The sequence below is a fragment of the Melospiza melodia genome, chromosome 1, assembly GCF_035770615.1.
Source record: "Melospiza melodia melodia isolate bMelMel2 chromosome 1, bMelMel2.pri, whole genome shotgun sequence".
Lineage (NCBI taxonomy): Eukaryota > Metazoa > Chordata > Aves > Passeriformes > Passerellidae > Melospiza > Melospiza melodia.
Window position 1 is genome coordinate 24,540,475 of NC_086194.1, and position 274,726 is coordinate 24,815,200.

Below are 274,726 nucleotides of genomic sequence, written 5' to 3' on the forward strand. Positions count from 1 at the left end.
TAGAAAATAACAAAAATGCTTCTTAAAGAAGGTGTGGAATATGTTAATGAAGTGTTAACCTCTGCTAGCACTTTTGTAAGACAAATCATGTCAGATGGAAAAACACCAAGCTGCATGCTGGGTGGGACTCTGCCAGTAAGGCTCTCCTCCTTCCACTGCAGGGCTATGAGCTCCTTGATCCCAGGGTGCAGAACAAGTAAGAACAGCCCCCCAAAAAAACAACAAAAAACAACAAACCAACCAACCAACCAACCAACCAACCAACCAACCAACCAACCAACCAACCAACCAACCAACCAACCAACCAACCAACCACACTTCTCATAAAATAGTTATTGTCAAAAAAAAGTTCATTACATTGAAATACCATTTTAGTCAACACAAACCCCTTTGTTCATTTTGAGGATAGTTGGCTGCATAGCAGCCTAATTCCCTCCTGGTTTCTTTGCCTGCTCCAAACACAGCAGGTTCCTGCCATCCATTATCATTGGCAGAGAGGCACACACATTTAACAGTAAATATACATATATTTGAAACAAAGCACATATTTTTTTTGGCCTTGCATTACTCCTGTGCTTTTCAAGCTGAATTCCTCCAAGTAGGAAGTACACCATTCCAGAGCATCAGCCCTTTTCTCACCTGCCCTGTGTAATTTCAGCATGTGCTGTGAAAGCAGTGTCTGTGGACAGGCTCCTGAGCTCTTCATAGAGCAAACTCTCCTCCTGACTTTGCCTTGCTGTACCCAGATAATGTCACTTCTAGCCATTGCCTAGGATCTCTTGGCAATGAAAACCCTTAAATGAGTAATAATCTTAATAAAGATGATGATTGTCTCAATCACAGCTTATACAGAACCTGAAAGATGGCTATGAGCAGTGAAGGGCTCTGTGAGCTTCGTGTTTGGGAGCAATACAGAAAATTTCATAGATTTCTGTTCCTACTGGCCACCAGTAGAAAGACCAAAACCAAGGCAGTTAAGTTGAGAGTAAACCCAAATAACTGCTAAAAACTTTGGATGCACAGAAGTGTTTTCTGGATTCTTTAGAGACATTTCTCACTCAAACCAAAGGAAAACAGAACAACACAAGCTTTGTCAACATTGTTTTCATGCAGCCAAATTTTCTCTAAACTGCAATAATGCTATTGGGATTTGAAAGATTTCTAGCCTGGCTTTTTTTTTTTAAAATTTTTTTTTTTATAGGAAACAAGCTCCATTTGGAGCCCATGTGTTTTCATAGGTAGATGAATTCAAATGTGCTCACTCCAATACGTTCAGTTACAGTTGGATTGTCAGAAAAATTATAATCTTCAAAATTCCTCTGTATATGGCTCAGTGGGGTTTTCTCAGCTTTAGGGAGGTAACTTATGACTTCTGCTTTGGCTCTGATGCTCTTTTTATGAAACCCTTCCAAGCCTAAGAAAGAAAGTAACTTCATAACACATAGCATGCTGCCCCACAGCACACATTTTAGAGCAAGAAAAGCTAGAAAAGTTGTTTGCAATAGAGTTTCCTTCTTGTTTTGTGGTGCTGTAATAAAAAGGGGCAAATACCATCTCCAGAGAAACTTGTAGCTTGCAGGGATTAAATATATATCCCCAGCTTTTTTTTACATTTTGCCTTTCACATTTTGCCTACAGCTGTGTAAGACCAGAACTATCACCAGCAAAGCAATAACAACAATCCAAACCCAATCCTTCCCTTAGGGCAATGAGAACCTGAACCCAGAACCAAGCCAACAGGAGGACACATTTTCTCTGTTTCCAACACCTTCTTTCAATGTCAGAAGAAAAATTAATCTAACAGGGCATGGTGTCAGCAAGAAATCTGAGGAGTGAGGTGACCCCCTACCCATGCACAAGACCTCCAGAAGTCCTGGCACTTTCAAGCCACATTTTGACAGAGACAGTTGTAGCAGAGAATTAGAACAAGAATGAAAGTTTTCTGAAAGATACAGATGAAGAAATAAAAAGTTCTTCTGTAAGGAAAATGTTCAAAGTGTGATTCTGGTATGAATTTTGCATTTTGAATTCTGCGCAAAAATGCAACTAGAATATGTATATTCCACCACCATAGTCCATCACAGCTCCACTTTAATCCCAGTTTTTCTTACTATCAACTGCAGCATTATATTTTGCTTATTGTAGTTTCCATCTTGGAAATTTAGGTTTAATATTTCAGCTGCTTCTAATTTGACTACACCAAAACTTGGCTTTAATCAGGTATGTTTCCTGAGGAATCCAACGAGCTATGTTTTTTAAAGTGTAACAAAAATAGCAAAGCTCTGTTGATTTCAGATACATTTTCCAAGGTGATACATCCAGCAAAAGTTGGTTTTGAGAAAATAGAAAACTGCAGGAAAATTGCTCTTAGTCCATGTCTATTCTGGATCTCTCACAACACAAAAATGGTGGAGATGGACTCCAAACCTAAAGACGGCTGATGGATATTAACCAAAACTTTTACTGCTGGAGTTCTTGCCAGTGAAGGACAAAACCACACTTTCCATCAGAGATAGAATGTCCCATTCATTTAATGCTAAATTAGCTGGAGAATGGCAAAAGGGTAGAGGCTTTCCAGTATGAAATAGTGGGAGTTTTTCAAGGCTTTAATGAAAAGGAATAGTTTAGGCTTTTAGGGGAAATAAGGAGGCTATTTGGGGACAGCGGGCAATGGCTGCAATCACAATAGAGGTATGGACCTATTACAAATGCATCTTGCTATGGCAGATTAATTGGGGGCTTAAATTTAGACTTGCTGAAGTATTCACTGCCTTATTCTCACATCATTAGGACCAGAGTCTTGGTTTGGAGATTATTACTCTGACAGAACATTGATAACCTTTTCAAGCTGTGCCACGTGGCATTGTGAAACTGTGCGATGCTTGGCAGAACAACCAAGAGTCCAGACTTTTGACCTACCAGAGGCAGAGGGAAGATTTTCTAAGATTGAGATCGTCCTTAAATGAATTTTAGAAATCCATCAAAACACCTTTGAATAGCTAGGCTTCCCCTGTTGCTGAAACATGTTAAAGACTTCATGTCCATTCTAAATGTCAGTGTCATACAGTCTGAATACAAACCATTCCTTACCTCTGTCCTTGAAATTCATATGAGAAAAAAGTTTGTTAAGGATTTTTTGTCGTTACAAAATCCATTCACACTCAAGAGCCACGCAGAGAAGAATCTCAGAGCAATATCTGAAAACAGCAGAGAAATGTACAAAGTTCTGTGTGAAGCAGAGTGGTTTTCGATTTGTAAATGGAAAAATCATTTTTGGCTGTTTCTTTTAAATTGCATTGACACACACCATTATTCTGCATTTCAGCTCAGAACTGCAAGCAACATTATGGGAAAGTACCTGTGGGGAGATGAAATCTGTTTTGATGGGCAATGAGTGCTTTGGTACCAGGAGAAGGAAGCACCCCTCCAGAAGTAAAGTAAATGTCTGAAGATTTGGAGGAGAGTTCCCACACTGAAAATGGAATATTGTTAACAAGCAATTACTTTTTCTCATGATATTATCAAAGACAACAGTTTGGTACTTGTCTATCAGATCTGACATTTTTATCTAATGTCATTAAAACACCTCCCAAGATAGACACTCTGGTCTCCCTTGGGCCATTGTACCCTAGATGAGGAAGACTTTCTTTTGCTAAGGGAGATAATGCATAAATGCTAATGAAAGTCCTTTAATCTTATAATTTGTCCAGGGAATATGAAAATAAAAAGGTTTCCTCCTATTTCCTTGCAGATGTTGTTTAGGTACAGAAGGTTCCATTAAACAGGTACTTAATTGATTCCAAGAAAGCATCTATCTATAAAATACATTTGCCAGCCCAGTGAATCTGATGGGGAGTAATGGTCCAGACTCTCCTGAGCAGCTTTTTAATGCACTGAGCAAAACAACAAATGAAACTATATTTGGGAAGTGCCACTAAAAGGTTTTGTGCTTTGGCTGAATGACAATATTCTTAGGACGCATTTGAGCACCACAGTGTCCCATGCAGGTAGAATTGGATAATGTTATTTGGCTCTACCTCAAATTGGTGGTGCTTCCTCCAAAGTGAAACATTGCTTCAGAAGGAGCTCTCTCCTGGAAAATTGACAAAAACCTCAGAATAATTAAATTCTGCTGAAGAGCTGATATTCCTGATATTAGTGAACCAGTCTAGGTTTTGTCTTTCTGAGGGCTTCTGGCATTCACACCGGGTCAGGAATGTCTTGCTTATGTCCATTTTGCCCTTGTAAAACCAAAGGTGGGTTCATCAGGTCATTGGGACAAAATGGAGATTTTGACTTTCTCAGTAAATTTGTCACTGGTGGGGTAGACACAGGAGAAACTGCCTTATTAAAGACAAAGTGGCAATTTTACAGCAGAAATGGAGAAAATGAACTTCAAAAGGCTGATAGCAAAGATTGCAAATAATACTGTTCCATACTGTACAATACGGTGATATATGCATTTGATACATTCTTTTAATTTTTCTTCTTTAACTTTTACATGGAGATTGACCTTATTCATGGAAGAGGGTTCAGCTCTCTCAACTACATGGACATTTAAAAATTATGCGCAATATATCCAGGCTACATATGTACAACATGCCAGCTATGCCTCAGCCTAGTAGCCACCTTTCAGCAAATGAGTTGCTGGAGCACTGCATCAGGTATAGGAGCTGAATCACCTCCCTGCCCAGCAACAGCTGAAATTGCATCACTTAAACCCCAGTCAGATCACTGGAACTACAGGTATAGAGCCTATGCAGGTATTCTGCATTATATGTGAATATATAAATATATGTATGGTGTGTTGTCTCTACATCAGGACATGCTAGAGGGCTCTCTTAAGTCTGGCCTCTTTCAGAAAATATTGTTGAACTTATTTCCTTGTAACTCTTTAAAATGTTTTAAATATTTCAAAAAAAATCACTAACCAGAGGGAAGAAACTAGAAATTAGTGCTCATGATTGAGCACTATTGCAAAAGAGGAGATTTTGGTACAAATTCCCTGTCAGAAAACAGAAAGCCAGGTCAGTCAGGAATATGCTGTTTGCAGGGATGGACGGGCAGCTTTTCCCCACTGACCTTTATAGGAACATTGGTTAGGGCTTAGAGACAGTTTAGATGCATCTATAACAAAATGGTCTGACAGGTTGGGAATTTTCACCAATGAAAACATGCTTGGAGGAAAAGTCTCAGTTTTGAGTATAGGCCCCTAAATCTGTCAGTGGAAGTTTCAGTGGGTTCAGTGAGTCTGGCACCTGGTTTGCAATCCTTTTCTTAGGACCACACAGCAAGTCTGTGGCAGGGACATGACCCAAACATAAGTCTGCTGAGTCCATGCAGTCCAGTGCCTTAACCACAGGTTTTTGGTTGATTTTAGTAGGTATTTCTTTAATGCTATTATTCTGCTAGCTCAGAGCTGTCAGAGATTTTCAGAAAGCCTTTGAGGGAGTGAGGGTTATCAAACTGTTTAAGAACTAGCGCTTTGGTGTTCTTTTGTATCACAATATCTAAAGAGAAGAAGACATTCCAAGAATTTTGAAAAGTCTGACTTTAATTGCAAAAAGAGGCCTCTCATAAAGCCAAAATTTCCCAGAGGTTCAGTTCTACACCAAAGAAATTGCATCTAAACCACTTCTGTGCAACATGTGAAATAAAGGGTGATTGACTGGCACTCAGCTTGACATGGATCCCACCAGGCACTGCCTTACCCAAGGACTGGAGCAGACCAAGATTTCCAGAGCTAAATCTTCCTGTACTTACTGTGAAAGAGAATGTCAGAGCAAGGCTTAACTTCTGCACTGTTCCCTGCAGCCTTGCTCTCTGATCAACCTCCACAGCTCTTTGGGGCAATGGCTTGAAAAGATGAGAGCAGCCCCACATATTTTCAGCCCCACATATCTGCAGCCCCTGTGGGTGACATGGCTGTTACAGATGTTACAAGCACCCCTTTACCTGAACCATCAATAGCCTTTGATACTGGGAAAACAGGATCTGTGAGGGATGAAATCCTTGTTATGGCAGAACTCAGTCAGCTGATGCTTTTGATTTCAGTAAGGCTGAGATTTCACTCATGTTTTTGCTGTAATTCACCATTTGTAGAAAACCTTGAAAAGAGATACTGACCAAAGTGCAGCTTAGGAACAGCACACAAGGCTGTACATTATGTAGCAAATAATAAAGCAGATAGTGAATATCTTGGCTTGTATATAAAGAGAGGGATATTAAAAAAAAGATACAATTATAATTGTCTTTTCATTAATATCAATCATCAACAATGAACTTGTGACTTCTGAATGTGCCTCAGATTTGTCAACATGGGAAGTCTTGCTGCATTTTCAAGCCTTTTGAATTTTGTGAACCATGCATTTCAAGCATCACCCAACAAAGATTAATTGCATAAAACTTTCCTATAATATTCTATGTAGACACAGATTACTAAAAAAAAAAAAAACCAAAAAGGGAAATCTTTTTCTGTGCTTCTGTGCCCATGGGATCTTTTAAATTCTATCCACATGTTATTGTATATGTTTTGATAACTGAAGGAATATCGCTAATTTGTGATGACTGTGTATGCTGAGCATCAAATATATTTATTTTATTTCTTTGTCCTGATTCCATTCACTGCTTTTGCCAACATGCATTGCTGGTAACAGACACACCATTCTGCACTGAAGAGTGTTAGCACTTGTGTAATGTAAAACAAATGTCTGAAAAGCAGAGCTCTTTGCTCATGACATCCTGATGTATTAAAAAAGTTGATACCAAGTTACTTCTACATGGGCTATAGCTGGAAATGAGAAACATGATCTATTTTTTGGGTTTTTTTTTGCATTTATCAAAACATGACAAGTCATGACAAACTATACATCATGTGTGCGGCAGTGCCTGTGTGGGTGATGGCACATCTGGAGTGACCTCTTGTGCTTCCACATCCTTTCTAATTCTGGCTTCCCAAGGAATCTCCCATAGGGAAGAAATTTTACAACAGAGGATTAAAATGAAAAATCTCTAAAGTCTCTTTTTTTTCAAAATTGAAGGCTACTTTGTGTTGGATATGCTCTCACCATAATTCTTATGAAGACTCTACAGTGCTGCCAGTTCAAAGCTGCAGCCTCCCCAGAGGGACAGCTCCCTTCTGCTGCCGGAGAGGCAACCATGAGCATGGTGGCTGGGCCCTTGGGAGTTAAATATTTGCTAAATGCCAAAAGGTAATAGAAGAAAAAAGCCTTTAGGAGACTACAATAAGAAGAAACTTTTGTTAAGCTATCTCCTCTTCATGTGTCATGGGCCTGAACATGTTAAGCTTGCCTGCACAGTCTGCAGCGGGCAGAATATGGACTCTGACCATTTGTAGAGTGGCACTCATTAAAGGCAGCTGTTTTATGTAAATTCTTTCCATGTGGAAGCCTATACTGGCAATGCTGTCTCTGCAATTAAGAGACCTAAGACATTTGTCCTCTTTGCTCAAAACTAAAGAAATAACTAGGAAATAAGAGAGGAGAGTAGGATACAAGGGGTTTCCACCTCTCAGGGTTTTCTATGTGGTCAGCATGGACTGGTAGGGCCTTTTGCATTCTTTTAATTTTGATTTTCTGGAAGCTGTTCCATGTCAAGCCTTTCATATGAGAAGCTATACCTATAAATGTCACAAGTGAAATATATGTTAGTGGTCAAGTAATCAGTGAAGTTTGTCAAATACATTTAACATGTATAAACATGGTGCTAATAGAGAACAAATATTTTGCTAGAAAAACCAAGGCAAATATAATAGTACTATATATGTATAATATATATATATAATATACTATATATAGTATCTTGCAACTTTAAGGAGTCTATATGTAGAATAATATAGATGAACCAGGATTTTTGATGTCAAATATGGTGGTGATACTGTATTACACCAAGCATTTTCAGTATTAGCTAGATATTTAGATAACCTCTGAAATCAGAGAGGGAGAAGTCCTACCTTTAGCCACACTGCTGAAAACAGTGACAATTACTGCTGTGTTACTGAGAGTAAAGTGAAATTAAAAGGTTTTCCATACCAAGGAGCTGCCTGGTCAAAGATCATTCCTCTCCACAACAGTGGATCTTATGCTAAGGAGATAACCCAGCATTACCATGCAGCTGGAAAAGAGATTGCTCCTGCTTATCTCCCAGTCAGCTCCTTTCATCAGCTCAGTGCTGGTTTCTGGAGCTGAGAAATGCAGCGCAGCCAGTGTCTCTGGTCCTGGTCATTCCCATCATGAGCACATCTGGGACGGGTGTGGGATGATGGATGACCCTGGTTGTCTGTGTTCCATATGGAGTCCCCAGAAAGCATAAAGGCAATTCCTGGAGGCTACAAGTCTTCTCTGACCTGCAGCGTCTCCCACTCATGACTTAGATTTTGTTCATTTTGGGATGATGGGTCACTTTCTACCTGAACACATATCTCACAATAATTTACTGTACATATATTCATATGTATGCATGCTATCTAGGCTTTCCAGATGGTTGTGGTTTTTTTGGTGCCTTTTGTATAACTTTCAACTTCACAAGATCTGTTTAGATTTTTTCTATTTTTTTAAAGTGTTTAAATAACAGGATTGTATTCCATCAAAAGTAAAAAAGATGTTACTCAGCTTCTGAAGATACTTGGTTTGTGTGCTCAGACTTTTACCTTAACTTAGTTTTAAATCTGCACCTACCATTTCCATAATTTCAGTGGGTAGTTTTTAAAAAAGAGTGTGGGTCAAGCACCTGAATTCTATAACCTGGTTTGGACCAAAATATATATTTTCCAATCTGATTTTGGTGATTACATCTTGGCAAGTCAGCATAAGTTGCGAATTGTAAAAGAAAAAGGTTTCTCCTGAAAATACGTAGAAAGCACAGATTGGAAATAAACACATCTTATGATAGTGATACTGAGGGGGAGAGAAATGCAAAGCACATGAGGGAAGGAGCTGTATCTCCTTGACCATATTATGCAAACCAACATCTCCAGCACTTGGGTGTGGGAGAGTTGCATGTGGTCACACATGGGCACACATCGTGCATTACACAAAGTAACCTTTGTGGCCCCTTCTCAAAGCTGCTTTTGCTTGCAGTGAGAGAAAAGGGACCAGAGTCTTAAAATCAATGCTGATGTCCTTTAAAAATTGGCTGAAGATAATTGTTGCCTTTAAAGATAGGCTTGTGAGGTCCTGAAATTGGATTATGAAGAAAATCTTAAATTGCGTATAGGGAGAGTTAAATACCTTCCTGCTCCAGCAGGTGCCCATCTTGGCTGCTATGAAAATAAGTTTTGACAGGAATTCAGGTCACTGAAATGGTTTCTATGCCAAGGCAGGTGAGCTGGGCCTAAATCATCCCCAGTGCTGACCGTGCTGATTTGTGTTTAGTGAGACTCACAGTACCACAACCTGGTTAGTCATTTTACCCCAGTTCTCCCTTTTCCTGCAGCAGTAGGACATGCTCAGCAATGGGAGCCTTCTCAGCACTTGATTTCACAGGTAAAAACAGCTGTTCTTTATTAGGATGAGGGCAACATGCTGATCTGTATTTGTGATGCTGAGATTTACTTTATTTTCTCAGTTATGCTCTGAATTCTCAGTAAAGGGGTTCCTAAATACAGATTTGGGATCCATCTGGAAATGCATAAAAAGTTGTGTAGAGAGCAGAGAGGGCATGTTCACGCTGCAGATTCTCATTAGCTTGGGATCAATTACTCTTTCAATGCAATTGACTTTAGGTTACAAATCCTCAAATTTTTGAGCAGTATTTAGCTTCACAAAGACACACCGAATTTTGAAAATTCCTAGCAGTGGAAATGTAGGTACCTTCACATTTTCAGTATTTCAGCTTTCCATCTTTGTAAGTCTGCTCATATTTTGTTTATTGAGGCTGGCAAAGAATGGGAGAAGAGAACAGAAATCCACCACTTTTGTGAGATTATTCTTATCCTAAAGCAGAGTAATTTTGCAATGTGAGCACTCTGTAGTGTTTTAATTAAGGTAGCATTATTGCTAACAATTTTAATACACAGAAAATTGCCTGTTGTACTTTTGTTGCTGTTTTATTTCAGATAAAATATATTTATTAAGTAAATAAAATAAAAATCAAGTCTTACTTTCAACATCCCATGCCACAACAAATATTTTAATTTGTGCTGTGTTTCTGCATCGCATAAAGCATAACAACCAGCATCCATCTAAATCTATCTTCCTGATAGATTTGGTTGCTCAGAGCAACCACACAAAACCTTCTGCAAGAGCAAATGCTCACTAAACTGGGTTTTCATGTGTTGGGCGTGGTATTTGAGAGGAAGCAGATACTGCAGAGGTGATAAATGTGAGGTTGTTTTCCTCTTAAAATCCGCTGATTCAAGTGTCAGCTCCTTCCGTACTTTTTGATACACTGATACATTAATTATATGTTTCTGCTGTTCTTCTGAAATCTGAGTCAAATCAGCCTACTGTCATAATTGGAATTATTGAGGTTGTATCAGTATTCTCAATATTAATGTCACTAGTGTATGGTGCTATTTATAAAGCAGAGAATAAAATGTACCTTATGTGTGCAATTATGGCATTTCAAACCACGTTGAGATGAAGAAAAATAGCATTTCCCATTGGAAAATATTTTGATTAGAAATTACTCAGTAAGTACCTTTAAAACTCAGCCTTTCCTACAAAACCCAAGTGTAATGATGGCCCTAAAGTCAGTGCGTATGTTTTACCAATTTTTTTGTGAAATCATCATCCCTTGACTGAAACCAAAACTTCCATAAAGACTGACACAAGAACACCAAAGCTGCAAACAATATCCTAAACCTCAGATTCTGAATGTGACTTTTCAGAGCACTCTACTAAACAGAGCAAGAAAATATCACTATAGAAGAAAGAAAACAATCAGTATAATGGTAAAGCATTTCCATTTTGTACATCCACATGAACGTAGCTGACTGTGGAACAACTTGCACTTACATGTTGTAAACTTTACATTATTAAAACTGACATGTTCATTATTAAACTCTCTATATTATTCACATTTCTTTTACAATCAGCTCATCTGTGTCTTTAGAAAGCAGGAATGCCTTCTTGCAGCCCTCCTGGGAAGTGCAGTGTGCCCCAAAGCTATTCAGAATAATACAGATTCGTAGCAGAGCCACTTTATTGTCTTTAACAACTGGCTCCTCCATTTCGTATTGTTCACTGGAGAAAGTAGAAATTGCAATATGAGAAACACTGTTTGAAAAAGTAACTGTCTTTCTATTCCTGGAAGTCTGAAAAGTAGGTATGTGGCTTGAACAAGCACACACGATGGTGTTTTCCTGTGGGTGTTCCGCTGGACTGACCGTGTGGTGATCTGCACCGCCAGCAGACAACTCCTTCTTGTTCCCCAGCTCCTCCTTTGTTCTACAGTGGCAGAGCTGGCAGCTTCCTCCTCATTCTGGGGACAATGTGCCATGGTACACAGCTGGTGGGTGTGCTGGTGGTGAAAAGAGAGCAGCCTCCCTCCCTGCAAGGCATTGCCTTATGTATGGACAGGGTGAATCTGGTCCCTTTTCACAGCGCTTGCTTTACAGCTCTGCCTCATGAACTTGCTTCTGGAGCGGACTTTTCCAGGGAGGTGGTGACTCATGTAACTAGACGCGTACATTTTTTCTCCATTTAAAATCTACAAACTGAGGGTAAAGCTTAGAGTCTGGTTGTGTCAGGGAAGGAAATTCAGCCTGGCTGGATACAACATTTAAAAATGGTTTCAAATCACTGTGGAGGAAATGGCCTCATGTTTTTGAAGTCTACTCTGAACTGTATTGCGTAACTCATTCCTGAACACTGAAGAGAGTTGTTCATTGCTCATCCAAGTTAACAGGGATTTGTGTGCTAATTTCAATAGAAGCAGAAATAGATTATAAAGGTTTTGGCAAGACTATGTAATGATTAGGAACTCAGGAGAACAACCATATTCTAAAAGCAAGTGCTTCCTGGGCTATGGTATTGATTCCTGATTTCTTTCATAGGAGCATTTTCTGCCATGATAACAAATTTATAACAGAGACAAGCATTCATCTAGCACTCAACTCAGAATGCCTATTAAATAAAACAGAGTTCCCAAACTAATTTCAAAGCTTATTCAGAGTGAGAGAATTGAGTCTTAATGATGAGTTTCTGGGTAGAGTAATAGGGTGACAATTTTTCCTATAAATACATATTCTTGAACTACCAGTATTGTTAAATGAAATCTATTCTGAGATGCCTTCAGGACTTGTGTCATTAAGCCTGAAGAATTGATTTGTATCTCTGAGGGTGTTTGAGATCTTGGTATGCAATGACTATTTCATCTTAATTTGTTTTATGCTCCTGCTAAAGGGATGATAATATTTTGGGATATCCTTTGGGGATGGTATTATTTTGTGGCATTCTTTGGAAAGCATCAAGATTTTAATACTTTGGAATGCCCTTCTGTTGTTCATATGGTTGATTTTTCTTGCAATGTGTAAAATCTTTTAAGCAGTCATCAAGCTAATTTAAAGGGAAAAATAAATTACTCCAAGTCAGTTACACTTTGTGAAAGTTGATGGTTTAAAATCTAGTGTTAATGAAAAGTACCAAAAGCAAAAACTGCTGAAAGTTTCCAATTGCCACATACTGGTTCTTTCTTTCCTCTTTGCTATTGGCTACCTGGGGCTGTTACAAATGTCAGATGGTCACTTCATACAGGTATCAGGAGATGTGGAGATTACAGAGCCTGGTGGGCAGGTCCATGTTCACTCCCTTCTGCGGTGCACAGGAAGAAATGCTATTCCAGGTCTGTATCACACTGCCTCTACATCATTGCTGTCAGAGGTTGATGTGGTTTGAACAGGATGTGTCCTTCTGCCTGGGCCTGCACTCTGACACAGCATCTTGGATTTCCACACTCCCACCCTTCTCCCCAATTTCCTCACAAGCAGAACATGAAACAATGTGTTTGCAGCTGGTGCTGAGCTAGGCAGACGCGTCTCCAGATTTTAACGCAACGAGTTCAGAGTCCTCTGCGTATCTGCCGTTCAAGTGTTCATTGTTGGCATCGTGGTGGTACAGGTACACAGGGACCTCAGTGATGGACGTGGCCGTGTAGGAGGTAGATCGCGTGGAGCAGTGCTCCCGGCGCCGCTGGCCCCACTGCGTCTTGTACTGCGCCCACTGCCTCTTCAGAGCTCCTTGCACCTGCCGGGGAAACACTCTGTTACAGCGAGGCAACAAATACAATAACATTGTATTCTACAATAACATAATTACATATATATATAGAAATAAATAAATATATATAAAAATATATAAATATATAAAATATAATATATAATGTATAATATATTATAGATTATAGATTATATATTATGTATTATATATAGTGATAATATAATATAAATATATATAAATAATTATATGTATACACTATGTATGTATACATATATAATATGTATATACAATATATACAATATATATTCATATGCAATATTGCGAAATAATATATAATATTGTATAATAATATAATATTGTTGTAATAAAAACACCTGTGATGGAAAGGGAAAGGGAAAGGGAAAGGGAAAGGGAAAGGGAAAGGGAAAGGGAAAGGGAAAGGGAAAGGGAAAGGGAAAGGGAAAGGGAAAGGGAAAGGGAAAGGGAAAGGGAAAGGGAAAGGGAAGGAAAGGGAAGGAAAGGAAAGGAAAGGAAAGGAAAGGAAAGGAAAGGAAAGGAAAGGAAAGGAAAGGAAAGGAAAGGAAAGGAAAGGAAAGGAAAGGAAAGGAAAGGAAAGGAAAGGAAAGGAAAGGAAAGGAAAGGAAAGGAAAGGAAAGGAAAGGAAAGGAAAGGAAAGGAAAGGAAAGGAAAGGAAAGGAAAGGAAAGGCTGATGCTGCCTCTGAAATGCCTAATGCATTTTGATACCTGAAGAAGCTCAGCCTTGAGTAATGAGAATTGCCATGAATGGCAAAGTGTAAGTACACTTCATGAGCTTGCCAGGAATAATTTTGTAGAAAGAGTTAGAGGATCAGGACAGCTAAACAAAAATTTTATTCTGGTAATTTAAGAACAGGTTCTGTGCTCACAAAATATGGTCATAGCCCTCTGCATAGCATAGAGGATTTCAACTGTTGAACAGTCATCTGCTAAGAATAAGATATTTTATTCAACACTTACATTAGGAGTGGTGTTATACATAGTATTAGGAAATTATTTAAACTATTGAGTCTTGCCAAGGAATAAGAAGGACTTCTCCAGCTGCATGTCTATGCATGACAGCTCTTGGTAGTTTTGTGACATGAGCAGAAAGTGGGCAATTCCTGGCTCTTTTTGTTTAGATCAGTGATTCTGAACAACACAAAGTGAGAATAGCAGCAGTTTGGCACAATAATCTGATGTAAATGACCCTCTCCTCCAGAGGAAGGCAGGTGCAAGTAAGGCACTGTGATGACAGCAGTCTAAAAGTTTCTGTGGTCCTGCTGAGGTGGGCACTGTCATTTGGAGAGTGTATTGCTATTCACCTTCTCCTTACATATAAAGGAAAAAACCAAATGGCTCTGTGGAGGTTAATTAGATATCCAGTGCAGGAAGGGATATGGTCACAATGGAACTTTAATTACTTGGGCTCTGAGCAAGGTTTACTATGTCAATGTTGAGAATTAAAATGAAATAGCTGCATGTGGGGATGTTTTATCACACTATCACCCAAGTTTATTAGTGAGAAAGAATTACTGGGTCAAAGAATAACGCAGTGGTAGCACTTGATACAGAAATATTACATGAGTTAAACTTTGTAAAGATTTTAGTCACTTTAAAATTGCCTTCTGATGTTACAGTATGAATATTTCAGCTTTATCCCAAAAGCTATGGGGAGGGACTGGAAGAAGAAATCTTCAGAAGTACCAGGACAGTGACTTTCTCCATGTCTCACTGGGGCATCTAGGGCAAACACAAGGAGGATAATGCAGAAACCTTGTGTGTGCACAGTGGCTCTGCCTGCCTGCAGCCACCTCTCCCCCCTGCACCACAGTCACCAGCCACTGTGCCCTTCTGGCCTTCACCTCTGCCCCAGGCTGGCCATGTTTGCATTTCACAGCACTTCATCCATTTGGATTAATGTCAGCATCTCCAGTGAAGGCAGCAAGAGCCTGCTCTTAGAGACTTGCTGTTCCTTTCTAGCCCTCTCCTTCCCCTGCCCCCTGCACAGACCCCAAGGCTTCGATCACTCTTGCATGGGGAGAGGAGCTGCTGTGCAGGTGAGAAGCTCCTGATAAGCTCCCCAGCTGCTCTCAGCTGAACTGGAGTCTGCCATAGGTCTGGAGATGACAGTGTGGTTAACTGGAGAGGGAAGAACAATGTCCCTGAGTCTTACAGGGCCTGTCATGAGGAGTTTATCGTTTTCTTCTTCAGAGAGAGTGATGCTTAGACCGTGTGTGTGATGGGTAGACAACAGCCACATCCCTTCCAGTTCAGCCCATGATCAGAAGTGCCATTATAAAGGTCTAAAAGGCTCCACAAAGCAGAGAGAGCACAAGGTCAAAGCATCTTTTTTTTTTTTTTTGGTTCTCTGCTGACCTGCTTGTTTGTACAAAAGGATCTGTCCACAAATGGATAATGGATTGTACAAGTTGCTGCATTTGAGTAGAACTTGTTAAGCTAATTTTCTGCCACGACTCCAAGAATCTCAGATGATCATAACTCAGGGCCAGCTAAAACCATTCAGGCATGAACTTTAAATATGTAAGCAGCCTTACTGAAAATCACATGCAAAGCCACGATGTATTAATGACTGAGGAGGCAGCTGGGGACCACGAGGCACACGGTGATGCCTGGATGCCTGCCATGCTTTCCACTGTGATGGCAGATAAAAGAAAGCAACCACTGAAGCAGTGAAGACCCCAAGTTTATTTACTCTGGTCTTCAAGACTTTAAAGGTTTTTCTGTTCTCTATTAGCCGTTCACACCTCATTGGCACAGAACATACATGGCTGCTTTTTCCCCAAATAGACTTTCCATTCTGTTGTCCAGCCTTGCAGTCTAGAAGCAATCTCAGGCTTGAAAATGTGGTCTGGTGAGCAGGCTATTGCAGAAACCTTGGATTATCTCTACAAAACTGTTGCTGTTGGACAGAGAAACTGCAGTTCTACTGGACACCAAGATTTTATAGGAAAATGTACAAGAAGATTTTTCATTTCGAAAGCAAAAAAACCAAACATTGTTTATGTGTTCTTCCAGATGAACGCAGACATTAGTACAGCTTTTTTATTATTATGTTTAGATTTATTTCTATAGATGGGCTCATGGTACTAAAGTGAGGTTAGTGAGGCAGCAGTGATTAATGCACTACAAAACACACTAAAGTGGTTCTGAGTTTAGCACTGTTTGTCCTGGCTAAGCTTCATGTGTTTCAGTCTTGAAGTTAAATGTTCCAGTAGGAAAAAAGTAAATCCCAGATTAGCCAAGCTTCTGCAGTACTAAAATTAATCTCCCTGCCCCACACTAAATTTTCTCATGAGAAATAATTTTAGCCTCTATGGCAGCAGATATATGCAGCAACTTGGAAACAATCGTATATCATGGCTGAAGAGCAGACTGTGTCTTTGGTCTGTGTGCTTCTGCATACACCAGGACTGAGGGAGATTAGCTCAGTTTTCTTGGTCAAACTCATATTAATGCTCCCTTTAGAGGGCTCTAAAAGCAGCTTGGCATTAGTCTGTTGCTGTTTTTCTATAGGTTTTGTGCCTTATATACCTAGAGATTGTGTAACTGCAGAAATAAATGGGAAGAAAGGATCACAAACCTTTCATCCTCTCCTGGCCCAGCCCATCCCAGCCCAGACAGTCTAGTGCATGAACTTTGCTGGGTGTTCATGGGTTATGTGCTGCTGCAAGTAGCACCAAACTGTCTTTGAGTCTGTGTTAGAGAGGTGTCATCTTTGACACTGCTCACCTTAAAGGGAAATTCTAAAAAAAACTTCCCTAAATAAAATTTTCTAGAAGAAAATAATGAGAGGGTTTTCCAGCACTCCTGCCATTGACAATCTGCAAATCTGAAGCAGATGCAATGATTTTGAAAATGGCTGTAATGGTGAAAAGTACCCAAGCACCAATAAAATCACTCTCATCAAGTCTGAGAAACCTGTGTCCTCACAGTAATTTGTTTTTACTGCCTGACTTTGATCCATGTTTCTGATCAGCTGCTCCACCAAGGATCAATCATACATATTGGCAAGCAGATGCTTCAGATGTATTCCTTAGTGCATACTTTGAGAATTGTATCCCTGGGATTGTAAAAGTGGCCATGCTCTTCTGACTTTGTAGCTTTGCAAAAAGTACTTTGGAATTAGAGCTAGTTGATGAAACTAAGAAACTAATATATTTTAAGATACTTTATGTTTTCAGTGCATTTTGCTGTGACCTTTTCGCATTTTTAACATTGCTACAACCTTTAATCTAGACAAATCTGGGTGTTCTCATTAGAGATGGAGAATCAACCTCTTGCAATAAAGCTATAAAACATAAAGGGAATTTGTTTTGCAAAATCTAATCTGAAAAAAATATAGGGGGCACTGGGAGGAGTGAAGAAGGCAATGTTCAGGATGGGGATTTTGGGGTAACACATTGCTTGGAGGAGACACTGGAGTACTGGCTGCACACAGTGATGCAGTCACTCTTATAGGCAGAGGATGCTGCAAAAGCTGACTGACTGGTCTCTACTTTCTTCTAGGTCCTCCATACTAGGGAGTATCAGAAGTTTGTCTTTGTTTCCAGGGCATGGATATTCAGCTGTGTCAGAGTGATGACAGTAAAGCAGGAGAAAGGTGATAGTAGCCTGCAGATACTGGGGACAGAAATGTGTTAGGAAAAGAGTTGTGCATGTCTTCAACTTTTAGTTGGATGCATGAAACTGTGAACCTCTGTAGTGTGATCTTACAGCTCTCACTTTGTGTGAGGTTGTGCTGTGATTAGCTGTGCACATTTTGCCATTCCCTGTCATCCCTCCTGAGGAGCCATGCTACAGAACTGCAGCTGAGGGCTCTCGTCTTTTTTATTCTTCAATTTCTCTGTACATTTACACAGGGAGCCAGCCAGAGGAAAATGTACAGAGATGTTGACAAACGGTGGCAGAATTTAATACTCTCTGCTATCCTGAATGTTATCAAATCAGCCAGTAACACCTTATCAATAAGATAGCCTGTTTCCAGTCTCTATCAAAACATCAGTGTGGAGCACAAATGTCTCTCTTTATTTACTGAGTGCTAGCATCACAAAGTTTGTTCTGTATCTAATTCATCTGCTTTGGACTGAAAGTGAACTTTTTAATGGACTTCCTAGCTTTGCTAAGCTATATGGTATTTTATTTCGCTACAGTTGAATGCTCTTGATGTGTTGAAAAAGTTTTTTTTTGCCAACCATCTTTGGAAAAATTCTTACTGCAGAAATTTAAATGGTTCTTGACATATTTTAACATGCTATTTTTTGTAAAAAAAAAAAAAAAGAAGTAGTAAAGTGGATCTAAAACCCACTGTAGGTGTATATTCATATATATGATCCAGCTGTAAGAGATTGGGAGAGATCTTTGCCTTAAGGATTTTTATTTCTCAATTGCTACACAAGAAACACTGACTGTAAAAAGGCCACTGCTAGTCCTCAAAGGAGCTCAAGCAATTGCACTCCTCCACCTGTGACAGTGCTGCCAGGGATGGATTTGCCATGGCTCTGGCCTGAGCTCCCCACTGCATTCTTCAGACAGATCTCTGAATGCCTTCTGTGCTTCTTATTGAGTGTTGTGGTCCTTCCTGCTGTTCTGGGGAAGGAAGGGGTGTAAAGCATTTTTCACCTTCACTTAGACCTCCACCTCAAACTTGCAGATAGTAGGGTCAGAGTGTCATGCCTGTACCTCACTAGGTGCCATCTGCTTTGTAATGGTAACAGAGCTGATTAATCTGCTCAGGGATATTCCAGTCACACTCTGCACAGAGCTGTCAGAAATGCACACCACTGGTGTGTGTAGAGACTAAAAGCAACTTGGTGTGGCTTCAAAGTTTGCAGTGTGACATGCTTCTCATCTGCATTAATGAACAGCAGGATGACTATTTTACAAGTTCTGATCATTTTCTGCATTTCATGTACTTACCTCACCATTGAAGAAGCAGAATATGGTAGCCACAAGTAAGCCCTAAGAGAAGGAAAAGAAAAGAATTTAGGGATCAGAATACATAGACTTCATAATGTTTTGGAAATTTGGCCTTGATGGATACAAGATAAAAACATTAGTCCACTTCCTCTGCGTCACAGACCACAGACATTCCCCATCTTTCACAGTGTGCTATTAAATGGATTTGTTGTCTTTTCATAATGTTTTACTGTGCCCCCCTACCCCCAGTCCAGCATTACTATATTTTATAGATTATCTGTTATGGCTATGAAGTTATTTATATATAAGAGATGTAGAGAAGGAAAATAAAAGGTAGATATGTATTTTGCTTACAGAGGAGAACCACACTGCCACTGATTTTGCTGAAGAGATGGCAGAGGAATTTTGTTCTATATGTTGTCACTCACTCGAGTGTAGCTCTCCAGTCAAAAGTGCCAGACACAGAGAATCCAGCTGTCCCAGGAAGGTTTAAATTGAACTGTATGTCAGGATAAGTGAACTGGTATGTTTGTATGGATGGAGAAGGTATGAGAAGAGGTCTAAGTGGCCAGAAAAAGGAAAAAACCTACCACAGCACATGAGTTAGAGGGTAGGGAGGCAGAAAAAAGTGCACATCATAGCTTGGTTGTAAATGGCTTTAAGTTAATTTCATCATCACCAGAGTTGTTCAAATAGAATTTCACTCCTGCCATAAGATTAAACAGGGCCAAGATAGGAATATGAGACGGCAAAGTGTGAAATTAATGAGAAAATTCCTGCACAGAGAGCCTGCCATTCAGGATTATGTAGTTACACTGGTCCATGTCGTAGCTGCACTCACTCTTATTAAAATAGCATTACATAGCATCACTGGGAGCCAAATACTTTAATTTTAAATTACTTAAAGCAGTTATTATAAACTAAATGTATGGCAGTTTGTGAAATTGAGGGGAAAACTGCAATGCAGCTTATGTTCCCAAGGGCTGCTTTGAAGAGCTTTACAGCTGTATCTTTTTATAAAACCTTCATTTAAATGATTACCAGTTGAATTGTAGATAATGTTTTGCAAAATGCCTTGGACTCTCAGATGCATATTTTGCACCACAAACAGAGTAAGGAATCACTTTTTAACAAAATGCTTATATAGAGATACACAGGCTGGTTTGGACAAGTGCTGACCACATCAATAGTGACAATTATTTTTCTTGAATAGATTTTCTTTGATGCAGAATTTTTAATTTTACATAAATTCAAATATCAACATGAAACAGCACTTTGGATGAGGATGAAGGGTAAACATAGTTTGAAATAAAAGTTTCTTTTCATATTTTGGTAAAGCAGTGAGTATTTTCAAAAAACTCAAATCCCACCATACAGGGAGAAATACACAAGAGCTTGTCCATAAATTTTGAGCTGAGAAGCTCCACAAATTCAAACAAAACCTTGCATTTCTAAAGCAGGACTTTGCCAGACCAGACACTCCTAAATCAAAATTTTTGCAAAGGTAGAAAATGCCCTGGTTGATTGCAGCCTGTACTGATGCTGTTTGAGCTGTGCACAGCTGGGCACAGCCTCTGCTCTCGGACTGCACTGGGCACCCTTGCAGCAGGGCTCTGCTAACGTGGTTTCACTAGCAGCAGTCAGCCACAATGGCAAACCAGATGGATCTGGATCTCCTCTGGGAGCAGGGATGCTCAGGGATGGCATACATGAGATGTGGGGAATCAGAAGACAGCATGGGGAGAGAAAGAAGCAGGGAGAGAGAAAGAGGCTGAGAATTTTTTTCCAAGTTTGCTCTTCAGTGAGAGTGTTTAGGGGGAATGTGGGAACCTTAGCTCACCTAAAGACAGAAATTGAACCTGAACTGTTAAAGTAAAGCCATTTTCCATTTCAATTCCTGCATGGAATTGGAAATCTTCAGTTACATCCTGCAATTGCTCCACTTTTCTGCTATTCAAGAGTGTAGCTCCCTTAACTAATGCTTTCTCTAGTCAACTTCAGACAGAAAAGCTAAAGAGGAAAGTGGAGGGATGCCTCACATCCCTTTCAGTTTCTCTTCTAGTTTTGAGTTAGCTGAAAGCACACCTGGCTTGTTATTTTGAGACCATGCATGTTGTACATGTTCTGGCTGAAGAAATTATTTTCTGTACTCTGTTCCATGTATATCCCATTGCTCTTCTTCCACCTGCCATGGCCCTCTGAACTCTGCCATCTATCTTTCCATTATTTCTATTTCTCTTTCTGTTTATTCTATTTCTATTTCTATTTCTATTTCTATTTCTATTTCTATTTCTATTTCTATTTCTATTTCTATTTCTATTTCTATTTCTATTTCTATTTCTATTTCTATTTCTACTTCTAGTTCTATATTTCTAGTTCTAGTTCTTCTTTTTATCCATGAAGTTTTGCCCATAGTTCAGAGGCCTATTTTTATCTTCAGCTGTAAAGCTTCAGAGATCTCAGTAGCAGACACCAGCTTTGTCTGTCTGGAGCCAGGAGGGCTTGGGATGACCATGATTCTAGAGTGGATCTATTAAAACATGTGACAGACTGTATGTAGTTTAACTATTTAATTTAAAGCCCATGGGTTATTTCTCATATCTCTTTGACACATATCTTCCAAACTCTAACTGCTACTGGTTTTTGCTCAGGATACAACTCTTGCTGAGGATGAAATGTCTAAGTCAATTATAGCTCTCTGCCACTGTGTGGAGTTGTTAAACTAACCAGTGATATATTGTCTGCTCCCAGCTAGATAATGTTGGCTGTGGTCTTGAAAGTGGAAATGAAGACTATATTTATTTTAGGATAAGGGCCTTTAATGACTTCTTCTGAAATTCTTTATTTCTGAAACTATGTGAAGAACAAATGAATGTGTCTTTCAGCTGAATCATGCCATAGGGATTGTCCAGAGACGGCAGCTCTCAGACTTTCACTGCCTTACTTTATTAACACTGTATTGAGTTTTTTCCAGTGTTTAAGTGACTATACTGGTCTAAGTGAATTCTTTGCTTGACAAGTATTTAATTTGTATCTCATTCTCCTAGAAGACATGAGTGTCTTGAAAAGAAGTTTGAGTAATTTACTCAGGTTAGAAATTAACAAATAAAAAATACCATTGAAGATAATGCAAATTTACATAGGTTTCTCATACTTCTTTTTACTTTTTTATTCGAGATTATGTCTCCATTAAACCAAGAAAGCATATATAGGTGCACTTATTCCTGCTGTTCCTGACCATGTCCAGGGCCCTAACCTAATCAACCATACACTGTGTGGCTGATAAGATTTTAGTGGGGTCATATATTCATTACTGATATTAGAAGATAATGTACAGGTGGTCATAGTATAAAAATCAGGTTTTGATTCTCTGTGTGGACTTTGCTCCATGTCCATTTAATTCTCACTTCTGGAGCTGAATGGACAGCTAAAAGAAAAAAACAAAAGAAAAAGAAAAAAAGCATGGCTGAAGTTGTTCACAGAAGTGCATCCCATTCCCACCTCTCTCATTTTGGCAGAGATAAAAAGCTTTGAGAAAAACAGCAGTGCTTTTCTCACCACCTTCATTCACAGCACACCCATACAGCATCTCTGAGGTAAATGACTGCATTATGAATTGTAAATTTATGTTACGTGAAAAAAAATAAGCAAAGTAAAGAACGTGTCTATGCAGTTTCTGCTGCCACTGAGGAGGGGAGATTGTCATGGGAGGGCTGAAGACAGCAGGAAAATGATAGCGATATCCCATCAACCAAAATATGAGGGACATGGCATGGATACTTAAAACAAAAAAACAAAACCGAAAAACATCTTTCCCTAAGTCAAAGCCATCAAAAGGCATTACATGCCATCAAGGGCAGGGACATGCACCAAAGATTCCTCTATCGGTCCCCATTGAAATCGCAAGATTCCTTTTCCCTTCCCAAAAGGAAATGAAATTTCCTTTCGGGAAGGGAAGCAAAGCTCATGCTTTGTTTCTCCTGCTCCCTATGGAGATTTCATTACTGTCATTTTTTGCGTGAAATTTTCATATAAAATTGGCTCTTCATTATATTCAGCTTACAAAATATATTTTCCCTAACCTTAATTGTCTTAAAATATTGAAAAGCTTTTGAACTACTAATAATTCAAAGAGAAAAAAAAGAACAGGAGATAAAGAAAAAATGCTTATGTTGTCAAAAGCAGTCCTATAACTTTAAGTTTGAACAGAAGGAGAAATTATTTCTGCCTGGTTTGGCATTATAGAGGATATTTATTTCCTTTTAAACTGAGAAACAGATGGACTGAATACCTTCTAAAATACTTTGAAATTTCTCACTATTTTTAACAGGCTACTTTTAAATGGGTTAATTTTATTCTGTATAAGGTTGCACAGAGAGCTGAATTTAAAGCTTGGATGCATTGTGGATATATATGCAGTCCAAATCCAGGCCTTAAAGATTCAAAATGCCCTTGTAGTAAACCAGGCACCTCTGAGCTGCATCCTCCTGCCTGGCAGGGTGGGTGCTGGAGCCATGGGGGGGTTGCTTGGGAGCTGCTGAGTGGCACACAAAGGATCCCACTTGTGGAGAAAAAGACAGTGATTATTTTCTGTTCAGCAGAAAAAAAATCCCTTCTCATTTGCCAATAAAAACCAAGGCTCTTATGCTGAATAGCATTTTAATTTCTCATTAGAGGTAGAATTACACTTTTAGAGCCTCAGTCATCAAGGGATTGAGAAGAACAGCTTTAGCTGCTTGTGTCCTGCTGTTGATTCAGGGGCTGTTCCTCCACCCCTCCCTCACAGACCTCCACAGTGACAGTGCCATTTTGTGGCACCTGACAGCCTCTAAAAACCTGGCTTGCAGGTGCTGGAGATAGAATGGGACAGCTGGTGTAGCGAGCTTGAAAGCTGAGGCTTATTCATTCCTGAGCTGGTTTGAGAGCTGTGGGGGGACTGTGTCTGTATGTGGGACTAACTGATGCATCATGCAGTTAATTTTCTGCTCTTTCTTTTTTGTTGTGAAGACTTTGCTGTGGGCCAGTGTCAGGAGTCAGAAGCTGGGGTAGTGGCCCTTGGTAGCAGAACTGTTGCAGACATCTTTTCATGCAAAATCCTTCTCTTAGGATTTTTTCTTCCTGAGAAGCTGAGAGGCCTCAGGAACAAAATGTAAAAAATGGTTATCTGCTGCTATGGAATGCTACAGGTCCATCTGTGATTGGTCTCATGTGCTTGTTTGTAATTAATGGCCAACCACAGTGGAGCTAGCTCGGACAGAGAGTCTGAGGCAGCTGCCTGTGTTATCATTCTTTTCTATTCTATTCTTAGCTTAGCTAGCCTTCTGAGATGAAACTTTTCCTTCTATTCTTTTTATTATAGTTTGAATGTAATGTATGTCATAAAATAATAAATCAAGCCTTCTGAACATGGAGTCAACATTCTCATCTCTTCCCTCACCTGAAAACCCCTGTGAACACCATTACACAGAACCTCTGACAGAAGCACATCTCCCCAATCTCTTTACAGGCTGGGACCTCTCAAAAGGTTGCCAGTGGTTCCAAGGGTGAAGGAAGCTCCAGCCCCAGCTCCAGCCCCAGCACCAGCAGAGGTGCAGTACACCCTGCCAGGTCATCAGGCACAAGCCACATCTCTCTTGCTCTGTCTCAGAATGGAGACCTGAATGCAGCTACATGCTGGACCGAGGCCTTTGGCTTCACAGGAGGCATTCCCTTTGCCCAGGTGTATCATTTTGTCTTCACTGGGCAGCATGATGGGGTTTTCAGGCATTTGAGAGATGTGTTTTCATGCCAGAGGAGTGCAAGGAGCTGGTATATCTGGTACCCTAATGCTTTACAGCCCAAGCGAATTTGCATCTTTCATGAGATTTCAGCATCATCAACCAAGTTTTGAAAATCAGGTCCTTTAAGGTAGATCTGCAACTCACTGGCTCTTGTGGAGTGCAAACGTTTGGTTTGTGGTGCCTAATTTAGGAGCTCTGTGAAATAAGATAACTGTGTGTGTTCAGCAATGCATCCACAGCACCCCAACCATGCATGTCATTCCAGTTAAGATGTGTTGGTTTTGTGTAGGGTAGAGTTAGTTTTCTTCACAGTAGCTGGTCTGGGGCTCTGCTGTGGGTGTGTGCTGGATACAGTGTTGATAATGCAGGGATGTTTTAGCTATGGCTCAGCAGGGCCTCCAAAAGTCAAGGCCTTGGCTGCTTTTCATCTCACACCACCTTGGTGGGCTAGGAGGGCACAAGGAATTGGGAGGGGACACAGTCAGGACAGCTGAACCCAGCTGATCCAAGGAAAATCCCAGAGCATATGGCATCATGATCAGCATGTAAAGTGGGAGGAGAAGAAAAAGAGGGATGTTAGGAGTGCTGGCATTTTTTTGTCCCAGGTAATTTTACATGTGGTGGAGCCCTACTTCCCTTAGGATGCCTGAACAACTGCCTGGCCATGAGAAGGTGAGAATGAATTCTGTAGTTTGCTTTGCTTGCATGTGTGGCTTTTGTCTTATCTACTAAACTGTCTTTACCTCACCTGATGAATTTTCCCCTGTTTTCTCTTTCATCTTTCCAGTTCTCTCCTCCATGCGAGTACAGGGAGCCAGCGAGGGGCTCTGTGGGGCTGAGCTGTCAGCTGGGGTTAAACCACAATGTAATGGTTGAAATGTCTTTCTCTTGCCTGGTGTACTTTTCATTTCAGCATTTTGGAGACTAAAGAGCTTATATTGGTGATGGTGAGAAGATATATGAATCTCTACATTTAGAGGATTAATGGGAAGTTGGCTAGCTGGTCAGGAAAAGTGAATGCATTCCCATTTGCAGCCCAAAACCAGCCTTCCATTCTTTTTATCATTTAGGTATCTGTTCTTTGGATCTATTAAGAACAACTGGTCTATTGTGTGAAAGACACATGCAGTAGACATTCAGTGTTTGTGAATTGTTCATACAACCATATTTAAAAACCCACTTCTGCTTAAAGTGGTGAGCATTGATGACACCATTACAAAAGGGTGGGACAGATCAAAACCAGACTTCTGCTGTTATTCAGAAGTGACTTCAGCTGAGCAAACCTAGCTTGTGGACAAATAAAATAAAATAGAAAAATAAAATAAATAAAATAAAATACTGGTATGTTGTTTTTCAGCCGGGAAAGCCATTCTCTGAAAGAAATAGCATTACATGTTTTTTTTTGTGAAAAGTTCTTTCTTTTATTCAATTCTCTGAGTTTTACAATAGACTGCAGTTCTTGTTTGCACCATTTCTGTGTACATGAATTATATAACTAACACATCAATCCTTCATGTTCCCTTAAAGAAGTCATGTACTGTGAAAACTTGCCTCTCTTTCTGTTCTAGAAAAGGCATAAAATTTTCTCATTTAAGCAGTGCAGAAATGAAGAATGTATAACATTTTGCACCAAAAAAGATGGGTAATTTTTCCCATGATGACTGACATGCCGTGAGCTGCAAAACCCCACAGACTCTTGCTGGTGTCTGCACGGGCTGGCTGTGCTGTGGGTCAGGGGAGCACAGCAGCTAAAGGGGAAGCACAGCCATTACACAAACTCACACAGAATCTGCTAATTACAGAACCAGCCCTAGAAGAAAATGAGCACCAGAGGAGTGATTATACAGCCGGGGATCGATCTTAAATATGCATACAAGAAATGCTAGGGAAAGAATTAAGAATGTTTATTTTACATTGCTGGTTAAAAATCCAGTCTAAGTGGAAAAGGGAGTATTGCAGTTGGCTGCAGCCAGCAGGACAACTGCCCAGCCCTTCCAAAATGCCAAATTCTTGCAGGAAGATTATACTTCAGAGGTGTCAGGGGTTCTTCTGTGAGAGCAGAAGGAGCCCACTAGGGATGAAACTTTCCTGCCTTGGATCCCTCCCTCACCCAACTCCCTTCATGCATGCAGCCTCCATTTTAACCTCAGTTTGGTGATTTTCTGTTGCATAATGATCACAATTAGAATTTTTAATTAAGACAATTATAATCGGTTTTGCGATTCTCCAACAACTGCATGGAATTTAAGAGATATTTTAAGCGTAAAGTGATTATTGTAACACTCTGTCTTATCCTAACTTGTTAGAACTGCAATCAAATAACTTGTCACCAAAAAACTAGTTTGGAGATATTCATTTATAGCTCTTGTAAGTGAAAAAGTAACAGTACAGGCAACAATAGAAGTAACAAAGCTGTCATTCCTTTTAAGCAGAACTGTAATATAAGATGTCATACACTTCAAAAGTAGACCTATAACTTCAGTTATTCTACCCATGCAGCGGCAGGAGCACTCACAGTTTTGAAGGGATAAGGATGATAAGCAGGATATATAATCTAACAGGGTTCACAGATTTTGGTTGCCTTATTTATAATTTCATTTAAGGAAACAGCACTATGATTTTTAAGCTGTTTTCTTATTAAAGCATTAAAATAATTTCTCCACTTACTTGTTCCATATGAATGGAAGCAAGAAGTTAGTCACCATATTTACTCATGTTGACCACTACTCACAAATGCATTGAAAAACTGCCTTTCCTAGTCAGTATAGGTCTGGATATATTCCAGTCAGTCAACCAGATAACCCAGCATTTAAATGCATTTAGGTTTGGCTTGTTTTGTTAAAAAAAAGAACCCAACCAAAACTAGACTTACTGAATGATGTATTTTCAGAGTGTTTTTGAAATCAAAATGTCAATCTGATAATTTAAACTGCCTAATAATGGAATTATAACTCCTAAATGAAGCTTAGTTATCTCTGGTTTTTCTTTTGTGTGTTGGCATTCCCTCTGAGCAACAGTTTGCTAAGTCTGCTTATTTTAATATTAAGGTCACAGCACTAGTTTTAGTCAATTTGAGCAGTTCAACAGAAGTTATGCTGGAACATAAAAGCTATCTGTGAACTCATTTTCTCTCCATAGTTTGGAAATAGTGTGAACTGATAATTTTTACTTATTACATTGTTTCCTCTGTCTTGTCTCTGTTTACACAGTGGTGCTGCTTGTGTAAATGCAGATAATCCAATGCTGTGAAATGGCTGGAAAAGAACTGAAAAGCCAGTTATTTCAGCTTCAGGGTAAAACTCGAAGGTACTGGCAACACTATCTTTGAGTAAATTAGTTTAACATCAAACAATTCAACTACACTGAAGCTGCTACATACCTGGTAATGCATTAGTATGTGCATGATGTAATCATATATTTCTCCAGCAAGTCGGTTTTCTGGTCTCCAGGGAATAATAACAAACTGAATTCCCAGTAAGGGCACCAGAATTAAAGTAGCTCTGACAGCTTTCATATACATGTTGGACTCAGCACGGTGGGTATCTCTCAGCTTTGTCACCAAAACTCGGACAATGTTCAGCAAAAAGAAGAAATTGACCTGCAAAAACAAAGGTATTGTAGGTGAAAGCATTCAAATTAAACAGACATTCAAAATAAAAATACCAAGCACATAAATGGCAATAAACTGCAGCTTTCTAGCTTTATTGTATCTTATAATGGGCAGTTCCCTGGCAGTCAGGTCTTGGAAAATATCTTGAATATTTTCAGAAAATATCTATTAAGCAGCTCTACATGGTTTGGAGCCTGCATGGATGCTTCAGGCAAGCAGGGGTCTGTTCTAGGATGCACTGGATGTTTTGACACTGATATGGGCAAATTCAGGGTTTCCAGGGAACACTAAATATTATTTTTATATTGGAAGTTTAAATGGCGTGGACAAATTGTCCCCTAGAAATAACCACATCTCTGTCCTGAGTCTGACAGTTGCCAAGCTATCTTGCCAGCTGGGATAAACTCCAGCATGTCCCTGGACACATGGGACCTATGGGAGCACAGAGTTTCCCTAAGGAACATGCTCCATGGACTAATGCTTCAGGGTTGTCTGTGAGCAGAGGTGTAAGGCTGTTTTTGAGGAAAACCTTGGACATCTCTTGCCTCCACCAGACTGCAGGGACTCTGTGGTGCTCTACTAACAGGGAACAGCTAGCTGTTGCTGTCTCAGGGCAGAAAACTTTGTCCCTGATCCTCATGATCAGTGATACCAAGTAGTTCAGCACCTCCTCTCCTCAGTTATTTATGGAAATCTGATTTCAGCATAGAGCAACTTGCCCTTGACCCTGGCTTCACAGAGAGCTCCTTGTGGGATGTGCTGAGAGCCTGCAGGAAGAGGGAGGGCAGAGCCAGGCTGGTAATGAGTTCAGTGATTACCCTGAGGACATCTCTGGATCACAGACCCTTGGCCTCCCGGGTACCCACATCACTCTTTTCCACTCTGCTACAGTAAAATCAGGCACTGACTCTTTGGAACTTTAATAGACTTTCTTTTTCCTGCTAATTTTTTGAAATAATGATGTAAGTGTATAACTTCCATAGATATTTCAAGAGTTCAAATCACATATATATATATATCTCAGAAATTTCAGTTGAATTTTTTCAGAACAGTGAATCAGCAAGCTCTGGTAAAACATTTCATCGCTTCTAAACTACACTGGGAGACCTTTCAACTGTTTTACATTTGTGCTCTACTAGAAAAGAGGAATAATAAATTACTTCTGAGGTCCCAGTCAACATTAAATCTAAACCTTATTCTCCATCCTATTCTGACTTCACTCACTCTGTTTAACCTTCACTTTTAGATTTTCTGAAAGTAACTGTAAAAAGTCAAAGAAAGACTTTACAAAGTTAAAAACCCTCAGCTCTTCTGAATCAGTCTTCCACAATGGGTTTTTTTGTAGCAAATCATGCAGGATATACTGTAGACATCGACATCTTCATAAGAAAAATAAGACTGGAAATGACATAAGCACAATATAGAAATAATAATATCTTATTTTGAAAATTGCTAAAGATTGCTATTTTTCCATAATAGTCACTTATATTTTCTTTGTGGCAAGATATAAAGACTGGGATCACAGTGACAAAAAAATAAAGGTTAAATGGATTATCTCAGATGGTAATTGACATTACAATAGGAGATACAGTCAAGGTTGAACCAATAAACCCACAATAAATGTGATTCTATGGGACCAACAGACTGCCTATAAGGCAGGGAAGGATGGGCTATTTCATATAGCTGATGTTAAAGACTGCTTCTCCAGAAAGGGTAGAAAGACTTTTTGTTTATTCAGCTATTATATGGAAAGTTGTTTATTCAAAGTTTTCCAAGTACTCACTACGCTATTGTTTGATCTCTGAGGCAATTATTGCAGGTACATCCGTGCAGGTGTTTGCAAGTAAGAGCAGATAAAAAGATGAAAGTGCATCTTGGGTGACACAATCACATGAGCTTGGGGCTGGGTTGGGCAAAACCCGCAGATGCTGTATGGGTGCACATTGCCAAGCTGCACTTGGAATCCTGTCTTCCTACTCAAACAGCACAGTTTGAGTTCTTTCCCTGGATTCTTTCAGCTCCCTGCCTCTGGAACATACCAGCTCAGTGACCAGAAGAACCCATGCTGAACAACCAGCTCACCCCAGCTAAGGCACAGTTAAATGATGGATGACACATAAATGCAGTGTATTCCTCTCAAGTCCCACAGGAAAAAAGTGTTGCGAGCCTGTCCTTTGTAACACTGAGTAGAGAAAACCTCTAGTTACTTCTGCGTTTTGACCAAAATACTTATAGTACAGAAGCTTCTATTTTGTTTGGGTTAGCATAATTTTAAAATACTTATTTATACTGTTGATAGCAAACAATATTCTTACCAATAGAGCTGCCATTACAGGTCCATGAACAATATAAAGCAAGTGTGTGTCAACACTCATCCAGCAGCTAGAGGGGAAATACAGCATTAACATTTGTTATTAACTTGAATAAAATTTTCTGCATAGTTAAGTATTGCTAAATTCCTTCAAAAACAGACGTGCTACTCACTTGTCATTGAAGTATCTGGCTCTTGCAACTGCATGAATGGATGCTGGCACTAAAGGGAACCCTGAAATGATTAAAGTTATAGATCAGTTTTGGTATTTGTTTAGCTTGAATTTCATGTGTGTCACACACTAATAAGTCTGTTGTTCACAAAACATATGGATGTGAAATCACATCCTTCAGGAAAGAACTTAGTCCATCACACCCAGATCCTGGCAACACCTCAATGATGAGATGCAAAAGGGATTAACACTCAAGGCAGGCCAAAAAGGAGAAGCAAAACCCACAGACCATGCTCTCCTGGGGTGTCTCAAAGCTGCTGCCAGGCTCCCTGCACTGCTGTGGCTTTTGCAGGGAAGGGTGTGAGCAGGGAGTGTGGGAAGGATGTAGGGATCATTCTGTTCTCAGAGGAGTCTTCTCTCAGGAAACCAGGGACACTTGTTAAAGGCATGTAAATAACTGTTGAGCAAGAGAGAGGCAAATTGACTTGCATGCCAGATTATGGAGCAACAAGGAACAGGGTGAAGAGTTTCTCTTTTGGAGCCAATGGCATGAGAAAGCGTTTGGAGCCAGGAGGTTTTTGGGGGATGGGAATTTGTGATAACCTCTGTAGGTTCTCAGCATCTGTGCAGCCAAGCCCACTCCATGCAGCTTTTCTCAACAGGGAGAAGAGCTGTGACTGCCATAAATCCACATATTCCGACTTATTTGTGATACCTCAGAGGAGGTTTTGACAGGGAGCTGATGGGAGCAAATTTGCACTGGCCTAGGCAACATGCCATGCTTAACAAAATAGAAAGCTCAGGTTCTTATTTCCAGCCTGACACTGAGAGTGACAGTCTGGTCCACTCCTTTTCATTTCCCTTCAGCTTGCTTAAATGTCATATCCCTTTCCAATAGGCTAGAAGCCTGGAACTGAGGAGCTGGACACGATCTGCTGCCTTGTCTGTTCTGTGCAGAGAGTTGGGCACACACCTTTGCTGCTACTGCTGCCTGCTCTCTATGAACCACTGACCTTTCTACTGAGCTTTGGATATTCTACAATTACAAATTAAAACGTGTGAAAATATCCTATTGATACCATGATTAATCATGGAGGGATTAAAAGAATACAGCTCCTGTTTTGTTCACATGTTAGTGGTTTAATAAAAATATTTAGAAGAGATGGAGGATCCTTAACCATATTGTGGGGAGTGAAAACAAGGTACAAAGATACATAAATAAGACACTCTTATGTTTCCAGGCATTTTTAAGCAATAGCTATTTACTCTATTGCCAAAAAAAAAAAAGAGTTCGCATTGCAATTTACCTTGGGAGGACAATGCAGCTGTAGGAGAACAAACTGGATTGCTTTCTCTTTTGTATGTTTTTAGAAAGTGTTCTTAGAAAAGAATGATTCCCAGGCCTCTGGCTGCAGAATTACCTTTTTGGGTGATGATGCACAGCAAAACAACAAAAAACTCAGAATAAAAAGAAAGGAGCTTATGACCTCAGGGTAAGCTCATGGGATTGACAGCTTGAGAAAATCGTTTTGATTGGGAAATGGAGCAAGTCTGGGCCAGTTTTGTTTGAAGATTGAAGTGCAATTTTTAAGGGGTCTTTCTAATAGCAAAACTTCTTCAGCTGAAAACTGTGGCCTGGAGTATTGCAAGTAGAACATGCCATATGATGTAAAAAGAGCTTTTTTCTTCTGCTAAATGCATTAGCTTGGGATATTTGGCTCAACAAACTCCAAAGCAAATCTCAAGAATGCTGTGGAAAGCCATCATTAGCCAGTTACAGGCTAAGAAGCCCATGACCCTCTGAAGCTCAGATTTCCAGCTGCAGGCTGGATGGGCTGTTCTAGGGCTAAGTGCTGCTCTTGTAAAGGGCCAAAAAGCAGAGAGGAGCAGAGATGTGGAGCATCAAAGACTGTGGGGTCGTGGTTACATGTATGAGTCCCACCTGTACATGGTGAGCAGTGAATAATGCAGAGAAGGTCCCCAGCCATCCCAGGGACAGGTAGGACACATCCCTTTAGTCATGCCAGGTCCTTTACAGCACAAACTGGCAATTAGGTCACTATTCCCAGCACCATTTGGAAGGCACTGCAGTTTCAGCACTGTCCAAATAAATGATTCCCTTTTCACTTTGATGTGGGTGAAGCTGCCTGAAGCGGCAAGAGTGAACTGTACTGTTGCACACAGTTGATACTATTTCACTGTCCTGCCTAATGGTGATTTCCTGACCCAGTGAAACAATAACAAATGAGAAACCACATCCTCAGCCGTGATTCCCAGAGAAGGGGTCAGCTGATGGCATCAGCCTTGAAATACATCTGCCCATGCCAGATTCCATTCAATCACCTCAAACCTTTTGTAGATGTTTTTTATATCTGCTCAGATTTTTTTATTTTTTTATAAAGCTATTTTAAAAATGTCATTAGTGGTTTTCCAAATAAAGTAGGCCAGATCTTCTTGCACAGAGATTAGCAAGAGCAATGAATAATGAGTAACTTTGTTTTGGACATTTGCCTTGATCTCTTGAATTGTAATTCAGAGCACAGCCTGCTCTGGTTCCTCTGCATTGCCCTTTGGAGAAACGTGTCTCTGTTCATTGATTAACATAGATGGATGTTTAAAGTTAAACAGTGTTACTACTCCTTCTGGAATCAGTGGAATTACAATGATTCATGCAAACTTAAAGAGTTACCAGATTGTCATAATCAGACCATTTTGCTATTAATAATATTTCTATTTAAGTTAGGAGGTGCTAATAATTACCTTTTTTTAAAATTTTTGGAAGTATCAATCTAGTTTCATAAAAATGGCTGCAGACACCATTGTCAAGAGTTATGTCCATTTTTTATAACTGTTTCCTTCTCAAGATATCAGTGCCCTATTACCACTGCCACTACCCTCTTTATTTTTGGGGCAGCTCTGCAGACTCTGACATGTGTCTTATCAGGTAACTTCACTGAATTCCCCACGGTGCTGCTGGTGCCATTCTCAGCACTACTACAGCTGGCTCATTACCTTTCATTGCAGGCTGGATGTCACAGGTGCATTAAATTGCACTGCCTAAATTGAATGGCAACGGAAAAAAATTATGTCCATGACCATATTGCTCTTCCACAATTGGATAGGGAGTGACACTATTTTGGGAAGCCTTGTTCTGTGAGATATGAAAAAGCTTTGTCTGGAAGCAAATGTTTAAAATGACTCGTCACATTGGGTTGCTGTTTCACATCCCTATGAGACTTTTTATATTGAAATATTCTGAGCTATGAGATTTTTGTGATAGCACAGCTTCTTCCTCCAAGAGGACTCAGCTATTTGGATTGGCATGGTTCAGAAACTCTAAGTTGATTTAGGGCTCCTCAGGAAGGCTGTCTTCATTTAAGAGATGATAATGTTTCACATACTTATAATTCCAAAAGCATTTCAAGTGCCTCTCTTAGAAAATATGCCATTCTCTTCAGAAAAAAGAGTGCATGCTGGTGTTCTCATTAAGGAAAACCCAACAAACAAACAAAAACCATCAAAGACAAATTATTATTTGCCTGGAGTCTGCTATCTGACACTACAAAGTATATGTACTAGAAAATCATGTTCATTTTCTTGTTATCTAATGTAGGTATCCAGCGAGCACTAAGCCTTGTATCGAAAGGGGACAGTAAATGATCAGATTTTAAAATGAAAATCCAGACAGGGGATAACTTTGTTGTTACTGCCCATTTAGGATCAAATATTGGATACCTAACTTGTGTCTGAAGGTAGTGTTTTAAATTTCTTCAGAATATGTAGAACTGGGTAATTTTCCTCTGATCTAGTTACCTAATTATCTAATTATCCACTTTTCTAATATAAAAATTTCTCATTTTTATTGGTTTAAGCAATAGGGCTATTTTTCCATTTTCCTGCTGTAAATGAAATAATCTTGAAAAAGTACAACTTCACCAAAGAGAATATAGAATAAATTGTGTCTGCTTCAGCCAGTGCAGTGTCTGTGCAGTGGGACAATGGTAAAGGTCCATTATTTGCTGCTTTGCTGCACCAGTGGTTTCAAGATAGGGGAGCTGCCTTACCAGAAATTGGAATGAGGCCAGAGATTCGTGGTTGCCAAATTGGAAGAAAGCTCTTGTAATTGATTTTCTGTCAACACTGATGCAGAATAGATTTAAAATAGTGATTTAAATGTAAAAGATTCATTGTAATATACTGATTACATTTATATGGTCTTTTGTTGGACCAGGTAGTCCAAAGGAAAAATATCTGCTGCTACCCACTAAAAAGGCAAGGGATCCCTTAGGAAAATAGAAAACAGAAGAGAATGCATATTTGGAGATGAAAAACCGGACCTAATCATGGCTCCTTGAGCAGGATGCATATGACCACATGCTGCTGGACAAAACCAGTCCTGACAGCAAAGCCATTCCCTACTCAGTAGGTAAAATAAAATTTTTTCCTTTAAAACAACATATGCCAAAATGTATCTGATACTGGATTCACTTCCTGAGAAATTCTGCTTCCTCTTTGTAGGCTGTATTTTCTTCAATTTGTGAGACACAGACACTGATCTTTCCTCTTGATTCCAGGAAAACTATACTTTATAGGTACTGTCACACATTCATGTTTTTGTATATATGTGACAAAAATAAACATTTATTTTTTTTCAGAAAAGATATATTCTTGAATAGAAGTGTATTTTTCCAATAGCTTTTCTTAACAGAGCATAAGCACTTCTTTCTACAAATGCAGCAAATAAAAAAATACATTTTTGTGCTGTTTTTTGTAAGTTTCTAAGCCCATGTAACTATATTCTCAAACTGAGTCCAAGAACTCAGTCTTAAGCCATGATCTAATGATATTAACTGGATCATAAGTGATACATAAGTGCTAGAAGAATTCAAAAATCTGAGTGTACTGACCATCCTGCTACAGATGGTAGCATACATACCCCAGCCCAAGAGGTAATACCAGTGCAAACGCTGTTCTTCAGCAAACACTGCCACCACGATCAGCGTGTGGAGATAAATGCCTTCACACAGCATCCAGAAGTAGTTGCAGCCCAGCATGTACTGATGAAAGAATTGCAGCACTTTGCAGCTCACCTGTTAGATAAATGAGAGAAAGTCACACGCTTGACCAGCATTTTGCATTTAAGTAGGTGAAGACAAATGTTACTGCTAGGCTATAAGAAAGCAAAGGGTAGCAAAAATTCCCAGCTCTTTCTGGTTTTTGGGGTTTTTTTCAGCACCTATCAGTAAGAAGGATTTCAAACGTTAATAAATGAGATGAACTAAAGGAATTAAATTAAATTAAATTCATTAAATTAAATTAAATTAAATTAGCCTGGAGAAAAGGAGGCTTGGGGTGCCCTTATCACTCTCTATAACTCCCTGAAAGGTGGTTGGGGTCAGGTGGGGTTGGCCTCTTTCTCCAGGCAGCAACTGACAGAATGAGAAGACACAGTCTAAAGCTGTGTCAAGGGAAATATAGGTTGGATATTAGGAAAAAGTTTTTTACAGAAAGAGTGATAAAGTACTGGAATTGTCTGCTCAGAGAGGTGCTGGAGTCACCATCCCTGGATGTGTTTAAAAGAAGACTGGATGTGGCACTCAGTGCCGTGGTTCAGTTGAAGTGTTAGGGCATGGGTTGGGCTTGATGATCTTCCAACCTAGTGATTCTGTGATTCTGTAAATTAAATCAAAATAAATTAAAGTCCTCACAAAGTAGAACAAAATTATGATAACAGCACTCCAAAAATACCAAAAATTAAAATATTTCCTTAAAAACTCAGTAATCTGGCCACTTGTTCTACAGGTCAAAGGAGGGCTGTGAAAAAGACTAACATTGAGCTCCAATTTCGATGACTTGCTTTTGATCAAGCTTTTCTAAGTTTTTTTTCAGGGCTCTCTTTTAAGCCAAAGTCATTGACGCTTTAAACAGCTGCCAACTCTGAACAAATTGTTTTGGAAAGTGCAAGCTTTTGTGGCAGCAGAGATTCTTTTTGTATCCCCTTTTTTTACCAGGGATACTGTCATTGCCACTTTGTGAGGCGACAGCTTTGCTCTATTTTGATGAAATATCAAATTGACATGAGGAACTAAATGGAGCTGGTGAAGTGGTTCCCATGCATGGTTCAGACGAGGCTGCAGACAGAGACCTTGACAAGGGATTGTGGCTGCACATTTCTGGGAATCAGTGGGCAGATGGTGGAGGGAACCATGTTGTGTCCACTACAGGAGTGCCAGCTGGTGAGGGATGATGCTGCTCCTCTTCTGAATGGGTCTCAATTCCATTGTTTTTGTAGGGATGGCAGTGAGGTCCTCCACCTGGACTTTCTGGTCACCACAATCCAGGAGGGCCAGGAGGAGTGGCAGGCATTGCTGCCCTGGCAGAGACCCACTGCTTCTGGGGAGCACCACATGCTGCCTGGAAATCTGAGGTCACAGCAGTGATAGCAAAGTAACAGCCACCATCTGTGGCCACAGGAGAATAACTATTTCCCTTAACTTCTGCAGATGTTTTCCAAGCTGACTACCTGTGCTGCACAAGATGTCATTAGGATTCACTTGTCTCTTTCAAGAGTCACTTTTGCAGTTCAGCAGATAGGGTACTGCATGTTTTCCCTTTGTCTGGACTGCCCCTCTGGATCAGAAAATCTCTGTCTCTAGTCCACCACTTTCTGTTCCTAATTCCCAATTGCCCAAACATGTGTATTTCATTATGTTTCAATATTTGCAGCGCAGGTTGGTTTTTCATGAAAATATAGGTTTATTGATAGGTTAGAATATAGGGTTCTGACAAGATTAGTGTGAAGAACTGTTTTTTATTTTCTAGCAATTCATGTATTCTTACCATGCAGGACAGAACAGATTGTTACATCTTTCTTCCACACTGTGGCTGAACAGCTCTTAAAAGTGTGTCCAAAAAGGGTTGTATACTGAGCTCAACCTAACAGAGCCAACCACCACTACCACCACCACCAAAACAAATGATAAGTGAGTATATATTTGCTCCTTTGTTCTGTGAGCAAAAGTGTTCATAAGGGTCTTATATGATTCCTGGATTGTTTTTCAGAGATCTGGGTCAATATGTTTTTTTGTCTTGTTTCCCAGCCCACACTCAATGCAGCCTCCTAGCTGGTAGCTTTCCTTTTTCCCTTCTCCCCTTATTACCCATCCCTACAAGGGCTGCCTTGCCTGATGGGCACTTCCCTCAGTCTGCACACAGATTCAGGTGCCCTCCCTGGCATCAGCCAGACACCCTGGCCTCTAAAATGTAAGCAAACTTCCTGAGCCATCACAGCAGTTTTCTGTGTCTGAGGTTTGGGCTGGACCAGCAGTGAGTCCCCTTGTGGAGATCTCCAAGGAGGAGCTGCAGGTCAGAGGGGCCACCTGAGAGCTCAAGGCATCGATTTTCTCATGGCTCCAGTGGGAGTGACTCAGGGTGCCTGCATGATGCACACGGGCTTATTCTGCTCTTCCCAGGGCCAAATTATCCCAGCATTCCATCCAGACACCTGGGCTCTAGGAACAACTAGAGGAGGAGATGAGCACAGATGGTGAGTTCTGCAACAAAATCCATGGTACTTCTCAAGTGTGTCATTTTGACTTAATTCTTTCCCTGTTTCATACTGTCCAACTGAAAGGAAGGTGGCAGTGGAGGATCCTTGCTCCTCTTTGCCCCTTCTCTGTGTGCACTGCTCACCGGCCCTCTGAGCAGAGACTGACTGAACACACCTCCCACTAGAACCAAGCCAGTCTTTGCTGGAGCTTGTGTCTGTAGCTCAAACATAGTAAAAACATTCCCTGACAGCTGTAGAACTAAGCTCCATTTGCTTCATTTCCCAACATTTCTTTCTTTTGTGCACCCTCCACCTGAACTATGACTTGTGGCTTCAAAAATGAAATATTTTACTTATCCTTTAGAGCAATGGACATGCAGACAACAAATGACTCTTGAGGAACTTAATAACTTCTGATGTAACAAGTTAGAGAAGTAAGAAAACCCTTGGCAAAGAATAAAGGATTATTATGACTAATACTTTCACACACATCACATTAATTTGAGAATTTATGTGAACAAGTTATTATAAGGAGTTTAAACACAACAGTGCATTGAGATAAGATGTTATATTCATGTTATTCAAAGGGAAACAAGAATCAGTCTGCTTTGGATGAGGTAACTAATGCAGTGTGTTTTAGCTCTGGCTAAGTGATGCAATGGAAATCTTTTCCTACAACAATGAAACTGTTTTTCTTTTGTCAGAGCAAGTAAAAGAGATTTTTCAGTAGAAGAGAACTTTTTACTGATAAGAATTGGATTGGTAAAAATAAAACACAACAAATGCAACCAACATCTTGGAGTATATTGATCTTAATTAAGAAAATATAAAAATAGTAAGTTTTATACAGCTTTTATTTTTGCAGAAACAAGTAAAATAAAAGTGCAAGATGATATCAAGCATTGCACAGGTGGAAGATTTGCTTCTGTAACTGATTGTTTTCTTTACTATAATTTATAAACCTTTACTATAATCTATAAAGACTGATATCTATAATTTATAGGGTGCCCAGAGAGGTTATAGACTCTGTTTGTGCAAGTGTTCAATACCATGCTGAGTGAGGCTCTAAGGAACCTAGTCTAAGGGAAGGTGTCTCTGCCCATGACAGGGCTGTTGGAATTGGATGATCTTTAAGGTCCCTTCCAGCCAAACCATTCGAAGATCTAGGATTTTATGACTGTTAACTTTGAAATAAAAACATGTGCAGGAAGTTTATTTTCTGCTGAAGACAAAAGTTATGTTGTAAGTTCTTTGAGACAGAGGCTCTGTCCTTGCTATATCTTGTACAATATGCAGCACAGTGAAATCCAGGAAAGGATTAATTCAGCACCTTCACACTCTCAAGGGGAGTTAAAAGTCATGAGCTTTTCAGTCTGCAACCTGGTGTGCAGGTGACTGAAGCTAGTGGGTTTTAATTCATGAGCAGCATAGGCTGGGAGGAAATAGAGGTCCTTTCTAGTGCAGCCCCATAGCTGTTACTCAGGTTGGCCTCCTGAACAAAGGAATAACAAATATCCCACTTTTTAACAGCCTGGAAACAGACAGCATTGTCCTGCACTGTCCTGTTGATGGCTACAGCAAGGGTAAATGTGGAAAAATTATCAGGAAAAAATTACCAGCCCTCAAAGTCAGCTTTAAAAAAGCAGCTCCTTTTGTGCTTCTGGAAGGATGTCCAAGAATGAACCTCTTTTGGCAGAATGCAGTGTGGAAAGAAACTCAGTCTGCGAGCAAGGAGGCTGCCTCTGGCCACGTGTTTGCACTACATTGATGGGCACAGAAACTGAGAAAACTTCTCTACAGATTTGCAGGACAGTATCCAGGAAAAAAAAGAGTCCATTACTGCTGATTTTCCTTCCTCATAAAAGCAACCTCCAATGACTGCAATGATTGTGGCCTAATTACTCAGGGGCAAAAGGGGTCAATAGGAATACAGTCAGTATTCCTCTGAACAGTCCTATTCCTCTCACTTGCAAATCTCACAGAGAGTTATGGAAATCTTGTAAACACCACAGCTGCAATACACAACAAAAGCACTTCAAAAGGATTCTGGAATATTTCCCAGAGGAGAAATAAAACAATTTACTCTCCTTTTACAAGAAAGAGATAGAAATGGTGTCTATGATGTTTTGCAGGGCATACTGGCATGTTATAAACACTTTTAATGTTCCAGTCCTGCCAAAGGAGTCCCAAAGGTCCATCTGCCTATGAAGAACCCTGCAATTGCACAATAATGTAATTGGCATAGTGCTCTCCTCAGCTAATCCAGCAGCCTCTCATCACATGTGCTTGTCATTTCTCTGTCAAGGCTCTCCTTGGTTGTTGGTTAATAGCTTATGGACAGAAAACTGCACCATTAACTGCACCACTTACCCTCATTGGGGCGAGTCTGGTAAAAACTCTTGAACTGCATAAACCCCAAAACTCCATTTTCATGGATAATAACAAAATTTAATATGAAATAAACCTGCTAATTATTTGAGGAAGGTTGTCCTAGTAATTCCGTCAGAGCAAAAGGCTTGACTCTGCATTGGCACTGTAAAGTCACACAGATCCCCATGTGTGCCCATTCCTGCAGTGCTCTCCTGGCTAAAGGAGCTCAGGGTGGCAGGCTGGGAGATCTCTATTTTACATCAGTCCTTATCAACTCCAGAGAGCCTGCCCTATGGAAAGCAAATATGGGAAAGCCCCTCAGCATGCATAATTAAATATTTCTTCTCCAAAGCTCCTATCCATTGAAATACCTCCCACCAACATTTCAAATGAATTGCTGAGAACAGACCCGCTGGGGTTATCAATTTTAATCCAAGCCAGCTATATGAGCTATCACTACATCTGTACACTTGCTTTAAAGGGAAATAATATTTGACCTTACTATCCTCGTTCCTCTTCACCTCTGGGAAACCTCCCCAGTGCATGGCAGAGCAAAGGACCCTCCTCAAAGAGATTACAGCTTGCCATGGAGGCCAGATATGATTTATTGAAATTCAGTTTGAAGGCAATGCAATATATTCTCAAACATCCTAAACTTAGCATTTTAAAGGAGTAGCTTCAAGTTTGATTACTGCTCTGCCTTAAAAAATGGTGGGTTTTTTCTGACTATTAGAGCACTATCCTATGAAAGCATTTTTAAATTCCAAGTATCCATATATTACACAAATAAGCAATAAAAGTTTTTTCCAAAGCAAGACTGTGCTAAGTATTGTAGCTGTAAATCTCTGGCTATCAGAACATCATACCATTATACAATGTATCTGCAATGAGTCATCCATTAAACTCTGTTCCAGTCAGAAACCTGGCGTACTGGGGTTTGGAAGAAGATTAACGTTTTAATACACTTTTTAACAATTTACAGAATGAAATGTACACAGTTCTCGGAGAGCTCCCAGGTTTTGTGTTACAAGACAGCAAAATATGAAATTAAACAACAGGGGATATTCTTAACAGCATGTGTGTCCATGTCTATGCTATAGCAAAGCAGCCAGCCCAGATTTACACATTCTGGACAGGAATAATAAGGCTACATCTGCACATACCTGAATCCTGGCTGCTGTAGCAATAGTTGTCTCTGGAATGCAGCTTGGAGCTCTGCAGGGCCAGAGGGGCTCTCAGAGCACATCTGGCCCTGTCTCAGTGTGCAGGGGCCACTGGCTCCTCACCTGCAGGATGGCAAGTGTGACACAGGATGTGAGGCAAAGAAAAACAGCCTCACCATTCCCAGGGGGTTTTATCAGCTTGGTTTCTGAGCAGTGTTGCCAGAGAGAGGCAGTTTTTCAGGGACCCATTGTAGATATGAGCCTGGCTGATGGAGGAGACCAGATAGGCCAGCAAAGAGGGAGAGAAAACAAGGGCAGGGCTGTGTAAAAAAAATAACACAAGACAGTGCAAGCTGATGTTCATTTGGAGAGGATCTGCTGCCACCTTCTCCCAGGGGAGGGAGGCAACCCCTGAGCAAAAGGGTTAAGTGCTCCTGCTATTCCAAGCACCTGTCCTCTACCACGACACCTGAGCAAGAGCCACCAGGCACAGGAGGACAGGACAAGGCAGAGGTTACTCAAATCTGCATCCAGGCAGAGCTCTGGGCATTGAGCCCTGAGCCAGGGTAGTTTAAGTTTGCATGGAGTATATCTAACAGTCAAGTGCACCTACCTTATATTTGAGGTGTAAGATCTAGACCTACAAAATAATTTCCTGGGGACTAGGTACACTTTGATGACATGGATATATCCACTCACAATTCAGTTAAATGCTCCAGGAGTTTTCTAATGATACAACTGGGATTTGTGATACTAAATATAGACACCAAATTTGTCTCTCTTGTAATCAAAAGATAATGATAGAGATGATGGAGATTATAGTAAAAATTACCTCATCCTAAAGGATAGATCTAAAATAAGCCAGATGGATAGTACGTATGGATAGAATGTAACTTTGTCTATCTTTAGCATGGGGTGACTAGGTCAGCTGTATGTTTCTGCAAAGCAGGTGTCCAAATGTAAGATGTGTCTGACCCTAAATGTTTATGAGTGCTTTAATTTTCTAGATGTGCTCAGATGCTGCTCCAGTGTCTTTCCTGGGGTGACCTACTGCTAGGTAGAGCTGCCAACCCTTCAAAGGATGTTGGGCCAAGGGGATGCCAGAAAATTGCAAAGTCAGTCAATTGGGTGTACGAAAGCACAAGCCACTCAGAGGTGAGATGGTGAGCAAAGGAGTTCAGTTATCCAAACAACTGACCTATTATTGGCCAATACCTCATTCTGCCAACTAAATCTAAAGGTCATGTGCATGACTAACCGAAGCCTGTTTAACTCCTACTGAAAGTCATTACTGTCATGACTGAAAGTCATTACTGTTTCTTCTTCCATACCCTTATTCCACATGTTTGGCTGTCATCTGTAAAGGAACTTTGATGTTCTTTCATTTGTTTTTTTCTCTTCTGATTCAGGCTACTTCTGTTTGGTCTTAGATACCTTCAAGAAACAAAGGGTAGCAGAGGCATGGCTGAAAATGGGCAATACTTCTGGTCTGCACAGCAGTCATGGAAGGGCACTTCATGGTATAGATGTGCAGGATGACGGAGTGAGGAATGAGCACTCTGCATTTAATTCACCTGACCTGTTTTAGCCACCTGCTTTAGAGTGAGGTAAATTGTCTCAGATTGAGACACAGCTGCCTCTAGAGGAAACGTTGCCATTTCATCAGACAAATCCCAGTGAGGAAAATAGCTGTGGCAGCATGGTATCAGGGAGAGTATTGTGTTTTGGAAACATTATGGTACTGTCTTTCTGAGGGGAATAATTTTTTTAAGAATCCAATATTTTGAGGGATTTTGAAAAATATTTTTGGGCAATACATAGTCAAATTTCTCACCTTTCAGTTAGACCCTTTTAAAGGCATACTGCAAGGAAAACTTGGAGAGACACCTTGAATGTTTCTAGATGTAATTGCTTTATATTCACAGAGAAATATCAACACCTGAGCTGCTTAAATGTTCTATGAATGTGGAAGGCCTTGTGTAAAACAGAGGTTCATGAGGTTCACTTGTCCATGCAGTGTAACACAGAATCCATCAAAAGGCAACTATTAGCATCTGCACTTGTTGATCTGACATTTAAGGAGTGGCTACTTGACATTTTCTATGCCTAGGGACTAATGGCACATTATTATCTATTTAACTTTCAGTCTCTCAGATGCATTGGAGACAGCGCAATTGACAGAAACCTATGGTTGCCCAGGTACTATCCCAAGTCATCTTCACTTTGTCATCTCTCCTATCTCTTAGGAAGACCAAAAGGAAAAATGAAAAAAGCCTCAGAAAGGCATCTAAGTCAAACACAATTCCATACTGTGGAAGATGTCTCCCTTTGGAAACTGCTACAGCTCAGATCTGAGAGTAAAGTAAACACACCTTTCTTGAGCAGCAGTTCTGGAGACACGTCATGAATTTCAGCAAATCTGGAATGGATTCACTCGTTTTGCATAAAGCAAAAGTGTATGCTTTCCACCGCGGCTAAACAAAAAAATGACAGCAAGAACTGGGATGCTGAGATTCTGCTGATTTTGGGAACAACTATGCTGGGAGTGCTCACTTCTCACTGCCACAATGGCAGAGCTTCAGGGTCCAGAGATGTTGCAGATGTGTAACGACCAGGCAGAATGACAGGTTAAATCTGACTTTTCACAGATATTTGCATCCGAAGTTTGGGCTTGTTCTGGTTATTTGAGTGCACGTCTACTCACCTGAGCAGAAAAGATGTGGACAGAAAACCTGGGAATGAGCTCTGGGATTTGATGCCTTCTGTTTTTGGGCAACAATGCATTTTGCATTACAAAGTTCTTTCTGGAAACACATTTCTGGAGGAAATGGTACTCAGGTTCCTAAATAAGAGGCCGTACACAGGATCTGATAGAGTCTGAGTTATTTTAACATGAAAATCTTTGGATTGGGCTACATGAAAGCTATCATGTCTCCCTTTCTTTGTGGATGAGGGCACAGATAGATAGAGTAGGAGTTTCCTTTCCCTGTGACTTCTGTGGTCACCCATCTACAGACACATGAACACTGGAACTGTGCTTGCTTGCATCTCGGGACTCAGCCACCACATCTGTGAACCTCAGCAATGTGATTTGGGGCTTTGTTCAATTCAGAAATTCTTCTTAGTGGGGATAACTTCTCTCTAACTTGCAACATTAGTGCCAAATCTTCCTGTTCTTACTCTCATTCTATTGATTTCACAAATGCCCAGGCTCTGTGTCACCTCTTGGTGGCTAAAATGGATGCTGAGGATAAGTAATCTAATGGAAGCAGGATGGAGGAATAGATGTACTAAGATAAAAGACTTTAGAGAGGCTTTGACAGTGACAGAAAAGCTGTGGAAATAGTCACATGGAAAAAAAAAATCCAATTATTTAAAAAGAATGGCACCTCCTGAAGCCCTACCCCAAATACAACACATGAAAACAACTCAGAAGATTGAAGTGCCCCTTTCCCTTGTGGATCTCCACCTTTGCTGTTTCCACGGAGGTCTGCTCCATGAGGGGACTGCTGGAACAACTAAGGACAATAAGTCACATGGAGCAGCAGTTTTACCATTTGTCCTCACTAGTATAATTTATGAGCATCACATTTGATAAAAAAATGTTTTAAATCCCCCATTCTCTGCCAGTCTAGATCAGCAGGAAATGAAAGCAAGAAGAGGTGAGAAGATAACATTTGTATGGTAAAAAATACCCAAATTGACATTTTCCCCAAAATGCAGCAAATTTTCTTTGCTTTCTTATCTTACATTGCCTCTCTCTTCCTTTGGGAACAGGTGAATACCAATTTTGGAATCCTATAAATCACAGTAACTATTCTTTTATACTTGTCATCTGTCCACACAGCTCAGTATTTTATTTCTACAGTTTTGCTGTAATTGTGGTAGGAAGGAAAACCTAGCACAATTGGGAAGTTGTGGTTTTTATTTTAATTTGTTAGTGGAGAGATTATTTATAGTGTTCTAGTGTCCACAAGAAAGCTAGAAATTTTAGTATTTTTACTACTATGGCCTTGCTTTAAAATTTTAATGTTAGTGGGCACCAGCCTTTCTGCTCTCTTGGTCTAACAATGCTGAAAGCAGTAAGATGCTTAGAAGATCTTAGTGCTTAGAAGGCTTGCTCTTTCCAGGAGATGGGTTTTGGGCAGTATAGATAACCAAGTGCCCCTTGCCATCCCGCCTCATGCCCACAGTGTCAGCAAGCTTAGTGAAATGCTTGCAAAGGGAAAGGGACCTTGTGCTCCTTGCAGAGACACTGAGCACATGCTACACCATCAGCTGGGGTGGTAAAATGGCTCAAGACCTTTAATAGGTATCTACATCTACACATGGAGGGAAAAACAGCCTCCATCCTCTCACCCCTCATGTTCAAGGGCTCAGTTAGTTACAGACGCTGCCAGGAGGAAATGAAATCATGCTGTGTATAGTTAAACAGAATTTAATGCTTTGGGTTCTTGCATACCAAGTCTGTTGCTGAACCCACATAAGAGGGTGTACAGATCGTTTATACTTTAAGGCCTAAAGAAACTGTGTGGCAATGAGATGGGACTTGGCAGTGGGATTGGAGTGTGCCTGAATGGATGCTGTGTGCTTTCTCTCTGCCATAGCATGAGACCCCACACAGGGCTCCGAGGAACTACTAGTGGAGCACTGGCCCTTGCCATGGCCTCTATAAAACTGCAATGGAAATACAAACTTTCCCACCATACAATGGCAGAAGCAAGGGTGAAACTACCACATGAAAGGTGAAGAGGCTACAGAAGAACCTGCAGAAAGAAGAGAACAGATAATTCTACAAGAATGTGAAAGAGAAAAAAAATTACAGTAAGATCTCTAAAAGCCTTTGTGGAAGAGGTTCTAATTACTGAGACAAATTACTAATTTGTGGCCAAACTTAGCCCCACCTAAAAGCATATTTATATGATGCCCATGGAGCTGATGAATTGCTCAGTTTCTCATTGGCAGAGCTGCCCCTTCAAGTATTAGGTGTCGATTCCTTTTACTCCCATCAGTATGATTATTAAAATGACTGCTCTAGTGGAATACAGAAAATGAAAATTACAGATCTAATGTGTTAGACTGTATTGAGAGATTTGGCAGAAAGAGTTTTATTTCTATTTAAGAGGTTTTATTGGCGAACATAATGTGCTGTCCACAGATCACCCTTCTGCTGTGAGTCAGTCTCATTTAGGAAGGTGATAGATGATATCTCTTCCTATGAATGCAGTTCCAGTAATAGCACAATTAATGCAGTTCCTAGTTCAGATAAAACAGTCAAAATTTTCAGTATATGTAAATAAATGTTCACACATGTGTCCTGTTAATTTTTGTTTAAATGTCTTTGAACCTTGTCCATTGCTTCTTCATTTCTTTCATGGCCACCTGGACTCAGATCCTTTTTTTCCACGGTTTCAGATCCAGCTTAATCCGACAGAAAGAGAAACAGAGAGAGATAAAATTGTATAACTAGAAAACATGAAGTAAATAAGCAGTTAAGATTATTATAAAAGTGGTTTGACTTACCATTTTGCATGAGCAGAATGATCATCAAAGGATTTAACTCTTAGCAGCAATGTGAGGACGATGTGGTACAGACTGTCCTCAAGTAAATGATGCTTTGGATTGTCTCATGTCATTTCTCCCTGGGTCACAGGGAGAATGGGGCTGTCTTGGAGTTAGGAAAGAATTTCCTCTCTTGCTCCTTCTGACTTTTCTCCTTGTTATTTAAGAGAGTGTTCTTTCTTCTTTCAAACTTATATGGATTTGTTGAGATCCTCATAAATTATGAATCACTGAAAGTATTTTCCCATGGCATTTCAGATTTGAAAACTATTGTGAAAGTTTAGGTAGGGAAAAAAAGCAGGAACTATTGGGGTGGAAACACATTTATTATTTTGTAGAATAAATACCAGCAACTTCATCTCAGTATATGGCTGTTATCTGAGTGATGCCCATGATTGCTTGAAATTCAATCTACACATTTCAGTATTGCTGTATATACAAAGGGTGAGAGCCATACATTCATGAACCTGTGAAGCTCCAAAGATGTGCATGTAGAAAATGGATAAGTGCAGCAAAGTAGAAGAAGTCAGAAGCAGTAATCTTCAAATGGTCTTATTAAAGCAGAGGGTGCAGTGGAAGTAGAAAAAACCCAAGCTCTAGAGCTTTCATTTGCTCTGATAATAGGCATCAGCATAAAAATATTATGGAAATTTTTTGTAAATTTTTTAGCATTTTAAACTTAAATCCTCTAAGTCTTCATATACTCTGTATAGAAATTTTCTGTAATTTTATCATATGTTAAAAATGCGCTCCTGCCTGTTAGTTTTCTTTTCCCAATCACAAACCTAAAATTTTATTATGTTACTAAGGTAACAGAATACATTTCCTAGTAAGGCTGGGAGAGTTTGAACGTATTCGCAGGTCACCTCACCGTCTTTTTATTCTTGTTTTTGGTTTTTGGGAGCAAAATCTAGAATTTGAGGCAAGATCAAGCAGTGACTGTACCCTCATCTGTACTTGATGGTGGGACAAAAATGAGAGACCCCAGATCTTCTGGCCCCAAGTTTTGTACCCTGTCTGTAGACAGCCTTTCACTCCTGGGTCAAAGACTTGCAAATCTGGTTTGGAAGAAGAAATTGCAAAGCAATGGCTTTGCTCATCAAAACTTCTACTTAGCCAATAACTGCAGCCAGTTTTGCTAACAGGACACTGCTGGGGTCATTTCCATGACTATATTGAGCATTTAAGCTCCTCTTCATATTCTGAGCAGGGACCTGAGAGCTGAGTGTGGTACACGAACCTCTGCACTGCTTTGGGGCTCCGTGGCCTCCAGAGACAACCACTGGTGTCACTTTTATGCTGTTTGTGCCATAGGGATGGAGGCGGGGGACATCATCATGGGATGGTCAGTGGGCTGGAGCCTGTTCTGTGGCTATGTGGCTCTATGGGAGCCTCTGAGAGCTTTGTCATTGACTCTACTGGTGTTGAGATTTCACTTCCAGTAAAGATCAGGCCAAAAGACACTAGACAGTGACTTTTGTTAGACAAATAGTTTTGTTAAACAATTGTTTTTAAATGAAATATTAAAACACAAGACTCCTTCCCATGCCCTCAACAGCTTAAACAGTTTCAGATAATTTATTTGTGCTGTCAGAAAGCATCATTCTTAACCCTGAGGTAACTAATTTTACTTCAATTTAGGTGCCTGATATCATCTGCCAGCTTTTTGTCTTCACATATCAAGTGTATTTTCATTGCATCTCTTGCACAGGCTATCTACACATGACGCTATGCAATGAGGAGAAACAAAATGTGTGATTTTTAAATTATTCTTCTGCTCTTCTATTTTTTAATCTCCAGATGGTTTCTGAGACTGGTGATGTTTTCTTTAGGCTATATAATTTCTGCTTTAATTAACTTACTTAATCAGCACACATTTGAGAGACACACATGTGATCAGACAATATCAGGTGCTAGTATTTAATTCCTTTCATGAAATTAGAGGCAGATAAATGGTTGAATTATAATTGAGTGATCTTATTAGACTACAAGCTGATTAGTGTTAAAATGAAACTTACCACATTTTCATTAATTTCACATTGGCTGGGGCTGCTGCAAGGACTGAGCACAATGTAATGGCTGGGTTAGGGAGCAAGATCAGAGCTGGATGACTGAGATCTACCACATATATTTATCAGCTGAGAGACTGACATGATTTGTATCACTACCTAAGAGCAGTGAAGGTAGGTAAATAATGCTTTGATTTACTGCCTCCCAAGTTAAAAAATGCAGCAAATAGACTTTTTTTGTGTGTTGTGTAGGAATAAGCCATCTCTCTTTCCATCCCGTCCCTCCCCAGTGTGTGGCTTGGGAAGAAGGACAAGCAGTCACCAGAGGCATCTATCACCTCAGAGGCTTTGCTGGGAATCATCAGGTAGTTATTGCTGGGAGCAGTGGAGGCCTGGCACATACTTGTGTGGATGGGCTGGCTGGAGCAAGTCTGGGGCTTGTACAAGATTCAAAGATTTTTTATTGCTTGGTGAAGGATCTGAGCAATTTTGAGTGAAATTCTCAGAATCTGCACCCTCTGTGTGTGTTTTCCCAGATGGCTATCATTAGCTGCGGAATGGGAATTCTAGGTTTTGCAGGGCCATAGTGATTTCACTTGGTGTTAGGATGGAGAGGAGTCATGCAGTACTTACAGGGTCCCTTTTTACAAGGCCTGGGTTAGGGACGACAGCAATGAGGTGGGCAATTGTAAACATGGAGTTCAGCACATAGGAAAAGAACAAATTCTTATGCAGTGTTATCCTTTGACAGCTGAGGCTCCTGAAAAATATGTAACACATGTCGTAAATTAGTATTTTTCCTCTGATGTCACTTTAACAAGCTCTTTCTGGCAACAGTCTCTCAAGAATGTCTTTTGGCAAGGCATAGTTGGAAAATACATGCCATGCATTGCGGCCATAACCTCTGAAAAATTTTTGGGTTTGTTTTTACACCTGTTTAGCACCACATGCTTTTTAGACTGTGTTCTAAAGACCTATCCAGCAACATTCTTAGCTCTTGGTGCCTTTCTTTAATTCATGGTAATTGAGATATTAAGTGGTAAAGCAGAACCCTGAGAATTTTCGCATGCGCATGATGCAAGAAATACTGCTTTATAAGGAACTGTTCCCTGGAGACTCAATTTCTCAAATACTCAGATGAAAATTATTTTCTACTTCTGGAATTAGTAGTGAGACAGGATGGGAATTTGGGCAGGAATCTCCTTAAATTACAGGGGGATTTGGGTTGGTATCCTGAATATTACTAACTCCAGCTGAGATCCCAAACCAGAGGAGGTTGTTTTCCTGCTCAGAAGGAGAAGAAATCTCTTTAAATCACTGGTTTTGGGGGAGGTAGGATTGATGCTATTGTAGGTAGCACAGTCTCACAAGAGAAGTTTTCAGAATTCTCATGAAACAAAATCATGACTGCAGGTTCAGACCTGAACAATCTCCCATTTCTAATTCATACCCAATCCTCATGTCACCTCCTCCTCCATCCCTGAGGCAGAGGAAAAGGCCCCTGCAGCTCTCCTTGCCCCAGAGCATAGTGCCAGGCTGACAGAGGGTGATGGCAGAAAGGCAGTCATGGAGCTGTTAGATAATGCTGTCCTGTCCAGTGATCACTGAGAGCAAGGAGGCAAAACTACTGGTAAAGAACAGCTAAGAAATATTGCTGTCTTGCTGGGGTAGGCTCAGGACTAGGAGTCTTTTGCAGTCTGGAATGGAGCACAGGCTGTGGCTTTCTTTTCCTCTGCATGTGGAGGCCAATGCAGAGTGCACTCTCTTTTTGAAGAGAGAGCCAATCTAGCCAGTTGAACTCTTTTCTACTTATTTTGCTTGCTTGCTTGTTTTTTTTTTTTCCTTCTTTAGCCCCTTGGTCTTGAGCCATTTATTCTCTGTTTTCTTTACACCTACTTTCCAAGTCATTGCATGGAGTTCTACCTTTAGCTTGAGCTCATCTTTCTGGTTATGGTTATCAGTATCCAGCAATGCTTATCATTTCTTTAGATCTCCTTATTTATCAAGTCACCATCTTTGGTTCAGGATGTCTATGAGATGCAGATCCTGGTGGCTGAGAAGTGGAGTATCTCTGTACCCTTGGCCCTGATTTTATAGCCCTCCTTTAGCATCAGCTATTGGCAAACACAGAGCACCAGATACAGGGCTGGGTTCATGAACTTTCAGTTTGATTCACTGTAGGACATGATATTGGAAAAAACAGACCATTCTTTGGAGCTATTTTTGCTGCACTATGTTCTTGTGCTTACTCCACCTGTATCTGTCTCCATCACAAATCTCACAAATCTAGTCTTGATATTCCTTTTCTGCTTCTAAGCTCTGGTGATATTTATTCAGTCCTGAGTCTTCCTTTCTCCCCCTACTCCATCACAATAGTTTGACTATGCCACTCAACCCCACTTTTTTGGGGGCACTATGACATGCTCATCACTGCCTTTCTTTGGCAGCCCTGGGAACAGGAATGGTGTGACATCAGTTCTGTTCTCAAGAAACAAAAATTTCCTTATTACTGGGAACAATCTCTTCAGCTCCTGGCCACAGAAATGCAGACCCTTGTCTCTTGAGGTGTCTTTCTGTGTGGTTTCTGGCACAGGGAGTCATTTGTCATAATCTCAGCCAGGTAGGTGTGTCTTAACTTCCATTCCTGTCCTTAACTCCCATTCCTGTCCTTCCTCACTGCTCTACTTGACTTTTGGCAGTTTTATTCATCTACTAAATTGGGCTGTCCTTCAGTACTTGTTGCCTTTGTGCACTGCCCAGCCTCCTTTCCCTGCCTGCCTTCCTCTCTTAGTTTTGTTTTCTCCTCCTTTTTCCTCAGTATTCCCCTTTTTCTTTGATTACGGCTCTCATGTTAAAGATCCACCTGCAGCATTAGTGTTTATTTCCATACCCTCACTTTCTAATTTGACCTTCAGTGTTTGCCATCACAATGGCATCAACACTTGCCTGACTTGGTCCACCCCAAGAGGAGAAAGTGGAAGCAAACCCTTGATTCATCCTTTCTGCTGGTTTTGATAATTCTTAGCAATCTTCTCCTTCTCTGACCTGTTTTAGCTTTCTTCCTGGCCCTTTTTGTGTTATTAATCATTCCTTTGTGATGTTTTTGGAGACTCCTTGGCATTGTCCCCACTATCTTTCTGTATTCTCCCTTCTGTGCTTCACTCTAGGGTACATGGTGTGACTCTTGGGGATGGTGCTATGCAGGGCCAGGAGTTAGAATTAATGATCTCTGAGGGTCCCTTCCAACCCAACTTATTCTGTGATTCTGAGTGATTCTGATAAATCAGTATGCAAGAAGGCATAACTAAGCCAGTTATCTGTGTCTAAAACTTGTGAGCTTTTTGTGTCTCCCAGCCTCTATCCATTGTCCCTTTAGAGTGTCAGTCTCCTATGTTTTCTTGTCTCCCCTGTGTTTCACATTGATTCTGTCTCCCACATTTCCTTTTTCAGACAGATTCTCTTACCTACTCACAGTCACCCTTACTTTACTCTTGCTATCTCTATTTCCTTATTGCAATTAGAATGTTTTCCTCATAGAACTGCTCTGTGAATCTGTCATTTTTCTCATGTACAAATGCCGAGAATATTGATTTTCATGCCTAGACACTTATTTTCCTCTCCTCCCCAAAGGTTTAGGTATCAAATTATTTTCATTTGTACCATGTACCATTTGTACCATTTGTATCAAATTATTTCTACCATGTCCTCCCTTGCCCCTGAGGAAAACTCCCCAAAAATTTCACAAAATGTTCTTCCATCCATTACCCTTCAACTCCTTTTGAAAGCCTTGGCAGCAATTGGACTGCAGGTGCATTCATAACACACCACCTATTATTCTGGCAAATATAGATTTTTTTTACTCCCCATCTGTCTTTATACAAATGTCTTTGTTTTAAAAATTCAATTGGAAGTGATTTGGAGGTAGGAGTATCTCTTTATTTTGTGTTTTATTAAATAAGATACTGGGGTGTCACTCTGCAATTATGGCAATCTTACAATAAGGTGAGAATATGTGAAGCTGTTAGACACTCTATTTATACTTTCTCCTGTTATGAGTTGGCATTGCTTAGTGATGCTCATCACTGCTGATCCATTATTCCCTTCTGAAAGTACTTCAACATCTGTGATGCCAGATCATTATGAATCTTGATACCCAAAAGTGAACTGAAAATAAATCTCTGCCAGCGAAAACTTTTATGTGGGAAAGTGCAATCCCTGCAAACTGCCTCTAAAGTCAAAGGCTATTATGCAGTCCTGAAATCATCACTTGCTATCTGATGGACTATCTGATTGACAGCTTCCCTTCAGCTGAAGGTCAAATAATCTATTGCTGTCATAGCCAGATGATAGAAAACAGCTGAAGGTTACATGAGCTCTGCTCCCACATACCTTCATTCTCACTTTCCTATGGCTGTAGTTTGGTTTTCTCTTTGACTTCCCATTATGAAGCACTTTGGTTTAATTCCTTTCTCTCTTCTCCCCGTAACCTTTGTGTCATGGCTTAGTCATGGCAGGGGAAGGAGAGGTGGAGGAGGGAAGAGAGGAGGAGGTGTTTTACTGTCTGGAAGGCTGCTGCAAAGACCAGTCTTTCAGTGCAGCCTGGGACTAGTCAAGATTATGCGTTGCTCATGACTCAGAGCTCAGAGTGAGTCAGACAGGCTGACCCTGCCTTGCTTGCTGCAAGGAGTCACCTTGCTGGTCCATTTAGCATACCTAATTCGACCAGATCCTGTCTTTACTGTCCCAAAGAACTCAAACCAGGATATGGGATTCCAAATCAGATAAAACTGTTGCTCTTTCCAGTTTTCTCAAAGCATTACTGTGACTATGGTTTTGTGCTATTTATCAGCTTCGATGGGAGAGGAATTCATCAGTTCATTTAGCAGAGTTTCTAGCTATCTCTGTAGCTGATTAAGATGCTTTTTCATAGACACTCATCAAATTGCCTCTTTGGATTTGGAAATAACCAGAATTCACAGCCTGTATTTGGATCCACCTATTTGGTGCTTGCAATCTTACAGAATCTTATCATCTATGAAAAGTCCAATCATTTAATTTTCCTGTGTTTCCTAGTCTCATTCTTGGTGGTGGTGATGTTGTGGACTTGATCTTTTGCTACTCTTCCTGTTTGGTGGTTGAGGCAGAGGCATCTAATTGACAGTAGACAGGTTAACAAAAGAACAAGACTGACATGCTCTAGTTAAACTGCCATACAGTAGCTGTAGTGCTTTAGGTGAATATCAGTCTCCTTTAAAATTCTGTTTTTCTTTCAATGAGGATAACAGTCTGCACACTAGTGCCAGATTCGCTCTTAGGGTTGAGTCCTGTGAGCACCTACTCAGCTCAATAGCTCAGTCCTTCAGCCTCAGATGCAGGTAGTCCCGTTCTTCAGGAGTTTAGAGCTCCCACTCACTGCCCCCTGCCCCAGTCACAGCACTTGGCAAGCTCTGGACATGCTCTTAAGGAACATAAGTAAATAGGTAAATGAGAGGCCTTACTGCATCCCCAGTTGCACCATTTCCCCACGGGCTGCACTTTTCACACCAGTCCTGACAAACACAACAACATGGTCTTGGCTACACTCCACTGGGAGAGGTCCCATTGGTGAGAGGAGCCTGTGCTCAGACATCTTTATCAGGATTGTATAAAAAGACACTCAGAAGAGCTGCTTCTCACTGCCATGAAAACTTCCAAGATTTCCTTTGGTGAAGATGCCTCAGGGAAAGAAGAGAGACTGTCTGTAAGAAGCACTTACTTGAAATAGAAGAAAATTGCCAAGGAAATCAACAGGGATGTTATAGACAAAGCATGGCCAACGATCGCCATATAATAAAGTATGAACGCCATCTGCAATTTAACAAAAAGAAAAGGCACACATGAACAATTTGCAGGCACTTCATTTGTTTTCTCATTAAGGAAGAACCTACAAAATCAACCTCCCATTTTGTATTTTTTTTCTTTCAAACATTCTTTTTCTATATATATTTAATATCAGCAATCTATTAAATAGCATGGCTCGTGATCTAAAGATAAATGTTTCTTACATATGTAGATCTATTCCTGATATATTGAAGTAACTGGTGAGATCCCTGCTCACCCTGTGTCAATAACTTTCCCAAGCTCTAGGATAGTGCAGCAGATGTAATACATTTATATTTTTAATGTGCCCATGACAAGTTTTCACACATATGCAAAAAAAAAAAAAAAATTCAATAAAAGACATTGCTGCTGGATTGGTAGAAAACTTTAATGGGGTCAAAACAGCTTAAACAACAGCAATCAAAACCTTAATGGTCACTTTAGGAGATGAGTCAGTATTTAACTACCCTCAGGACTTGTATTAGGGCTGAGTTTTTGTTTAATGTATTCGTCAATGAGCTGATTAAAAAAACTTCTAAATTTCCAGGTGATACTTCCAGATAATAGTGAGGCACTCACAAAGGGCCTCATTTAACTGAGGGGACAAGAAGATGTCATATGAGCTTCAATACAGCTTTAATACAGCTGATAGACCTAGGAAAAGTGGTCTAAATTCTGTCTACACAATGCTTAACTTAGGACTGGAAACCAAACTCAGAAAGGAGATCTTGGAATCATCCAGGCCAATTCTCTGAATCATTGGCTTACTCTGTAATGATAGCCAAAAAGCCAGCAAAGTAATGATTATGACAAAAAGACGCTGAGGGTAGAACAATAATATAAGTTTGAAATTTACAACACTAACCTTAAATTGGTGTGTGCTTCTAGTCTCCACACCCCACAAACATAGAAGAGCAAGGAAAGGTGAAAAAAGGCAACTAAAATATCTAGGGTTGAATTTCTGTGGGTACAAAGGCTGGGATTCTCCTTTTTGGAGAGGAGAAGTCAGAGGGGGCTCATGACCAAGGCCTTCAGAGTCATGAAAGCAGCAGCTGAGGTGACCATTATCCTCAATGCACACCACAAAACAACAGCACATTCTGAGACAAATTCTGGCTCACATTAGTGTGAAACCTTGGTGCTGGGCAACTCAGTGCTCTGACAGTGCTGTGACTCCAGTACCCATGGACAGATAACTGAGCTTTCACTAAGGGACTTCTAAGAGAGGCTGATCCATATTTTTTATGCCAGTTGTAAAATAAAGTTGCAGGACAGCACCTGGGCATCCAAATGTTGAGGTATTTAAATGTCACACTTTGGTCTCAGCCAAGATCTTAAGCATCAGCCATCTGTCAGAGGAGTGAGTGAAGAAGGCAAAATCCTTCACCACTGCCTCCTTTCTGAAAGCAAGGACATGGCAGCAGCCCTTCCGGGAAAAAAGACTGGAAGTCTTAGTTCCTCTGCTGGGTTTATTCTCTTTTCAGCTTTATTTAATAATTTTTCTTTTGCTATGCATGAGCAATTTTCCTCTTCGCAGTGATTAGATGAATTGCTTTTTGTAGCCTGAAGTTTTGACACTCACATCTTTTTGGTGTTTCCAAGTAATTTTAAACTTTCCCTTGAGAACAAATATGAAAACAATTTAGAAAGCAAAGCCAGTCCTCTTAGTAAAAATGTATACCTTATGCAATTTGGTCTCGAGACATTTTACAACTTTCAAATAAGTTTCTGCATTCATTTACCTAGGTGGTGGTGGCCTGATTCAGATTTAAACCAGAGTCACATTTACACTGATTTGACCACACAGAAGAGACATGATCTGAGTGTAAACACAATTCACCAAGTTGTGGAAAACTGTTCATATTTACTGAAAATATCTAGGTCTCCTAGTTCTCCTTCACAAAGACTAACCACTGCATTGTTAGTGAGCACAAATGCTTGATAACCTGTTCTGAGAGCACCAGCAATCCCCGAGAGGACAGGCCTGAGCGTGGAGAAGATGAGACAACTTTCCCCAATGCAGAGTAGTGGAGGAGGTATACCTGCGTACATGTGACATTTGTTCCTCTTCATACTACATGATTGCTGTGTTTTTTAATGACATTAAATTGATATATTCTTAAAACCTGAACTTAATTTACAGGTGACCTGTTCAAAAATATTTTTTTTCTACCTATCTTTTATACATCCTATAGCCTGAAATATCTAGAAGTAGGAAAGATCTCCTGATAGTTACATGCAAGTTTATGGGCACCCTGGAGGATTCTTGGTTATTCAATCTATTGAAATTTCTGTTCTCAGGTGCTAAAGTAACTGTATATCTGGGACTCAGCTTCTTTATGGCATCCTGCAAATTTACTATGCCAAATGCTTAAAAAAGCCTTAAAATATAAACATGATGGCACATCAAAATGGACTGAAATGTCAGCTAACAAAGCATACATATATCATGACATTTTTAAGAGCTGGCTATAATTTTTTCCAATGATCTGTCTCAAAAGTATAGCATGTTTATATTTTCAGTTAACTTCAAACAAATAATGAGCGCTTTTACTAATTTTTGCATTCCTTGACACATAAGACTTATATAACATCCTGACTCATTACAATTTTTGTTTGTTCAGATTTTTTAACCTGGATTTAGAAAACCTAAATGTTTTTCCTTGTTCCCCTAGATTTCTTCACTTGGGGGAAGAGAATTCTCTAAGAGTAATACCTTTGACTCTGTAAAGTGAGTATATTATGTGTAGGTAAGTGGAAATAGTCTACAAATGAAGCTCATTTCTGTTTACTGAAGACTTGGTTTAAAGGTCATAATCTAACTTGGCATTTCTGTAAGAATAGATTCTTTCTTCATTTTCCACAACTTTTCATTCCAGAAAAATCATGATGTGCATACAATTTTCCTTTCTATTCTATCTGTTCTCTGCATGAATGATGTTCAAAATTCTTCTTCTGGAAGGCATGGATAATAGGTAACAGAATCACATATTTTGCCTCCTTACATGTGCCAACATCTGGAAAAATTGTATATTTATGGTGCTTCCACATAATGCCTCTGTAAGCTCATATTGTTACTATTATTCTTGCCTTGTCACATAGATGAGCCTCATTTTACCATGATGGTTTGTCATGCTGCAAAAACTCTTAGAATTCACCTCCTGCCTACTCAACAGACTTTTCCAAGGCCTTTTGGGCTGAGTTACCTGCATACTTCTTTTTGGCTGTATAAGAAGAGGTCCTCCAACACAAACCCCAAATCAAATCCCTTCTTGAATCTTTTCCGTCCACTGTTCCAAATAGTCACAAATTATTCTGTCACAAATTTGTAATCAGATTTTCCTGGACCTCCACTTGCATTTGAGAAATACATTTATTTTTATGAGCTTCCATAACTTAATTTTTTTAAAGCTTTTCTCAGATTTCTCTCTCCTTATTTCTTTTGGTGCTTTTATATTTAGTTCTTCTCTTTCAGTTTAGCACCTTGATTTTGGAAATATTGATTCATTAATACTTAAACACTTAATTCATTATTGTAAATACTCTCAATTACTTCAGTAAAAGTCAAAGTTAAATGTGTTCATGCTTGTAAGAGTTTCTGGATTAATGGTACCTTCATAAATATTTTTTTCAAAGAGAGTGAGTACAGGAGAATACTCTTTGCTTCAGAAAAATAATTTTGATTTACATTAATATTACTAGCCCTGCATAGAAGACATCAACATCTTGGAATATTGTTGTTACAGAAAGCAAAATTGAGACTCTAAAAGATTATTTTATAACTGTTGGTCAGTCAGGGAAAATCACAGGAATTACAAATGCATCTGAAAAAATACTGCAGAACTTGTCATATGAATTACCACTAAATTATCCACCCCATAGTGAACCAATATTGATGTTTGAGCCCTCATTAAAGAATTTGGATAAGCTGAAGTCACAACAGCAATGTTATTTAAGTCTTAAGCAACAAATAAAGCTATGATAGGGCTATTCTGGTCTCTCTCACATGTATTATTGCTAGCCCAGCCCAAAATATTGCCAAACAACCACTGCCTCTTTAAGTTCAGCATACCTTCAGTTTTTCAGAGGTGAAAGAGTTGCACAGGGTGTAGTTGGACCAGGTTCGGTTGCTCTCAGGATGGCGGAACCAATTTCCAGTTTCATCACAGTATTTTGAGGCCCTCTCTGATGATAAATTGCAATAACAGTTATTTTAATGTATGCATATTATGAATTTAAAAGCCCATCTAAAATGATTTCTTTGTTTGGGAATAAAATGTCTGCATAATAAAATCCAAATTATTTTCAGCTTGTGTAATTAATATCATTAATACATATCATTAATATCATTAATACATCTTGTTGTTTCGTTGGGTTTATTTTTTTGAGACTCAGCTGGTGGTAAACTTGTTTGGCTGTCTCCTTTTTGACTGCACCCACTAGGGTATATATGTCAGCCTTCATTCAGACACAATATTTAGCTGATAATAATCCATTTAAAGAAACTGTTGACAGCAGTTTATGGAAGAGAAAATAACCACAGGTGCTGATGCCTGAAGGAAGTGCTCAGGCTTCCAAGTATTAGGGTAAAATGAGTTAAAAATACTGCTTAGATAAAGGGCAGCCAGTAATGTATAAACTAGAGCCTCGATGCTGGAAATGCCAACAGATTCAGCCCTGGGCTCTCTCTGTCCAGAGGAGTGGAAAAGTCTCTCCCAGCCTCCCCACATGCAGAGCAGGAGCATTGCTTGCTCTCCTCAGGGCCTGCACAGCATGCAGGCACAGATTCAAGCAGCCTCACAAACGTTTTGGCACTGATCCCACATGTCCGGTTTAATTTAAGATGGCTGCAGAGCTCTCTGTCTCAATAATCTGACGTGTCTTTGGCTACAGGTGTCTACACAGGTGTCTCTGGTGCTGTTCCTTCGCCACAGGTGGCTCTGGTGTCCTTCCTGGCAGCCCTGCCATATGGATGGTTGCTCGGTTTCTCGGCTGTTTAGGTGGCCTGGAAAGGCCCAGGGTGGCCTTGGACAGCCCGGCGCTTCAAAGGACGAGGAGAGACTTCTGATCTTGTTTCGGTCTCGGTGTTTATTAATTGTTTATCTAAAAGATTTTCTTTCAGCCCGACAGAGGTCTGCACAGCAAGTCAGCCATGGGCACACTGAGAGCCCCCAGGGCGGTCACTTATCTTTATACCCAAAGTTACGTATACAATATTTACAATTTTTCCCCAATACCTTCTACCCTTATTAACCGGTGCACTTCTAGTAATGACCAATCCCAAAGTGCCACCATCACCACAGAAGATGGAGGCCAAGAAGAAGAAGAAGAAGGACAGGACACGCCCCAGTTCCTCCATCTTACTTCTTTAGACCCCCATGTACAGAAATCCTAAACCCTGTGTTCTACACTCTAATTAACTTATCCCTTCACCATTTACCCCAGTGAAATCCTCCCAGTCCTCATACAGGTGTCATCTCCTGTGTAGGATCAAAGTCCTGCCACCAGACACTTCTGGCAACATTCCAGGACTCCCGAGCCCCCCAAGGGTGTTCTTGGCCACTCTGCACCTCCATCCTGAGGTGCTGAGATCCCACAGATGGTGCTCCAGGCCCGCGCTCCCCTGCGTGTCCTTCTGCGGTGGTGGGGACAGTGGGGCCTCAGCAGGGCACAGCTCTGTGGGGTGCCTGGAGCTGCAGGCGTGTGCTGTGTCTGTGTCCCCCTGTCAGCTCACACTCCTGCTGGGGACACCCTGGGTGCTGAGGTGCAGGTGGTCACTCCTAATCACCTGTCAAGTTTTGGGCCAGTTCCTTTGGCCTTTCCTTGAGCATTAGCCACATGGGAGTCACTGAAATGTTTGCCCAAGTAATGAAGACAGGGTAAGATCATAAACTTATAAAATAATAAACAATTATTTGATGTTTTCTTAGATAGTGACACAGAGATTTATGAAAAACATGTTTTTTAATTCTGACCCTTAAAATAGTCTGAAAAGTCTATCTTGAATTTCCTTAGCCTTTTCTAGCTCTATAATTTGATTTGCTTTCTACTTAGATTATCAACATTTCCAGTCAATACACTTTTACAATGCCCATAGGCCTTTGAACATACACATTTTCATTTTCTGTGGTTATTGTTCCCACTTATTTTTCTTTGTCTGATGATTAATGGTTCTATTAATTTGTAAGATTCATACTCCTAAAGCCTAAAGAAAGAAACTGATCATATGGGCAAGGTAAAGATAGTATAGACTGAGTTATTTTACTCTAACTACAAATACACTTTATATAGTGCTCTTGCAGAAAAAAAAATTAAAAATCCTTCAGAACACAGGATATTTCAAATATTATTGTGGATTTCAAATAATTGTTTTGGGGGACTTCTTAAATATCAATATATGCATCAACAATACCAAGAGGAGCAGTACATCTTGTTTTACATGAAGCTTGGAGATAATTTCAGACTGCCCATGTAGCAACGTTCCTTTTACTCACTGCCAGATGCTATCAAAAGCTGGAAAAAGTTTTCAGTCACAGATGAAAGATTAATGGTTACACTACCACGGTACACGGTGTGCAAGTGTTGCACTGATTATGCCTGCGAAGTGCACGGCTTTTGTGAATCTTCTACAGAGAACGTATGGAAATGTCATCCATCATCTCTGTACTTCAGTGCCTGGGCAGGCACTCTGCCAGAGTATAATGTGGCCTCTGTAAGTTAGAGACAAACTTTCACCTTATACTTTTCCTTAAAGCCAGATAAACACTGATCCTACTAAAAACTGATCCTCCTCTGAAAGTGATGTTATCCCATGGATTTCTTGCTGTGATGTGGGAATAAGTGCTTTTTACTGTCCATCCTAGCGACTCACACAGGTCAAACATCTCTTCTAAATCTATTGTTTTTTACAGAAACAGGGCTGCAATCCAACCTCTGTTCTACTGCAAGTTTTTCTAGAGTGACCCAGTAGCAGGTGGGGGATGAACCTGGTCATGTGTTGGTTCTTTGTGCTAACAGAAGATATGGTAAAGTCTGAAAAAATACACACCTGCAAGGATGGGCAAGACAATACTAGCAAGGCAAAATGGAAGTTTGGGCTCTGACATTATTAGAATACTGTGTAAACACGGCTCTTTCTGTACCCTATCAGCTTGGATGGGACACCACTTGGGCATTGTATTTATTCGAAGTGGAAGGACAGTGACATCACATTGTACTGATCTCACCTGATTGTAGAACCTTAAAGCTACATAATTCATTGGCAGCTGTGCAGAATCTTTGCTGTTAACTGAGAGAGACAGACACTTCAAGAACTGTCTGGGCAAAATGGATGTGAGCAATCCCATCCACAAAGGAAGTTTTGTGGGAGCAGTGAAGTGTCTTGAAAGATAAACCAGTAGCAATTATTTCCATGGGTATTGTTTGTGCCACTAATAGTGCTTTATGAATCATACGCTCATTAAAAAACCCTCAGTCATCTACATATAACAAATACTTAATAGCTCTGGAACAACATGATAGCTCTATCAATCAGGCTTTTCACAATTAGACCAGAGCTATAGCTAGCATATGTTAAAAGAACTAACATCAGTTTTTTGTTTATTGGTGAGTTATAAGAGGGAAGAAGAAAGAAGTTCTCCCCTGTTGCAGTGATGGTCAGCACACACCAGACACTGAATTCTTTGCTTTTTTTTGGATAGACCTGTGCAGTGTTTCATTTTGCAGATGAAGTAATAGTTGATGTTTTCTATCTGATTTACTCACATCTTCAGTAAAATATTCTGGAAGAAAATTTTTCAAAAATGAAAAAAAAATCTCATATAATTCAATGGAGACCCTAGAAAACTTCAATTCCAGTGTCCTAGTAAATGAAGGATTATCACTGTCTTCAGAATGTCTTAGTCAGCAGAACTAGAATCTCTATAAGAGTGACATTGGGCAGTATGGGGATAGGAATTGATTTTTCACACGCAGCTGTCAAAGTTGCTTAGGAGCAGGACATAAATACACAGAAGGGTAAGAAGAAAAGAAGCAGCTGGGCAAAGAGTTCAGGTTTGTCTTTTTTATGATTGTCTAAATTATATCCTTCAAGGCAAGAAAATAGAACCAGCAGAAATCCAGAACTATCTGTTTGGCTGTTAAATGCAGCCAAAATTTAGATTTTGTGGCAGAAGTCATCTCCCAGCACCACAGCAGGAAGGTAAGGCATGTTCTTCAATTGTAAGAGGCAACAACACATTAATCATCATCTGATTAATAATGATCTAATTGCTTATGGATGCATATGGATTTGCTTCCAAATTGCACTTCTAGTAACTCTTCTCCTGAAGCTACATGAAGAGTTATGAGTAATTGCTTTCAAAAGGGAACTAAGGACAGAAACCCAACAAAGCAGAGAACTGAGGGGAGTTTTGCTAAATGCACATTTGGTTCCAAAGTGGGGTGGATACTGCTCTTAAACGCTGCTTTCTGCCAAAATGTAAATAGAGTGAAGCTGACATGAAAAGGGGTGTCAGCCACAAAAAAACTTCCCCATTTGGCTCCCTTGTTATATGACTGCACCAAAATAATCCTGACTAAATGCAGTGTACAGGGACAGTGAGGTGGGCAATGTAAGGCTCCCTGCCACAAACCCATCACCCCACAGGTGGCACAGGGCAAGGCTCAGCTCCTCCTGCTGCCCCCAGCAAACCTGCCTTGTTAGAGAGCCAATATATCCACAGTGTACTTTTCTTTTCTTCCATTAGTAAGAATATTACCAGCATGAATTACATACTGCACTCCTCAAAAGCTAAACTCCTACCAATTTCAGTGTGACCAGGAACCATTTCAGAGGGATTATACTAAAGATTAACCTGTCTAAAATATGAATACATAATACAAATTGAGAGAATTGCATGTTACCTGAATAGGAGCATATAAAATAGCCCTGCTCAGAGTTTCACAGCCAGAGTGGATGAGACAATGAATTTCCTGCTGTCACTGGCATTAAAGCAGTAGGTCTTGTTACGTTTTCCAGACAAATTGATTTGTTTTTATGCATTATCACATTGTGCATGATGTGCATTGCAAGAAAGAGATTGCTTCTTTCGGAACATATTCCTGTCTAGTCAGAACTGATCCGAGTTCAGTGAAATAGGTGGGACTACACTTGGTAGCTAACTGTGAAGTTGTCAGACAGAAAATGAACAGAGCACTGGCTATGTTCTCCTTCACTTTGTTTCTGTGTTGTTTTCTTCAGAATACGATTTCACATTTTTTACTTTCAAATATATTCCATCAATTTCTTCTTGGCATCAGCGCTGAATGTTGTTGGGACCAGATACAGAGGGCTGGTATTTGGCACCCACAGATATGGATGGGAGGAGGATTCAATACCATGCTGAAAATAATGTTTCACTTTACCAGTTACGAATGATGTAAGTATCAAAGCAAAAAAATACAGAGCAAAGACATTATTTTATTTCAGGTCTCAAAGCTATACATGGCCTCTTAGTGAAGTGACATAGCCATCAATTGGCTGATACACAGTGGTTTTGCAGATCATGGTGCAGCCCAAAACAATACAGCATGAAATACTTGTTTCAGAAATCCATGGGGTTACTTGCATGCCTAAAATATATACTGAGGTATTTGGATGTCAGAGACCTGATGGGGAGGAAATCTGACAGCCACTACATCATGGAAAATTGCTATTTTTTAGGATGAAGTTTCTGTTTCTCAGCAAAAAAGCTGGCTGTATTTTGTTTTACATGAATAATGTACCAAAGGAAATAATGACTTGTGATACAAAACCTGATAGACTTCTCAGGACATTCAGTCTGTGCTTTTGGCCACCTGTTAGTGGCAGCCACTTTCATTAGCAGCTGACAGACTTGTAGACACCCCCCCTTATTTCTTGTCTCCTTCCTACTCTATTAAGTCTCTGTGTGACAACCAACCACCTGTCAAGCAAGTCTGACTACCCACTGGTTTGATGCCACATCTGTAACACATGCTGGGTTACTCAACAGCTATTCTAGGAAGGCAGCTCTGGCTCAACCAGGAGATGCTGAGCTGCTGCCAGAACTGGGAAACAGGGTTCACTGACCAGGATGCAGGCAAAGAGGCTGACAGGAGAGGAGAAATGTGCCAGAGGAAAATATCGATCCAGAAGACCACAGTTATTGTTCCTAAAGAGGACTGCAGAGAGAACAGTAGAAAATTAATTACTGGAGGAGGCTTTTCTTCCTATGACACTGTACACAGAACAGGAATACTGAAAATATTCCTAATTTCAACTTTTAAATCTTGCCAGAAAGAGTAACTGCAGTATGGACACACTGTGGGCCAGACTTCATGACAAGCATTTGTACATTAATGAGTGATTTGCAATCAGTGTACAAGCCACAGGCCTTGGTGTTAATGAGCATTAGTAAGTGGAGTGAGATGCTTTTCCATGGATGGCTTCAAGTGTTTCTTTGAAAAGTGCTGTTGTAGCAGAGCAATTAGTTCAGAACAAGCCACTGGAGACCAACAAGAGGAAAAGCTGAGAATAGTTGGTTGGGGAGCAAGTAGGAGAGTGGCTCTGAAATCACTCCCATCTATGAAGGATGAGGACCTTCAGTCATTTCTGTGATCACAAGGCTGCCCAGCACCCACCTTTGCAGGTACAAGCTGAACATTGCATGGAGTATACATAAACTAAGACTGTTAGTGCCACATATTTTTTTCTTCCTTGAAAACCATGGAAGTGGGGAAAGGAAAAGACCTGTCGTAAATCTTCCTAGTCATAAAGAGGGCTGCTGCTATGTGGGGAAGATACATGAGTAAAATGGAGTCTGAAACAGAAGGTACAGACCACATCTTAGAGGCACTTCTAATACGCATGCAGGAAAGATCTTGTACAACCTCAGGATCCAGAGTTTCAGGCTCTCTCCTGAATGTGGGCACTTGGGTGTGGGAACTGAACTAAGTTTAGCCAATTCTTCTTAAATGTTCTTTTGGAATCTTTTGCGCAAATAGTCTAATGGCTGAAGTACTGGTCCACAGAGAGGGAGACCTGAATGAAAGGCAGTCCTGCAGCTGAGGGTCTCAGCTTCTCAGTCTGTTGTCCCCAGGTGCTCCAATGAAGAGCCATGACCACGAACCTGCTCCAAGACTCCTTCTTGAAAACTATGACACTCTACAGAAAAGAGATCAAGTCTTGTGAAGAAAGGGCACAAAAGACAAGACCTTGTGATTTGGTGCCCATTGTCTGTCTCAGGGGTGTAACTTGCTGTAAAGATGTGTTGGGTTGCTCTCAGGGTGTTTCCACAGGAAGTGGATATTGTCCTTGCCACACAAGCTCACTTTCCAAGCACAGGATTCCTGAGCAAACAGATTTCCTTCAATCCATCCTGTCCAATGCCTACTTCCACTAGAAAGGGGAACGTTCCTTCACTCCTTCATTGAATGGAGGTCAGACTGGGTCTGATGTTGGAAATTTGCTACTTGCTGTGTGAATTCTGTAATTATGGACAGCTTGATTTATGAAGAACGGAAATAACAATCAATCTGGCTGCTATTGTAAATGGGATTCAGCAAAATGTGTGTGGGTTTGATTCAGCCTGGAAACTCCTCATCTTCCAAATAAGCAATAACCTCAAGAAAATCAATTTTAGCTAATGGTGCTGGATAATTAACTCACAGCTATAGTTTGTTTCTTTCATTTCCAGTTGCACACATGCATTTTGGGTTAAGCTGGTTGAAAATTTTCAGATTTATGCACCCTCCCTCCCAAATGTTTAATTTCATAGATTTTAACTGCAATTGGTGCAATGTCAAATTTAGCACAGTGTGCCATCAAGCACCACCTAGAAGCAACGTGTCCTGAGCAAGGAACACCTAATTGTGTCTCTCTTCAAACAGTACTCTTTGCAGAGTTAAACTTGTGTCCAATATTTCGTCAGATCTATTCAGAAATACTTGCATTGATTTTTTATTTTTCCTTTCAAATATTCTTCAATTACTTATCTCAGTGTACTTCTAGCATTTGTATGAATAATTCAGCTAAGAACTGAAACTCAGAGACTGAAAGAGCATTATTTCTGCTAATCTTCTTTCATAAAATTATATTTTTCAATAAAAACTGAACAAAGAGCATACTGATAGATATTTCAAGCACATAAGCATCTTATCTTCATTATAAAAAACTTAAAATGAGGTGCTAAGAATATCTTGATATTGTAATTCAGAAGCTGACATTTTCATAATCTAGGTTCCATAAATCCATGGGTTATATTTACCTAAATATAAATACATATAAAATATTTTTAAAATTAAAATATGTTAATTATGGAACCCAAAAGCTTGATGTGTTTTAATTTCAGCCAAACTTTCTGAGATTTTACAGAGCTGCAGAAATGCCATTGGATTGAGCACATCCACTCAATGGCACAAATGTTCTGAAGACATCCTTTGGAAGAAAAAATTATAAAAAGAAATACTGTACCAGTTGGATCAAAGTCTGGAAAATAATCTGGACAATTCTGAGCAGTGAGCCTTCCAGCAGGTGTGTCATCCCAGCACAACCAGCCATCCCATGTTCGGTTGCAGAACAGACCTGGACATTTAAGAAGATTGCAAGAGTTAATTCCACAAAATGAGTTAATTCCACAAAATGAGTTAATTCCTTCCTGAACCACTCTGTTCTAGCCTCTCGAGGATTTTTGCTGCCTGCAGACAAGCAAACTTTCTTTTTGTAATATATCCATTTATTATTGTAACACTCAGAGTGGCATCCAGGTACTAGAAGGTACTTGTTTTTTACTGACCTGATGTTAGTGGCGTTGATTTTACCAGAAAGTTACATTTTAAAGCATGTTGAGCAGAACTTTGAGTGTAGCATCCAATCCTACAAATTTCTCTTCTTGAATCTCTTTCTGTCAGCTGTAAGCTTGTACACTAGTGGTGCCCAAGGACCTGTGAGACATCCACTTTTCATTTCACCTTTTGCTGCTCAGTAGGTCTGACAGGCATTTAAAATGTAAGTTAGGAAGCATTTGTGGGGTCATGCCAGCTAAAAGCAGCATTAGCAGAGACAGGTCCCTGCCAGGCTGCTGCCTGGTTCAGCACCAGAGGTTGGTGATGTGACTACAAACGCAGAGAAGCAGGTGCAAGACGGATCTGTAGCAGGCAGATTCTGCCTGCTGGTGTTGTCTGGGTAGGCATGCTGTGATCCTGTCCTCATCATGCCCCTTCTGGGAAGGTGATGCTGTTGAGGCTGTGGGATGTTGCAAGCCCCAAAACAGCAGAACATGGCTCATTGCTGATCCCCGAGGACCATGCATGCCATGGTCCTCAGAAATTGTGCTCCAAGGCTGCTTGCTGTAACGTGTAACATGACTCATTGTGGATTTATACAAGAAACACATTAAACCCTCCCTACACTTCCTGGTCATTTTCCATTCAAAACCAGTTTGTGTTGGGGAAAAAGCATTTGTCACCAAGATCATCAGGTTAAAGTGAAATAGAATGAGAAGATACATTTTAGCTTTTTATTCACTCTGGGCCTGAGGAAGTATTAAAATGATGGCTGTTTTTGAAAGAATTGTAATAGAAAGCACCTAATAACCACTGCAAGTTATTAACATATAAGAGTTAGATCCTTCTAGAGCTTTTGAAACTATCCACAGATAAACTTTCTAACTGAAGCAAGAAAGCTGTAAAAAGATATGTGAATTGTTCCAACTTGCACCCATAACTGTTTGTAAGTCAAGTAGTTGTTGATTAAAAATAAAAAGCATAAAATTTAAAACCGAATTTTTCCCAGATTAGATCTTGTTCAGAAAAGAAATTTTTATGCACATTTTTCTTCATTAGCTAAGATTTTATGCACATATATTTTTCAGTTCTCAAGTTAAATGTGCAAATGTTACTTGTTCACTTAATTATCAAATCACCATATCAGCAGTTTGTTATCTTTTCTTCAGGCATTGTCATATTCTTCTAGATCTTTGAAATGTATCTGAAAAACTTTTAGGAACATTTTGGTAATACCAAAGTGGAAGAAGAAGAGTAGAAAGTGATTGCAATTTGAGCTTGTTTTTGAAAAGTAGTGCCAAATGGAGTTGGAGGGAATACCTAGTTTTAAAACTTTCTATGCATCATGGACTTGTCTTCCAAGGTAATTATCAGGATATACATATATATATATACACACACTCACATTTACCTCTGTCTATGTATGTATGTATACATATACACTCACATATATATATATATATATATATGTATGGACACATGGACACACTGCTGTTCTGGAGGGGTGGTCATGTCTTTCCATGTGCCTGAGCTCCTCATTTTGCTACGTCTTCAGTTCAGAGCACAACTTCAGTGGTGCTGGCACCATTCTGTAGTCACCCATTACCCTCATTCTAAATTAAAAATTAATTGAGTGCATGCTGCCATGAACCAACAGCTCTCAATGGCATCACTTAAATTTAGCTGCCAGCTGAAGGAATGGCAGACTGTCCTCCTGCAACAGCACTGCCCTTGAGAGCACTACTTGGAATTCATGTCTTGATACATATGAATTCCCAGCTGACGCTGGAAAACCAACCCTTTGCAACTTATCACACAAGGAAAGTGCAAAAGAAAGGTGAATCCAGTGGTTACTGTCAATGGATGCAAAAATCAGGCATTTATAGAGGTGGAGGCTAAAAGAGTAATCTAGCAAGAAACAGTAAGTTACTTCTCCTGCAAGTCCAGCAACTAAAAGGCTTATTTTTAACTGAAATATCATTCCCTCTATCCAATAATCCTGTTTAACTGCTTGTGGGTATTATTTGCCTGAATTAAAACCTATGTTAAGCAGTGGAAATCTCGGTATTCATTCCCAAATAGTTCTGCATCAAGACCGATTATCTGTCTTAAAATCTAACTCTTTTTTGAGTCTTACATATCCGAGTAAAATTTTTAAGATAAGAGCTGTAGAAATATATTTATTCTTGTCTTACAAAAAATCCCCCATTTTCTGTTTTTTAAATTGTTTAAAGCATATTTTCCCTTTAAACTGTCCTCAGTATCTGTTGTTTGTTTGCAGAAGTCTCACACTTCCTGTGATATATTTTTCTCTAGCTCCTCATATCTTCATTCATATCTACTGTGAAAAAAGTGACCAGAACTTTTAGTCCCAAACAGAAATGCTGTTTTAAGTGTAATTGCAGCACCACTATTATTTGTCATTTCCCTTTTTATTCATCTTCATGTATGCCTTCTATTCAATAAAGATATTTTAAAAACCTCTTTTATAAGTCTCGGTGTTTTATAAACCTCTTTTTCCTATTGTTGCTGCTGAATATAGAATATGTGGAACTTTTGCTGGTACAGAGCACAGCACCCAGCAGTCAATACAGAAATGGCAAAAAATTGAAACACTGAGTGGAGCAAACAGAACAACATTTATATTTAGGATTCACAATCAGTTATGACTTTACTGAGAGGTTCAAGGAAAATGTTATTCCCCAAGCAAGAACAAGAGAGATTCAAGCAGCAAAGCACTGAGCCAGAAATGTAGGTGACAGAGGAAGGAAGAGCTGTTCATTCCCTGGGCTCCTTCCAGCCTTTTTCCTTTCTTTGCCCTTAGGAGGATGCTAAGTAAGTGAGAGTTTGATTACTGTTTGTGGAAAGGAAACTGCACCCTGAGGAAGACCATGGGTTAGTATAGAGAAGAAAATATTTCTTCATAGTTGTATAACCACACATGGCAAAATACAAAATCTTAAAAAACCCTTTTTACCTTTTTTCTTGTATGGAGGAGCTCTGTTCATCCTCTCATAACATTTGAACTGCGAATCTATTATCTTCTGCCGTATGACTGAATTTTCAGTTACTACAGGCTCTAATGTAGGATCAGTATAATTTACAGCAGAAGAAAGACTTGGAACAATTCTCTGTATGGAAAGAAAAAACCATTAGTACAACTGGATAAACAAAGAGGATTAAATTTACAGAAAGTGGGGACAAGAAATTTCTATTACTCATTCTTGAAAGGCCTTTTATTTGCACATATGTTTATCATTATTAGGGGCCTTGTACTACTTACAAAGTAAATGCTGAATTTTATTAGTTTACCTCATGAAAACTTAATATTTTAACCAAGCCATTTTTCTTGGTGAAGAGACGGTCATTAAGTACTTGATAAAGTCATCAAAATATTTTCATTTAATTTAGTGTTTGCAAGAGAATTTTCTGTTAAACCCATGTTATTTCTCTTCACTTGTGCTGATTTAACTCTAGACAGTGTAGACAAAATACCTCAGGGCCACAACCTTTGCTTTGAGCTTCTGCAACAGTTAAGGCCAAAGAAGGCAGAGTTTAAACATCAATACCTGACTTTAGCTCTTAGTTAAGTACCTAAGCAGACCCTTTAAATTTGATAGTCTAAATAGCAAGGTCCTCTTTGATATAGTGGCATCTTCTGAATTATCCCATTCTGATCTGCCTGCCTGTTAAAGGAAAGGATCACTGCCTTTGCAAGCCAAAGATCTCAGCTAGAGAGGTCAGTTATGCTCTTTTGCCCTTTTAACTTCCATCCATCCATCCATCCATCCATCCATCCATCCATCCATCCATCCATCCATCCATCCATCCATCCATCCATCCATCCATCCATCCATCCATCCACCCCTCCTTCCCTCCCCTCCTTGTACAGCTGAGGTCTGTGAGCGGAAATGAAAGTGTGGAGCTTTAGTTTGTTCTGTTCTGCCTCAATCCTGTATCGTGACTCTTCTTTGCTTGAAGGTGATAGTAAAAGATGAGTTCCTCTGCTTCCCCACTCAAAAGCAACATTGCTGTAGCACTTTCCTAGCATGACTCTCTGTTTTCCCCTATAATAAATGGTACTAAAGCCATCACAAACACATTCAGATTCATTTGCAGGCTGCTTCAAAATCTAGGACTCTCATAAACACACAAACTTGACCTTTTATAGCAGCAAATGCTAATACAGAGATCTTTAGGCATGCATTTGTAGTTGTTTGAACTTAAAACATGACAGATTTGAAAGTCCAAATATCTGTTTATTTCTTACATTTTGCTGCCCCTTTTTTATGTCACATCACAGGCAATTGTATTCCATCAATACATTACTTTTCCCCCCCATTTGCATGCTAAATCACCTTTGTAAATACATGGCAAAACCAGGGTTTGACTCCATTGAAAAAAAAAGCCATTACTTTTATCCTGGTACTTCTGTACCACACCATGTAAGTTTAATCTTTTTATACTCTAATATCAAATCAATTATGTTTTTATAATCACATCTCATCTCATCTCTTTTGACACAGATGTTTTTAACTGTATACACCTGCTAGCTGGAGGACATGGAAGCAGTCAATCATGTTGTACTTAACTAGGTGCTTGAAATAAAGTAGGAGGAATAAGAATGAAAATATTTTCTGGCAGAGATAATTTTATATAAATTTTAGATGTATGCATACATCACCCTCTTCCTCTCCCCCCAAGATATGTTTGAACAATGAAGCCATTTGGAACATTTCATCTGGCCATCCAAATGAAAAATTAAGTATCTAGAAAGTCAGAACAGGAAATACAGAAGCAAAGCCAAACATAACAAAAGATCCCTTAGCTTTAAAAAGACCAAGGGGAGCAGCTGGAGTCCTCAAGAATAATTTAAAAACCAGCCAAGCAAAATCTTAAATCCAGCACAGGAAAGTGCAGATGAGGTTCTTCAGACAACCTCAGCTTTGTCTTAGCCTTTCGTGTCCATGTCCATGACACAGGCTCTGGTGCTTCTCTGAAGTTATAAGTAGATACTGCATATTAATTTTTTCCATTCTTATTTTGAATAATACCTCAGTTCCAAACTGTTTGTACTCAAGACAGAAATAACAGTTTCATCACAGGATGCTAGGAGGACTTCTGTGGCAATGTCTTTCTTCTTGATAATTTCTTTGCAATTCTGGGCCAGTTTGGGAACACATCCATGTGTGGGATGATGGTTTTGAGGGGTGAAACACAATTTAGACACTGAAGTCACAGTACTCTTATAGTTTTGTTACTTGCAGTGTGTAATTCCTGAAGAAGTTGGCACAGTTGGGTACAGTTTAATGAGAATATTCTGATCCTTGGAGGTAGAGAGTACCTGTGATGGTGGATGGATTATATGTCTTGCATTGTGTACAAAATTATGTAGGAGTGTTCAGCCATGTAACCAGGAGCCCCATTTCTACTGCCCCTGCACAAGGCAATCGTGGAGCAGCTGAAGTTGCCAGTGAAATTTCTACTGCCCACATTTAGGCCAGCAATTCACTCAGACAGATAAAAATGTGGATGAGTTGTGTCACTAAAACTCATCAGTGGAAATCACTTAATGGCCTCCAGCAAAATGAAAGCAAGTTTGGATAAAAGTTGGAATAATAACACTAGATTTATTATGGTCTCTGTTCTAGGGTTACTTTATGATCCTTGTATCCCAATTCTCTTCTCAGTTTATGCTGGATATTATATTCTCTGCTTTCAAGACTGGCTCTGACAGCAAAGGTGGGGAGAAGAAGCACAGTTTTTGGTACCAGCCTCCCTCACTCCTCCACGTTCGGCTGGACTGTGTTGTCTGGGCATGGATGGGGCAAAACACCACGCTCCTTTTGCTTTTTAGTTAGTTAGTTAGTTTAGCTGGCAGAGGCAGTCTGAGCTTTCCCTGGACTGTTTTTCTTTCCCTTTTCTTGGAACCATTTGAACCCGCTCCAGACCGGGAGCCAGGGAAACACCGAGAGCACTTTGCAGAGTGCTGGGGCCCACTCTGCAGCCTTTCCCAGTGCTGGAGGGATTGATAACAGAGCGACCACCCACCGGGGAGACTTTCTGAATTTGTCATCTCTTCAGAGCAGTGAATGAGTTTTGTCATCTGGTATTGTTCATTTTGTGTGCTGGGGGGTGCTTTGCCTGTTAAATAAACAGGTTCTTTCCACTTCCCTCTGAGGAATCCTTCCCGAACTGGTTGAGGGGAAGGGCCGTGTGGGTTTGCTCTCTGGAGGGGTCCCCTTTGGATGTTTTCTCCCAAATTTGCCTTAAACCAATAGAGTCTCTAAAATTATTTTTATTCTTTTTTTTTTTTTTCTCCTTTTTTCTTTTTCTTTCTACCAAACACAATGACTCAGATCTTCAAAGGTAATTGCCCAAAAATCTTTCCGGGCACTTTTTATGTAATTGAATAGTTTGTGTGGAAAATCAAATTAAGGGGTTATACATAGGTATGTCATCTGTGATATGCCCTTTAATTCTACTCTTTCCTTTGATTGCTATTCCTCATTTTTGTTTGCCTAGATCTGAAAAGCTGACCTTGGAAGCTTGAACACAATTTTCTTCTCCATATAAATCAGATTACCTCTTCAGCAGATTAATTAAATATAAATTTTGTGGCTTTCTGGAGGTGGAGAAGTCATATCCCTGCTTCAAATACAGGGGTTTTTACCATCCAGAATTTAATCCCATGTCCACCACTCAGAATTTAATCCCATGTCCACCACCCTGACCTCCCAAAGTCAGTCCAGTGGGCTGATGATCCAGCCTTTATATACCTGCAGTCAGACAAGAATTTTGATGCAGTTTGTGATGCCAGATGTTATTACTTGTTTTAGTCTCCCTCACTCCTTACTGTAGTAGTCAGAAAAAGGCAAATGGGGCAGGAAGACATCTCTGGGTCATTATTCTCTTTTCAGAAATAGCAGGAGCTTGGCTATGGTTACCTGGGAGAGAAAATTTATATTCCCATTGTGTTAATGGGAGAGGTTGAGAATGTCCCATGAATATCTGTGTATCAGTGTGTATCAGCTCTCATGGAATTCACTATTTTGACTCACCTCTTCTACTATGTTTTCATTATGATGTCAATGTATTTTAGAAATGAAGACTTAAAAGACACATTTGTAGACAAAAAACCAAGGTCAATTAATCTTTGCCTGGCTACTACCTACAAATATTTAACCTATAAAATATGGAACAAATTTTAAATGTTCACAGTTCATTAATGCACATTAAAAAGCCTTCCCATCCATTCATCAGATACTTCAGATGGAAATATAGATGATGTTAATACAATAAAGGAATGCCTCATTCATTTATAAACATTCTTTATTAAGGAGAAATAAAGAATTCACAATAATCAATGTGATCATTGCTTAAAAATGCACTGAATTCTTCAGAAGAAAACAGTTAAAGTGATGTCCCATGCAGCAGTTTAGCAGCCGTACATATGATGTCACTCCTAAAAGTCCAAGTAAATGACGTCATACATACGACCACCAAGCCACCACGTGACAAATGACTGACATAAGAGAGTGAATTATCATTACAAAGAGAAATAACAGGCTGCTGGGAATGCTGAAGTTCACTTTATACCTGGAATGAATAAAAGATTCCCATAAAGCAATTTGGCTTCATTATTAAACTATACAGGAATGAATAAACAATGCCCTGGTTTCTGTAAGAGTAACTGCTGTGAACCTGTGCCAGGCTGTGCCTGTTTCTGCAAGGGAGAATCCAGATAAAGTAAGCATAAAAGTATTTCATTTTTTCTTCCCCATAAAATATTGGACACGATGAACAAGCATCCCCAAATATTTTTCTTCTGCCATCAAGGAGCTTGCAGGACACTAACAATAACTGTATATGACATTCAGGAAAAGAAGGCATTTGAAGCTGTCTTTCCGCCCCCCCCCCCCCCCCCCTCCACTAAATATAGTAATTTAGCAAGAATTATTGGTGAGCTCAGGCTAGCAGAAATTCTGGATGCTCTAACTGTTTTTTATTGATTTCAACAGCTCAATCATTCATTTGGTATAATTCTTTTAAAACTGCTGTGTGCAGTCATCTCCTTGTGGATCACTAAACTCCTGTTCTTCAATACATCACATTTTAGAGGAGGAGCTCAGCATGATTTAGATGAGTTGCAGAGCCCCTCTCATATTTTGATCATGTTTGAACTACTTTTCACAACTGCTAGCATTGGGACAGATAAGAAAACAACTGTGATACCTTAGGAAGGTCATTAGCATATGATGTTCAGTAAACATAATCATTTCTATCCATCAGAAGTGTGCTAGAAAGCAGCAGGCAATTTCTTTGGGGAAACACTACAACATGACATGTTTTACTTAATCACTGAATGTTAGAATTTTCCCATACTCTATCGCTGTTGGAGCAGGATGGTAATTATCTCAGTGAGATCCCATATGACTAACGTGGCAGAATTTGGCAGCTGTTTAAACAAGCATGAGATTATCAGGTGCTGTTGATGAAGACAAGGCTGTTGTAGTGAAAAGCAAGTCACAGATCTTACAGTTCTTTTCCATTTCTACAAGATTTGTTTATAGAAGAAGCTTTACTTTCATTTTAACCTGATAAAAACTGTGGGCTAATCCAGAATACTTCATGGGTATCTTCTTGCAGCCTTGATTATCCTCTTGTGAGAGGCCTCTTTACTGCAATCAGCTGCATAGCAACAGCCTTGTTTTTTAAAAAAGAAAAGATAGTCAAAATGTCCTGATCATCCCTGAAACTGGGTGAATAGAACAGAATGCAGCATTCCCATTTCTTGGGAAAATATGAGCAGCTTGACTCTCAAATTCTCACACTAATTCTTACCACTTTAATATATCAGCAGTTTGCTTTCCAGAGCTTCCCTTGTGTGAGAACAGGTCCTGAACTTCTGAGCGTACATACAGCATGAAGCAACCCATAAATATTTACACAGGGAGGTGTGCATGCAAAACAGCATCTTCCAAAGGCATAGTCTAAGGTGATGAGACCCAGGGGGATCTCACCATCCAAGGCTGGGGAAGACTCTGGGCTGCCAGAGAAGAGGGCTCAGAAGAAGAGAGACAAAGGAGGCTGTGACAGATCTTCAGCAGCTCTTCCAGCCCACGGGAGATCTGCTCTGGACCAGATGCTGGAAGAGATGCTGTCTAAGCAGGAAAGGGATTGTTCTCACAGTACCTGCACAGGCATGGGAGCCCCTGAGAGCCACTGAGCTGAGCAGGAGCAGGAGCCCAGTGGAGTTTGTGGTCACACCACTCCACCAGTGCGTGTTGCACTCCCAGCTGTGAGGATCAAACAGAGGCACCATGGGCAGCTCCCCCATCATGGTGGCAAGTGCTTGACTAATGCTTCTGGAGACTTGAACATACCCCACCACTGAATTCCAAAATACACCATTTTATGCAGTTACCAAAAATTACATTTAGGTTTTCATATAATTAATTTTCAATGTTTTGTGGACAGGAATTATTCATGAGTCTTTCAGGTGTTGGAAAGAAGTATCAGACTCTGCATTTGTGACTGAGGCTTGGTAACAACAGATTTGGACTCAGTGAATGTGCACAATTTGTTTTTTGCCTAAATGAATTTATTTTAGAATAGAATATTTTCAATTAGGTCTAGTGGGCCTAATTGAAAATAGTGTGGCCTTCAGCTGCAGCATCCATTTAGTCCTTACTCTGCATGTTGCGGTTGGCTCAGGACGCAAAATTGGAGTATGTGGGAAAAACTGCTTAATCAATCCTCATTTCCAGGGCCATTTGTAGGCACAAGTTCTTACTTGAGAAAATAAAGCAGAAAATAGAAATCTCTTCCATCAATGTCCTGAAAAATTGATTGGTCACACAGGAAAGAGACCCAAACCTTCTTCTTCTTCCTCATTCTCAGAGGTTTGATGCTGCTGGGCACACTGTGCTGATGCTCCATTTTTCTTGTGAAGAGAAATGTGCACTGAGGACATGAACTAATTGCTCCAGTATTCCAGGGCTTATGTGCTTGAAGAAACAAATCTCAGTCACATTCTTTGGCTCTTAATAATTGCAAAAAACTAGAGAGCATCAGTCTAAAGTGAACTATAACATAACGAACAATTAAATTTTCTCATTTTTATAGTAGAAGACCATACAGTGATGCATTATCCGGCATCCAAAAGCAGGGGAATCCATCAAAGAGGAAGACAATAAGGAATTGCTTGTACTTCTAAATTAGGTTTTGGAACAACTGACGCTTCAGGTTTCTTTGGCAAATACGGGTTATTATGGATCTGCTGTACACGGAATTGCTATCAATTCTGTGTAAAAAATTACACACATAAAGAGATGGTTTCTATAAAAAAGGTACCAAAAGCCCTAAGTGACAAGTCTAAAAGAGGTGATGGAAAGGAAGTGTCTGTGAAACCAAGTAAGTAATTTTTTGTCTGTGACAAAATATTGAAGGAGAGATACGAGAAGAATCTGGGGAGTCTTCTGCAAAGCACTAACTGTATAGAGGGCAGGATGTGCTCCAGCTCTGAGATTGTGTTAGGGAATCACAGCTACACTAAGAAAAGAGATTTCAGGTAGAAGTCTCCCCTACTCAATAGGGGAGACCACCACAGGGGAAACACCAGAACCTACAGTGGAGCAAACAGCACAGAGGAGAAAACAAGGATCTCAAAAGGTTGTGTTGCTTTGCAACAGCTCACAGTGATCAACTGGGAGTTCAGGTCACAAATGATAGGATAACAGAAAACCATGAAAGTCATCAAAGAAGGGAGATCTAGAGGGTGTCTTGTGGGGTGGGTAGAGCTGAGGATGGGAGATCACTCCTGTCTATGTCACAAATCATCTTAATTACTGTATTTACGGTATTATTAATTACAGATAGTGGCTGATATGTCTCACAGTTCTTGGAACAAAGGAATGATTTGAAGAACCAACAGATTGGGAACCAACAGAGCCTTTTTGAAAGAGAGACACCCTTTATTCATTACAAACCATAAATAAAATGCAAAAAATGAACTGCTTCTACCATCTGCAGAGGGGGAAGTTTTCGGAAAAATGAATGAGGCAAAATATTTTTCATATTTGATCTCACAGCAGTTTCTGGATAAGTTTCATGATGGAAAGAAAAGCTTGTTCATGGTCTACTTCTGTGACTGTGGCTTCTTCCCTACCAAAAGGGAAATTAACCTAAGAGATGTCAAAGTAGAGCACAGCATGCCCACTGCAGTGGGAAGGGAGGCACACAGACATTGGAAGCTTGAAAATGTAAGTTAAGTTATCCATTGAGGTCAGAATATGAAGTGCTCTTTGGTGCAAAGATATTTAAAATGAATGCAGATGCAGATCTCACTGAAGAGTTTTTAAAATAATTCCTCCCCCTGGAGTGCTAACATTGCACACATGCTGTCATGGGTGAGAGATTTAAAAGATCTGGGGACAATAGGGCAAGGATCAATCCTCCAGGGCTGACCTACAAACCCATGCTGTAGGTCAAAGCACCTCAAGTGCTCACAAGTGTTGTTGACAATTTTAGTTATCCGAATATTTACAGTCCTGTCACTTGACTGGGACCAAAATAAGCTGGATCTATTTCTTCATTTGGCATTGGCGTTTTATAGGAAGAATTGTTTGTCAAGACCCCTATCAAGCTATGCAGATCAGATGGGATTCAGGCCAGAAGAAAGCTGGTCTCTCTCAGGAGCTTTGTTACAGACATTTCTGACCATGGTGATTTCATAGCCAGTGCATTGTCACATGCACCCTTGTAGGACAGGTAGAACTGCCAACCCAAATGGTCACATATGCCAGAATGCTCTAGTGTACCTCAGAATAGAAGACTGCTCTCACACATGGAGATGATTCCTCAAATCATTAACTAATTATGGACAAATTCTTTTGGGACAAAGTTAGCAAAAAAGTATTAACTCTCTTCATTATTTCTCCATCTCTTCAGCTCTTCTTTGATGGAGGGTCCTAATCCTGAACCGTGAATTCAGTATTTTACTAAGTAATGTGTTCTTTGCTGTTCTCCTGGATTCTCCATGATCTCATTTAATTGTTTTCTTTTAACCGCCTTCTATCCATCATTCTCTTACTGTTCTCTACTTTCCTTTCCTTTTTTATCTATATGAATTTAAGTGGCAAACAGCATTGTGGACAAGCTCTTCTAGGCTGGGAGGAGAGGTACAACCCAATAAGTGAACCAGGTAGGGCAGTTGCTTATACACTCTGACATATTTTCTACAGCATATGAGTTTCTTTTGCTTCTACAACACAGTATTTGATGAGGAGTTGCACAGAAATATTTCACATTCAGATGTTAATGAAGAAGATGAGAGGCAGAGAGGCAGGAGGAGCTAACCAAGAAAACACAAGAAGAAGAGGAAGAGGAAGAGGAAGAGGAAGAAGAAGAAGAAGAAGAAGAAGAAGAAGAAGAAGAAGAAGAAGAAGAAGAAGAAGAAGAAGAAGAAGAAGAAGAAGAAGAAGAAGAAGAAAAGTCTTATTTGGGAGCGCAGATCTAGAGTTATGTGGGGACTAAGGTGGCAGGCATCATGCAAATTACTCGTACCACCAGGGTAGTGAGGCGCTTGTTCCCAGTAACAGCATTCAGACATATGCTGATCATTCTGCAACTTAGGCTCTGGGCACTATTCTTAATTCTGACTGCCTGTAATGTCTATGATTTTCTGATGATCAATAGTAATTTGAGGTTTCACAAGTACAGTTCAGCAAAAGGATTCAATTTATGTGAGAAGTATTTAGTCAGGCACTATATTTTTAGAACCACAATTACTCAACGATGTTGCATACATTTAAATAAATGTAATGCTGATTCAAAACAGTTGAAAACAGTATTTGAACTGATAAACAGATTTATAAGATTATTTTTCATTTTGGCTGCCTTCCTAATATCAGATCAGCTACAAACAGTGAAAATGCATTGCTACTTAAGTCAGTTTGTCTCACAGAACAACACTAAGGGCAGTTTTCAAACACACATATTCCCATGATATGTTGTAGCCTGTAAAACACAGAAATGAAAAAGTCATATGCATAACGCTCTTCAGACTTGCAATTCTGTCTCACCAAGAAACAATGTTTTCAAGTTCAAACTTTTATTAGATAATCTTATTAATCTTCTTTTGAAATTTATTAGTAAGGAAACTCTTCCTTCACCTGTGTCGTACAACAAGTATAACTTGGTACTCATTTTTGTCAACATCACTACAAGCAGTTCTCATGAGCAGTTCACTTTTCTTGTACTTACAGTTAGAAGGATGATGAGTAAGAAGCAACACTGGGTTGTTTTTTTCATTGTGGAGTCTTCTTCGAGAGACACTTTGTAGATGACCCTTCTGGGAATTAAACAACAAAAATAAAAGCATTATTGGACTTTTCCAATAAATTCCTTGTCTTTGTGTATGAGCACATTTTTAGAATTAATCTAGACTCTGTGTGTGTGGTTTTTGGAGCACCCCCAGCCTTACATGTACTCAAGTTTGGTCTAATTGAATGTTGGTTCACTTTAAATTTAGTCTCCTTTGTGGATCTCTGGTGGTGAGTACAGATGGTGTGGGGTACATCTCCATGTTACTGGGTCTCCAGTAGCAGACCCAGGTTAAACTCTGTGTCTTTGCCAGATGAGGCTACCTTGGTTGTCCTTTTTCAGCTGCTTCTAACCTAAGATAGAGCTGCAGACCAATGAACAATCTGGATATTTTAAACCTGACTTGCAAAACCCAGAAAGATCCAGTTTGCAAATAAGTGAAACAGCAGCTCAGAATCCATGTTTGTGGGGCTAGGGAAAGCCAGAGTTTGAGCAATCTCTAGCCAGGTGAACAAGGCGTGGGCAGGAAAAGAGAACCTGGGAGCAGCAGGGTGGGATTGCGCGCTCCGTGCTGCAGCTGGGTGGCTGGGCTGTGACAGACACACAGCAGTGCCAACCTCAGGCCACCAGGCAGGACTGCTTCAGCACAGCTGGGGAGGCACAGCACAGACACGACTCCACAGGTTTGAAGGGAACTAGCTCAGCAGCTTTTTGGTTTTCTGGGTTCTTCCTACCATGAACACTTCTCCGGCCTATCTGGAAAAAGTGTCCAGGGGCCACCAGGTATAATCTTATTGCTTCACAGTTGTGGGAGTTCAAGCAAGCAAAGCTCTCTGCATTAACATATCATTTTAAATTTTACAAAAATGTAAGTTCTGTATTAAATGAGAAATGCAGCTTTTGTCAAAGCACATTGGGCTTTCTGATGTGCCACAGACCACTCGTGGTGTGTGTGCTGAGCAGCATAGGACATGTGGCTGTGATCACCTTCTGTCACAGTAACACTGTGAGTGCTCACACACCTTCATTATTCAGACAGCTTTAAAACTAGGAGTTAGGTATTTTCTACCTGGACAAACAATCCTGTGAGCACCCTACACATTTGAAACCCATGACTTTAATGAGAAAAAGACACAGGGACTGGGATGCTTAGTCTAGTTGACATGCAGTGAATAATACAATGACTAGTGTAACATTTGTCTCAGCAACAGCATTGTAAGAGCTTTTCTCATCTTTAAATGGTCTGGAAGGGAGAGCAAATTTTCAGAGAGGAAATGAAACATTGTCCTCATCTAAAGCAGAAATATGTAAGGTCAAAATGTAATAAAGGTGTGGCACTTCTACTTCAATGTAGCACATGTGATCCAGTCATATGCAGCGCATGTTGCAGTCATATATCACTGCGATTACATAAAACATAAAGTGATGGCAAAGAGAGCTCAGAGGGTTTCTCTCTAATAGGAAGTAGTCTTATTACTGTGTGAATCTTCCCAGAACTATGCTGCTGAGTCAGAAGTAATGCAAGATGCAAATGATCCAGAAAAAATATGCAGTTACACTGTGGGCCACAAACTTGCATTTGATTATTCATGGTAGACAACACAATTGAAGCAAAACCTGGACATCTAGATCAGAGAAAAATGCCTGGAATTGTCTGCATATTTTCCATGCTCTTCCCTGCATTCTGTATTGGTTCAGACTGAAAATAAAGATTAATGAAGAACATATAAACAATGTCTCTTGGACAGCTGTACAGTGAGTACGAGCATGAGCGTGGTGTTCATCCAGTAACACACTGTACTGCAAAGTGTTCTGCAGCATGGTGTAAAGCCAGTCTAGTGGGTGCTTCTGTTCTTGTAAGCATCATCACTTCTGCTGCATCTGTAGGGATTTTGTATCAAAAAGGAGCACTTAGTCTTAAAAACTGTCAACAGCTTTAAAATGCACAACAGTTCCTACCAATGCCACAGAGATTAACACAATACTGTGACCTAGCAAGCATAAGATCAAAATTGGCTGAATTTACCTGCTATATGGCTGCTTTTCCTGTACTTTGTGCCAAGAGTGCCTGCAGCACCAGGCTGGGTTACAGCTGTAGATGCAGGTAAATCTTTTCCCTTGTGTTAATTAAAATGACTGCACCATATGATATTACATATGAGTAAATGAGTAAGAACTATTTCCCATACTGAATCTCAGCTAGTCTATTTATTTCCAGTCATTTTTATTTTAGCCAGCTGTAACCACAGGAATGGTTGACATACCAGATAAAGTCCAGCACCTGTTTTTTTGTCTTTTTCACAGAAATCTTTTCATCTGGCAAAAATTTCAAGAATAGTTGAACAACAAAATTTTAACTATAAAAACTATAAAGGTCCTGACAAAGAAAAATTTTTTTCTACTTTAAGACCGGCCCATAACACTACAGCACACAGGCTGGCATCAGTACTGGATCAAGGATGATGATCTAATTGAAATGAAAAGATACATGCAAATATAAAGTGCTGGTCAATGGGCAGGGCAGAAACAACAGGGAGGCAGAAAGATTCACAAGAGGAACCCCAGGAGATGGACCCTGTCAGCCTCCAGACAGAGGAACAAACCAACACATCCATGGCTCTGACCCCATCTCCAGAGATCCAGGTTCAGGTGAGACACGCTGGGATGTGCAAAGCAGCATGCTCAAGTGCCTGCTGGTTTTGGTCTTTTGTGTTAGAGGGATCACCTTTCCACATGGACGCTACAGCCCATGGGCAGCGTGCCTACAGCTGGAGGAGGGCTGGACAGCTCTGGAGCTGTGCTGTCAGGAACAGAGGGTGGAACCAGAAACGAGTCTGCCCCCCAGTGTGTGCTCACACCAACTCAAGCACACATGGGCTTCCATGGCAGTACCCACGGGAGGCTCCCCATGCCTTCTCCTGGCTGCTCAGGACCGCCTGACTTGTGCTAACTCCACAGCCACACCACAGGGCCACGCTATGAAGAGGTCAGGAAATTAGTTTTCAGCTGCACAATTTTAAAATCTATTTAAATGAGGTTTTAAATTTATTTTCTTTTTTACAGTTACAGATGGAGAAACAATATTTCAAGCTGTTTTAAGAACAGGTGTTTCAGATGTTTTAAGGTATGCATGAGTTTTTCCTGAGAAGATGCTTATTATCATAAGCAGAAATTATAAATAATGTACTGATATTTCTTGGGATCACCAGAGCTTATTTATTATGGCAATGTAATTCAGTATAAAATTACATCAAAATTTGTTTCCTTTGCTGAAGTTCCCAAGCAGGTTTTAGGTGCTATGCTGATTCCTGGTCCTATAATATTTAGCCTTTTTCCCTAAGTCCAACAATGTACATACTCAGTGTTATGTTAGTATAACATGCTGCACGCATTTCAATTTTAGAATATCCATATCTAGGGATTAATCATAAGCACACTGCTAAAGCCCAGTACTTTTATATGATTGTATTAATTCTTCAGTCCCTGTTGCTTACAATAATTCCATATGACATTCCTGACTGTTATTGAAACTAGAATATTGTTCTTTCTTTCTTTGCAAAAGTAGCATTTATGTAGCTCATTGTGTGCTAAGGTATTCCTCCTGCTTCAGCTGTAATAGTAATACCACAGACACCTTGAGATTACAGCTGAAACTTATCTGAGGATGAACACAGCATCCTACTCAGTGATAACATCTCTTTTGTCTCTGTCCAGATGTCTACAGGTATAGTGCTGTGCTGAACAGGTCTTCAATTACAATTACCATTGGGTTATCCAGAAAATGGGACAGCCCTCCCTGCACAGCCATTTGCACAAGGCCCACAAGGGATGTCAGATTTAGTCAGAAGGAAGGGTGTAAGGGGAAGATTTAAAAGAAGGCAGTAGAGCAACAGTTCTCTGCCATGTTCTGAAGAAAAGGAAGGAAGGAAGGAAGGAAGGAAGGAAGGAAGGAAGGAAGGAAGGAAGGAAGGAAGGAAGGAAGGAAGGAAGGAAGGAAGGAAGGAAGGAAGGAAGGAAGAAGAAAGGAAGAAAGGAAGAAAGGAAGAAAGGAAGAAAGAAAGAAAGAAAGAAAGAAAGAAAGAAAGAAAGAAAGAAAGAAAGAAAGAAAGAAAGAAAGAAAGAAAGAAAGAAAGAAAGAAAGAAAGAAAGAAAGAAAGAAAGAAAGAAAGAAAGAAAGAAAGAAAGAAAGAAAGAAAGAAAGAAAGAAAGAAAGAAAGAAAGAAAGAAAGAAAGAAAGAAAGAAAGAAAGAAAGAAAGAAAGAAAGAAAGAAAGAAAGAAAGAAAGAAAGAAAGAAAGAAAGAAAGAAAGAAAGAAAGAAAGAAAGAAAGAAAGAAAGACTGGAAAAAACTTCTTTAATTATTCTGCTCTGATAAATCTGCAGTGCCATCTTTCACAATACTGATGACATACCTTTAGATAAAGAAATAGTTTTTAAAATGGTTTTAAAAATAGGAATTTGAGGAGTTGTGGCTAAGTACAGAAGTGTAAGGCAAAAACCTTTTTCTTAGTGTGTTTATTATACTCAGAGTTCTCGAAACTTCACTTGCAACCTCACTACTAGGCTGCAAGTTTCTTTGGGTGCTTCTTTTCCACCCCATGCAGTTTTCTCTGGGTGAGTAGCTGGGTACACACCTCAAACCACAAGGTCTCTATGTTTTCTTATTTAGATAAGGTTTGCAGGCCCTCCTGGGGAGTGCCTTGCCACTCAGCATAGAAGGCACCACCCTGCCCTGCCTGCATTAACACTGGACTGGGAAGCACTGTGCAGACACCACTGAGCAAGGCACAGGCAAGCCAGCAGATCCTGCTGCTGTGTTTAAGGATTTTGGATCCAGGGAAGAGGTTGCAGGTCAGTGTGTGTAGCCAAACATGCAGATGGTTTTGAGGAAAGTATTAAAATTATCCCCTCACTCTCAGTGGGACATTTTACCCCTGGGTTCCTAATTAAGGCTACTGCTTTGGGCCAGGAGTGAGCCCTACATCACCCTTCTACATTCCCAGGTCTTGTGCAGACCAGAATTGTAGTTATAACCCCATCAGAAGAGGAGATGCCAGGAGTTTAATCCCCATGCCTGAGATGGGAGTAGAGCCAGTCCCTCCTATTTCTCCAGAACGTTCTTTAGCCATTAGCCCATAATAGTCTGGAAATTGTTTAAGTGGCACCAGGATCTCTTGGTACTTCCAATAGAAATGGTGATTGTTGCTCAGTTATTTCTCATATGCCAAAAAATGGTGACCATCAGTCCCAGGCAGAGAGATGGGTCTCCTTGCAGCCTCTAGTCAAGTGTCCAGGGAGATGAGGCAAGGCAGGAGATATATCTACTGTCTTCTATCCTGCAGTCCCTGTAGCTTATCTTTGTACAGTACCTCAATGTTTTGTTTAACCTTCCTTTTTCAAACAGGAATCCCACGAGAAATAAAAATTTCACATTCTCCGTTTCTGGTGTCAGGAACATAAAGATATTGCAACATTAAAGCTGTAGGTATCTAAGACACTTGCAGCTTATCTCATTCATTTTGGGAGTCTCGGAGACCCAAATGCTAAGTTGTGTGATGACTACTTAGTTGTTATTGTAACAGATCACAATTTCCATTAGCTTGCCTGGTGGAGATTGTGAACTGCATCTCAAGTGTGTGCTATGTTAACAAACTGAAACTATCAGCCATGGCAAATAGGCAATTTCAGGTTTACACAGAGAAAATGACCAAATAATTCTGCTGTATTAATTCATTTGGATTACCTGGGAGCTGCAATGCTTGGTACCTCATTTTTCTATTTAAAAGCATTCAACAAAAAGGGGTTATTTTACCTTAGGCTTCCCTTTAACCAATTCCTTTCCAACAAACCAGATGCAAATAGGAAGGAACTAGCTACAGAATTGTCTGTGTCTATTTTCAAGGTAATCACAAAGTTTTCTAAGCCCCCTCATTACATATCTGAGCAGCCAATGTGATCATACACACCAGTGAGGATACTGAAGATGGAAGGGAAGAAGTTTGTTGTATTGTTGTATTACCCAGTTTAAGAAATTCTTAGACTGGGTAAAACAACACAGACAAATATACTTTGACAAAAAAACAACAACAACAAAAAGACAATAAATACACTTTGAATAAGAATTATTTATCTAGGACTTTAAAAACATATGAGCCAAATTATCCAGAAGACTTTCATGAAAGGCTGAACATTTCATGAAACAAAAGATAGCAAAGCATCAAACGAGTTAGAGGAGCTGATTCCTTCCACCTGCCAGGGCATAACATAGGAGGGGAGTGCTGAAGTTTCTGGCTGAGCACTGGTACAAATCCCATTTGTATTACATGTAGGTATGGGTGGGTGTAGTGCTTCTGCATCCTCTAATGACTGTAAATTGAGGGTGATGCCTACTGCTTGTTAGCAGCCAAAAACCCAGTGGCCAAAACCCCCTACTTCTTCAGAGCTTAGGAAGCCATTGCTAATGACCCCCTTGGCTGTTAGACAAGGGGTTTTGTGAGGTTGCAAGTAAAAGCAAAGAAAATTTCAGAAACAGACTAGTAAAGTATATCAGCAGATTTGTTGGCAGAAAAAGCTTGGAATACTTACACAAACCAGACTGTGTAATTAGTTTCGAAAAAATTAGTTTTAGTCTTTTGCAAATGTCTTCTGTGAAATGTTTTAGCCCAAAATGTTAACAGCATTGCGTGAAGAGTTGCATACCAAGCAATTCTGGAGTTTGGCATCACCCTCTGTACCTTGCTGCATTTCTCTGAATTTGGCAGCATCATACTGTTTTACCCAGAAATAGTGCCAGAGGGACAAGGTTTTATGCCTTTGCACCACAGGCTCTGGTCATACAAACAGTGGTTAAAGAAGAGGCTTAGAGATGGAGGGGATGGTGAATAATAACGGCACATCTGCCCCTGCATAGATCAATTTAAGCTTTTGTGGAATTGAAATTAAAAGAAAAATTACTTTCATGCTTTTACAGTGAAAGAAGAAACAACACGTGCAATTATGCTTTTACTTCAGCCATAATGCAGGACAGAGAGTGGATCACACCACAGTGACACTGGAAAATGAGTTCATTGCCTTCTCTCACTCTTCAGAGGATACACTCTTGAAATAATCTCACTTTTACAAAACAATGATTGCTCACATAAGAATTACGTCAGGCTCTCAGCACCCATCAAAGTATCATAGAGTGGTTTGGGCTGGAAGGGACCTTTAAATATCATCTAGGTCACATCCCCTCTGCCATGGGCAGGGACACCCTCCACTAGTCCAAGTTACTTGGGGCCCCATCCAGCCTGGTCTTGAACACTTTGGGGGATGGGGCATCCAAAACTTCAGGGAAACTTGTTCCAGGGTTTCATCTCCCTCACAGTAAAAATTCTTCCTAATATACAGTCAAAATCCACCTTCTTTCAGTTTAAAACCATTGATCTTTTCCTGTGGCTACAAACCCTGGTGAAAACTTTTCCCTATCTTTCTTCTAAGACCCTGTTAGCGACTGAAAGGCTGCAACAAGGTCTCCTTAGAGCCTTCTCTCCTCCAGGCTCAAGACCTCCAGGTCTTTCAGGTTTTTTTTCACAGGAGACATCTCCAGCTCTCTGATCATCTTCATAGCCTTCTCTGGACTCATTCCAACAGATCCACATCCTTCTTATGCTGGGGCCCCCAGAGCTGGGTGCAGCACTCCAGGTGGAGTCTCATCAGAGCAAGGAGAGGAGCAGAATCCCCTCCCTTGATCACCATGCTGCTTTGGACACAGCCCAGGATACAACTGTCATGTCACAATGTCCATGCCTGATGATGAAGGCTTTAATTTTATAATTAGTTCTTACAATCAAATTTGAAATACTGAAGTTAAGTGCAAACCTTTCAATTCTGAAGCAAGACTCAGGATTTTACTACCTCTGCTTTCAGTAACAGATAACAAGATAAAAGCAGCAATATTTTAAAAAATCTTGCTAAGTGCTGGGAAATGTTACCATGCTAAAGTCAAATATTTCCAATCTGTGGAACAAAGAAGGAGAAAAAAAGCAGGAAGCTGTGTAACGAAGCAGAAGAATAAAATCTATAGCAGTACATTTCAGCTATTTGGAGTGCTGGAAGAGTGGGACTGAATGAAGCAGCTTTGGCCGCTGGTCCACATTAACAGATGAAGGCAAGCACGCTGCAGGAATGCCTGGTTCATCACTGAACACTCCTCAAAGCAGAACACTTCCTTGCCATTTTGCTGCATCATTATGAATCTCTGGCTTAGCATGTTGCACAGTAGCACAGTATAATTTTAGCCTTTTAGGCCCAGCTGTGAAATGTCTTTTGAAAAGTGCTTGCAATTCCTGGAGGACTTTGCAGCAGTGCTTGTACAATAAGAAAATATGCAATTATCTACTCTTGAAGACAGTGCAGCCTGGACACAGCCAAAAGCTTGGGATGAATACTACCCTGCTGTAAAACAAAGATTTCAAAAGAATTGCATACATTTATGTCAGACTAAAATCTTTAATACAGCCAAGAAAATTAAAGCAGAAATTTAGAATTATTCTCTCTATATATAATATCTTAACAGGGAATACAGCTTTCACAGTCCTTATCACCTTTGTGGGCAAGATTAATATTAGTATAATTTAGAAAGAGAATTGTACGGGTACAGCTAAATATACATTGCTAAAGAAACTAAAACATGCTACACAGTTTCAGTAAAAAATTTTTGAGTTAAGAAATAAGCCATATGCATAGTTGCATTATAACTTTAGCTGGAACACCATCCCAACAATACTGTACCTACAGCCTAGACCTTACATGCCAAACATGCCTGTCAATGTATACAACACTCTAACAAATACTTGAGTTCAGTAGAGCAAGAATACGATGACAAGGCAGACCGGGATGGACTTTGGAAGCACACATAAAGAGTTAGGGAGAAGTAAGAAAAACTGCAGGGTAAGAGTTGAATGTAAGGTAATTTTTCCAATTACCAAATTCTTTCTGTATCACCCTGGAAGAATCTTCAAATAATTGGATAAATATAACGTCATACATTACATTCTTTCCTCTTGGATCAATACTTGTTTTGGTCAATACTTTCTTGATTTGACATATTAAGCTTTTTGTTAAAAAAATTTCTTTTTCTTGCAGCATATACTGCAAAGAAAAATAGTTATCTGATATTTTTTTCAGCCCTCTCAGTTTTCCATTCAATTCTTCCCCAGGCAAATTCCCACTGGTCTTTTTTTTTTATCCTAAGCATACATTCCTATAAATTATTAGAAGCAAGTGAATATTTTATGGGATGGGCAAAAAATCAAGAAAAATATTATAACTTCTTATTATGTCAATGTTTTTATATAAGTCATATAAAGTGTGAAAAGCACTGTGAATAGATTGCTTTAAATCAAATACACATGACATACATTTAAAGCATTTTGTTCTCACTTGGCAGAATAGCCCATGCTACAGCTGGATGTAGGTTTCAATTCTATCTCAAAAAATATGAGCTTGTGTGGAAATAATGCATTTTTCTTGAGTCTGGTTCTGATTTTATAGCAGTTTTGCTAATAACGAATAAAAATCTTCATTTTGATTTGAGGTCAGGGTGTATAATTGTTGATCTCTAAGGTTGTATGTAAGGCGTTATGAGGAGATTTTAAATTCTGTAATAGAAGAAGACAAGTTTTGGGACATTCAAACCCTCTTGTGACATTCTCTGGAAAAGGCTTTGGGTGAATTAACTTTTAAAGATACAACAGTTGGTTTAACTAATAAAATTTTTACCTCTGCTGATACATCTTGCTTTACCTATGCTCTTAAATTATTATATCTACTGCAACACTGATACTTCTGTATGACACCTACCCTTTAGTGAGTAGAAAAGTGACCCAAAGCTGTCACTGCATTTTAAGCTATTTTTACATCTAATCTAAAGATAAATAAGGATACAATCATGTAGTGATTGATGGGGATATAAGAAATAATTGGTAAATCAGTAAAAATAAGATTATATGCATCAGTTATTACAGATTATTTGAATATCACGGCTATAGTGCTAGGATATTGTGTTGTACCTGTCAGGAATTATGGCACCATTACTAGGAAAGGTTAAATTGAATATAAACATCTTAATTTCCAGTTTCAATTAGGGCAAAATCTACACATTTCTCCCTAAGGCATTATACCTTCATTTCAGAAGTTCAACAGGGCAATTTACACACAGTAAAGTACTGTGAACTGACATTTTCCCAAGAGGCCGTTATTAGTGACTAAAAATTCAGTAGAAGGCTTCCAGGCTAACATGCATGAAGAGATGCACCTTCAATGATAACTAGGCAGGTGAAGTTCACTGTGCTTAGGTTCAAATAAAGGGTAAAATGGGTCTTTGCCAAGACCTGCAGAGAGCAGGTTACTGTTTGCTTTGTGGTTTCTCTTTTTATCTGTAAATTAGAGTGGATTAGCGAGGAGTACAGATGAGGGAATGGGAATCACCTGAACAGTGAGACAAGTCATTAATGGTGCAACTCACTCATACGCTCCAAGAAAATTTTATAAAAAGGCCTTTGGTTCTTTGTCCTAAACATTGCTCTGGGCTTGCAGTCTGGAGTCCAGGGTTTGTCCAAATGTCCCAGAGGAGCAGCTGAATCCAAATGAGACACTGTTTGCAGGAAAACAAGACCAGGAGATGGCTAAAATAGATGGTGGCTAAAATGTGTGTATGCACCTTGAGAGCTGAAAGACCAGTTATTACACTACTAATATTAATGATGACCTTTCAGGGACACCAGCTGCCAGCCATGCAAACAGAAGCTCTGCTGACCTCTTCCTCTGCTTATAAATATTAATAAGCAGAAGAATTTTCCTAACCATTTGTGGGGTTCAGAGTCTCAGCAATACCTTCCACAGATCCTAAATACACGTGGTTAAGAATGACCAACCATGTGTCACAGAGGTTTCACTGGAACCCAAGTAATCAGGTCCATGGAGAAAAGCTTAATTTTCTGGCAGATCAGTAGTGGACACAATATTTAAACCAAACCAAACCAAACCAAACCAAACCAAACCAAACCAAACCAAACCAAACCAAACCAAACCAACCAAACCAAACCACCAAGAAAAATGGTGAAGCATGAGAAAGGCAGCACAAAGGAGAAACAATGTCTTTCACCACAACCTTCCCAGCCAGGAAGAGCAGAGCAGAGGTTTTGGTACTGTAAGTCTGCATCTGCCTGCCAAGATGAGCTATCATGAATGTGTTCTTGAGAAATTAGTGAATTAAGCCAAGTGTATTAATCTGCATTTATTGAAGATCCCTTCCTATCCTGCATTCTGAGGACAACATGAGAGTTTAGGCTGACTCTCGCAGATTTCAGGCTCTCATTTTGCTTTTGCTGTCCATTGTTTGGGGAGTAAGATCAGAGCCAGATCCTCAAAGTCTCAAGGTTCTCACTGTCTTCAGCAGAGCTGCCTTTCCGTGAGCCCTGGCTTTTTCTTCTTCCATTACACGTGTTGAATGGGGCTCTGAGCAGCTCTGGGAAAGAAACCTACTCACCTTGAAAAGTAAAATGTTCTAACATAGGAATGATTTCTTGTCACTTATGTTGGCTCCTCAGAGCCCATTAAATGGCATACTGATTTTTTTTTTAATTGACCTCTTGGCAATGTCACTTTCTCATTTGATATTACTATTACTATTTTAAAGTTCATTCATTTGATTTTGTTGTCTTTTCATGTGTTATTTTCTATATGACATTCTAGTCCAACAAATAATATGTAGCCTAATTTTGTGGGCACCAGTGGGGAGCAGGGCCTCTCAAAAGCATCTTGTTAGCCAGGCCCAGTGAATCAGGCTGGGGGGAAAGCATCGTGTGGTCTGGCTCCCACCTGCTCCATTGTTAGCACTGGAAGCCTCTGGGGCCACTGCAATTCTCAAGCAAGTCAGTCAAAGTCCAATTACAATAATTTATAACGTATTTCTTAAGGATGCCAAAACTAACTCCAAATGCTTCCTGATGCCAAGGTTTGCTTTTGGTAAAATCTTGATGTACACTGGCTGAAGAATGTCTTTAACAGGGTTTTATTTTGCTGGGGCAGATGAAATTAATTTGTGGCTCCAGTACCCAAAGGATTCAGAACCAACACAGAATGACATCTGAAGTCACTAAGGACAAGTCTCCAAGTTTTGAGTCAGCTGAAAACAGAGTCAATTTTCCTTTCTGAGCACATTCCAGACCCGTGCAGGTGCCAGGGGACTGTTCTTAGTTTAGCATATAGAGCTGGAACTTGGATGCTTATGTAACAGCTAGGCTTAGGGTTTCCCCAAATCTCCCTACCAAATCCAGCTGCAGAGACAAAGGATAATCTGGATCACAAATGATAAAAGTTAAATAAGAAAATAAATGCCTACAATGTAGCAGCCTATTTGCAAGACTTTTCAAAATAAACCCCTGGAAGCAGTCTGTATTTCTCAGCAAGATTTTTCTTGTTACACCATAGGTTGCCAACTTTAGTATTTATTTCACTGGCAATAAATTAAAAGACCTGAAACTTTAGATTCTCTGTGATGTTAAAAACTTCAAATATCCATCCATGATCTAAAGCTTCATGTGGAAAAATAATAGAAAGTCTCTTCCATAAATTACATTGCCAGACAAGTGCATTCATATGGAAAGTACTTCATATAGCAGATAGAGGACAAAAGGAAAGCATATTTGGATGACTACTGAGATTCAGAAAAGATTTCTGGAAAGAAGTCAGAACAGTTATTTCAACAGCAGCTACAGCTGATTTTGCCTCTCATCCTGACTGTCTTATTAAATCCAAATGTATGTGTGTCTATGGGTGTGTGCAGAGAGGTATGAATTCCCTACATCTTGAGATGTGGGGAATTTAACACAGCCCAGCTGTTATGAGACCTGTAGAAATCATGTCTTGAGGCCTTTTGCCCCTCTAGTGTTTATTTGGCCTTCTGGTGATGGAAAGATCTCAGGCTTTTATTTGCTTATTGGTAACTTGGAGCTTTTGCCTAAATCTTGCCAAGTATTCATCCTGATGAAGCACTTGACCTTTCTATGAAGTATGTTTTTCAGACACCACCAATTTAAAAAGCACCTAAAGAATATTTTTTTCTTTAACAATCAAAATATTTTAAATTATGTCTGCATTTTGGATCTTCTGCACTGTGCTTAGTGCTTCACCAAGGAAGTGAGAGGCCCAGCTCTGGTTTCTTAGAGCAAAATCTAGTCCTACACACCACATACCTCAGACATTGCACATACAAGCAAAAATGCAGTGCAAAACCCATGTATTTTATTTGTGGACTTTCTTTATTAAGATAAAAATATCCTTAACATTTTAAGTATTGGGGGTTATAATTAATTAATTTTTTATTAGTATGTGCAAGAAAATACCACTTTTGCAGCCTCATTCAATGATCCCATTTGAGCAGGTGTTTCACATATCTACATGGAAAAGAAAAAACAATTCTTTGATTGAGGAGGACATCACTGTGAAATTAATAGTACAGTTCAATAGTACAGTTGACAGCAAAGGCACAAATAGCAGAACGTGCTTTACTGTGCCTGTATGTCCTATAACTTCTTCCAGACTTTATACTCATAGTTCCCTTCCCTACATTTAGCATTTTCCTACTATCCTTTACATCCTTTTACCCTTGCATTTTTTTCCAGAAGATACTATCTCCATGTTCTTTGAATACAGTCATAATGCTATAATGATAGCACAGAGTTCCACAGCATAGAATGGAAAATCTGGTGCAATATAAATTTAGTTTACTCTCAGTGAATATTGTGCTAACTGCTTCCCAAACTGTTTCAATAAAACACTCATATGGAATTTATCTCAAAGCTTTACATCCTGTCTAGTTGGTTGTATTATGTCTCAAAATCCCCAGCCCTTTGTTATAGAATTAGGATAGGCTTCTGGAGTTCTGGTTATGTATTTCTGCTCCTGGGATCACACCATGACAAACTCATTCAACTTTAACTTCCCTCTTAATGAAAAGAGTTGATAATCCAGTTTCAAATCATGAATCCCACAATACCTTTGAAAAGACTTCAAAAGAAACAGCAAAAATACAAACAGCAAAAAAAGCAAGCAAACAAAAATCCCCAAACCAAAACCAAAACCAAAACAAACAGACAACTCTAAAATGAACAAGCACATTAACAACTCCACAAAAGCTACTTTGGGAAGTGAGTTCTGGAAGAACCACTGTAAGAAGGATTAAATGCATTCACCTTGTGCAGTTCAAACAGCTGCTAAGGAGAGAATGACTCAGCCTGTGCATCCATCTGGGTCAGCCTTGCTTAGGCACAGCTTCAGAAATGCTCCTTCCAGCAAGCTGCATCTGGGCACCCACTGCATCCCATCACCAGCATGCAATTACACATTGCCACACAGACAGGGGAGCTGCTGGGCAGGGGATTGGGTACATGCTGCTAGATACCTTTATGTTAAATCTTTTAATTTACTGCAACTGGTATAAAATAGCAAACTTTCACTTTTTGTGGTTCCTGGGGAGTATCAAATGCATGAAACTCCACTTTTACTCCAGTGTCATAAAAATATGGGGAGTGGTCAATGACAATAACCAAATGTATATATTTTGCTGGTTTGAAGTGTTTTAATCATGATAATCTTCATTGATCTCCAGTAATCATGCTGATAGTAATGGGAGAGGATGTGAAAAATCATACTGCTCCTATGATGCAACCACAGTTGGTCTTTGAATTTCTACATTAACTCTTGCCCAGCCATTAATCTCTACTGACTAATTCTACCAGAATGGCTTGCTTACTTGACATTCAAATTAGAATAGTGGGACAAAATCAAATAATGAAATAATTTACTGACTCGCATGATACAGTTTTATGCCATTTCTTGCTTGTGTGATCTGATCTATGTCCAGTAAAACCAGCTTTTGGTACATTGCATCAATGGCACTTAAGCTAATGGGCAGATCTTGAATCCTGCTCTTGGTATCACTTTTCTCAGTGGCATCCAGATTTTGACTCAAAGGTTTTGATGTCCATAACTAGATCATTAACTTGGTCTTTGATCATTGGCAGCAGAAACCTGGCTTTACTTTCATGAATTCTGCCAGGAAAAGTAGAACATATGTGGAAAAAGCAATCTGTGCACGAACTGAACTATGAACATTACCTTTGACATGAAAGGCAGCATAAAAGACAAAACACTTAGTCCATTCTGGCCAACAAACTGCAGAAGTCAGAAGAGGACTGCAAACATAAAGCAGAATCCTTGCCAAGAGCTGCTTTTGCTTAATCAGAAAGGATTGGGCTAAAGCCAACACCCTGACTTCCACAGGGAAATTCAGAGGCATAAGTCATACAAGATGATGAGAGGAAGACAGATGCTTGGAGCTCTTGAAACTAGGTCCCAGCTACTACCAGGACTTCTGCTAACAGATACTGAACCCACTCCTCAGTCTGTGACAGACACTGAACCAGCTCCTCAATCTGATGATTGAGCCAAAAGGATGTAGCTCAGACTTGGATCCTGGCACTGCTAACATTCCTGTGTTCAAGAGGGATACACAGCATTTACCTGGTTTATTATTACAATTAATTTTCATATTTCCAGAGATGCAGGCATAGCACACAGGGGTGCTGTACCCTATGTTAGCTTTGTGAAGTGACTTCTAGCCCACATTATGAGTGCTATTCCTTTTGATCTATGCATCCACAGACCTTCTGGAGGCAAAGCAGCAGATCAGCAGCAGAAGGCCATCTACACCCTGAACAGTGTAGCAGAAGGTTTCTGTGGCTTCTGGTGACATCTGTTGTCTCTTACCTGATGTCAATGGATGTGTATGTTGTGGGCTGCTCTCTCCTATTACTGGATGGGACACTTCCCTTTTTAAATTCTTTACCCACAAAGGGATCAACAGTGGTTTGACAGTGGTCAGTTGTCTGTGTACCAGGGTGGAAGAACTTCAATACTGTTTTGCAGGACATTTAACTTAAAGACACTGAAATATGCACGTGAAATAAATCCTCTGTTGCTTTGTTTTGGTATGTAAAGGTGCTGCAATCAGGGGTTCCACCTGTACAAAAGAGCTCCTGGGGAAAGACCTAAGTACATTAGGGCAGTGCCAAAGCTTTGAACTCTGACCCTAGGCAATCATATTTCAGTCCCTCACTTGCAAGGAAAGTATTAGTCATGCATTATAACAAAATTGGCTTCTTGTGTTCATTAAAAAAAGTAACTGATTTTATATTGCATTTTCCATTTTTTATAATTTAGGTTCTCATTTAAGCTAAAAGTGTCACATATATCAAGCAAATCTTGACTAATGTCTCCCACCTGAAACATCAGGAAATATTTGTTTCTATGTGACCAAATGCTGCTGATTAAAACATGAAGCAAAGTCTAGATGAAAATAGAGATTCTACTTGGAAGATTAAGAATTTTTTACGTCTCTTCTGGAATAAAACAGCAGCAGTCTTTTCATTAAAATGAATGATTTAAAGTTATCTAAAGGGTCTGTTTCTTGCTTCCACCAGGTGCACATTATTTTAATTTCTCTCTATAACTATCAGTCGGAAAACTGAAATTGCTCTGCTCTGGTGAGATAGTTGAGGAGTTACCAGCAGGTATACAAAAGAACCTAACCCCCCCCTTTGCTGATTAAGGCACCTTGGAATTATTTTATAAATCTTCTGTTTGGATGTGTTGAAAATCAATGACCTATCTTTATTGCTGCAATTTTAACTCCCATTACATTACATTGTATTTGCATTTCAGCTTTTATTTTCAAACGAAAGACAATGAAGTGATGATGTTGTTTTGGAGCTGGTCTGAGTGCTGGATACTCAGCAATGTGTAGATCCCTCTTAGCAAAACTCATCAGTGCTCCATCTTTATTTAACATGTTGCTTTTCCAACAGTTGCAGTGACAGTTCCTTGGAAAAAATTGCTTATTTGTAAGCAATTGTTCCTTGCTTTTTCTGTAGTTTTCAATTTTTTTGGAAGACCATGACTGTGAATTTTCAGGCAGTAAGTCTGTATCTTTCTGTTTGCACAGGACTTAACCATTGTAAAAAAAAGTGATACTGTCAGCCCTGGGTACAACAGCGTCTCACTGGGAATTCTTGCGCCAGGATAGAGGTCAGTGGTTCAAGCAGATCTCTATAGCTAAATAAATATATAATGAGATTTTAATTCTAGAAGTGACAGTTTTGGAAAAGATTGCTTGGTAACTTCATTTTTGATGTCATGTTCTTCAGGGAGGGAATTTAAGCATTGGATTGTAGGATTTATAACAAGTGACTATATGAGACAGTGAAATACAGACTGTGAGACCTAAAATATCTGAAATAGGCAAAATTTTCTTGGAGAAATTGTTTTTTTATTTATTTTCAAGTGAATCAATGAACTCAAACTGATTTTTAAATAAAAGTATTTTAAAGTACCTTAAGTTTTGAGTGTGGCTTCAAGGCTTAATTCCAAGACTAAGTCATTAATAATATTATATATACAATTGTATATAATATGTAATATACATAATATATAATATTATATACTGCTGATTAAACAGGAATAAATAACTGTAAATTACATGCAGAAACAGTTAAATTACTATTAATTTTGAAGCTGCAAGCAATATTTTTTCTGATTTAACTTTGGCCTTACTTTGGGCCAATAGTGCCATTCCAACAAAGTCAAAATTTGGTATCGATTTCAATGAAAAGAAATTTGAAGCAGACAGAGGAAAAGAAGGCTGCTGCAAAGAGAAGGGCAGTCTCCCACAGAGAGCAAAGCTTACAAAAAGACAAATCTCTTTACTCATCATGGATTTCTAGCTCAAACATCCTCCCTGGTAATTGCAGTTCTGAGCTGTGGTACACAGCACTGTCCACACAAACAGCCATGCCTCGCTTGAAACAAATTCAATTATGAGGACTTAGGAATAAGTTCACTGCCCTGCTTAATTACAAGTCTTATAAAATTCAACAAAAACCTCCACACAGACTTGTTACTACCACACTCTGACATAAGTGTGCTTTCCTGCTCCAATCTCCTTCCATAGGCTGCTCAGTGTGAAGCTCCAACAAAGCCAAACACATGTTCTAAAGCCAAAAGAGATTTTAAATTCCACAATTTGCTAAAATAATGGGGCAAAGCCGTCTCCAGGGATGCAGGTTCTGAGTGTACATGAATATTGGGCTATTTCTTGAAATTTTGTTTCAGAAGCCAAGCTCCTGTATTGGCAGCTCACCAAAGTTAGTTGTCAGACACGGAAATAAATTTTTGTTCTGAAGAGACAGAATGAAAAAACCTGTGGCTTTTGACACTGTAATACCAAACAGAACAGCCATGATTTCTAATGCCAGCACAGAAGATATGCTGATTTTTATGGACACAAAGTACTTTTTCTCACTTTACTATCTATGACTTGAAGAGGACATTGCTCCTTGCTTGAAGTTAAGTTAGAAAAATATAATGGAAAAACTTCCCTAACCAGCTTTAAGATCGAAAAAAAATACCAAAATGGGTATGAGGTAGCGCAAAAATTCATGCAATTTTCTACTGATAAACTTTTATCAGATAATAGTATCAAACACACTCTATTGGGACTGGAAGTTAAAGCAATTTCACCTGAGCTTTCTAAATTCAAATGTATGGACTATCATTTTTGCCTTCAGGCTTATTTTTTCTTGAAAATATGCAAAATTTTTATAGTCCATTGAAAATAGGAGCAAGGGATTATTTTCATACTTGAAGTAAACCTAAGAGCAACTACAGTTTCAAAAAACAGTCTGGCAAAGACAGTCAGACAGAGATGTACATCTTGGTTATGTACAGCAATCTGCCTACAGATTCTGGTCACTAAGCACATTTGAGAAATTAAATCACTGAAATTTTCATCATTGTAACACTATTTAGGAACTTCCAGAGATAAAAATTTGCTTTGTGATGCATAAAAACACATCAAGCAGGTCTTGTGCAATTACAAAATTTGCACTCTTGTAAACAATACACAGAATTCAAATACACAAACAGTTCTTTGAAGTTATTAATGCTGATAAGAGAATGCCTCCTCCACTGGGTGACAGATATTTCACACCAAAAGATAGGTTATTCTCTCTTTCCCCACAGATCAAGTCATGCATACTTTTTTTTACATATGCTAAAAATAGGCTACTCCAGCGGGGTGCCATAATGGTATTGCAAACAGGTACACCCAAGGAGAGTAAACTTTAAAAACAAAAGTCATAGTGGTACCTGCAATTTTCCTTGTCAATTCATGCTTTCTACAGTGTTTTCTCACAAATGTAAGATCTGTGTTTCCTACCATCCTTGATTCAGTTAGAGAACAAAAGGTAGAAGAGGGGACTAGACCCTAGATGTAAAACTTTCTGTATTCTGGAAAGAGCTATGTGGGGAACTTCATACTTTCTCAAGCACAGCAAATGTCCTTGACTAGCACTGCTGCAAATTACCCCTCAAACATTTAATTCCCATTAATTTTGTCAGAATGAGGACAAACAGTTAAGGTCTCCATTTTCTTTGGCATCTACAGACTTAGAAATTACTGTCAAGACAAGCCTAACCCCCTTTGTAAGTGCATACAGAACAGAAGCCAGGAAATATTTGTCAGCCTAAGAGCTGAATTGCAGCTTTCTTAACTTTGTGGAGAAGTGTTAATAGGTTTTTCATATAAAAACCAGAACAGTATCTCCTTCATTATCTGAGTCACAATGAAGAATTAAAGGAATTTTCAGTCTTGGGAGGGAGCATACAAACCATCTGTAGCCTTCATAATGCAAAAGCCTTACAGTTTTCACAATTCTCTCTACAGAAGAAAAGCAATAGGCTACTCAGGATAGGATATTGGGGCACAGTGCTAGCTACAGATTTTGACTGAGGAAGGAATAATGTTGGGAAAGGGTAATTTTTGTACATTTACAAGGACATTTGTTCAAAAATAAGGGACAGTATACAAATAGTCATAAATTTTGTTGAGAAACCTAAAACTAAGACCTGAGAATATTAAAATTATTATTAAATAATAATATTTTCATTAACTAGACAGCTGTTACAAATAGCATTTCTGTATTTTATGCAGTGTAAGGAATTGTAAAATCTGTTTTCTATCCCTCCTTGAAAAAGTATTCCAGCATACTCTTCAGAAGTAGTGAATATTCTGGTCTTATTTGATTTAACAGTCTCACACTATACAAAACCTAATTTTTGTTTGATAAGACTGGTAAAGGCACAGGGAATGATTGTGAAAACTGATTTGGGGATAATCCTAGAGGAAAGGATCCAGTTTACAGTGTGCATACAGAGGTTCTGGTACAAGTTGCAGAGCAAGACACAGGCATCAGCAAGCCTCTTGCCCTTTTGGACACAATATGAACAAAATCAGCATGTCTTTCTGTATGCCTCTGGTCCATTAAACGGTTTTCCTGGAGGATAGCAACCATTTCTTCCCCTGAAACAAGTGCTGCTGGTAAAAGATGCCCTCAAGCCACCAGAGAAGTGGAAACAGATCTGAGCTAGTGCAGTAAAGTATGAATTACTAATCTTGATACAAATTGTTTTGTCTCATTTGTGTGGACTATATGAGACTGACTAAATTTTGAGTGTGCAATCCTTCCTACTGCTGGCAAGAGAAATAATGGCCCGTATCATCTACATAATTTTATACATGGAGGAAAACAGGGTACACACCATAAGGGGCCTCAAAGACAAGAGGAAAATCTAGTACTTTTGGGGATCAATCAATTACCTTCTCCTTTTACTCAGAAGAAAATTTGCCTCCTGATCTGGTTTCTTCCTGCATCATGGGATGGAGAAGTTGGGAGCAAGCACTAGGGCTGAGCATCTGTGTATGGTATAAATTCACCCCTATATGGAAGCAGCTTATCAGTGCTTCTTCCCACTGCAAGGAGTGCCAGAAAAGAGCTCTATAAGCAGAGTAAAAGTGGGCTTTTCGTGCCATGGAAGTGAATACAGTGAGGCCACCCTGGCATGATCATCATGTGGATTGCCACCACTGCAACTGGGGTCGGAAGTCTCTCACACACAGGGGACTCAGACCAAGAACAGAGAGGACTTCCTTCTGGCAGCAGATCAGAGAGAGCTGAACAGAGTTTGTAAAAACATTTATTTTTTATTAGACTATTTCTCACTAGCATTTTTTTCTAATTCATCCATCAGAGCCTCAAGATCAATTTGTTTCTAAATGTAGTTATGCAGTTATTAATCAAATAACTGTGTTCTCTCTTTGTCCAGGCTAAAGTGAATCACCATCACAGAAATTTTGCTTCAGTGGCTTTATGAAATGCACGAATGTACTTTATTCATTTTCGTGTCAGTACATCTGTCCAGCCAAATTGTACTCTTCAGAAGCTCCACAGTTCAATGTCAAAGCCTTTTTAAACAAATCAATGCTGCAACCTTTAACAAAGAGCCAGTCCTTGATTTCCACATGGAATCCTTGCCTTGAAGACACAGAACATGAACAATTTCAAATACAACAGGACAGATCCTCATCCTTTACCATAAGTAAGTGGGAGTTACTCCAATACATGGCAGCACTACCACTGCAGACATCCACCTTTTAAACTCTAGAGAAAAACAGGCAGGCTAAGGTACACAACCCATAGAGTGCCTGGTCTCTTAATTAAACCTTTATTTCACTAAGAATATGCATATTCATATTGACCCATCCCTGGAAGTGTCCAAGGCTGGGGTTTAAATACAAACTCTGAAACTAAACTGTACATGGAGGCTGCTTTTTCCCAAACCAGTTTCTGCATTCCCCTGGAAATGTTAAGCATATTGTAACCCATTCATTATACACCGGAGGATTTTCCTGGCCAAGAAGGGAAATTGCTAAACCAATTTTTTTTCAAAATAAAAATGTAAATCATGCTAGTTCAACATCTTGGTTCTGTATCATAGCTATAGTATGCATTCTATCCCAAATAATTTTCATTCCAAATGCCCAAGAATTCACCTACTCATAAAATAATGGTAATTTTATTTTACCCATCCCTTATTGCTATATTGCACAGGAGACAGGGATATAATTGGTGCTGGAAATCCTGACAGGAGGTCAGTGCACTGGTTTCCTAGCAAGCAAAACCTTGGCAAATGGAATAGCCTAGAAATTTGTAATGGCAATGCAATGCAAATTAGTGTCAAAAGTTGGCTCTCGCAACGGCTCCATTATCTCAATGGCAGGAAAACCTATGTGGCAACACTTGATTTTGGCAGAGGTATGACGGTCTAATATGACTAAGATTTTTACATCCCTTGCTCTTTTAAATGCTTTTTCATTTGCTTTCATTTTTAATGCCACCTCTGAAAACCTAGAGCTCTACCTTTTGTCATTCTGGTGTTCCTGGTACATTGCTCAAACACAGGAAGAAAAGACACATCCAAACCTTTTCTTTTTAAAATAATTGAGTGTGGAACTTGGAGACTCAGCTAGAGCATTTCAGTGGACCAGCAGCAATGCCCTGTCCAAGATGAAGGAAAAAACCCACTCATGTGCAGGGTTGCAAAAAATTCCTTCTCAAGAGCAAGCAAATTAGACTGGTAGGTATGGTTAGTCTGACTCACTAGTGCGTCCCCTCTGTGAGAAACTGATGTTGTTCTTGCCCAGAAATAAATGTGCAGGTGCAACTTTATTCTTAATGAAGATGGTTAATCAACATAATAAACCTGACCCTCAGTCTGAATTGTGACACTGTGACTCATATTAAAGAGGCTTTTACTTGCCAAGAAGACACTTTGACTTCAATGCCACCATTTAAGAGATGAAGGTCAGCTCAGCATGAACACAAGTAGCATCTAGGCAGCATTCCTTTTCTTCTGGTGCTTCAGAAATTCAGACTAATCAGACATTAGAATGAGCACAATCCCTTCATTAAAAGCCCCTCTTAGAATTGGTCTGATATCACTAGTGATACAAATTGCAGGAGTAAGCTCCACTGTAGAAGCATGGGCTTTGGATATGATTCAGTTTCTAGAATGGTGCTTGAAAGCTAGAAAGATGCTGGCTATATTTTCAAGGACTGAAAAACAAAGGTTGACAGACTATTTAAAAATATGTATTAAAAAAATCGTCCTTTCTTATGAACCTTTGTTGCTATTGTTCCCTTCTTGAACTGCCTTGTAAGAATGGAAGCTTTGAAAAGCATAACAATAATGCTGAACTTCAACAGATGCTGAAAACACCTGAAAAATAAATTGGCATTGCCTTCTGTTGATTGCCAACTCCATCTCTGTCAGTCAATGGAGATTGCTCTTGATCTACAATAAAAAAGTAAGCAACCTATTTCTGATTGTATTTCATGAAATTTGCAAGGCAAAACATTAAAGAAAAAAATCTAAGACATTAATTGCCTTTTAATACTGCTATTTTTACTCGAGACTCTAGTGGCTGCTCTCTGTGTTTCACAACAAACTGTGACTGAAGAACTCATGCTTTAGTCAGCCTGCATGTGTAGGCAGCCTTTTCTGAATGCTCTATTTTTATGAAAATAGTGATTTCTAGCTCTCTTTGTTGGAGATGAAGAGGATATAAGACAGCAGAACAATATGTCATGGTGTCTGGGCAAATAGTTGTACATGAAGATATTGGCAGCCTTCAGATTTGCTTTCATCTCTTGGTTGACAGGTGCAAGTGCATGGCATTGATTGCACCACATTCTTTCAAGTACACTTGTGAGATATATCTGTGAATATGTGAATGGTTTGTGAACAGCTCTTTTCACTCTGTCAGATCAGATCAAGAGCAGAAGTAAAGACTGTGCTGCTAACTTGTGGTAAAAATCTATGTACTATATGGTAAAATCTATGTACTGCTTCACATGTACCTGAATTGATTTGTAGCATGCTGCTCATCCCTATAATTAAATACCACTAAAATCTGAGTCACAGATAGGATTCTATGATGTCAGACAATACCCTTTTCTGACCCAGAGATGGGGCAACTGAGAGGCATTTTTAAAAACTCTTATTCCATTTTCAGTCTCATGAGAAAGGATGAGACAATACAGATGTTATAATTCACTCCATCACAATCAGAAACCACCTATTTCCTAATTACAATACTATAAGTGTTTCTTGGCCTATCAGTTTTTTGCCACACCATGCTGTAAATGCTTTAAAGCCAATCATCTAAAACCACCCCTCATGGGTCCTATTACAATACATCTTTCATAGTTCTATTTCTCCAAAGTATCTCGTCTTATTTACAAGGCCATCCTTTGAAACTTTTTTCTAGCTCCATTTCTCTCTCAACAATATCTGTCCTATTCCATGACATTTCTAAGTCAGCATATGTTATCTCAAAGTTTGCATACGGATGCATACTGTGTGAGCCTTCTGTCATACCTTGAGAACTCTCTACAAATCCATTTCCTGCCTTTCCCCCTCTCTCTTGGACAAAAAAACTTCTTTGATGGACTTGTTCATCATTTGCTGTGCACAGTGAAGTACACAGGGCACTATCACCGACATTGTTACAACAAAAATCAATGTATATAAACTTTTACTGCATTTTCAAACTCATGAAAAGGGTGAAACAATACAAATGCTATAATTCAATCCATTAGAATAAAAAAAACCTATTTCCTAATTACAATACACTATAAATGTTTTCTAACCTATCAAATTTTTACCACATCATACTACAAGTATCTTAAAACATATCATCTAAAACTGCCCCACGAAAGTCCTACTATAATACATCTTTCGTAGTTCTATTTCTCCAGAGTATCTAATCTTATTTACAAAGTCATCCTTTAAAACCTTTTTCTAACTACATTTCTCTCTCAACAATATCTATCCTATTCCATAACATTTCTAAATCAACATTTCTTCTCTCAAAATTTACGTACAAATACATACTATGTAACCTTTCTATTATACCTTAAGAACTCTCTACAAATCCATTTCCCACATTATTATAAACAGATAAGCAGTGTGTTACAAACTACCATGAAATGCATGGCAAACCTCATATTCTGGGTTTATGTGTTTTATAACTGATGCTTGCCCCCACTGCCACACGAGTATGATCAGAGGTGTGCATTGCTCTAACTTCATTACAGTTGCAAGGATGCCATTTTTACCAGGTATTACTCATAATCCAAGTGGAAGACTTGCCTATTATCTGGAGAAACCTGTGGATGAATGTGCAAGGCTTCAAAGAGCAAGATTTTGAAAGACAGACCTGGTGTGAGGCCCTGCTAGCAGGGAGCAGACAAGACTGTGACTCAAGCCATCAGCAATGTTAGTTCCTCTCTCACCACAAACTCAGGCTCCAATACTTGGTGTTTGCCCTCAAGACACCTAAATCACCTTAGTATTCTTCAGTGGAATCTGGTTCTGCATTCCCAGTTTTCCCCATAAATGCATTGGGTGCCATGCATGACACAGGATAACATGACGTCCTACAGGGGTTCAGGTGTAAATCTCTCATGATACTTCTTGAGAAGGAATACCCAAAAGCAGGCCTACAATAAATGTCTTTATTGCTCATTTGAATTGTTGTAATCTGGAGAGTATTTGTGCGACACCTACATAGGTTTTTGACTTAATTTCAAAGAATTATCTAATTCCTTTAATCAGTCCTTCTTCACTGGGTTTGGGATGGTGGAGGTCATGACAAGAAATGTGAGACAATCATTTGATCATAGATAAATTAAAGTCTTCTCAAATATCCAGAGAGAAAACAGCTGTACCAGAACTTCTACCCAGTTACTTTGAGCCTTGTCTTGCAGTCAGTGGTGTGTAGTATACATAGATATTAGCAGTATGCCCCCACATGCATCTCTAGGGAGCAGTGCTTTTCTTTTATCCTGTTAGGATTTAATTAGGTGAAACACTAGACTAAAATTCTCTAGCACATAAACTCATCAATATATTTTCATTTGTAACTGGCCCTGTCTCAGGAGAATTACAGAAACCCAGTAAGATACACATAAATTTGTTCCTTGTTTGCTAATAAGGGTGTAAAGCTGAACTATGTATCAGTAGTACCCGTAAGTCAATTCTCACCTTTCATCTTTCTTAGACTTTAGTTTTCTCTTAAAGTCCAATCTCTGCCTTTCAGAAATTTAATTTATGTCAAGAAGTTACAAAGAGTGAAAGGCAAACACAGCTACCTGACAGCTGTACTCCAGAGAACTGCAATATCCATTCTGGAACCAGTTACTACATTCCAAGATTCAGTCAAGTACTCTCCTAGGAGTCCCTGGTTCAGTCTAGCCTTGGGTACATTTGTTTTGATGTAAACAAGAGAACATATGTTACACTAGTGAGCAGCAGCACTTCCCAGCTGAGCAGACTAACAAAAAACTCTTGTACTCATGCATTTGCACATGGGACTGAGCTGTGGTATGTAACACCATCTCTATTTCTGAGATCTTGAAATCATAGGCTAACCTGTGCCCCAGCTGGGAGCCTGGAAGGTGAAACCTCCAGTCATATAAGTTCTTCAGGAATACATTGGGCTGCTTCTTTCAACAGAACAAATTCTATATTGAAGTCCTAGTCTGGCTTTTGCATTCTGATTATTTGTACTCTGACAAAGAAGGCTGTGTGACAAGGTCCAATGTTTACTTAATGTAGTAGAAACTAACAGTAGTTCCACAAAATCTGTAAAGCCTGAATAGAATTTAGGCAAGAGCATTTTTAGGCCTCAAATCAGAAAGAACTTTTCTATCTTTTTAATATTATGAATGTGAACAGTTGTGGAGATTGCAAAAGTTAATTGGAGTGGGTTTTTTAGTTGTGGGTTTCACCTTTTTCAAAGTATCAACTGTTTCTGACCTGTGGTTAGTACTACTTCTTAGTTTAAATCTTTGTCACCATGACATGGTCATTATTAATTACTATTGGTGAACTTAATTAAATTAAATTTAAATTTAATTTGAAAGAACCATATTTTCATTTCTTTTTTTCCTTAGGTTTTAATCCTTTACATATCATCAGCCAAAATTTTTGTTGGTCCAAACTCCTGCAGTTCATCATTAATCTATATCATCTGATAACTTGAAACCATAAATTAATTCAAATTACATCTTTTATAAGAACAGATACACATCGCAGATTGCTGCAGCACTGTACTGATTACTGACTTCCTAGTTTTAATATAACTATATGTAGATTTATAATTATAATGAAAAACTGTAACAGTTTACCTGATATCTTTGCTAATTAAATATGGCGTTCATAATACAGTACTTTGATTAAATCATTTATAATAATGGATCCTCTCCAAATGGTTGGAAGCACTAAAGAAAATTAATTTAAAAATTAGTAAATTGATCTTCATTGAATCAAACCATTCAAATATGCAGCTAATCTCCTGCTTATTTTTCAAAGCCAATTTTAGTAATTATATCCGTAAGCAAAATCTAAAAAAGGAAAGCATGAGAAATAAGAGGGCTCAAAGAGGTACAAGATTTTGCACATGGATATCCAGAGTGCTCCTAAGAATGCCAAAGTAGTATTTTTGTGTTGTTTTGGCAGGGAATAATTAGTCTATTGTTGGACTAATCACATGAGGTGGATGACTACTAACAATCCCATGAAATGTTAAAAAAACCTAAAAACTAAAAAAGCCTAAGCATTTCCAGAAAAACGGATGTTATATTTTTGTACATAAACTGCATGATCACACGCCCGCCAATTTCATGCGGTCTTGGCTACTAATCATCTAATCAGGGAAATACTGGACTTGTGCCTGACGGGTCCACCTGCATAGCCATCTTCGAAAAATGGAGGAATTGTTTAATTCCTAGAAGTACAGCTCAGAGGGATAAAAGCAGTCAGTGAAATATTTGAATCCTATTATGTGGGAATGTCATTTTGCAGTAACTCTTCTTCAGTCAAACAGCTCATTTCTTCACTCTTTTTTACCCTAGCCTATGACCAGGACTGTCTCCTTCACTCATCCTAGCCCCTAGGCTCTTCCAGGGTCTGTGGGGCTGTTCCTCCCAAACAGAGACCTGGATAGGTGGACTTGCCCATCAAGGTAAGGTAATCAGGTGTTCAAATTTTTAGCTGCCTCTAAAGCTCACTTTGCTTCCCCAATCCTCTTATTGTACCCTCAGAAAGATGTCCAATAAGAATGTGAACTAGTAATCCCTTGAGAACCTTGAAATATTTGAAAAAAAAGCAAGATGAAATAGAACCTGCCCTATCCTCAAAGAATGGCCCCGCCTTTCTGATTCTACCAGCCCAATATGCTCAGAGAATGGAAAAATAATCAATGAACATAAATTAATTGCTTTACTTCTGGAAATAGCTTATCATTATATTAAATTTTCAAGTTTTTATCTGCCTGAATGATAAAGACATTTAGCTCATGACTGCTTTTGCTTCAGGAAGGAAAGAAACAGGAGCAGGACAGGCTTATTAATCTTTGCTACTTTAGTGGCATGGAGTCTCAAAATTAGGGCCGCAGCCTCACCATGATAACTGCAATGCAAACTGGCACAGCCAGCACCTTGCTCAAGGTGCCAAGGCATGCACAGGACTCAGGTTACAGAAGTCAAAAAAAATTAAGGAAGAAAAAAGCATGATAAGACAACCACAGCTCACAGTCCACCAGATGCTTGCAACAAAACTTAACAGGAATATTCAGTTCTGGTAATTTGAGTTGTTTAGTACTATACACAGAGGACTCATTTCACAGCTGCTTGGAACAGTGTTATCTATACTGCCTTTGTATTTACTCTGCTGCCCTGGGAGGCTTGAAGGATGAAGAGGCTAGATGGAATGAAATTAAATGTTTAGTTACAACTTTTATCTGTCTGGGTGTGCATAGAACTCTTTCAAGCTACATAACTGACAAATTTGTTTAGATTATTTTCTTGAACTTCCTTTAATTTGTAATCAAAAGATATACAGAAAATGGAAGTGTGGCAGATCTCATTTTGAAAAAGAAATCATAGCCTTTACAGAGGATTTCATACCAAGACACAGTATCAGAATAAATTTAGTTAGCTGACATATATTTGACAGAAACAATACCTCCCTCCAAACCCTCAGAGAAAGACTGAATGGTTTGCAGAGAGAGAGCCCTCCCTGGAATAGCCTGTGAACAAAATTAAAGGGACTTTTTGACCTCTGGAAGACCAGCTCCTGAGAGCTCTGTGTGTGTGTGTCTGTGTGTCTGTGTGTGTGTGTCTGTGTGTCTGTGTGTCTGTGTGTGTGTCTGTGTGTGTCTGTGTGTGTGTGTGTGTGCGCGCGACTCTGCCAGACAAGAGTTTTCTTCCATTCATGAATTCAGGCTAACTCATAAGAAATTAGAATTCATGTCTTGTCTCAAACCCACAGCCAGCACAAGGTCTGAGTCACCTACTTCAGAGAATAATCTCATAAAAAGTAATCGCTAACAGCATTACAAACATTTCACTGTGCCAGACCTGCAAACATTTTCTTTGAGGTTGTTTCCAAAAAAGTTCAGGTTAATATGACTTAGCCTACTCCCTAGAAGAGAATTGGAGCAGATAGGGGAATGATGTAAAAGAACTAAAATCAGATTTGCTTAGTACATTATCCTTCTTTTGACACTCTTGGGGACTTAGTGGGACTGAGTGGAGAGGGATAATAGCCGCAAAATATAGCAGCAAGCTGAGTTTTCAACAGCTATTGATCTGTGCCTTTGAGTTCAGTGCTAAGGCCTGTATTTTGAAAACATCCTGCCTCTTAAGACCTCTTTCCCAGCACTTAAACACCCCTGAAAAAAAGGAAGAGAAGTGTCTCAGCAGCAGGTTAAGATGAGGTTTCAAGGGAAAAGGGGAGAATGAGAGCCCTTGGAATAGGTACAAATAGGTGAAGTAGAAGCAATGCATGCGTCTGTTCATGCTTAAAATGCTACATCCTTTTTCCAGAGCTAGCCCTTCTAACTTAGGCCACTGAAGTCAATGGTGTTCTATATTTCTTTGTCTGAGTTTGCCCTTGTAGTCTGTAGCAGAGCAGGGAAATAGGTCTTTGCCTTCACAGGTCCAAACAACCCCGCTGTTACCAAGACTATCTTTCACCATACATTGATAAAACACTCATCCTTTTCCTACTCCCTTCACAGCCCAATTCAGTTCTACTTCAACAGGTACATTTAAAGGACTGAATTGCTGGAACATATTGCAGCTCAGTATATTTAGACTGATGTCTTTTGAGTCTGTTATTTTTGAATGTCATAGAAACACTTTGCTGCACCACTTAGTCTGTAATTTTAGTACTAAATACGACAGCAATAATTCTGGGAATGAGAGAGGTATTTACTATAAACAAATCCAAAGAATAATAAGACCTACCACCCTCCAGAATCCATTTTTCTATCAGTTATGCATATATTACTGACAGTATAATCAGAAGCTATGGAGTGTGTACCATCTGCAGAATGGCAAGCAGCAGAAGGGACACTTCTGGCCGGTTGGAGCCCTATAATTAAATTCCTTAAAGCAGAAGCATCTACTTCTCCATGTACACAGAAAGCCCAGGGTCCCTGAGCTTGAGACTGGAGCAATGACTTCAGTGGTAGAAAGCTCAAGCCCTGCTGAGGTAGGTGAGCAGAATGTGTGGCACCAGTGAGTTCACACCAGAGATTGATAGGTTCTAAAGGAACCCCAATGCGCAGGAGAAGGTATGGCCAGAGACCAAGAATGGGATCTTCTAGCACAACTGGAGATAAAAATCTGTGACTTCTGAAAGCAAGGATGCTCCCTCTCCAACTGCAGATGTTTATTGCAAAACTATTGAAGTAAATGGGAAAACTTTATTAAAGAAGTTGGCTGGAAGACAAAAGGAACGCGCCTGTAACTTATGAACTGGAAGAGGTGAGTGTTAGAGATATTAAAATCATAGGGGGAAGAGAATTAGGGAAGAAATCCAAGTGTAAGAATTGTATGAAGCAGTGTAGCCAAACAGTAAAAACAGGACATACTAAAGGCTGACATCAAAACAACCAGACCACCATGGGCTAACTGAAGGAGAAGTCACAGCACCTGGAGGACTCAAAGCCACTGCCTGTCCTTTGTTGGCCTCCTGCACTGACCAGTGAGGATGAACAACAGCTAGGTGTGGGCCCAGAGCCACCACCAAGGCTCACTGCAGCTCCCCTCGGCACCCTGTCAAGCTTCTGTCTCCTGGAAACCACTTACTACAGTCCCGACACCAGGGCCAAAGGGCATTGTCAGAAAGCTGTCATTTCCACCGCCTCTGAAGGTCTCTTGAGGATCAAGGCAGACTGAGGGCTGCTTCCAGCTGTGTTTGGGTGCCTTGCAACAACTTCCATGTTCTTTCTCCTTCTTCTCTTCGCTCTGTAGCACGTCCTCTGCTGTGAGGCTCCAGCATGGCGTCCTGGTCCATACCCTTCTAAATACCGGCAGCAGCATGGAGACAGCATGCTGGAGCAAGGAAAAGAGAAAGTGCAGCTCCTTTGACCCAGCTGTCCATCAGAGAGAGAGAGAAGGAAGCTGGTGTATCCTTGAGTGTCTGATGAACTACACAGCATTTCTCCACTGGTTGCTTGCAGCCATTGCTGAGCAGACCCCAGGTTATCCAGGATTCAGTTCAGGCAGGGTGGGGCCCACTGCTCTTGCCAGAGCCAGCTGGTGAAAGGCAGAAGGAGTTGGGTTTCAAAAGGGAAACTTTCTCTCCCACATCCCCCACAGCAGGAGTGGGCAATGGGCAGCTACCAGCAGCCTGCCATGCCCCAGGGACTCTGTATCCTGTGAGTTGCTGTCCTCTGTGGCAGCTGAGAGAGAAGGAGCAGCCTCAGGCATTGGAGTGGTGAAAAACAGCAGGGTAAAAATTTCATGCTAAGCAGTGAGAGTGGAAGGAGCAGGATCCTAGAGGGAAATTGCTCCTTCATGTTGAATTTTTGTGGGCACTGAATGGATTTTTGGCCTGAGCTGCCTCCTGCTCCAAGAGCCCTGGGCCAGCTCTGAGGCCTGAGCACAGCAGACATGTCCCTGTAGGTTCCATGACAGTGCTCTCACCCTTGGCTGCCTGTCCAAACTGAGCAAAACCTGAATTCCTGAGCTACACAGGCTCTACACAACATTGGGATGACCCACAGTTTGGTGGGTACACCAACCCAGACAGCAGTTTGTCTTCATCCCCTGCTCTGCAGAGAGAAGATAAGTGATCTGCCATGAAATCCCAGCTCCACTGTCATGACTATTCCTTACCAAGCAAGATGCCTAGGATTACGGGAATAGGTGAGAAAGCCTCTGGAACAAGACTGCAACATTTCTGCCCACATTCAGCCACAGGCCAAATACAGGCAACCCTGTCACTTTCCAACAGAGTGCAGTTTGTGCCACTCTGTGTGCTCAGCACTCTGAAACAAAGAAACCCTCTGAAACTTATTGTTTCTCTGGATGTTCATGTGGCAAGACAGGGTGTGCAGTATAACTGTGCTGTGTCATGTCATCAGCCCTTTGTGCTGTGCTCCCCATCAAAGGCATCTGCAAACTTTCCACAGCCGGCACATCTGTTATTTCAGTCCAAAAGTACGATGCAGTGTTTCATCTTCAAGAATGAAACTTTCTCTCTTTATCTGTCAGATATCACATATGAAGGCTGTGAAAAGACAGACTGTCCTGAAGTGCTAAACCTTGGATTTTTTGCACTATGGTCATTTTCCTGTATCCTATGAAGTCATTGTAAGCCTGCAAATTGTAATAGGCCCCAGGTTTCATGCTCACTCATTCTGAGGCTAATATCTCCGTGTAACTGATTAAAAGCAGTCGTGTCACAGACTGAAATGCAGTTTGGGGAAGTGAACATCTTCACAGTGTGACAACAGCCATGAATACAGTTAGAGCCCCTTGGTGACTAAATACTGATTAATTTAAAAGCAGATATATAAATCCATTTGCATGTTCCAACAGCCAAACCATTTTTGCAGTCAAAATGTGACTTTGCAGTCAAAAAAGTCAAGTTTTCTTCTTACCTTGTTGATTCATCAACTACTGGCTACAAAGAAATCCATATGCAAACATTCCTCATTCCAAGATTAAGCCTTTTATGAATTGGCATCATTTATAGGAAAAGATTGATCAGAATTATAGATTCTGTTCACAAAGCCAGTTTCTACATACTGTGACTGAGTCCTTTTCAGGAAAATTTTATTCAGAAGAAGATATAAATACATATGTAAATGTGAGTGTGCATTGAAGTCTCATCACAATCAGCAAAACCAGAGATGATTTAAGGGAGTCAGATTTAGGTCAGCATTTTCATGTTTTCCTAAATTGAAATCAATGGGAGACAAATTTTAATGGGACCATTGGCCATGAATTGGGGCATTATTGCATATTTTGGAACTCTTCATTATCTGCTGTGCACTTTAGATTCTTACCACATTTACTCTACATATCTTTCCTTGCACATGCAACATGAGGACTTTTAAGCACCAATTAATAGATAGTAATAGAGAAGATAACAAATGGCTTAATTTAGAAATAGGAAATATTTAACATCCACATAAAGCAGCATTCTGCTCAGCTGTCACTCCTCATCACTCCTCTCTGCACACATCTTAAGTATTACAGTTACATATACCTGCTTAATTTAGCAGACATGCACATTCTTGATATTAACTGAACCTAAGCCAACTTTTAAACTAGTGGCAACTCAGGGTTTCTACACTACCTGTCATAGACCCCTAGATTCCTGTCAGAGCTTTGAAATTCAAGGCAAGATTTCTCTGTGTTAGTTGTGTTTGGTAGTAACTCAGTCACCTGACAGTAGTAGTACTAGCTAGTATTAAAAATGACATCAAGTGCAGCTTCAAGGGAATACTTTCATATTGATCCTTAATTGCTCTCTCAGATCCTTTATCAATTTCTCAGAAGAATACTGGCAAACATTTTGCTTTCACAGTTTCATGTCACCAGAAACCCGTATTTGCTAGATAGAAGCACACAGTGCACAAAGCAATGATGAGCCTGTGGAGAGGCCAGCTGCAGCTCTGGAGTGCAGGTGTGCACAGGCAGAGAATAATTCTTCTCAAAATGCCTCTTTAGTCCTTATCAACAGTTTAAAATATCATATTTGTGGACAATAGCTAAATGATGACAGATAAAATAAATTATTTTCAAAAATTATTATAGAAGCATTAATAAAAGGTTAGAATTTGATGCCCAAAGTGTAGCATCAAATTATATAACTTCAGTTTCTGCTGAAGTTATAACCAAGTCACTTAATTTCTAATTTGCTTTGAAATATGAACCATGGCATTAGATGAGCATTTGACCTTCATCTTCCACATTAAAAATCTCAAACTAAATATTTGCATTTTCAAAATGCCATTAAACAAAACAAAACAGAAAAAGCTCTATGCCCAGCATTTAAGTACAAATCTTAATTCAGGTTTTTCATATCCTCTTATTAAGGAGAGATAAGACCTGGGTTCCAGTTTGTAGGGCAATGTGATTATACAGTAACATCTAGTCCTTCTCCTACCAAAAGAATAACCCACCTATTTTCAGGAATATCCTTTTCGTCAAACTACTGAAACCAGTAGACTTCTATACACTACTTCACCTTCAATATTTCCTCAGGATTTGATGTTGAGCTGATTACTGAGACAATGAATTAAGAACAGTGTTCAGTGTATGCTACATGCTATAAGATATTTTTTATTTCTGTTTTGATACTGCTTTCTTTTTATTTCTACTACAAATGGTAAAATTGTGCACAGAGGCCTGACTGAGGGAATTGTAATTAAAATTACATGTTTATATGCAGAGAAATATGTATTAGAAAGGAAATTGGCAGATTTCAGGTTGCTTTAGCTTGGATATGCCTAGAAAGAAGTATTTCCTTTTTTGTTCTAACCGAAGAAGAAAGGTTCTTTTAACTAGATTCCTCACACCAATTTCATTAATGGTTTGATATCCTTAGTGGCCATAGCACTGTAATAGATGTAAATTTAGAAATGGCTAGCACACTTGAGGAGGCTGAATGGTTGTTGACAAAGTGCTTGCACAGATTTGCATGATTCAGTGTTGATGTGAGAGCACTTAAAGAGAAAGGAGAGCCATGAAGTCCGTTAAAACCGCAAACTTACTTAAACTGAAGCAAATGTTGATACTAAATGATATTACTGAGACAACACATGGAAGAGAGGACAAAGGCAAAAGAAATGCATTTCGTATCTTCTACTTGCAAATCACAAGAGTCATTCTCTTGTGATTTGCAAGTAGATTCTCAAGGAAAAATCCTGTAATTTCTATCACATGGAGGACTAGGAGGAGCACAATTGATTACCCCACTAGAGAGTGTCGGAACCCAGAAAGTTTCTCTGACTGCCCCGGAGGACTTGAGCCATCCTGCCAGGGGGCTCAGAGACCTTGGCACAGAGCCCAAGACACCTGTGACTTTGATTTTGACCAATGGAGCAAATTAGCACATTTATATGAAGAATTACAAGTCAAGAGAGTTTAAGTAGAATAATAGTTAGTTAATAATGGGGTGAAAAATAGACTTTTTGGGGTTTTTAGAATGGGAGCTCAAGGTCCCAAGAGGGAGGAATTTGGGCTTGCCTTGTCCTTCTTCTTCTTCCTAGCCTCCATGTTCTGGGTGATGCTGCCACTTTTGGATTGGTTTAAGGTAGAAACTCCCTGTCTAACATAGGTGATAGGTATTGGGAAGTTATTGTGAATAATGTACATGTAGTTTTTTGCATAAAAAGACAACACTGCCCCAAGGTGGTCAGTGTGCCTCAACCCAACCTGCCAGACAGACCTTGGTGGGTCAGAGAAAGAATCTTATAGGTAAGAAATAATAAACAACCTTGAGAATGAGAACAGAAGAATTCTAACTCCTTCTTTGACTGGGAAAAGAGGTTTGAACGTATCTCAGAGTCACTCTGACCAGCAGAGGTTCTGAGAAGAGACCTCAACGAGCTCTTTTTAGCCAAATGGCATCCTCCTCCCGTCTTCATTGGCATGCTTTACTTTCAAGGCTTGCACCTCCATGGGTGCCAGTTGTCCTGGAGTGCAGGTGGGAAGGGAGCAGTGCCCCCAAGGAAAGGGCTCAGCTGTGGCACCCATCCTCGCTCCGGCAGTGGGGAGTGAGCCATTGCTCACACAGCCAAGGAGAACAACAAACCTGCCCCATACATTTGCTCTTTAGTTGTTCAGGATATTTAGTTCTTCAGTGTATTTACTAATTAATTTCTAACTAAATTTTATATTTAGTTATTAATTTTCATATTTTAGGTATTTATTTTGTTTCCTATTGAAATTTTGCAGTTTCCTGCTTCTCAGAATGAACATGATCATATTGAAATTGACAGATTACACTAAATCCTTGACACTGCTCCCCATGCAGACCAAAGCATGTTTCCTGTTTCCAGTAGAAAGGAATGGGAAAAATTAAAGAGAATTTTAAACTTTAAATTTTAGTATGGGAAACTGAGACCAGAATGCAGTTCAACAGCATGACATTTAGGAAAAGAGAGGAATGCTGCTGAATGGACTGGTCAAAGGCATTGCTAAAACAAAATATTATTAATCCTTTACCTTTCTGAAATAGAACACTGATTTAGAATTATTATTTATTGTGAGTGGAAAGCACTGTAATTTACTTCTCTTGTGATGAACACAGAGTTCATGACCAAAGGATTTGAGTGGAGAATAGAAAGTGAATTTTAGCTGAAAATAAATTTGTTAAAATTGCACAACATCAATAACAAATCAAAAATTCGCCAGCAATATGAGTTTTGGTACTCTGAAACTTCATGCAAAACTGTTATTTAGTTTAGGCTGAAAAAATGGGAAATGTGAGATTTTGTTCTTTTTTTTAAAAAATCATGTTTTTTCTCCACCATTTGCTTAGAGATCATGATAATAAGCCACTGTCCCTCCAAAAAACTCATAAAACCCAGGAAATGAGGTTTCTATAATTCCACTGCAATGAGTTAGATCTGTTGACATTCTTTTTTTATTCTCAGGAGAATAAAAAAATTCTTAAGTCTTATTTTCTAAGGGCTGTGACTTACATACCCTGATTTTTTTCTGTGCCAACATTTAGGATAAAATCACACATGTCTTCAGGTAGTGCAGATTTTAGTACAGTGACAAAAGGAAAGAATTTTAAAATGATTGGCCTGTATTTCAGGGGATGTGGGAAAGATAGTAGCTATCACTGCCTAGTTGAAATGTTCTGCAGACAGGACCCCACATACAACAGGTATAACTCCTCTGGAACAGGAACTACAAAGAGCCTGGAAGATCCACTTTTGAATCTTGCGTCTGGTGCCCTTTTCAGCTGGCCTGGGGATGTAGCTCTCAATTCCTAGCAGTTCCATCATTGCTGATAGTCTGCCTCAGAAGAAAGATTGAAAAGAATGGTTCATCAAGGAGACATGGGCACAAATCAGTTTACATTACCTCTGCCTGGCTTGCAGCAGCAGCAATTCTTTTTACATTTCCAGTCTCTACTTTTACTAAAAGCCCCATCCTTCAGAAATGTGGCTGCTGTTTCAGTACACGCTATGCAATGTTCTGAAATCCTGTGTTTCAACCTTTGCAGGGAAGGCAACATAAATGAAGAATCAGATTAGACTAGCATTTCACCTGCAGTCAGGCAGGGGAGCTAAAACACTGGCTAGGGCTCAGCAGGAATGCAGGCCTAACCTGCACTGTTCATTTTCACTGCTGCTCCTGCTAGGGACACTGGTGAATGATCCACTGCAGCCATTCCTGATGCCTTCTAAGGAGCATTGACTGGGAATGAGAACTGCTCGCTTTTGGCAGGCACCCCCAGGGAAGCAGAAGTGAGAATCCCAGAGTCTTTCCATGCAAGAATTAAAATTTAGATCAGGGTTTATTTATTTATAATGATTCAGTCTTTGGACTACAAGCATAGGCAGCTGACTAACATCAGTCATGTATGTAGAACTCAGAAACACATATCTGATTGAAAATGGAAATCCTGACTAAAGCACTGTCCTAAAACCAGCAAGGAACTGCCTTAACTAATTTTGAAAAATTCCCCATATTACTGAGTCAGAGGCACTCCACATTTTTCTTCATTAATTTATTGTGGAGACTAAAAGAAGCCTTCTTAGTACTGCCATGACGGTGCATTAAAATAATTTGTCAACAATGCCACATTTATTCTGTAGCAAATTTGCATGTTATTTGCAATTGCTCAGTACATAGGAATTTGAACACTATTACCAGGAAAAAAAGGAATATATTTCTCTATTACTGGGGAAAAAGGAATATATTTCTCAGATACAACCAAAATAAACAAAGCAAAAACTTTTGGAATATATTTGCTTTTGAAATGCAAGTCTCTGAGATGGGTAATAAATTCAAGTGTTCAAGGATCTTTCCTGCTCAGTATTTTTTTTTTCATTATACACAAATAATGTTCTTCTCAATTTCCATAAAGAGAGGTCATTTTTCACAAGGGATAATCAAGAAATTTGGATTGGCCATTTGGCCATTGTCCCCACACATCCACAAATTTAAAGAATGAGAGTGACTGAAACCTTGGACATGCTTGAAACCTCTCAAGTCTATCAAGGGAATATATTTCCATTAATATTTTTATTCCAGTGATGTAAAATTTTCTTAACAGGGAAAATGAAAAATGACTTAATAAAAACTTCATGAAAAATGTTTAAGACATGCCTGCAAAGACATTTCATCCAAATGTTTCTTAGATCACATGAATAATAACATTTTTTTTAAACCAAAGCAGAACAGTGTTATTGTAGGTTTCAAAAATTTTCAAAGAACTTTTTAAGGAATAAAAAATCTTGAGGAATAAATGAGCAGCTTTACATTTTAACATTAGCGCTGAAAAGCAGAGAAGGGATACTGAAGAATGAAAACACTGTTCCATTGCAGAAAATAAATTGTTCAAGCTACCATCATTGTTTCAGTTCTGTTTGAGGTGCTTTTAACTAAAAATAAATGAATTCAGAACAGCCCGCAATAGTAAATAATTGGAAACTCGTTCAATGTCTAAATGACTGTTAGAGGAGATACAGCTGTGTTGGAAACAAGCCTTACCAATATTGTATTCTGATTTTTGCAACACTTGAAAAGATACAGAACCATCACTTATTTTCTCTCTTTCAGGGAGATAAATTTTTGCGCTTTTTAAAAAAGTAAAAAACCTATTTTACTTAGAACAGGGAAACATAGCATTTTGTGCCATCTTTGACATTTAGCAAAGGATGGAAAGATTGTATTTCTAGAACTGCAAAGTACCATAAAACAAAAAAAAAATAGCAATGGTGATTGATAGATTTTAAAAGGAATGTTTACTTTATGACTGTCACAATAATTCTTGGAAGCAAAAGCATAGATAGGGAACAAGAATAAACATAAATGCCATAAAAAGGACAAACATTTTTCTTCTGAGGAATATTACTAAATTTGTGTATTTCAATGAGATATTTTAGTACTGTTAGGAGTTGATTTTCTTAAATGATATAGAAGCTTTGAAATGTCTTGTCATAGCTCGCTTAGCTGATTTATAGACCTAAGTCGTATGTTAGGAGGATAGTCTGCTTTATTCAGAGCAAACGGGTATGGGAATCTAGAAGAATTCTGAAAGAATTCAAAATCTTTTTTTTCACGAAAGAGAGATGTATAATTATTAGCAGTGTATTTTTAACACACACTGGAGCAATTAATCAATACCTCTGTTTTGGATTTGCATTTTATTTGTGTTTTGTTTTTTCTTTTATTATGAAAGTATGAAAACTAAAATATTGAGAAAGTTACCACAACCATATTTCGTTTTTACCTTGTAGATTGATTCCTTAAATCCTACTCTGTCATTAGCCATTATGTGTACTATGGCAATATCCAGGAGACCTTGCCACAGATCAGTGACCCGTTGTGTTCAGCAAAGTAGGAAAACATGCAAAGTGAAATATATCCATGCAAGGAAATGTATTGAAGTGAAGGGGAGACGACCATCCGATTGATGCATCGAACTCCAATTTATTGATTGATCAGCCACTTTATATAACAGTGTTAATTAACTTCATGCATATTGCAAAATCCAAGCTCACGATAGGTTAACAGAGAAAGCTCTAACCACTCCTTTTGTTTTACAGTACCCATGATTGTTTATTAATAACAGAACTAGTGTTCCCACTGTGATATGAAAGGTTCCCAAAACTTCCATATCTGTTCCCAGGGAGCTATCTTTTCCCAGAGAACGCAGGGACAGAGTTCTTGCTTGTTATGGGAAGACTGTCTGAGAACCTTATTGTTTATAAAGTGATGCTTGAGAGAGCCTAATTGTTTATAGAATCAAACTTGGGAACTGCTTTACAACTACCTTTTACTTTTCCCTCTGTTTTATGCCTTCATGGCCTTTTTCTTTAAGCCATGCTTGAACCAAACTCTCCACAGAAATGTAGCTATATGACAAGAGAAACGGGTCAATACAGAGGGAAAATGCAGTAAAAGGAAGAAGATCTCCAGCCAACTGCCTCAACAGACTGACCACTACTGAGGTCAATAAAAATCATAGAACAAGAGGGTTTTTAGGGGAACAGTGAAGTGGTTATTCATCAGCGGCTATTCCCAATGATGTGAGGTGGTCCAGGAAAGAGAATTAAGGGTTTTCTGTAAGAACAAATGGTTGGTGCATTAGTGAGCTACACCAGGGTTAGTTAGAAGTATAAAGAGAGGCTGACCAACTGATAATGCCTGAGATATGTGACTGTCAAGTGACTCAGCACAGTGCAGGCTGGAAGAGCCCCATGAGTGAAGGGAAAGAGCCTAAGGAGGCTGAGCTTCCAGAGGGATGCAGGGGCATGGCTGATGCCCCTGAAGATGATGGATGACCCAGTCATAAAAAAGGGAAATGAAATTATATTGGAGACATTAAACAACTCAGCCTAACTTCAATATACAAAATGATACTGAACTGTGATAGAAGACAAAAAATTTATGACTACCTAGTAAATAATAGACTGATAAGAAACAATCTTTGTGAGTATGTCAAGAAGAAATTGTATCGAGCCAGATTAATTTCATGCCAGGTTATCTAACGGTAGAGACTGCTGTTGGTGTGACTGGAACATGATTTTTCTAACACAGCCCCCAAAAATTTCACACAAAGAAAAGGTGGGAAACATTGTCTGGATGGCAGCACTATAAGATGGATGCAGACCCAATTGAAAAATAAGATTTAAGGACTTGGTAAAAAATATTTCCTGTCAGCAAAATCAGGCATATCAATGTTGTGGGGCTCTCTTCAGAGCCTGATATTATCTGAGCTTTGAAATCCAAACTTTCTCCTCACCCATATGTGAGGTTGTCTATGGAGTATAATGTCCCTTTTTAAACACTTTTGAAATCAGCTTTTTAATAAAGGTGGGGACACAAATTGATGTCCAGAGCAGAGTAACATAAAATCTGTGTGAGAAAACTGCCTCAAGAGATGTGGGAAAAGATGTCTAAATATAGGAAAAATTCAGCAGCATTTTGAAATATGGGAAAGAGATTAAATTTCTGTTGTCCATGAATGACAGGAGAAGAGACAATGTGCATAGCATTCCACAGGGAAGATCAGGTTCACATCAGAAAAAGCAGTCCACCTGCACATTTAGAAAGCACTCAGATAGGTACCCTGGTGTCTTTATGGAAAATCTTTTATTATTCTGCAACAATAGGAAGACAGAGGTGTTTTCTCATGACAGAAGAGATGATGACAGTACCTGAGAAGTAAGTCCACAGTTACTGGAGTAAGACAGCTTCAAACAGATCTCCTCATCCTTGTCTAATTCCCAACAGTGTCTATCAGCTCCCTGTCTGTTAATTTGCCCAATCCCTTTTGGAAAACCTGCCAATACTCTGCTTTTCACAGACTCCTGCGGCAACAGTGAACTTCCACTGGTTCACCAGTTGCTTTTATCTGTTTTAAACTACAGCTCCCTATTTCCAATCTTGTGGGACTTGGTGAATAAGACTTTGGCATACATTTGTCTCATTAACCACCTTCATGATTTTGTAACCCTGGAGCACATCCCTATGGCTTTCTCCTCTCCAAACTCCTCTCCAGACTTGTTACCACTTCCACTTCTTCATAAAAGGTGACTACTTCAGCCATTTAGGTGTTACACTAACTTGTGGGGTAATTGTTCTTAATGATAGGCAGGAAGGGAGCGCAGCTCACCCTTTCAGATTTCACATTTACCATGTGATTTTACACTTCAAGCCAAACCTGACAACAAAAAATGGTGCCACAGCCCCACTTATAGCACCAGTGAATGCAAATCTATCTGCTGGCTTGTCTAATACCTACTGGTTTTATTTTAAAAATGCTGTTCTTTTAATCTGTCATCTATTTACCCTGCTCTTGCCTTGTAGCTGCATGTCAGAGGAACATCTCATGTAATCCATTTCAATGCTCACCTTTGTGGCTGACAACTGAAAGTAATTTGCTTTTGTTTGCAATACCAATTGAGCCATCTTCCTAAAGAGCAAATGGCCATTTGTGTCTCTTCACTAAGATATGGTAGGAGAGGCCACTGCAGTATTATAACCAGATGCAGAATTACACCTGGCCAATGGGAGTGAAGCTGATGGGCTCCACAACTGCTCACCCCCATCAACATTTCGAATTCAGACAAGGAAATGGCAAACTCTTTTCCTGCATTCCTTGGACATTTAATGTGGTTCTGTTTGTAACTTTCATTTTCATTGTAGTTTTACATTCAGATTTCTACACTACATATTTTCAGTTCTTTGGTAAGCACTTCAGACATTACATGAAAAGTGCCTTTACATGGTGACTTCTCAGTACACAAGGAGATGAGATGCCACTTATCTTAAAATTTAGGAGACTTTGTGCTTAATGAAAAGCAAATCCCAAAACTGATATGGGCTAAAAGCACTAGAATAACAAGCAAATTAATTAGAAAATATCTTACAAAATTACTGAAGTATTCACTCCATTATACAAAGAGTCTGACAGTGACAGGAGATATGTTACAATAAGGTATTGAGATAATGTTGACAACTCCATGGAGAAACAAAACTAGAAGTTTAAAGTATCATCTCTAAAAGTCTTCTAAGGGAAAAGTAAATAGTAAAAGGAAGTGGATGTATCACTATTGTTATGGAGGGTCCCATAAAAAGCATGGGTCTATTGGGAGAGGCAGCTCAGACAACTGAGCTGATAGGGTTCTGGTTTTCCTGACTGACATCACAGTCAGCTCCATCTCACCTGTTGGAAGGAGGAGATGGCACTGTTGTGCAAGACTTTCAGAAGCAGGCAGTTACACTACCAGTGGTGGTGTATATATTCTTTCTGTTCCCTATTGTGATGACAAATGTAGCAGAGCATCTTTGTGGTGGCTGAATGCACAGTGCTGACATCATCTCTTGTTTATCTTTGTTGTCCTTTGATAAATGATGGATAAATACAACAGATTGTGAGAGTTTCCCTTAGCAGCAGTAGCAGCTTATAAACAACATTATGTCTACCAGAATATCAAGTTTCTACCTCTCAAAGTCACTAAGCAGAATGATTAATTAACTCTGTTATACTTAGGATAAACTAGTACATGGAAGTTTTTACTCCTAATCTACAGGACTGCTTTTTGAAAGTATCTGCATTTTAAAAAAATTGCCAATGACACAAGTATGGCATGATATTCAGTGATTTTGTGCCAGTTCCTAAGGGTTGAAAGCATTTGAATCCTGTTCTCACGGTGAAATACCTACAACCGTGAAGGTGAGTGATCAAGCAAAGGATTGACATGGACTGATGAGGATTAAAGCATGCCTTACACAATTCTAAAATAAAGAGGAAATAAATTTCTGTCTCCAGAGGTGGCAGACACTTACCAAGTTCTTCAGTTGTGTAGATGTTTTAGAAATCCAGAGGTTATTCACAGTATCTAAGCTAGAATAAACCAGGTGAATAATAGAATGTTTGCCACTGGCTAGCATATACAGGGACATTTTTTGCAATGTTAAAAAATTCTTAGTGATCAGGCATTAAAGAATGTCTAGCACAATAAGATTATAGGAAGGGTCAATTAAAGACTTTTTTAAAAGAAAGAAAAATATTGTGCTTCTAGGCATAATGTACTTAATTGTAATTTATTAAAAAGTTGAGAGGCAGGCAGGTAGAAAGAAGCCAAATGATCCTGCACAGTAGCTTAAAAATTTTGAACAGTATTAAAACTCTTAAAAATCAGTAATTCCAGAAATACTAAATTGCCAGTTGTGTCCACAAAAATAATCTGTAACATTATTAAGCTGTAATTATTAGCAACTATTTCAATTAACTATTATTATTAGCAATAATTTAATCTAACAAAATTTAGGAAGGATGACATACAGAAAGACAATCTGTTGTACTGCTGTCCTAATCTTCCATGAGCATTATTTGTACTGACAGTGTTTTATGGAATTTTGTAATGATGAAGTGTTTGGCTTTGGAAGCACAGAAAACACAAACCAATTTTTGTTTCATCTATGATTTAGCACTTCCCATCTTTCATCAATCTTCACATAATTGCATTTTTGCCACTATGCACATTTTTTGAGACATGTGCATCTTCAATCGATAGTTTGATGTAAAGATGCATACTTGTAAAAAAATCCCCATATAATAAAAAAACACAATATATTTACAAAGAATAATGGAATCATCAAGGCTGGAAAAGACATCTAAGAAGACTGAGTCCGAGCATTAACCCACCACTGCTGTGTTCCCTATTACACTATATCACCAAGTGCCACATCCCCATAACAAATGAACACTTCCTGGGATAGAAATTTCACTCTGGGCTGCCTAATCCAGTGCTTAGTAAGTTATCAGATTTTGTGGTTTCAATATTCCTATTTGGCTGAGGCTTTTATTCTGTGGCAGTTGATATTAAATGTTTTCTTTATCTAATTTTCCTTTACCCAGTAAGGGTTGTACAAAAAGTCTTGTCTTCTTCTGTTTCATCAATAAAAATGGCAGTTTAGAAATATATCTGTTATTTGCTGAGACCTGTAAATGCTTTTCCATGCTCAGGTTCATAAAAATCCACTACCACGAAAGACTGAAGCAGTGGGAAAAATAAGCAATGAGCAAGGTCCTTATCAAAGTCTAATTCAGGTGAGTTGGAAAACTTCCTCTGATTTTAAATCTGATTTTGTTAACAAGCACCCTTTCCTTGTCTGTACTGCTACTCATATTGGGGAAAAAGAGCTAGACAATAAGGGAAATGTCAGAAAAGGATTTAGATAACCAAATAAGGATCCAGTTGGAATTTAAATACTTTTTTTTTTTTTTTGGGGGGGGGGGGGGGCACATAGAAAAGTGCCTTTCCAAGAAGTACCTAAACTACATATTTATGTGTGCTTTACAAGTTCCCACATACCTAAAACTATCTCAGGGCTAAGCCTCAAAAATTTTCCATTCCTCTGTCAGAATTTACTGCAACTATATTTATACTTTCAATTAAAATAATATCAGGGTATGGTACAAGCAACAAGTTTGCAATCATCCTTCCTCTTTTCTGTTTGAATGTGTTCTGGCATGATTTCGACCCACATCAACTAATACTGTCTTTGAGACTGTTTTGCTGCAGATGACTTTTCAGTTCAGGCCCAAAGCAATTTTCAGTAGGCAGTGCAGGAATAAACATGTAGTTCTATGGCAAACAGAAACAGGAAAAAAAACATTCCATCCCCCCTTTTCATAGGGAAATATGAACACCTATTTTCTTAGCCTGTAGACTGTTTTGGACTGGCATACTTGGTGTTCTTCCTACAGGAATATGCCACTGTGTGCAGTGCTTAGTAGTGAGGTGACCTACTTGGCTATTCTAGAATCTGTGTTGTTTCTACATTCCTACCTTCTATCAATCTTAATTTATATGGACTGCCTAAAAGAGTAAAACGAAAAATATGCACAGACTAAAAACTATGACTTGTTTTTCTTGCCCCCCAAGTGGTAGGCATGGAGGTTCACCTTTGATTCCTGTGTTCTTCTCTGAGTGGGAATCCAGCCACAGCATCAGATCTGGAGTGAACCTTTACTGTTACCACCAACCCCATATGGGTGATATGACACATGAATTGCAATACCACAGCCACAAGCCTTTACAAGGAGAGGACAGCAAAAAGCCTAGACCCTTTGCAATGAAATAATCATACAGAAATTTTGAGGAATTCTAACATTTTAAAGGGCATTATGCACGATCAATTCTTGAGTGTCAGGAGAAAAAAAGTGAGTTGGAATCTATCCCCAAAGAAAGCATCCCAGCTCTATATGCCCACTGGGGAGCAATTCCTGCCTGCATTCTCACATTCAGTGTGCTGACAGAACCTAGCCCCAAGAAGGCTGACTTCTCATCCTACAACATTATTTTTAAGGACAACTTTTCATAATCAATCCTTTCCACGCTGTGTCTAGTAAACAAACTAGAACTTTATAGCCTGGGTGAGAGGACAGTTGAAAGGGCAGAAACCTGCTTGGGCAGTCAGGGTTTGAGCTTGGCAGTCAATGGCTCACACACTACCAGAAGGATGCAACAAGTGCACTGGTGCATGGCTCTGTTCCTGGACCTGTCCTGTCCAACACCTTGCCAGTGACCCGGAGGAGGTGATTCAGTAATGTTATGTCAAACGTGCAGATGACACCAAATTGGGAAGAACAGCCTTCAGGGCAGGTCTGTCGTGCAGAGGGACACAGACAGGCTGGAGGAACAGGCTGACACAGGAACATTATGAAATTTTATGGCAATCTGTGCAAAGTTCTGTACCTGGGAGTCTTGACAGGCAGCAAGATGAGCCAGCAGCGTGCTCTGGCAGCCAAGATGGACAACAGTATCCTGGGCTATACTAAGCACAGACAGATGATTCAGGGATTTGATTATCACTCTCTACTTGGTACTTGTTAGATCACATTTGGAACACTGCATACAGTTTCAGGTTCTCCAGAAAAAAAATGCAGTGTTAATAAAATGAAGTAGCTCAGCAGAAAGCCACCAAGACTGTAGGTGGACAAGAGACAATGAACATAAATTGAAACAAAAAATTTCTGAAAGGATGTCAGAAAAAATATTTTCACTCTAAGGACAGTCAGTCATTTGAGCAGGTTTTCTAGTGAGGTCTTACTGTCTCCATCCTTGCCAATTTTCAAGACTCAGCTGAAGAAACCCACAAGAGACCTTGATCTACTAGCTGATATGACTTCAAGTTTATTTATGTTGGACGGAGACCTTCTCACGTCTCCAACCTCCACTCAGCTGTGATTCTGTGGTTCTGTGACTCATGGTTCCTTTAAAGCTAAAGTTTTACAACATAATTTTTTGAGTTTTACTGAAAAAATCAGCATTCTTCCGGTTTCTTTTGGGTCATGCACTTTGAATTAGAATTACCTTATTGTTCCCAGACTCATCTGAACTATTCATTGTCACAAAGATGACTAGAAGTGCTAATTAAGTTGATGAGTGGTGAATTGTCAATTTGGATCTCTCAGCCACCACAGTTATGCTGAAATAAATTATATGCATTATTAAAGGGTGAATATCATAACACCCATGTTATAACTAAGGAAGTCTCAGAAGAGAAGACTTAATTTTCTCATTTTCCTGAAGTAAATTAGTTGTATTCCCATACCACAAAACATGAATTTGAAACCACTCACACAATTTACCAAACTTAAATACGTCAAGGGTGGTTTGAAAGACTGAAGAGTGTTTTCTTAGTAATTCTGTCATATTTTTTAAAGTAACAAAACCTGCTAATATTATCACATGTATTTATGTATAACATTTGTGTCACCTAACAATGAGTATATGGGAAAAAGAAAAACCAAGGCTTTTCTCAACGCAGATCTGACAGATATGACATCTAGGAAATAAACGTAATTTTCAATTTTTGGTTACTGAATTCAAAAGGAAAACACCCACTGTTGACCACGTGAACAGAATTGTGTGCAAGATTGTTACTTTAGTGTGATGTTACTTCTACAATTTATCTATGAGAAAAGGAGTAAGACCACCACTACAAGACAGCTTCTTCACAATTTTGCACTAGACAGCTCATTCAACCAGTATTACAAATCACACAAGAATCAAATAAAGATGTCACATACAACAGTGTCATCAGGAGAGTCTGCAGTGGACTTGTCTGTGGTGAAAGAACTGTCTGCATGGCTTGTTCAGCTGCAGATTGCAGGGTACATGCTGTGGATCCAGTTTGCAGAGCACTCTGTGAGTTGTGTGTTGCAAGCACAAACAAGACCTTACAGGTAAAATATTAAGAAAAAAAGATAAAAACATTGCTCTGTCTGAACACAGCAAGCAAGCAGTTAATTAATGGGTCTAAATGAGGGAGCCAGGCTATTCTACACTAATTTTTTATAACAACAAGCAGATATTGAACATAGGAACCCCTTAAACAGAAGGCAGTAAGGACCAGTCTCTGACTTACATTCTTTTCTTTCAAAGAGAGACACAGGGAAGAAAAGATAATGTCAGCTATGGTAACAGCAGATGAGACCAAATAATGGCAAATGGTTGAATACAGAAGCTGCAGGATGTACTTTACTATCAAGTAGGTACTTGTTAGAAGCTATTTATGAATCAAGGGTTGCATGAGAGGGCCCACAGGGAAAAAAGAGCCAGAGCACTAGAGATGCAGCTGGAAATCAGGATGGAATTCAGGCGAGACGCAAGGACAGGATGGATGAAGGGAAGAAGAAGGTTCAGCAAAGAATACCTGATGAGAATGCTTGAACATCATGAGGAAGAAAAGACAGGCATGGAGGAAGGAATGAAAAATAATAAAAACTTCAGAATGAGCTTGTTACTCCAGAAGACAAAGATGCGAAGAAAAAACAGAAGGGATAAGGAGAGGGAGAGCTAGTGTGTCAGGAAGAGCAGATGGGGATACTGAGAGACTAGAAAAATATATGGGAATAGGATAATACATTGAAGACTCTGTAGGAGAATTGAAACAATATTAAAAAAATGAAAAAAGAACAGAAATCCACCGTAGCAGCATGAAAAGACAATTTTCAAAGGGACTCACTGGTGCTATCTGTATAAGCATTTTGGTCTGGACCAAAGGAATTCTGAAACAGATTACTTCAATGTTTCTACTTAGTGCATGTCAGTTTTATTGGTGGAGTTCCTTGGCTTCCATCTTTGGGAGAAAACTATTTCAGAAGTTGTTCTCTTCAGTGCAAATGAAAAGCATGCTTGCCCTGAGGAAGAGCTAAAGGGCCAGTCCAAAGTGATCTATATTGTCACAAAGTTCTACCCCATATGCATGAATATCTAAAAGTTCTTAAACCCCAAAGTATTTCTGTCACAATCTGAAGTCTTTTGGGACCTATAATATGAACCAAATGCTGTGCATCTGCTGCAATACTTATCATCAACAGTCAGCCTTTGACTCTTTGAATCTCTAGCACTCCTTCCCCCTTCATCTTCTTTATCCAAGCTTGGAACCCTTACTTAACTTCCCTGTGTCAACTGTTGTCCATCCACCCTTTCTGACCTTTTACTATTGACTTTTATCTCTTTTGCAATGGTGAGGTGCAAATTATTCTGTGCCATGAAAGGGCTGAAGGTCTCCTCAGGAGCAGCCTAGCACTGGCAGTCTCAGAGGGCTGCATTGTGACTGATGAGTGAAGAGGACAGATGAGCCAAACAATCTTAAATTTGAAAGGATGAAAATCATTCCTGATGAGCAAGGGCAACAACCACCCTTTGGGGGCAGCACAGCAGGATATCCATATTCTGGAGAATTGGTCTCCTGGTGAGAGCTATCACTGATTATGTTGCCCATTTGGCTGTCTGTGCTCTAGGACACAGGACAACACACTCCAAGCACACTCTTCAGCCACTCTGAGATCCTGTCCCTGCATCCCAGAAGTGTTTTGAAGAACACTCCAAAAGCAGAAACAGCAGTGACTCTCTGGCTTGCTTCTAGTGCTTTTGCAAAGCAAACCTGTGTCAGTGTTCCAGAGTCCAGTCCAGAGCAGTATACTGTTCTCGTGCAGATCATTATAGTGGAACGGGAGCAACATGAAGTTTCTGACACTTGGATCATGACTGAGAGAAGATGATGTATGTTACAAAGCCTGTTGTACTTTAATAGATGTCTGGGGTTAGGAGTTGTGGGTGAACTCCTTGATGTGACAGCTAACTACATCGGAAGCTCCCCTCCTAGCCCCAGCCTGTACAAGTGTCGAGCTCTGTGCCAGTGATGGCCAGCTCTGCATGCAGCCTGCCATAGCACAGCTCTGCTTGAGTCCCAGACAGAGACTTGTGCCATTCAGCACCCAGAGGTATGGGAATGAGGGAAATCTTGTGCACTGGGAGGAATACCAGATATCTGATTGCCTGGGAGCCAGGGAGAGCCTGCCCAGGCTGATGCACAGTCTCTATTGAACATGACCTCTGTTGTTCCTCAGTGGGAACAGGCAGTCAGGGATAGGAGTGGAGTCACAGAAAACACCTGTTGGGACATTTCTACTGTGCTAAGACCTCATCTGCTACCACAGGTGGTCTTGCAACAGTGGGAAGTTCTGGTCCGCTCTCCATTCAGTGGGGAAAAAAAACCCAAAACAAAAAAACCTAAACAAAATCAAACCAAAGAAACAAACCCATCCCCCCCCCCCCCAAAAAAGAAAAAAAAAAAAATCCCAACCAACCAAAGTAAAAAAAAAGCCAAGCAAAAAATAAACATGAGAGAGCAATTTCCCACTAGGAGCCTTCTCCTTGCAATCTCACTGCTTAATGCCACCTCTCCACCTTGCTGTTCTCTCATGGTGATCATGTATGGGAACAGGGGCATCAGTTTAGATCGAGGAACCAGAGTAATCCTAGGCTGGAGTAAAATATCCACATGTGCATAATGAACAAACATAAGCACCAGCTGCTTTGATCTTCTGCTTTGCTCCTGTTGTACCAAATTATGTACTAAGATAGACACAGATAGCAGTACAAGAACTGACAGATCTGTTGCTGCAGTGGATGCAGGAAATGAAATATAGGTTTGTTGTGTGTCAGAAGCAGAGATAAAAACTGAGGGCTTTTTAGGGAACTTAATAATTCCTATAGCTGCAAAACATAACTGGTACGAAAAACAGCTGTAATTGCTGTTCTTCTTAAGGTATTTAAAAGATATTTTACTTATCTGTTTGTTTAGACAGAAAGAAAACACAGATCTACGCCTGTATCCTCTGCAAACATAAACCAGAATGAATGTCAACACAGCTATATAGATATCCATCAGTTGTCTATTTTCAGCAATCCTGTCAGGGTCAGCTATAAATTATAGAGAACTTTTCTACAAATATGTTGGAAAGTGATCAAATTAATGTTTGTGCCAGTATGAAGAAAAATAAAGAGGGTGTGGATGGAAGAAAGTGGGAGCTGGCAATGAATGCTGAAATACCAGCTGTAATTATAAAAAGATAAAAACAATCTTCACATGCATTACAGAGTTTAGTCACAGAACTAGGACATCTTTATTTTATGAGTTTCCCTATTATCAAGCTGTGCAGCTCAGCCATGAAATTAACAGTCAAATAAGGAACTTAATCCTGACATAAATAACATTCCCACAGACAGTACTGGGAGATTTGTCAGAAAAGTGTGTTCAGAACTTGACCTCTAAAATGAATACAGTGTTGGTGGGTTCCTAATTATAACATCTCATTTAGCTACCAGAGTAAGGCAACTGAAGCAGTAAGAAGTACAAAGAAGTCAGTTGTTGACAGATGGCTTGGTCTTTGCAGCCGTTACTCACAGAAAATAATATTTGCTCACACGAGGTGGCCCACAGCATTCACTGGAGTGTAACACAACTTATCAGAGGAATTCAAGTTTCATGATAAATCTTTCTAAAAACAAGTTGTGGCAGAGAATCAATCTTTTTTTTTTTTTTTTTTTCCCCAAGAACAGTTTTTGTGGGTAAAATCACTACTTTGCATTAAAGTAATCATGGACAAATTACTTGTTTCAGCAACTTCAAGAGCCTGTAATTAATTCAGGAAAACCTCCAGTGTCCTTTTAAACTAATCAGTTAGCTTGCAATCTGAAGTCAAGAGTTACAAAAGTTCACCAAAAACATGGATGTTTTAATGATTGTCAAATGAGTTTTTATGGTTTGTAAGCAATTTTTTAACATATATGAAAGTTGTTATTTGGCTTGGTGCTGGAAGTGCTCAAACCTAATTCAAAGTCTACTGATGTCAGCAGGAATCTTTTCTGTGACTTTCAGATTACAGCCAGTAATTCTGCAGGAATAATGGGACCACTCAATCCCAAAAAGCAATGAGACCTCATCAGTTGAAGGATGAAGATCACAGTTCTGGACTGAGATCAAATTATGCTAAGAAAGCTACCAAAGCTGTCAGAAAGAGACTTCAGATGACTGGTATTTCCCAGGTGTGGTAAAAGAAAAATATCAGAGGCTTCTGATATTTCCCACAAAACCTATTTAATAATGGACATTTAGAAATGCACAGAACATTTATTGCCTGGGCACTTTTTGAGGTTTCTGGTTTTTACTGATATCAAAGAAACTAAAGCCAACTAGTCAAATCAACTTAATTAAGAAAGCATACACTCACAGGAAGGCTTTATTATCTTATTTGTCCTAGAAAATTAATTATTTTTAATCAATAGAACTGTAACCATAGTGCTGTCATGAGCAGCAAAAGAAAACAGAGCAACCCATGAGTGCAGCAGTTTTTGTAATTGCAAATTTGAAGCACATTTCTTTCTCATTATGTTTGAATATCCAAACTACTGTGCAGTAAATTTGGAGTTTAAGCATGATGTCACAGTCTTGCTTCTCTTTTACAGAGAACTATCCAATTCAGCATCAGTACAAAAGGAAGAACAAATACTACTCTCTTTAGTGAGATATGAACATCAAAATACAATTAAAGCATTACCTCCTGCATACTTCAAACAAGAATAGACAGGATAAGCAAAAAGAACTGTTTCAAACATTCTTCATCCCCTTTGCCCATTAGGTATTTTATTTTCTTGTTTACAGTTATACTGCAATCTGAGATTTCAGAAGTAGTATAACTGGAATTCAGCAGCACTGCATTTTGTCCTGATGCCTATATAATTGCCAGAGGAAGGTATTTTATTAACACAGCTGTGATGTGTTTTGTAAACATGTTGATCATGACTTCTGAAAGCTCATGGAGAATTATTGCAAAGGAAAAAAAGAAAAGCTGACACAAGCTCCCACGTGTTTGACTTCTTGCCATGTTTACAGATAGGACCACAAAATAGTGCTTCTGTCTGTTTTTTCTGGAAAGGAGCCAAAGCTATTTAAGGACAAGCAGCCCAACAGGTTCCTATCTGAGCACAGCTGCACCAACCACTGCTTTAAAGTCCCAAAGTACTATGGCCAGTCCCAAAGCAGTAAGACTGGTTCACCCTCTGGAATTAATAAAGCTCCTGTTAAACATCATCTAATAAAATATATTAAAAAAAAAAAAAAAAAAAAAAAAGAAGTTTATTCACAAAGCAAAGGCACTCCATCACTTTTATAATGACAATGGTATGACAGATACTGCTGTCATTACTTCTGCTGTCAATACAGCTTCTGAGTGGAAAAGTAGGATTTTCACCTCAGGTTGCATTTGCTTTCCTCAGAAATGCCTTCCCTTCATCATGCATTATCAGTAATCCTACACTAGACTTACCTCACAACAGCTTATGCACAAACAATGCTCTGATCTAACAAAATCCCCAGTTATATTTGTTTAGCATATTGCATCTGTGGAAAGTTTTTAACTCAATCTGTTAGCTGAAGGTCTTTTGGACTGCTGAGTCACACATGATTAATTCTAACAATATTTTAATTTCCTTCATGATTAGGTAACTAATGATTTGAAATGAGATTGGGCATTCTAAACTGAATCAGAATTAGCTTTTTTTTGATGAATGAACTATAATTGATTTATGAAGTGGGACTCTCTAGGGCCTGAATTTGTAGTGCTTATTGAGGAGGCTAAATTCCCATTGAAACCAATGAGCAATTTTCCTCAATAAGCATTGAAGGATCTGCCCTTAAGATGTAGAAGTTATAACTAGCTCTAGCTTTTGAGCCACTCTTAGGACTGCAATTACAAACACTCCAGAGCCACAATCCCCATAGCAAATTTTGCTAAGAATTACACCAGAATTTCTTAGTAATGTGTACATGAACTTATCCCAAGGATTTTATGTCTTTCTATGACTACAGTGTTTTGCTCGAGTAGTAAACACAGAAACCTGAGTTGGAAGTACTTGGGCAATATACTCCCAAAGTGTTCTCCAGCAAAACAACTCTGGATACACTATGCAGATGCAATTCATTTTTTCCTGTAATACTAATTCTGCTTTATCTTTTTCTTGTAATTTTTCAATGAGCTCTCACAAACAAAATGAAGAAGCTGACTGAATTTGGAGGTCTAGGAAGGGATTAAAAGTCACACAAATGTGGTGTTTTGGTATTTTCTCAATGGATACTTCCCATTATTGAATAAAACCATTTCTTTTTTCCAGACCAAATGCACAAATGCTATTTTTTCTAACAAATAATTTTTAAAAAGTTTCTGCTTCATGTTGCAATGAAATATTTTTTGTTTTTCCTTTTGCCTATTTTTTAAAAATCAAGATTATCTTCTTTATAGACTTGAGTCAAGAAGCAAGTCTCTCAAAAATGAATACATTTTAGAACCATTTTGCTGAGATAATTCCACATTGCTTTTTGAATCAATTTGGCAAATATTTTTTATGAAAAACTCCTAAACAAAAGTGCCTGCACTTCTAACATTACAGCTGAAGAACAAATTTAAAAGGCAATTTATTAGCTATTAGTACATACTAATTTTTGAAGCAGCTGTTGTATTAAATCTGCACATGAGTTATAGCACCTGTCATCTCCTGATGTCATGAAGTTGCTATGTGCTATGAATCTGAATGGACTTTTCTCTGCTGGCATCAGTGAGAGCTGAATCTGCCATGAAGCCTCTGTCCTGTCAGGCCTGAGGTTCAATAGACTGAGAATGACCCCTCATGTCTGGACACAACTTCAATTTGAGTTTCAAAGCCTTAAGAGATTTCAGCTTTTATAGGATTTTGCCAGGAGACAGACAGGGTTCTCATTAATACCTTTCTTAAAGGTATGTCTAGGAGTTTTAGGAAATGGTGGAATATTATCTACTAGTTTCCTGCAAAAAACAACTATTTCAATAGTGACCTTGAAAACCAAAATAGGAAAGAGAGCTGTCTCTCTATTGAGAGGGAATGAATGAGGAAAGCACTTGAAACTGGAAGAGAATAATCTTCTGAACTGTCAGAGTCAATATTTGGTGTAAAATATGAATCTTCTAGAAGCTTCTATTTAGAATTTTTCCTGTTGTTCATTATGTAACCTGGTACTTTTAATTGTTTTCAGAAAAACAGTTCTTGTAGTTCATTTCTTCAGAAACACTCATGTATCACATAGTAGTAGATAACTGCGCAAGCACTGCTAAGGTAGAAATTTTCTATGACAATAAGAAATGTTCTGAGACGATGCTACAGTCTCAAACCCAGTAGTATATTTCAAGATACATTCTTATGTTCTCTGATAAAAACAATCTTATATCACACCAAAACTATAATCCAGAAAATCTTCTGAAATATACCAGGAAACTGCAAAGATGAGTCCACAAATGTCTCAGTTTTGTGTTGTCACTGTCATTTTTGGAGGCATAGCTCTCTGAAGATGTGTAAGAATCCCTTATTTTATCCCTCTGGATGGTGCTGATTGACTACCTCCTACTACAAAGTGATGCGCACACAGAAAAATCTTCTGTCTCTTTACTTGTGGAAGAAAGGGATTAAGTTTTGTGCTGTTTTCCCTAACAGACCAGAGACTATACCCCAGTAGAACAGACAAAGGATCAAAGGCTGGCTACAGCAACCGCTTCAAGCCAGATTTTACCAGTTTGCCCTGTTAAATTAGTAGCACCATATTCTGTCTGAAGCCAGTGGCACTTGCACAAAGGGATTTGCACTGCTCAGTGAGTTCTCTGGGATCCAGGAAAACCTCAACTAAGTTCTCTCAGGGGTCCCAACACCAACCAGAGCTGCCCTGCCTGCAACCACGGCCCCAGGGAGCACAGGCAGAGTGAACTGCAGCACTAAGAGTTTGCCTTTCCTAAGTGGGCTGGGATCTCCCAACACTTATTCAGAATAAATTAAATTATTCATCTGCTGATGAACTACCCATCTCACTGCAGCTGCAGATTCACTCACGTGAGTTTTGTTTACCATCCAGTTTCTGACAGAGACAGAGCTGTGCTGGCTGGGTTCTCCACATCAATGTGCAGTTGTGCAGTCCTCTGTAACCAGTGAATGCCTATTGCCAAGAGCTGTTTGTCCTGCAACAGCAACAGTGCTGTCCTAGCCATGACACAGGACCTCAGGAAGCCAATGAAAAATCCCCTACAAGGGACTATAATGGCTCACACTCTCTGTAAACCAGACCACAAATTCAGTAGATGGTGACACATGTTCCCATTTAAAAAATCCCTTGTCCCGGGTATCTATGGCAAACTGATAAATGCCAAATAAGTCCCCACTACTGGGAATGGCTGTTTTCCTGGCCAACACATCAAGCATTGGACCAGAGATGCTGAAGGCCAAGAAAATGAACACAAGTTTAAAAATTATTTCTGAGTGGAAAACTGTACAAATTAATACCTAGCACAGGGTGAGCTCTGAAAACATTTTTGTCAAAAAGCATTTCAGGATCTCAGAATCCTACATACATGCTATATAGATTGAGGAAGCTTGTTCCACACCTACAGTTTCTCCCTAAAAAAAACATTATTATGCTTTCTGTCACAAGTTAAAAGCAAGCCCCCATTATCTAGGTGTCTCCTTTGCTTGAGTTTTGTGTGATTTAGATATTATTCTGAGTACTGACATTTCAAATCTACAGCTTGAGTTGTGTTTTTATATTCCAAACATTCAAGGAAAAGTATGGGTTCTCTAATCCAAATGTTAATTTGGCTTTCTGAAAAGCATTGGAATGAATTCTGATAAGCACTTCTGGATTAGCTTCAGAGCTGAGTTTTATAACCATATGTAAAGATAAAAGAACTGATCAAATGCAGAAACTGCTGATTTAGAAGGTTAGTATTACAACAGGTAAGTTATCTATGAACAAATTTACTTTTTCAGTCTTGCATTGGTCTGCAAAACCAGATCTCAGTAGAAGCATAAATAAAGCACGTTCTCCCAGTGGCCTGTTTGTCGAGTGAAGCTGGCTGAGGAGTAGCATTTCTGATTTGTGAAAAAGTTTTGGTGGGAAGCAGAGAGGGTTATTTGGTTTACTCCGAAACAAACAACAAATCCATTTTTTAATTTCCCACGCGCTGGAAACCGAGAGAATATTTCATTCTGACAATCCCAGCACATGAGACTTCCTCCAGGAAATAACCTCAGTGCATGCAGCAGCTGCTCAGTGAAATCAGCATTCCTGCTACTGTCACGCTTGCTAATCACCCACCTTGCTTTCCCAGCAGCTGCCAGGGCGCCCCAGCCCCGCTCACAGCCCTGAGCTACGCCCAGCCATTCCCCCACAACTGGCCACAAATCCCTCATTTCCACAGCTTTCAGCTCCAGCCCATGGAGACAGAGCCTGCCAAGACTCTCAGCTCTACAGCAGAGAGTTGGGAAGCCCTGGAGCATGTGGGTTTCTTAGGGCCTTGGCTATTGGGAGCGCTGGCCCGCCCTGGGCCACCAGTACACCCGACTGAATGTTTATCTAACATAAATATTTGCAAAAAACCATTTTGATTTAGGGAAAAATTAATTATTAGTTCCCAGGTCTCTGGTATGCACAAGTCATTCCTCTTTAGAATACAAAACGTGAGAAACTGTAAGTGGCAGACCGACCTCTCTGTCTCCCAATGCCCTTATTTTCCCTGAAGGCAGGTATCTATATGGAAACAGAGAAGAGAAATGGAACCTCATTATTGTTGCCTCTGAGTGAAACAGACTCCCATTAAAGGTAATGTTTTTTGTAAGATTCCAGAGTATGAATTATTCCAGCATGGAAAAATCTGCCTTTCCTAAGCTTATGAGAAAGATACTATCAGTGTAGTCCTTGATTTAGAATCATAAACTGCTGTATTTCATGATATTCTTAGACTGACTTCAGATTAATATTAGCAAGATGCATTTAAAATGATGAATTTACACATACATGTTGTAAAACAATACTACAGTTGTTCTTTTCTAAAGTACAGTTTATAGAAATAGAAAATTGTTAATGAAACTTTGGAATGAGCACAATACAAAATATAGCACATTCAAGAAAGACACTGAGATTACATTTGTACTACTGATCCAAACATGCCCAAAACAGTTCCCTGGCACTAAGACAAGCAATAGCCCCCATATACACTATTCAACTGTCTTCTCTTTGAAAACAGAGTATCTGTCACATCCCAGCTGCCTATTGTGCACATCCCAGGCCCATGCCAGCTCCCAAACTTCATCCAGCAACTCTTGGGAGAGCTCTAAATCAACTGAGGAGACGAGTGTGCCAGAGGCTTCTCCAACAGTTTTCAAGGATGGTGGTATTGCTGTGATTGGGAATGTAGCTTGAGATACACACACACTCACGAAGCCTTAAAACTCTGAATTACTTATTGGACAGAACTGCATAAATACCACTCAAGTATGCCATTTTTTATGGTGTCAGAGAGCCACTGGAGTGTGGTATGTATAATCTGAGCCAGTCACTAATGAGGGTAAAGCCAAATGAGAGGCTTGTTTAAGTACAGCATGTTGACTAGGAGCCTTAATTCCAATTTTTCAGGATTTTTCTGCCATGTAAAGGCAGTTACCCACAAAATGACTAGATGTATGCTAGAATGACAAGTCTTTAATCTGTATTCAGATTTTTGGCCAAAGGAAAATAATTATTTCACTGAAGTGTTTTGGTTTTCCATTGGAAAGTGTCATGATTCCAACAGGATTTTTTTTTTTTGTGGCACCACTTGGGGGAAAAGAATTATCATTTTATTTCTGCTGTTAAACTGAGATGACATACTTTTGTCTAATTCCTCAGATAATTTTCTGTAGGTGCCTGACCTGCTATACAGTCTCATGTGAACTGAGTCTGCAATCCCCTCATTCACATTTTCCTCTATCAGCTAATTAATGCCATTCAATAAATGATTAAAAAAATATTATAGATTCAAATAAAAATGTCTTGTATCTGCCTAACATTTCTTATTTGCAATACTTTTGAACTTTTTATTCCCTATAAACTTCTGGTTATATTCTAAATGAATAAAATTTTTCACTACAGGTATCGATTGCTGAACATCTTTATAAGCCTATTTTTCTTACTCCTCAGATGAAACAAATAAATAGAAATTAACACATCTCAAAATTATTGATTCTATTGTGACACTATACATTGTTTAAAATTATTATTGCTGTTATACCTATGACAGTTCAGAAAAGTCAAATAAGGTTCATATTTTCAGCCCAAATGATTTTTCTCTTTGAATAATAATAACACCAACAGTAAATTTTTAGCTAGTACAGAAATAGTGCTGCAAAGTCTACCCACATAAAGATGTACATATCATGTGGAGGACAGACCAGAAGACATCAGAATTGACACAGGTGATAAAATTTTTGCTCACAGAACTTCCAACAGGCTATTAAGTACGTGGTCACAAGCCTTCTTTCACCACAAGGAAAAACTGACCGGCTTGAGGTAATGAAATTATTTGTGTAAAGTGATAAAGCAAGTCAAATCTAAGTCATGTCACTCTTAATCCCAATCAGATATGCTTGCATCCAGTATATGCATTGTCTATGTAAGCACATAAAGTTCACAAGGAAGACAAACAACTGCACACATTTAGCTACTCATTAATGACAAATTTTATTGGATTCTGACACATGGCATTCATCAAAGTAACTTTTTTGCTCTGGAGTTTCAAAATGACATGAGCAAAAACTTGTACAGAAGTCTTTTGTCTGTGCTGCCCACAACCCATATATTTAAAAAAAAAGGAATGAAAAATCTTTCAGGATGGTAAATTTAACATGTTGTGCTCTTTATGATGAAGATGTGTTCATTTCATTGACACCATTATGCCCAATGCAAATCTTTCACAATGCCTGCAGAATTTTAGTATTCTTGCCAGAGCAACATATATACTTACATAATAAGCACCAGGATAATTATAAGGGACACAAGCTTTACATGAGTAGTAGTTGTTCTTAGAGGAATACAAGCTATAGGGTCTCTTGATATTCCAATAATACTACATGCAGTACAAAATGTCAAACATTTTGCTACCTATTCCCTAGAGAATCTTCTTAAAGTTAGGCTGCATTAGATATTCTGAATTTATTAATTTTGCCTTCCTGTGTATTATATTTTCCTTATACAGTTCCCTTTCATCCTATAATGGGATTTTAGGAAACTATTCCCACATTCTGTTAATGCCATTTCAGAAAATTAGTTTGCAATCAAACACTCAGTCAAACCTGAGTGCAAATGCTTCTACTGAGAAGTCTCTATCACACTCACAATAAATTTAAGCAGCAGAATTTGCTGAGGAAAAAGTTATTCTTATTATCAAAGTGAAAATGAAGAATTCTGTCAAGCTAGCAGGAAGTACAGATATAATCCTAAATGTGATGATTACTTCTTCAGATAGTTGTACACAGAACTGCTTAAACTGCACCATTGCTCTTCTGTGTCATAAATATTGAGAAAAAATTGTGAATTTTGAAAGTTTTTTCTATGTAGCCATTACATTTATAATATTATATGAGATATATTATATCTCAAGATTAAACATGCTTACATAGTCTGGATTTGAAAATCTGAACTACTTATCCCCTAAGTATTTTACTGCATAATATTAATTCAATAAATTGCCAATAAATTGCCAATAAATTGTATTTAAGACTAAGTTTTGATGCACCATCAAAAGGAAGTTTTGGGTAATATGAAATGTTTTCATTCTAATTGTACTGATTATAAGCTAGGATATAGTCAGATTCCCACACTCCACCTTGCATTAATAACAGTATCCTATTTTTCAAGGCTGAGGATGTCCTGTGTAAGTAGTGCGGAAATATTATTCTGTAGTAACATTTTAGAAAAGAATACACTCAAAAATCCATGTGTGAAAATGGTCATCACAACAAAAATGTCCTCCAAGTTTGTTGTTTTGGTTTGTATTTTTTGGTAAAAATCAGAGTCATGGCCTTGTAAGTGTGAGGGCACAGCTTACAAAAAAGCACCACTGAAACATTCTAAGCGTATTTTTGTTATTTTATTATAATTTGTCCCAAGAAGTTAATGTCAATTTAATGTAATTTAATCAATTAGACTGCAGTGACCAAAAATATTGTGGAGTTGTAATGCCTTATATCACAAGAACAAAGTGATAGACGCAATCCAATGCTTTACAAGGGAGCTAACAAGTAAAAGAAGAAAAGCAGACTAGAAGGGAGAGACTGGAGCCCATAAAATAAATGCTACACATGGAGATTAGGAGTCCACAGCATGAAGAGGAACTATTCATGTAGATATCTATATGAATATAACATATAGGCAGGCATGACAGGCTAGAAAAGGATGTGTGTTGCACAGACTGACACTCAAATTAGGGACCAAATGGTCATATGGAAGGCAACCTGTTTACATACATCCCTTCATGTCTGAATAACACTGTCTTTTTGAAATGGAAAGAAAGCCAGTTGTGTTTGAGTTGCACCAGTCTCTGGTTGGGATGATCTGGTGCAAGACCTGGACTGGTTTGCACTCTTGATCAGCAAAGGAGCACTGGGGTTCCAGACTCACTGGCCAATTGAGAAACACCTTTATGACAAGACACAGAGCGTTTCCCTTGGACAGATAAGAAAATTTAGTCCCTTTTACATAAGCAGGAACTTCCACACTTAGAAACTGACAAACTTAGAAGTTTTCAGAAAGGCTGACTTCAAGAGCATAGTTATAATTTCTACAAGTTTTATTAAAGGAGTACTTTCTGTACTGCTGTGTATCATTTGAACACTACTGCAAAGTGATGCAGTAATGCCCAGGTTGTTTTTAATGGAGATTTTGATGTGAACAGCTTGTTAATAATTAAGACTCAATTACAACCCAACACCCAAAACAGATGCCAGAAATACAGCAGAACTTCCCTTCTGATCAGGAGTCAGTCTGACTTTTATTGCTGCAGTGACTGATTCATCAAGAACTGCATGCATTAATATGGTGGCATACAAGCAGGTCTCAATGCAACTCAAAACTGAAGCAGAGCGGGGGAAGAACTTCCCTGCCCCCAGTGCAGCCACAACAGCTACTGCTTGTATGTTGAACAAGGCCTTCCTTCTGCACACAAATTAAACAGGCACTTTTCATTTCAGGCTTTTATGCCACAATAATTATATCCCTTTCCTTGAAGAAATTTTAACTAAAAGAGAATCGGCACACATCTTCCCTTTCCCTGTGTGATCTGAAATGAAAACTATCTTCCCCTGCAGGACTTCACAGAACTCATTTTCCTTCATTTCTGAGATCTGAGATCAACATTAAACCTCTATTTTCAATATCAAAACCCAGTTCTGTTCCTCCTCAGAATCCCATTTTACCCCACATCAGTTGCTTACATGAAAAGGACTAATACCAGGAAACAAATATATTTTTAGCTGACTTTAATGTGACTTAGCAGCCGGAAAGAAGGACAATTTGTTCCATGAGAATGCCACACAGTACTCCATGGGCACTAGTTTGGAAAGTATTGGTAGAACTTTAAATAACCTTGCCCAGCTAGACATGTTTTCCAGGAACCTTTGCCACATTCAAAGCTCCAGTTGGCCTTCACATGCCATGTAATTTTGATTGTAACAGCTCCCTCACGCTCTGAACAGAGTTGTCATCAAGAAAAACCTCCCACATCAAAAGGGGGAGACAACCCCAGCCAGCAGAAACAGTGGGAGGTTCTGCAGGCTCTCCATTGTAGTGATGCAAGGAGATGCAGAAAACAAGAAAACAATAGGAGTAATGCATTTAATAATTCTCTAAAGAGAATAAAAAGAATCTGCTTACAATTGTTCATAACCAAAAATACATATAATATTTTATTGTGCAGTTGTATTAATTATAAGGGAGTGAGGAACTAGAGCAAGTTTTCCAGAGAAGTTGTGGATGTGCCATCCCTGGAAGTGTTCAAGGCCAGGTTGGATGGAGCTCTGAGCAACCTGGTCTAGTGGAAGGTGTCCCTGTCCATGGCAGGGAGTTTGGAACTAGACAACCTTTAAGGTCCCTTCCAACCCAAATCTTTCTCTGATTCCATAACTTTAAGTCTCCAGACTGTAAGATCCTTTTCCCTTTTCACTTTCCAAGAAATGGTGTTGTGGAGTTTATAGCAGCAATTCTAAACCTATGCTACATAAAGTACAACTTTACCCTTTGGAAAAATACCTGTAGATCAGGGTGATACTCCTTTTTCTCCTGCAAAAACCAGCTGGAAATTTGCTTGTTCGTGCATTTTTCCCAGCTGGTTTCTTCTACATGTGTGAGACTCTGGTATAGGGTTAAGTGTTTTTTTAAGAGTTTGAGGAACTGCAAGCTATAGGCTTCAATTAACTTAACAAACACAGAAACAGTTATAAGCCTACAAAATAAGTTTTGCAATATACAACATGTGAACTACTAACAAACTATCTACACCATTGAAGTGAGGCCTCTGCAGATGACTCCTGATGCCAAGGTGAGAAGTACAACAAGCTAAAGCATAATAAAACAATCAGGTAGGAAGGATCTTTTCTGTTTCTTTGATGTTTCTATTGGGGTTTTTTCATTTCTATGATTTGGAAAATTTCTCACACTAGTCATAATCTGAAAAGGGTAAGATTTTTCAGTTCCACAGCCTAAAAATGTTGACATTGACTATCCCCGTTTTTCTGACATTCAGTAAATTCACCAGTGTAAGTTTAAAGCTACTTGCCAGGTGCTAGAAATGAGCACAACAGAAAAGTCGTTTTGGTTGATTGCTGTTTTAAATTATCCATTTTCCTCCTAATACAGGTCAGTGCTAGCCAACACTCCCCTTTTCACACCAGGGAGAAAAGCATCCATCAAACCCAGCAGTAACTTCAGTGGCATTTGTCTTTCCATCTGATGAGCAGAGTCTGTTTCCTCGTTAGCTGGGGTACTTGCAGCACTGTGGGAATGCAAATCCCTCTGTGCAGCTCAGCTGCACCACTGACTCAGGGTGCAGGGAGTGCTGCGCTTTGCAGACCTCTGAGCAGTACATCAGATTAAAACAAAATGCCCTGCCCCTTATGCTTGTTTATTTTTATACTAGAAATGTAGTTAAGTTCATTGGTGAGTTCACCTTCGCTTCGCTATGAGTGATTTAGCTCCCATGCAACCAAAGTGAAACCAGAGATAATGGGAAGATCAGCATTGTGCCATATCTGCCTGGTAGCCATGTGTGGGTTAATTCTGGTGACATTAAGACCCAGAGAAGCTTCAGCAAACCACCTAAAGGGGATGTAAAGCCTAGTACACAAAGCTGAAAGTATATCCCAATTTCAGCAGAATGTGCAGTTATATTTCAAGCTTGTATTATTGTACAGGAGAGCTAAAGAGCATATTAACTTCCCTCTAGTGAGCCTAATTTCATTTTCAACTGCTTTTCCTCACTTCAAATTTGCAATTCAATGCAATCAATTTCACTTTGGTTAAACAGTTTAATGTGCTCTAATAAAAACAGGCAATTGATATTCTAATTCTGTTGTATTGAAACTAGCACTGTATTATGAACACACATGACAAAATATAGCAAGTACTATGGCAGCTACTTAAGGACATTTTTTCTTCAGTTGTTTGTATGAGATAAAACAGCAGCCTTTATTGCACTTTTAATTTGAAAGGGCTAGAAGGTGGTTTACAAATTACATCTTTAAATACCAAATAATCCTAATTTTTGTTTCTGAGATACACCAGGGTAGTCTTCCAACACTTCACAGCAGTGCCATATCATAATTTAAGGACAAGTAAATACTTTTTGTGCACTAAATGGGTCTGGGATCTGCTGACAGGATCTTGCTCAGCAGGGAAGGACTGCCATTCCAGTTGTATTGATGCTGCATGGAGAAAGACTATATAGAGGTGCAATAGAATTGAAATATCTGGATTTGATAATTTTTCAGAAAATCTTTCCTGAGGAAATCTCAAAAACTTCCCACCTTCTATTGACTGGAACAGAGGAACCCATGGGAGGAATGAAGTGTTTTCTATGTTTTTGTTGTCTGTTTTGTTGTGGTGCTGGAAATTGTTTCATACAGCATAGTTATCTGTCTAAATAATCTCACAAAGAAATAAACAGACAGAAACACTAAATAATGTCCTTAGTTGCCATTAACTAATGAGAAGAACCTTGGTTTTGACTGTTCTCTGTCTTTAGTCATCAAACACACCTGCAGTATCAGTTCAGTTTTGATTCTGGACAAAGACTATCATCTAAGAAAACACCCATTACACTCTTGTATTCCTTGCTGACTTTCCAGCATGATTTCAACAATCTTAAAGCTTATAAATCTTGAAATCTGATGAAATCACCATCTGATATATCAGATGTCAAATCAGGCCAGTCCTTTACCTTCTGGGGCTTGACCTTTCTTGACAAATTTTCATTAATGGCAGAGGCAATCCTGCTGAAAAGGGCTGAAGAAAAATGGAACACTAAAATGCCCAAAGGAAACCTGAGTGTACCCATTGTTTAATGCACTTGGATAAATCCCTTAATTTGTGTGTTTGAAACCAGATCTTCTGAGAATCTAAATCTTGATTTCCTCTCTAATTTCCCAAAAAATTTTTCTGACGCATTCCTTTGTTGCCCTCAGAAATTATGAAAGCTCATGAAAATATCAAATAGGAATAGATTTAGAGTTGGTTTACTTGTCTGTTTTTTTCCAGGCAGATCATTATATTCATGCGAAGGTTTTTGAATTATATTTGCAAATGTGAGCAGGATCACCTTCAGAAGGATTAGTGGATTTGCATTGATGAAATATTGCAATACACAAGACATGTAATTATTAGTCTCACAGTTGATACTTCTCTCCCTTAAAAGTGCTACCTGCTAGCATTGATTTACTATTTTTTCCTTCTGAATTAAGGCCAGATTAATTATCTAACAGAAAGCCAAGCTTATTTATGAATCAATTACCTCCTATGTGTGTTTTATGCTCTTATTTTCTGCATTTCTCAATAAATGAGAAGCTATTAAATTTGGACATTTTTACAGATCAGTTGGTAGGCAGGCAACAATGACAGTATTGAATTATTTCCATAGAAATGAGCTCATTACCTCTGTCTGTTTGTGGCAAAATAGTTTTAAATGTGTTTTACATATGTGTTGCCAATCTGGTAGGCAGAGATAGTTGCAGGAAATGTAATTAATGGATAAACTTGAAACCAAGTATGGACACAGAACAGTTGCGCTCTGAACTGCTCAGTTATATTGTTAACTTATCCCTTGTCTAAATCTGGATCAATAAATCAAGAATAACATCAATAATTTTTTCTCAGAATTGCCCACTCTGGGTATTTCACAGGATTATTAAGAACTTTTCTGAACTATGTCGGTTTTAGTGGTGATTTCAGCTGAAACACAATTAGATCCTGCGGGCTTGTCCAAATCTCAAGTCAGATACGTGAGCAGAAATCTCATAAATCATGCCTTAAAAAGGAGCATGACATACCCAGGTTGGTATAGCGAACAATAATTATTAAACACCCAAACCATGTCGCAATATGAAAAAAAATTATGCACTTGCTCAAGCAAATATTCGCCTCTTCAAACCACACATTGCTTTGCAACTTCACCATCAATAACTCTCTTCCCTGAGTCAAGACCGCGTCATTTCCAGTAAAAGGACAAAGCAACTGAAAGTAACTTCAAGTTAGTAGGTTCAAAAGCTAAGCCAGGATCAAATATTAATTATAAAGCAGAAGCTGCTACACATGTGAAGTTTGCTTTCTCTTTACAAGTTTTATATTTTAAAGGACATAAAGTAGGACACAAATTTGGGGGGCATTTACAAACAAACAAAATAGAAAAAACCCCAGTAATCTATTGGATAGCCAAACACCAATACAGCAATCCAGCCACAAATCTACCTGAGGTATCACCAAATACAGATGTAATCTAAAGAAATATTACCATCAAACAAATAGTATAAGAGAAAAGGCCATAAAAGGGCCTTCACAGTTGTTTTTTTGGTCAGCTTATCCAATGCAGCTATTTACCGTGACCCATTACAAGACTCAAGCTCCAGGACTGAGCTGTCTAGAGAGACTTTTGCCAACTTGAAGACCTGTACCTATTTATACATTCTCTTTTAACTTTATCAATGTGCAATTTTTAAAAAATACATTTTAAAATTAATTTCAACTTTCCACGTACTTGCTCCAGTCCGTCTTCTAATCTCTTCCATACTTTCTCTTTTAATATCAGGTTTTCTTTTGAACCCATGTTTTCTTATACTATCTAATAACTATAAATCTGCCATAACTTCTTTATTCATATTGAACAATGCTGTGTCAAAAGCCTACTTGACTCATCCTATTGTCTCTTTTCCTGCCCTCTCAGTCTCACAGCTTTACTCACACTGCTGTTTTCAAAGTTGATCTATAAAAAACTTACACTTCCTGATTATAGCCCCTAATTTCATTCAGTGCCTGCTATAATTTCTTAATTAACTGACTGTATAATTAAACTTTGCTGCATTTTCTGAAACATCTGCCACAAAAGAAGTGCTACAAATAAACTTGTAGCATTACTGAATCCGTTGCTACTAACTACAGTCTCTCATAAAACTATCTCCATTTCTATCCACATGGAGTACATCTGTCTCTTGGCTTAGCTGGTAAGTCTTCTGGGATGGGAACAGTGTTTTGGTTTGGTGTTTGAAGAGCCCTGGAGAGTAGGTTTCAACTACTCGGAGACAGATGATAGTTTAAAGAAACTTTAATAATTCATAGGGATAAATGTTCCTGTAGAATCTGACATAATTAATTCTGCATTGAGGCATTCAATAATTCTTTCTTTCTTCAAACTGGACCTCAGTTTGCTTCAATATGGAGGGAGTCTGTCCTACAGACCACTTATTAGCAAGCAATAAAGAGTACCTTTATTGGAAAGAAAAGAAACTTCCCTACATGACCTTCCTCAGGTACCTGCTCAGCAATGCTGGGCTCTGCACCCCTCAGCCAGATCTAGCACCAAGTTACAACATTTGAGGACGTGAAACGTCCCTGGGGGCTGTGTGAGCACAGCTCTCCATGACTGCACAGTAAGCTGTGACAGATGCACTGAACAGGCTGCTGATTTGTTAAGCAATTGCCACAGAGCTCGAGTTATGATTACAGACAGTCCTTGCTACCAGACACCTACAGCTTCAACATCAGCAATGAAGATGAGTCACTAAAGTAGCTTGGGAGCATCATTGAGCAAGGGCTGAGACAAATATCTCTGTCTGCTGCAATGGTCTATGCTGTGACACATAAGAGAGCACTGCCCCGAGGTGTTCTCTGTTTTATTATCTCTCTCCCCCATGTCTGTCTCAAATATTGGAACTCCATTCCACCTCTAAGTTCAAAGGAGGAAGGAATTTTTCCCATTCATTCTCCTCCAGCAGCCTGCTTATTTCAGAAGACTATCAGTCCATCCAGGCCTGAAACATTACTTACTGGGGTCCTTCCCCTGATGCTACTAATTCAGCTCCTCTGAGCTTTACCCAGACAGCAGCAGCAGACTTATAAATTGGCTTGATTCATACACTGCCACTCACGCTCTGAAGGGAGGGTATGATCCTATCCTATGAATTTCAGCCTGGTACAACCTGGGAAAGTTATGGTTGGCAGCAGATAAACAGAGATGGTCTGTCTGTAGACTTGGGAATATGACTTTGCACTTCACATTTGGTTAGAAAATTACCCTTGTAGTCCTCAGATATATTCACTTAATGTGGTACTATTTTTTGACAATTGCACTAGAAAGTTTTCCCATACTTTTATTTTAAGTGGAATTTTCTAGCTCTGGAAATATTGGTTCTATTTATATATTTACCAGCAATAATCCACATCCTTTTTTTACTTTCGTCTTTTTGGGAATTTTCCCTGGGATAGATTGTCCCAGGCAAAGTAGTCAGGGATGGAAGAAGTTATAGAGGTGGACTCTTTGATTGGTGTGTATGTGGAGAGCACAACACTGAGGGCACAGGTATAGGGAATATAAAAACATCTGTATTTCCCTTAAAATTGTATCTTCAACACAATTTTGGATTATATATATATTCAGAACAAGTAGCAGAAGAAATGTAATAGGCCAGTATACCTTAAACTTGCTATTTTTAAACTTCACTTCTCAGTGACCTCTCAATCTGATGCAAATTGACAATATAATTGATTTATTACAGTACCAGGACTTGTAGATACAACTGGACCAGTTCAGATTGGCAGAGAACACTATGGCATCTTTATCCCCATGTCAATCCATAAACATCAGAGTAGTAAATTGCAGGAAAGTGTTTAAAACCCCCCTCAATGTTCAATTTGATACAGATCTGTCAATCCTATTCTGTGCAAAGACGGCTTTGGAACTGATGAGACTTGTTCAGCTACCAAGTGTATTTATTTCAGATCCTGTATTACTAGACAGTGGCTGAGAACATTTTTGTTGGTCTTCTTTCCAGCCACAATGAACTTCTGCTGCTTTTCTCCTCCAAGCAAGGTGAACCTTCAAGCAGACCCGGAGGTGAAGCTCAAGTTGAAGAACAGTGTCTTTGCAAACACTTTCTCAAGACATCCCCAGATATCCCTGGCTACTCAACATCCTGATCCACTACATGTTTCTGAACAGGTTAAGGAGATTTTTTTTTTCCACCTGCAGTCAGCCCGTGAATTCTCTGTGTGCTTTCAGAGGGGGCACTGCTTTAACTGAATGGATAGCTGGCACCTGACACTGGTGCCCTGTGCCAAACACTAACAGCCCAGAGCATGTGCTTGTTCAAACTACCTCTGATAACATCATTCTCATGTGGAACTGTGTGCAAACACTGAGGGGTTTGTGACCACACAGACTTCCCCAGCTATCATGAGCATTGTTTCTTAGGAAGAAAAAAAAGAATACATCGCAAAACCGAGCAAAATGTAACAGAGGTAAATTAAATGCAGATGATAAGATGTCACAATTTCAGGCACCAATTGCTCAAATGTAAATATGATATCCTAATTAGGTTCTGGAAAAAAGTCTTTAATTTAAACCAGAGCCCTCAAGTCAGAAAACACAGAGTGATTTCAGTAGGTGCTGTGAACATGTAGCTCATTGTAAACTCCCTCAGAAACTTGCTCTGAACCAATGAGGGAAAGCACTTTCTCCCTCTCCTTCTTTCCTTTTAGATTTCTAAATAGAGATTTTTTTTTAAGCTTGGAAATGCCAAATTTTAGAGCCTTGAATAAAGGTCCTCACAACAACATAATTTCTGCATGTGCCAATTCTGTCATAATCCATTCAAATTCTGCAGAAAAAATGCATTTAACTAAAAAAACCCCCAAACAACCTCAACCCACACCAACTGATGCCAGCACTGTGTTAAAAGGATGCCACCTACCGGGCACCTCATCAACCTCCAGCAAGTGATTGGAGAGGTAGATGAAGTAGACCTGACAAAACTGAAAAAGACTGCTTTTTAGGGTAGCTCCCTAAAACTGAACTAAGAAAATTAAAAATTAAAACCTCTCCGTGCTCCTTAAGCTTGCGGTTTCTTTTTTTCTCTTTTAGTAGGAGCAGCAGCAGTAGCCATATTTCATGAGTATTTATTCTTTTATTTTCCTATTAACTGTTTCCCCCTGGTGCTTCTATTCCTGATGAGAAGGCTGCATCTTAAAATCTGTTTACCATTCTTTCTATTCTCCTCCATTAAGCTAAGAGGTACTGTCCAGGCTTTCATTGAAAATGGAATAATGAAACAATTAAAAATGCAATATATGCACACACATGCAGAGCTGCACACAATCAAATATGGTAGAAATAATATGATGTTTTAGGGGAAAATCAGGCTTTGCTTTAGGCTCTGCTTTAGGTGTGGTCAAAAAGAAAAGTTAAATAAAAAAAGTTTCAGCTTTGAATTTTTATTCCCTGGGTTTGTGAGATTATTTCAGCCCTGTTATTTAATTGTTCAGCCACTACATTCTGCCCCAACTATTGGGTTTCCTTGTTATTTAAAATATTGTTTTCTAGTAGGAAACTTCCAAGTATACTTATGTCTTACATCCCTTCCAATTGTGGAGTGCAAGATACCAGAAAGATCCTCAGAATTTGAATGAGTTTATAGTCTCCATTATTGAACATAAACCTTCAGAAAAGTGTGTTGCTGTTCCCCATATCTTGTTAAAGATATGGGGATAAAAAAATACTAAAAAAAACAGAGGGACACATTCTCATTCATCACTCAGATCAATTTATTCTATTATAGCAGAGTTAAAAGACTTTGAAACAAACATGGATTACACCTATACCTACCTTCTCCAGGGTCCCTTCCACTAACAGATTAATGCATATAAATATGAATTATTTAAGTAGATTTTAAGTCTTTGTGTTAGATCCTATTCTCATTTTCACTATTTTCACTGTTTGCTACACTGGCAGTACAAAGAGGATTTGATATGAACAAACCCTTTTCAAGGAAGAGTTAAGGCTTTGATATAACAAGTGTGAAATACAAGGGGTCACAGAGTTGGTTTACTTAGTTTTAAAAGAAGCATCAATATGTCTTCTAAGAGCCTCCTTCTTTTTGTAATTGGAAGAAGCATTTGGTGCAGTAACTGATGTGGTAACAGTAAAGATGTGCTTTTATCCACCAACACACAGTTCCTTCTTCTCACCCAAACCAGGATGTGCCTACTTACCGTGTTCTAACCTCACACTCCTGGGGAGCTCTATGATTTTTTGATATTTCATTCCTTTGTCATAGCACAGCTTATAGAGCATACTTTAAGATTGTATTTCCTGGTTACAGAAACCCCTAGTTCTACCTAAATAAACAATGTAGATAGATTTCCCTTTTTCACCTCTTGGAAAAGGCCACATCACACAAGTTAGCCTGTATACTCAAGAAGTTCTTTGTTTGTCCTGTTTGGCAGTGCTTCTTACTTGCTCTTTTTGCCCTAAAATTTCACTTAAGATGAGGATGCTATGGAAAATAGTTTGTTAAATGCTGCTTTAATAAAATTATAAGAAAAAAAAATCTAAATTTCTGATTTTTAAGAACACCACATATAACTTCTCAAATTTTCCACCCTCATACTTTTTCCATACCCAAGGATTATCCTGAAATATCAAAGACAATTAAGAAGGAGAAAACTGCTCAGGAATAATCATGTAGAAACTAAGCAAAATTGAGAAAGAGGAAAGGCAGTTTATGACTAGATATCTCTCAAATAGATGTGTGGCTATCTGAGGGGGTCTCCAAAAGTCTCTCTCTCTTTCTTTACCTTTAACTGCGAGTTCTTCATACATAATCCTATTGCTTTGGGATTCAGCAATTTTTGAGGAAGTCAGTGTACCAAGAATGATTTCACCAGTATGATATTCCTCTCTTTATAAACAGACATTGACACAGGTATGAAAGCCTATAAAAATTCTAGAGTTGTCTTAAAAGTAAAAAAGTATCTTAAGATACTTTACAGGCTCCCCTATCTTAACTGCTTTGAATAACAGATCACATCTTGTGTTAGTCCTGTCACAGAAAAACCTGCCCCTGACACATTTCAGTCTCTGACAGGATGGCAGTTCTTTCAGCTGTGGGAGCTGCCTCATGCCCTAGCACCCGTTCATTTCTCTTGCAGTGTGTGCAATCTGCTCTTAAAAAAATACCTTAAAAGGAATCAAAGTATGAAGAACAGAGATGTACTTCTTTTGTCAGGCTAATGGTAATGACCCACAGAGAAAATGCAAGTTCTTCATGCACTAGCATTAAACCTGAACACTAACAGACTTGCTGTCAGACTCCACCTTATTGAAAATTGATGAGCTTTATTCAGCAGCATTAAGATCACTTTAACATTAGCTCTCAAGAGTATTCTATTTAGCTTTCTGGGTTTTTTTTTTTTAAGTCTCCAAATTCATGTAATAAAGTCATAATTAAAGCTTCTCCAGATTATGAAGGTAACTCCAAAGTTAGAAACTACTTGCATAACCCTTATTCAGATTTTTTGGGTAATAGTTACTACAGTTTTAAATGCTGGTTCTCACTCTTCTTTTGCTCTTGGAATCCTTTTTCCCTGGGTTCTTAAGGATGAACAGTGCCCACTTACAGAAAAGTGATTCAATACTTTATCACTGGTAATCAGTGGATCTCATTTACTGTACATACAAAAAACCTTTCATGGTAAACAGATTTATGAATTTGTCATCAATGCTTTTTCCTTGGTGCTCATTTCTGCAGTATAAATGCTTCACTGACAAATGATTAATCTCCAAACTACTGCTGTTTTGTGAGAGATAACATTACTATGACATAATGTTGCATTGATGAGTTGGGATTTTTTTCCTTAATCAAAGACCTCTTAAACTTACCACCTGCTTTCAGTAGCTCAGCATATCATACACATAGAGGATTAGGGAGCAATATCTAATACATGGAAGGAAAAGCATTTAAAAGATAGCTGACAGTGAATTGGGCTTTTGTAATGCTGCATAAATGTACATGACTATTGCAATGTCCACAGCTCAGGCAGCACATCCTGTAGAGGTATTTTCCCATGGAATGTTGCCTTTTATTTCAAGGTAAACTGTGTCTATTTTCTAAATTTCCTAGTCCATTTTTAATTGCACATAAAAGCCTGTTCCTCCTTCAAGTTCTTACAAAGATGACATAATTTCTGTTATTTAGCAGGTGAGTTGCTTACCCTACTCTGAGTTTAATTTCCTTTGAAGAGATCAGTGCTTTCAGCTCTTTTCCTTTTTCCCATTTTTGGAGATGCCTGGACGCCTCCTTTCCAGACCACAGTAATTCCCTGAGTCATAGAATAAAATTGGCTGTAAAGGACCTCTGGAGATAATCTAAGCCCCCTGCTCAAAGCAGGGCTAACTTCAAAGCTTGATCTGCTTATTCAGAGTCATATCCAGGCTAGTTTGAACCTTCACAAGGAGGGGAATTCCACAGCTTCCCTGGATAATCCATTCCAGTAGAGCACTCTCCTCTCTACTGTTACCACTCATCTGCTTGCTAATGATTTGGATCTGACTGTGATTTCTAAATGTCCCCAGTGTGATTAACACTATCAGATTTTAGTGGCATTCACTCTGGTAAGAGTTTGAGACAGTCTGGTATTCCAAGACCTTTCTTCTTCGATATATCATGTGCAAACAATTTACCAGCAGATTTTCTGAAACACTGCCTTCTGGATGAAGTGTCAGAAAGCACTAATTAGCTGCTCTCCTTGTCCTATCAGACTTTCCAGTATCAAACTGTGCATCTAACATAATGAATTTTATTGTTATAGAGGGCCTGAAAGTGATGACATTTAGCATGAGTGGGTTGTTTTGTTCCTGCATGATTGCATGATTGTTGTTGAGTTGATTTGTTCTTGATTCATTGCCTTAAAGATCTTTAATATCTATGCATATGCGGAATACCCTATCATTTTTCTTCTCTACTGCCATCATCAAGTGCATCCTTTCCCATGGCTTCTTCACTTTTCTAATTAACATTTTTATTGCCAAGGGGCTCACAGTGGAAATAGCTATCACAGAGCAGTGTACTTCTGGAACTGCCTTCTAGGTAGATTCTGCAGCAAGCAGTTGACGTCCTCTGTTTTCAAACACACTCATAAACCATTACACAGGCCTGCCAGGCCAAATATTCTTTTCCAGATTTTACTGCTTGTAATGTATTTATCAAATTAAATGCATAGCTAACCTTTCAATACAAAATTATTTCTGCAGGGGTGTCTATTATAGAGATATCTGGATGTTTACTTGTATCTTTGGACTTTTATCTGCATAGGATAAATGTTTTTTTATATTACTAGCTGTGCTGTATGCCACAGATTCAATTTTTCCTAAAGTTAGTCCCAAAACTTGTCCCCAGTACTGATGCTCATTTTTATGGCTACTTTTTCTAAATTTATTTGAAAATATGTATATCTCACCACTATAAATTTCCTTTTTTTATCATCAACATTTCTGCTGGCTACTTTCCCCAGCAACATTCTTCAGCTGCACACTTTTCACCTTTGATCTCCTCAGTTTGCTTTGTAGTATTTAGCATACATATTCTTAAACACCTGCTTTTCATTTTTCATTTTATGATACTCCCATGCTCACTGGCATCTTGCTGGGTTTGTGGCTCTGGACCATGTTTCTAATTGAACTTTGGTTGGTGCTTCTCTGTGGAACTGTGCACACAAATGACAGCTGACCCACATTTTATCATCTACATGTCATCACCAAATGTCCCCTCATCTGTATCTTTTATTTTCTAGCTATTTTAGTGGTATTCTAGGATGTTCAAGTCTCCTCCACTAAAATTCATACTTTTATTTCATTTTTATCTCCCCTCAGCAAAAAGAGTCTATTTTTAATCAGTTTCAGCTGGTTGATTCATTCACACCAAAGGACTCAGTAGGTCTCCAGCTTTCCTAAGATTTCTTTACTCAACAGCGAATTTCTCTCTCTGAAACCATACACTTCAAATTGCTCCAACTGTCTATCCACATTTCCTCTGGCAGCTTCAATTTTTTTTTGCCTTATAGATGTCTACAAATCTTCTCATCTCTCTCTACAAAATCATATGAGAAGCAGGATCTTCCCCATTCTTTGCCTGAAGTCCAGCAAAAAATAAGATTCTATCAACCAAACCTGTGCATTAAATGAAGCTTTCTTCTTCCAAAAGGTCTACACTTCTAGCCTTTTTCTGTGTGAGTAACATAAAATTTTCTCCAGTTTCTGTCTGTCAGCTTGGTTTAAATTACTATCATAAAGACCGGTACATAGCTTACAGTCCGCAAGTCCTGCTCACACACTGAATGTGCTGAACTGGAAAAGTTGCTAAAATTAATTATCTTCCCAGACAGCTTCTGTACCATACCCACTGAAGCCTGACACAATAAACCCATTACACCTGTGTTTTAACTACATATGGTGAAAATGGCTCCTGTGAGAGACTAGAGCCTTTAAACTCTGCTGCAGAAGTTCTTCACCAAAATTCTTCACAGATGTGTGCTGACAGCAGAATAGGGGTGAGGCTCTTGCAGGTCGTCTGTCACTGGTGCATTATCAAGGATGGTGCCTCTTTCTACTCTGAGCTTCTCCATCGTGACCTTTTTTCTGTTGTACTCATGTCTCCTCACAGACACTAGCTGTTTCTTCTCACCTCTTTCCACTCTCCATTCTTTCAGTACCATTTACAATTCCTAGTCAGACCTAGTTCCTTCCAAGGTTTCTGCCACTGCACTTTCAATTTCTTTCCCAGACATTCACTTTCTCCCCTTCTTAACACTCATTTTCCCAGATTCATGACTCCAATATATTTAGTGGGGAAGGAGGGAGGTAATTCTGTCTCTTCCAATGCATCTTCCTCCTAATGTTCTGATGTCCTGCAAGTTCTTATTCCCCACTAGTCTCTAAATGCCTGTTTCTGGAAATGTCAGTTTATTCCTCAGCATCTAAGGTGTTGTACAAGCTTGTCCTTCTCAAATGACTCCTGCCCCAAACTCCACACTCTACTGGTCCTCAGTACTAACTCTTAATTCTGGTATCCTTCTTCCACGTGTGAAAACATTTCCATTTTCCATACTGTTTATACCTCTTCCTGTTTTTTTTTTTTTTTGTTTTTGTACTTTAGGCGTGTTCTCTCAGCTCTCTCTGAGGCAGCACAAACTGGCTTATACTACCTCAAAACTGTGCCTGCAGAGGGAAGCTCTAGAAGAGCTGGGCTGAACATGTGTGGGTGTGTTCTTACACAAATGTGGAAGGTTCACTCTTGACTCAGAAGCCATCTACTGCCAAGTCCATTTTCCAGTGCATGGTAGCACAAGAACTTCTCAGGCAAAAAGGGCGACCAGAACTTGTGAATGTAAGCAAAGGAACATATCATGCACCAGAGGAGATCTTCAGAGATCGTGAAAATTATCTGGCTAAAACTTTCCAAATAAATCCAACAAATTGAAGCTAGATTTTTTTTTTAATAATAAGTATACACTGTGAATAAGGTTGTTTTCTCTCCCAATATCTCCTCCAGTCTGTTGCACCCTTATCCATTCAACCATGTCTGCTGTAGAGTTCAAGACACTTATCATATTACAGTGATATTTAAAAAAATTAAAAGAGTATTTTAATATAAAAATTTTTATACATAACTGAAATTTTGTTCACTTGCAAAGTATTTTATAATGATATTAAACACAAGATTTTATTTTTAAAATCCTGTAATTAATTCATATGTTTAGTTTTCATTTCTGAAAAAAAAGAATGTTTTCAACAGTAAAATTAGTTCTGAAATTTCTTAAATTCTACACTGAAGTAATTGGCATAACTAAATTTCTTCTAATATTAAACCTGTGTGATTTCTCCATGTGGAACTACATATCAGTTGAAAAAAAATACAATTCATCACTTCAAGAAACCTCCCATCAAACATGTTCTTTGATGTGGTATGTGATATGTCTGGAGCATTTGATGATTCACATTACAGCAAGTAATATACTGACCATGTGTTGCAAGTTATGTAAATAAGTAGATAAATTATAGGCTTTGATGCTAATAAAGCATCAAGGCAGCAAAGTGTCCCAATATTTTGCAAGGAGATGGAGATTCTTTCAGTTAATATTTGAGGTTCCTCAGGACCCTTTCTGCATACAGTGGGTACATACCTCCTTCTGGCTCAATCACACTCATTTCTCATGCACTATAGGCCATTTAAGCCCCACTTCTTTTCCGCTTATTAAGGGTGGGGCGGGGGCTGCTAGTTTAAATGCAAAGATTTGTGTAATTTCTGTCACTGTGCAGACAACTCAAACAGCTACAACAATGACAAAGTGCTGGAGTGGGCTTGGCTTATTATTCTGCATGTACATCTGAACAGCAGATGAAAAAGAAGTGATAAATTTATTGGTGGCTACCTACTGATTTCTCCAGTGATGACCTCTGATTACATCAGGCATTTCAAGGGATAAACACTTTTCTTCCAAAACATTTCAGGTCTGATTGCCAATAAAGTCAGCAGGCATTTAAACACATAAATCCACACATGCTTGTTCTCTTTTCAGTGCTGAAATTACTCCAGTCTTTAGGAAGTACACACTATCAAATACCCTGAGACAATAAAACCAAAAAATGCAAGAAAAAACATCTGACAAGAATATACTGGATCTGCTTTATCTGTGAGAACATATGGTAACAATGATTATTATTTATTACATGATCCTCCTTCAACCCCAAACGTACTTGGCAACATTTGAACACAGAAGAAAACATTGTATTCTAACACAAAATAGCTCAAAGACTTAAAAGAGTCAGACCCTTCAGCAGTCCGTAGTTCTGGAGAGGGCCTCGAGAACATTTAAGGAAATCTCCACTCACACCATTTGTTCCCTATCACCGAGTTTTAATCAGGACCAGAGCTTAGAGGACTTGCTAAATTCCAAGCACTACAACTCTGCACAGTAAGGGGCCTGTGATCAGCTGTCTGTGGCTCACTCTTTCAGTTTCTCAATGTTCTTAAACACCCTGAAGCAAAGCCAAAGATTTACCAGAGAGTCTCTAAGCTAGTTTGACTCAACTGCCCTTTGAAATGTAAGTGGAATTTCCCCTGCTACAATATAGGTAAATGGAAGACACTGCTATCTATTAGTTAATCAGGCATTTTGTAGCATAACTTCCCAGTTTATCTCTACCACTAAATGCTTAGGTGCCTATAGCACTCAAAATACCTCTTTCTTCTGAGATTTCCCTTTCTTTCAAAACATTTCACTCTTTACATTTTGTGTTGTTTGATGCTATTTCTACATCCCATATCCTTCAATCCAGTGTTTCTCCCTCTGCAGCAACAGCATGACTGAGGATAACAGCAGTAAACCTACCTTCCCTTTCTGTATTGTTTTGAACACAAAACAAAGTGAAGAAAATGAAGATCCAAGAGCTGGATTGGCTGGTGAGAACAAAAGGAGTTCTTATCCAGAAGGATCCACCTTCTAGCCACATGAGGACATTCATCAGTCATAGACACCTTTTTTTACCAAATCCAAAATACTTTAGAATGTTTCTCTAAACAGTCCAAGTAATGGAATTGTGAGCATCCTCTCTCTCCTGTCCTTCAATACTTAAGGCTGGATGAGATTGCACACAGCATATTTAAGAGTATAAAATGCTCACCCTGTTTAGTGAGCTAGTATAGTTAATATGAGTATATAGTATATACATGGCAATGTAAAGGTCATCTAATATCTTCTGTGTTCATTTTACTACAATGGATGGCACTAGCCCGTACCCCAAAAAGAGCTGTAACTTTGTGGGATAGCATTCATACCTCTTCCATGAGGAATCACACTTATCCATTAAGAGATGCTTGGCATCCTCTTTTTAGCTGGCATATGGCAAATTACACTATCATGTTTCAACAATAAAAAGGAAGTGAAAAGCAAGAGAGGGGACTAGTGATGAAGAACCTGCAGATTACAGGTAACTGAGACTACAGAACACAAGCTACAGACTAAGGCTACAGGTCACTAAGGTTATGTGATCAGAGATATATATCAAATAAAGTTGGGAAAAAGTCACATGGTGATAGGTCTGCTCAAAAGAATATAACTTGTGCAAAAGTGAGACATAAAGAGATTTTGTACTGAAAGAAGAGTAAAACATCACCAGTTTGACACTGAACTGTAGTGGGGGTAAATTTAAACAGAAAAATCATTTTGAGGACTCATGTTGCTTCTTCACAGATCACAAGCCACATCCAGCTTGGCCTTGAACACTTCCAAGTATGCAGCATCCGCAACTTCTCTGGGCAAGAGTAGTGTCTCACCACTCTTATCTAAAGTTTTTTCCTGTGATACAATCTAAATCTGCCCTCTTCCAGTTTAAAGCCATTCCCCTGTGTCCTGCATGCCCTTGTAGAATATCACTCTCTAGCCCTCTTGTCAACCCATTGTAAGTACTGGAGGGCTGCTATAAGGTCTCCCTGGAGCTTTCTCTTCTCCAGGCAGAACAGCCCCAGCTCTCAGTCTGTCCTCACAGCAGAGCTGTTCTAGCCCTCTGATCAACTTCACATTCCTCCTCCAGATCTGCTCCAAGAGGTTCATATCCTTCTTATGTTGGTGGTCCCAGAGCTGGATGCAGCCCTGCAGGTGGAGTCTCACAAGGGCAGAACAGAGTGGGAGGTTCACCTCCTGTGACCTCACTCTGCTTTTTGTGCAGCCCAGGACATGTCTGACTTTCTGGGCTGCACCAGCACATGGCCAGCTCATACTGAGCTTCTCTCCAACCTGGTATTCAATGATTCACTTAAATCATGATAGCTAGATTTGCTACAGATAACTGCTCTGGCACACAAAACTTGTAGGGAACATCAAGATTCAAATAAAATACAACTAAAGAGCTACCTGTGGTTTTTCTAAGCAGTTAACACTCATTGCTGATATCAGCTGGAGGGAAATCAAGACTAAAAAAAGAGTCATCCATCTGCATACATCATAGCTTAGATGCTACAGTCACTTGAGCTTTCTGATGTTAGTTAATGCCTCAGTGCTGCCTGAGAGAAACAGAAGTGGCTAATTCACTCTATGAATTTATTCAGTCTGTGGTTACCTTTCTCTGTCTTCCATCAAGCTCTAAACAGGGCCATGAATTACAGCAGTTTTTGTTATGTGAGCACTGAAAAGCAAGTAAATATTTCATTATTAAAAAACCACAAGCAGAAAATGTAGTTGACCTTTGAAAGGACACTGCCAAATGTGGAATCTCATTCCAGTCACTAATAAAAGGTAAAATAGAAGTTTAGTTAGCTTTTCTTTTACAAGATATCTCAGCAAAGTCTTAATCATGAAGCTTTGACATATTTGTAATGGCAATACTGTGTTATCAGAGGCGTGTAGTATATTAAAAAGAGGTATTTTTAATTGTCAGCTTAACTCTGAGAAGACAACTCTGAAGACGTGGCACAATTCATCTTGACTCAAACAACCTCTAAATATGTCTGTCAACTCATTTGGCATTGCCTGAAGGATGTTCAATTTCTAGAAGAAATAACCAGAATAAAAATATTTTTTATAATTGCTAAGGGGCAGTTAAGCACTTTGTAGACCACCCAGGAAGAGAAAGGCATTTCAAACACCTCCTTTTGAATAATAACAATTTTACAACTCCTTCTTTATCCCAAGGTATAGAGGACATCACAAAATAAACATGTCAAAGCCCCTGACATGTTTACATCATATCTTAATGCTCCTTGAAAGAACATAACATTAGAGCTATCTTTAATAAAATGCAGCGAAACCATAGATTAAAAAATACTGCTTATTTATTTAAATTTATAGAATGTATTATTCATCTAACTCTTGGTAATAGTTAATGTTATTCATCAAAAACCACAGGCAAAGTGATTTGTTTCTTATATACACTGCTGGATATGACCAAACAAGAAATTATTTACTAAACAATGTCACATAAAACTGCAACATTGAAATGCAACATATTAAACTGAAATGGATGCCTATTTCCAAAAACACTCTTAAGAGTGTGGTGAGAACAGTCATTGTGTCAAATAGGTGTCAGATCTTCTATATTATAAATAATAAAAAAGCCAGGGTCCAGGTACCACACCATGTCACCTTTCCTGAACCCCACATGATAACTTTGGGAAAAGGAGTATGGCCATCCTGTTGAGGTGCAGTAGATAAGGTGCACTTACATGGACTTCATGTTTCAGTTGGTTTTGTGTACAATATAGATGGGCAAGAAAATGAGTACTGCGCCATCTGTCCATCCCCTGGACCCTGGAGTCTTCCTCCTCACATGTTTCCTCAGTCTCTGGTACACAGGTTAATCTGATCCTTGTAGAAAGCCCCCTTTCAGGACTACACTTCAGCATGTAAATTGCTAAAACTGGCTCCAGTTCTCCTGTCTCCCACATGATCCTAATTCCAAAGGCACTTTGGGAACCACGGAAAAACATACTGCAGCATACCTCTGATGTGCTTGATATGAACTCTTGCTCCCAGTGTTATCCCCTATCAACTATGACCAGCAGCTACACTTTCTTCTTATGGCTGAACACCTAAATTTCTTGTACTTCCTTGGTTAAGTGGTAAATCTTTGCATACATCCATACAAAGCAGCACAAAGAGTCAAAAGGAGCTCACTGCCAGAGGGCAACTACCATCCCCAGGTCCTTCCCATACTCCTTAACTGAGAGCCACCTCAAAATCATGGTGCCAAATGAACAGCTCACAGGCTCTCTGGCAAGGCAATACCACATCCTTGGCTTCAGAAGATGCCCTGAAGAAAGATTCCTGCAGTATCTGTGGATACCACCTTGATTAAAAAGGTGTCCATCTGAAATGGTTGTAACTACACTTAGCAGGAAACTTGGATTTTCCAGTTGTAACTTCCAGGTGAAGCCCAACATTGTTAGCAGTGCTCATTCTTAACTGAGACATGGACAAGTCCCTCTGTTATTGTTATCTTATATTAGGTAGTTCTTCATGTGAGCAATTCAGTGTGTCTCTTCATTTAAACTACTTCAAAATTCACTCCATTGAAGTGGCTAAAAGCAATGTCAAACGGAAAGTGGGTATAAGAACAAAAACCAATATAAAACAATGTGTAATTATATGCTGTTCTATTGAAGGCCAATGTTACTAAATATAGAGATTAATACTGAAGAAAATAAGATCAGTGGGAAATAACATACAGCCTTAAGGTGTTGGCCATTCATTTCTGGGCACCTTTATCAAAGAATCAATTAACATTTAATCTTCTTAAAAGGTGCACAATCTCCTTTTGCTACGTACAGAGCATTCATGTTTCAGACCCAGATCATCATCTGGCCTTTGGCAAGATGTCTTAGACCCTCTTGACTATTTACACTGCAAATTTTTCAAGAGAGTGAATTTAACTCTGTGTGTGCAGTTAGGGAGCTGACTGGATGCCACTCTAACATAAACAGTGGTTGGAAGTGCTCACCACGTAACAGGATTGCTCCTAAAAGTCCCAGGTAAGATCTGTGCCCACATTAATATGAGTTTCAATACTGACAAATGAAAACAGTTAGGAACCAAAAATTTATTACCAGAAATAAAACAAAACCAAGTTTACCAACTTACTAATACATGAACCAACTATCACTTTCAAAATTGAATTTCATTGTATTTGCTAGCATAACTTTCAGTCAACTATAGCTCAATTATTTAGTTGCTTATTTTCCCAAAAGTTCTATTTGCATGCATTGGAAAAAAAAAAAAGCATAGAAAAGTCTTTTTTCCTATCTAATGATTTTTCAGGAACTTTGAATCATGACATGCTCTCTCTTCCTCCATTTTCACTTACACAAAACTAGTAGGAATTACTGACAGCTATGTTGGTCACACCACTATTATTATGTAACAGGTCTTGCATGTAGCTTCATATAGGTCTAGAGATACAGACTTAAAATTAATTGGCTGGGTTTTACACATTATCTCATTTTATCTCAATCCAGAAGAGAGCTAGAATTAAAAAAAAAATAAAAAATCAAACCCTCTATAGAACATTGTTTTAATCATTAATGGAAATTGTCAACTTTTTCAGATGCTTTTCCAAATCACTCAGCTGTAGACATGCAAAGAAAAAGTTTGCTAAACTATATTCTGTCAGTTTATGAAGCTAATCCTTGTAAACATATTATTCATTACTATTACATTAAGATTTTTAGAAAAGATGCTCCAGTTCATCTCTCAACAAAGCTTATGAACTGCAGAGTACTAAACTGTAATGTGGCTCAGTTGCTTGCTGACATTTTTATAGTAGTTCAAATATTTAGCAGTTTACTTCTAAACTTCTTTGCCACAAACAAAATCATCAGAAAATAGTCCCCCCTGTGTTGCTTGAATACCTCCTTGGTTAAAATAAGGTGCACATGAAAACTGTAATCCAACTTTTTTAATGAAAAAGTCATTGAGTCTAATGAAAACTGGAGTGTAAGACAAATCTGAACTGCCTACTCCTATTGAAAGCACAATACAGTTTCTCTTATATAGCTTTTTGAAACAACTGTTAACACCTGTGTGGCTCTTCTGCATGATTCTAAAGCAGTACAATGTAGAGTTGTTTGAAGTGCCATCACCAGCCAGATTTAAACATTGCGACTTGAATTTCTAAGTAAATTTGGCTGGCACTCACTATAAATGATAATGAAGACCTATGGTGAAACCTACCCTTTGGATTAATTGGGATTTTGCCATTTATCTTAACAGGACCAACATCTACCCAAGATTTATGAAGTTTGCATACTCTAATACATGCCAGTAGATACAGAAAGACAATATTTTAGTTCATTCAGAACTACTTCATGTCAGCTAGCATATGACAACTATAGTAAGCATCAGAGTGGTAGCTTAGCAAAAGTTGCCTACCAGCAAAGGTTATCATATGTCTGAAGGAATTACAATGAAGTATTAGCTCTCCTGTATTTAATTTACCTACTTGACAATTATGCCTAGGATTCTGAGAGGTGAATTAAATTTCCTCGTCCGCTCAACACCACCTGCAGTTTGAGCTGTTGGCAGCAAAGAAATGTCATCCTGGTCAGCCCTGATACACTCAGCCCTAGAGCAACACAGGGACGCTTTCACTGACCAAACACAAGGGTTCCCCCCACAATATCACCCTTCACTCACTGAAGGGGAAAAGGACCAGAAGCAACACCTTAATTTAATTTAGTGCCTATAAAAAAGCATTATAGTGTGATGTCTTGTTTAATTCATCCTAAACTCCCTCTAATCAGACTACTTAACTCTTAAGTGCTTAGTTCTTCCTGAGAAGAATATCACAAACTGTATTACCCTTAAGAAGTTCAAGGGTTGCCAGTGCATGTAAAAGCTTGGCAGGAAGACATCCGTTAGGTATCGACAATATTGACTTCAAGAGGTCTTAGGATACACATCTTTCTATTTACTCTTTTTATGAATGATTTTTTTCATTCATCATTTCAGCTACAACTGCCATTCTGTAACTAAAATAAACCTTCAGGATAGAAGTTTTTCTTTCCTTTGCAAATTGTCAACTACATTAACCTTGTCAAAAAAACCTACAAGAATGAAATCAATATAGCAATTTAAAGACAAAATTGGCAGGCACTATATTGTACTTGGACACATTCAGTAAATAGCCTCATACATCAATCTACCGTCATCAATGGCAATATTCTGAAACCAACTAACGTTGTTTATTACATTTGTGGTGTGAAACGCCAAAGTAAGTACAGATATCGGTCCAGCTGATGAAAAATGACACGGAGATAATATCTGACGTGCCCGAGAAGCACGAACTAGTGACTCAGGTGTCATTTAAACGTGCTGTACTCCCAGCATGGAGAGCGGCTGCTCTATACCCGGTACGGTACCAGCAGTGACCTGCTCGCCAGGGCAGAACCGCAGCGGGAGCTCCGGGATCCGCCGTGCCCCGTCCCCGCGCTGCGCCCCGATCTCCAGCCCGTCCCTCGCCCCTTCCCACACCGCACACTCCGCGGCAGCGGCTCGGAGCTCCTACAGCCCTCTCCCTCTTCCCCCTCTATCTTTGGGCGCACTGCCAGCCGGAGGCTGCGCTCCCCCCGCTGCCCGCCTGCCCGCGGGTTCGCTGGACGCCGGCGCCTCTCCCGCGCCGCCTGCCCCGGGCCGCTCTCCCGGGGCCGCCGGGTGCTGAAGGGCAGGCGGCGAAGTTGCCGGGACTTACGGTGGCAGCGCTACGGACGCCGGCGCGGCACCTCTCCCGGCCTCCCGTCACCTCGGGCCACCTCGGCGGCGGCTCCGCGCCCGCACCGGAGCAGCCCGGCAGCCCCTTCACTCCTCGGAGGGGCGCATGGCGCTGCCAGCTCCCCGACGCCCGCCCGGTGGGTCCCCGCGTCCCGGAGGGGGCGGACAGGCACTAGGCAGGGTCGAGCCCCTCCGGCGGGGCTGCGCCTCGGGAAGCATCTGCCTCCTGCCTCCCGCGCCGCTCCCGCTCCCCGCTCCACCCCGGGCGCGGCGGGGCTTCGCGCCGACGTCGGTGCGGGGCGGCCGGAGCCCGCCCGGCGGCGGCGGCAGCGCCTCCCCCGCCCCCGCCTCCCTCCCGCGGCTCCCGGCGCTGCCGCTGCCGGCGGGGCGGCCGTGCCGGAGCCGGCGCTGCGGGGGCGGCGGGAGCGGGGCCGGGCGGCGCTCCCGACGCAGCGCCTGAGGAACGGGGGGTCCCGCTGAGCCCGCCCGGGGGCAGGGACGCGTCCCCCGTGCCCCTCGTCCCGCGGGGGAGGCGGGGGGACAGCCCCGCCGGCTGCTCTGGGTACCGCCGGTCCCTTCCGTGCGGGGAGGGAGCTCCCGGTCTGCCGGGCTCCGTCCGCAGCGAGGGTGCGCCGCCCCGCCGGAGCTCGGAGCCTGAGGTGTCAGAGGCCCGGCCGGCGACCTCGCCTCCTCCTCCTCCTCTTGGAGGATCCGAGCCAGCGTTGAGCTTCAATCGCGGGCATCTTTTGGGAAGGAAAGCGTGGGAATGTGGGGCGTGGAGCGTGGGACCCCTGCGATCCGGCACCTGGGCGGGTGGGCGCTGCCCCCGCAGCGGATCGAGGGTTGCTGGGACCCCTGGCCGCCCCGGGGATGCTGTCCCGCATCCTCCCGTCTGCCCCGTCTCTGATGCTCTTCCAGCTTGCATGAACCATCTACCTACCGTCCACCAAGCTGGGGAGGATGAACTAGAGGTGGCCGCAGCATTCATCCGACGGCAGAATCATCTAAATTGCCGTTTCTGCTCCAGAAGTCATGTAAACGTTTTAAAGTGACTAACTCTAAGAAGAGGCCGAGAAAGACCTGTTTCTAAGCACCTCTGGGCACCTCTGGTCTCCTCAGAAAAGCAGACCCCAGCTACACGAGCATCCCGGGGCAATCGAGCCAACACCCCGCACGTCGCGGAAGAGCGTCGAGTGGCGGTGCACGAAGTAGCGCAGGGGAGGACTCTCCTGCTATGCCTGTTGCAAGCTGCCCAATATTTAAATATCCAGAGAGCCACAGTGAGGGGGGAGCCGGAGCGAGCGCACGGTGATTCACCTCAGCTCTCCTGACAACGTGTCAGCGCCGATAGCAGGCAGTAGTGGGGTCTCTTCCCAGCAGGTGGAGTCAGGAGGCAAACAAACTTGCTCAGGAGGTACCACCACCCGGCTGAGGACAGCTTTTTTCTTTCGCTTTTCTGTGCGAAGGGTGTTGCTGCCCTCAAATAAAGTGAACTCTGGGTTTAAAGTTGCTTGGCTTAGTTCTGAATGGAAAGTTAGCTCCTACTGAAGCGGTTCTCAGGTGTTTTTCTTCAACCTGCCACCTTCTCTAACAGATTACAGCCAAATTTTTTTTTTGAGCTTGCCTTTCTTACAGAAATCTGCATGCAAAAGCAGCTGGCTGCCTTTTTGCAGCTCAAGCCATTCTGAGAAGGGTGTGAGGGACAAGAAAAAGGGAGCTTAGTGCTCAGAAGGAGTCAGAAGGAGGTGCTGGGCTTAGCATGCACCAAAGCCCAAGAAAAAGGAATTTTTGCCACTTTTCCCAGCAGCTGATAAAAAAGTTCCTCCAGATAATACCATCGAAGAAAATTTGTCCTCCTTGATATTGGGGGGGTGCAACCATAATAAGAGTTGAGACACTCAAAGAATACTGATGTAAGTTGTTATCCCTTTAGGATTTAAATTTTCACTGTTGGTTTTATCCTTTACTCTTGTGGAGACAGCAAAGAGAAACAGTGGAAGCTGCTTTTATGAGCTCTCACAGTGCCACAATTGCTTCACTTTTCACAGCATTCTCTGGTAGGAGCAGTGGCATCAGGGGAGGTTCTCATTAGCTGCACCAGCTCTGGCACCACGGAGCAGCACCCCTGTGGACTCACTGCAGTCGTGTCCCTCTCACGCCACAGCTGCCCCGAGGTGGGCTTGGGTGAGTCACAGTTCTAAATGCTTCAGATGTTTGTGGAAGGGGAACTGCTGAGGAGCAAAACCTTATGCTGAAGCCTAGGGAAAGCAGGAGGCTCCCCCTTCCTGGCACTGCAGCAGTAAATTGAAAGAGATAAAATTGAGAGCTAGTTTGTCCCAAGGTCCACCTATTCTGGATTTTTTGTATGTTATCCAACTAATAGTGCTCATTCTATGATTGGAACGCATCACATTTTCACTGATGGGTTTTATATTTATTTCAAAACTGATTGCATGTTGCTCTGTTTTCTTAGTGAATAGTATTCATCTGCTTAAGTATAAATCTGTCATCCCATAATTTGGAAATAGCTTCCCTAAGGTCAGAATGTTTTTTTTTTTAATAAATTCCCATTTTGTTAACCATTACCTTGACTCAGAAGCAGCACTTTCTCATTTGTTCTGCTATAAGCAATTCCCCAGTGCCCCATGGGACTGCAAGCATGAGTACTTACTTCTTAGAATGTGTGTGAAATAGTGATCTGATCCATAAATAACTCCTGGCAATTATTAACTGTACCTCAATGGTTTTATTTCCGCTTGTGCTCAGGAGTCATTACAACACTGAATTCTGCAGAGAAAAGGCTGAGCTTATGTTTTGTGTTGTGATATTATAGTTTTCCTTTGTAAGTGAAAAGTGAAGGAAGTCCAAACCTGAAGGAAGTCCAAACCTTTCAAAAATTCAGTGATTTTATTGTGTTATCAGGGAAAACATTTTTCCACACAGTATGTAAAGTTTTGCAGTTGTGTAGCTTGTCTTATTTTCACCATCTTTTATTCTGTAAATATATTTTGTTTGCCCTTAATGGTTCTAGAATTAAGGATGTCACTTGTGACAGGCACTGTTCTAATTTTCTTGGTCAGGTGAAGAATTTGAAAGAAAAATTCCCTGCTGGACCTATGAATTGTGGAGAGATATTTCCAAAATCTTTTGCAGATGTCTGCATTGCAAACTGTTTGGAGACAAGCTATTTCCTGTCATAATTTATATATCTTTTGTGCTTGGCATGGTGTACCTCATAGGAATTACCCAGAGCACAGTATTGTCAAAAAAGAGATTATTTAGATTCAGTTTGTTTGAAGCATGGGAAGTGTGAGCATTGAGCTGTCTACAGAAGACTGTGGAGGCATGCTGTATCTTTTGATAATAGGATTGCAAATAATGCATTTGAGTGAGGGCTACATTCACAGCTTGGATAAAATACTGGAATTTGTAAAACATAGTGTTTAAACAAAAAGGAAAATGCATTCACCCTAACCCAGTTCAGTGTCAAGAGAATGGGAATTCACCATTAGCTTTAGCATAAGTTACATCAGTCCCTATAAGGCTCCCATAGGAATATTTAATTATTTACATACAATTTGGTAATCTTCACTCCTGGAAGTGACCTGACTGAAAACTGAGAACAGTATCAGCACTCCCAGCAGCAATGCAGGCTTCCAAAGCCTGCCTGCTGGAAAACACATCAGCTCTGTGAGGGGGAAATTCATGGAGTGACTATAGCTGCTGTTCAGACCAAGCATCCCTAATGAGCTCATTTTTCTTTTAATTTTCAGAAAAAGAGATCACTCCAGAATTAGGGGTTTGCAGAGTGACAGGTAAACATATTTAAGAAGCTACTGCCAGTTGCAGGAGTCCATTCCAAACATGAAAGGCAACATCAGGAGAAGTACAGAAATGCTCAAGTGGCCGGAATACATCTGAACAGTTTAGACTAGGATTACAGGAAGAATAGAACAGTGTTTTATTTCTAATCGCAGAAGCTATCAAATCATTCAAGAACTGTCTTTTTAAGACAGCTCCTTCCAAAACTAATGATTGCAGTTAACTTTTTGTTAGCCTTGTTTTGTAGAAACCAGAAAAATCAGGACTTGTATGTTTCTCCAACATCAGGTATCTCATTAGAATGATGTACAAATTGTTTTAATGTCACGATAGATTTATTTAAATCAGTTGCTTAATGCACAATAATCTCAGTAACTTTCTTAATGTACAAAAAATGCATGGGTACTTACATTTTCCTCTTTGCCTAAATTTCTATTTTTAATTTATGTTATGTAATTTAATCTCCCCAAGTATTGATTCTTTAGTTCACATTCCAGGACATTCTAAGAGGATCTCCAAAACATTTTGAAGTGAAGAAAATCTCCTGACATATGCCTCTAAAAGATAAATTGTTGGATTTTAGTGGGTTTTTTTTATTTTGTTAAAGAACAGTACATTCAGTCAGTAATTCGGAGACACAAAAGCAAAGAAATAGAAAATGAAAATACAAAATATTACTTGTATCCAAGTTTTCAAAGAAAAAACAACAATGAATAGAGACATTCCAGTTGTTAGTATTTATGCCACGTTCAATTTTCTTTAGAAGAGGCTATTTTTATTTAGCAGTACATGTTTTCATTAGTGCAGCACTCAGTAATTATCCATATTGGTAGCAGAAACACAGTGGGCTTTGCTTGCACTGTGTAGAGGAGGGAAAAGGAAAGCAAACAAGATAATGAAAATCTGGGGAATGTTTCCAAAGAGTGGGCATCTGATTCTCTCAGAATGAGCAAGTATTTTCCATCTTCACTTGGAATCCAACACCCCGGGCTTCATTAAGCCAGTGTGTAGCTGTACATGATTCTAGAGAGAACCTCAGCCAAGCATCAAAAAGAAAAGCTCTTCAGGAGAATTAAATACATTGGCAGCTACAAGAAATGTCCTCTCTGGTGCTTGTACAGTACATAAATAAGAAAATAGTCTAGATTACACAAAATTTTCCTGGAATCTATTTCAAGAGCCTTATGAGATGTCTACAAACCACCAATAGGCATATTTAATAAATCATACGTACTTATGAAGTCCCATCAATGTAAGTTTTACCTTAATTCAAAAACATAGTTTAAAACAAGAAATTTCATGTTATTTGAAGTTAGATTCTTACAGGTATTGTAAGAATCTATTAAAACGCAAGACTCAGCTATGTATTTTCATACAGATTAAATTTTCTATCTTTGCAAGAGTGGCCTGCGGTCTATGTATCATTAAGGCTTTGCTTACCCCCTCAATATATATTTTAAATGAAATTAAAGCAGTGCTAAAAGGTAATACTGGTTTTGTGAAAAAAAGGTGAATTGTGTTTCAAATGTTGACTCTGCTAGACAGAAATTCTTACTTCTGATTAGCATGGTATATTAAAAACTCCTTTTGCCTGAAAAATGTAACTGTAATAGACACATAACTGATTAAACCCCAGCTCTTGACAGTAAATGTAGGCTTAACCATTCTCATTATCATCATTTGTTTGTCACTCAGTTTGACATGTGTAAAATTAGGTTTTGGCCCTCCAAACAAGTTGGTGTGTAGAAATCTCCTTGCGTTGGTTGTGAAAGTTCTCCCACAGCACCACGACAAGTGACTGACAGAGAGTTCCTTGAGTGCAGAGATGTGTGCAGGGTGGAGGTGGTAACTGCAGTCTTTAGAGGGAGGCACTGCTGGCTCCCACCAACAGAATGCCTGCAGAGCCTTGGCATCACAGATCCATGCATGTGCTTGAGCAGTGAGGGGCCTTACACACGCTTGGCCATAATGGCATGCAGCACAGGGAAGCTGGGAAATGTTTCAACTGCCTTTATGGCTGGTTATCAGTATCACAAAGGTACATTAGAGAAGAAATCTAATCGATTTTTGTCAGCTTTTTAAGTAAAGATGAAATTGGCAGAATTCATTTGAAATTTGTAACCACCATTGTGCGATATTTAGAGACAGAGCAGCTGAAGAGGCAAAACTTCAGATAGTTTTGTCCAGATACATCTGATTTCCCCCATAGTCTTTTCTTCTTTACTCTGCAGCCTGTAAGGAATCTGCAGAGTAGGGATTTATTTTCAGCATTTCATCCAGCATCGTAATTATAACCCATGTGAGTCTAGAGGGTTTGATTAGCGTGAGAACATCAGCTACCTCTTCTGTAGTTAAACTTACTGTAAGGAATGGGGAGCATAATTATAAAAAGATTTCTAAATGTACAACACATATTAAAGAAAGTAGGATGAGAATGTTTGCATCTCTAAGGACTTAAATTTAGGTTCTGATGACAAAACAAGTAAGTGATTTCACGCAGTTGGGGCCAAACACTGACCTGGAATAGGGAGCTAGCAGGGAAATACTACAGGGACAAAATTTGTGCTTATCATGTTGATTCACAAAACAAATTCACCTTCTCACTTCCAGTGTTATTCTCCTCTCACTTTTCTTCACACATGCACACAGCTGACATATTTATTCCAGAATGGTTAGTAATTGAATAACTTTGAAGCTGTTTTTCCTGTAACAGCTGCCCATTTAAATGTCACCAGCCAAACTTCTAATAGAAACTAAATGTAGTTATTGAGGATGAGATGCTCAGAGAGTGCTGCAAATCACAGAACACAAGTCTTGAGGGAAATGTCTGAGCGTAAAAATGTTGCTTACCTTTGTCTGAACCTAATGATTCACTTTTCACAGCAGAGGCACAGATGGCCGTGCATCTGAGGTCTCCCTCAGCTCACCTCCTCTCCTCCTGACACACAAGTGAAATCACATGAAGAACTCCTAGATCAGCCCTGTATTTCTGAAAGAGCACTGTAAGGCTGGTGCTTCTTCAGCCATTTGAAACAGATACAGGGACAGGGAAGAGAGGCATCTGGCTCTAGATGGTCCAGACATTTAAATGTAACAAGGTCTCCCAGAGGAATCTTATTTTGTCTTCTACTTTTTTTTCTCTATTTCTATTCTTGATATATTTTTTGACTTTGTGGTACAACCCTCACCTCAGCTCTTCTTTATCATCATGAAGCCTTTGGAGGCAGTCATGTCTAAAATATTCCTCTGTGTTTTGTTTTTAAACACTCTGCTATTTCAAAGAGAAAAATAAATCCCAGGAAGAGAGGAGATGCAGTAGTTGTCACCTTCGTAAGTCCAAACAAGTAACTTTAGTTATTGCTGAATATCAAAAAGCAAGAATTTAGAAGTTTTTAGTCAGAAGACTGTCAATGTGTTTCAGTCTTGGCCAACATCTTTTCTGTTTGTGTTTTGGACCTTGTCTGTAGAACAGATTTGGAAAAAGATTTAGAAGTTTCTTTCAGATGACGGTGAAAAATCTGAAATTTGCACATAAAACACAAATGTCTCAGACAATAAATTGTAATTTTGTAACTTTCTGGATGATGTGGTTTTAGCATTTTTTATGCTGAAACCTTTCTCAAACTGCTACTTTTTGCTGCCAGGTCCTAAAAATAAACATATGTCAGATATGCCATATTTCCATACTATTATGTTCTGAGTTGTACTTCACCTTACAGGGGTTTAACAAGGTTCTTCCTTTCAAATTCTTCATAGCCTGATTTTTGTCACTTACAGTTTTACAGAATGTGAAAATAATTCAAATTCAGGCAGCAAATATATCCAGGACTGTCACCTCTCTCCACACTACTCAGGCATACACATGTACACAATTGCATCTTTATTCTTTAGTAGTATTGATCCATTTATTGTCCAGTGCAATGTTACCCCCTGTACTGTAAGCACAAGTTAAATGTTAGCTGGATAATCAAAGAAGGCTGCAAATCACAGACAAAAATTTGAGAGAGATGTGCTTAAAATTTCTGGTCCCTGTTTGAGCACGTGGTGTGAATTCAATAATTAAAATTTCCTTACACTCTTTCTAATGAGGTGAAAAGAGATATTCTTTCAGCTGTTCAAGATTTAATAAACCCTTTTCCTGTAAGATGAAGGTATCTGCTCTTTTTGCTATGTGTTTTCATTGATGGTTTCTTGCTATATGTTTTGATTTTTTTTCAGGATGAGGTTGAGAATGCAACTTCATTGCAATTCTAAGGATGTTATTAGAGGTGGGGTGGAACCAGGTTGCAGGTTAATCTCATGCAAATCCTGATCTTTTGTGAGGCTGGCATCATTTTTCTCAATGTAATGTCACTGAACTCAGTTTGCAAGGTGAGTTTTCCTAGTGATTGATGAATTTTGTTGGGACGTGGAACCTGGCTCACATGTGTCTACGAGCAGGGCTCTCATGTCTATGAAGATGAGTTGGAAACTGAGGGTCAGTAACTTTCAAAACATAAATAAAGTGCTTAACACTAATATTATTTCCATATTTATTAAACCATAATCACAACTTAGTGGGTTTCATTTTCTAACAGTGATTCTATTTACTGCAAGTGCATGAGATGTTGTGTGGTATGAGTTGTGGATGACACAATTCTTGTTAAAGATCTAGGACATTTAAAGGCGTTTCCAACCCCTTCCAAGAAAAGTCAGACAAGATATAATTCCCTTCTTGCCAGAGTAACTTCAGTCACACATCACAACGTCCTATATATAATTTAATAACAACAGGAACATAATGTCCAGTGGGCTGAACTTGTTTCTGCAAGTTCATTTTACTTTCCAGTATAAAATGTTTGAGATATTCTTTCAGCTGTTCAAGATTTAATAAACCCTTTTCCTGTAAGATGAAGGTATCTGCTCTTTTTGCTATGTGTTTTCGTTGATGGTTTCTTGCTATATATTTTGATTGTTTTTTTCAGGATTCGGTTGAGAATGCAAAAATATTTGAAAGATGGAGCTACAGATTTTATTTATTTTTCTGTTTCTTTTTTGAGGCTATTATTAACCTGCTAGAGATCTTTGTGCCCAGAGAAAAGCCATTATATCAAGATGAATTTTCTTACTGTAGAATGTATTTAGTTCAGAAAATAAAGTGTTCCAAATAGTGAAGGTTTGTTTAGTGGAACTATGTCTGCAGTCTCTTGGAAAGGACTCTTTCCTCTGAGTTCACAACATTCAGGTTGGGAGACTATCTCTTGTTTCAGCAGATATTACAAGGAGGATATAAAGCATCAGGTTCATGAGGCAGAATGAAAAATATTCAACTGGAACAGCTCAGTGAAAGTTGACAGTCATGCTTTCATTGGCATCACTGCTAGATAACCTCTGAAAACACATGGCACTTACCTGGTTGCCTAAAACTGGGTCTGAGTACCCCACTGAATATTTGCTCAAGAACTCAGCTCCTGGTGCTCTTTTATATCTGTAGAGAAGAGTGAAGAGAGGCAAGCAGAAGTGCTGAGCAGAGTTCTACTATGCTTTTGTGTATATTATGCTGTTTCTAGGAAACCGATGACAAAATTGGTTGGATTTTTTTTTTGAGACTCAATATATCTTACCAACTTGTCTCTGAGTGTTCAAACTGCATACATGCTGTACTATCTAGTTATCTAGGAACTGAAAGAATAGTTGCAACAAAAAATTATCTTGATTTTGCTAATTTCATAATTTGTGAGGAATATGAGTACTAGATGGGGAACCAGACAAAATATTACTTTGAGAAGGAAGACTGGGGAGGAGAGAAGTCTCCTCCTACTTGTCACCATTTTGTTGCTTCATAACTTTGAGATGAAATCAACACACCTTTTCTGGTAATTTCTAGGAAACAGGATGATGTGGGATGCTGCCTTGGCCCCATCATGCAAGAAAGTTCCTCTGATGTACCTGTTATGCTAAGTATTCACTTCTGGGTTTAGGTACACTGATTTCCTCAAGACACATTTAAATCATGCAAAAGGCAAGACAATTCTCTCCATTACAAAAGCAAAGTAAGATATGTGGCAAAAAGATTTAGAGATTGTCCCAGATGTGTATTTTCCTGAAACACAGTTATGGCTTTTTCACACTGAGTAGAGGGAATATGATGGCTCCCTCTTTATCTTCTCATCTGCTTTGATGTCCTAATACTGGACATGATAGAAGGGAACTTACATAAGTCCTGCTCCAGAACCGTAAAAGTCCTTTTCTGATTCTACTTCTAGTATTTCTGTGGTAGATTTCGGTGTGCTTTTAAAACAAGAGCTTCTTTTCTTCCAATTTGGCACTCATAGATTGAAAACCCATCACCTTTCTTTTTTTTTCTTTTCCCCAAATATGTGTCTAGAATCTCTTTCTCATTGTATTCAAATCATTTTTTATTTAATTGTCTTCATGCACTTTTTTCTCCCCTACTCTCCTCTGGAGCTATTTGAGACAGATAGAAACAGTGTGCTAGCAATGAACAAGAGGAGCTCTTGGGAAAGTTAAGAATTAAGTAAGATAAGATTGTGTGTTTCACAGCTTAAGTACTTTTTTTCCTACATGAAGATGATTTGTGATTCCTGACCCACAACTACTCAGTATGCTGCTATGGGCAGTTAGATGGAAACCAGTAGGGAGAGCACAGCCAAATCAAGGGGAGAGCCCACGAAATGTTTCAGCCAGCCTGTCTTTGCCTCTAGAGGTCTCCCAACACTTCTTACTTTTGAAAGCCCAAAGGAATGCATTTGGCACCGCTGTCAGCTGCCTTCAGCGTGTGGTCTCTCTCTTTCTGGCCATCCCATCATGCCCTGACCCTCAAAATTAGCTGTGTAATATTTGTTCTTTGTGGTTCACAAATGCAATTCTTTCTTGTTATTACTTAGCATTGCTGCACCCTGTCGCCTGATCACAGGACAGCTCAAGCAGAAAGATTTGTTGCTATTTTGAGGAAAAATACTGGGTAATGCAGACAGTTTGTGTCATAATAAAATCTGGTGACTTTAAATGAACATTTAATTGGTGTACTCCATGAAAACATTTCCAAGCAAAGTCCGTGCAAAACAGAGTGGCATTAAAATGTCTTTGTGGTACTTGTCAGCAAAAAATGGAATCCTCACAAAAATTTGATAATGCTCTTTCTGCACTGCTTGTACCATCTCAGAATGTCAGCTGAAAAAGCATCTGTGCCATGCTTCTTTGGGGCTGATGGCTGGCTGACTGTCCCAGCTTTTGCAAATGGCATTCAGGAGTTATTTGATAGGGGTAACTCATCCTGCTTCATATTGCTGTTTCACTTAGGTGTGACTCCCAAGTGTTTTTACCTAATTTGCATCAGTGAGGAGACAGAATCTCTCCCTGAATCAGTCCAGTTTAACAGTTTCCTGTTAGCATGATCCAGGAGCAGACTGAAGCAGAACAGGGTGGCATATCATACCACCCATTTCAATGTGAATTTAGACCTATTTTCACCCTCTGTGGGAGAAGAACAGGGCTGCATTCAGAATGCCAGCAGGAGCTCAGCAGGAGCTGCTGCTCTCAGGCACAAGATAGAGGCAATCAGGTGCTTCCTGCAGGTGCTGTGGAGCTGCTTGCTTTGGATTGCTTCCTCTCACGCCAGCAGGATGCTTTTGGTCCTGTCCTGAGAAAAGGAAGTGGGTGCTGGCTCACAGCCAGCAGCCTGGCAGCAGCAAATATCTCTCATGCCCCTTGTCCCTGGGAATGAAGGCTTTCTGCTCACTCTCACGTTTTAAACACCAAATGTAAAAGATTAGAATGGCCAGCCTAATTTAAACAAAGGAGACTCTGAGGCACCTAGGCAATCAAAAAAAAAAAGACTAAATTTAAAGGGCAGTCAGCTAGAGGAGCAACCTTCACAGGTTTTTGTGAAAAATTGGAGGAAAACAAGAACAAGCAACATGCAGTATCTCAAACACATAATGTTTGTCAGCAATGCTGTTGTACCATTGTACCCCAAACGATGTCTCATATCTAGAGCCCTGGGCTTGAGACAGATTTGGTTAACTGATTATTGTGCAGGGAGTGGGAAAATGCTATTTATAAATATCTGTCCTGATTCGGTAGAAAATTATCAGAAGTTTGGGGATATTAGGGTTTTTCATAGGGTACAACATGCTATGAAGAAAATTCATTCCCAAATCACTACAAAATCTGCATAATTCATATGATAAATCTTTAAAATAATATTATATTGTTTAAATATATATATTGGATGTTTGAAAGAATAACATTTTAAATTTGTTTCAGAGCTAATTTTGTGGCTAGGAATTTCCTAGATTTTGAAAATTTTTCACTAAAATAGTAAGAGGCATGGCCTCTTACTAAAATAGTAAGTGACCATGGCCATTTTTGGTCTAGTGCAAAAGATTTCCTGGTTTCAAATTTTGGCTGTTAGTTAACCATGTTTTAAAGTGGAGATTTGCTTGGTTAATAGATTTGGGTGGGCACTTTTAACTTTTGAATGACCCCTAACATTTAGAATACTTGTTTTAACTTAGGAAAATTTCATTAAGAAAGGAGTGGATTTAAACCTTTCTGCAACAATGAAAAGAGGCTGCCAAGTGAATGTAACTATAAGGTTACTGAAGTAAGGAATTCTCACTTTTCCATGTTCATTTAGCTTGCAGATTTCAGACCCAGAAGAGGAGCAATGAGGACTGTGGCTCTGGCTTTAAATAAGATGGTTCTTTCTGAAGAACTGTATTCAACCATTAAGCAGCATAAAAAAGAGACCAACAATAAGCTGTGAGAGTGATCAGCTGCCAAACAAGTGTGGTCTAAGAAGATTTAAGATAATCTGTTCAGTCTGAAAAACACCAAGAAAAGATCTAAGGGATCATTAAAAAGGAAAGCAGATGCTGATCAGTTATTTGCTGCTGGTAAGAAGTCAGATATCGTGGTATTAACTATGAGTATTAACAAGGTATTAAATATGAGTAACTAAGATTTAGGGATTCATATCAGGAAGGTAAGGAGGGTGAAGGAGAGGAATAGATGATCTGTAAGGTGTCATTTCTTTTTCACTGGAAGATCTGAAGAGGACCCCATGGAGTCCAAAATAGTTTGTATAGTCTGGTCTCCTATGACTGGGTAAGTCCTTGCTGTGCCCCAGTCATCTCAGACCAAATAACCATCTCCTTCGCATTCTTAATCATATCCTCCCATTCCCTACCCTGTTTTCCAGGCACAGTAAAACAAAGTGTAGGCCACAAACCCTAGAAACAAAAATTTCTTGCAGCAGATCCCAGGTTCAGCTGATATGGAAGGGTGCAGTGGAGAACTTCCATCAGAGACTGCAGCTATTTGCCACTAGCCATCATGGATAGGGTAGAGAGATAAACTGTTTGGCTGCTCCACAGATTCTTTTCAGTCCTATTTTTTGGTGATCTGCTGCAGAAAAGAATCAGAGACAAGCTTGAGCTGGCAGCCAAACTGGTTGATCTTCATCATGCTGCTTCATGCAGAAGAAGTGTGGAAAATACATTCTAGCACAATATTGGTACTCCATAATGTAGCTGTGTGGAGCAGAAAAGGTATTGTAGAATCGGACACCTAGCAGCACAGGGATCATTCTGACCAACGAGTCCAGAATGCCAAATGTTATGTGAAGCTTTTACAGCCCTGGGGATAATGTGATAGGGACAGAAAGAAGGTAACACTGCAAACTTTCTCAAGAACTTGCCTGAGTAAGGAGACACTTCTTACATTTCAGATTCTCCTGTTAAAACTTTGCCTCTTCATTTTGACAGTTCCAATGGAGATGGGAAGATAGGCCTTGAGCTACTAAACCCATTTTCTCCCGCTCCCTTTCTTTCCCTTTATAAGCCTGTGCCTGCCCACCAGCTCTAGAGGGATGAATATTAGATACTTCAGTATTTAGATACTTCAGCAATGGCATGAGTCCGCTAGTGCCCTTGGAAATGTCTCTAAGGGCTTCTCCTTCATTGTCCTCCATACTTCAGCAGTTGACTCCAAACAGCAAATTCTTGTAAATTGAATTTTCAATTCTTCTAAATTGAAAAATATGTGCCGAAGCTGTAAAATTCTATCTTCAGAGCTGGTGTGACTATCTGCTCTTGGACACTTTTCCATAACCATGCCATAGGTAAAAAAGAAGGCACTGAAGAAACACTCAGAATAATATTCTCATTTCCCAGCTATCCTTTTAAAAAGAGCTCTGAGTATTACGCATTGCATGTTAGACATAAGAAAAAAATCATCTGCCAGCACAATTTAGAAAAGCTGATGACTTTAAAGACTTTCAACACAAAGCTGCCACTGATAAAAACTTGCTGTGACTCAGCTTAGGTTTGCGTAAGAGCCGGTCATTTTGCTACTTACTGTTGATTACTGCATTTAAGCCCCTCTGAGATCTTCAAAAGGTTTGTGAACTGTTAGGAACTGTGCATGTTAATCTGTGGATCCGTTAACAGAAAAAGTGATTTTCAAGGACTGGTTGATGAAATTTAAAATATAATTAGAGATACTTGGGTCTATGGATATAATAAATGCTCTATGTTTTTCTTATTCTACTGTAAAGCAAAACACCATTCAAGTTCTGGGTAAAACCAGGTGAAAATATTTTTTTCAGTTAAGGATATAAAAGGTTCACCTACTTCTGTATACAAAGCAGGAGAATTTATCTGCTTTTGTGTTCAGTATTAGACCAAAGAGTAAAGCAAGAATGTTAAGAGATTAAACTCAAAAAGGCTCCAGAAAAAGACTATTTGCTCCAAATCAGCTCATGCACATATATCTAAATATAAACATTATATAAAGACTATTCCATACTGAATATATTTAATAAATGAGTGTATGTAAATAATTTCGTCCTAGGCAGAATAATGCAGCTGGTGCAATCTGGGCAGGTGGGGACCAGGCCTGGGTGCCTCGGTGGACAAAGAGCTGAATACCAGTCAGGAGTGAGTCCTTGCAAACAATGAACATAACCAGCAGCTCAAGGAATAGGCACATTCCTGGAAGGCACTTCCAAGGCCACACTGGGAGTGCTGTGTCCAGCTCTGTCTCTTGCAAGGGGGCACTTATCAGAGAAGGAATGACAATTTTGAGACTCCAGCAGAAAAACTTTACAGTGGGCTGGAGATGAAGCTCTGAGGGAGCTGGTTTTGCTCAGCCTGGAGAAGAGAAGACTACAGAGGGACCTGATATTTTTCTCCAACTGCCTAAAAGTGTATTACAGAGAAGATGAAACTTGACTTTCCTCCAATTGGCATATTTGTTAGTCAGGATCCTGCAAAAACTGATCTAAAGTGGAAATTACACTTCGGTGAACAATTCTATGAGTCTGTTGTATTCATCTGGTCTGTTTTTAAAGTTTTCTTATTATGGAGAATCTACTATCTGCCCAGAAAATCTATTGCAGTGCTTCCTACAGGAGTGAAAAAAAAAAATACTCAAAGCAACTGTACATTGTGAGTGCACTAAATCAGCTTCTTGAAATATTTGCAAACTTTAAATTGCAGTGCTGTGACAATGCCTATCAGCCAGAGGGTGAAACTGAATACACTGTATTTCTTCTAGCTGACTTGAAGGAAATGGAAATAGTTAGGCATTTAAATAATGGAATTACATTATCTAAAGCAGGAGTTAGCAGCCTATTCCTTGCTAGAAACAGGATATGCATTTCAAACCCCTTTGTCAGTCCCAGTGTTAAAGCTTTAAAAAATTAATGATTAAAATAGATATGGCTGAAGAACATATGAAATTGTTTCATTACTTCAAGTAGTTCTCCATTTCTATTTGCATAAGACAGGTAAAAATATACTTGAAATACATTATTCACAATTTATGATATTCTAGGAAGTTAATTGCCAAAAATCCATTGTATTGCCCAAAGATTGTTATATCTGGACATTTAGGATGAACCCCAAAAGCACAAGCTTCTGAAAAAAAGAGCTGTAGAATCATAATCTTAAGAACTACAGGTTTTTTCTTCTTCTTTTTTTAATTTTTCACTGCATTAGATGGTATCCCAGCGCCTAATTTTGTTGTTCTCACAGGAGTACTAACAAATCTTTCATAAACTTCCAGCTAATTTTGACTTCATTGCCTATCCTCTTGCTCACTTTATTTCCATGTTTGTTTTAAAAGTAATGCAGATCACCTCTTTCTGTATAAGAATGACTTTTATTTATATCATTATATTTGGAACATGTAGTTTGTTCTTTTGCCCTCAGTAACAGGCACATACCATCAGCTCAGTGGTCTCCAGAGTCTCATATTCAGCATGTAAGTTGAAATGCCTTTCTAAACAAAACGAAATGATGTTGAACAGAAAACAATGCTGTACAGAAACTGAGTATATGAACTGTGTGTCTTCAGCAAACACTAAAGTATATGTTCATCAGATGTGTGTATGTCATCTCTTTATACTTCCAAGACTCATTTCATTTCTACAGTTAGTGACTGTGGCTGAAAGATTTTTGTCTGTAGTCACTGAAAAGACACTGTTTTTACAGAGGATCAAGACTCATCTTTTCAAGTTCTCCAGTTAAGGGCTTAAATTCAGTAGTATTTTTCTACCAAATAAAATACTTATATTAAGAATGGCAGAATCAAATTGTAGTTCCCAACAGAAATCAGATAGCTGATGGGGTTTTTTTTTCCAATAAATCCATCTCTGGCACTCCCAGGATTTAGAGTATTATCCTAGTCTAGTGCTTGATCCACTCAAGTATCCTCTGCGCCATGCAAGAATTTGAGGTTAAGCTTACCCTTCACAGGTTCTCTCTTCATACAGGGTACTCATGAAGTGCTAGCACAGCACTAAGATGAGGAATTGATACCTCTAAAACTGAATTTTACCTTTACCTGTTGCTAAAATATTTTTTCTAAGCCTGCTACAGATCTAGATTTTACATTTCTTGGAATTGTTTTTATGACCAAGAACACATTCAACGTAACTTTCAAAAATGTACAAAGACCAAATGCAAATAAGTATTACAGTCCTTGAAGTGGCAACAAAGCAGATGTCTTCTACAAACAGTGAAAAATTCCCTTCCCAGGGTAGCATTTCTATACTTTAGAGGAAAAACTAAAAAATGGGTTTTGGTTTTTAGACAGCTCCTCTTAAATTAAATCCTCTCCTCTTAGTTTATACCCAGGACATGGTGTGACAGGAAAACTAGTCTGTGTTCAGCTCAGAGACTTTCTGGCCACTGGATTGTAACTTATTATGTTCCACAAAATGTAGATAAGGTGTTTAATGAGAACATGACTGTGGTAGATGTCTTCCCTCATGTCTCCTAAATTCTCTTCAGGGTATTTCTATGGGTGTGAGTCTGTAAGAGCTGCAGAGGCTCATATGTAGCTTTGCTGAGGGCTGATCTCCCTTTGTGGCAGAATGGTGCCAAAAAGCTGTAAGAAATTTGTGTATTTGCATGGAGAGGCAGAGAACAGGATGCAGGAGAGCTGTGAAAGTAATGTTTCTGCAGGTTTTATATTTCAGTCCTCAACAAAACCAAGCTGAGGATAAAACTGGGAATTACACTGACTGTTTTGTGTGTTACTGAAGTTAATTCAACATGGATCTCATTTCTCTTAAGAATTGCTTGAGTCAGATCTCAGGTCTATACATCTAAGTATATAAGGCATTTTTCAAAAAAAATTATTTGACAGTGATTGTCCAAGTCAAAGTATCACAGATAGGGCATTTCTTCATGGGACTTTAAGTGCTTGTTTCTAACAAGCATCCTAGAAGATTTGTGTTCTCTTACAGCTTTGAAAGGAATGTGGTGGGTTGCCCTGTGTGGACACCAGCTGCACACCAAAGCTGCTCTTTCACTCGCCTCTTCATCTGGACAGAGGAGAGACAATACAACAAAAGGCTCATGGGCTGAGATAAGGGCAGGGAGAGATCACCCAGCAGTCAAGGTCACAGGCAAAACAGATTTGACTTGGGGAAATAAATTTTATTTATTACCAATCAAATCACAGTTGTTTAGTAAGAAGTAAAACCAAAAATTAAAAATGCCTTTCCACACCCCTCTCCTCTCCCCAGGCTTTACTTTATTCCTGATTCTCTACCTTCTCCTCTCAGCAGTGCAGGGGGATGAGAAATGGAAGCTGAAGTCAATCCAGAACATTGTTTTTGATGCTGCATCCTCCGCTCAATGTTCTCCTGCTCCAACATGGGTCTAGTTCTTCAGAAACAGATTCCAGTCCCTTCCACAGGGTCACAAGTCCTGCCAACACGTCTCCTCCAGCATGGGGTCCTGTCTCCACAGCTTCAGAGGTCCAGCCAGGGGCTTCAGAAGCCCAGCATGGGCTTCCCAGGGGATCACAACCTCCTTTGGGCATTCCCTTGCTCCATGATGGGGTCCTCTGCTGGCTGCAGGTGGATTTCTGCTCCACCATGGGCCTCCATGGGCTGGGCTTGGAGGGGAACACTGCTTCACCATGATCTTCACCACTGACTGCAGGAGAATCTCTGCCCTGGTGCCCAGAGTACTTCCTCCCCTTCCTTCTTCTTCTTCACTATACATTTATAAACACTGAAGCTATGGCCTAACCTATTTCAGACTTAATTTCCAATGAAATAAGTTGCTCACAAGAGCCTCCTGACAAGATCTTGATTGATGTTAAACAGGGCTCCTTCTGATTGAGTGGGGTGCATGTAGTCAGCATTCTTTGCACAGGGTTTGCTGGTGTGTGGAACCCCTTTCACTACAGGCTCATTTAGGTTTATTTTATTTTTTTCTGAGCTGATTTAAGATCTTGAGCTGTTTCTAACTTTGATGCATACATTCTCTCTCTTCTCAGCTTTGTACACTGATTCACCTCTTAGAATCTTCAGCTTGAAGAGCAGACTGAGAGGCTTAAATAAAAAAAAAATTATTTCAGCTTTGTGGTAATTCCATAAGGAAGAAGAAGTGCTTGAGGTGTAGCAACATGCTGAAGGCAGCTGAAGAATTGAACAACATGGCCCAGAGTCACACTTTTACAGACACTGACCTCTCACTAAAATGCTTAGGTCTGTCTATAGAGATGTAACTGCTCTGGCTGCAAATGTCCCCTTCTCCAATCAAAAAGAATACTCTTTAGTGCATTATAGGAATTTGTACCTGATGTTAAGCAGCTAAATACTTATCTAGTGGTGATGTGCTATTGTCACCAGTAGCACAAGGCACATAGTCTTGTGCTTGTGATACTAAAGGAGATATTCAGAGCACATACCTTTGTGATCAGAGATCTTTTCATGGCCCTAGCCCTTTCTAGGTACTTTCAGCCACCTTCAGTTTATTTATCATAATTTCCTTTCACATGTCACCCTTCCTTTTCCCTCAAGTACTTCTGAGCCTTTCTCCATGCTGCTGTTCTCTAATGAGCCCTCTGCCATTAGTTTCCATTCTGTCCTTCAAAATACTGTCATCAAACCCCTTTTATCACTTTTTTTTTTTTTTTTTAATGTTCAGGACATGCTACTATCTCAAGTAAATAGAAAAAATAGCATAATCAAGAAAATACTAAGAAAAACATCCTCTATACAAATCTCTAGATGTCACCATATTTTCTTCTTTGGAAATTTTAACTCCAGCTGATGTTCTGTCTTCATTATCTCCATTACAGGGTACTCAGAGAGGCCAGGGCCTATCTTTGCTGTGCCAGTTTGACATCTTGTATATCTGAACCTTGAGCTTAGAAAGTGTTTGGCTCCCTGTCAACTTTGGGATTTATAGTGTCTTAGATATTCAGTCAGTATTTAAGTGCTTTGCAAGATCAGCAATGTATAAACAACAACTAATGCTCTCTGGCCCTCAGCCTTTGTCCTTGGCCTAGCAATCAAAAATTACTTTGTAAGGTAAGTATTTTATAAGGGATGAAGATGTGAAAACTGCTGATGCTTGAGCCAGCAGGAGGACAGCAAAGGATGCTTCCAGAATTTCAATGTTTTCTGTGCTGATGATGGTGAGCTGCAGTTACACTCAGAGGAAGTGAATTGTAACAGGAAAGTGTGAAGATGCCCAAGCATATTTTGTATAATTTCTCTGCTTAGTTCCCTAAGAGAAGATTCAATTTCTAAATTCATTAGCCCATTTCTCCACCTTTTGTAGTATTTAAATCAGTTAATTTCAGCCAAAGTTGACAGTGGATAGGATTTTCCAAAATGTTCAACTCTTAAAACTATTATGTGGACCAGTGACTGGATAGACAGGCAAGATCCAAATGCACCATACCACTAAAGAAAATTATTTAGTTCTGTCAAACACAAATCCTTAAGAGGAGCAACAGACCGTTTAGTAGCTCTGCTTTGAACTAGTCCTAACTGTGTTGCCACTTACTCATCCCAGTAGGTGTGGAGCATTTGATGCACCCTGTGAGGCAGGACACAGAAAAGCTTCAGTGATGTTGTGTGTGGGTGGAGAGGCACAGGAGGTGCAGGACATGGAATCAGTAGGAGCTGGGATCTGTTGCTACCACTGCCTGTTGACAACGGGTGGTATATTTTTGATATTTCAACCCTGGAACACTGAAGAAAAAATGCTTTGAAGGAGGAATCCTTTAAAGGAGAAATACAGTAAGCATAATGTTGCCTTAAATTTCATTGTTGTTACTACTGTTTTTACTGGGATTTCTGCAAGCATCCTTATCTGTAGTTTTTCTAATACCTTTGACACAAATACCTTTGAGAATGACATCTGAGAGTCAATCAGTTAGTGGTACTGAATTCTGCTTGTCTGGATCTTAATGTAGAATCACATACTATTTAGCTAGATGAGTTAAGCAAGTCTGTATGTGTTTAGGATATTAGGTATTCAAAGTCTGTGATAAATGTATCACAAGGGGTTCTCTGGGCAGTTGGAAATGTATGGAGTAGGATACACTTTAAAAGGATTGGAAAGCCTTCCTGTCCAGCCAATTTTATTAAATACACAGAGCAGATGGGAAAGGGATTTGATAACTTGCAGAACAGCTTTTGCAATATAGGTTTATCTAATCTGTCACAAGTTATATAACTCTCACTTTCCTGCAGCAGAAATGATACATGCATTCCATTTTGCAATTGTTTTCAGAATTCATTAAAGTTAAAAAAAAAAAAAAAAGAGGAAGTAACACTGTTAGTAGTTGAGAGTTCTGCTTTCATACAACTCTATGAAACTCTACCCTCAAATTACATTTATAGCACTAGTTTGTGCATTTTGCCCCAAAATTAAAATGTTGGATGAGGATGGGAATCTCACTTTATTTATACGTTGGACTAAAGCTGGCTTCACAGATTTCAGGTAAGTGAGATCATCTACTCTTATTCAATGAGTTTATTCTCTTGGGATATAGTAAGTATTGTTATGATGTACTTTAATGAAAAGTATCATAATAGAATTATGCATAAGGGCCTTTTTCATGAGATGCAAACCATATCTCCTCCATGTCCCCAAATGCTAGGAATCTTTCTCTCTCAAGCTGCCTTAATTTGATTAACATCATCCCTTCAACTCAGAATAATTTGTGCTTTGCTCAAAAAGTGTTTCTTCTATCATATAATATGTGATTTTCTTTAAACATGGAAAAGCATTCTCCTTTTTCCAACGGTATTATTCAGTCTAATATAAAATACAGTTTACAAAGGCTGCCTTACTCCCACTTGTATCTCTAATCATAAACACTGAGAATCTGCCTTATTATGCACATCAATCCACACATGTTGCCACTTATCCAATGTACTAATTCAAATGTGGTTTTCCAAGTAAGCAAACTAATCTGCAGCTTCTAGTATGGATTTCCACTCACAGCACAGGCCAGGAAGCAGCTCACCACTTTTAGAAGGAACACTGGAATAATGACTTTTTGCCTTTAGAACAACTTTGTAGGGTATTTGCTTTCAATTAACTTTGACTTGTCTGACAACATTACCTTGGCAGTTTTAAAATCTCATTAAAATTCTAGTTAAATACAGATGCCACTCCTCAAATAAAGGGTTTCTCACTTTATTTAGAAAGAAACCACCAAAATGTTTATCTCCAATTTATGTTCTGTTCATTTCATTTTATTAGGAAATCCAATGCTGTGATGGCATCACACTGCTCATGTTATTGTGTGATCAGTTTGATGAAGGAAAAAAGCAGGTGACCCAACAAAAAGGCATGTATTTGAAATGTCCTTTTCCTTTTTCCTTGAAATTCCTTTTTCCTTATGTTACATTAATTTTAAATAAACATTTTCAGCTTCCATTTTTAACAGGCTGTTGTGGTGTGCCAATTTTCTCCTTTCTTTCTTGTGCAAGCATCCTGCTGCCAGCTGACCCTACTATCTGTGTGCAGGTTTGATGGCCCTGATCTAAGGACCATGTGCAAGTTCTGTTTCTGCAGATCTGGTCACAATTTATCAATTGATTTTATCATGGAAAAGGATGAGACTGTGATGCAAGACACCACAATATTTACTTGCATTCTTCCATTATTCAGTATTCAAAGATTTATTTTTGGCTTTGAGGGTCAGATCATCAAAAAGCTGTAAATCTGAACAGTCTTATCAAATACAATGGAAAAAAGGATTGATTTCTCAAGCTTCAGTTTAAATTACAAAGAACACAATTTTTCAGGGCTACTGTCCCCTGCTTATTCCCTTGACAAACTTTTGTCAATGAAGGGACACATCCTTCTCCTTAATGCAAACAGTGACATTGATCATAAAGGAAAAAAATCTCAAAATAGAGAAATTAAAAAGATTATGAACAGTAAACTGGTTCAAGCAGGGATTTGGTTCTTTTTACTTAGCAGCATTTTTTGCTACCACGTCTTCAGATAACAATTACTGTGTTGGATATTCCTTACTGTGGTGAGGCACAGGAAGAGGTTGCCCAGAAAAGTTGCATGGCCCATCACTAGAAATGTTCAAGTCCAGGTTGGATGGGGTTTGAGGAACTTGGTGTAGTTGTAGGTGTCCCTACTTATGTCAGGGGGGTTAGAACTAGATGATCTTTAAGGTCCCTTTAAACCCAAAACATTCTACAATTCTATGATTCTCTGATATGTTATCTAAAATAAAATATTATGCAGTTTTTTCTGAAAGTGGACTGTGTGGTATGCTGCTGCTGAGGTACAGTTGTATGTGGACTGCATTTTTCTTCCTGCCTGTTCTTTTTGCAGTTTTCTAAGCTACTCATTGAATGATGTACAAATACCTGAACATTTATTGCAGAGGAGAAAGTATTTTATTTCAAAGGTCAGTGGACTTTGTTATTTTGTTTTGTTGATTCACAAGTTTATGTATGCATTAACTAAGAAAAAATATTTTATTACCAGTTTGTTCCTTACTTGTTGTTTTATTTTTCAATGGATTTTGTATCTCAGAGGTATTTGCTTTGTTTTAATATAAAAGATACAGTGGAGCAATTTTCACATTATATCAATTTTCTCTGGTCTATCTTTGGAAAAATCAATAAAATGAGATGAAAATAAAGGCTGTGACTCACTGGCTGATATACACAGAAAAATGGCACTTTGCAATGCATTTTTTAAAAACAACTAAGTAAAGATTCTGTATGGTTTGGTTCAGATATGCTCCCCCAACAGATCTAAAATCCATGGTGACCATTGACATTGTTACAGGGAAATTCCATGCAAACCAGCCAGAGCAGGATGCCACAGTGTCTCTTTTCCAGCTTTAGATCACATTTCTATGGAAGTCATCTTCAGCAAGCTGACACTGATATCCAAGAGCTGAAAGCCTCTTTGTGCTCTGGAAGCTCAGGATTTCCTCTGGCAGGTTTCTGTCCTGCTGCTGAGGGGAAGTTGGACCTGGGGGGCTGCAGGGAGCATTGGTGGTGTCTGCCTGCATCATCAATCCACCTACAGTGCTTTTGGAGCAGTGTGTGCTCGTTTTAAAAGTCACAGACATGCTTGGGGTGGTTTTAATATGGATGAATTTGCTGATTTGCTGCCTGTCTTTCAGTGGGGTGACAAGTAATTCGATTTTCTTTTCCTCCAGTTGTTAAAATGAAATGCATATTTTATGGAAGGGCTGTGGGATCCTTTCAAAACTGGTATTTTTCATCACAGCTTATCTTGATCCTAATAGGAGCATGTTGCTCCTAATAAAACGTTGACATTTTATTTGCCAGAGTGTCTGCACTCTTCAAAAAGAGACATTCATTGGCTCTTAGCCACTCTTCAGTGCAGCATTACTTGCCCTTAGATTGCTATTATGTACAGCATTGTTGGTATTACTATCTACCAGGATTATTGCTGCTCAGATATGAGATGAGCTGTGTTAAGGGCTGTCTGCTACAGACTAATGTAAGGCTTCTGACTTCAAATATTCTGCAGTAATTAGACATTTTAACCAAAGATTTTGTTCTACCTTTCAAAGAACATTATGCTCCAAATATAATGAAGCATGGATATTTTCACTTCCACATTGATGTCTTCAAAAATATTATCCTTTCTGTTTCTTGATCTTGTTTTGGGCTTCAGAATTACTTTCCTCTTCATTACTCCCTGTGGAGGGTGAATTATTTATTCACATCTGTCTTGTCCCACAGGCTCTTCCATTCATCAGGTATTCACAGTGGGTTTGTATCTCTTCTCCTTGATCCAACAACTAGACTTCCTGTAATTTCTCAAATTTTGCTTTAACGAAGTTGATTGCCAATCAAGAATGCAAGGAGTATAGACTGTGATTAGACACATGGAGATCAGACCCACAAATATAAGTGTGCTTAGACTATACTTGTATAATCAAGATATTCTGTGAAGCATCAAGTAGATCTTAGAGCAGCAGTGGCAATTTCTGTGAGAAACATTATATGAGCTGTTAAAAATGCTCCAAAACAGGGTCTGATATCACACAGCAGCTGCTCCATGCTGCTCCATCCTGCTACTGTAATTTTTAAAAGAGATTGTTACCATTTAGCAAATACAGCAACAAAAATTAGGTATTGCAAGACACCACAACGAAGATTTTCTATGTTGAATTAGATTCAGCATTAGATTAGATTCTTTGACTCTGGATTTTTTACTATCTGTAACAGAAGTTTTTTACTCAGAGGTCATGTTAGGATGGATTTTGTTCACATTTCCCCTGGACTATCAAAACCATTTTAAATCCTGAATTCCACAGCAAAGGACAAAGTACCCACATAATTCACTTCTTGAGCACTCAATTCTCAAACCACAGAGCATTTTTAAAAGGAACAGGCATGCAGTTGCACATGTGCAATGATATATATTTATAAATTTATTATGTGCATATATATCCTGTAAGTGCAGGCTGTATTAAAAGATATAGCATTTACTGTTACATTATTCCCCCCTTTACTCTAGCACATCTGGCATCTTCCACAGAAAAACTATAACTTTTTAAAAATATCAATTTAAAAAATGTTGATCACAGAGTACCTGGGTGTAATCACTACTATGATTTGCAAAGTTAAAAAAAAATGAGTGACATGGAAAATAAATGTAAGGTCACTGAAATTATTAGGGTAAGGCATGTTGCAGCAGCCCCTCCAAACTGCAATGGAATGGCGCTGTCAGCCTCACAAGTGCCTCCCTTGGCAACAAGATCTTGTGAAGAACTCCTGTAGGAGGAAATGGGCATGGCAGAAATGTAGCCTCTAGTTCTGACCCATGACACAACAAGCTAATTCAAATTGGCAGAGGGAAATAAGCTGCTAAAACGTGGGAAGCCTGAACTTCTTATTTTTAAAGCAAGACCGTACAATATATACCCATAGCTGCCTCAACAGTATTCCAGTGGTTGGTCCCTAAGTGTCAAGGGAAGCCATGGAAAACAAGAGGAAAAACAGGGAGTAAAGGTTATGCTTTACCATGATGGCTGAATTTTTTATAGCCATCTGTGTTGAAAGACATAATCTAGAGATTCGTGGAGGATTGGAGCAGGAAAATAATGAAAATACTAATACATTCTGGAAACTACTGAACTGTATACATCTGAATGGTCTTTTTATTTCCTGCCTATTTTCCTTCCTGTCTCAAGTTTCTATTCTGCAATTAGTCTTTATGATAATTAAGAGAGGCAGGAATACTTATATGCCTTTGAATCAAAGAGGATGCTTGTGCAATGCAGAATAGGATGCTGTGATTTATATTGGTTTTCTGTGCTGTAGTTTTATTTTAGCATGATGGAGCCTTGGTTCTGGTTTGAGTGCTTAGTCATAGACTGGGCTGGAAGGAGCTTTCAAATAGCATTCCTCTTTTGTATAATAAGGGAGTATGTCATGTTGATGGTTTTGATAGTTCAGCAGGTGTTCCAGTCTCACACTTCTATGCAGAGGGAAAAAAATGCAAGTTAACTGAAGGTTCCCATTGTGATTGGAGTGTGTCTGTGAGTTACAGTTAGTCCATAAGGCAATCCTATGTAATTTTGCTTGTGAGAAGTATTTGAATGTTCATGGTCTTTTTTTTTTTTGTTGTTCTACTTTGTCGTGCTCTCGTGTTTTCCTCTCTGTCACTTCCTGATTACACTGTTGCTAAAGTAAGTCATGAAGTCTAAGCCTTCGTTTCAATGAGTTAGGGGGATGTATATATGGATTACAGTCAATATGGAAATTCAATAAAAAAGCAATTACAGATAAGCATGTCTGCCAGCTTCTGCTTGCAAGCTGTAAATAGCTGATCAGAGACTGATTTCATCTAGTGAGTCAGATGCTTTTCTTACAGTTAATCGGTTCAGATAATATTTTTTGTAGGATGAATCTCACTCCCCAAATGGAGAGAGAGAATTTTCTATTTTGACTAGACCTCAAACCTCTGCTTACCATTTTATGCTGGGTTTGGCTGGGGTATAGTTACTTTCTTCATGGTGGCTGGCATGGGGCTGTGTCCTGGGTTTGTGCTGGACACATGATGATAAAACAGAGATGATTTTGTTCTTGCTGAGCAGGGTTTACACAGGGCCAAGGCCTTTCCTGCTTTTTGTTCTGCTGTGCTGGCAAAGGCACTGGGGTGAATTGGAGGCTGGGAGGAGGCACAGCCAGGACAGGTGACTCCAGCTGACCAAAGGGATATTCCAGACCATGGGACATCATGCTCAGTGTGCAGTGTGGGGGGGAGAAGGACGAACTTGGGGGACTTTTAGAGGGATGGTATTTATCATCACAAATCACCATTACACATGATGGGGCCCTGCTCTCCTGGGCATGACTGAACACCTGTCTGCCATGGGAAGAACTGAATTAATTCCTTGTTTCTCTTTGCTTGTGCGTGTGGCTTTTTCTTTCCCTATTAAACTGCTTTTATTTCAACCTACATATTTTATTTTGATTCTTCCCCCAGTTCCATCAGGTTGGTTGGGGAGAGGAGGGTTGAGTGAGCTGCAGTGTGGTGCTTAATTTTCAGCCAGGCTTAAAATGTGACATATTTCCAGAGATACTGTAGAAAACTTTATTGCAAGGGCTTAATTCAGCTTTAGCAGTTTCTCTGATCCCATCATCTGCATTGTAATCTATTTCATATCTATCTGAATTAAAGAAGATCCTGAGCAAGTTCATCATCTTTGCACAAGGTTACTAGCAAGGACAAACTCTTAAGACCTTTGGTGCTAGCTTCAGCATCTGAAAGTCTGCATGTCTTCTTCTGAGCTGAAAGTTCCTTTCCAAGTGTCACTCGTTCTTGTCACTGTAGCATCTGTTGTGAGGGAGATCAGTTTGGGATTCCCCATCCATGTATTTTGACACATGATACGATACAAACATATCTATGGTTATGTAATAAACATAGGGATCAATAAACATTCAGGAGCATGTATTTACATTCCAAATTATTTAACAACTCACTACATATTTTTATTAGCAGAATTTACCTAATATTAGTTCCATTGTCTTTTCAAGATCCTTGAACTTCAAACACTGAATTTTTATTGATCTTATTACTTAAAGATCATTGTTTGCCTTATTTCAGTTATGACCTTCATATCCAGTGTACAGAATTTGATTGATAATATGGAAGATGAATCAGAAAAAAAATACTTATATGTTCTATGACTTCAAACTAAGAAGTGAAACTCAGTAATTGGCTGACCTTCTGTTCTATTCACTTCCAAGGCAAGAAGTTATATTTCTAAGTCAAGATTTGTTTATCAAGGATAAAGTTGAGATTGAGCTCGCTGCAAAAGAATAAAACATTTTTGTTTCTTCTTCATCCTACATGTTTATGGCTGGCTGCCTACAGCTAGAAGAAAAAAATTTTCCTTTTGAGCTTTTATTAGATTTGGCAACCAAAGGCAGTTTACAGATTTACCATAAAAATTGCTGCCATTTATCAAAGAAGCTGACAACCATCTCCTAATGATACTGATATAAGTGATAAGAATCTATGCCCACCAAATGATAATCAGGTTCTAGGAAATTACTGGGAAAATGCAAAAGCAAAATGACAACTCTTCCTCCACACAGAAAGTCATGGACCAAAGCAAGAAAAGTCCCTGCTACATTTAAATGCATACAAAGAAAATAAATGGCTTTTTTTCCCTTTTTTTTTTTTTTTTTTTTAAGTCAGGTAATTTAATGGGTTGTTAGCTGTAAAACTGGCAGAAAAGTAAGCAGAATATTTTGACAAGTACTGTGGTTGAAAGACTCCAGTCAATTTATTGTATCCTACATGTCAGAAACTCATCCAAATCACAACAAGAATTGGATGCTCAATTTGGGCCTTGCACTGAAGCCTGCTGGCAGAAATTTATTGTAGCTGGCCCTTACAGCGTTACTGACAGAAGGATTCTTGCCTCAGCTGTAACAAATTTAGCCTTTTCAGCAGCATATAGTAAATGTATAAAAATCCATTTCCTGGGTGAACAGGATACAGGATCAGTTTTCAAATATTAATGCCAAAATTCTGCACAGATAGGCCAGTGTACAAACTATGTATGCTTTGTGCACTTAATAGAGAGAACTCCAAGTGAAAAATGGATGCTACAGATATAAAGCTGTTGTTTCTGCAACAACCCATTAATGAAAATTTTCAGTAAATAGCACACAAAGTGAATTCAGAAGAAATTAATCCCATTTTATTGATACAGGCTACTAACAGGCTTTTTAGGGGCTAATCTGCTTTTTAAATACATTTCTCCATCACATGCAGCTAATTGGACCTTCTTGATCTCTGTTCAGATGAGGAGAACACTAAGCAGCTCATGCTGGGTTAATGAAGTCAAAGCCATATTACTGGATTTCACATTTTGGACAAAATTTTGAGGGGAAAAATGCCTAATTTGTGACTAGTTTTAATAAAAAATATTTAAGAAGTGTCAGAGTTTTTAGGGATATATAAATTTCTTGACATGATACCAGATCTAGTTTTTGCATGTGTTTATCTGTATCTTGAGGATGTCTTTCATGGACAAACTATAGCTTTTTGGGGAGGGGGGTAAGGGTGGAAGTATTACAGACCAAAAAAAAAAAACAAAAACCCACAAACAAAAAAAAATCAAGATAGTTAATAGGTTATTGCTCTACATTGCTGTAAATTGTTTTTTGTTGTTCATTATCATAATCCACCTTCAAAACCTTTGCATCCTCCAGACCAAGGTTTCACTGCAAGAAATCTTTCAGAAAGAAGACTTCAGATGGCTGTAGGATGTCAGAGCTCAAATATCTCACGGTATGGAATGAAAGAGTGCTCACTTATAAGTCCCTTTAGGTGGTTATTTCTTCTTTATGCAGGAGTTTGTTTCATCGGTCACTTTCATGTTCAAAGTTCCCTTTATCCTTATCCTGATCTATTCTTTTTGAAAACATAAACTCATTTCTTGCTGGTTTAACCTTCCCAACCCCCTTTATAAGCTTTTCTTTACATGCTCCCTTGCTTTGCCACAGTAGGAGAAGTGTGATTTCTGTGGCTGTGAGTGTTTCAAACCCGATAAAGGTGCAGCAGCATCTTTGCCAAGCTGCTCACAGTCACTGCACCCCAAAAGAGCTGCTCCAACAGCAGCCTTTGCCTTTAATTACTTCAAATGCCTGGGGCTAATATAATATAATAGGCTTATAAAATACATCAATACAAAGAGCTTCTCGGGGGGTCTGAGTAGCAGAAGATGTGTACAGTCACAGCAGTCAGACATCGTGACATGAGAATAAAAAAGAGCTCTATGAAAACTGCCCATTAAACAAGATGATGCACTGGCTTCCTAAAAACCAAAGGAAGTCTAAAATATGTCCTCAATAAAAAGAAAGACAAGTCTAGGCTTCCAAAGGAGCAGTGCACAATATGTATTTCTTCTGCTACTTTCACAATTGGAACTGGGAAAGAAGAATACTAATTTCCATAAAGTCATGGAAAAAATATGGAAAAGAAAAGGATTTTTCCATAAGGAAATAAAATTGTAACTGAGATACACACACATAAATGGGAAAAAGTTAATAATGAGTGGGCATTGTTTGGCCTAAAATACAGTGAAGCTAAGGACCTTCAGAAGTTTTTTGTTTGCTTCCATTTAAATTAGGAAAAGACAAGTAAAACATGTTATATGTGTATAGATACTCAGATATGCAATTGCAGAGAATAGATTATTGAACAGTATCTTATTTTCCAAAGAGATTTTTTTAAAACAGACAGTTTTGTTAGTATGGATTTGAGGGTTTTCTTGCAAAGGAACCAAAACAAAGGGAAGTCACTCTTTTAAATGTTAATCTTTCTATGTACATTTGGGCACATTTTGAAGCGGAGAACCCATCCTTATACATTGTTTTTTGTCCTTTTTTCTTAAAAAAGAGTCTGAAAATTTTTATTGGCCCTAGTTGAAAAACAAAATTATTCCCCTATTCGTTAATATTCACTGTTGCTATTAAAATTAATTTATATTCATCCAACAACAATTGTATTAATAAAATATCAAAATGAGGAAGCTTGGTCATCTCTCATCCTCAGCCACTGTCATCATTTCATCAAGACTCAATAGAGATTGAAGCATCAGTTCACACAGAACTTGTAGCAGGGCAGGGTCCAGAGGAGAGAGAACTGGGATCCAAGTGCTCTACTGTGAACCAAAGGGGCATGGTCACTGCTTTGGATGCTAAGCCTGGAGCTTGGAAGGAAAGCATCTCAATTCAAGGGCTTCTTAACTGGTGAGCTTCTTCTTAACTGGTGAGCTGAAATTCAAATTAGAACAGTCAACTACCAATGTTTTAAGAACTTTGTACCATTACCAAGTATAATCGAAGGTTCCAGGCTTGCCAGAAGCATTTGCTCAGACAAGTGAGAGAAACTTATAAGTGAGCTTGTTTTTATTTCTTTACAATGTCATCTTATTGAATGGAGCAGGTTTTCCAAATCCAAGAGAAATTATCAATATAGCTCCCACCAGGGATTCCTGTATGAGATAGTTATTGACTGTGTTGTCTTTCTGTTGAATTGGTTGTAGAATTAAAGCTTGAATCTGGAAAGGATTTATGTGTTTTGACATCAGTATCAGCTCTGAGGAGAAATGTTCATCCCCAGCTGATAGAGGAGGTCACTGTTCTCAGAACTGCAGACATACAGTTTTGAGAGCTACTGCTATGAAAAGCCCCAAGTAACCTGTACTTCTCATTACTAGAAAGTCAATGAAGATAATTTTGTCTTCAGGCATTTTGTGTTCAGAGAGTACAATTTTACTAACAGAGTGACCTTTTCAAATTGTGGTGTTTATCCACCTTTTCATGTAGTGCATTTCATGGCTGGGGTTGTTTTTTGCAGAGAAACACAAAAAAACGGAAGCAAGATTCAATGAAGGATGTAGATGAAATACGGAGTCCTGGAAAAAAAACACTGTGCAAAATACACAGGAAAAGACTGATGCCTCAGGATATGAGCAGAGCATATGTCCATCCCCCATTGAATGGGATGATCATAAATATTAAGCACCTTATAAGACTTACACCACTGCTGCCTCTGCTGTACAATATCCAGCCACTCTATGGATGGTGAAGGTTCAAGTTTACTTCATCATGAGAGAGTTCAGACCCAGCTTTTTCACCCTGCAGGCAGCGTATTGGTCAGCAGGCTGTCCTCTGTGGGTAGTCCTTCCCTTTCCACTGGGGTCACCAGTAGTGCAGAACATAAGGTGCACTGGGCCAGCATGAGAACATGAAAGAGGAGACTGGATTCTGGAAATTAAAAATTAGGAAGTGAAGCAAGACAGCCACATCAAAAATAAAATATGTCAGACAGGTTCTTGTAAAAATTGTTATAAGGAAATTATCTCCATAACTCCCCTTAAGACAAATGATATGTAGCCACTCAGCCACATAATCTTGTAAGAAATATGTCACTAGAGATTCAGAGGAGCCTGATCTGATGGCTGTATGTGAGGGGCAATCTGGTAACACCTTCTGGATCTGATCTAGATCTGATCCCACAGGAAACTTAGAGGGTGGGGCATTAGCTGTGCTTAGGGGTAGGCTGCAAGATGGTGTGGCTGGGGACATTTTGGAGAGTAGGTCTAGGAAACTGGAGAGACTTAGGGAGGTATCCAAGGAGTTAATTTGGTAATTGCGTGGTGTCTGTCTGGGATGACCATCTATTTTTCACGTGCCCTAAATTCTCCTTCAATCTTGTTCCAGACACTGGTGTGGAATAGAACCCCAAGACTTGTGTGTTTTAAGGTTTCAACATCACATCATGCAAGCCAGGACTGATAAATTCCTGCCACTATCATTTGGAAGGTTGTGCTTTATATTTCTGATTGCGTTCCTGACTGTGAAGTCAGGAGACATAGCAAGGAATTCAGATGCACTCTTCAGCCACCAGAGACACACTCGAGTGAATTACCAATCTCCCTACACACCTGGAATGCAGATAATGAATTTGTATGTACAGCCTGATCATCCACCAGAGCAAATCAAATAATTCCTCACTCTGCTGTGGCAGGAGGATTTTAAAGCTCCTATTTTGAAACTCCCCTCTTGCTATTGGCATGGCTAGATCCTCCAGAGCACTAACAGCTGTGGTGCCTTTCAATAGCCTTTCCTTCCGAAAGGGAGAAATGACAAATTCAGTAACACTGGGCTAAGCCGATAAAACATACAGGCATACATGACAGTCCAAAACCATTTTTCAAAGCAGCAGCTGAATTACAATTCATGATATAAAGCCCAGAGGCTTGGCTGTGCGAGATTTCTGATTGTTATGGATTTGGTCACGTCTTCCAGCTTTGGGCCAGCACTATGCCAGGCTGGGACACCCAGCTTTCAGTAAAGGAGCACTGCAGCTACATCAACATGTACTTAAGAGATAGCATGTTCCTCTAGGGCTGGCAGGATCCTGCTCTCCTCTCACTTTGAATGATAGTGGTTGTGATTGCCAGGAGCTTTCTCTGCCTCCAGCAGCAGCCTGGTTCTCTGCTGGGATTTGCTCCCAGCTGGGCCAGAGCACACCTGCAGCACACCAGGCTGTCCCCAAACATCACCCTTGAATCCTGCAGATGTTGTACTTTGGTGTTTATAGAGAAGCAAATCCTGGGGATGGGTAAAGCCAGCTCTAGCAAGCACATAGCACTAGAAAGGGATGTTCTAGAAGTTTCTTTCATGTGCATGATTGTAAGTCTGGATGAAGAAAGAGGCACTGGAAAACAGCTGGCCAAAGAGGGGAAAAGCATATACTGAGAAAGTGGTGAAAATCTCTCCAATGTGCTAAGCCTCAGAGTCTCTTGTGTCTGGTGAAACAAATAAGCTCCATCACCAAGAAACTGCTGGGTCTGTACAAGGCCACGAGCACACATTAGTGTCTACAGAGACTTGTTTGCATCCACAAGGGCAATGCCTGCTCTGTGCAAACAAAGCCTGCAGGATGATGCACATACATGATGGAAAAAAGCATCCTCTGAAAGGCTTTCCAAAATCTGACCTCAAAGCCACTAGTGTGGCAGTCCAGCCTGCCTCTTCTGAATATAAAGCTGGAGCTATCTCCCAGCTCTTGCTCCAGCTGGGCAACAACAACAAATGTATGACTGAATTAGATCACCTCCACCCTCTCTCCTTGAAAAAGGAGTTTTCAGCAGCAGAATGAGTTGTCCAAAATTCTATGTTTGCTCAGAAAATAGGATGATGAGAACTGCTCACAGTTGTTGCACCTTGTCTTATTGGTCCCCTTTTTATTATAGAATACCACTTGATCCCAACATTTCTTTTTTTAACTTTTTCCAGCAAATTTGGCATCCTACAAATTTATCACTGCATCACAAATGAAGGATCGTGCAGTTGAGGTTGTGGACAGTCTACTTTGCTTTGAAAGGATAAAACTTACAGCTTTTTTTCACTATTTTCTTATACAATCTTCATGTTTCTTATTACTGATGTGTTCTATGGCAAGGCGAGAACATTTTGTCGGCTACAAGTCATGTATGAGAACAGGAGAGACAAGAAAACAGCAGTAGTGCTTTCCTTATACCTTAAAGAACTTAATTTCTGCTAAAACTCTGGCAAGACCCAGGGGTGAAATTGAATGAGACACAATTAATAAATAACCTTAATAAGCATTTTTCATTTACCTTTCAAGTAGCCATTAAAGCAGTTCACACAAAAGTTCCTTTTAGTGTTCCCTTAAATTACCCAGTTTTTCTCTGCTCTGCTCCTAGCCCTGAGGTTTGAAAGGGTTTTTACAAACCTATGCAAGGAGGGTCAATTTTAACACTCTTTGTCTTTTTGCAGGTCCTTGTATTTGCAAAGAATAAACCGACAACAGGCAAACATGCAAAGACCATCCGTCTTCCACTCTGGATAAATCACTTGGAACTAAAGAGTGTTTCTTTGGTTTCCTTTTTTTTTAAGATCTTATACTAGCTTTTCTTTTCAAGTGTGTTTTGAAGAGGAGGCCATCATCAGGGAGTTCAGTGTGAGTTTATTTTATGTTTGTTTATCGGATGCTTTCTGTAAGAAACTGCTAATTAATTGCTGATTGATAAAAATTAAATAGGCAGCCAGAATTCCCTGAAGCAGCAAGCAGCAGCTGAATCCAGTGCCTTGGGGAAGAAGCTTTTCCAGGGACTGCAGGTCTAATGAATACATTGACACAGCAGGTCAATTGCCTCTGCTGGTGTGGAATTTTGTTCATTGCTCTAACACTGCCTAAACTCTGTGGGGGACACAGGTGCCTCCCTATATATTGTTAACCCCTGATGTTTCCATTCTCGTCCACTCCAGTATTTTGCCTATGAATATGTCAGCATTTTGATGAAAAATTTGATTTTGATGTGATTTGTTTTGGTGGTATCATTTTGATTATTTGTTCCCATTTACCTTAATGGGCTAATAGCCCATTAAAAATGGGCCCGGCCAGATAAAATGGCTGATCTCAATACTGTGACAAAAGATCTTCCAGAAGTACAAAATTCACCTATTAATAAAAGGACTTGGATTGGGTTGTTTGGTGTTTTTAGTCCTCTTTCCCTCTTCAATAGAGTAAAATTACAGGAAGTCACTCTTTTAAGTGGGACTCCAGAGGGACAGAAACCTTTACAAGAACAGCTGTTCCTTTAGTGCAGAAACCTCTCCCAAATAACATCATGAGCTCAAGCTCTTTCTTTTTGTCTTAATAGGAATTAAATCAGCGCCATGCTAAATTGTCACAGGTTCATCAACTTTCCTGAAAAGAAATTCTCTTACTAAGTGTCTGTTTTCTGTTTGCAGGAAGTATTTTGGCTTTTAGGATAAAAATGGGAGGCATCGTTACCCTAAAACCTATTCAGCTTTTTATCCTAAATCCCATTCACCTTTACAAAATATACTGGAGGCACTTTTTCCTTATCTATTTTAAGATTTAAATTCCAAGAGGACCTAATCATGTGCTAAAGCAATGAAGATACTTTGAATAAAGATGTAATTACGTATGTATTACATATATAATTATGTTCTGATAGGATCAGGGCCAAAGTGTATGTGTTCCCCTCCAGATTTTTAAATTAAAATGGATAAATGAAGGAATGACACTTTGGAGGTGTATGGGTGATTTTTTTTCCAATTTGCTAACTGGTCAAAAGAATAATTCCTGAAGATCTGACCTGAAAAAAAATCTATTAAACTTTAACTCTTTAAATGGAAAAGTAGACAGTCTCTTACCTTCCTTTTTTTTTTTTGACTTTCAAATTTAGGCAAATCACTTGTCAAAATGTCACGTCAAGAGACTAAAAGAAAAAATTTCAATAAGTGTTAAGAAATGCACTTCAATTGCATTGTAAAGTTATTTTTCTTGTTCACAAAAGATCAAAATATAGCATGAATTTTGAATAATTTTCATAAGAGAGTATGTGCATTGCTTTTGAAAAAAAGTAGTGAAATAAAATTTTTACTTCCAGATCCAGCTTTATTTTAAACCTACTTAATATTTCTCACTACTAATCCTTTTTCAGTTATATAACTTTCCCAGAATTTAAGCATTTGAAATTAAATTCTCTTTTTAAGCATCTACCACAGACTTAATATTTTAATTTAATTTCTGATGACATACTTCACCTATTTTTTAAGATAAAGGTCAATGTAAAATATACGGTCCTGATTACCTAACATAAAAAAGTAGTTTTTGTTTTATGTTTGAGGTTTTTTGGTTTTTTTCTTGTTTTAGAGCAAAAAATAGAAACATGGAAAAGAATACAATGGGGATTTACCTTTTCTTATCACTGCTCATGTACATTTTACAGACTAATTATATGCTAAAGCTTGCCAGATATATTTTCCAGAAAGTAAAATAAATAATAAAGCTAAGCAAGACTTTCTGTGGGGGGAGCACACAGCCAGGTACACTTCATTTAGAACCAGAATTTACCATTTGCATCCCAAAATGCATTTACCTACCTATCTCAGCATCGAAGCTCAGCTGGTGCACAGGAATTGCCCAATAAAGAGGGAGGAAGAGGGAGGAAGAGCCGAGGTGGGAAGGGCTGGATTGAGGGTGACTTTATAGTGTCCATATTTTGCCTTTCCTTGGGAAAAAAATCGAGTTTCCAAAGTTCATTTCTTTCTGGTAGGAGACTTGTAGTTCTTGGTCTCAGAACATCTCTTTCTCCCTTAGGGCTGGTCCTCAAGGAGGATGACAATGCATTTCTGAAGGTTTATTAGCTCAAGCAACAGTGAACCAGCATGTTTTTGGTGGGAAAGACATTCATCAGTATGATGAAATTATGGGATTTTCTTCAGTTTGCTCCAATGAACAAGCTAAAGATGACATGCCCAAATTTCAGAATCTGAGACTCCTTGTACAAAAGAGCTTCTGTGGTTTTGTTTGGCTGGGGTTTTTGTTTCTAATAAAATATTTTTTTTCAAAACATAGAGAAGTTGTGGAGAAAATTACCATTTTAGAAATTGCACTGTGCATGGTCATTGTGGTCTTTAACTTCAGGACTTTCTTTTGTGCTGCCCAGTGTAGACCTGGTTTGGGAATGAATCAGGAGCTCAGTTTGTTTTAGTACACAGACACTGAGCTGAGGATCAGGCAGGTACTAAAGGGAAAGTAGTCACCATATGCAGAGAACATTGTCCCAGAAAACGGGGCCTAGTTCTAATTTACCCACTGATGGTTTGTGTAGTCCTGGACAGATCAGGTAAATCAAAGTTTTCACAGGTGGTCTTTGGGATGTTTTCTTTTTACCCTTTACAGCTGTCTGACCTGGGGGCTCTGGTTTATAAAAGCATAAATAGCAACCACAGCTGGAGTCTCTGCAATTTGTCTTATCTTGAACACATATTTCTAAATAGCACAAAGCTCTCTGGAAATTCAGACCCTGCTTCTTCAAACAGGACATTCAAATTAGTAAATATTTATCCTTACTCCTCTGTGCCTAAATTCTATCTTTTATATTGGGAATAATACTTTCTGTCCCTGCTCTCCCTGCCAGCTCACATACAGAAGGAAAGGAATCATCCTGTTGTGAGAACAGGGCTCAAAACACACCTGCAAAATGCAAAACATATGTTTTACATGCAAAGGAGTTCCTAGCCCTCCCTGTATTAAAAAATGGCAGTTGTTAACCAGGACAGAAATTTGGAAAAGTCCAGGTCTTCAGGCTGTAGGGGTGGATGTCCTGGCAGGTGCTGGGGGTGATTGCTCGAGTGCTCGAGACTGTTGAAATTAGAGCAAATTAGGCTTTGGCCTGGGTTCAGAGACGGGATTTCTTTCTAAGGCTTTTAATTCTTTAGTGACACGGGTTGATGAGTTACTGTTGGATACACTCTTTAAATCAAATCTTTGATTGTGAACGGTCTAAATGAAACTGGCTGCAATGGTTCAGGGTTTTTAAGCTGCCTCTGGAAAACCTTTGGTGTAGTGTCTTATTTCATCACCTCCTGCTGTGAACCTGTGTATTGTTGCAAGGAGCATGTAACAAACAGAAAACGAGTAATTCTGCTGTCCTTACCAAAGTTGTATGACACTTCACTCTGAGGATCTAATTATTTTCAGTGTGGAGAAGAGGACTAAATAAGGCTCTAGAGAAATACTTTACATGTTTTAGAAGAGAATGGTTGCATGTCTATTTTGTTTAATGAGCATGCTTTGTAAAGATGGGTTTGAAATACTTTATCAACCTCACCGGAGATGAAAATCACTGGCTAATTTGCAGAACAGGTGTTTGGGCAAGAGCCATGTGATGAGCAACTTTTTTCTTCACATATCTGAGGCTAGTAAAGAGGATTCAAGTTTTACAGAAGCTGCCTTCTTTGTGTTGTGATGTTGCGCTGATTTAGACTACTCACCTGTCAGGGTATATATGACTTGTCTTCTCTCATCCTATACTTCTACTTTGCAAAATAGCTACCATTTCAGTCTGTAAAGTTAATATCTAAAGGCTTGTCTTACCCTCTGCTAATAAACAGTACTTCACAAGTAGTGCTGAGAGCAAGGAAGGAAGAGACCACATCACTTCAGATAACGCAGACAGAGAAAATAAATTTTGTTGTTGCCAAGCATCAACTGAAGAGAAGCAAAAAATAGCTGACAGCAGAATAGAGAAAAACATGTGCTCTATTTCATTACAAGCTCCAGTATCAGAAATATTAAAAAATACACTTTTCTTCCTCTGAAGTATGCTGGTTGACTCTGCGTATTAGGTGTATCTATCTCCCTAAAGATTTTGCAAAGGCTTTTTGCAAAACTCAAATAAAAATGGTACATATCTAGGATCATTTTAGATGTGCTATTAAAACTTGTATAATTTTTTTTCTGGCCAAAAGACAATATCTTTGTCTTGACTCTGTAACAGACAAAGGCTGATTTTGTAAGATCAGATTTACTTGGTAACCAAGTTTTATTTTTACCTGAACTACGTAATCCAGAAAGTGTTCAAACATACCTTGGGTTTGCCATATGTGATAAGGGGATCATGATGCTCTGATACAATTAGTAAGTGATTGCAAATGAAAGGCATGCAGGTGTATTTGTGTGTCATATTCACATGCCTCTTGTTTTGTACTTTAGTCTTAATCCCCAGATACTCTTGTTGACATGATTGTGTCCTTTTCTGTCTGTTTTGACATGAAGTGAAAGCTCCCTTTGCCAAAGGCCCTTGAGTGCAGAAAAACCCACTCGCCAAAGCCTTGTCATTGCATCCAATATGGGTGGTATCATTTCAGTTTCCTTCTCCTTATTCTCCAGACCTCTGGTGGGATTCTGGTGCCCTGCTCTCTCCACTTCACTGTGGCCTTTCTTGCACAGAATTCTGGCAGCAGTGCTGGACTGCATCCTCCACAGATTACATGTGCTGCAGTGAGAACCCATATCTGAGTATAGATAAGTGCAGATCTGCAGAACCTGCAGGTGTGTGAGGCAGGAGAAGTGAGGGTGAGTGGGCAGCTGTCTTGTGTCTTCCAGATGGAAGACAGAAACAGGTGAACAGAAGCAGAAGACTTTGGCTGTAGCAGGTCATTCTCCAATGGCAACTTGTTTTCCCAAGGAATAATTGAGCCATTCATCCTCAGGTTTGGTCTAAGTAGTTATATATATAGTTTATTTAAAAGGTAATATGAGTAGAGAAATGGCAGATTTGAAAACTCTCCTTTGCATTCCAAGATGCAGCAATTCCACTCACCTTTGCTTATGCTGCACACTGTAAATAAGCAATGTTGATGCTAACTTTTGGACAACATCTCATACTTGGATCATGTTCTGAACTGGGACCACCTCTAGTTTCTGTTAGTGATATATGTGTTTTATGCTGCATTTTTTTTAGAAGTACAGTCTTCAACACTTGATACAGATCCTTGTGTCACAGAACTCCTTGGAGCTACCGTGTTTGGGATGTTTAATATGCCATAGATTTTATCCTGATGTTTGACGTTATGTTTACAATCAGTTCATGACCATCAAAGCATTTAACAAAAACATATTCAGATTTTCTGATTTTACACTGCATGAAATTGTTTTTCAGCTTCAGCTGTTTCACAGCTTTTACTGTGTAGAGAGCTGCTAATAAAAAGTTAGTGTTGACAGTTCAGTCACAATATAAAATTCTTACAGCTGTTAAACATTTAAAAATGTTTAATTGGTTTTTAATGACTATTTTGGTACTTAACTTTTAATAGGATATTGTGAAATTTATTGTCTTGTAAAAACACCTGAAATAACAAGTTTTAATTATGGATGCCTTCGATACTAGAAGTTTCATCAGTGCTTCTGTACAGCTACTGGCTTATTCTTTTAGGAGAACTGCTAAGAAAGTTTTCTAGGAAAAAAACCCCAAAACCACAGCAACAACAAAATACAAAATATTAGCAGTAAAATATCTGATCAAAAAACCCAAACATGCAGTAGCACCAGAAGCAACAAAAAAGGCTGTATCTAAAACTTAGATTGGCAAGACAATGTTTTGTGCCCTTAACTGTACTCAGGCAATCAAACTTGGCCGCAGGATTTTGTCTTGTTAATATATCTAACCACTAAATAAAAAGGCCACAAATCTTGCTTTCAGTTTCATAGCTGCCTAAATGATGTCAGCACTTTAAAACTGCTCAGGGCCAGCACCACCATCGTGTAGCTGGGCTGTCCCTCATCCACCAGCACATGTGGCACACGTGAGACCAGCCCAGCCCTGCCCTGAGCTGTGGCACCTCTGAGGGCAGCTGGGGCTCTGCTGCTGGGACAGCCAGCTGAGCCAGCCTCTTCCTCCTGGCTTTTGTCCCAGCCCATTGCTTTGTTGTTCAGGTAATAATGCCACATTTTCTGTCCCTTTCTGCTGCAGCCTGCACATCCGTTTCAGGTTAGCCACCTGAAGAGCTGTCAGTGGTTATCTGGCTTCTGCCCAGGTGGTTGTAAGCTGAGAGACGTGGTGGAGTCCTGCATCCATTGTTTTTCATCCTGGTGGAATCATTACTTTTCTAGCAAAAGGTTTTTCTTTGTATCCTGGTTCTGGCCAGGACAGGGTTAATTTTAACCCTGTCCTGGTTGGAACCAGGGCACTGACATGAAACACTGCACTCACATTTCAGATTTGATCTAAATAAGCACCATAAGTGTAATATTAGGTAAGTATATCTTTCAAAAGAGACAGATGCTCTGCAAATTAGATAAGGGACATGCTTAAAGGAGTTCAGTAATCGAAAGCAAATGTGTCAGATGTCACAGAGTGAAGTAACAAAATGGAAAGGAGCAAACTAGGTGTGACTCAGTGGGTGACTCATCAGAGCGGGAATTTTTTCATAGGTATTTTCTTGCTGCCTATGCCTGACAACATGACATAGGGAAACTTCTTTGTGCAGTCTGGAAGTCTGAAAAAACTAACTTAGAAATGGAAATCAGAACTTTTTTTTTCAAGTATGTAAACAAAACATTTGAAGTTTTGAAATTTGTTTAGTTTCTATCCAAAAATATTTAAAGCTATTCTTCTTGAATTCCCAAGTAGTTTTGGTTGAGGATAAATCAATGATTTAAATTTTATTATTTTCAAAACAAACACAGAATCTATGCACCTAAGTACATGAAAATTCTAAAGATATCCACACCTCAACTATAGAATGCTTTATAATACTACTAAATTAGTAAATTTTGAAAATTACTGAAAGAGAAGAAGATGAATACAGCTGACTTTTATGTCAGCTGTGGTCTTGACAATAGAAGAAGCCACAAGGATTGAAGAACAAGTATGGTAGTGAAGGGTACAGGGTAAAAGAATTAGCCTTCGTTTATGCTATCTCTATACAAGACTTTCAAATATGACTCTTTGTATCACCTGGAGATCAGTCTCTCAATGACAATTCCTTACTTCCATTTGAATTTTAAATACACAATCAATCACATTTTATATTACTACTATCAGGTAACATAAATTCCATAATGCACTGGAAAATAATTTCCAAAGTAATTTCACTTATTTCTAAGCAATTTCGCTACATTTTGTCTTAAAGATGATTTGCAATGATTCACAGAGATATGTATTTATGCTGCATTAGCTCATGGCTAGGAGAAGAGATGCAGGCCCAAAATGTAAAACTGAAATATATTGCTGTGGGTGGTTTTTAAAAGACATTGATTTTTATTCCCCATCTGTCACATTGGTTTGCAGCCAATATCCATCAGTGAGCTGTGTGATTAATGGGGTATTGAAGAAACAATGAACAATTGCACAGTTGTTTAACTTGTTGCTTTATTTTTCCTTTTGCATTAGTATTATCATCCTACAGCATCTGTTGTTAATGCCAAGCATAAAAAATATGCTGGATATAGCACACATTGCTATCAATAGTAATGATAACTAACATAATACACCACAGACTTCTGAAAAAATGAGGCAAAGCCTCTCTGCTATAACTTTACAAATTCTTCACTCTCTTGAGGCTGTCCCAGAGCCACATGTGTCTCCTTGGGAGCCAAGGAAAGCCAGAAGCACGTCTTGTAAAAACACCTCTTGTAAAACACCTCCAAGCCTGGCCCCTGCCCTCTGTCTCCAGCTCCAGACAGCTGCGACCCAGGTCACCTAACAGGTTATCCAAAATCTGAGCATCTTTATCTGGTGAAGATCTTCCAGCACTCCTCAGCAGAAATTTGCTGCTTACTCATAATATTCCAGATTTCTAAAACAATTTTAAAAATGCAAAATCATGGTGCTTGAAAGATCTAACTGCTATAACATCAAATAATGATGCAATACTTATTTGAAGCCTCGTTGATAACAGATGGTATCCCTGTCAAGTATGATAGGGATACCATGCATCATAAATTACAAAATTATCCCCAATTGTCCTGCCCTGTTCTTGTCCATAATGCCTTCAGTTTCCACATTGTATGGAACAACAATCCAACAACAGCAACAATCAAATCAAGTATTTCTGTCTTCAGCTGCCTCGCCTGCTTTACACTGCAGATGAATTACATAGATACCTCAGTGTACTCAGTAGCTTCAAAAATGTCAGCAAGCCTTTGGAGTTGCCATAATTTTGGGGGATTTGGAAAATAATGCTTGAAAATGTTTAAGAACTATATTCAGACTTTGTGAGATTCATAACAGCAAACAATCTGAGATGACAGAAAGGTGGGGGTTTTTTGAAAGATGGTCTGTGAACTATTAGAACGTGCATCACTTTCTCGACCTAGAGCTAGAGTTAATGTATTCAGGCTCTTTTATAACACTAAGTGTCTGGACTTCAAAATATCCTAAAAAAGTTGCAAATCTGCTTCACATGGTATAATGTAGTTTTTATAAGTAAATCAAATATAAGAGTTTTGTATCTGCAGCTAATGGTAATTTTCACAGTCCTTCATGATATTTAGGAACTATCTTTACAATATGAAGGTGGCAAACACTGTTTTTTTGTCTCCCATCTCAGAAAGCAAATGAAAGGTTTGTTGTTTTGCATGTGTGCATGTATCTGTGCTTTCCTTCAGTTCACTAACAAAAATAGATTCTGAATATTTGATATCTAGAAGGGAATATGTCTTCATATGCTACATATGCTTCATATGCAAAGCCACTAGAGAATGATCTATTGAAGGGACTAACATCATTGCTAATTAAAATCTTCTCTTTAAAGTTTTGAGAACCATAAGTCTGCTGCACAGAAATTTCTTTAGAATAAAATTCCTGCATTCCAGAATTTTCAAACTCCAAAAAATCATGGAGGACACAGGGAGAAAATGAATCAGGCACTATTGATTTCCTGGCTTTCTCAGTAAAAGAACAGGGGACATCAAAGGCAACCAAAAGAAGACCTATTCAAAACACACTTTCAAAAACCTCGGGTGTGAATGGTCTGGCTGCAGGGTGTTGTGAAGGTAAAAGTTTTGCATGGGGTCATGGAAGGCTGGACAAATCTGGGACAATCAGCTCATTTAGAGCTCCTGGATATGCAGAAGCCACTCCGGTGTCCCAAGCCCTCAGACCCATGGCTGTACCTGGCACATCCACTGTGGTCCTGGGCTCTCCTGTGTCTATGCTCCCCTTCAGTCACTTGCTCAGGGACCCAGATAGGGAGAGGATATTGAGCTGTACAGAAGGTCTGTACAGACCTTCAGAATCATCTGCTGTGGTCTTTCATCCTTATCGTCCCTCTAGTAATTCTAGATTGTGGGGAAAAACAATGATATTGCAAATCTTCCAATATGCTGAAATATTATATGATGGCTTTCTCTTCATAGAAAAATCTTATGTTTCTATAAATGTCTATATATTGCATATTTGGCCTATGGTTATCTTTTATAGGCAAACAGCATCTATATTGGTGAATGATAATAGCTTCTAAAACTGTTGTATGAACATAGAAGCATTTATTTTGATAGGTTTAAGAAGTTTCCATTAATTTTACCTAGATTGACATTGAAATGCAAAAGACTGTATGCTCATAACATCAGGTATGAAGTTAAAATCAGATTTAATGTAGTAATAAGGTAAGAAGAAATGGATCAAGATGACTCTGTAGAAATTAAAACTTCCACATCAAGCCTTTTCATTTCAACTAACTTAACTGTACAATGCATTTAAAATTTTATAAACTGCACACATTCTCAGAATTATTTAGTGTTAGCATGCTTTAAATCAGACTTATTATCACGGTGAATTTTTTGTGAAACTGGGTTTGGAGGTGTTAAAACTGCCTAAACATGAAACCTACCATTTGTGTCCATCTTGGAAGTGGTTTGGAGTTCTTTTTTTCCAGGGAATATTTTCCAGCTCTTTTTCCAGGAGGCAAGAGCTTTTCCAGGTTGCGACGCAGGGCAGGGCTCTGAATTGCTTTTTGTATCCTCCCCATCATCCAGTGGCTATAGAAGAAATTAGTCTCCTAAATCTTGGCACATGGATTAAGTTTTTTATGTGAATAGGCCTTTGTGCCATTTTCATGAGTTACTCCACACCATACTTAGATATTTCACAGGCTAAATTGCCCTAGGTTCTACTAGTGTAAGTCTGTAAATTATTATAATCAGGACTCCTGCTGAAAGGTCCATGAATCCTTCAGAGCAGGACTTTCCAGCTGTGCTTGTTCAACGCCCATCACAATCAGGCCTGATTCTTGCCTGGAATTTCTGGGCACTGTAACAATACAGAAAGTAATGCTAATAGCCTTTGGCTGTTGTCTGCAGATGTTGAACCCAGGAGGCAAGGCTCTGCATGCAGGAAGTACTAAAATACCCCATTTTCCTAGGGCAGCAGTGACAGATTGTTGAACTCGTGTTCCCAGACCAGCAAGCCACAGAAAAATGCTGAAAAAAGAGGGGAGCAGAAATCAGAAACCAATGTGGCTAAAAGACTTCAGCCAGTTTCTGCTTTCCACTAAACTGCAAAAAGTACCATCACTGGTGGTGAGATCTAGGGAACTTTTCTAGTATGATGCTGAGTGAAAAGACACATTCCTACTATGCTTTTTAGAAAAGTCTTTAGTGTGGAGTAAGAATGCTTTCTGTTAAGGCTGTTGCAACAGCTGCTTGCAATCCTGTTCATTCAAATGTAGCCAGCAGGTAAGAGAATAATCATTTATCAGCCTCTTGCTTTCCTTGCCAGGTATAAAAAAAATAGTTAAAGATATGTACAAGGACACTTCTGGCTGGATTAGCCAGAACAAACTGCCTCTGTTTCAAACCAGGCAACTTTCATTTCTGGATCAACAGAGGAGCTTCACCAGCAAGGCTTAGAATGTCAGCTACACGACAGAGCTGAAAAACCCAGAAAGGTCAGAAAAACTTTGCATATCTTTTAAGAGAGGCTCAACCATTCTTGTCGAAATAACAGGACAGAAAATGTATCCATTTTTCTCCAGGTTGTAGCACATCAGTACCTTTTCAAGCACTTAGGATACCTCTTTACTCTTGCAGGATAGAAACATTTCTCCCCCTTTCACAGCTCTTAGCAGACCTGTGCTCCACAGTATCTGCAGGCTGAGAGTAGCTTTACAAGCATCCACAGGAAGGCAGAAAACTCTGCTCTGGGGCATCATACACTGTTCTGAGAGTGAACCCAAAATTCTGAATCATAGCTGTGGAAGTGGTAGGTGAATTGTAATTCAGCTTCCAGCATCTGGGTTTTACTGCTGTGTTTAAGAAAGACAGCCATTTGTCTCCAGCTTGAAACAGTTGTAGAAAACAACATAACTCACTTTCCAGTGGCTTGTACAAACTTATTTTTCATTTGCCACATTAATTTTCATCATTTCCAACTGTCCATATATCTCCAACCAAAACCAAATTAGAGCTTCTCTACGAAACTCAGACAAAACGACAAAGTTGTCATAATTTTAGAAGGACACTGGCAGGTGCCTCTGCATTGACTTGTTTTGTTGTGAGAATTATGACTTTCTAAGGACAGTATCAATTTCTCCTTTTTTCCTGCACTGCGTGTTCCACACAGTATGACAAGAGAAGAACATCATGTCTAGGGAGCACAAAATCACGGGAACCCTCTCTCTGGGAGCCTCCAGCCTGACACGCAGACAGGGGTGCCAGCACTGGTTACTTCATGGAAGTTGAAAGACAATGTTTTGGTGCTAGGTAGAAGATTCCTAATATCAGAGCTCACTGTGAGTCACTCAAGGGTGAGTGAGTGGTACATCAACAATCTGAATGATACCTTGATGTTTCTTCCCCTCCCAGTTGCCAGAAAAACTGATCAATGCTGGACACTCTTTTTCTAATGAAACCTCAGTCTAACTCTATATTCTTTCTTTCTAAGGAAACTGTTTAATTTCAAACTTTATTCCATAGCAAGAAGTCTTGGAGAATAAATGAGATTTTGAATCAATCTTATCTTTGAATTAAGCTGTTTCCAAGCATGATTGAACCAAACTATAATGGATTAGTGTTAGATACTCAGGATTCTCCTACTTTTTGATCAAATGACATTGAAAGCATCAATGAAAAATTAAACAATATTTTGGTCAACAAAGACTGAAATATAAAATTTCAAAATGTTTTATCCTCTTCAGTTTTTCTTTTTTGTATGTATTTTTGTCAAAAATTTTTTTTCAAACATGTTCAAGCAGCTTATGAAGTAAAATGCAATCTTCTTTTTTGGTTCCTTTTTTCTAGAAGTTGTGATTCCAAAATACTTGGTTTTTCATGGCTTCATGGCTGATTGATGTGTTCCAGCTCCTGAAACAAACAAAAATCACAACTTTTTCATTTTGTGTGATGCATTTTAATAATATTGTCTGAGCATATTTTCTGAGGTTGTATATTGTCTGGAGATACCAATAATATTGTTAGGTGTTAATAAAGGTTGAGGGTCCAGCCATGCATTTTCTTGGTGTTTGTATTTATGAGTCTTAGCTCCTTTACAAAACAGTCCAAGAGTAAAATCGGTAGCAGATGAAATAACTGCAGATCCTGAGTTGCTCTGTCACGTTCCTACTGATGGATGTCTCTCTTCCTGCAAAGACAGAAGCATGCTCCTCAGCTGAGGACTTTTATGGACCAGTAAAAAAAACTTTTTTGATTTTTAAAATGTACATGAGGGTCATACAGAATATCCTGGCAACTGAACACCATTGGAATAAAAGCATTTTATTTCTTACAAATGAATAATTGTAGAGCCTGTATCACCAGATAGTGAAAATAATGAAATATATCTTCAAACTCTATCCTTTTTTTTAAAGTACATTTTTTGCCATTTTTCTTTCTTTTTAAGGGGTGCTTATCTGTTATAGACTTAAAGAGCTGGAAGATTTTCTGCTTTGAAGATATACCCATTTTGTTTGCATGAATCCAAGAACATTTGGATTTTCTCAAGGCTACATCAAAGAGTTTATCATGTTCAGCATCAAAAAAGTAGTGATAGAGATGCACTTTTAAGAGCAAAGCCTGCAGCTTCATTTTTGCCTTTATATTTGAATGGGACTTTCAAAAGGAAGAAAAATTACAAGAAAGGGCAGTTTTTCACAAAAGGAAAATACTCGTCTTTAAAATGACTTTTCAATTCAACTGAAAATTAAATACATCTTTCTAAAATAAAGGATTCCAATTAGGAATAAAAAAATCCATTCAGCATTCTATGATTAATTTAAGCTTTGAAGAACAGTCAGCAATATTTTTTCCTTGAAACATGAAAGAATATTTCATCTTTAAAGAAAACCAAGCTTTAATTGTCTCTTAATCCAATCCATAGTCTAAATGTGAGAGCAATGCTATGATACCCTGCAGATCTATCAAAGCAACATTATCCCATGTCCTGTGCCAACTCACTGCCTTGTAAAGACCTTTTATCTTTGATTCTTTCCCTTGAGAGGGCTACAGCCACTAATCTCCAAAGCCTCTTCTTTCCCAAGAGAGACTTCACACAAAATTGAGCAAAACATCTCAAAGTTTCTGGTTTTTTTCTCTCAATTTCCTTTCTCATCCATCATTGCCTTTCAAAGTCCTGTCAGTACTATTTCCATTAGTGATGGGTTAGTTTGTTGTTTCAGGCAATCACTTTTCAGATTTATTATCTATTGATGTTTATAAGGAAGCATTGAACAGCTGATCTCAGTTGACACATGAATACTGAGTGGACAGGGCTTCTTTTTGGCCTCTGTCTCTAATCCCTAATGTTGTTTGAGATGATCTTTACAGCAATGTGATTGTGAACAAATTCTGCCAACTTCCTCAAAGTCTGAAGGAAAGGCAGTCCTGGAAAGCTTGTCTAGGTGCTAAAAGTGCTTTCCCAATCCTGCCAGTATTCATAAACTGTGCTTGCAAACAGAAATGATAGAATTAAAAATTTGGAATAATTTGCTGGGCTATAATTAAATTATAGTACTTATTTTTGCAGGATATTTCAGTGGCCAAAATCACTAATGTAAGGGTTCTTTTGATCCTTAGTAAGCACAATAGGTCACATTGTACTTTTAGCTTAGGAACCCCTAATCCACAGGAGGTATTCTGGACATACCTCCAGAATACAATATTCTTATTGCCCATAAAGTACTACTGCTACTTACTGGTGGAGACCTAAAAGTTGAGTAGAATGACCTTTGGTGTGATATTGCTAAGAGAGTTATTCCATCCTTATGTTTATGTCATGATATCTGTTTTTACCATCTCTTTATTTGTGTGTGGAAATGAAACAATGCTATCATTACCCTCAGATCCACTCTAACGTCTTTTCATATAAGATTAATAAGGATTAATTTAATAACATTTAGCTAAAGAAATTAATTTAATTACACTGCAAACTACAAAATCTAATGCACAGCTAAGTGTCAACTCTCCAGAGAACTGACACCACTGTGATTAATGCTATAATTTTTCTTGTTTTCCATGTCATTGGGCACAGAACTTGTCACTCATTATCTCAGACAAATAGAATGATGATAAGTGGAGACAATGCAGGATTCTCAGCTTGTCTCACACTTTCTGCCCTCAAATGAAGCCATTTGTCTCCTCTGAAAAATCTAGATTCAATGATCTAGGTCTGAAAATGAATGGCGTATCATGATATTCTTCTTGCCTGCATAACTTTCACTAATGGAAAAGTAAAATGGCATTGATGCTTTCATTTTTCTGATTGTCTTCACTTGCATCCTGGTTTCAAGGCTGCTACCTGGTCATTATGTTCAGTCAGGCTACAGAAAAAAGCTATGTACAGTCACCCTGGCAGCCTACAAGCACTTCTAATTTCTCTATCCCACTTTTGCAGATTAAGGATATCCTGAGTTTCCCAGGGCACTCTGAAGAAGGAATCCAATAGAGACAGCTCAGCTTATATATGATGCTGTTTTTTGAGGAAGCAGCCTTGCCTTTTCTGATGCATCACCCCTAACTCTGGACAGTACTGCTGGAGCTGTAATTTCTTGAGCACCAGACCTCCAAACCAGAGAAGATGAAATGCATAAATGTTGCAGATTAGGCCATGATTACAAATTACAAAAACTTGACAGGTTTAGATGTAGGGATCATGCTTACAAGTGTTTCTCCGTCTAGCCATGGCAATGATATACAGTCCCAGCACTGCATCTGTGTGAGCACCAAGGGGTCCCCCAGCAGCCCCCAGAGATTCACTTCAAGGGGAAAGAAAACGTCCACATGCTCCAGGACTCCCAAGCAGTGATTACTGGGGATGGAGGTGGAGTGTCCAAGTCACCTCACTGTTCTCTGTGTCCTGCTTGGACATGTCACAGTTCCTTTTTGCATACTGTCTGAGATTCCTGAAGGTAAAACCACAACCTATTTTTCTGCCTCATAGAGACAAGGCATTTTAACAGATCAATTTTTAGTGAAACACTATTGTTAAGGGCATTTGGTACTTCAGCTGAAGCAGTTCTTGGACCTTTTCCACTGTTCTTTAATAAATTCAAGTACTTAAGCTGGTGATCAGTCATAACCTCTGCTGGTTCTGCACAAAGATCTTCATCTATGAGGTCAACTAAAGTGATAGTTTTATACAAGAAACTCCTTTTAAGTATGCACTGAATTCTCAGCAGGAATTACAGCTTATCATGGAAGGTTAATATCTCTTTGAATAGGGAGCTGGATTTGTGTCAAATTACTTCTTGCAGAGTTTCAAATTGCCAAATACCTGCTACACAGTGATGGGAATCCTTCAAATTCAACATGATAGTTTATTTAGAAAAAAATTCACTTGCAAAAACATTTATTAATATAAACCAGAAAAAACTTAAAGACATGCTGTATATGTTCCAAGCTAGTAAACTCAATAGTTGCCCATTAGGCTTAAGTGTACCCAAGATAATACAGAAGACTGCAGTTGCATCTCCATCTGTCTCGTGTGCCTTAGGATTCCACAAAATCTAACTTGGAACATATTTTTGACACATAGGACTGAGAGGAGAGCAAAACTACGAGTGCTTGCTCGATGTTTGTACCTCCACCCTCTGTCCCAGCATTGTTGTCAGGGCTGCAGCAAGACACAGTACCAGCACATCCTGTAGGGACACCAGTCTGGCAAGAATCACACACGCTTCATAAACAGCTCCAGACAGCAGTAACAAATATGTAGCACTGTATTTGGCATGAAAGAGTGTCATGGTTAAACTGCAGCTGGCAACTAAGCACCAGACATCTGCTTGTTCAACCTTCCCCAGGCTGTAGGGGGGCAAGAAATTTGGAAGAGGAAAAGGGAGAAAACTCTTCGATTAAGAGGAGTTAATAACAATAACAATAATAACAATAACAATAATGAATATATAAACAAAACCAACAATAACAGTAATTAAAAGGAAGACAGCAGAGATAAATAAAGCTTAAGAAAGGCAGGTGATGAAAATTAAAATAATTGCTCACCACCAACTGATGGATGCCCAGCCAGTGCCTGAGCAGCGAACTCCTGAACAACCTTCCCTCAGCTTTATATACTGATCATGATGCCATATGGTCTGGAATATCCCTGTGGTCAGTTTGGGTCAGCTGTCCTGATTGTGTCCCCTCCCAACTCCTTGTGCACCCCCGGCCTCCTGTCTGGTGGGGTGATGTGAGAAACAGAAAAGGCCTTGACTCTGTTAAGCACTGGTCAGCAATAACAAAAGCATCCCTGAATTACCAGCATTGTGCTCAGCAGAAATCCAAAACACAGCCCCAAAACAGCTACTGTGAAGAAAATGACTTCTACCATAGCAAAAAACAGTGCAAATAGATGCCCAACAGGCTTGATCAGTTCAGGTACACACAACAGATTTCCTGAGGTCTTGTATTTTTGAAATCCAAAAATGAACTTCTTATGTGGATTGTAAGCATTTTTATTTAGTCATTGAACCTAATTTCATCTTCCAGCAAAAATTACCAGCATGAGGAAAAGACTATGGACCACATTTACTACCCTCATTCAGGCTGAGTACTGTTTTATCCCACTGTTTTCCTCATTTGTCCTTACTGACTTGCCCAAGAAATAAGTGAATGAGCCCACAGCACTGCTGTGCCAGCAGACAGGGTGAGACTCAAAGTCAGGAATAAGCTTACAGCCAGAGTTTTTAGGTATAACATGCTATTTTTTCGTAAGGCCAGATTTTTTAAAATGAGCAGCATTGCAACATCTTGGTACTTTTAAATATGATCTCACCTCCTACTTCCCCAGCAAAAATAGATTACTAATAAATTCATTGTAAAACATAAACCCTGTTCTTTTTCATGCGTGTTTTCCTGTTCTGTTTGTTACACATAAAGCCCATGGTTCCTGCTTAGCTATATTCATGCGGTGAAGATCAATAATGACATCAAATGCCAAAGGACATCCAGAATGAACAAATACTTGAATTTAATAAAAGACATACCCATCCAGAATGAACAAATACTTGAATTTTTTTGGCAAGCACTTTAAGAAGCATTTATCTTTTATCTCTGTACGTCCCCTCTAAAAATGTGGATGGATTCTGTGCAAAAATAATGACAAAATCAGTTGAAAAATGCCATTACATCTTACATCTAGTGATCCTTGTTCCTTAACTCAGCTCACAGTACTGTGTGTTTGCAGAGTACAATCAAAAAGAGGAGTTTTCAGACACTATCCTTCTAACTTTTCCCATCTGTTTTAGAAACATGCAAACAATCTTCCCTTGGAGCCTCTAACATCTTAAAGCACCATTTCAAGCCAGTGATAATTGCTGTGTGGTCCCTCACTGCACTCAAAGCACAAATACAGAATGATAATAACTGCACTTCTGCCTGCATGTCATATTACAGCCAGGTTCCTACTGGGAAAATCCTCCCTGTTTGTCAAGAAAATAGATCTAGGTTATGCTTTCTGTGAAAAAGTGGGAGTGAAAGCAGTGGGAGAGCAATGCAGAAGACAGAATGAGTTCTTAAGTGTTTTTTGCAGTGGTACAGCTGAGTTTGTTAAGCCTCAGACATATCCTGACATGACCAAATCATCCCAGGCCGAAATTGTCTTTTCTCAGGGCAGAGCAATCAATGCATTGGATTCTGGCTTAAATATTCATTTTAAAGACCCATGATGGGAAGGTTTTAAAGACCAGCCATGGAAACTTGCTTTAAATTGAATACATAGATTTATGACTAAAAAATTGCAGTCACATCGCTGGTACTGTATCTTATTTGTTCCTCATTTAAGAAAACCTTATAAATTCTAACTGTCCACTTTTTTCTATATACAACATCTCAAAGATCAATATCTGGAAAGTTTCACAAGTCTGGATAAAGGCATGAAACCCAGAGTATTCCTATTAGATTTAGCACTTATCCAGAAACAGGTACCCAAGCAATTAAATCAACCCTTTAGTGTGCCACAGTTTTATCCTTTTTAAAAAAAAATTATTTTAAGGGCTACTTTTTTCTTTCATTACTGCAAATGAGTTCATAAGGGTGGCCAAGCATCTTGTGTCAGCCCTCTGAAGGCAGCTCTGCTAGTTCATGTCCCTTTCCAAGGCCCTCAGCATTGCAATCCACCTGCTGTTCCCAGGCAAAGCAATTCTGCAACACGCCTGTCTAACCACAGACCATCTGTGAAGAGCAGACTGGACTCTTCCTCATTCATGGAGGTGAGTCTGAGGAACAAAATGCAGTGGTCTGCCTTGTTTTGGTGGTTGATTATTCAGAAGTCATGACAAAGCCACCCTTTCTTTCAGATATAAGACCATTCCGAAGTGATTGCTATCCAACACTGAGAACTGGAAAGAAAGCAGTGGCTTTCAGATAAACAAGCCTCCTCAAATATCCTAAACATCTGACTCAGTGATGAGGGATGTTAAAAGAGCTCTCATTTAGAGATAATGTATGAAAACTGCCAGAAACTTTGAAGGATTTTTCCAGCTAATACACAGATATAAATCTTGGAGACATTTTTTTGTGTTCTGTAAATAAATGCAAGAAATCCATTCTTTCAGAGAGGAAAAATGTAGCTAGCCTTTTACTTTTACTTTTTAGTGGGTTTTTTGTTTCTTTTCTATTTTTTCTCACAGTTGGGTGATTAATGCCTGCTGGTGATCCTGTGGCAATATCTCTGTGCCAACAGCAAGATGATAAAGGTTAAGTCAGACAGGGACAGACAAATAGACCCAAATACCTTCTCTGCTGTCTGTATGTCTCACAGAGCAGTGAGAGGCACCTCACCTGCCAGCACACCTTCCCACCAGCACTGGGGTTATGCAGCATGACTACCCCATGCCAAACTCCATCACTTTTCTAGTCAAAGGTACTTTGGTTAATCATTTCACACATTTTAAAGCAGCTCTTAAACCATTATACTGACCTCTGTCATACAGACACTAGAAGACCAAAATAGATTGAAACAACAGAAGGATGGAGAAGACAAGCTCCAGGACTGGATCCTCCTCATAACCAGGGATGGGAGGAGTGCTGAACAGCTGAGACTCACTGCAGTTTCAGCAGGTGCTTAAACAGCTGAAAATGTGGTGAAGAGCTATTGAAAAATGGGAGACGCTCAACCAGCTGCAATCCTTGTGCAGGGGAGGACTGAGAGAATAATTTATCCTGTAGATTCACAGCTGCCTTTAGAAGACAACCTCTGGGAGCAGCCTTCCCCAGATGCCATCCCCTGCTAGGAAATGGTCTGGAGGCAGAGCAGTTCTCCACAGCTTGAGCATTGATCCACATCTCCATGGGGAAGTAGACAAGATTTTCAGGAGGATGTCAGGAGCAGCAAAGAGGACACTGAAGACTGGCTGGGGTATTAAACACCATGGTAGGTTCTTTGACTGATGAAAAGCTTTCTCTCAAAACTGATTTTGATGTGAAATTAAGTTTCAGCAAAACAGTATTTTTGTAAGTACTGCCTGTGTTCTGCCGGCAGCTTTGATTTCTTTATTGCTTGAAAGAACTACTTAGAAGTTTTCATTTTTGTAGCTAAAAATATGCCTAGAATCCTACTTTCTGGGTGTTTTAACTGAAAAATGTATTTTCCACTAGGACAAAAACCCACAAAATATGTCTAACTTTTTTCTACTGTCAACTAACCTTCTATTTTACAAAACAAAAAGTATATCTGTGTGATTTTCAAGGTACCTATAAGCATAGATAAAATAAATGCAGAATAGGATAAACAGAATTTACCTTACTTAATAATAAGGTAGTATTTCTGCAAGAAAAAAGTCTTCCTTAGATCCTGTTAAATGCAATGAAATTGCCACCACTCTGTCACCTCCAAAGGTTTGGATCACTTTTCTCAGCAATAGACTTCACATTTTCCCTTAACCTTTAGACAACTGGATTACCTTCTGACTTTACTTTTCATCCTTAGATGCTGGATGGAATGACTGCAGTTTTCTAAATGTTTCCATATATAGAAAACAAATCCATCAACTTCTGATCTGCTTTCTCTCACTGTCTAGCTATAAATTATTTTTAAATTTTTTATTTTTTTACTGTCAGGAGACCCAGGAGTTTTGAAGTCCTTTATCCACAAAGCAGGAGTGTATTCCCATGGACAAGGCGCACAGATGCTGCTGGCCAGGCCCTTGCTGTGAGTTATCAAGGCTTGGAGCACTCAGGCCATGCCACTGCAGTTTTGATTTTCAGCAACAGAAAAATGAGGAGATCCGCCTGTAATTTAGAAGTATTTCTGTACTGAAGAAATATTTCACACTTTTTCCATATTTACTCCATTTTTTCGTAACTTTTCCTGCCTCCCACCTCATCACTTTCCCATTCTGATGCTTTCTTTGATAGCTCTGCTTTTCCAGCCATGCCTACAAATGCCTCCATAATCTTTTCTCTCTCTCCCTCATCACAGAGGGCTCCAGGCAGCAGCCAGTCCCAAACTACAAAGCCAAGGGAAAAACACAGTAAGAGCTCCATTTTTTTTCATGTAGGAAATCTAACAGAAATGTAATCTCTAACCACAATAGGCCAGAAATATTGCTCAAATCATGTTCAAACCTGATGTAAAGAAAACAACAGATTAGATGCATCCCTTCAGTCTTAAATGCAATCCCAAGATTCCCCTCTAGCACACCTCAGCTCAGTGTTCCCCAATTCCCTGTCCCAAAAGTTTAGAATCCTACTGTCTGTACTGTGAGCCTTGGTTTACAAACAGCACTTCTCTGATCTCAACCTGTACCTGGCTTGGGAAAAAAGACATCAGAAACAAGCTTTTCTAACTGAAGAGACTTAATCTTCTCTGGCTTTCTATTTTGGGGTTGCAAAGCAGTGTGATACTCTTTGCTATGTGTTGTGTTCTATATTTTGCAGTTATATCATCTGAGAAATTAGAAATGTAACAATGAAGGCAGCAGTCACACTGCCTAATACAGCAAAGAAACAAAAATCCAGCATACTAATGAAAAATTACAAAAAATGTGGCACACGGGAAATACTCTGAAAAACAGCTCTTTGGATGGAAAGAAAGGAATTTCCTGCAGGAATTTCCCAGTGTGAACACCAAATGGCACACTGGAAATTAAATTTCCCTCTCTGGCACAGGAAGGGCACATTATGTGCTTTGCCCAGGCTTACATTTCAGTGCAATTCATACCAGCATCAGCCCTAGGATAAATCCTGGCCTGGTCTCTCTATGGAAATATTTTCTTTGTAAGTTAGTACTGTAAATTCACTCCAGCAATTGAAACTTGGCTTTGCAACCTGTGCTGGATAATGTTCACTCATAGCTATTGTCCCATCCCTTTTTTATTTTCTCCCCAGCCAGCACCAGGGAGAGCAGAAAAAAGAAATAAATTAGGAGATCTCCTCAGTGCCTTTAGGTGGCCTAAGAGCAGGAGATGGCATTGCAGGCAATGGATGGGTGTCCCTCCTGTGCCAGGAGGCAGAGCTCAGTGCTGCAGAGGTACAGGGGTGGAGTCAGGAGCCAAACTGCCTCCCCACAGATTTGGATATTGGGAAAAAAAGCAACTGGTTCCTCAGGAGGGAAGAAGGCATATCACATCCAGTTTTACATCCTTTCTGAGAAACCGAGTTGTATTTTTTGTTTGAAATTTAGGCATCATTACATTTTCCATCTTTTTGGGCCTGTTTTTTTCTAGGCATTTTCTCATCAAAGAATGTTCTCTGTTGTTGTCTTCTTCTTTTTCCTCTAATGGAAAGCTGCTCTGAACTCTCAGCCAAGATGGGGATAACAAATACCTCCAAATGATCATTCTTTTCTTAGGTACAGAAGCTCAGTGTACCAGCACACAGTGTCTGCCAATAATTTTATGCTGTGTGTACTGTATTCATGTTAAAAAAAAAAAGGTGGGATAATAATCTTCAGTGGAGTTTGTGGGATCAGTCCTTAAACCTGGAAAAATAAATGTATTTGCACACATCATAGTACTGATTTGATTATTCTGTTAAATCAGAGCTGCTAACCTTGTGCTGTGCCTGTACCCTTGGACCTTGGATTACCACCAGGAATACAAAAAGAAGTGGGAAACTTTGAATCCTTAAAATTAGCTATAAGGCTGGTTTTAAATAACTGACACTCCCTAATACCGCTTGAACATTATACAAGAACATCTCTGCATTGACTTAAAAAATAATACAAGAATACCCAACAATACTGGTTCATTTCTGGTTTATTCTTGCCATGACACATTGTTGGAAATACAGTATATCACTCCATAAAATTAGATGGTTTGTAGCATTTTATTATGGTATCTGGGTTTTAGCTGGGATAGAGTCAACTTCTTCTCAGCAGCTGTTACAGGGCTGTGTTTTGGATTTGGAACAAGAATGGTTTTGATGGCACACTGATGCTTTGGTTTTCTGCTAACTTGTGTTTACTCCGAGTCAAGGATTTTTTTTTTTTGTTTGTTTTGTTTTGCCTTTTGTTTTGTTTTGTTTGGTTTTTTTTTTTTTTGTTTTGGTTTTTTGCTTGTTTTGTTTTTTTGTTTTTTGTTTCATGCTCTGCCAGTGAGAAAGTGTGTGCAAAAGAAATTGGGAGGAAGCATAGCTGGGACAGGTGACCTGGAACTGATCAAAGGGATATTCCATTCCATGGAAAGTCATGCCCAGTGTATAAACTAGGCGGAGTTGCCTGGAAGGGTGGCTGATCTGGGCTCAGGAAGGGGTGTCTGGCATCAGCCAGCAGGTAGTGAGAGATTGCATTGTGCATCATTTGTTGCTTCTTTTAAAATTATCATTATCATTATTATTATTATCAATCACTATTATTACAGTATTTTATTTTATTTTCAATTATTATATGGCTCTTATCTCAACATACAAGTTTTACTTTAAATCTCATCCCCATTCCACCAGGATGAGGGAGAAAGGGAGTGAGTGCTTATTTTTCACCTGAGCTTAAAACCACACATATGGTTAAATGAAATCACACCAAAAGAAATCTTTTTGCAAATACCTATGATCTATGATCTAAAGTTATATCATGGTGTGAATTTTAAAAAATCTATCATAAAATCATAGTATTAAAGACTAGGGATTCTTTGCATCTCTCGCAACTTTTACACTTTCTTTCCTGTTAAAGGCATATTTCTCCCTGTCCTGTTTATTTGAGCAAAATGCAATGCCTTCATTGCACTTTGGTCTCAGTTTTCTCCTAATGCTCTTCAAGTCTTTGCTTTGCCTTCACAGGATTGCCAAAGCAGCACCTATGTTTGCAAACACTGGACGTTTTGAGAGTTGTGCTGTAACTGTACAACTCTTTCCAGCAGTAGCATTAGAATATTGTCCCATGTCTCCAAAATGGGACAGATGCAATTCCACAATTTTTACTCTTACTTCGCACTCCAAACTCAGTTACACCTCTCTGATAAATGCACAAAGTTTTCAACACACTTCCATTTTAGCTCATATATAAAAAATTACAGCATTAGAATAATCTTAATATTTTTTGTCTCTAGTAATGACAAATTGAAAACAGCTAATTTGTAGAAGACAAATTTTTCCACAACATGTATTTCATATATAGCCTCACTAAAAGGGATGTGATGATAAAGAATACCAACAAGAGGTTACTATGGAACATAAAGAGCAATAAGATGAGGGAGTTGTTTCTATTTTTTTTTTTTTTTTATTCTTTCACAACATCGGTCTCATTACTTCTTTCATTATCTTGGAATGCTTTTTAAAACCTCTAAATCATGGAAAAGAATTGTCATATTTTTTCCCATGTCTGATAATTCGATGGCAACATTATCTGCACCTGGTGTTTTGTTGTTCCTCAGCTCCTGATTGCCTCTTGAATCACTTCAAAATTCAATCCTTCCACAAATAGCTCATGTGTCTAGGAGACATCTTTTTATTTACTATCTCCCTGTAGTGGACACCTAAAAGTACTTTTCCATGCTCTTCTGTAATTGAGTTTTTTATAATGAAAAGGATTCCTTATTGGTTCTTTATCAGACATAGATGTGGCTAATATCCTCTCTTCCATGCATCGATACCCTTACAAAATGTGTTTATTTTACTAATCTTCCTAATCTAATTCATTTTTTCCCCAAGCCATGAAAGTATTGCCTTTCTGCTTGGACTTCTGACTTTAGAGTGTTTCTCATCTGGAGTTCAGTTCTGATTTTGAAGGCTCCAACATTGCTGTATGTCAATCTCAGCTATTTTCCTGCAATTTTTATCAAACTATTCTTACTCCAATATTTTTGAATTTGTTCCTAATATCTGTTACAATGTTTTCTTTGCCATCTACTAACAGGGGTCTCACCTGGTATCAGTTTTCTCATAAACATCCCAAAATTTTTGGAAGACTGCAAACACTTTTAACTTCTGACCAATATTCCTCTCCTTATTCTGGATTCTCCAAAGACTTTGTATTTTCTTCTGTGTCTCATCTGTTTTGTTTAATTTTGCTCAGTTCTTGGTTGGAGGCAATAATTTTCCTGCAGTACAGAGCGCTCACCTGCAGCCAGCTGCCCATCTCTTTCTGCTGTGTCTTTAACATTCTCATCTGGACCCCACAAATCTTCCTTCCCTTCTTTGGGTATCAATCATCCAGGAAAACACTAGCAATTTAAACAAACTTACCTTCAGCTCTTCAGAGAACCAATCTTGTATTTTATGATTATTGAGCTTCATCACAAGGGTTTTCTGGTGCCTTCCCTTAAACCACAGGCAGGAGTGCAGAGAGAACAGCAAACCCAGTTGCTGCTGAGAGCACAGCATTCACCAGTCACCCAGGTCCCATTTCATTCTCTGCAGCTACCTCTTCATTGCAAAAAGTGCCAAACTGAGCTTCAAGAGGTTGGTTTCCTAGTCCTATTCATTATTTCACAGCTGAGATAATCACAACTAAGAGGTTCTTGGTTTATATAAAGCCAAAATGCTCGATGTTCATATTCTCCTGTATTATTTCCACGGCTCAGATTATTCAGCACAAAAAAAAAAAAAAAAAAAAAAAAAAGGTATATAAAGCTTTTGGTTTTTTTTTCCATTTATATTTCCTGGTGAATGGACCAACAATGTGCATAACAACCAATTTGCAGGAACAATTTCCTTAGGCTAATCATTATTCTTCTGTATATCTGACCTGGATAACTTTGGGCATACCTGCGGCAATGCAAAACATAGGGAAGAGGTACTGGTAAACAAAAGTCTAAGGACTGTCTTAAGCATTGGCTAGTACATGCTTTTGCACAATACTTAGTCCTATTTCCTAACTGAAGAATTAATTCACTCTGTAACTTAATGTTTTAAAATTCTAAACATACAGAAGTCAGCAAAATGTAAGTAGGAAAACAACTAAGACAGCTGAAGGAGGAAAGGCAAGCAAATTTAAAGCAAATAATAAAGAACAACTTCACATTCATTAATTTTTTGTAAACAAAATTTAACTTAAACTGCACCACTATGAGCCTTATTTAAAGTCAGACTGAGTGTGTGACTCTCTGCCTAAATCACATTGACTGAAAGAATTGTGCCCACTTACAAAGCTGAACATGGATCTTGAAGTTAATGGAAGCCTCCATATAGAGTTTATTAGAAAATATGTTTAATACAAACATGATGTTGTGCCCACTTGCACACAGTGGGGATTTGGAGCAAGCCTCCCAAAGAAGGTGAGTTCCACGTGCCACAGAGGGGACAGTGATCTGTGTACCTAAGAGCTTGTGGTGCTTGACCATTGCAGATTGATCCTGCGGATGCCTCCACAGCTCCCGCTAGTGCAAGGGAATCACAGGCACAGTGCCTCATTTTGTGTCCTGGCAGAGGGTTGTCATGGGAAGAGATACTGAATTGTCTTAGCAAGCCCTTCCAACCTCAGCCCTTCCAACAGTTAACAGCCAATAAAACAAAGGCTTACACTTGAAATCTATGCAGCACAAAACAGACCAAAAGCCAGGTTCTGGCCAAAGAACTCCACAGGATGAGGCACTCACATGTCAAGGCATGAGGGCAGCAAACACATCATCTCTTGCATTACAGCATTCCACACCAAATCCTGCAAACCACAGAAGCTTTCCGAGCCTCCTTTGGGAGTTGTTGCCGCAGTCTGCGGGATCTTTGCCACACCCAAACCATCTTCAGCCAAGCCTCCAGCTGGCTGGGGAGCAGTGGAACCACACTGAGGTGGGCTGGGAGGAGGTGGCTGGGGGGGCCAGGTGGGCTCTGGGCCCCATCGCCCTCGGAGCCACCTTTCTGTGCTGACACCTGGAGGGGAAGCTGGCTCTTCCAGCCCACAGCTTGTGTCCAGCATGAGGAAGAGTGGGACGGGGGAAAACACCCTGCAAAACTTCCAAACATCCCTTCTTTGGCCCTGGAAGGTCCTTCTTATTTTTCTAGAACCAGCTCATATTACTCAGAAGGATGATTGCTTAGAAGAGGGATATACCCTCTAAAATCCAGTTTGTGGACTAACTGAGCCTATTTCTTTGAAGAAGACTTTTCCCGGGGGATTTAAGAATTAAGTATAGCTGATGGGATATTCTGGGAATTCGGCCTCATCGGGGAATAGTGTGGGCGGCACAATTACAGTTATCTTTTTCTAGTGTGCTTTCAGGGTGATGCTCCAACTTTAGGACTGTGGGAGGCCATGGGTGGGCATTGAAGTGGAAATGCCTTGAGAGGAAACTCCCTTTAGTTCAGGGTGGGAAACCAAAACAGTTTCCCAAGCTTCTCCATTCCTTTATGTAAATCTAGCCTTGTCACTCAAATAGTACTCCCTCCCCTGATCCAGAAGACTCCGTACCTTCTGTTCACCCATTGGCCTCTGTTCAGAACCACTCCCCTCTCCGCTCCCCATTGGCTGTGGCTGTGTCACCTCATCCCAGCTCCTCCCTTCTCCCCTAACCCTATTGGTTCATTTGTGTCCCAACCCCTCCCACTTTTCCACACTTATATAGGTCATCCCCTCCCCTACTTTGTGCTTTCAGTGCTGTGTGGTCTGTGAGGGAGATCAGCACCGTCTCTCTGGCTCCTTGACCCGGAGACCCTTCAACTGTGCTTATGGACCTTCCAGCCTGTCCTACTCTCCACCTCACCTGGACCCCACCCTCCCTGGACCTTCTACTGTTCTGTAATAAACCCAGTTGGATTCCTCGAGTCAAGAGCCCTCCTTCATTCTCCAGTCGAGCATGCATTCGTTCCATCCAGGCCTGCGTGTAAGGTGGGCTGGGGGAGCTGGTCGCTCGGTCACCCTGACAGTGCCTGCCCAGGGGTTCCTGCATAGGACTGGAAACTTTGTATTTAGGAAATGAAAATTTTTTTTTTTTTTTTTTTTTTTCCTTCGCCTTTTGAAATAACCTAAAACTGGGAAGCAGTTTTTGAGAATTTGTGCTAATACAGCTATTTGAAGGGACTGCACAAAAGAGGCTGGATGCTGAAGACCCCCTCTCCCAGAGCAGAGAATATCCTTCCATCCTCAGCATCAGAGAAAGCTCTACGTAATTATCTGATTTTACACTACTGTGAGGAAGTCACAGGAAAATAAACACAGAAGCATCTGTGGCTTTATTTATTTTTAGTAAAGCTTATATTTTGCTGTGTATCATTCTTACCCAGATGCAGGCCTGAAAGGGTAAACACTGTCCTTAAGGCAGCCTTAAGTAAAACTAAAAGAGGAAAATATTTTAAAAAATATTTTAAAAATACTTTTCTCTAGAGATGTTGATTCCTGAAAACATTGCCTGCAAGATACAGGAAATATTCACTCTGCATTAGGTTCTACTAGGTTCTTTACCCATTTAAAGTCATGTTTGGGAAAATATTTTTTCTAAAGAAAATTAATAAATGCTATGCCAAGGCCTCTTTTTCTCTTTTCTATAGATACACAGAAAACTTTACTTCTAGTGGTGGAACACAATTTTTAAGAATGTATTGAAAGATCAGAAGGAAGTAAGGCAAATATTTTCATGGATGTCTCCAATTATGCTTCCAATTTTGTGTTTAGCTTTTTTTCGGACCTGACACTTTGGGATCCTAAAATGGAAACATATTAAACAAAATATGGTCTTTATCATTAATTAAATCACCACAGTATTGGCAAATGAGCATTTTTGTGGCTTTCTATCCATTTCCTGACCTAGGCAAAAAAATAAGTATTATGGTAACATTTATTTATTTCAGGCAATAGACAGAAAAAGTGATCTATTCTTAAAGCAGCTTGGATAAAGTCCTGAATGTCTGATTTCCATCTCACTGTAACAACACTCCAAAAGGCCAGTGATTTGGATAAACACTGGTATCTTCATATTTATTTTCTATATAGCATTATCCACTGGTCTTTCAATGTCAGAATTACCTCAATGAACTGGAAACTTCTTGTTTTGATGCATAGACATTAAACAATTTATATTGTTCAATTTCTATTAACGGCTTTCCTGGTAAGTCAAGCCCAAAGATAACCCTATATATTAAACCTCAGGCTAGAACACTGTGTGTCAACACAGCCAGCTCACCAGGAGGTCGTGGGTCCCTTGTGCTAAGGTGAAAACAAATTGAAATGTCGTCTAGGCTATCTGCTGGCAGAGGCAAACCCCTCATTCAACCCCTCAATTACTTCCCCTTAAGCTGTTGTCTGTCTTTTCCATTTGGACTGTAACCTCTTCATTGCAGGGTCCCTCCTTCAGCCCCTCTTTGCCTGTTGCCAGGAAGAAGGAATCTCAGTCCCAGGATGGGTCTCTAGGTGCTGCTGTAACACCGGTAATAATATATGCTGCTGCAAATATTTTTCCAGATACTAAATCTGTACCAGGACTGCCTGGTGTCTGTGGCTCCTCAGAAATAGATGGATGGAAATACCATATTTTCAGTTGACTGTGGCTCTCACACTGCAGGACTGGTGTCCAACCCATGCCGTATCCCAGCAGTGTGACCAGCTTGGGATTAATGAAGCTGCAAATTTGTCTAGCTTCCCTACAACAATTTTTTTACTTTTGATATTGCACATATTTTCGAACTCAAGGGAAAAAAAGTAACAGGCAAGTACAGTGAGAGAAAGACACAGTACAAAGCTAACTGGGAAGATAAAAGAAGATATTTGGTTGCAAGTAATGCATTTCCTACTCTTTAACTTTTCCTGGAGTTAGAACATCTCATCTTGTCCTTCTAGAAGAACTTTCAGAAGCATGGAAGGAAATAGCATATGCACCTGCATATTAATGAAACTATAATTGATACTGTTATTGCTACTGTTATCTACAGTAAAACAGCTGCATTTTGATTATCTATCACAACATGAGCACAGGTCCTAAAGTAATATTATCCTCCCTATTGAAATCACAAAATTTCAAAGGGGACCAAATGGGCAAGCTTTGGTCTGTGTCCCAGCAATTGATGGCACCCCATGCCTTTGATGGCTTTGACTTTGGGGAAATTTTTTTTTTTTTTTAAATACCCATGCCATATTCCTAGTAGCATCCCCACCAAGTTGTGTCTTTCTCCTTGATTTCTTCCCCTGCTTTTGCAACATCTGTGAGCTTAGTTTTTGGCCTGTTTTGGTCCTTTACGGTGCATATGATGTAATCGCGGTCCATTTTCTTGTAGTCAGTAAATTTCCCAATTTTCTTCTTTTTTTTTCCTAGAATTGCGTTTCCTTTAACAGTATCTCCATTGCAGAGTGCTTGTAAGCCCTTCCTTTCTGTTTTGACCTTCAACAGGGATGAATTTGGCATGCTTTTCTGCATGTCCCTGCAGTTGATGGCATGCCATGCCTTTTGATGGCTTTGAATATGGCCCAATTTTTTTTATTTTTTAATTTTTTTTAAGTATGCATGCCATGTCCCTCATATCTTCCCCTGCAAGTTGTGTCTTCCTGCCCACTTTTTTGCCCTGCTTTTGCAACATCTGTGAGGTTAGTTTTGGCCTCTTTTGGTCCTTTCCAATACCCCTGATGTAATCCTTGTGCATTTTCTTGTAGTCATTTAATCTCCTGATTTTCTGGATTGGTTTTTTTTTTCCATTGGATTTTGTTTGATCGTATCTCCTTTCTAGTGTTTGTCTTTTTGTTTCCATTCTGCAATATTTCCTTTTGTTTCCCACATAGCATACATATTTTTGACCCCACTCTTCTTTGATGATTTGCCATTTGGTCCCTCCTTTTTGCATTGTTCAAAATTATATCAAATGACAATTCGTGTTTTATTCTATTAATCAAATGAGTCATTCTGAAGCAAATAACCTAAATACCTCAAATTGACTGTGGTTACAGCATCCACATAGTAACAGCCAGGCTGAATTCGACTTTTATAATATGCATGTTCTTGTTCATATAATTAAAATTCAATCACAGTATGGAATTTTTAGGTTCACACAGGAAAATTAATTTACTGTCATGCAAGAAGTGGTCAGTGAAAATCAATGATAACTAGAGAGGTTTTATATTTATATTTAGTTTAGACTGCTTCTGACAACCTGCTTAGCAGACTCTCGAGGTGCCCAACTGCACATGAGCAATGAATTTATACAAATACCTCTGAAGTCAAAACTCACAATACAAATTTTTATAACTGTGGATGGGGAAATTTACAAAAAGTAAATTTCTAGAAGGTTTTAAATTTAAAAAAACAACTATAAAGCAACAAATGAATGAACAAACAAATATAAAAGAGCGGGGGGGAAGGCCACCCAAAACAAGTGACAGGTTATGAAGCAGGGAAGCAAGAATTTTGCTTTTAAACTGTTTTGTCCTGATATAAAAAACTCACGGTCATATAGGCACCAGAAAATCATTTTTACAGTCTAATTTTCAGTGCAATTTTAGGCGCTAAAAACCAAAGTGGAAAATGGGAGATTTGAGGGAAAATTTGTAGCTGGATTCAGTTTTGGAGGATTCTTAAGAGCAAGAAAATTGACCTACTGGAACAATTTATTTTTCAGCATGTTTTCATATTTAATTTATGGTGAGGACTAGCTACTTTCTGAAGAGAAGTACAGGAACACTCATGTAAATAATTACCAAATCATCTGCCCACATATTTATTGCCAACTCCTCTACCCTCTCCTACCTTCACCTGCTCAGAGAAACAGCATGATATTTACCACATGTCTGCAATTCTTAAAGTTTTATGCAACCAAAAATCCAATGGTTTTCAGAATTTCAAGTTCAGTTTAAATTGTATTTAGTTCTTGCCCTTGTTACTACTTTGCAACAGAGAGTGCTAGTGGTTAAAAAAGCATTAAACCCATTTCCATATATGTGGATCTTATATATTCTGCCTTGCTTGTATGACTCCTCAGTCTGAAGCTGAGTAAGGCAGGAGACCACCTTTCTTTTGCCCTCTCTGAGGCACTGCCAGACGTGGAGGTGCTGAGTGCTGGGACCTCTGTAGCCCTGTCTGTGCAGCCCAGGCTCTGGCTGCCCTGAAGCCTGGTTGGCCCATTGCTGAGTGAGCAATGACACTGGCCCTGCACTGTCCCCAGAGGCACTGATGGGGTGAGAGTGACAGCCTGCTGCCCACAGTGGGCCCATGCTGCCTCTTCCGACACACTGCTGGATTCAGGAAAGTAAATCCAGCATGGAGTTGGCAGCACCCATGTGCTCAGTTGCAAACCTTGGCATATCAATACTTAACACCTCCTGACTCGGAGGCTACTTTTTTTCTCTGACCTCTTTCATGAAAGCATCCTATTTTCTGTTCATTGGTTCTTGCTGCTTCTTTGGTTCTTGCTGCTTCTTTGCCTTTCAGTGAGGTTATAATCCTCTAAAGGGTGAAATTCTCAATGGTTTCAAGGAAGTCTACAAGGAACCTGCAAAGTGCTTTGGGGAGAAGGTGGGAAATAAATGCAAATTAATGTGTTAACGTAACAAACTGTGTTCCTAGTTTTAATAACAATTCACTTTTTATTCTCTGCAACTAAGATGACACTGCTGTTTTTCATTTTTAATTCATAGAAGAAAATATAATCAGAATATTTATTCTCTCCATGCATAGTTCTGATTATAAACAGCTACAGAAGAAAAAGCAACAAGTCAGACCTGTTCAATCCTGTGAATTCAAAAAGCACGTTCATCTACAAGTGTTCATTCTTCTCATCTGTCACTCCAAGGCAGATACCAGGGACTGGTGTTTACTCAGCTCACTGTCCCTGGAGAAGCTGTCCAAAAATTGGTAGAAGTCCCTTTCTTCACTGATACCAAAAGCTACAGTCAGTCCCAAAACTGTCTACTAATTACAGTGATCAGAGAAGGGACAAGCTCCAAAGACCTGTGCAGGACCTGCTGTGCTCACAAAGTTGGCTTTGCAATCACACCTACATTTGTCTAAGCCAATACCACAATTATTATGCTAATTTGTGGAAGGAGAGACTCATAAGAGGTGTCCTGAGATCTATGGCATGCTCAGAGCTGCACTTATTCATGAAGCACCTCGACTGCCTTTGAACTCTGTTTGGCCTTTAACACAAAACAAGTGTCCAGCATAATTAGCAATTCAGCCTTGGCACAGAAGTTAATCAGAATGCGCAGCAAAACCATCTGTATGGTGAGCTGGATAGCTTCAGCCCCTCACCTGTTCATGGCAGGGGAGCCCATTTCTTTGAATTATTTTCCCATTGATTTTACTGGCATGTTAAATTCTTCATCAATTAAGCTAAGTAATAATAATAGAATTTTGTAGTGTCATGTGCCTAAAGCGGCATCAGGAAGCTGAATTGATCATTCATGAATTGTAATCCTTGGTTTTCCTTATTGATTTAATTTTAAATAAATGTGAACTGTTAAGTGAACTGTCAGTGTGGCAGAGCAAGGGAAGAGAAGCACACCCAGCTCTGAAAGTATAGAGGAAGCACGAAGTAGATCAAGAGCTGACACCTTAGACCTGCAGAAGCTGCATTTCAATGTACTTAGAGAAGAATGCCTAAGTAGAAATCTGTCTGGAGGCTGGCCTGTCCTGTTTGGGCCATGTTGATGAAGGCAGCGACTTTTATTTCCTGTTTGGGTTATTTTAGTGAGTTACCTGAGGCTTTGAAGTTCTGCTTTTTCCCATTTAGCACCACGTTTCCTAGTCAGTAGGAATCACCAAGCTCAGTTATAACCTCAGTTACATCTGTGTGTCCCAGCAGGTTCTAGCTAATGCATAAACCCCAGCACCTTTCCTGCATCGGTGATTCCTGTGAGTGGGGGGAATGCTGCAGCTGAGGAGAGGCAGAGGAGCAGCTGGAGCAGTGTCAGGCTCTGCAGCCTTGCAGGAGGTGCTGCAGCCATGAAGAGGCTTCACCTTGATGCCTGCACTGCTGAGAGCCTTTAGAGAGGCACTGAGTGTGAAATGGGATTTTCTTGTGTCTCAGGGAGGAAAAAGATTTTTCTGTGAGAGTCAATGAGTGCAGAAACACTCAAGTACCCTCATAACAGAAATGCTGTTTCATGACACCACTTTTCACACTTTTAAACACTACTTGCTTGTTCACTATCACACTCAACCCTTGCTACATGATATACTTGGCACCTTTTATCATTTATCTACCTTTGCAACTCCTGTACTGGTCCCCATTGACTAAAGTGATACAGGTAGTAGAGGGTAATAGCAGCGCACCGAACAATGGATATTTATTTCATTTACTGAAAAAAGCCTGTTTCTTAACAGGGTGTGGAAAAAGAGACAGTGAGGTCCCATCTCTTCACCTAAAGGAACAGATAGTAAATTGAATAAAAGGGAAAAAGGAGCTGGAAAGTGAGAAAGATGAAGGGGCCATAAACCAAATTTTTGCCTTTTATGGATGAAAATATTACAAAACCTGTAGCTTTATTGATATTTCTCTGGGGCCTATGCTATAGAAAATGTTTCATGTTCGCTCATGGGATTTTTTGGACACAGCACCTTGAAAGGACCGTGGCTGATGGAGAGCTGTCGTGATGGGATGGCCCAGTTGCCATGCACTGTGTGGGACTCCATAGCTGGGTTTCCAGAGGCAAACTCTAGCACTGGTATTCAACTTATGGCAGAGAAAATTTCAGGCACTATTTTCCCCACCCAAGCCCCTCTTCTGCTGTAGGATTTTACATAGGAGGAGATGAGCAAGACCTTGTGGCTTTTCCTGATGTGGTATGAACATCCTGGACAAAAGGAAGTGGTTGGTTTGTCTAGACAGATCTCAGGCATAGAACATGTAAGAGGCCCAGGCTTTTAACCCATTGTGAGGGTTGCACGCAGCATCAACTTTAGAATTTTTGTTATAGCGAAGGCTGGAAACTTTGGACTCTGTTCACTTGATAAGGCAGATTTCTGTAAGTCCTGCAGTAATACTTTACTAAGTGGTCATTTACATCAGCAAAGATTTTATCATAATATTTCTCTGATTATTCTGTTTTTTCATGATTATTACAACAGAAGGATTCAAACATAGACACTGTGCATTTAACTCTTTCCTTTCTGTGCTCTGCATCTTTCAGCATCATGCACATGTGAGGACATTCCTTCACAATGTTATGCCACTGTGCCCTTTCTAAGACTGCTGATACAGGAGTGTCAGCATCATTGTCTCTTTAAATTTCTATTTATTGTGGACAGTACCAACAATCTTGACTGTATATTTCAAATAATTTTTTTTTAAATATATGTTATCTATGTGTGTATATATATTCACATGTTTCTATTAACACCTAGTTACTAGTAATGGTTGAGAAAATATCCGCTTTTATAAGAAAATGAGGGATTTTTCCTGCCTTTTTGAATTCTAGAAATAAGTCTCCTCACATTAACACAATGTAAAAAAAGCTGAAAGATCCACGAGGTCATTTTAAAAATAACTTCCTAGATATTATTCAGAGAATTAGCATAGATATTCTTCTTATAAAAAGAATCCCTAATCTACTATAGTCTTGTTTAGTGTTTCAGTGCTTTTATAAGAAAGTGAGGCTAATATCACAATACTTCTAAGTTATTAAAACTGAGATTAAATTGTGCTTCAGGGAGCTTTCTTTGGAAAAAAAAAAAAAGAATATTTTATCAGATCTGTGATTCCAAAGCAATACTGGTTACTGTTTTTTGTGGGCTTGTACTTCACATATCTGTGTCTGCATTTCATGAATTGAGAGAAAAAAGGCAGTGCTACCTGTATCTGTGATAACAGGAGCATAACAATGAATCCATCTCAGAAATTTCCCTGTGTCCTTGATGATAAAACTGCTGTCCCCAGAACTTTAGGATATTCTCTGTCAAGAATGCATCTGAAATATGTCCTCAGGGCTCACAATGGAAGGGGAATACTGCTGATGGAAAATTCCTATTGAATCGGTCACAAATATCTCTGAACAAACAAGAATGTTTGTTCTGACATACCCCACTTATGGATGAATCAACCCTAGTAATCCTAGGCCAAATCCTAGGCCGATTTCCATGCCTAGTAATCCTAGGCCAAAATCAAAGACTTTTTAATTCCCTTTACAGCTGTGTGGATAACTGAAACAATTGAGCACTGTATGCGCAGATGTTGAATAAATCTAAAAGAAAGAAGAATATTTTGCCGCTTGCTTTGGCACCAGCAAAAGAGCTGCTGAGATGGAAGTGATGTATATCCAGCAGTCCCCAGAGTGCCACAAAGAGCTCTGGGGTGGTCCATGAGATTGATGTTCCTGAGGATGAGAGCTGAACTTGACCAGAAAAAAAGATAAAGCAGAAGAGTTAAATCTGGTATGTCACTCTTTTCTACACTTTGAGACATTTTCTCATATTTCTTAATAAAAGTGGAGTTTAGGTCCCCCTTGGGCAGAAACAGGGGTGGGATGTGGGTTCCCTCTCTATTAAGAAGCTCTCACATGGCTCAGTCAACATCTCCTGCACAAGGGGTTCCAGGTGTGACCCTGGCAAAAGGATGTGCTTTGCTCAGCCAAGCGAGCAGCAGATCAGCTAGAGCCCTGAGAGTCACTCACCATGAAAACCAAATGCTCTGGAGGTGAATTCATCCTCTTGGGCAGAGCAGGATGTCACACCAGAACTGCTGCCCATGGTGTCCCATGATGCCACCCAGAAGCTGGGTTCTCAGGGGAATGTGGGCACTCCCTGGGGTGAGATACGTTTGCCTGCAGAGCATGGGCTCCCCAGGTGTCTTTTGCAGACTCCTAGAGCCCATTTGGAAGGGGGTGGACATTCCACCTTTGCCCCAGGACCAGCCCCACTGTGCCTAAGCTCCAGACACCCACATCCTCCTGTGCATCTCAGTGTCCTGCGGTTGCTACCCACCCTGCAGATCATGATGCGTTCTCTCTTCTTTCAGAGCTCTTGGTCTTCTCTTGCTCACTCTCTCCCTCTTTATGAGGGGGTTACCTGGGTGTTTTTTCAGAGCCTTCAGGAGGAGGTCGTTTACAAACATTTTTCAGTGTGACTTGAGACACCCAAGAAATGTGAAATGGAACAGAAGAAACTGGAGCACTCACAGAATTTGAAAGAAAACAGTGTATTCAGGCAGAGCCAAGGTAGGCCTGCCAGACAAAGTGCTTCCCAGCATGGAGAAAGATTTTAGCCTTTGGCTCCTACTCATCAGCAGACCAACAATCTCCAGTTTTACTATGCCTATCAGTTGCTCAAAGTGGTTCATCTTCAGTATGAAAACTTACTGACTGCAGCTAGAAAAAAAACAATGGATTTCCTATATCCATCCAGACAGTGATCTCTGGAGAGAGTATTAGGTGGCTTCTTAAACCTACTTTTTCCTGCTTGAATCTATGCTGGGTACTGCTTCTTCTTTGAGAGGTGGGAGGGCAGCTGAAAAAATCTCCTGGGTACAAAACTTGAAAATTATCTATTTTGCTCTAATGGTTCAACAGCAGACTGGTGGTATGGAAGCCTGGGAATTAGAGCTAATACAGTCACACATCTCTGACTCCCTTGGCTCCTGGTGTACATTGATGTAAGAGAATGAGAACCCAGCTACTCTCCATTTCAGTGACGCCGTATCTAATCACAAATAGCACAAATCAGAGGCACAGACAAGCCTTGGGGATATGCTGATCAGTCACCCTGGTAAAACATAATGAGTCACACAAGGCTGTACTTGGAGTTTTTCTCTTGCTTATGCATATGCTGAGCATTTCTGTAATACATGTGAGGTCTGATTTCCCTTACTCCTTACAAAGTTTTTCCACCTCCCAACAGTGAGTGTGTTCAGACATCAGTCTTTGCTAGGCCTCCTGAATCAAACTCAAGACATCTCCTACTACATTTCCTGAACATATACAGCTGAGCAGATGACCAGGTAAAGTCAATTTACATAGTGAAACTATTATGAAGCTCTGAAACTTGTTATACAGTGGATGATCATCCCTGTGCCCAAGGGATGGGAGGAAGAATTTTCCCTTTTGTTAACACCATGAGTAAGTATGACTGCAAAGATTAGAATGAAAATTATCCCATTTGTAGCCCCTGGGATACAGATGGCATCATGCTATTACTTTCAGAATGCTGCACTTTGTCCTGTATACCTTCCTGTATAGTGACTACTTTCTTTTAACGAGTCAGGTGTCAATAATAGTTCCCAGAATTCACTAAACATGAAGAAATTATAACATTCAACAAATCCAGTTCATTAGTCTGGGAACCTACTTTTGAAAACATAATTTTATTTTGCTTTCATTCTCTGATGTGTCTTTCCACCTTCTGCCAGGGACAACCCAACACTCAGGCATTCGGTTTCTCAGCGACTTTCAGGACTTATATCCATGTTAGCACCTCATTCCTGCCTCTCTGCTCTAGGATATGGCCTTTATAATTCTGCTTGTTTGGGGTTTTTTGGAGTTTTTTTGGGGTTTGTTTTTTTTTTGTTTGGTTGGGTTTTTGTTGTGTTTTTGTTTGTTTGTTTGTTTGTTTTGCCAGGGATCTTCTGGGAAACAGATTGGGGATTGATCTAGGTTAAGTTCATAATATTTTTTTTTAAATAGTTCTAATTCCTGACTTGGTTTCCAGCATGAAGCAGCAGTGCAGATGAATGGAGTACGTGGTGTGGCAGTAGGAAAAAAGCACCTGGGAAGAAATGAGAGTACCCAGGGTAGAGAAGGGCCAAGAACTTCTGACTTTGTCACTAGGTGCAAAAACTACAAATCCCACAAATCTGGGATTTGTGCCTGTATTGACAGAAGGAAATTAGGTTTTGCTCTCAGAAATGCAAGAGCCTGGAGTTGTTTCTATAATGAATGAACTGCTGAACTCTAAAGGATATATTACCCACAGTTAAATATTTTGGGCATGGAGGAGACAGTAGGAAAGACATTTTGGATTAGTTTTTAGCCAGTATTATTTAGGATGAGAGAATAAACTGACCTGTTTTTCAAAGAAAGTGTTCCAGAGCTTCTGGAGAAGAATAGGTTTTGTTTGTCAGGGAAAACCAGTATTTTATATAGATTTTCTTAAAATTACTTTCTTTTCATGATGATGATTGTCCATGAATCTGTACATAATTGCACATGAGGCATGGGAATGAAAAGTTTAACCTTTCATCCAGCATTGCGGATTTATGAAGTCATTTAATCTTTCTAGGAAAGGGGGATGATTCATATGTATTTGTATATATACATTATCTGAAATGGAACTGCCACTTTTCACCTGCCTAAGAGTTCCACAAAGCACCTTTGTGTCCATCCTGAAAAATAAATCTTATTTGGACTTTGACATTCAGCATCAATTTTCCACTAAAATCTTGGGTTTTAACCTGTAAAGTGCAAAACTCCAAACATGAAAAAAAATAACTTGAGGAGTGATGTCTTTGTTCTGTTATTTTCTTACTATCTGCAAAAAATAAAAGTGCAACTCTAATCTAAAGTCCAGAAAAAAATGATTTATTAAGGAAAAGTTAACTTGCATATGAAATAAGTTCAACTCTTAAATTCTGCATGAATTCCAAATGGAAATTGATGCATTTTATTTTAAGCAAGACAATGCTGGTTTTTTTTTCCTTTTCCTGAAAAAAAAACACTTTCACATTGTTTAGAGCAATACTGCTGTAGATTGACATCTGACTTTACATAGGAAAATTAATTTATAAAACTTAAGCTTGTCTCTTGAGATATTACTGGAACAAGGCAGTAGATATCAACAGCTTGAATGCACCCCTGCTAGCAAAAATCAGTGTTGGACAGTCTGAAGGTGCAGTAAGCTGTGAATTAATGAGTGACCTACAGAAGGCTATGAGAGACTTTCATTTCTCAGTTTCCCTTACCTCAAAGAAAAGTTACAGGACTCTGCTCATTTGGTTCGTGGAAAATTGGTTTAGTTGGAAAATTGGTTCCTGATCTGCTCCCTTCCTCCTCTGCTGCTCTCAGCTTGCCTCAGGCTGGTAGTTAAAAGCCCTGTGCAAACACAGAGATTGGGTTAGGCTGTGGTATCAAAAGAGGGAGAGAGGAAGGGGCTGTCCCAAGGGTTTGAGGACTATTTCAGCAGCTGAAAATGTTGCACAGAGGACTATGGGAGTGCCAGAAGAGTCTCCAATATCCTGATCAAAACAATACACTGTAAAACAGGTAAACCATTACTCCCTGCACTACTTCCTCATGATGTAAAAAGACTCCACAATAGCTGTTTCTGCCAAGGTGAAGTTTTTTGGATAGGTCACTAGTTGAACTTCTCAACTTTGCTGTGTGTATATTTAAGAATTCTGCAGACTGGGGGAAACTTGCAATTTAATTGGGGAAAATTTTGTTATAAAATTTTATGTGGGTGATTTTCTCAGTGTTTATTCTGCTATTAAAAAAAAGGAGGAAAACTTCCTTTCCTTTGTGTGTGATGTTGAGAGGAAAAATAGCACTTCCTCTGAGCCCCAAGACTCAAAGGGGTTTACAAAATGAAGAATCAATAAAAAGAATAATGACTTTTTAAAGTAATGCCTTTCAAACAAAACCAGCTTCCAGGACTCATTTAACTGCTGAAGCATGCAAGTTACTGCCATCATCAGCTAGACATGAGAAGATCAAAATAAACCACCAATGTGGAGTCTAGACTCAGCTGCTTATCAAGTAAAGAAACTTTTGGACACATGGTCTCAATCTGCTGTTTCTGTGGGCTGAGTTCATATCTCTGATGCCAACTGTCTCTTATCACAGGCTGTCACATAAGTGAGTGAGTGAGGGACCTGTGCTGATGGCAGGGAATGTCATCTCACATTCTCTTATACATACACTTATGTATCAGCCTTTTCATATTTTGACACACAGTAATAATAGTTGTTTTCTGGGTTGTCTTTTCCCTCCCTTGACATGACTGAGTCAGTCTCCTGGGACCAAATCTCAGCCACAACCTGCAGGAATGAGGCATCCTGGATCAAATCTTTAAACCTTGAAAGAACTAAATTCAATTCTTTGCTCTTTGCACAGTGGTAGGGAGGAAGTGGCTGATGACAGGTGATTGGTACATAGTTCATGGAATGAAGGGAGTAGCATGTTTTCCCATCTCTCTCATGCTTCATAAATAGGAATTATTTGTCCTGCCAAACACATATATAAATAACCTTGTTATCTGTGCTTTGCACAAATTGGTGTAGTCAGCAAAAATACATGATTATTCACTTATTTTTTCTCAATGTTCAATGGATGTTATATAGTCAAAGGAAAATATAATTTCCGGTGCCAATTATCATTGCCAAAATTTTGCATTTGTAAAACTAGAACAAAAGTACTCAGAAGAGGATGTGAAAAAACCCCAAAACATTCCCATGAAACACGTTGAAGATGAGGAAACAGCATGGGATTTAGTAAAATGTAAGAGACTCTCTGCAAATATTGAACCTGGAAATAACAATGTTTTTGTGATGGGAATATCAGACAGTGGAAAAGAACAGGCTTGCCCATCACATTATGGCCTACAAGCTGGCTGACCTCTGCCCACAAGGTTGTTCTGAAAATGCCACTAATACAAATGTCCTTTCAGAGACAGGAGCCTGCTCTTGGCACCCTTGAGAAAATGACCTTTAGATGCCCAGATAGCTTCAAGGTTCAGTGAGATGCAGATGGACATCTCATTTTAAAATTCACTATTTTGATCTTGAAACTTGACAAATTTTATTAATTTTTTGCTCCTGAGTCACACTTTTATCCACCTGTAAGCCAGTAAGGCCTTCAACTTGTCATCTGGATCAAACTAGTGTTTATGCAGTTACAATAGCCAGGAAAGAGTTTGCTTTAGTGGCATGTTTCTTTCTGCTCTTTTTCCGGGTATGCTTTGTGATTACTGTTTAAAGGTAAATATTCAATGTGAGCATTTTGAAAACTTTCTCTTTATTTCTTTTTTTTTTGGTAATTGTTCACTTTACCATGGTTGAAAGTTACTTTCCTTCATGCACATAGATCTCTGTGGAATGAAAATTTTGCTGTTCATTAGAATTGTAATCAATGCCCAAGACTCAGTTGGCATCTAACACTGAGTGTTAAGATCTATAGTCTAGTGCAGAGGCAATGCAGACACATAGAAACTATTGCCTAAAGGTAATCACATGAAAAAGAATTGATTTCCACCTTTCCAGTTTAAAGCAGCTGTCCCTTTTCCTTTTAAATATTTTCAACTTTCCCTAAGGTCTATGACAATATTGTATTCACAGACATCCTTATTCTTCTTCTAAATGTCAGGCTGCTTATTCTAAGAGGTTTGAAGCTAGACACTGTAATGTCCATAAAATAGCTTCTTACACCAAAATATATAATATATTTAGCTGGACAAATCGCAGCAGCAACCAGTTCAGTAAATACATCTTAGGCATGCACACATACAAGCTTATACAAATTATTTATTCAACCAAATAAAAACACCTGATTTGCATTCATGATGAAAAACGCTGTGGTAATGGAGGTTTCATTGGGACAGTCTGCTTATCTTACATAGCTATTAAAAAACCTGGGACATTATGTGTGGATACCTCCCTGCCTCCACAAAGTATGGCAGGTTTCCATCTACCTGTTTTCTTTGTAGAAAAAATCTAAGAAAGCTAAATTACAGGCTTTGGTAGCTGAAGTAAGAATGTAAAATTATCCAATATGAGTTGCCAGTAAAAGAAAATAGAAATAAATGCAAGGTTTTCAGGCCCTTCAGACTGTGGAAAGAGTCTGCCTCGGTGCTGTGGACCTCATGGCTCTGCCAGCCAGCCCTCACCAGATAGGGATCTCACAGGTTTTCTGCAGTTTTCTTTGACTTTCTGATCATCTGTACCTGGTACTGTTGCCAATGCTGGAGAAGTAACATTTTAAATTTATAAATGAAACCAGAAAAAGAACCCTGTCTAAGATCTAAAGTTTTTTACCTCCTATATTTTATGTCTGTAGAAATTCCTGGGGCATCAGTATAGTTTTTCAGTGCTGTTGGCTGTACTCAGGTACCACAGGACTGAACTATGTAAAAACTGGAAAGGGAGAGAGTTCATGCTGGGTTTTCAGAGAACTGCCCTGCTACCTGCAGCCATGAAATGATTCCATGAGCAACAAGTAAGGTATGAAGGTGGGGAGGGAAGAAGAAGATTAAAAAGGAGACTTCTGAGGAAGAAGAAAGATGCAAAACTATTGTTACTGTTTATTGCAAATTTAAATATTTGCTGCTTTCAACACTTCCTGAGTGTAATTTTTTTTCCTTATATCTTTGCAATTGCTGATGGGGGGTTACTCAATTTATTCAAGTGAAAGGCATTTCTTGCAGTAACAGATGAGTGCTTATTAGAGGCAAAAAAAAAAGGTATCTGATAAAGATGATTTAATTGCAGCCTCTCAGTACCTTAAAGGACCCTAGAATAAAGAGGGAGAGAGGCTACTCATACAGGGTATGTAGTTACAGGGAGTAGGTAGTTACAGGGCAAGGGGAAGCAGGTTCAAACTGAGAATAGGTTTAGATTGGATTTATGGAAGAGGTGCTTTACTGTGAGGATGCCACGGGAGCTGGGTTTTCATCTAGGACAGGGAAGTCAATTCTGTAAGGGAGATGATGTTGCCCATAACGCTGCTGCTGCTGCTGAATCCACAGTGGCACCCCTTTGCTCCATCAGCACGAGCCTCCTGCATTTCTTTGCTGTTCTGAGAGTGGAATACATGTCATAGCTATTCCTCTATATAGTCAGCACATTTGCTTTGTGTTCACTTCGTAATGCTGACAGCTGTAAATTGAACATCTGTTGTTATTCTTGGCACATTTCCTCCTCCTTGGGGCACAACTCACTGTCCTAGAATTCAGAGGTTCTAATTATCTCTGAGTGTCTTGGTTTTTATTGTGTTTGACCAGTATTTTTTTTTAATCACAGAAAACAATCTGAGTGAAAATGATCTTGTCTTGATAGAGTTTATGGTTGTAAGAAAAAGGACAGAATCTGAGCAGATGATTATTATTAGCCCTAAGCTTAAAAAGTGCCAATGTAGCAGGCTGCAGACAGGGAGGCAAGGTGCCCATGGAGAAGAATACCAAAGAGTAAAAATATTTCAGGAGAAATGCTAATTCCTATACAAAGCAATATCAAGGACACAAAATAAATGAATTTATTTCAAATAAATAAATTAGTTTATTTCAAAGTGAAAGTTGCAGAAGGGCATCCAGTGAAACCATGCATAAAAATGCATAAGAAATTAAATGATGTGCTACATTCTCATTTATATATCTTTTATGAGAAAAGGGGAGAAAATAATCATCAGGAAGACAATTGAAACTCTTGGAACCTGTTAGGTGTCACTTTAACAAAAATTTTAATGGTGATTCTTATTTAGATAATTGAGGGGACATTGAGGAAGAAAGTTCACACCAGGAGAGGGGAAAGAGCAGATTAAAGACTGTTTAGGTGAGAGGGATATATTCAGACTGAAAACACAAGATGAACATATCCTTGATTTCTTACAGACCTGGCCAAACTGTATGTGCTTGAATAATTATGATTTTTAACCAAAAAAAAAAAGCATTTACTGAAAAATAGAGAAGTCCCAGAGAACACTGAGATGGAGAAATACTATAAAGAGAACAACATTTTTTAAAAGTGGAAGAAATGGTGATCCAGAGAACACATCTTAGGCAGCTTAATTTTAGAATCCATAAAGACTAAAAGAAATTACATTTCAATAGCCATAGAAATTATTTGAAATTTAGAAAATATAAACCTAAAAATTGAGAAAAATATAATAATTTGGTATAGAAAAGAGATATAAATTAGGATATTACTGAACACTATAAAAAGATGATGACTATCTAGGCAGCCTGTCAGGGCAGAGCAAGACAAAAATTCAGTTTAACTAGAAGCAGAGAAGACACGTGTTGGATTTTAGAACAAACTTGAAAATGATAAATATATTTGGGTAATATCATTTGCAAAATAGGTTGTAGAATTTGCAGTTGCAAAGTCCCTGAAGAAGAAAACCATCTGCCTTTTCCTACATAAAGCTTGTTTTCACACCTCCCAGCAGTGAACTTTGTTGTAAGAGCAAGTTTCCACAGACTGCCCATGCAAGGCCAGCTTTGATGGGTTGCCTCTGCCTGTGGTTGCTTAACTTTGAAATGGAAATAGATCACAGAATCACAGAATTTCAAGACTGGAAGAGACCTATAAGATCATCTAGTCCAGCCGATGTTCTAACTGTTCAACTAGATCATGGCAGCAAGTGCCACATCCAGTCTTTTTTTGAATTCTTCAAGGGATGATGCCTCCACCACCTCACTGGGTAAATGATTCTAGTTTCTGACCACTCTTTCTGTGAAGTATTTCCTTCTTACTTCTAACTTACATCAAGCTTGACGCAACTTGAGACTGTGTCCTCTTGTTCTATCCATTGTCGCCCGGAGAAAGAGGCCGACCCCCAGCTCACCACAGCCACCCTTCAGGAAGTTGTAGAGAGTGATGAGGTCACCCCTGAGTCTCCTTTTCTCCAGGCTGAACAACCCCAGCTCCCTCAGTCGCTCTTCATATGGCTTGTGTTCCAAGCCCTTTATTAGTTTCGTTGCCCTCCTCTGGACACGCTCAAGTAACTCGATGTCCCTCCTGAAGTGAGGGGCCCAGAACTGGATGCAATACTCCAAGTGAGGCCTCACCAGTGCCGAGTACAGGGGAAGAATGACCTCTCTGTTCCTGCTGGCCACTCCATTTCTGATACTGGCCAGGATGGCATTGGCCCTTTCATAGAGAATCTCTCTTAGATTTCAATTGGCAATACTCAAACAGAACAACACCCATTGGGAATGGTCAGGACAGAGGTGAGCCTGAGAGGGCTTCTGAACCTGCTCAGAGAAATGACCCCTGCCTGTCCTACATCAGAAATGTCCTGGCACCTCTATAGCCCTGCTGTGCATGTCTTGAACTTAGGGAAAGTCTCAAGGGTGGTTTTTGCACATCAGAGCATCTCCTTTTTGGTCCTGAAACACTGCTACCAAAGCGTACAAGTGTTGCACAGTTCATCTACACAGAAATGAGACTGACCCCAAGGTTAGGTGAATCAATATATCCTTTAGAAAACATTAAAGAGTTATGAATTTTGCTAGGTAAATATTCCTACCATGTACCAAATATACAGGGTAATGGGTTTGCTTCGACCCAGTTAAAAGAGGTACCTGAGATGGAAGCAGAAGGTAACAGTTGAGCCTTGTCAGCAGATTTATATTTAATTGAGCTCCTCCAAGGGAGGCTAAAGCTGTGCAAGAAGAGAGCAGCAGCATGACACATATACAGTGATCAGGTCCATGGCAGCCTTGGCTGTCTGGAGAATGTGCCATTTGTGCACATGAACAAAAGATTTATTGGACCACCAGGCAAACTTTCATCTGGAAAATGGCCATGTAAAAGTGGAGATTGGGAGGGAAGAGAGATCTCCAAACTCAGCACATCCGAATGGAAGTGACTGAGCCTCTGGCTGCTCAGTAAACCACATCTTAAAATCTCTTTTATTTAAAAAAAAAGGCTAAATTCGCTCTTAAAATAGGTAGTTTTTGCTCTTTTTTCTAGGCAGCTCTTCCAAAACCTCACTGATCTCATGATCCACACCACTTTTGAATTTCTATACCAAACTGACAGTATTTTGCTATTTCATTTGTTCTTTTCTAGCAATGTCATTCAATTTTCATGGTCAGGGAGGAGCCACATCCTGTCTCAAGCTTTGTTTTGCTCTTTATCTGAGGAAGGCAAGTATCCTTCACTTTCAGAGCCATTCACAGCGTAATAATCCCCGTGGTAATGCTTGAAGGAGCTGGTTTGACAAAACAGGACTGGTGCTGCAATGTCACTGAAAGGAGTAGAGTGATGATAGTTCTTCTGGGGTCATTCAGCTCTTCCTGGAGGATGTTATGAGGTAATTAACATAATAAGAGTGAATTTGGGCTGTGGTTAGGGATAGGGTCTTCCCTGAGGCACTGGGATGAGGGGAGCCATCAGCAGGCCACATGCTGTAGCTGAAATCCAGTCAAGGACTTTTAGGCAGGAACTTGATCCAGTATCCACATCCAGAGCAGCAGCTCTTTAATTCGCAGGAAAGATGCAGCATGGCTTTGGGTCAGTGACTGGCCACCATTATTATAACAAAGACAAATCAGGACAGAGAAAAAAAATCCCAGTTCTGCCCTGCTTCTAATTCTGGTTCATACTCTTTCATGGACAGGTAACAGGCAGGGAGAATTCAGCAAAGAAGAAATGTTGCATTTCCATGACCCTTGGCCTCATCCTGCAGGCAGGGCTTTTACTGTGACACTATCTGCATTGCTACAAGGTCTAGACAGTCCCTTGCCACATGATTTTTCATGAAATGGTAAGGTCAGTCTTTCTATTACATCTCACTGGTAACTCTGATTAAACTTGGATGTTTTCATCTCCAGCTCTCGCCAGCAGCAATTTTTACATTTCTGAAACTTTAGCATTTGGCTGCTAAAAATGCATTCCAAAATCTAGACGTAGATGCCCACATAAATACAGGCTCAGTCACAGAGCTCTGATTTCAGAGGGCTGCAGTCAGTTGATGTCTGAGAAAATCAGACAATTTTTGTTATCAATGAGCTCCACATAGAGCAGTCTGATTTCTCTGAACACCTTTCCCAGTGCACATAAGACCATTGCTAAAGCAGTGAAAATATTATTCAAAAGATACAGGATAAATGTTACAGACCCTGGATTTTTAAACCCTATTTTTGAACTAAAACTTAACCTTTATCTTAAAAAACTGGCTATGTGCATTTGGACTAAGAGTATCAAGAGATATTTTTCTTATAGGTTGTTTCAAGGGAGAGTTAATATGTGGTTTTTATTCTTTTCTTTCAGCCCTCAGGAAAGAACACAATATACATACATGGAGAGAAAAAGCACAGCAATCATTGCAGAGAGGAAAACCACAAAAATCTTTGCAGAGCCATCTTTTTTTTTTTCTTCAGGTATTTATTTTTGGTGATGTCTTATCTGGGTGACAGAAAACACAGATGACAAACAGCAGCAAACAGGGCAGAGACTGGCAGCTGTCTGCATGAACTATGACAGGGTTTATGCAACCAGCTCTGGCTCATTTCTCACCCATTATTCAAGAAGTGTTACACACTGAACCTGCATGACTCTGATGAGCAGCAGCATGCATTCAGATCACCTCCAGGGACAGCACCAGGGCTGCAGTCCCCAGACCCAGGATGGCAGGTCAGGAAGTCAGTCAAATTGTGCACTTATCCTTTATGTGTGCTTCCAGTTCCTTGTGAATGAGAGGAAAACAAAATAGTTCTTCAGCAATTTGGGAATAAAACTGAATTAAAATTACCATACTCTCATCTGTTGTGAGGAAATACAAAAGATAGGGTTTTTTTCTTTATTACCATTTTTTCATGAAATAATATGTGTCCATCACTATGGAACTTATTCCACTAGGGAATATACATAACCTTTTGAAAAGCTGAAAAGGCAGAGGAGAGATCTGGGCTGACCTACCAGAATCATAGTATAATTTAGGTTGGAGAAGACCTTTAAGGTCAGTAATTCCACTGTTAACCGAGGACTGCCAGATCTACCACAAATCACAACATCTAATAATACCCCCAAGAAAACACCCCTGAGATAAAATATCAGTAAAAAATTTCCTATGAAATGCAGTTTGTAGACTGACAGCTGAAGAACAATCTCCCACAGATAAGTGCTGCAATATTCCAAGGAAGTACTTGGATGTTTGGATAACTACTTGATGAATAAATGCAAGAATCCATCTGTATTCCCATCAGAAACCTGCTTTGCTTGTATGCAAATACAGTCTAAGCTGGACCATAGCACACAGGATTGTAAATAGGCCAAGTACTTCCTGATGGGAAGCAAAATTTGATATCATTCCATCCTTTAACAAATAAAGATGTTCAGGAAAAAGCTCTGTAAGATAACTAAGTCAAGCTTCTTCCTCAACACCTCTGGCACCCACTCCTGTCAGGAGCTGTATGTTTTGGAGGCAATTGGTTGTTGAAGTGCATATCCTTGTGCATTGGGGCTTTGTCATTCTCAGGCTCACAGCCAGCAGTAACTTAATGCTGCTCTCGAGGTGAGTCTCCCCTCCATCTTTAACCTACAACACCTTCTTATCTATAGACAATTTCTAAAGATTGGTATGCTGGTGCCAGCACAGGTAACAGCTTGAGAGGTTTTAATATTTTCAGATTCTGCTCCCTTAAGCCAGCTGCAGAGAAATGTAAATACAATATAGTTAGCAATGGGCTGTTTGATCCCTTTTTGCATAGCTGGCACAGTGGTCAAGGACTGTCATTCCAAGAACAGCAGGATTTTCAGGCTTTGTCCCAGAACTGTTCAGCATCACTGAGGAGGTGATGACACCACATTTGTAACATCCTATTAGTGTTAGCAGTAAAGAGAGAGACCCACACAAATGCCCCAGAAAAGCAAAACAGAATGACTTGCTTCTGAAGTCCAGCAGGTCAGGGGAGGGGATTCCACCCCTCTTCTTTCTCCTGATGAGACTCCGTGTGAAGTACTGTGTCCAGCTCTGTGGTCATCACCACAGGAAAGACATGGACCTGTTGGAGCAGGTCTGCAGGAGTGTCACAAAAGTGGTCAGAGGGAAAAACTGAGAGAGTTGTAGTTGTTGAACCTGGAAAAGGTTCTGGGGAGACCTTACTGCAGCATTTCAATACTTAAAAGGGGGATTATAAGAGAGATGAAGAAAGACATTTTTAGCAGGGCCTGTTGCAATAATACAAGTGGGTTTAAGCTAAAATATGGTAAATTTAGGCTAGCTCTAAGGAAGAAGATTTTCACAATGAGAGTGATGAGACACTGGAATGTGTTGCCCAGAGAAGTAGTGGATGCCTCATCCCTGGAAGTGTTCAAGGTCAGGTTGATCTAATTGTCCAGAGAAACTTGATCTAGTTGAAGATGTCCCTAGATGTCCCTGGACATCATAGCAGGAGAGTCGGACAAGATGACCTTTAGAAGTCCATTCCAACCCAAACTCTTACAGGATTCTGTGATAATGTTTGGGCCTAGAAAGAAGCACAGTATAGGCTTGGCCCATTAATATCACTTTCCTTTGATAACAAACAGAAAATTCATTTATGTATCTTTCCTGTCTTCTGCTCAAATCACTAATATAATAAAAAGTTGCTCACATGAATAACAGGCACCCAGTGGAGGGTCCCCAAACATCTCATTTTCTTTCAGCTCTCACTATAATTAAAATAAAACATTCGATCTTCTTCTAGATAACACTTGGACTTGGTTTTCTGCCATGGTTTTATTGAATTTTTGAAAATTTTTTATCCCACTGTTGTACAGGTAAAAATCTATATATGACAATCTTTCAAATTATTAGTATAAACCTCTATGTTTGCACTAGATAAACTATTTTCTACAGCTGAAATGACATGAAAAATATATGTGTAGAGAACACAGCTGTCAGTCATCTGCTAAGCAGAGAAAGCCCACGGACCTGTGTGCCTGGACAATACTATGTGAAGAATGCAAAATTAACTTTTGAGGTGAGAGGGAAGAATAGATTCTTTTTTGTTGTGCATTTTCAGGTGCTGACTGATCACTGCTAAGCTTAAGCACATAAACATCACAGGCACAGGGAAGAGATTCTGAACCATCCCTGTGAGATTGCCAGCTCTGTATTTCCTCCCAACCATCAAACTCTCGATCAGCTCCTGACGCACAAGTTACTCCCTTCTTCCAAACCCCTCCAGGTGTTGACTCACCATGAGGTGCAGAAAATCTGCCAAGGCAGCTCCTGACACAGATAGACCAGGATACATCACTGGGTTTGAGCAAATATTCTTTATTTCTTGAAAGATTTTTTTAATTTTTAATGCACTTGCACCATGATGCGGAAGAAATGCTCTGTTATTCTGTGTTCTCTATGTACCATCCAGGCTTGTCCTCAACAGATCTATAATGCCACTAGCTGGCATAACTGCATCTGAGGAGGTGAATGAAACTTCCTGGCCTCTCCTTGTCATGGAGTTTTTAGATGACAGAATTACTCCAGCTCTACAAATTCTTTAAGGTCAAAAAGGCTGTTTCCAGAGTGCTTTTGCCAGGGACTCAGTTGCTCTCTGTTCAGAAACCTTTTGTTCTGTACCTATGAGAATTTCAACAGCCAAAACAAACCTGAACAGCTTAAGTCATCAGAAGGATCTTTTCCAAACACCTGGTGGGACTGAAGATGTAGTTCCTGTTATAAAATGCTGGTGTAAAATGCAGTCCAGTGCTCTCAAGCCTAAGTTAGCATGAACTGGACAGCAAGAACTGGTGATTCCTTACAGGCCCAAGTTAACAGAGAAGACTCCTAGCAGCTGCCAAACAAAAGCCAAGCTGGCATTGTGGCTGTAGATCCTCTGACATGTATTTAGAGGGTTTTTTTGTGGGAAGAATCACATGGGGAAGAAGAATGACCAGGAGATGCCAGAGGGGAACCAGAGCTGGAGAAATAATGAGTCATCTTAACAACACTGCCAATTCTTTCCCTGCTGCTTTCTGACACAAAGGGAGCAAGTTCAGCACTTGCAGTTCCCAAGAGAGCTGCATTTTGTAGCAGCAGTATTTCCCTTCAACACTGAACTTTTTATTCTGGAAAGGGCACCTCCCTTATTGCTGGTTTAAATGATGGTTCTCTTCCAAATCTGATCCCTTTTCTGAAAACCTAAAATATCTTCCTCCTGTGAGGGGAGCAACAATGACACCATTACATCTGACAGTCAAAACTCAACATAACCCATGTTCTGGATCCAGCTGTTACAGCCAAATGTGTAATATCACTTTATTAATTAGGTTTTTTAAAAATTTATTTTGAAACTACTAAGGCTTCTCAATGTATTATTGACCTGCCATTTCCCAGCAGGAGGCTCTTAAGTGTTGAATTTATGCAACAGGAAGCAATCTCTCAATCTCTAGTGTGTGCTTTCAAGAACAAATTAAAATTACTACTGATAAGCCCTATCTTATCTTGATGAAACATTTAGGAATATGGGAAGATATGTATTTCACCCATAACTATGCAGTAAAATTGTTTGCTTAATAAATTCTTCCTTTTCTCAGTTTGCTGCAACATCCAAACAGGTTAAGGTTAAAGAATAATTGTGTCTCATTTTGAAATATGCTGCACAATAAATAGCCTTAATTTACAAAAGGGTTGGAATTCAGAGCCTTCTAGAAATTTGAGTGCTTTTAAGATGTCCTACTTTTTCTTACTCAAAAGTCTGGAAATGCATTTTTTCACAGATTTTCCATATCTTATAAGCTTATAAGAATTGTTTATTATTTTATTTGCAGGGTTTTTTTCATGCTTCTTGTGCATCTGAAAGTCTGCTTTTTGGGATATAATCCCTTTACTAAAACAAGATAAACATCTGAAATTTGTCTTTTCACGGTTCTTGCCCTTTAAGTCCTGCTTGTCTGCACCACTGGTGCTTGCTCACAATCCTCCACTTGCAAATCCAAGGGAAGAACATTCATCCTGTGCTCCAAAAAGCCCTTGTAAATGAGTTCAGGAATGATGCTGTAGGTTCTGCTCACACATTGGGGAGCTTGGGCTCCTCCAAGGTCTGTAGTGCTTCACCCTCTAGTCCAGAAGGCAAGAGTCACAGTGCTCAACCCCCTGGGCCATCCTTCCCAAAAGGATGAAACTGATCAGAACCAGTGACAATAGTGGTGAGTTGAAGAGTTTAGAGGTTTTTGTTTCTTTCTTTTTTTTTTTTTTCTTTTAAAGATAAAGCTAAGCACGGACTTCCATCACCTCTGTCTTGGGTCACTGGTGAAATTCTCCAGTTTTCAGGTGTTGAAGCAGGGGAGTAGCTTTCCCTGCTAGTGGTTTATGGAAATACATTATGGATCTGAAAGGTAACTGGTGCCCAAAGGAGAGTTTGCTGCCAAGGCTTTGCTGACAGGTGCAAGTACACCAACAGCTTCTGTCTGAGCTCTGCAGGTGTCCTGCTAGTTTTCAGAGGCTGCCTGATAGCTTATTTCTGCCTCATTTAACCTCATTTAATGCTGTAAATCATTTATCTCTATTTAACATGACTCACAGTCTCTTTAACTTGACAGTGGTAATAGACACTCACCTGGCTAATCTTCATATAGAATTCCCATTTTAGATTTTATTTAACTTCTATTAGTTCAAATACTTTTAAGGAACCTGAAAAAAATTTCTACTGAAATGCCCTTGTGAAAGATAAAATTTAATTTTTGAAAGATAAACTACCCTTTTTTCAACTTTCAAACATCCTTCATTACTCACATGTCATCCGATATAAATGTGATACTGGAATAAGCAGAAAACAAAAGTTAAAAGGAAGCTAGACAATAAAGTTCACATCATAGAAAATATTTTTATGCTTGCAAAATAAAAGGGAAAAAAAAGAAAAATGGACTTCTGAAATTTCCTCTGAGAAAATGCATTAAAATAATCCGATCTTCACTTTTAACCTTGCTGTGAATAATGTCAGCTCTGGGTCAGCTTTGCAGTAGTGACCCCCACTCTCCCTCCTCTCCTCTGCCAACTGTTTCCCTTCCTTTCTTGGATTCCACAACAGAGCTGGTATTTCTCTTATCTCTGCTAGCTTTTCCCATATCTAAACACATAATTTCCTCCCCTAACTCCCCCAGTCACCAGCTCCTGGTAGTGCATGTACTCTCCAAGTAATAATTCTTGCTGATCTTGGCAAGCCACGTTGCTCTTCTGGCTCCTTTGCTCTCCAGAGCAGAACTGGGTGCAAAGCAACCAGGCTTGTACCAAAGCATATATTTCCTATATTCTCTTTCCTATGTTCTGTGTTGCAAAAATCAGTCTGTAAAATGTTAATCTCTATTATTTCAGTAGTAGCCATGAAGTTTATTTAGTTTTATAGAAGAAACAAGTATTTTAACCTGCTCTTTCTATTTTGAAAAGGGCTTCAATTTCATATTACTATTTTCCTCTAATTCATTCCTTAAACTGTTAGGATATCAAAAAAACAACATCTCCTCCACATGTTTGCTAGAAACAATGTTTTTGGGAGACCTATAAAAATGAAGTAGAAAAGTGATCTCAGACATAGTAAGCATAAGAAAGAAATGCCCAAGAATGCATTCCTGTGTGCTACTAAATAGGAATTAACTTGATATTCAACATTTCTATGACTAGTTTGTTTTTTTGCCAAGATTCTGGAGTGCCTGGGAGCTCTCACAGAACAGGACACTGCTGTGGGAGGCACTGTGCAAACAAACGGGAAAAAAAGATACCTGAACATCTAAGTCACACCAGAAACCACTTGGGATCTGCACAGATGTAATTGCTGAAGTAAAAACCCTCATTGTTCTGTCTGATTTTCATAATAAAATTCCAGCTGGTACAGAAGAAGGCCTTCCTTCAAGGACAGCAGAGTCCTAAAGTACTGGGCATGAACTCATTGGGCAAAATGTCTAGCTCCTCATAGTCCAGCCAGAACTGTGAAATCCAACTATTTATATTTGCATTTTTGCAATGGCTATCAAGATGACATTATAAAAGAAATCTAAAAGAAAATTAAGTGGGATAGAAGGGCAGCAGTGCTGTGGAAACAAATGTGGGAGTGACATCAAAAGGTAGCTGTGCTTAGTTATGAGACCAGACCCCTTACAGGACAAATGTGCTACCCTAGCCCGCAGCCATGACTCTTGGAGGCTGTGGTTTCCCACCTATCCAGCAGTAATAACGACAGGAAATGAATGCCACTGATATTTGACACACAGTATTAGGGGTTCCAGGTGAGGTACAATGCTGGGCATTTAAAGAGGTTGGTCTGGTTCGGAGTGGATTACAGCTTATTCCCTTGAGACCCAGAGCTAGAAGTGGCTGCTTAGACCTATCTTGTCCAGCAGATGGGAAGTTCCTCTTGATTTAGAGGAAGTTTTTGGTAGAAACAGACTCTTTTTTAGCTTTTTTTCCTCTTTTTTTTTTTCCGATCCTCTTTGTGTACCTGAGGATGCTGTACTCAAACTGGCTTTTTCCTGTTAAAAAGAAGAGATGAGAAAGGTTTTCTACATGCACAAGTCTATTAGTGGCTGAGTGCAAATTTCCTTGGAGGAGAAAACTTCACAAAACGTTTGGATCCACAGGTTAACTCTCATTGGCTGTTAAAGCCTGACCAGTTGATATACACAAATCAAGAATTTAAGCCATTTCCTCTTCTATTTTTTTATCCTCAGATGACCCACAGATTACCCAACTGGAGTAAAAACATAATAGCATAAATGTTCATAAAAAAAGGAATAAGCGGTAAAGAATATTATTTCCTTCACACCTCCAGGGCAGTCCATAATAGTACACACAGCAATGACACTGCACAGTCCTGTTCACACTCTGTTTCAGGCAACTTGTGGGGCTTGAAGCATGGAGCAAAACAGAGAATAGTTTGGAGGTGCAAAAAAGCCTCTAGCAAGATATTTCAGTTTCTGACATTCCTCATCTTCTGAGATAAGCACTGAACCACTTGTTGTCTATCAAATGCTGACCATTTTACACATAGTCACTATCAATCAGTAGGAATCAATCAGTATTTTATTGTAGATCAATCAACACTGGAGATTTTATTCATTAGGTGTTTAGTTAATCATTTGAACATGAAAATTGATTTTGTTTACAAGAGGATACCTGGAGCCTACTTGGTAGGTGAGGTGATCAACTTTTCAAGAAGCAGGGAAAAATGAAGGGAAACCCTAGAATCAGTTTGGGTAGATGATATTAACCCTCTGACTCCAGTAAGACCATCATTTCATCCATGATCTGATTTCTGTATCAATAAATACATTCACTATTTTACTAAATTTTATTTTTAAAAAGTCATTTGTGAAAAAAAAAATAGGACATTATTTGTGCTATTTTTATCAAGTTACTTGGGAATTAACTTATCATGGCAGTATTTCATTTGCCAGAATTCTTTTCTTTGGTATTTTACAATTGATCTGCCTGATTGTTCAGGGAATATAGCTCAGACTTAAGTACAAGTAAGAAATCACTGACAAAGCAGAATTTTAAATGCAACCAGGTTCTTTTAGCCCACAAAATCAAGAAAATTTTACATAGAATTTTTTTTTCAATAGTTAAAATAATTATCTCCACAAAGTGATCTGGACTCGTAACCTAGTCTTCTAAATGGATTCATTTAAACCTCCCCTATTTCTCACAGCTGACAGAGATTCAGCCTAAAGGTGCTGAATGTGGCAGGGTAAGGTAGTTAAAACCACAACACAAAATGACACCTTTCTTTCCATGGAATCAATCTAGCAATTGCTCTGGGTGTATTGCTGTAAAAACAGATTTTTTGGCTGAATTACTTTGGCTACTTCTTTGCATTATGCAACACCCAGTAAGAGCAGATCAACTAAAATTACTTAGCAGCTGAAATTATTTAACCTATGGGATTTATTGCATCTGAAAAATGAAGTCAGTTCTCTGGAGAAAACACGCAGTTACTTAGAAATACGTGTGAAATATTTGGGGTGAAGTAATTCATCTGGAATGGTGAACATTTAATTTCTGTAATTTAGCCCTAGATCTGTAACTGTACTTTGTTTCACAGGAAATTTCAGGAATTATTTTATTTGACTAGCAGTATGGAATCAAAACCTGAGAATGTTGAAAAGAGGCTGGTGCTGGAAAGAGTCTGGTGCTAAACTGAAGCAGCCGTGACCTACCCCACCAGCAGAGCATGCTGGTGGAGCAGCCCTGGCTCCAGAGGAGTAACGCTGGAGAACCAGCCCAGGGAATTGTTATGAAGAGCAAAATTAAAGGGCACATACAAAATATTTTGTTCATTTGTGCTGCACAACTTTCTGCATTAAAAATTTTGGTCCTCAGATTTCCAGCTAACCTAGGAGATTCTAAGTACTGTAGATAACTGCATTTTTTCCTCTTAAGTCCTAAGCGAATAAAGATCTTTCAAATATGGTCAGAAGCAAACAAACATCTCTCTTATAGCCACTCTGGTCAGATTCACTAGTTGTCATTCTTTCATGTCTCATAATCATCTAGACATTGGCATTCTTAGAGCACATAAATGAGGAAGGCTTGCACACAAAGGGGCTATGGGAGATGGGTGATGAATCAGACGCTGGAATCTCACTGTAAAGCTGGTTTCTTTTCTTTTGAAAAAGCAGAAATTCAGATGGCAAATACTTAAAATTTTTGCACAAAATGTTCTCTACTTCAAGTTTCTGGAATCCAGCTCTCTCTTTTTTTTTTTTTTTTTGCATTCCATTGGGATATAGTTCTGTTTAATAACATCTTTCTCTTTCAATGAATACTGAATTATTGAATAATTTCAGCAGGAAAGATTGGAAGAGATAGGCTGTATTGTGAGGCTAGAGTGTTTAAGAGGAATGTGTGTGTTTATAATATCTTAGCAGAGGGAAGAACTGATGCTGGGTCTTCACATCTATGCAAGGGCTGTAACCATTGAGCTTATGGCTGAAACAGTAGGAACAATATTATTTAGCACAAACTTCCTTGCAAGGAAGAGCCTAGTGGGGGATTCCTTGCAGAATGACAGGCCACTACTCTGCTGAGACTGAATTGTGTCCCACTGGCCCACTTGAAGACTGCTTTTTACTGGCTACCTTAAGTGTTAGCTGTGATAGATACTACTTGTTTGTCTCTCCCAAGTACAATTTAGGGCCCTCAAGAATGCCATTGAAGGTTATGGGTTTCTGCATTTCAACTGTGATGAGGCTGAATAAGTATGCTTGAATTTATTTTTTCTTTTGATGAATCATCTTCAGCTAATAATGAGGATTTTGAACATAGCTGAATCTTTCCTGTACACTTCTAAGCTTCTGCTGGCACCCAGACAAGCACACATCATGGTATTGGCACCCTGCTCCTGGCAGGAGGCTGGGACATGTAGACTCCCACAACAGCAACAACCAAGAGTTCTCCAACACTTGCTTGGCCCACAGCCACAGTGTGTTTTTGCCATCTCTCTAGAAGCTATCGAAATCAGCTTCTAAATGTTCCCAGATTCTTTCCCCTGGGGAGAAGAAATCTGATGGTGACATTGAAAGGCAAGAATCCCACAGGATTCTGTATGTCAGCCTGTCACAAGCCCCTTCAGCCAGAAATATTTCTTTTTTGTCTTAATCTTTTATGTGGCCTTTTTACAGCTTGAAATAATGTTTTCTATCAGTTACAGAAAATATTATAGTATCCTTATAAATGTTTATTTATCTGTTCAGTAAAACAGTGAGATCTGGGGCTAAATGCTACAGACAAAAAGGAGATTGAAGTAGCATGCACAGAGATGCAGCTAATACCTCTAAGCAAATGTCATGTTCACAGTACTCGTGGTGAAATGGCATTAGCCAGAGCAGTCTTTTCTCTCATGTCTTCCCAATAATCACTGTTCCTTTCTAATCTGAAATTCTTCCTATCCTCTCATTCTATAGTGACTCTGTAGCTAGGCAGAATTTTCATTAAATAGGCACACACTTGGCAGAATATCTTCAGGTGGGATATTTACAGATAAAATTAGTTTAAAAAATTTAGCTTACTCTAATGAAACATTTTGTTCTCTTTCCTTTTACTTCACTCAAGACAAGCATTCAAGAGGTTGAAGTGAAGAGGTCACAAGGAAACACCCTGTTACCTATCAATCTTTGGGGGATTCCTTGAGATACTCGGTGTAGTTACTCAGAAAGTCAATGGTTCATGAAACAAAAATGTAGCTTATGTCTAGGAAAACATTTGGGCAGAAACTCAGCTCATATTGCAGGTATTTATCCAATTTGAAAGAAAATTGTTCCAAACAATTCCTTGCACTTTAAGCCAGAGTCACTAATTTCTTTATCAGCAGAAAAGCAGCTCCTATGTAACATACAGCAAGGAAATCAGAAAATTTGCTAAAAAAGGGGTCACTACTATTATTTCACAAAGGATATGGTGCAGGTTTTCAGGTGGCCCGTCCATCAGACCAGTGCTGATTTGTAGCTAGTAAGGACCTTTTCACAGCAATATTGTGACAGCAGCAAATGTGAGCTGTCACGGACACTGAGCTGGGGTTTTTGAGCAAAAAAGCCTTGTTGGGTGCATGCATTACCACCTAACAATGCTGTACCTTGCTAAATGATGGGCAAAATTAGTCACTTGCTATATGGCATTAACAGGTCATGCTCAAGGCTCTTGGTATATTTTCATGGTCATGAAACATTTATTTCTCAGATCACCTGCATATAAGACAAATATCCATCACTTGAAAAGAGGAATTTAATTTGTCTGGACAAAAATAACCTCAAAGGCTCTGGGATCTCTGAAGATAAACTCCTTGGTATTTCTAACAAGCTAGAAAAAGAAGAGGAAAAATTTCTGCCTTGGTCTAATTAGAATCTTGCCTTTTTGATCCTCATTTTCAAGCTTCTGTTTTTCAGGACCCAGTGAATTTGGGCTTTGGTCACATGGCATGCATGGCTGTGTGCAGGCAGGGAGCTGTGGATGTTGCAGTGAAGGGATCTCATCACCAGGTTTTGGAGAGTGCAAAGCAGAGTCGGGAGCGGGGATGCTGCAGCATACTGATACACCGGTGCTTATCCAGGTGGGAAACAGCACATTTCAGAGCTCCTGCTCTGGAAAGGAAGAATACAGCCCAGCCCAGCACTCTGGAAGGTTTCCAAGTCCTTGCAGGCTGATAGGGAGGCACAACACATACAGTATGTGTCTAGCTCAGGAACAGGAGGTTCTTGCTGTGCTATAATGTGCAGGTTGGGTCTCACAGAAAACTGGCTTTCCTGAAAGATGAGGCAATTTGTACTTGGAAGCAGTTCAGCATTTATGAAGGATCATCTCTAATTGTAATGAGCAATGATATAAAGCTACTTTTTTATTGCTTTTCTGTGGGAACTCAGCACATCACTCTGGATGTCCAGAGTTGCTGAGGTAACCCTTGGGGGAGCTCAGAAATCCTGGAATGTTGCCAGAAGTGCTTGGTGGTTGGATTTTGACCCTGCACGGGATGTGCCACCTGTTTGAGGACAAGAGGATCACTTGGGGATTAGAGGTGTAAGAATTAATTATTCACAGGGTGAAAATACAGGTTTTAGGATTTTGGAACAAGGGGGTTATGGAGACAAGACGGAGGAATCAGGGCGTGTCTTGTCCTTCTTCTTTCTTCTTTCTTGTCATCCATTTTCTGTGGTGATGCTGGCACTTTGGGATTGGTTCATGGTGAATGTGCACTTGTTAATATGGGTGAAAGGTATTGGGAAATAAAGGTAAATATGATGTACATAGTTTTTAGTATAAAAATAGACGACCGCCCAGTGGGAGGTCAGAGTGCCCTTGGCTGCCTTGCTGGTCAGACCTCTGTCAGGCTGGAAGAAAATTTTGTAGATAAGAAATAATAAACAATACTGAAGACTGAAAATCTGAAGAGTGCAGACTCGTCCTTTGGAGCGCGGGCTGTCCCAAGGCCATCCTACGCGCGACCAGGCAGAGACAGAAGCCGGAAAATATAACTTTTCAAATTGAGTTATATTTTGTATTTTTAAAAACTTCTTAGTTGATCTTATTGAGTATAATTTCCCATTCTGTTTTCCAGTAATTACTGAAAGGAATCGGACTTCATTGTGGGGTATGGCAGCTCTGTGTGGCCTGGAACCAAATTGGAATAAAAAGAGAAATTATATGGGGGACAGGGTAATGTCTGCTCTATAGTGGAAATTCAGATTGTGTAGTTTTCCTGCAATGCCACATGATTTCTCCATCCAAATCCAGCCCAGCGTGATCCAAACCTTGTTTCTAATAACACATAAGGTGATACTTGCTCAGCCCAGTCTGCTGCCAAACCCCTGTGAAAGAAATGGTACCACGAGGGCTGAGCTTCACACCACTGTGACAGCAGGGGCTGGCAAATCTGATGGACATCAATTGTCTAAAGTTAGTTTATCCCCCTTCTGAGCCATGAAAAGGTTTTCTCAAAAACAATTCCAGGCAATAATGATTTTAGAGACAGAAATGTTGTGTTTCTTGAGACTGTACATTGTACCTTTTTGAGGGAAAAAATAAAGGAAATGGACAGTCCTCAGGACAATTCAAAGGACTTTTTGAACTTGGAAATAAATCCTTGTTATGGTAACAAAAGAGTTACTTTATCATTTTTCCTGGGTGTTATGTTTTAAGACAAATAAACTTCCTGATTTAATTGTCATTGCTAACTGGTTTTCATTTTTTTTACCAAACATGTGGGAAGAATTATAAAGTACTCTCTATCAATAGTAAAAGGCAGTAAAAAAGAGCTGAGTTACAAGGGGTACAAGAGTGCAAAGCAAAATTTTAGGGAAGCAAACTAGTGGAGCAAAGCTAGTACAATTTTCTGAGAGATGCTGTCATTGCATTTGGTTGCAACAGGGCATCCCTGGAATTAAAACTGATGAAACAAATGAAAATATCAAATTAACTAAGAATGTTTGAAACACAAATTCTATAGCATTCCAAGAACTTCAGTATGAGTATTGCCTCAAAAAAGATTGGAAAGTTAGAATTTTAGCTAATAAGAACATGTGGGATGCTTCTGGGTTAGTTTTACAGAACATCATAAAACAGTGGGCTATAAAACCAGCAGTGCATACATAATAACAGCTAACTGCAAACACTCTGTAATGTTTTAAGTTTAGAGGAAAATTTGATTTCAGAAGTAAAAGAAACATCTGTGTTTCTTCCAAATACCCCTAACTAGACAGTATTTTATGTAGTAAACAAAATGGGAGACAATAGCTTCTTTCTGACTACAGTATGATAGTAAACCTGAGTTTGAAAAAATAAATGTTTCGTCCTAAAAGATTATGACTTAGCAGGAATAGCCAATTACACACATTTAGCTTTCTAGAACCACTTTATGTGATTAGAAAAATGAATACAAGGGAATTAATGCATACGCTCCTACATTCCTCAGTGTAATTTGTGCTCTATACATCTGTCTTTTAGATGACAAATTTTAGGGACCAGGGCTTTTACAAAACATCAAATAAGCTGTTCATCTAAGTATAAAAGAACAGTACTGTGTGACAAGAAAAACTGCTGATCAGATTTAACTTTGGAAAATAGCATGGCTGTTCATGCAGCTTGTAAAAAAGTTGATGAGAATTAATTTTTTGAAAGAGTTTTGAGATACAGGAATGGCTCAATGTGTGAGAAGAATCCCCCTGGTGTCTGCCTATGTCGAATATGGGTGCCATGACTTTGCTTTCCATTTTGCTGGATTTCAAACCTTTGTGTTTAAAGAGAAAGAATCCAAATATTTAATGTGGAACAGAAAAATTGTATGTAAGAAGAAAACAAAATATAAAATAAATTTGCATTGATATATAAAATATTTGGCTAACCAGACTAAAAGTATGCCCATCTTTATTTTTGCAGATTGCCCAGCCTTTGTTTGCTCCTGCTGTGGTCTTGCTGTACATGACTCCATTAGTGCTAAAACCAGCTGCCTATTTGAGAGCTGGTTTTATTGACATTAGGTACCAGAATTACACAAACTGAAGTTTGCCTGCTATCCCAGTCCTTCTGTTCTGTTTTAGGGAGATCAGTTAGGCCCTTTATGATCCAACTTGCAAGCAATTTCCACTAACTTTGTGAAATGTGATCATGAAAGCTCTGTTGTTCACAGGGCATGGTGAGTAGAACCGACAACTTCTGACTTTGGAGACCATGCCTTGAGGCTTAGCCACGTGCTGGGTGTGAGATGCCTCCAGTTTTCCTGTTCATTTCCTAGCTTATGTGCAGGGTCAAGAAAATGCAGCTTCACGATGTTTTCAAAGTCATGCAGGCCAGCAGCAGGCTTGGTGCTTTCATGCAAGGCTGGAATGGTATCTCCAGGCTGAAAGCCCTGGGGGTACAACACAGAGATGGATGATGTGGCTCTGCAGGGACCTGGGCAGCTTCAGGAGCTGAAACACTTAATGTGAACACCTTATGTGAACACTTCATGTTCACTTATCCACTCAGCTTTAGCCCCAGTGCCTCAGATAAAGGGCACATCTCTGTAGATTAAGCATCTCTGATAAATGTTCATGGTGGACTACAAGCACCCGGAAAGGACTCCCAGGCCTTGCACTTCTTCAAAAGATGTAACACTGGGGTTTGTCTGCATTTCTTTGTGACTTCTCAGTCAAATAAACAAATCAACTTTTCATCTACCAGGCTTCCAAAACTTCTCATGGATATGGAAATTATATATGTGCAAGGTATATATGAAATCTCTGACTTGGATTTGTCAAAGCATTACAAAAGAAACAAACTTTCTGTTAAGAAATATCAGTCTGTGTGAGGCTGGCTGTTTAGTGAGAACATACTATTCCACACATTTTTACGGGCAGAAAGAAACAAAGCGTTTTGCTTCTTTACATGAAGGATGTTTGGTTAGACTTGATTACTCTTGTTCTTCTTTTACTAAAAATGATACATTTGAGAGGAAATTCAATCTTATAACAACAATATTTTGTTAAAACCCGGTATTTATACTTTTATTTTTCTTCCAGGCCAGCAATAAAAGAAAATATTTGAAACTTGGAGATTACCCAAAGGACAGAAATTTGAGGTTATAAGAAGCAGCACTGCTTTTCCAGGCCTGAATTTCACACATATTGAGTGCTTTGCTTGCTTCCAAACCGGTTCCTTACTGTGTGGCCTCTGTAGAAAAAATCCATCAGTTCACCATTTACTCATGTGTTGGTCATTCTCAACCATCAATGCATTTGTGAACCTCCCTGTTGTTTTACTAGCATGACTGGATCCACATGAACCCAAATCTCTGGCCTTTCCCACAATCTGCTACCCGGCCATCCCATCAGAGCTTTCTGATTCAGCCGGTGCAGGGAACCAACGCAAGAACCATTTCACAACACAGAAGGTGTATGTGTATTTTCCCACATTACTCCTCACCCATCCCAGCCACTATCCAAACATGAGGTGTGACAGAAGACATATTGTCAAACATAGGTAAATGTAATAGATCATTCATCCTTCTTGTCTTTGCTGTAGGATTATAGCTGTCCTGTTTTTTCAGCAGTCAATGAGATAAGCCTCAGAAGCTGATTGTATCCCTTACAGATTTCCAAAATAAACAAAAACTTGAGCAACATATCTAGAAACTTGATTCTCTCTTTTGTGTTGAACACCAAAAAAATATGTACGTATTTCCAGTTATATTGCAGTCTATGCCAAAAATATTAGGAAAAGGTCAAGAAGTCAGTACAAGAAGTTGTGTTGGATGATGACAGGGACTAATTCAGTGCCACAGTACCTCCATTAGCTGAAAGGACTGACCTTGTAAGTGAAATGGCAGAGACCTTGAGGGTTACCACATGCTCCTCTCAGTCCCATTTTCTGAGATTTAGTGACATAGTAGCAGAGTCAGACATAAGCACAGAGAAAGTAAAGATAACCACTACCTAAGGACAAAAAATAAGAGATTAAAACCAGGCTGTTTATGCTAGTTGACCTTACAGAAATATTTTAATGTAATTGTATCATTATGAAGAGAACAGTAATGGTTTTATTCAGTAGGTTTTCTGGATTGCCTTTTAAGTGGATGAGAGGCACATATGAAATTCAGCTTCAGTCCCACCTTCCCACTGAAACCATCACCCTTACTTTATACAGCACAGTAAAGTCTCTTGATGCAGTATTGCTCCCTTAACTGAGCTGACAGACCCATCTGTCCTTGCAATCTTCATAGTCTGCCTTCATCAATTCTCCTTCTCTTTCATGTATGCATATCCATATCTATAGCATGAGCCATCCAGCTGAGATTTAGATCTCATGAAGAGGCCCAATAATAATGCTCAGATCTTTGAACATCTGCATATTTTTTAGCCAATTCTGTTCATTTCAGGTCTACCATTAAGATGCACTTGAAATTTCAACTTCCTTCAAAAAATCAGTTCTTTGTGTCCTAGCCTCAGACCACAAGCTCATTCCATACTGTGCATCAAATAAACCTGGATATCAAAAATATTCTGGTCTTGGGTCTAACTGGAACTGGAAGTAGCAAGGTAAAGGCTGTGTATTGCAGGAATCCAAACTATTCAGTATGTCAACACTGTTTGAAGAGCCACGTGTGCGTCATATTCTTGTTTGCAAGCTAATTAGATTGCTTGTTTTGAAAGATGGATTAATGAATTAATCACAGGGTGCGGTAGATGTTTTTTCTTGGCATTCTAAGGCTGATTTAATATAAAGTGTTTTATTTTTTTCCATGTATGATTCACTTCAGAACTCAAAAACACATAAAACAGAAATGTAAAAATGACAGCTGTGTTAAAACACGAATATTATAATCACTTTGGCACAGCCAGTTTTCATTTAGGCTATCTGAAACTGTAGATAATACTATCAGCCGTAGAAAGAAGGAATGATATGGGAGCTTTCTTGTTAAGAAATCAAAGCTGAATGGAAAAGGGTGTGGTTTTGATTGCACAAAATGTCAGACGGGTTTCTGGTTTGCAAATCTGGAAACAGGAGTGGTTCACATTTTGATGCTTTCTCATACTGCAGCATTTATGGAATTTATATTTTTATTTTTTCAAATCAATTAAATTTTGGCAACTCCTAATATTGCAAAATTCACATTCAAAAGCAGAAGGCAGCAGAGACTGGGATCTGGCTCAGCCTCTGACCATTTCTGGCCACTCATTTCTGGCCAATTTACCAAGTCAGGCATTTATATGTGCACTTTTCACTTATTTTCCTGTTTTTCAGCTTTCCCATTCTAAACAACTGCCCACTTAATGGGTAAAATTATGCACATCATTTTCACGGTGATCCAACCCACTGAGCACTGCATGGAGAGATCCTGGCCCTTGGCACACAAGACAAGGAAGAGCAATGCCAAGTTGTGTGATTCTGAGCAGGACACTTAGCATGAACTATGAACCACCTGGTCTTCAACCACTTTGAAAATGAAAGGTGGAGCCAGATTTTCAAAGGTATTTACCTTAATAAATAAAGATAGATATAAATATCCAACGACAGAGATGAGGTGACCTAGACACTTTTTTAATATTTCTTGGGAAATTCTTGGGAACTCTATCAGTAGGGTTAGAAAGCTATGCACTTATTAAAATAACACAAATCAAACCTTTGCAAATGCAGTCTTTGTTTCTGATCCCTTCTGTTTTTCACCTTCAGCTGTACAAACACTGTGCAGATACAGGACTGTGCAGTTCCTTCACCAAAAACCTCCTTCTCCTTCTTCTTCATTACTAAAGCTGAAGAAATGTAAGAAACCAAAGGACAAACTGCAAAATCTGTGTTACTAGTAAAGGAGATATTGTACACCCCAAACATACCCCATAAAGTTCTGCACTGAGTCAAGGCAGAGTCCCATATCTGTTGATTAGGAAAATAAGCATTTTTCTTGAGTATTGACTAACAGTTAAAAGGAAATTTGGCAGAAATAACACACAGTAAGATTGAGTCCTAATTATGTATCAGAGCATGACTATAAAAGTGTCTGAAGGAGACATTATCAAACCATAGTTGGTGAATGCTACCAATAATCCATAATTCTGCTAGGTGTGGATTTAGTTATGCGTTGCAATTTCTTTTCACATCTGCTTTGTTTGAAAGCAGTAAAATAGAGAAAGCTGTCACCATCATCCACCTGTTCCAAAAGTCTCAAATTCATGCTTTAGAATGTTTTATGGAGCTCTCACTGCTGCTGAGATTTAGTGCATCCGCTGGGAAAAAAAATTGTCATTATTTTATGTTTTCAGTTGTCTGACTGAAAATGTCTGGTGAAAACCACTACCTTTTAGGCTGTTGACTATTACAGTGATGCATTTCAAAACTCTGTTAATACTCTATGCTCCCACCTGAGAGTCCAGACAGCAATTTTTTAAATTTCTTTTCCTTTTTGTACATTAGCTAGTGTGTGATAGTGCTGCAATATGACCACATGACCAACAAGTTTACAATGTAGTGCTCAAAGAATATAAATCAACGCTGTTCCTTTGAATAAAATATGCAGTTTTTATCACAGACCATACTGTACAGAACAGACAGGGGGATGTATTTGCCAGGAGCCTCAGCACTCCAGCAGGCTGGATGATGTGGTGGGAGCCCCCTGCTCACGCCTGCTCTCCCCACAGCCACTTCCCCATCCCCATCCCGAGTGATGCAGCCAGGGCTGTGTCCCTGCTCAGGCCCTGCTCCTCTTGCTCTGTTCCTCTCAGCTCACCTCCCTGGCAGTGAGCTCCCCTGGCTCTGCACAGCACTGGGACACGTGTCCTCCCCAAATCAAAGTCACACTTCTAGCACAGGCTGTGACTGGGAATAGGGATTTCCCCAGGTAATGGCAATCCTAAGTGACCTGGGTGTCCAGAAGTGTGGATGGACTCAGTTGGATCCTTTGTTTTTCTGTGATGTCCTCAGAAAACTTATTTGCATTTCCAGCATTGTGTTACTCCTGGGAGAGTCACTCACACTCACAGGGAAATTTGGAGTGAAAGGAGCTCAGACCACCTGGCTGATAAGCACAGAGAACAGGGTCGGGTCCTGTGGTCTCTGGCTTTTTCAAGAACATGGTGCAGGCAGAGGCTGCTCAGAGGGCAGAGCAGAAGGAAGTGCAGGGAGTCAAAAAGGGCTCTCCCCTCCTCCTTTCAGCCCAGGATTCCTTAGCCAAGGAATGATCATTGCTGTACAACTTGTAAAAATGTCTCTTGTGATTAGGAGGGAGCATGAAAGAGCTGGGACTATTTTGTTTTCCTCTGATTTACCTTTCTCAAGTGCTTAAGGTATGTCCTACCTCTTTTCTCTCCAGAAAGCCATTTGAACTGTTGGTCAGTGGCTTCTTCACAGAGCTGAGGGTTTCAGCAATAAATACTTTGAGGCAATTTTGAGGCTCTGAGATCTGAAGCCTCACCCTCTGCAGCTGAGATTCAGCATGCTCCTCCCTAACACTTTATGGGATGAAATCAGAAAGCTATTTTGAGAAATAAGATTTCTCAAAAATAAGAAAAAATAAAACCTCAAACTTCAATGCTACTAAGTCCTCACTGTCAAACTTCAATGCTACTAAGTGCTCACTGTCACACATGTTTCTGTGTGTTTGGGATAGAAAAACTGCAGATATCTGTACAAAAATGAGGCAATGGAGAGTTGGATAATTCTCTGTCAGCTCTATTACAATAGTTTTACAAAGAGCTTTTTTATTGTGTATCTGGAGGTCAAGAGCAGCTTTCCATCTGCATTACTGTACAGTCTGTAATATTTTTTTCAGTCTCATATTAAATAAAAAAATAGAAAATTGGAAAACAAAAAGGAGGTGAGTGTGACTTCAGTGACCCATTTACTTTTTATTGAACTTATTTTATTAGAACTTATGTGATTCATACTGTACAGTTTTGTTTGACTATTGCTTAGGTTAATTCACACTAGAAGGATGCAAAACTGCTCTTATAAAAGCAGTCAAGGAACTAATTTTAATTGCCAGTACCAAAGGGGCACTTAAGTGTCTACTAATGTGCAATCTATTGGAAAGAAGAGTATCAAAACTAAATGATGAATTTAAACCATACGAAATTCATCCCTCAATATAAACTGATCTCTGATTATCTGAATATTGTTTTAGATTTTAAAAGAAGTCTTGACAAAGGTGGAAGGAACAAATCCTTAGAAACTTAATCAAGGAAACACCTTAAATATTAAAACAGATATTTCCCAGTGTTTTTGTAAAACAGGCTTCATAGCAGTTTTAATTCTAATCCTATTTAGAGATGTATTGGAGTAAAGCAATGAGTGAGTTGCCCCACCAGATCCAGCAACTCTGTGGGTGCTGAAATGAAGTTTAGAAACTTTTTGCTTAGCCTTTGTTCATTTGCTTGCACCCACTGATGGACACTGGTGAAGTAGATCTCAGGTAAAGCAGATGCATGTGCTGCTGCAGGGGGATGCTGCTCTGTGCAAGATCATGTTTCTGCACTTAAAAGGAGGTTGTTGAAGTCTTTGGATTCACTCCAGCTCTTGTTGAAATCGTGGCAGAGTCCCTCTGGCTGGCACAGTGGAAATTGTACAGGCTCCTTATGCTCCAGTGCAGCAGCCTGCATCCATGAGAGAGCAGTAAATACCATTCATCACTTGTTTCTCATTAGACTTCCCTCCCACTTTTACAGAAACAAAAAAAAAAAAAAAAAAGAGGGGGGAAGACTTGCAAGTTGTGGTTTCTACTGGAGGCAGGCATTTCTACAAAGTGTTCTTTTTCAACATCATTGAAAATCAAGATTCTCCCTGTTGAAAATTACTGCAATGATGGAAAGCTTCCTTCTGATTTGGTTGTGTGGTATATTTTTCACCCTATTCTCTCTTTACTTTTTAAATAGTTTTATTGGTATAATATGACCTCTTTATCTTGCTTCCCACACAGAGAAAAAAAAATAAAAATCTCACAGACAACAGTTTTCATATGCATTTATTAGACACTGAGTTTTATTACTGCATTTCACTCTAAGCCTTAATATAAACAGGCAGTGCCATCTTAGAAAAGCTGCTGCAAACTTCCTGAGTAGTGCTCTACCTCCAAAAAGCTCACTGAGCAAAACCATTGTAACTCAGCTGGCAGATAAAGTATTTGACCTGCAGTTAATATATTAAGGCTTTTCACGGGGATCTGGCCTAGGAAACAATAAGGCTTAAGATTCCTGTATGCTCACCAGCTTGAAGTTTAGCCCCACCAAGTCAGACAATGTGATGTGTTCTGAGCAGCAATTGCATTTAAAACCTTTCACTCAGCAGCAGATAAGCACCTAATGTGATTTGTCTGGAAGAGTACCAGTTTTGCCCATATTAATCCTAAATTATGGTCAGCTGCCAGTACAAAGGGAACCTTCATTGAAAGTGACTTCTGTTATTCCCACATAATAGATATAATGCTCTACATTTCATAGAATAGTCTTTAACTTGCCTGAACTATCTCTCTTCTATAAATAGTTCACACACGAGCTAGGAACACTCATTTCTCTGGCATTTATTTGGAAATCACAGCTCCCAATCAAACCAGTGGCTAATGCTTTTGTGCTTCTTGCTTTTTAAATATCATTGCTGTTCATTAGGCTGTATATTCTATAATTAACACCCCTTCTCCTCAGCAATTAATTAATTAAAAAAAATTTATCAGATAACAGACATTACGGTACTGGACCACCAGACTCTGAAAAATGAGGCTTACTTCAACAGAAGCATGTATTTCTGTGCAAATTATTGTGATAGTCTTTCTAACTAAAAAGAAAATGAGGCAGATTTTGCTTTCAATAACACTGCTCTAAATGCATAACAATTCTGGCACATCCACAGCATGGTTCTTCCAGATTCACACACAGTCATAGCTGGACTATGTTTCTCTAGTAGAACAAAATTCTCATCCCTCTCTGAGTCAGAACAGCTGCCCTCAGCCATACAGCTGATTGCAAGCTTCAGGATAAAATCTCTCACCTCTGACTGGGGACATAAGCTTAGAAATTTTATTTTTTTTAAACACGGCTCATTGTTTCGAAAAAATGCTTCTTTCTAAATAAAAGTTTCATGGTTTCTACCTCCTCAACTGACGAGAAGTGACAGAGAAAACGGAATGCTTTTGGTAATCAGAAATCTGACTCCAGGCATACAACCTGAACTCATTGACAGTTCACTGCTAAAGTATGGAATTGTGAGAAAGCCATTTATTGGGGCAAATCACTGTTAAAATTATATGTGCTTGCCATTATGTAGCTTATCAATAAAAAATATTAAGTGCTTCCACATAGATTTTTTTTATTTTCTCTTTTTGACATTTGAAGTTCCATTGAAATATAATCTCCTACTCTGGAAATAATTTACAAAGCAAATCCTTGAGTATTGTCATATGATGAAGAATCAGTGCAGATTTTCATTTTTGTAATTTTTACACAGCTCTTTGCAAGATATCACTAAGAAATGATGGAATTATGGGTCACAATGAAAGTTAAAGAGCAGGGATGTTGCAATGCAGTTTATTAAAATCTGCTTATTCCAGCAACTACTTTTCAGTGGCAGGTATGACTCCTGTGCAAATCACTAGTCAGGAGTTTCAGTGGCAGCTTGCCTATGCAAACCCAACTGGTTATAATCACTGCTTCCCTCCTCTGCTGTAGAAATTTGCACTGTGACACACAACACCAGATGCTGGACACTGGCTACTATAATAAAAGTTAATTTGCAGGATGGTATGGGCTGCATTAATTTTCAACGTGGCAAAACACTAACAGCTGGCCCAACCTTGGGCCAGTGTTGTTTCATCAGCAAACTGAAAAAGGAAGTAAGTAATGAATCATATAAAGGGCTTTAGATGGCAAGTGTTTAGATTAGTCAAAGTCACAGTAGGCTGAAGGGATGTAAGAGTAACCCAAGAGCACAAAGCAGAGCAGCACAGTGACAGCTGAAATTTTTCGTAGCTAAAAAAAAAAACCAAGATGAAGGCATTTGCCTGGAAATATGGTAAAATTTATGTAATAGCTTCTCTGAGGAACTGAAAAAATCTTCCATGAGCACTTCCTTTCCCTGCCCCACCTCCTCCAGAATACTCTAGAGCCTGCTCACTATGAAACCCTGTGAAAAACATGGCTTATGTTAAATTTCTATATGATACCAGGTAGATAAGGGATTAAAACCCAAGCCTGTGATATTTCACTATGTACTTTAGCAGCAAGCCCTTAGGCTTTAAATTATATTTTTATGCAAGTAAACAAAGTGCCCATGGAGCAGCTGCATTGCACAGGGTGCTGCAGTGGTCACTGCAGCATCCTGGTCCCCCCAGACAGCTCCTGCTGAGCCCCTGAGTTGGCATGAACAGATGAGTGCCAAACTCCTGGGTCCTTTCCAGGACATGAGCAGGGTATTGCATTACTCAAGGCACCCAATTCTGGATCAAAAACAAGAGTGGAGCTGCTCTCAGATTTGGGGCTCCCTTTAAATTCTAGGTCTACTTTTGTATCCCATCCAAAGACACTCCTGTGAAATTCAAAGACACAGAGAGATAAGGAGTAATAGTAATTTCTCAAACATGATTCCAAAGATGATATATATTATATAGCCCATGGTGTTGCTGTTGAAAGACAGCCATCCTTTACAGCTATAAACTGTGTTTAAATTGAACTTCAACTTCCTAAACAGGCTGATGTTTCTACAAGCCATGGTCTGAACATGAAACAAACACAGCCCTAAATGTTTGTGTTTGGTACGAAAAGATATTCAGAGGACACTCTGGGCTGCTGCTCTAA

General features: G+C 39.3%; 1 protein-coding gene across 3 annotated transcripts; it reads right to left on the reverse strand.

Moving 5' to 3' along the window:
* Positions 1–10,043: 10,043 nt before the first annotated feature.
* CALCR (calcitonin receptor) lies at positions 10,044–168,833 on the reverse strand. Of its 3 annotated transcripts, none has more exons than XM_063151468.1 (13): positions 168,607–168,833; positions 81,569–81,656; positions 71,280–71,433; positions 67,992–68,102; positions 59,592–59,704; positions 55,416–55,507; positions 50,294–50,420; positions 35,944–36,097; positions 31,009–31,069; positions 30,840–30,906; positions 28,294–28,512; positions 19,135–19,176; positions 10,044–13,205 (listed from the first exon to the last, which is right to left on the reverse strand). In XM_063151468.1, the coding sequence occupies exons 1-13, from the start codon at positions 168,648–168,650 to the stop codon at positions 12,984–12,986; spliced, it is 1,494 nt and encodes a 497-aa protein (XP_063007538.1). In that variant the 5' UTR covers positions 168,651–168,833; the 3' UTR covers positions 10,044–12,983. The 3 variants fall into 3 exon arrangements, with proteins under 3 accessions (XP_063007538.1, XP_063007547.1, XP_063007557.1); XM_063151477.1 differs by lacking the exon at positions 168,607–168,833 and adding an exon at positions 167,647–167,893; XM_063151487.1 differs by lacking the exons at positions 10,044–13,205; positions 19,135–19,176 and adding an exon at positions 26,412–28,179.
* Between the last annotated feature and the right edge of the window lie 105,893 nt (positions 168,834–274,726).

What these genes read in the sequence shown, in the direction of transcription:
- CALCR (XM_063151468.1), bottom strand. Translation starts at nt 168,650, where the DNA reads ATGCTGCGGCCACCTCTAGTTCATCCTCCCCAGCTTGGTGGACG. An exon ending in TCCAGACTTTGATCCAACTG is followed by an intron (nt 59,705 to 67,991) that starts GTACAGTATTTC and finishes ATTTATCATCAG; the next exon opens with AGAGGGCCTCAAAATACTGT. An exon ending in CTGTAATGGCAGCTCTATTG is followed by an intron (nt 28,513 to 30,839) that starts GTAAGAATATTG and finishes TTGTTTTTGCAG; the next exon opens with GTCAATTTCTTCTTTTTGCT.